Source organism: Geotrypetes seraphini, chromosome 15 (assembly GCF_902459505.1).
Source record: "Geotrypetes seraphini chromosome 15, aGeoSer1.1, whole genome shotgun sequence".
Taxonomy (NCBI): domain Eukaryota; kingdom Metazoa; phylum Chordata; class Amphibia; order Gymnophiona; family Dermophiidae; genus Geotrypetes; species Geotrypetes seraphini.
This window is the reverse complement of record NC_047098.1, coordinates 29,046,051-29,334,408: the sequence shown is the minus strand read 5'-3', so window position 1 is coordinate 29,334,408 and position 288,358 is coordinate 29,046,051. Positions and strand designations below refer to the sequence as shown.

At 42.5% G+C, this 288,358-nt stretch overlaps 3 protein-coding genes and 3 long non-coding RNA genes across 10 annotated transcripts; 3 read left to right on the top strand and 3 right to left on the bottom strand.

Moving 5' to 3' along the window:
* Window positions 1-47,626: 47,626 nt before the first annotated feature.
* Window positions 47,627-48,758, bottom strand: LOC117348900. 2 transcript variants are annotated; one of them, XR_004537064.1, is made up of 2 exons: window positions 48,701-48,758; window positions 47,627-48,357 (listed from the first exon to the last, which is right to left on the bottom strand). It is a non-coding gene; the product is annotated as an uncharacterized LOC117348900 (long non-coding RNA). The 2 variants fall into 2 exon arrangements; XR_004537063.1 differs by having other exon boundaries at window positions 48,558-48,726.
* A 23,494-nt stretch (window positions 48,759-72,252) lies between these two features.
* Window positions 72,253-189,913, top strand: PRPF8 (pre-mRNA processing factor 8). 3 transcript variants are annotated; one of them, XM_033921365.1, is made up of 43 exons: window positions 72,253-72,271; window positions 87,860-87,970; window positions 88,462-88,630; window positions 99,431-99,595; window positions 99,918-100,136; window positions 100,919-101,131; window positions 102,270-102,395; window positions 102,487-102,592; window positions 103,319-103,509; window positions 109,031-109,150; window positions 109,247-109,436; window positions 109,677-109,796; window positions 115,064-115,198; window positions 115,869-115,998; window positions 117,424-117,620; window positions 117,828-118,034; window positions 118,283-118,446; window positions 138,308-138,434; window positions 138,648-138,840; window positions 139,716-139,903; window positions 146,299-146,537; window positions 152,395-152,541; window positions 152,674-152,884; window positions 153,747-153,863; window positions 154,048-154,295; window positions 154,489-154,668; window positions 165,516-165,651; window positions 172,650-172,819; window positions 173,110-173,239; window positions 175,700-175,846; window positions 176,475-176,635; window positions 176,748-176,939; window positions 179,757-179,994; window positions 180,314-180,442; window positions 180,779-180,892; window positions 183,234-183,407; window positions 184,200-184,393; window positions 184,911-185,150; window positions 185,453-185,594; window positions 185,789-185,929; window positions 186,017-186,156; window positions 188,593-188,795; window positions 189,129-189,913. In XM_033921365.1, the coding sequence occupies exons 2-43, from the start codon at window positions 87,871-87,873 to the stop codon at window positions 189,281-189,283; spliced, it is 7,008 nt and encodes a 2,335-aa protein (XP_033777256.1). In that variant the 5' UTR covers window positions 72,253-72,271; window positions 87,860-87,870; the 3' UTR covers window positions 189,284-189,913. The 3 variants fall into 3 exon arrangements, with proteins under 3 accessions (XP_033777256.1, XP_033777254.1, XP_033777255.1); XM_033921363.1 differs by lacking the exon at window positions 72,253-72,271 and adding an exon at window positions 87,188-87,341; XM_033921364.1 differs by lacking the exon at window positions 72,253-72,271 and adding an exon at window positions 87,291-87,309.
* Window positions 78,328-87,241, bottom strand: LOC117348834. Its single transcript, XR_004537055.1, has 3 exons — window positions 87,084-87,241; window positions 81,554-81,644; window positions 78,328-79,177 (listed from the first exon to the last, which is right to left on the bottom strand). It is a non-coding gene; the product is annotated as an uncharacterized LOC117348834 (long non-coding RNA).
* A 14,586-nt stretch (window positions 189,914-204,499) lies between the features above and the next one.
* RILP (Rab interacting lysosomal protein) lies at window positions 204,500-223,945 on the top strand. 2 transcript variants are annotated; one of them, XM_033922316.1, is made up of 8 exons: window positions 204,500-204,852; window positions 206,356-206,479; window positions 207,300-207,421; window positions 208,914-209,102; window positions 219,051-219,220; window positions 220,342-220,464; window positions 221,427-221,510; window positions 223,515-223,945. In XM_033922316.1, exons 1-8 carry the CDS (start codon window positions 204,574-204,576, stop codon window positions 223,639-223,641), a joined length of 1,218 nt encoding a protein of 405 aa, XP_033778207.1. In that variant the 5' UTR covers window positions 204,500-204,573; the 3' UTR covers window positions 223,642-223,945. The 2 variants fall into 2 exon arrangements, with proteins under 2 accessions (XP_033778207.1, XP_033778206.1); XM_033922315.1 differs by having other exon boundaries at window positions 204,503-204,852; window positions 221,424-221,510.
* A 7,895-nt stretch (window positions 223,946-231,840) lies between these two features.
* SCARF1 (scavenger receptor class F member 1) lies at window positions 231,841-274,441 on the top strand. The gene is made up of 11 exons (XM_033922914.1): window positions 231,841-231,985; window positions 238,443-238,504; window positions 242,722-242,823; window positions 247,122-247,647; window positions 249,465-249,683; window positions 255,090-255,218; window positions 255,869-255,972; window positions 259,505-259,619; window positions 265,366-265,490; window positions 267,718-267,855; window positions 271,809-274,441. Exons 1-11 carry the CDS (start codon window positions 231,879-231,881, stop codon window positions 272,852-272,854), a joined length of 2,673 nt encoding a protein of 890 aa, XP_033778805.1. The 5' UTR covers window positions 231,841-231,878; the 3' UTR covers window positions 272,855-274,441.
* LOC117349439 lies at window positions 273,867-284,542 on the bottom strand. Its single transcript, XR_004537162.1, has 3 exons — window positions 284,441-284,542; window positions 280,249-280,284; window positions 273,867-273,938 (listed from the first exon to the last, which is right to left on the bottom strand). It is a non-coding gene; the product is annotated as an uncharacterized LOC117349439 (long non-coding RNA).
* Window positions 284,543-288,358: the final 3,816 nt, after the last annotated feature.

Here is a 288,358-nt window from a genome sequence, read left to right as displayed (position 1 = left end):
GTTTATAGAAGGGACATAGAAAGAGGGAAGATGCCATATTGAAGGGGGGGAGGGCGGACAGTGGATGGAAGAGAAAAAGAGCGGACAGTGGAAGGAAGGGGCAGAGTAAGAGGTCACAGGCTGGATAGAAAGGGCAGAGAGAGAGGACAGACACTAGATAGAAAGAAGACAGTGAAGAGAAGATAAAGCAGAAAAGACAAAAGGTAGAAAAAATATTTTTGTTGTTGCTTTAGAATAAAGTAGTATTGTAGTTATACCGATAAATATCTATAAACAGAAAATGGAAATAAGGTAATCTTTCATTGGACTAATTTTAAAACATTTTTTACTAACTTTCGGGTCCAAATCCCCTTCCTCAGGTCAGGTCAGGACAGGATACCGTAACAGCAGTATACTGTACTAACCTGAAGAAGGAGGTTTTGGCCTCTGAAAGCTAATTGAAAAATGGATTAGTTCAATAAAATGGTATTTTCTTATTTTCCATTTTTTAGTTTTATTTCTTTTTGTTAATTTGTAAAATGGTGATTGCTATTTATCAGTTTCCTTCAAATTTATATCTGCTATCTTTATATTTTGCAGAATATTAGGGGACTTGCATCACTGTTTCTGTGGTGTTTCACTGTATGTAGTCTGGCTTTTTGGCAGTTTGTTTAACTTTTGTGTACATATTTCTATTTTTAGTTTGTGATTACTTATTCCATAATGGGCGAAGGTGTATCTGTGTTCTGTATGTATGAAATTGACATTGTTTTCTGTTAGTATTGACTGTGCAGGGTCAATCTGTATTAATCTAGCTTGTTTAGTTTTACAGTGGGTGTATTGATGTTCTAGTGCTCACTGTAGTGTTTAAGATGCTGTCTTCCTAGGTGCACCCTTGTTGTGTGGCTCATGGATTATTACAGGGGAGGGGATACACATTGCTTTCTCTTTTTCTGATGTTAAGCTGTATGAAGAGTCTGGTTTCTTGAGTGTTCAGTTTAATTTTTCTTTCTTTCTTTTCTTTTTTTGTGGCTTAACAGTTTTTAAGTTTTATATTTAAAGCAATGAAGTGCTAGGGGCTCCTTTTTGCAGAAGATTTGCTAAACATATCATTTAGCCATAGGCAAGAACCTTAAAATGTAGGTTCATTTGGCCCTGGGATTTGTAGCAGTAAGTTTTCTGCATGGCTCTTTAATCTTTTTAATGTTGTGTACTGATACTGTTTGTTCCAAACTGCTTCAGAACTTACTGTAGATAAAGTTATTAAGTTTAATGAGGCAGTAACTTGTTCATGGAGTGATATAGATGTTTGGATAGTTTTGTTCCTTAAAGAAATGCATTCACGTGTTTACTCAGGTTCCCTTTGTCTAATATTACATTTTTTTATAAAGATCAAAAACTATTCCGAGCAGTGTGACACATTTATGGACAGTTGTTTATATTTTCTTTTTAGTTCAATAGAAATAATTGAACGTCTCAATTTTTTAATATAATTTTCAAAAATTGCCTGCCTCTGAACCGAGCTCCCCCTCCCCCGCTCACTACACACCAGCCCAGCCCAAACCAAACCAACTGCTGCTCAGAACACTTCATGACTTACACAGCTTCTTTCTGAAAACCTGGCTGGCTGGACGGACCCCAAGGACCGGGTTGAGAAGCACTACTCTAGTGAATGATATCCTATCCTTTACTTTGGTGCAATATAATGGAGTGAGACATTGATGTGTTGCTGGTATAGGCTCCTCACCCTATGTTGTAATATAAATATATAACTGACCTTTTCTCCTTCTCAGCCAACAGACATAAGAGAAGCTCACATTTGAACTTTGTTTCCCTTCCAGTTAGAGGATGCAAACTCAAAAGACATCATCAACTCCTTCTCTCACATCAGGCAGCATTATGGGGTAAAGATCTAGAACAATTGCTTATGCCTACTCTCTTCTCAAAAAGTAAATTTGACCATGTCTCACCACTCCTATCCAAGCTCCACTGGCTTCCTGTTATCTCCAGAGTTCACTTTAAATGTGCCTGTCTAACCTTCAAGATCCTACACGGCATCCTTCCTCCTTTTATTCCACTATCCTGGAATTCCTCAAATCCAATTTCCTCCAGATCCACCCAAAAACTAAAATTATCCTTCCCCTCCTTAAAAGGCATATCCCATGTTGGTAAACTAGGGTCTTCCCTCCCCTTCAGAATCACCCAGCTCTGGAATAATCTTACTTCCCCTCTTCGTAACTTGAGTTCCCTTCAACTATTCCGTAAGCATCTGAAAACTTGGCTATTCTCAAAAATATAACCTTAGAAACATAGAAACATAGAAATAGACGGCAGATAAGGGCCACGGCCCATCTAGTCTGCCCACCCCCAATGACCCTCCCCTACCTTTCTCTGTGAATAGATCCCAGGTGTCTATCCCATTTGGCCTTAAAATCAGGCACGCTGCTGGCCTCAATAACCTGAAGTGGAAGACTATTCCAGCGATCAACCACCCTTTCAGTGAAAAAGAATTTCCTGGTGTCCCCGTGCAGTTTCCCACCCCCTTCTTCCCCTCTCTGGTACTCTAAGCCCTAACCTCTCTTTATACTTATTTCTATAATTCCATTGGAGTTCCGTTCTTCCCCAACTCCTGTAAACCGTGCCGAGCTCCACATTGTGGAGAAGATGCGGTATATAAACCCAAGATTTAGTTTAGTTTAGTTTAGTTTAGTTTATGGGAAATTTAGGAAACGCCTAAAAACATATCTGTTCCTGAAGTATCTAGGCAGCTGACCTGTACAACTCTTTCTCCACAATAACTGATCCCTAGAGCTGTTAATCACTAGCTTTTAACTCTGTTAAAGTTCACTCATTCTGTACCAACTTTTAATCATTGTAAACCGCATAGAACTTCAAGGTCCTGTGGTATATAAACTGTTATTATTAATATTATAAAAAGAATTCTTATTCAGAAACTATTAGTTATTTTATCATTCTTTATGATGTTTACGAGGAAAAATTCATCGATAAATCTTAAACAAACCACAGTTGACCCCACCAAGCCTTCCTGCAGCTAAAGGAGACACAGTCTTCTGCTACAAGACCAGGTCCAAATTGCTAGAACCCACTCATATAGTATCATTATATTCAGCCCTAAATTGTCCTTAATCCCTTGTTTTCTGTCTTACTAGATGGCCAGTGTAAAACTAGAAGATGTCATGATATAGCTGTGCTACTGGTCCTTGCGCCTTGTTTGAGTAAAAGGATATCCGATGTCTTCTCGTCAATTCATTTTTTATAAGATCTCAGCATTGTAATCATTCTTCTTGGGGATGGAATAAGTGGTTACCAGCTCACAGTCCCTCACACAGTAGAAGGTCAAAAGCTTTTTTTTTTTCCTTTATCTCAAAGCACAAATTAGCAAAATGTTTCCGTGCAAGGCCATTTCTCAAATCCTCAGTTTAACTTAACTGCTCATTTTAGGCTGCCTGTCCTTTCTAGCATCCAAGTGATTTTTTTTTTTTTTTTTTGGTAACCTCCTGTTTTCCACACACCTTTGCAGTCAGATATTGCTGTGTAAATCAAAAGCAGTGGAATGCTTTTTTTGGTTGGAGGGGCCAAAGAAACCAATCTGTAGTCCTGCCCCTAAGATATCTAGTTGTTGATGCTGTATTGGACAAACTTTTGGTGAGACCGTGGACCCTGTGACCCACCCCATTCCACTGCCTATGGTGCAAACAGTTTACATAGTAACATAGTAACATAGTAGATGACGGCAGATAAAGACCCGAATGGTCCATCCAGTCTGCCCAACCTGATTCAATGTAAATTTTTTTTTTTTTTTTTTTTTTAATTTTTTCTTCTTAGCTATTTCTGGGCAAGAATCCAAAGCTTTACCCGGTACTGTGCTTGGGTTCCAACTGCCAAAATCTCTGTTAAGACTTACTCCAGCCCATCTACACCCTCCCAGCCATTGAAGCCCTCCCCTGCCCATCCTCCACCAAACGGCCATACACAGACACAGACCGTGCAAGTCTGCCCAGTAACTGGCCTAGTTCAATATTTAATATTATTTTCTGATTCTAAATCTTCTATGTTCATCCCACGCTTCTTTGAAGTTTCCTCTCTATGTTGATCCTTAGCCTTCTGCTGTTGGATAGGCCAGCCTATGGCCTGGTCATTCTGAGTAGGCCTGTTCTTACTATCAGAAGCTAAGCAGGGTCAGGCCTGGCCAGAACATGAATAGAAGACTGCCTGGGAAACCCAGGTGCTGAGGGGCCCTTTGTTGGGCAGCAGCAATATAGTAGAGCCACACACTGCATAGGAGAAGGCAATGGCAAACCACTCCTGTACTCTGCCATGAAACATCACAGGGTGGATTCCTCACTGTGTGTGTTGCCATGGGTCAGTGGCATGATCCATCCATTGTATAGATCAGTATTCAGCAGGACTTATCCAGCTAAGAGGATATCCTACCAGATCATGCCTGGATTGTGCTGCTGGATACTGGAAGACCATTTTGGCACTATCTAGTTAGTACTAGGGTGATCTGGGGATAGGGTTGCCAGATTTTCCCATAGGAAAATCCAGACCCCTAGACTAGAGAGTTGTGCAGGGACAGAAATCCTGCCCGTCCCCGCCAGGATCCTCTCTGTCACTATCCGTCCCCGCCAGGATCCTCTCTGTCCCCACCCGTCCCCTTCAGGATCCTCTCCGTCACCACCTGTCCCCGCCAGGATCCTCTCCATCCCCACCCGTCCCCGTCAGGATCCTCTCCGTCCCCACTCATCCCCGCAAGGAATTACCTCCATCCCCGTCCGTCCCCCAAAAAAGCAGCAATTACTTCTGACAGGATCATCAATTCCACAGTTTCTTTTGCTGTTTTCCTTGTGGAATCTCTATGGTGGAACCCTTTTTTTGTTTTCTGTTCAGGTAATTAACTTATAAACCCCCTCTTTTAGTAAAGCTGACGTGTCCATTATATTATATGGACGAACCCTGCTTCTAAAGCCTTCCATCCCCGTGGGAGTCCCGTTGAATAGAGGGGGGTCCTCGTGGGAGTCCCGTGGGCCAGAGGGGGGTCCCTGTGGGAGTCCTGTGGGTTAGGGGGGATTCCCACGGGACCCCCGCGGGACCCACGGGATTCCCGCGATCCCCGTTCCCGTGCAGACCTTAGACCCACCCTAATCCTGCCCAACGCGATTTGAGGAGGCTTTTCAAAACCCAGATTAAGTGCTGGGTTTTGAAAAGCCATCTGGACCCCCAGACATGTCCTCAAAAGGAGGACATGTCTGTGGAAATCTAGACCTCTGGTAACTCTATCTGGGGATGGAGTTGAGATAGAAAGGCACATCAGTATTCAGTGCCAGTCCCCAGATAACTAATCAGTCAACTAGGACCGCATAAACCAATGCATGCTTTTGTTCTTTGCCATATTTGATTATTATGACATCATTCACGGTGGTCTCTTACAGTGTGAACTTAAACGGTTACAAACTTTATAAAATACCTCTGCAATGCCAAAAGATATGACCTCTGAAATCCTTACACTGGTTACTGGTCTCCTCTCGCTCTCATTTAAAAACACTATGCTTAACCCATAAGGCTGTTCATCAGGGATCACCCTTCTACCTTGCGAATTTGATCCTCCCTTATACTCCAGCCAGAGCACTCTGATCTCTAGACGCGAACCGTCTAGTCCTCCCCTCACCAGTTCAAAGGCACACTAGGAGGCTATTCGCCAGGCTGCAGCGCCCAAATTATGGAATAATTTACCACCTAACAGAAGTATTCCTATTTTCGAGCAGGCCTTTAAGTAATTCCCTGTGAGATGTAAGCTAGTGATATCCTTTTCTTGAGAACCACTTTTTGGGGGCGGATTTGAATGTGTTCTTTCCTGTCATTAATGATGGAGTTCCCTTCCATTTCTTATATTTGTAGATTGTTAGCTGCATTGAGTGTCTGGACTTGCAGTATAGCAAGAACAAAATAAATATTCCTTAAATGGCACTCCTAATTTAGTGCCGTGTGTAGAATAGCGCTCTACACCCAATTTCTGGTAGAAGGATTTACACCAGCTGAAACCTCGTGTAAATCCTCATGTGTAAATTAGAAGCCAATTCCCCCCCCAAAAAAAATTTCTATAATACTACATGTATCTTTAGCAACACCTTTGATCTGCCCATGCTTCTTCTGTGGCCACACCCCCTTTTCAGTTGTGCACTCTGGGGATTTGTGCTTACATTGTTATAGATATGGAATAGCGCTTAGCAAGAGGCATGTATAAAGCCAAATGGTTGCCTGTTAACACCAATTATTGATTGTTAGTGCCCAATTACTGTTTTGGCACTAATTTAGTCATTAATTAAATTGTTTTCCTAAATTGGGATTACACCCAAATTTGAATGCACAAATTTTAGTGCCACATATAAAATCTTAGGGGAAAATGGAGTCTTAACTTATCTGAATGGTTATCTTTCTAGATACTGCTATTGTGTATCAACCATGTCTCGGTGCCAGTACCCACATAAAGGCAGGCATTGAATATCCAAGGCTCATTCAGCTCAAGCTAGGCAGTGTTAAAAAAAAAAAAAGAACTGCTTAGCACAGGCTGAATATTGATTGGCCAATGTTTCCATTGCAAAGTATGAGACTCCCACGCGCACACACACACACTGAAAATAAGGCTGATGTATAATGAATGATTGTATTACAAGATATAATATTTATGCAAGATCGGAGTTGTCTATACAGAATAGATAAATAGTCCAATGATGTAACAAAAGAAAAGCCAGAACATCAGAGATAGTAAAATGATCTGGGCAAAAACAGCATGCAGGATGAATAAAAATGATTAACCTCCTAGAAGCATTAGGCGATGATTATGTAAAACTATCATACCAGTGGAATATGTGGTCAGAGCATTGCATTATGTACTAAAGTGCTGTAAAATGCAAAGGTTTTCCCAGTTCAGCTTGGTTCCTATTTTGTTCTTTCATTTGATTTTTTTGAAATTTGAGAGGAATTCTTTTCCGGTGTATTCCCAGCCTGTTTTAGTCACAGGGGGATAGGATAGCTTGCACAGTATGCCATTGCGTTAGTTATATGAAATTACTAGTATATACAAATATATTTTACACCAGCACTGTTCTAAAGGAGGCTGTTCTAATAACACAAACATTGTCCATCCTGTTGGTAAGGGTGAACCATCCCAAAGAGTGAAATTTACCACATCAAGGAGTGAGACTGAAGGCCAAAGACTGAGATTGTTCAGACGATACATCCAGGGTATAAATCTAGAATGATCTAAGTGTAGTATTCCTTTGCAAATGAATCAAGGCAGCATTCAATGTTATTGGCTTTTCTTTGAAGCCTCTGAAAGAATACAGACAAAGTGGCGAGCAATTTGGGAGCTAAAAATCATCTTGTAATTAAAAGTATGTACATCAGATTCAGAGTGCATGTACTTGCAGGAAAGTGTGATTTCTTCTTACTGGCTGTTACCTCTCTTAGGCTTGCCTCTTATGAAAGCCGTGATCAAGATCAGAGCACTGATACTGAAGCTCTAATGCAGGGGTGTCAAAGTCCATCCTCGAGGGCCGCAATCCAGTCGGGTTTTCAGGATTTCCCCAATGAATATGCATGAGATCTATTAGCATACAATGAAAGCAGTGCATGCATATAGATCTCATGCATATTCATTGGGGAAATCCTGAAAACCCGACTGGATTGCGGCCCTCAAGGAGGGACTTTGACACCCCTGCTCTAATGAGTGAGAAATAGGGCTCACAGAATGTGAGAGAGAAAGCTTTCAAATGAGTAATACTTGGCATCTCTGTTGGCTGCTGAAGAATACCACCAACTTTGACTTCTGCGCTGTTGCAGCGTTCACTATCTTACTCCCTTCATCAGCTAAATGCTGAATCCAGATTTATTTCCATAGTAACCCTGTTTCAAAGTAAGATATTTTAAAGCTGGGAGAGTGGAGTATACTACCCTCTAGTGGGCACTGGAAATAATACAATTTCTTGATGAGGTCTCTAGCTTAACACAGTGTAATCTTTCCTAGGTTACCTCAGTACCGTGAAGCAGATGTAATAAACTGTGTTATCCTTTACCATTAGTGTGGCCAGTTGACTTTTATTTTTCTGCACTAACCTTAAGGTTTTATCATGCAAAACTCTGCAGTAAGCTATTGCACTAAAGCAGGGGTAGGGAACTCCGGTCCTCGAGAGCCGTATTCCAGTCGGGTTTTCAGGATTTCCTCAATGAATATGCATGAGATCTATTGGCATGCACTGCTTTCAATGCATATTCATTGAGGAAATCCTGAAACCCCGACTGGAATATGGAGTTCCCTACCCCTGCACTAAAGGGTAGTATGTACATTGCATGCAAACCTGCTGAATCAGGAATTTATCCCAAAGTGAAAAAATATGCTGAATTTTGGTGCATTTTTTTTCCTGTTTCCATTTAGTGCCAAATCTTTACTCCAGCTCAGAGATGAAGTAAAGATCCTACACAGGAGTGGCAAGGGTCATCTCATATGATGTGCAGCACTTCAGCTTAGATAACTTGTGGCACCAGTGTAGCCCTGTAGCTACTTTATCTTGAAAGCTGTCTGGTCCACGGCACTTGATCCAGGGAAGCCCTCAATAAGAGAGCCTCCATGCTGCAGCACCCTTCTGGACCAATAATATTTACCTGGTCTAGAACTTTCTGTTCCTCTGAGCACCATTATGAAAAATTGAAGGACCTGCCCCTAATAGTGCATTGGTATGCATTACTAGGGGTCAGGTGCTGCAATTGTTGCATTCCTGGACAAGGGGGCTGCTCTAGTCTAGAGCCCCCGATGCAAGGTGCCCTGACCTGGGATACTCTGTACCAGCAGCATGAAGGGCAGGGTCCAGGATACCAGGAAATTTTTTTTTTGTTTTATTGCCTCCTTTCTGTCATCATGTGAGCCAGTCTCTGCTTATGCACTAATGGGCGATTACAGCCAGACTATCAGCCTTATTAGTACGTGCAGAATGTTCAGAGGACTGTAGCACGGGAGATCATGTGTGCATGAAAGATTGGTGTAAATAGCATGCAAATGTAGTCAAACGGATGTTGATGAGGACGTTTCCTGTTCCCTTCCAATGCTTAGAGAACAGAAAACAAAGCTGCCCTTACTGCTGAAACCTAACACCAGTTTGGAGCAGATGTTAGGGTGTTTGAAGAGAGGATTTACCATGATTCTGTCTATAAAATCTGCTGGTTTTTATTTAAATTTAGAAGCAGAAGGAAACCCCTGCAAGCCCCTAAACACTGGTAGTAGCAGTGAGACCAACGAGTACAAGGCATAGCAAACCCGAAACTGAAAGCAAACATGGGCGCCTGTTTCCAGCTTAAATATAAAACTTTCAAGTAGTTACCAGATTTTATGATCGTAAATTCTGGATCTATGGCACCACCCCCCCCACCCCAGGCCCGCCCAGTTCTACCCAGCCCTGCCCTGTCCTGCCCCAGCTCCTCCAACCTCTTCTCATGCTCATAGCCACGTTGGGAGGACATCTGAGCGTGCGCAGATGTGACACAATGACATCACGAGTATGCACACATACGTGCGACGCCACGTTGCATCTACGCATGCGGTCCAGAGCTGGAAGCTTTTCATAACCTGGGCAAAGCCATCCGGATGTCTAGACTGTCCTCTACAAAGTGGACATGACCGGTTAAATCCGGACATCTGGTAACCCTACTTTCAAGTAAAAAATAAATTGCAAAGCTTATATTTAAAGAGGTGTCAGGTCAAAAGCGCGCCGGGATAAAGGAGAAAATGACTGTTTTAAAGGGCTCCGACGGGGTGTGTGGGGGGGACCCCCCCACACTTTATTTTTTACCAGTCGCGCCGCATTGTGGGGGCATTGTGGGGGGGTTTGGGGGGTTGTAACCCCCCCCCACATTTTACTGAAAACTTCACTTTTTCCCTAAAAAACAAGGAAACAGTTAAGTTTCCAGTATAATGAGGGCGGTTACAACCCCCCAAACCCCCCACAATGCCGCCATGATCTGTATTAAGTAAAGTGGGGGGGTTCCCCAACAAAAACCCCCATCGGAGCCCCTAAAAACACTCTTTTTCTTCGGCGCACGCTTCCATCTTGCGCTCAGTTGTCGGCGCGCGCCTTTGTCTTCGGCGGTTTTGTCTATGAACCATTTAAAGGTACTGAAAACAGGCACCCACATGCGCTTCACCTTTGAGACCGACTGACCCATACGGACAAGAGCTGGGCTTACTGCAGAATTTTTATGTGCATGCACCAGACACGTTTCTCCCCTTAACTCCCCAATGCTCAACCCTTAACAGCATGCATATAATTTGAATGTCATTACTGTTGAGCATTGGGAAAATTATTTTGCTACACTGTTCTGTACAGCACCAGAACAGAGCTTTGAGCAGCAGACTGTGTGAGGAAAGGAAACCAAATACCCAATACCACAAACTGCAACATATTACCACAGCACAGTGTATGCTGTTATTTTCTGTCTGCACATTTTTATTTTTATTTTTTTTACATCATGGTGATTTGCAAGTATACATTGTGAGTAAAAGATGTTTTCATTACTTAAATTCAGCATACCATTCTAACACATGGGTTATTACGTGCAAATCCGTGCTTGGTGATGTAGTCTTAGCTGCTACCTAGTCACTGTCCAAGATGGTGGAAGGGCACACAAAGAACTTATTTGTGTAGGACCAGAGCCAGGCCGAGGAATACCCTGGCAGGCTAGGCAACCACAGCATCAGACTTACAGCTCTACAAATAAATTAGTGTGCATTAGTTGCCAACTTGCAGCAAAAAAACAATGTTACTGTTATGATGACTTCCCTTGAAGGTATAGGCAGGCTGATTCCTAGCAGATCAGAATGCCGGAACAGGTACGACAGGAAAAAAATAGGAGTTCTTTCTATGAGATGAATGATCAGAAGTGGAAGATGTCCAAAGACAATTTTTGGCAGGCAAAACAAGAGTTTAAATTTCTTTGAGGGGAGTTCCCTTCTGCCACCAGGAACATTCTTCCAAATAAACCCATCTTATTTCCATCCCCTTCCAGTGAGTTCCCCAAATCTCTGGAAAGTTCTGGCGCTAGAAATTCTGAGTTTCTAAGGTTCAGCAAAAAGGCAACCTAGGGGTTCTAGGTTTGCTGCAGGTGTATTTTAATGTAAACCACCCAGGCTGTTTGTGAAAGGGTGTACTAGGTATGATGCTCATCCATGTTGACACTAATGGTACCCCTGTGAATGTATCAAAAGGGCCTATGTGGATCTGGGAGAGAAGGTGAAGCAGTCAGGTGCGCAGGTGGTATTCTCATCCATCCTCCCTGTCGAGGGTAAAGGCCAGGGCAGAGAAGCTCGCATCCTGGAGATGAATATGTGGCTACATGGATGGTATTGTCTAGAGTGTTTTGGCTTCCTGGACCATGGGATGATTTTCCAAGGGCTGTTGAGCAGGGATGGTGTGCATCTATCAAAGAAGGGAAGAAGTGTTTTCGGCAGCAAGCTTTCTTATCTACTGAAGAGGGCTTTAAACTAGAAGTGATGGGGCAGGGTGATTAAAGCCCCCAGGTAAATAAAAGCCCTCAGGCAATGTCTGGAAAACAGTATATACTAATGCTCAAAGCATGGAAACAAGATTCTGGATCTAGAAACTGTGATGGAAGAAGTTGAGTTGGATATAGTAGCGATCACGGACACATGATTTACGGAGAACCATGACTGGGATGTAGTTATACCAGGCTATAATCTGTTCAGGAAAGACAGGGTAGGAAGAAAAGGAGGGGGAGTAGCATTATATGTTAAAGATCAAAATAAAGCCACACAATCACAGGATCTGCAGGGTAATGAAAAGGCACTGTAAATCAATTTGGAAGCAGGGCATGGTAAATATATTTACATTGGTGTGAGATACAGGCCTTCTTCACAGACAGAATTGGGCAGAAATTTAATTGTAGACATTCAGAATATATCTAAAAAAGGGGAAGTTTTACTAATAGGTGATTTTAACATGCTGGATGTTGATTGGGGTATCCCTAAGGTGACCATGCGTCCCGTTTTGAACGGGACAGTCCCGTTTTCGGATCCCCTGTCCTGTTTTCAGAGATAGCATCCGGAAGCTGTGCGCAGGGACAACGGGACAGGCGATCGCTTCCTGTCCCTCCCCTGCAGCACCAAAACAAAATAAAACAAAAAAAAGCGCCTCCCTCCAGGCCCGATTTAGGTCCACCGCCGCTGCTTCTCTGCTGCCACTACTTGAACCCAGAAGCCTTCTTTCCGACGTCAATTCTGACGTCGGAGAGGACGTTCTGGGCCAGCCAATCGCTGCCTGGCTGGCCCGGAACGTCCTCTCCAACGTCAGAATTGACGTCGGAAAGAAGGCTTCTGGGTTCCAGCAGTTTGCAGCAGAGGAGCAGCGGCGGTGGACCTAAATCGGGCCTGGAGGGAGGCTTTTGTTTTCCGAGGTAGGCAGGCTGGCTGGCTCTGGGGGAGGGAGGGAGGTAGTGAAGTAGGCCGCTGCAAGAGCCTACATCGAGAGAGAGACCTCACACGCTATATGCTGATATCAATCAATATGTATATTTATTAGCAATGCAGTTACAGCTTACAAGAATAAATCATTCAGCATATAGAGTAACAGAATGTGATCTTCAGGCCTGAGGATCCACTGATGTCTGTTCTACTTACTTCCGCTTACAGGCCTGTTTTTATACATTTCTTAGTGGTCAACACCACGTTGGTCTAAGTTACATGATAAATCTTTATTGGTTCTTTTCTTACACGTCATTACATCTGTAAATTCATTTATTGGTCTATACATTTGTGTCACGCTATACGTTTGTTCAGTTTACTGTAAGGCCTATCCTTTTCCCGCATATGTCCCTTTCATTTACCATATAAGCAATTCCGAGCCTAACCCCCCCCCCCCCCTCTGCCCCACCATCATAAGACATGTCTTACTAAATGATATTCTCAAGAATTCTATTTTTGACCATGTGATGTGTTCATCTTTTCATAATATCCTGCCAGGTGTGAGGCTCTATTGCCATGCAACAGAGTTAAGTTTTGCTTGCTTGTTCCTTCTCATAAGTTTCGCTTAGCCCAGCAGTTAGCTAAGTAGGGTATTTCCCAATCAGTATATGCCAGCTGGCAAATGTAGTAAGAAATGTCTTTTAAATTGTTAATATACTGATTTATTAGTGCAGGAGGGAGAAAAGGGGATTTTTCTTCTTTGAGGTCCGGTTTCTTCACCTTTAGAGTATCCAAAGGACTTAATGTGCTTCACCTGTATCATATAAGGACTTTTATAAGTGTATTTTCCTTTATGCCAGAGTTTTCCATGATTTTCTCCTTCCTCTCAGTAGGCAGGCTTTGGGGGAGGCAGGCAGGCTGGCTAGCTCTGGGGAAGGGAGGTAGGTAGGCAGGCTTTGGGGGAAGTAGGCAGGCAGGCAGGCTCTGGGGTAGGCAGGTAGGCTGGCTGGCTCTGGTGAAGGTAGGCAGGCAGAATGACTGACTTTGGGGGAGACAGGCAAGCTGGCTCTGGGGGAGGTAGGCAGGCAGGCTGGCTCTGGGGTAAGTAGACAGGCAGACTGGCTTTGGGGAAGGCTGGCTTTGGGGAGGTAGGCCGGCAGGCTTTTTGGGAGGGGGTGGGACAAAGGCTGGAAGCAGTGAGGGGACATAGGAAGGAGGGATGAAGGAAGGAGAGAAAACGGCAGAGAAGGGGGGGTTGTAAGTAGAAGAAAGACTAGAGAGATAAAGGCCTGGACCAAAGGGGAAAGACAGGAGGCAGAAGCAGGACTTTGGGAGGTGCAGACAGAGGGGGAGAGCCCCTGAGGAAGAGCAGAGAGAGGCAAGATCATAACAGAGGGAGAGAGAGAAAGGGAGACCTGGAACAAAGGTACAAAGGCGGGCTAGGGCTAGGGCTAGGGCGGGATTGGGGTGGGGCTAGGGTGGGTTTGGGGGTGGAGCTAGAGCAGGATTGGGGGCGGGACTGAATATTAATAGATGTCCCGTTTTGATGAAAAAAATAAATGGTCACGTTAGGTATCCCTATTGTGGGGTCTTCTAGAAGTAGGGAGATCCTGGATTCTCTACACGGAGAACTGCTCTAGCAGTTGGTAATGGAACCCATGCAGGATGGGGGTCATACTGGATTTAATGCTTACAAATGGGGAAAGTGTTTCTGATGTTACAGTGGATAATCATCTGGCATCCAGTGATCATGGTACGGTTTAATATTAAGACGGGTATAGAGAGAGCTCATTCAAAGGTAAGGTCTAGACTTTTAAAAAATTAACTTTGTTCAGATGGGGGATTTCGTCAAGGAATTGTCTGGATGGGAACATCTGGAAGGAGTAGAAATGCAGTGGACAAAACTGAAAGGAGTTATTGTAAGGGCGATAAAGTAGGACACTTCGTATGTGAGAAAGAAATCTGCCTAGTAACAAGAACTTTATTGGTCAACTTTATTGGTGGGGGTCAGAAGACTAGAAGAAGATTAGCAAATGGAGTTGGAAAGTTGGTCATAAGAGGTGAAAAGAATAACTTCAAGTGTGTGCAGGAGAGGAGATTGGGGTGTTGGTGTGAAGAGACTAAGACAACCTGGACCAGAGCCTATGCACAGCTCAGGTGCATACTCAGGCTGTCCTGAATCAAGTTACTGGGACCAGTTTCCTTGTGTCTCCCTACACTGGAGAGAGACCCAGTCTGAGACTGTTCCCTGCCAGAGTTACTGCACCTCTGGTCATCATAGGACTCACAGCCATCAGTGCCTGCTTGTATCCTTCCCAGAACAGAGCTCTGAGTCCGGTCATAAACCATCTGACACCCTGCAGAGCAGAAGAGGCTGGCTCACTGTCCAAGAAAAATCCTCACGTTGGAGAGGTTGTTTTTTGTCATTGGTGAGCAGGCATATCTTCATATATATATATACTAGTTGTTTAGCCCGTTACATTAACGGGTGCTAGCAGCCCTTCTCCCTTACTTTTACCTCCTCCCTGTCCAGTAGCACCCCCACCCATTCCCTGCTCCCCCTATATAGCAGTAGCCCTTCTCCTTTTATCTCCCCCTGTTCAGCATCACCCCATTTCCAGCTCCCCATATCCAGCAGTAGCTCTTCTCCTTTGCAGGAGCCCTTCTCCCTTCCTTTTACCTCCCCCCCCCCCCCCCCGTCTAGCAGCACCTCTTCCCTGCTTCCCCTATCCAGCAGTAGGCCTCCCTTCCTGTTACCTCCTCCCCTGTCCAGAATCACCTCTTCCCTGCTCCTCCTGTACTGCAGCACCCCCTTACCTGCTCCCCCTGTCCAGTCCGGTGATCTTCAACCATCAGGCTGGCTCCTGCAAGGAGTCTAGTTCCTGTCCGGTCCCCGCCAGGCATGCGAGCCTGCTCCGCCCCCTCCCGACCTGCCGGGAGTATTTGAATTAGACCCAACGGTTCGTGTTGAGGGAAGCACTCCTCACTGGACTCAGCGGTGAACTCCAGCCATCGGGCCGACATCCGCCTTGTTTTTTTTTTGTTTTTTTTTTAGTTGAAAGACGCGGCGGTGGCTCCTCTCATGATCCCCACCTGCGTCGGAAGTCCGATGCAGGCGGGGATCGTGAGAGTAGCCACCGCCGCGTCTTTCAAAGAATCGTAAGCCGCGCATGCGCACTTCCTATGTGTCGCTACAGCTCACGGAAAACCGGCGCACACTTAGGAAGTGCGCATACGCGGCTTACCATTTTATTATATTAGATGAATAGTCGTGAATCTGTCTGGGGTAGACAGACAGATTCACAACTATTCTTCCATGTTTTGGGTAGATTTATGGGATTAGTATGTGGCAATCCTTGCTGTGTGTTTTTTGCTGTTAGTAATTTAGTTTCTTTGCATAATCTAAATTACCATTATTATTTGTGTGCATTTTTCTGTGTTATTGTATTCATTTATGAATATCTGCCTACGCATGCCTGTAACTAAGCTGTGCCTTTCCTGTATTGAGGCGTTTGTTTTCTGTAGTAAAGAACCACATAATAAAGAAAATTGCTTTTAGTATAGTGTGGTCTTTGTCAATAAGCGAATAGAAGAAGAAGAAGCCCTTTCTGGAAACGTCAATCGCTCCTCCTAAACTTACTTGCTCCACTTCATCACTGACGCTGAAACCGTGGATTGAAAACAAAGTTTTATTTTATTTTTCTTTCCAGCTTATGATTTATCTTTAATCTTATCTATTGTTTTTGCCTTTTGTCTTTGTTTTGTTCTATTTCTATCATTTAAATTTCTCCAGAATTCTACTGTTCAACGGCTCCCCCTTCTGCTTCTATTCCTTTCTCTCCTCTCTTCTACCTTCCAAAGTATTTAGATCAATGCTGTCTTGTTAAAATGTTTATTTTATTTTTATTTTTCCTCTAACTCTACTTTTCACTTCTCTATTACCCTCCAGGTACTTTAGTTAGATTGTGAGCCTTCGGGACAATAAGGGAATTTTTCAAGTACCTTTCTTATTTCTAATTTTAATGTATATTTTCTGTAAACCGCTTAGAACCTAACGGATGTAGCGGTATATAAGAAATAAATTACATTACATTACAATTACATTACAAGCTAGAATTTTGTTCTCTGGGACCACGGGTAGGTGTGCTGAGATAAAAATAAACCCCTAGACATATGAGATTTTTATTATCAGCAATTTCATAGCACTAATCATCCTACAGGGCCGGATGGTGTAGATCTGAGGGTGCTAAAGAAACTTAGGGAAGTTCTAGTGGCTCCGCTGACTGAACTTTTCAATGCTTCTCTAGAGTGGTATCGGAGGACTGGAGAAGGGTGGATGTGGAACCTCTCCACAGAATTGGAAGTAAAGAAAAAGTAAGGAATTACAGGCCAGTTTGACTTCTGTGGTAAGCAAATTAATGCAAACGCTTTTAAAACAGAGAATAGTGAAGTTTCTGGAATCCGGTGGATTATAGGACTGGAGGCAACAAGAATTCACTAGAGGTAGGCCTTGTCAGACAAATCTTTGATTGGGTGACCAGAAAATTGGATAGAGGCAGTGCGCTAGATGTGGTGTATTTAGATTTCAGCAAAGCCTTTCACAGTGTTCCACACAGATGTCTAATAAATAAACTGAGCGCCCTCGGGATAGGACCCAAAGTGATGGGCTGGGTCAGAAACTGGTTGAGTGGAAGGCGACAGATGGTAGTGGTCAACAGAGATCGCTCTGAGGAAAGGGATGTTACCTGTGAAGTGCCTCAAGGTTCAGCTCTTGGGCCTGTTCTTTTTAACATTTTTATAAACAATATTGCTGAAGGGCTATCGGGTAAGGGATGCCTCTTTGTGGATGATACCAAAATCTGTAATAGAGTAGACACCCCAGATAGTGTGTATGACATGAAGAAAGACCTAGCAAAGCTTAAAAAATGGTCTAAAATTTGGCAGCTAAAACTTAATGCTATGAAATGCAAGATCATGCATTTGGGCTGCAAAAACCTGAGGGAACAGTACAGTATAGAGGGTGAAAAACTTATGTGCATGACCGAAGAGCGGATCTTGGGTGTGATTGAATGTGATGATCTTAAGGTGGCCAAACAGGTTGAAAAGGTGATGACGAAAACTAGAAGGATGCTAGGGTACATATGGAGAGGTATGGCCAGTAGGAAAAAGGAGGTATTGATGCCCCTTGTGTAAGACTCTAGTGAGACCTCATCTAGAATATTCTGTGCAATTCTGGAGACCGCACCTTCAAATAGATATAAAAAGGATGGAGTCGGTCCAAAAGAAGGCTATTAAAATGGTGTATGGTCTTCATCATAAGGTGTAGGGCAGGGGTCTGCAACCTTTAAGACATAAAGAGCCACTTGGACCCGTTTTCGAAAAGAAAAAAAAACTTGGAGCCGCAAAACCATTATAAAACAAATCTAACACTGCATATATTGTTTCTTATCTTAATGCTATATACAGGATCACTAAATTGAAAATAAAATCATTTTTCCTACCTTTGCTATTTGGTGATTTCTATGAGTCTCTGGTTGCACTTTCTTCTTCTGACTGTGCATCCAATCTTTCTTCCTTTCTTTCAGCCTCCTGTATGTTTCCTCTCCTCCAGACCTCATTCTCTCCCCCAACTTTTTCTTTCTGTCTCCCTGTTCCCCCTTCTTTCTGTCTCCGTGCCGTCCCCCAAGCCACTCGGTTTGTTGCCACCGCAATCGGGGAACAGCCCCCAAACCACCGCCGTCCCAAGCTTTCCCTGCAGAAGTGTTGCGCTGACCAGCATTCCGCTCCCTGACGTCAATTCTGACGTAGGAGAGGAAGTTCCGGGCCAACAAGGCATTTCTCCTCATTCCATCCAGCCTGAGCCCCATCTCTCCTTGATCCAGCATTTCCCTTCTGTGTCTGTCAGAATTACCATTCCACCTATTTTCCAGCATCACTCTTCTTTGTGTCCATCTCACTATATCCCTATCTCACCACTTTTTCAGAATCTTCACAGTCTCTGTCCTTGTCTTTCCATGTCTCTCCTTGATCCAGCATTTCCCTTCTGTGTCTGTCAGAATTACCATTCCACCTATTTTCCAGCATCACCCTTCTTTGTGTCCATCTCACCTATATCCCTATCTCACCACTTTTTCAGAATCTTCATTTGTCTCTGTCCTTATCTTTACGCCATGTTCACCGTTTGCCCTTTCAATGTCTTTATCTCCCCCCACACACTTTTTCAGCATTACTTCTATGTCTCTATTTCACCTCCTCTTCATGTCCCCTCTGTATCTCTATCCTTATTCAGTAGGTCCTGCTTACCCTTTCTCTTCTTTGTGTCACTATCTCCATTTTCAGCTTTCCCCCCTTTTCCTTTGTTACTGCACCCAGTAGCCAGAATCTTTCCACCCTCCCTCCACTCCGGCCCAGCCCAGTATGAAATATTTCCTTTTGTTTCCCTCCCCTCTCTCTTTCTCTCTCTCTTCTCCTCCCTCACCCACGAGTCCTGCATCTGGCCCTCTCCCTTCTACCTGCACCTGGCAACACCCCCCTGCTCCGCGGCTCTCTTCAGCAACTCGTCAGCAGCGGTGATCAAGACAAGCTGCCGACATCGAGGCCTTCCCTCTACGAGTCCCGCCTTTGTGGAAAAAGGAAGTTGAAACAAGCGGGACTCGCAGAGGGTAGGCCCCGACGTCAGAAGCTGCTGCTGAGTTGCCGAAGAGAGCCGCGGAGCAGGGGATGTGGCCTGAAGCAGGTAGAAGGGAGAGGGAGATAGGAAGGCTGTAGATCTCCGGAGCATGACACCGACCCCGGCCAGGATGATTTCTTTTTCAGGCACCTTACAAGTCCAGCGTCGCGGGGGAAATAGCCATGCTGAGCAGTGAGCTCAGCACTACACAGATGAAAGCCTTGCTTGCTGATTGGTCCGGCGGCACGGCGGGGCGGGGCCGCCGGACCAATCAGCAAGCAAGGCTTTCATCTGTGTGTGCTGAGCTCACTGCTCAGCATGGCTATTTCCCGCCGCGACGCCGGACTTGTAAGTGCCTGCGTGACACACTACCGGAGCCGCAGCAAAGGTGGAAAAGAGCCGCATGCGGCTCTGGAGCCGCAGGTTGCCGACCCCCGGTGTAGGGGGACAGACTTAAAGATCTCAATATGCATACTTTGGAGAAAAGGCGGGACAGGGGAGATATGATAGAAACGTTTAAATACCTACATGGCGTAAATGCGCATGAGTCGAGTCTCTTTCATTTGAAAGGAAGCTCTGGAATGAGAGGGCATAGGAGGAAGTTAAGAGGTGATAGGTTCAAAAGTAGTCTAAGAAAATACTTTTTCATAGAAAGAGTGGTAGATGCATGAAACAGGTGGTAGAGACAGAGACTGTATCTGATTCAAGAAAGCCTGGGATAGGCACATGGGATCTTTTAGAGAGAGGAAGAGATAATGGTTACTGTGGATGGACAGACTGGATGGGCCATCATGTTTCTTTGTTTCTATTATAAGCAAGCACATAAGGGACCCATTTACTAAACCACATTAAGTGCTAAATGCAGTTAATGCAGGAAAAAGGGCTTACCGCAAAACACATTAAAAAGCAATATTCCCTTTTGTGCACACTAGCCATAAGATATTTATTTTAAAATGTATTTGGGGAGGAGAAATATCAGGGATGGAGAATGGGTGTGGAAGTATTACCCTTACATTAGTATAATAACTTAATAACCCAGGCTTAACATGGGAACCTATAGTGCCTCCTAAATATTTATTTATTCAATTTTCTATACCGTTCTCTCAGGAAAGCTCAGAACAGTTTACATTTACATGAGTTTATTCAGGTATTTGAGCATTTTTCCCTGCCTGTTCCTATGGGCTCACAATCTATCTAATGTACCTGGGGCAATGGGAGAATTAAGTGACTTGCCCAGGGTCACAAGGAGCAGGGTGGGTTTGAACCGCCAACCTCAGAGTGCAGAGGCTGTAGCTTTTAACCACTGCGCCACACTCTCCCCCGGGATTGGCAGATTACCTCTTAAAAAAAAAGGATACCTAGCCTTGCCCTGTTCCACTCCTAGCCCCTCCCCATTCTACCTCCAGTCCGACCTGCTCTGTCCTAGCCCCGCCCCCCTCCCACAAACCTCCAGTCTCCTTCCCCAAGCTCGGAGCTGTGTCTGGAGACCCTCTGTGCATGCGCAGATGTGGACATTGACGACGGTACATACCATGTGATGTCCTTTCGACATTTGCGTATGTGCAGCAAGCCTCCAGATGCAGCCCCGAGCTCAGGGACTTCCAACACCTGGACAAACTGCCGAGTTTTGGAAATCCCTTTGTGAACCCGGACAGCCCTCTAAAAAGAGGACATGTCCCGTAACCCTACTCCTAAATAGGAGGTGGTAAATGATCTCGTATTAATAATTTGCAATTGTTGTGTGCTAACAACAACATTAATGCATGACCTGCAAAATGCAAACAAAAAAAAAATTGAAAATGCTCTGTTATATGGATGCACTAGAAATGAGCCTAGCACACTGGAAAGTCCCATGTTAGGCTGTGCTAAACCCATTTCATAGTGCATCTTAATAAAAGGGTCCCTAAATTCTGTCTTGTTGATGCCAAACAACTGCACAGCAGCCCAGAATGTTATAATGCCTCTGTATCGCTCCATGGTGCAACCTCACCTGGGGCATTGCGTTCTGTTCTGGTCTCCTTATCTCAAGAAAGATATAGTGGCACTTAAAAAGGTTCAAAGAAGAGCGACCAAGATGATAAGGGAGAAGAAACTCCTCTCGTATGAGGAAATACTAAAATGGTTAGGGCTCTTCAGCTTGGAAAAGAGAAGGCTGAGGGGAGATATGATTAAAGCCTACATAATCCTGTGTGGAATAGAGCAGATACAAGTGGATCAATTTTTCATTCCATCAAAAATTACAAAGACTAGGGGATGCTCAATGAAGTTACAGGGAAATATTTTTAAAACCAATAGGAGGAAATATTTTTTCATTCAGAGAAATTAATCTTTGGAAAGCATTGCCAAAGGTTGTGGTAAGAGCGGATAGCATAACTGGTTTTACGAAAGGTTTGGACACGTTCCTGGAGGAAAAGTCTGTAATCTGTTATTGAGACAGACATGGGGAAAGCCACTACTTGCCCTGGATCGGTAGCACAGAATTTTGCTACTCTTTGGGTTTTGGCCAGGTACTAGTGACCTGGATTGGCCACTATGATGACAGGCTACTGGGCTTGATGGACCTTTGGTCTGACCCAGTAAGGTAGGGGTGCCCAAAAGGTCACTCGCGATCGACCGGTAGATTGCGAAGGCAATGCGAGTCAATCGCATTGCCTTCGTGTACTACTTGCTTCCTGACTCAGAATTGCCAAGCTGACCAACTTCCCCCACCCAACGTCAATTCTGATATCGGAGAAGAAGTTCCAGGCCAGCCAATCGTTGCCTGGTTGGCTCGGAACTTCCTCTCAGACTTCAGAAATTATGTTGGGGAGAGGAAATCTGGTCGGCCTGATGCTTCTGTGTGGGGAAGCAGGGAGAGCTTGGGGCGGTGGTGGTTTGGAGGCCTATTCCCCATGGCAGCGGCAGTGGCTTGGGAGCAGGCAGGGAGACAGAAAGAAAGAAGGGAAAAAGAAAGGGGGGACTAGGAAGACAGAAAAAAAGGGGGCAGAGAGAGAAAGAAAGAAAGGGGGACAGGAAGACAGAAAGAAAGGGGGCATGGAGAGAAAGACAGACAGAAAGAAAGAAAGGTAAGGGGGCAGGGAGAGAGGAAGAAAAAGTTGGCGGAGGGAATGAGATCTGGAAGCATACAGCTTGGAGTGGCAGCAAACCTAGTGGCTTGGGAGAGGGCAGGGAGAAAGAAAGAAAGGGGGCAGGCACGGAGACAAAGAAAGAAGTGAAACAGAAAGGGGGAACAGGGAGACAGAAAGAAATGGGATATGGAGAGAGAGAGAAAGGGAGGCAGGGAGACAGAAAGAAAGAAGGGGGCAGGGAGAAAGAAAAAGTTGGAGAAGAGAATGAGGTCTGGAGGAGTGGAAGCATACAGGAGGCTGAAAGAAGGGAAGAAATAAAGTCAGAAGAATAAAGTGCAACCAGAGACTCATGAAATCACCAGACAACAAAGTTAGGAAAAATGATTTTATTTTCAATTTAGTGATCAAAATGTGTCTAGTTTGAGAATTTATATCTGCTGTCTATATTTTGCACTACGGCCTCCTTTTATTAAAATCGCAATAGGTTTTTAGCGCAGGAAGTCTATGAGCATCAAGAACAGTGCAGGGCATTCAATGCAGATCCCTGTGCTAAAAACCGCTATCGCGGTTTAGTAAAAAGGGAGGGGGTTTATTTGTCTATTTTTGTATAGTTGTTCCTGAGGTAACATTGCATAAAGTCATCTGCCTTGACCTCTTTGAAAACCCGCAGAATATAAATGATAATTAACATTTTCTCTGCGTACAGTGTGCTTTGTGTTGTTTTTTTTTATTTTATTGTTGGTAGATCATTTTGACTTGGTCATTTTAAAGTAGCTCGCAAGCCCAAAAAGTGTGGGCACTACTGCAGTAAGGCTATTCTTATGGTCTTATAAGAAGGTGCCATACTTCATTTGGCCAGCAGATGGCACGATAAGATAAAATATCATAAAAACCTTCTGGTGGCAGTAGTTGTCCCAGAGCAGAGTTCTTCCAGCTTCCAGCTTCCAGTGAAATTATGCATGAAGCCCCTCAAGACAAAAGTAACACTTTACTACACACAGCAGTAACATTCAACTGGTGTCAGTGTTCACATTACTGCTAAACTGCTGTTTTAAAATGAGTCTCTGCAGTTGTTTAATACTCCTAGAAACAGGGGGTCATTATTCAAAAGGGTTTAATGGGGCAGAAGCCTTCCCTGATAAACCCTGCTGAGCCAGCCAGTCCCAGATATTCAGGAACACTTAACTGGTTAGTGCCACTGAAAACCCCCACTAACCTGCTATCCCCTAACCAGCTAGGTTAGGGGCAGGCAACCTAGATTATTAGTGGCAATATTCAGATGTTCAGTCCACTAACTGGCTAAGCAAACACATAAAGTTAGGGACAGCAAAACAGCTGTCCTAACTTTATGTGACAAGTTAACCAGGCACCTGTCTTGAGTTAACGTCTGGGTCAGGGGACATGCATGGATTTCAGGGACAGGAACCACACATGCCACAGCCCTGACTATCTGTGGTTAGCTTAGCCCAGGGGTAGGGAACTCCGGTCCTCGAGAGCCGTATTCCAGTCGGGTTTTCAGGATTTCCCCAATGAATGTGCATTGAAAGCAGTGCATACAAATAGATCTCATGCATATTCATTGGGGAAATCCTGAAAACCCGACTGGAATACGGCTCTCGAGGACCAGAGTTCCCTATCCCTGGAGCCTTAGCCCATGGATGGAAGTAGCTTGCAAGCCCTTACTGCCACAGGCTGAATATTGCCCCCAGGAATATTAGGAAAAGTCACAAACGAGCCACCACATACTCATCCTGATTGGTCTAAACCAGTGGTCTCAAACTCGCGGCCCCCCAGATACTATTTTGAGGCCCTCGGTATGTTTATCGTAATCACAAAAGTAAAATAAAAGTTTCTTGATCATATGTCTCTTTAGCTATAAATGACAATATTATTATTAAGACTTAGCCAAAAGGAAAGATTTATAAACTATAAAGAGTTTTACCTCATGCAAAATTGTTATTTCTTTAATAAGACATTAACTATTTTTTTTGCGGCCCTCCATGTACCTACAAATTCAAAATGTGGCCCTGCAAAGGGTTTGAGTTTGAAACCACTGGTCTAAACTAATTTTTACATGTGATATCACATGTTTTGTGGCAACCTATATTGTATATTGTGAGTTTTGACCTATCAATCATAGCTGTTAGTAGGAAAGTCGAGGACCCACACCATTTCCATATCCTTTCTGTGGACTCCTTTCAGGCTGCCTAAAGAAATGCCTTGTTTCATTCATTAGCTGTGTGTCATACCCAGTCAGAAGGCACTTTGAGCCTCTTTTCTCTTATTATAGTCACAGTGCCAGTGCACTGATCCTAATCACTGCTTTCATGAGACACAAGCCTAAGAAAAGAAATGCTGCAGCTTAACCAGCCCCCCCTCCCCCAATCCTTTCTTCCTGCACTTACAAGTACTCGTGCATATCATTTTAGCCACCGAGGCCTCAATGCACAATGCCATGGTAAAAAACGACCAAATTATATGCATGCTGTTCCTGAGCAGCATTGGTAAAAGGGGAAAGAACTGAGACTGGCGCTTGCTCAGAAGAGCGATTGCTAGGCACATGTCCTCTCCATCGCCATCCCTACCATGCTGCTGTCAGTTCATCTGATCACGGCAGGGGAATCCCCAATCAGCTGAACCGGTAGGACTCCCAAAGCCGTCAATTGGGACTTTGCTGCCAGTAGGATTATCAGGCGCTGCTCTTCTATCATGTAACCACTCGCTTTACTCCCCGTCTTCCTTGTCCTCCCTGAGCAGGTTCTGAGGTGGTAGGGGTAGTGGTTTCCTTGGATGTTAAATAAGTAAAAGAACTCTGTCCTTGCTAGGGACTGATTACTTAGTTCATCGATGACAACATACATTTTCACTGCCTTTCCTGGTTGCTTTTTAGGATACACCTTTGCCACACAAATCGTGGTGCAGGGCCTTCCGCTGAGGCCTTCTCCACACACCTTTGTGCAGTTCGTAGTGATGTTCAGTGATGGCTCGACTCTGAATTCAAAACCCAATCAGGGAACTCACTAATACCTTTCCGAATATATATTTTCCCTGTTAGAATAGTCAAGACAAGTTGGAAAAACTCATTTATATTGTTGTATTAGTGTAAATATAATGTGAAAAGTGTATCCTCAGTGTGACCGTGAAAGCTAAGGGAACTATGGCAAAAGCTTGACTCTGAAGCAGGGGTTCTCGGAGAGGTTGGCCTGTTCCTGTCAGGATGTAAGGCACTTACTGTATTTCCCCAAAGATAGGCTGCTCCATTCTATAGGCCATAGAAAATGCTGATTTATGTTTTTAAACTGTTAGATAAGCTGCCCCATTTTATTAGCCGCAACGTTACTGGAGTAGCTGTACCTTTTAAAATCATCCCCCCCCCCATACCTTTTAAATCCCCCTTAAATACCTCCCTCACTGGACGGCTGCCTCCTCCAATCTCACGGACAGCGGTGCAGGGCAGGATCGATCTTTTCGCTCTCTAGCCTAGCCCCATGCCACTTCTTGAATGGCTGCCGTCAGTTCTCACGGGAATGAAAAACATCTAAAATTCTATCAAATGGTGAACCTCCTGATGTCCCTAGGCCATTGCCTGGACCTAGCGAGGAAAGAACAGTACAGAATTTTATTGAAGGTCAAGGTTAAAGTTTTCTCAAAGAGGAAGGTTTTTTTTTTTTTTAACAAGGATTTGAACTTAGTGAGCCTGTGAATGACTATATGGAGGCAAATTATGCCAGGCTTTTGGTGAAAGGGAGTAGAAAACAGTTTTCCTAGATGACACATAGCAGGACTTGGCAGGAGGCTGGGAGCATCGATAGACCTCAGTTGGCACATGGGTGTGTAAGGAGTAACTGATCTTGAGAGGTACTGAGATTGACTGCTATGTAGTGATTTATGTGTTAAAGGATGTTGAATAAGAGGCAGTACTGTAAAGGTAGCCAATGGACCCTTAGAAAGAATGGTATCAGATTATCAAAACAGCATGCACGGCAAAGAAAGTGGGTCCCTGCTTTGATGAGCTTACAATCGTGAAAAAATTAGGATACCCCATGAAATATTCAGCTCTTTCTTAAGAAATGTTCACATATCGATGTCAAATCTTTTTTTTTTTTTTTTTTTTTTAATCTCTGGAAAAGAAAGTGATGTAATTGCAGGTAAACAACAAACGTTTTCCTTGATTTATTCATGAAACAAAAGATATTCACAAAAATGTGTATTCTAACTGAGGAATAAATTAGGACACCCTACACTCTAATAGCTAGTGTTACCTCTTTTAGACGAAATAACTGCAATGAGACACTTCTTGTAGCCATCTACCAGTCTCTGACATCAGTCTGAGGAAAGTTTGGCCCACTCCTCAATGCAGAATTCTTTCAGCTGTGAGATGTTTGAGGGGTTTCATGCATGTACAGCCCGTTTCAAATCACCCCACAGCATCTCAATGGGATTAAGATCAGGACTCTCCATTTCTCAGTTTTCAGCCAGTCCTTGGTGGATTTACTGGTATGTTTTGGGTCATTGTCATGTTGCAGGGTCCAGTTCCGCTTCAGCTTTAATGTTGCCTGTCTTTGGTTTCCTGGCCATGTGCACTTTTCTGAGAGCACCCTGCTTAAATACACCAGCACACTCCTGCTACTGGAGTAAAGGAGAGAGAAATTAATCAGCTTGGAATACATGAGAACAGCAGATCCTGGAAGGAAGGAGGGAATAGAATGGATATCCCCTGGATTTGGGCAAGGAGAGCCAGGCAGCCAGAGGCAACTACATCTCTGACCATATCTGAGTTCAGTCAAACTCTGAGAGGTACTCAAGAAAAAAGAGCAGAAGGAGGCTCTTGGGGATTGGAGAGTCCTAGGAGAGTTTAGTGACTGTATCTGTTGTTATTTTTGCTTTCTGCCTTTTACCAGCATTATTGTTATCATTGCTTGCAGTCTATCTTTTAGAAACCTTTTTGTTTAGAATCCCAGTTTGATTCAGGGCATGGTAAAGAATGGAGAATGTGGATAAAAAAATGTATCAGTTACATTGGTTCCATCTTGGACTCAAGAGTATTCAGCAAGAGTAACTCTGAAGGTGCCCTCACATGGCCCAAGGAAAAGAATTTTGACCAAGTCTCTGGTTCTGCCTGCTATGAACTTCCTGCTTGACTTCATTTGGGGATTATGCAGGGCTTTTTTTTGAGGGGATACTGAGTACCGGCACTTTTTCCAGTGCTTGATAAAAATGACCCATGCCCCCCAAGTATTAATAAAGGAGCACAGTTTCTGCACCCTCAGTGCTGCCTTTTCATGGAGTCTGGGCTGGTTGCACTCAGTGATCACTCCACTTCTGAAGAATGGCCTTCTATTTGAGTACTGGCACCTTTTTTGTTAGATAAAATGCACCGGGATGATGCCACAGAGCTTGGTTACTTAACATATAACCAGGATCCCCCAGTCTCCCACGGCCATGAAAGAAGCCACAAAATTAGGCCCTTTCCGTAGAATTGCCATGGCAGAATGTGGGCCAGACCATCAACAGTAGCACTGGCCACTGCGTCTCTTCTCACTCAGGCCCAGGTACACTAAAAAAATGGTCGCTCTAGCCGAGTGAGTCGTTGTGGGCCGATTCATTGTTTGATTTTAAAACGGCAATCGATGTATGACCGACTTTGCAAGCAAATTAGTTTTGCAGAGTTCAGTCATAATCCCACCCCACCAGTCTCTGGAAAAGCGACTTTCATATATGCTCAGAGCCGGCAGGGGAAGCCCGAACAACTGAGCGGCAGGAGAAGCCCTGAAGCAGCCTCCTGCTGCTCAGCTGTTCAGGGCAGAAAGACTTTTAAAAAAAAAAAAAAAAAATTGGAAAATGTGCACAACTGTCCCCATTTTTAAAAAAATTGTGACAGCCCCCAGATGTCACCCCCAAAACAAAAAAAAGAGGCAGAACGGATGCCCACTCCCTCTTGTCTCGGCCACCCGCACCCCTCTAATGAAGATCTTGCAACCCAGACACACCCCCCCTCCAAAGATTGCAGCCACCTGAGCACTTTCTACCCCTCCCCCCCAAAGATCCTCGGCAGGAGGGATGTCCACTCCCTCTTGTCTCGGCCACCCGCACCCCTCTAATGAAGATCTTGCAATCCAGACACACACCCCCTCCAAAGATTGCAGCCACCTGAGCACTCTCTACCCCTCCCCCCCAAAGATCCTTGGCAGGAGGGATGTCCACTCCCTCTTGTCTCGGCCACCCTCTAATGAAGATCTTGCAATCCAGACACACACACCTGTCAGCCTAGAGGCCTCTGGGAGATTATATCAATCTGACCCTGGCATGGGAAGGCAGATAGACCCTTAGTGCAGGGAAACTGTTTTAAGTAGCCCTGATTGATATATTTTAAGTTTCAAGTAGCCCTGATTGAATCATGGCTAGCTAAAAGGTGTTAATGCCCGATTAAGAGGGTGCTTAGGACAAGGGTGCACAGATCAAGCCAGAGACTTAATCCCATCAGGTTTCTCACCCTCCTTTGTTAATTAAATTAACCATTGTCTCAAACAGTTTACAAATTCTAAACAGAAAGATACTGGGAGATACAATATTTTCTCTATTCAGAATAAGATTCCAAGGTATAAAAGCCTGCTCTCTGCTCTATCAAGGGACCCTCTCTCTTTTCCTATCAAGCTATCAGGAGAGGGGTCTTCAACTCCTCTCTCTCTTTCTATCTAACTACCTCTTGGCTCTTTGCTTGGCACTCTGGTTCTGTCTTGGCTCTCCCTCTCTCTGTCTATCCTGCCCTTTATCTATGAAACACGAAGCTTCCTAGAACTGCAAGCTTCTATGTCCCTCTCTGCCTCTGACCTCTGTAAGGCAGTGAGACTGCTTGCTCTCTGCTTATAAATATTACTTTTCTGTAAGACTATTTCTATAATATATTCTTTATATAATCACCCCTGGCTGTGCTTCTTATTTGATTCTATCCCTAACGAAACTTCTGTGAAGGAACTGAACCTGGGACCTGGCGTTTGTCAGTACGCCTTTCACTTAACCCCTACCACCTAATATTGTGGGGGCCACTTTCAAACTGACAACACCCTCCAAAGATTGCAGCCACCTGAGCACTCTCTACCCCTCCCCCCCCCCCAAAGATCCTCGGCAGGAGGGATGTCCACTTGGCCACCCGGACCCTTCCCTGAAGATCATGCGAACCAGACATCCCCCTCCCCCAGTAAAGATCCTCAGCAGAAGGGATGCCCCCTCCTTCCTGCCTCTGCCACTCAGCTCCCCCACAGCCCCCACCCTGCTCTCATACCTTAAAAAGAAGATGACAGCAGGAGGGATGCCCAGTCTCTCCTGCCTAGTATTACCAGATGTCCAGGAAAACCCGGACTGGACTGACTTTCCAAAACCTGTCAGTTTGTTTGGGTTTTGGAAAGCCTCAACAAGCTCTGGCCGCATCTGGAGAGCCTCTGAGCATGCGCGGATGACATCACACACATCCGCACATGCTCCAGGTCCTCCAGACATGACTGGAGCTCATCGGGGGGAAAGAGAGGATGCTTTGTGGGGGCGGGGATGGGGGCAGAATGGAGAGGGGTTGGAGGCGGAACTGAGTGGGGATGGGGTGGACCAGAGGCAGAACAGGGTGGGGCCAGTGTTTTGCAGCCCCAAATCTGGTAACCCTACTCCTGCCTGCAGGCCCACCTCTTCGTAATAGCAGGCCTTCTCCTTCCCAGTGCATCCTGGGATGCACTGAGAGGGGCTTAAGGCCCTGTTTGGCTCAAGCACCTAAGCCCCCCGACCCCGGTGTATCCTGGGGAGGGGCCTAAGGCCTTGATTGGTTCAGTGGATCTGGGATAATCACGGGGGTGGGGGCACAGAGGTGTTAGTGTGTGTGAGGTCCAGGTGGCTGAGGCTGGAGGGAGTAGGCATTCCTACTATCTCTTTATTTTTGTTCCAGGGCATCATCAGGAGGGTCATCACGACTCTTTTTTTTTATTATTATGGGGCACATATTGTGCTTGTGTAACACACACACATCTGTGCCCATAAAAAAAAAAAAAAAAGAAAATTATGGCAGACCAGTTGGTAATCTCAGGCCCTAAGCAGCGGTCACTAGATTTAAGGCATGCCCTAATAATGTTATGGGCATCGATCAGAAGGCTCGTTTTAATATTAATGACCTCATTTTAATATTAATGAGGTTGTTTGCATGGCAGAGACAGAGAATGCACGAAGACACGGAAAAGCACGCAGTGAGCCATTGTGTACATCAGATCAGCGCTAAACCAGGCAAACTGGTTTTGAGACAATTGTTAGACGATCAGAGAGTTTAGCGCATCCAGGCCTCTGTGCAATGCTGGCTGCTTCCAAGCACAGCAAGGATTCTTGCTTCAAGGTCTCTCTTTCTTCACTGCTTTGGGCTGGTCTGCTTTCAGCCAAGTGTTTCAAACTAGAGAATGACACGGTGACAAAATTCATCACCGTCCCCGTCCCCGCGGATAACCGCGGGAAACCATCTTCATGTCATTCTTTAAAGAGAGAGGGAAGAATCAGAGTATGAATGGCCACAACCACTGACCCACAAGCTTTGCTTTGAAGAATGCTGGTGTAGAAGGACTGAGGTTGAAACAGACACTACAGAATGACAGTCTCTGGTATCCAGAGCAGATATTGTGATGTCATAATGCTTCATTCCACCAGTGCCTAAGAGCCAATCACATCAGTGATGTCACAATGGCTTCATTATCCTTGGCTCCCATAAGAATCAGAGTATGAATGGCCACAACCACTGACCCTCAAGCTTTGCTCTGAAGAATGCCGGTGTAGAAGGACTGAGGTTGAAATAGACACTAGAAAATGACATGGGATTATTTCCCGCGGTTATCCGCGGGGACGGTAACGGTGATGAATTTTGTCACCGTGTCATTCTCTATTTCAAACCAAACCAAACACACCAGGCTGGAAGCAGTGAGGGAGAATGTGATTTATAGCGCAGCGGATATTTATTTAAAAATGAATATCCTTGCATCCTCTAATCTATTTGAGGTAACATCACACCGATAGTTTCTCTAATAAAGATGGACTTGTAAATGTCTGCTTGGAACTGAAACCCCTGTTGTGTACAAATCCTCTTGGATTTGTGTTTATGTTGAAAACTGTTATCTGAAAGCCAGAAGGCTACCGTTACGTTGCTATTCCAAATTAAGCTAAACTCAAACACTACAATCTTGTGATTTGTGTTAGCAGAGGCTAACAAACAGATACTGAGCTGCTGTGAGGCTGCCAGAGCTACAGGAGCCTAGCAGCCTTTCACTTTTGCCTCGGGCCCTCTCATTAGCCAGAAGGACCATTTGTGTAGCCAGTGGGGCTCCTCAATCCCCTCCAGCTGAAAGAATTTGCAGCTTGCCCTGACTCAGCTGTCCCTTCAATGGCCCTGCATCAAGATTTTATACTGTCCTGTCATCTCTCATCATTCCCTTCCATCCCTATTTGTAACTTAGATTAATAAAGAACCTTTATTGTATGATTTACATGTGGAATCTTCATATATTCGATTCCGTGTACTTTTGAAGACTTCTCTTTTCGAACGTGCTTTCTCTTAAATTGTTAACTAGCAGAGAACACTTTTTGCAGTGATGGACCATGTATAGTTTTATTTCTTTGTACAAAAGTAGGGTACTTTCCTATTTTCAATAGCATTTTTTCATTTTTTTTTAAAAAATTGATATATTTTATTATAAAAAAATTTGATCATGTAACACCACTTCTCAAAGAGGCTCATTGGCTTCCTGTTAATTACAGAATCACTTATAAGTTATGTATAATTATCTTTAAAACTTTGATTAACAAGACCCCTGCTTTTTTATATAGATCGCTTATTCCATATTCTGCAAAGAGAATCTTACGTTCTAGCGAACAAAATCTGCTAACGATCCCATCATTAAAAATTATTAATACAAGGAGACAATTTATTTTTTCTTGTACGGCACCGCAAACATGGAACGCCCTCCCTATTACTTTACGGGAGGAGAAAGACCTTGGAAAATTTAAAACTGATTTAAAAACTTTCCTTTTTAAAGATGCCTTTTCTACATAATTTTATACTTCATGAATTATATTTATTTGGTTAAACCTGTTTTAACTAAATCCCTTTTGTATTTTCCCTCAATGCTTCTTCTTTACTTTAAAATTGTATTTCATCCCTCCTTTCCCATTGTTCCCATTGTTTAACAATGTTCAAATTTAGAGTATTTTAGCCATTATTTAAATTGTATGTATTGTAATGTATTGCATTGTTATTGTTCTTTGATTTTACATTGTAAATTTTAAATGTAAATCGCTTAGAATATCCGATTAAGCGATTTATCAAGTCCCATAATAAACTTGAAACTTGATAAGCCGCCTTGAATTGTGCTGCAACTAAGGTGATATATCAACTTTTGATAAACTTTTCATATTAGGGCCATGGAAAGGTATGTGCAGGCACTGCACTCGCACAAGGCGCAAGAGCGGCAGAGGTGCTAAACCAGGTTCAGGCTGCAGCACAGAGTGCCTTGCTGCCTCCTTTCTGACCCTAACCCCTAGAACACACTGCAGAGTCTCGGCCTATCCCTTTCCAGTCCCCCCCCCCCTTCCCTCCTGGGGTCCCCCTCTCTTCAAGACTTCCATTTGTGGGTGAGGGATCATGTTCTGCACACGCGGCGGTGGAGAACATGAAGACTGCCAATCAAGTGGAGCAAGCTTCATCCAAGGCAAGGCAAATCATAGGTTGCATACGCAGGAGTTTCGTCAGCCGTAAGCCTGAAGTCATTATGCCATTGTATAGATCCATGATGAGGCCCCACCTGGAATACTGTGTGCAATTCTGGAGGCCGCATTACTGTAAGGATGTGCTGAGACTGGAGTCGGTCCAGAGAATGGCCACCCGGATGGTCTCGGGACTCAAGGACCTCCCGTACGAGGAACGGCTGGATAAGTTGCAGCTGTACTCACTCGAGGAACGCAGAGAGAGGGGTGACATGATCGAGACATTCAAGTATCTCACGGGCCGCATCGAGGTGGAAGAAGATATCTTCTTTTTCAAGGGTCCCGCGACAACAAGGGGGCATCCGTGGAAAATCAGGGGCGGGAAACTGCACGGGGACACCAGGAAATTCTTTTTCACTGAAAGGGTGGTTGATCGCTGGAATAGTCTTCCACTTTAGGTTATTGAGGCCAGCAGCGTGCCTGATTTTAAGGCCAAATGGGATAGACACGTGGGATCTATTCACAGAGAAAGGTAGGGGAGGGTCATTGGGGTGGGCAGACTAGATGGGCCGTGGCCCTTATCTGCCGTCTATTTCTATGTTTCTATGTTTCCCGCTTGGGCACGTTCCAGGCACTGATGAGTCCCACCCCCTTTGATACGCACTTCCTCTTCCTGTGTAGTCAGGACCTGGCAATGCCTGGATGTGCTTGAGTGGGAGGCTCTGCGGAGTGTTGCTCTGCTTGCTGGACATAGTCTTTTGCTTGCAAGTTAGGGTTTTCGGGAGGGCGGGGATGGATGAAGATGCTGCATTGTGTGTTTGGATAAGGCTTGAGGGAAGTAGGGAGGCACTCTGAGTGCGGAAGGGGAGGGGGCGCTAAATTATGCAATTGCACAGGGCGCAGTTCTGGTTACCATTTGTAACATTACCTTACCCTTTTCTTTTACCAATTTAAATTTTACTATTTGTAAACCGCTTCAATAAACCTGAAATGTGGAAAGTAAAAAAGCACAGCAGTTAGCAGCTGAAAGTGCTGCCACTGAGTGTCACACCTTTTCAGTACACTGACAGTTGAGTCAGGGTGAGCTTCAGATTTCTTCTGCTGGCAGGACTTGAGGATCCTCATTTAGAATATTGTGTACAATTCTGGAGACCACACCTTCAAAAAGATATAAAGAGGATGGAGTCGGTCCAGAGGAAGGCTACTAAAATGGTGCGTGGTCTTCGTCATAAGGCATATGGGGACAGATTTAAATATCTCAATATGCATTCTTTGGAAGAAAGGCGGGAGAGGGGAGATATGATAGAGACGTTTAAATACCTACATGGCGTAAATGCGCATGAATCGAGTCTCGTTTGAAAGGAAGCTCTGGAATGAGAAGGCATAGGATGAAAAGAGGTGATGGGCTCAGGAGTAATCTGAGGAAATAAATTTTTACAAAAAGGGCGGTAAATGCGTGGAACAGTCTCCTGGAAGAGGTGGTGGAGAGAGAGACTATGTCTGACTTCAAGAAAGTGTGGGACAGGCACATGGGATCTCTTAGGGTAGGGTTATCAGATTTCTACATTAAAAAACAAAACAAAAAGAGGAATGTGGCCCCACCTGGTCCACACACAGCCCCACCCATTCTGCCCACAGCTCCATTCCTCTCCCCAACCCCAGACCCACACAAACCTTGTCTCTTTGGGGCCATGTCTGGAGGGCATCTGTACTTGCGTGGATGCCTTCCAGATGTGGCCCCAAGCTCCCATCATTTTTCCAAACCTGGACAAACTGCCCTGATTTGAAAACCCATCCAGGAGGACATGTCCAGAAAAATCTGAGTCTGGTAATCCTATCTTAGGGAGAGGAGGAAATAGTGGATGCTGCAGATGGGCAGACTGGATGGGCCGTTTGGCCTTTATCTACCATCAAGTTTCTGTTTCCATGTTTTAGTGAATATTCAGGGCTAACTGCAGTGGTGCTGGCCACTGGAGCTTCTGTGAGTCCCAGACAATATTTAACTGAAGACCACATACAACAGTTTTGCAGGCCTCAGTTGAATATTTGCAGGGACCTGCATAAAATAAAAAATAGGGCCCTGTTCTCCTCTCAAACCACCTTCCTCTGCAAGACTGGAACCCCATGATGCACCCACCCCCAATGAGTCAAGACTTCCTTCCCAACTCAAAGAAACATAGAAAAATGAAGGCCTATCTAGTCATATGGCCTATCTAGTCTGCCTAATCAAACCGTCTACTATCCCCTTCTCTCCCTTAGAGATCTACTGTATTTGCCCCAAGCTTTCTTGAATTCAGGTACACTTGGTGTCTCTACCACCTCCACCAGGAGGCTGTTCCACACTCACCACCCTCTCTGTGAAAAAGTATTTTCTGAGGTTACTTCTGAATCTATTGCCTTTCACCTTCTTCCTATGCCCTCTCATTTCAGAGTTTTCTTTCTACTGAGAACAAGCCAGCACGGATTCTGTAAGGGAAGGTCGTGCCTAACGAACCTTCTGTACTTCTTTGAGGGAATAAGCAGTCGGGTGGACAATGGGGAGCCCATAGACATCATTTACCTCGACTTTCAAAAGGCTTTCGACAAGGTGCCACATGAAAGGCTACTTAAGAAGCTGTGGAACCACGGGGTGGGAGGGGATGTGCACAGATGGATCAAGCACTGGTTGTCGGGAAGACTGCAGAGGGTTGGAGTAAAGGGTCAATATTCTGACTGGCGGGGAGTCACGAGCGGTGTGCCACAGGGATCGGTGCTGGGGCCTTTACTCTTCAACATATTCATCAATGACCTGGAAAAGGAAGCAAAGTGCGAGGTTATAAAATTCGCAGACGATACCAAACTGTGCGGCAGAGTTACGACCAGGGAGGAGTGTGACGACCTACAAAGGGACCTGGACAAGCTGGAAGACTGGGCAAACAAATGGCAAATGCGCTTCAACGTGGACAAATGCAAGGTCATGCATATAGGGAAAAAGAACCCGTTGTTCAGCTACAAATTAGGGGGGGTATTGTTGGGAGACAGCAGACTCGAGAGAGACTTGGGTGTGCTGGTGGATGCATCACTGAAGCCATCTGCACAGTGCGCAGCAGCCTCGAAAAAAGCCAACAGGATGCTGGGCATCATAAAGAAGGGCATAGCAACCAGAACACGGGAAGTCATCATGCCTTTGTATCGAGCGATGGTACGTCCACATCTGGAGTACTGCGTTCAGTATTGGTCGCCGCACCTCAGGAAGGACATGGCGGTACTTGAGAGAGTCCAAAGGAGAGCAACGAAATTGGTAAGAGGGCTGGAACACTGCTCATATGCCGAGAGGCTGGATAGGCTGGGGCTCTTCTCTCTGGAGAAAAGGAGGCTCAGGGGAGATATGATAGAGACTTTCAAGATCATGAGGGGCATAGAGAAGGTGGATAGGGACAGATTCTTTAGACTGAAGGGGACAGCAAATACGAGGGGACATTCTGAGAAACTGAAGGGAGATAGGTTCAAAACAAATGCAAGGAAGTTTTTTTTCACCCAAAGGGTCGTGGACACTTGGAATGCGCTACCGGAGGAAGTGATCAGACAGAATACGGTACAAGGATTCAAACAGGGATTGGATGGATTCCTGAGGGATAAAGGGATCGTGGGATACTGAGGGAGGAGCTGGGAGGTAACACAAGTATAGGAAGTAAATCAGGTAATGAGTATAAACTAACCTGGTCGTGCATGTGCAAGACCGGAGGGCTAGGACTTCGATAGGAAGGCAGGACTTAAATGGGAAACCAAGGTGGCAAGGGAGCCCCTTCTGATGATTCAGACAGGTCTTGACCTGTTTTGGGCCGCCGCGGGAGCGGACTGCTGGGCGGGATGGACCTGTGGTCTGACCCAGCGGAGGCACTGCTTATGTTCTTATGTTCTTATGTTCTTATGAAAGAGACTCGCCTCATGCACATTTAGGCTAGGTTGGTTTTTAAACCTCTATCGTATCCCCTCTCTCCCACCTTTCCTCCAAAGTATACATATTGAGATCTTTAAGTCTGTCCCCGTAAGCCTTATGACGAAGATCACCAACCATTTTAACAGCCTTCCTCTGTACCGACTCCATCTTTTTAAAGGTACAGTCTCTAGCATTGCACACAATATTCTAAATGAGGTCTCACCAGAGTCTTTTACAGGGGCATCAATGCCCCTTTTTCCTACTGACCATTCCCTTTGCACCTAAGCATCCTTCTAGCTTTTGATGTCGCATTTTCAACCTGTTTGGCCACCTTAAGATCATCACATACTGTCACATTCAAGTCCTGCTCCTTTCCCTGCGCAAAAGTTAGGTCTTGCCTTATCCCTAGTGGTCCAGTGGGGCAAAGAAGGCAAGAGTGAAGCCTGCTTACTCCTACCCCTAGTGGCTGTCTCTCCAAAATGGCTGCCACAGTAAGTGACAGCACATAACTGTAAAAGAGCATACACATGTCTTTTTGATGCACACATAAAATACCGTTAAGCTGCACATGTTGTTTTTGTTGCACTTTGGGGGCACCTATTTACACCATGCAGTTTTATGCCAGTATTTTATAAGGAATCTGAGCACCCAGTTACCATTACAGAATAAGCGCTCCCTGTGCAGCATCAAGGCACCTTTCAGCACCCCTGGGAACAGGGAAACATCAGGTGTACCTGAATGCAATTTGTCTTGAACTACTCCTAAAAGGTGTGAGCTAAGTCCGAAATCTGTTCCAGTACGGCAAGTGTGACTGAGAGGAGAACATACAAGAGGTGGGATAATAATAATAATTTATTTTCTTGTATACAGCCCTGTCAACAGTTCTAGGCAGTTCACAACATTTCAGCACAAGGTACAGTTTCAAAAAAGCGCTACTACTTACATTAGTCTAATACAGCATTAGTTAAAATACAATTTCAAATAGGCAGGGAAAGGCCTTAGTTATTTCAGGCAGCAGTGACTGAAGTCAGAATGACGCCAGCACTGGAATCCTCAGGCACCAAGCCTTAAAAGGGACAACAGCAGTACAAGTGAAGAGGGCGGAGTCACGAAGGATGCAGAATGACTAAACTCGAGAAGGGCTGCAGAGATGACCTGGCACTTCCCTGCCATCTGGAAGTGCCGGTGACAAATACTTTCTCATCTACCTCTTATTTTTCATTTGGATTCATAAGCACTCGGTTTTAACTTTTTGCTCCTTATCACTGACAACCTTTCCCCCTTGTTCCCTCCCTGAGACAGACTTCTCTCACCTGATCTCTGCCTAGCTCCAATTTCAACAGCTGAGGTAGCAAAGGGTCAGCTCCGGTGCCCAATTTTCCACAAGATATTTAAGTTCCCTGAGAGTCTAGGCAGGATCTAGCACTTGTAAATGTTCACCTTTGAAACAGAGAACAGCTTTCTCACAGTCCATTTAAGGCCAATAGATTCATTGATTTATTATCTGCCTGTCTAATGCCAATTGCCCAATGTGATATACACATATAACAAGATAGTAACCACATTAAAAAAAAACCACCCCAAAGCCACAGAGCAGAGGTATTCAACCCAGTCCTCGGGACACAGCAAGCTGGTCTAGTTTTTAAGATTTCCCACAAAATAGAGCATCTACTTTGTGGTCATCCAGTCCGGAACTTTCCAGATGTGGCTAGACCTACACAGAGAATTCTTGAAAATGAAAACCAGAGTAACTGAGTTAGGAGTTTTCTTCTTCTAGTTCCCCTGTAAATGTGTTGTAACTAAATTCCACAAGATATATTTATTTTGACCCTGCCTAGCTTGAGAGGTTATTGCTTGAAAAAGAGGGATGTATTGAGGGGTAAAGGAATGGCAGAAGAGGATTAGTTTAAGAATATAAATGGAAGTTGAGATAGGATAGGAGGACTTATTTCTTTGTTGATTATAGTTTTATGTGATTATTCATGTAGCTACCTCTCATTGATGGTAATGGAACCTACGCGGGATGGGGTCACACTGGGCCTAGTGCTTACAAACAGGGAAAGTGTTTCTGATGTTACAGTGGGTGATCATCTGGCATCCAGTGATCACTGCATGGTACAGTTTAATATTAAGATGGGTATAGAGAGGGCTCATTCAAAAACAAAGGCTCTAGACTTTTAAAAAAACTAACTTTGTTCGGATGGGGGTTTACATCAAGGAATTGTTGTGTGGGTGGGAACGTCTGGAAGGAGTGGAAATGCAGTGGGCAAAACTGGAAGGAGCGATTGTAAGGGCGACAAACCTTTTTGTGAGGCAAGTAAGTAAAAGGCCGCTTTGGTTCTCAAAAGTAGTAGCTGAGAAGGTAAGGAATAAGAGGTTAGCTTTCATAAACTACAAAAGATCACAGAAAGAGGAAGATAGGCAAAAATATCTGACTTTTTTTTAGATATATTAGTAATAGGTAGAAGTGCAAAAGTGGCATTGTGGGACTCAAAGGTGAAGGGGAGGAATATGTAGAAGCTGATAAAGAAAAGGCCAAACTGCTTAACAAATATTTCTGTTCTGTGTTCATGGCTGAAGCACCGGGAGCAGGACCGCAGAAGACAAACATGAATAGGGATGGAGGAGTGGTAGACCCTGATTAATGTTTAGAAGGTTGTGTTCCTGAGGAGCTAGCTAAAATAAAAGTAGACAAAGCGATGGGGCCAGATGGTGTATATCCAAAGGTGCTGAAGGAACTTAGGGAAGTTCTGGTGGTTCCGCTGACTGACCTTTTCAATGAGTCTCTAGAGTTTGGAATGGTACCGGAGGACTGGAGAAAGGCGGATGTGGTCGCTCTCCACAAAAGTGGAAGGAAAAAGTAGGGAATTACAGGCCAGTAAATCTGACTTCCGTGGTAAGCAAATTAATGGAAACACTTTTAAAATAGAGAATGGAGAATCCTGTGGATTACAGGACTGGAGGCAACATGGATTCACTAGAGGTAGGTCTTATCAGACAAATCTGATCAATTTCTTTGACTGTGTGACCAGAGAATTGGATAGAGGATGTGCGCTAGATGTGGTGTATTTAGATTTTAGCAAAGCCTTTGACAGTGCTCCACACAGATGTATAATAAATAAACTGAGTGCCCTTGGGATGGGTCCCAAAGTGATGGGCTGGGTCAGGAACTGGTTGAGTGGAAGGCAACAGAGGATAGTGATCAATGGAGATCACTCTGAGGAAAGGGATGTTACCAGTGGTGTGCCTCAAGGCTCCGATCTTGGGCCTGTTCTTTTTAACATTTTTATAAACGATATTACTGAAGGATTGTCGGGTAAGATTTGCCTCTTTGCGGATGATACCGTAATCTGCAATAGAGTGGACACGCCAGATGGTGTGAATAACATGAAGAAAGACCTGGCAAAGCTTAAAGAATGGTCTGAAATTTGGCAACTAAATGCAAGGTCATGCATTTGGGCTGCAAAAATCTGAGGGAATGGTGCAGTTTAGGGGGTGAAGAACTTATGTGCATGACAGAAGAGCGGGACTTGGGTGTGATTGAATGTGATGATCTTAAGGTAGCCAAACAGGTTGAAGAGGTGATGATGAAAGCTAGAAGGATGCTAGGTTGCTTAGGGAGAGTAGGCCAGTAGGAAAAGGGAGGTATTGATGCCTCTGTATAAGACTCTAGTGAGACCTCATTTGGAATATTGTGTACAATTGTGGAGGCTGCACCTTCAAAAAGATATAAAAAGGATGGAGTCGGTCCAGAGGAATGGTTCTAAAATGGTGTGTGGTCTTCGTGATAAGGCGTATGGGGCCAGACTTAAAGATCTCAATCTGTATACTTTGGAGGAAAGGCGGAGGAGGGGAGATATGATAGAGACATTTAAATATCTACGTAATGTAAATGCGCATGAGTTGAGTCTCTTTAATTTGAAAGGAAACTCTGAAATGAGAGGGCATAGGATGAAGTTAAGAGGTGATAGACTCCGGAGTAATCTGAGGAAATACTTTTTTACAGCAAGGGTGGTAGATGCGTGGAACAGTCTCCCGGAAAAGGTGGTGAAACCAGAGGCTGTGTCTGAATTCAAAAGGGCTTGGGATAGGCACATGGGATCTCTGAGAGAGAAAGAGATGGTTACTGCGGATGGGCAGACTGTTTGGCCTTTATCTGCCATCATGCTTCTATTATTTCTTGTGTTTCATTTTGTGTGACATATGTATAATATAAAATGCAAAAAAAAAAAAAGATATCCACAATAAATATACATGACATAAATTTGCATTGTATGCAAATCTATTTCATGAATATTCATTGTGGGCATCCTAAAAACTTGACTGGTTAGGTGTGTTCCAAGGGCCTGGTTCAAATAAGGGATAAGGAAAGAATAGGGATTTGTATACTGTTTTTCTGTAGTTACACAACCACATTCAAAGTGGTTTACATATAGGTACTCAAACATTTTCCCTCTTGTATCACGTACAACTCTAGCCACATTATTGTGCAGATTAGATGGAACGTACTGGTCTTTATCTATCATCATTTACTATATCCACATATATTCAAACCACACCGTAAATCAGAAATGAATCAGAAACATAAAGTTATCACACAGGTTGATTTTATTACTTGGATTGGAGGGGTGATGTGGGACATATAGCTGTTTAGCAGATGCATAACATAGGAAGTTTGCATGTTCCTTGTTTTCTTTTCTTGTTTGCTTTGTTTTCTTTGTATTTTGGGGTTTTCTTTCTTTCCATAATGAGGACTTTCTTTGGCCTAGGATAAATTGTTGATTTTTAAATTGTTATTGGTTGTATTTCTTGTAGCCTGCATCTGAGCTTTCCTGGAGTCTTTTTACTAAGTGTTGGTAAGCACTAATGTGTGTTTAGCTCTGCTTACAAACGGCGCTAATGGTACATGCTCCAGAGTCACGCGCTAATAGCAGGCTCAGTGTACACTTCCTATGTGTTATCACATACATTTTATATTGTAGCCCAGGGTGTGTGTTTGGAGCTGGAGAATAGGTGAACTCTGCATTAATTGGTTAGCGCCTGGTCACTGGCGCGCATTGACTGATTAGTGCAGGAGCCCTTAATGTCTACTAAAGAGGTGGCTTTGAGGGCTAATGGCCATGTGCTATTTTCACAATTTGCGCATGACCATTAATAGGAGAACAGCGATGTCAGCCATTTTAGAGCCAAGCTAAAAATAGTGCAGGCCGCTTTTTAGCACAGCTTAGTAAAAGTATCCCTACATTTTTAAAAAAATAAAATGGGCAGGAAAACTCTACAACTCATACAAATTTAAAACAAATAACAGACTAAAAGTATTACAAATAAGGTAGCTAAGTCTAAGATATCAATAAAACGTTCTCTGTTCGGAGATTTCCCAGGGTCACGACAGGCAGCCTAGATCTATGATAAGCTGAGCAGCGGAATTCACTTTCCATCTGCAGAATGAACATTAAACTAGACTCAACTTAAAATATTTGTAATTTTTGAAAAATGAGGTCATTAATTCTGATTAACTATATGTTAGCGCCTTTAAAGGAATGGGAGTTTTCTTGAGCTCTGCCAAGCATCTTACAATATCAGTAACACATATAAATGCAGAAAGCTAAATTCAGACTCTATCTTAACTTCTGAAAGATGACATTTTGCATAGTACTGTCTGTTGGAGCTTTTGTACTCCCCACTGGCCTTAGCCTCAGTCCTTGTGTCATCACATTTACCAATGGGTGTCTTGTGCCTTTGACCTGAGCTGTTGCCTATCTCAACTGCAAGGGAATGAGGACCATATGCCAGTGATGCCGGCATCTAAAAGAGAAACATGTGATGTCCTTGGAAGTTTCTAAGGAAGTGGATCTCTCAAGAGTTGCAACAGAAACTATGCAAGGACAAAAAAGAAATGCTGGAAGCTGAGACTAGTGTGTGCCTCTGAAGCTTCGCACTGTCTGCTGCACCATAACCTCCACTAGATTGCGTTACCACATGGCTCCAGGAAAAAGGAAGATGGATTGAGATATCCGGGTTTTACTTCCATTGAAAGCAATGGAAGGAGGACAGATTGAGACATCTGGGCAGTGGCGTACCAAGGGGGGGGGGGCGGGAGGGGCGGTCCGCCCCGGGTGCCAGCCCTGAGGGGGTGCTCCCGGCCTTGCCGTTCAGTCCCCCCCACCCCCGAAGGACCGCTCGCCCCACTGACCTTCCTGCACCACCTGTGAAGCAGCCCGCAGCGTCAGCGATCCCTGAACTGCTTGGGCGCTGCTTCCTGCGCCGCGGTCCCGCCCCTCCTCTGATGTCAGAGGAGGGGCGGGACCGTGGCGCAGGAAGCAGCGCCTAAGCAGAGCAGGGATCGCGTCGCGATCCTGCTGCGGCTGCTTCATAGGTGGTGCAGGAAGGTCAGTGGGACGAACGGTCCTTCGGGGGGTGGGGGGACCGAACGGCAAGGCCGGGAACATAGGTAGTGCTGCTTCATAGGTGGTGCGGGGAGGCCAGGGGGGCGAGTGGTCCTTCGGGGTGGGGCGGGCGGGCAGGCAGGCAGGCTTTCAAGGGGGAGGGGGGTGACAGGCAGGCAGGCAGGCCTTCAAGGGGGGACAGGCCTTCAAGGGGGGGGTACAGGCAGGCCTTCAAGGGGGGAGGCAGGCCTTCAAGGGGGGACACAGGCCTTCGGGGGGCCTTCAAGGGGGAGGGATAGGCCTTCAAGGGGGGGCAGGCAGGCCTTCAAGGGGGGGCAGGCAGCCTTCAAGGGGGGGACAGGTCTACAAGGGGGTGGGACAGGCCTACAAGGGGGTGGGACAGGCCTTCAAGGGGGGTGCAGGCCTTCAAGGGGGGTGCAGACCTTCAAGGGGGTGCAAGCCTTCAAGGGGGGAACAGGCCTTCGGGGGGGTGCAGGCCTTCGGGGGGGGTGCAGGCCTTTGGGGGGGGTGCAGACCTTCAAGGGGGTGCAGGCCTTCAAGGGGGGGGACAGGCCTTCAAGGGGGGGACAGGCAGGCCTACAAGGGGGGACAGGCCTACAAGGGGAGACAGGCAGGCAGGCCTTCAAGGGGTGGGACAGGCCTACAAGGGGGGTGCAGGCCTTTAAGGGGGGACAGGCCTTTGGGGGGGACCCTGGTTTAGAAGTACACGGAGGGAAGGGGGTGTTCAAAGAGATGTGCATATGCCAAACTTTGGGGGGGGGAGGAAGAAATAATGGGTCTGAAAATAGAGGAGAGGGAGAGAGATGATGGACCATGGGATTTAGGGAGGGAAGGAACAGAAAGGGAGGGAAATTGGACACAAGGGATGGTGTGGAGGAGTGATAGAGATACTGGATAGGAGGGTAATTGGGAAAAGAAAGGGAGAGATGGTGGACTCTGGGGTGGTGGGGAAGGAGGGAGAGATGCCGGATGAAAGGGTAGTTAAGAAAAGGTGGATCTGTGGAGGGAGATGAAAAAAAGGAAAGATACCAGACTTCCTGGGGAGGGAAGGGAAATGGAAAGGGAGGACAGAGTTGGCAGATGGATGGTTAGCATGCAGAAAGAAGAAAGAAGGAGACCCTGGCAAGCAAGTTATCAGAAGAAAACCAGAGCCTTGGACCAACAAGATTTGAAATATAACCAGACAACAAAAGGTAGAAAAATTAATTTTATTTTCTGTTTTGTGATTATAATATGTCAGATTTGAAATGTGTATCCTGCCAGAGCTGGTGTTGGACTGCAAATGTGAGCTAGGATTTAACAGAGAGAGGAAAAGTCCTTTTTGTTTCTTTATTTTATTTACACCACAGCACCAGTGTGGTTAGGAGAAGCCAAAGGGGGTGAAAAAGCTATAAAACCCACCAGGAGTTTTGAAAAAAATCACCCAACTGGGCAGGAAAATCGAATTGAAAAACCAATTCAATAGGCTGAATCGAATCAAAATTTTTTTTCCTGAATCTGGAAGCATTAGTTTGCGCTACTGTCTTAGACTTTAGGACCTGGGATTGGGTAGAGATTGCATCCTCAGTACTTTATAATGCAAGTGAAACGAGGATTTGGTCAGACTTTTGAAGGGTCTGCAGAAAAAAAATATTGTATAGGCCGGGGACATGAGACAGCAGGAAATGGGAACTTTTCTTCCTTCTATTTTTGTGAATGGAAAGGCTGAGGATGTCAGAGAGTTCAGTTAAAATATGTGCTTTATAAGAAAATATAATAACGTGTTTTATAAAGTTTATAGCATAGCTGGCCTACCCAGTGAGGTGTTCCTAGTGGTGGTGGTGGCAGCGTGTCAATGTGTTGAGAGGAAGAGGTGGTCTGGGAAATTCTGCTGAGCAAACTCCGGGCCCATTTCCACCCCCCAGTTAGTCCACTCCACTCAACTGGTTCACACACTGAGTGGGTCTTTGGGTGTTGTTTTGGGATCTCTTCCAGTGGTTTATCAGTATCTCCTTCTGGTCCAAGGAAGGAAACTTTGTTATCCTTAGCATTGACCTACAGAATATGTTTGTAACAGTGCTGCTTGTGTGGCATTAGGCTATGTAGTGATCGAAAGAAAAAAACAGACCTTTGCACATTTTTGCACTATATGGTGGGTGTATGAGGAGATTCACATTTCCTGCACAGCTAAGTCCATGTGAAGTTACCTTGTACTGTATTTGACATCTAGCAAGGTCTCTGTTTGAAAGGAAAGATCTAAACTTAAAAATGAAGTGGCCAGAAGTTATGGTAAAAGCAGAAAGTGTAGCTGGTTTTAAGAAAGATTTGGACAAATTCCTGGAGGAAAAGTCCATAATCTGTTATTAAGACATGGGGAAAGTGTCTGCTTGCCCTGGATCGGTAGCATGGAATGTTGCTACTCTTTGGGTTTTGACCAGGTATTAGTGTCCTGGATTGGCTACCATGAGAATGGGCTACTGGGCATGATGGACCATTGGTCTGACCCAGTTAGGCTATTCTTATGTTATGTTCTCATCTGTAGGGGCCTTTGTTTTCACTTCTTATTTTAATGTATTTTTTTTCTGGGAACTTATCAGTGTTTTTTATAATGGGAACAAAAATGGAAAAGAATTAATGTGTGTGGGATGAGGGGGTAACTAATTTCTTCAGCTAAATAATTCAATCCACTTCAAACAGACATAGGAGAACTCACGCACCATTCACACACCCTCCAACCAAAAACGTCAAAAGAAAAAAACTGTTCGACAACCTCCTAGTCATTCGAGCTGCAACACTCGACCCCCAACTCTACAACCAATTGACATCGACCACAGACTGCAAAACCTTCAAAAAGAAATAAAAACTCTTCTATTCAAAAAACACATAAAACCGAACTAACACAATCAGAACTGTCCCAAGCATCACCTGCAACTACTCCATATGTACTTCTGATGTCATGACAATTCAGACATAATTTATGCTATTTTATGTTTGGAATATAAGAAAATTTTCACTGCCTGTTTCTATTCTGACCATTTATTCCATTTCATGGTCATTACAATAAATATTTTTTTACATGGGGGGGTTGTCAAAAAATGATGGGCCCCGGGTGCCACATACCCTAGGTACGCCACTGCATCTGGGTTCTACTTTCTTTGCTTCATTGGAAGTAAAACCAGGATATCTCAATCCGTCCTCCTTTTTCTGGAGCCATATGGAAACCCCGACTAGTCACCATTTTGCCTATACTGCCCCCAGTGGAAAAAGTAGGAGTTGAAGAAGGCTTGGGGTACTTTAGCTACAGTTCATCTTCCCACTTCCTGTTTAAGGAGGCAGACCAGCAGGGGTGGGCAGTGTTACACCCCCACAGCCCAAGCTGCTGCCACCACTGTTCCTCACCAGCTTCATTAGAGACAAATAAGGCATTCAGAGCAGCCAAATAAGGACAACACCTGTGCTTTGTGAGAGATGGCTCTATCTGGGCCATGCTGTTGTCACTGTTCAAAAAAATATGAGAGAGGAACAGAAAAACAAGAACAGAAAGGAGGAGGGGACATCTGGGGAGCAAGAGACAAGGGGGACACTGGGGAGGAGACCAGGGAACAATGAAAGCGAAGGGGGATATTAGGGAGAATGAGACAAGGGGAAAGAAATGGACAAAGGAACACTGGAAGGCTCAGATCCAAGCAGAATGTTTTTCTGAAAGGAGTTAAAGAAGTTGAAATTAACTGTTTTCCATGGACATTAACAAGTTAGAAACATAGAAACATGATGGCAGATAAAGGCCAAATGACCCATCCAGTCTGCCCATTCACAATAACCATTATCTCTTCCTTTCTCTAAGAGATACCACGTGACTATCCCAGGCTTTTTTGAAATCAGACACAGTCTCTATCTCCACCACCTCTTCCTGGAGACTGTTCCACGTATCTACCAACCTTAGATTACTCCTAAGCCTATCACCTCTGAACTTCATCCTATGCCCTCTCATTGCAGAGTTTCCTTTCAAGTGAGAGACTCAACTCATGCTCATTTATGCCATGTAGGTATTTAAACGTCTCTATCACATCTCCCCTTTCCCATCTTTCCGCCAAAGTATACATATTGAGATTTTTAAGTCTGTCTTCATACACCTTATGATGAAGACTAAGCACCATTTTAGTGGCCTTCCTCTGGACCGACTCCTTCCTTTTTATATCTTTTTGAAGGTGTGGCCTCCAGAATTGCACACAATATTCTAAATGAAGTCACACCAGAGTCTTATACAGGGGCATCGATACCTCCTTTTTCCCACTGGCCATACCTCTTCCTAGGTACCCTAGCATCCTTCTAGCTTTCATCATCACCTCTTCAACCTGTTTGGCTACCTTAAGATCATCACATACAATCACACCCAAGTTTATAATTATCTATTTATCTATTTATTTATTTCGGGAATATAAAAGAGCACATAACATAAAGCACAAAGCACTTTAAAAACAGATACAAATTTATGAAAACAGTATGAATTGAGAGATTGAAAGTTTGTTTGAGCCAGTGGGGATAGGACCACGTAAAGCTCACCGTGATGAAATAAATTGAGGCGGTGGAGTGGTGGGGCTGAGGCTCATATAATTAATGAATTAATTAATAAAAATTTGATAGAAAGGTGGTTTTTGGACTTACTTTTCTCATGCAGAATAATTCTGATAAAAACAGCCTGAAATTAGAATTACTGTATGTAGTGAAGAGGCTTCAGTGCTTATTCTTATCTATTTCCCCCCCCCCCCCCGAAAGAAAAAGTGACTGTGATGTCACACATATATTGAACTGTGACATCATTAAAATAGTCTACTGGAAATAGTTCAGTAAACTGAAGCATAGACAAAGGAAAGTGGAATTTTAGTCCCTGTAGTGGCACACCACTGTGAAAAGAATTAACACTTCTGGAACCCATGTGTATAGTGGCACAACACTGCTATGAGGAAGCTCACACAGCTAGAGCCTCTGTGGTTAGTGGCATGACACTGCTGTGAGGAAGCTTTCACTGCTGGAACCCCCGTGGACCGCTGTTAGGAAGTCCACACTACTGCAGCTCCCATAGATAGTGGCATGACACTGCAGTGAGGAAGTTCATGTCGCTGGAGCCCCTGTGGATAATGATAAGACACTGATGTGAGAAAGCTTGAAACTTGATAGCGGCATGATAAGGAAGTTCACACTACTGGGGGCTCTGTGGAAGTGTTGTGGAGATCTAATGGATCCCTCTAGATGTGGTTAAAATTCATTTTATCTTTTCTCTCTTGCCCATTCTTTCCTCAGCTAAGGCAATGTCTACTTCTCTACTGACCTTCCCTGTCAGTGGTGCAACTCCAGTGAGCTGTATGCGGATGGTTGATTCTTTGATTTACTCTCAAGTTCTGTGTCTGGAGAAGGGGAAGCTACCAGTTTGAACTCCTCAAGCCAAAGTGGGAGGGTTTCCTGTATACTTACAGGAAATGCTTCTCATTCTCCCTCAGTGGAATCAGCCCTGTGTCTGGGTGGAGAGGCTGGAAAAGGGGATGGCACAGCTGGTGGATGTGAGGTCACCCTGTCATTGGACCAAGGGGCCAGCTCCCTGCACTTCTTCTGACAATTTGTGCTCACTATCACAACTAAACATTATTAGATGAGTAATTAATCCTTAAAAAAAAAAAACATACTTTTTTTTTTTTTTTTACAGGATGTTTAATCCTCCAGTCTGGTCTGAGTACAACCAGTGCATGGGGTCATGTGGTAAATGACTGCACATGTTTTCAGTCTCAGTGAAAAAAAAAAAAGAAAGAAAAGGCCAAGAGAGGCTATTTCTCAGCTCACATCAGTCTTTTTTCTTGGTTATATGAATGTAAGGATTGCTATACTGGGTCAGATCAAAGTTTTGTCTAATCCTGTAAATTGTTTCCAACAGTGGTTAGTCTAGTTCTCAAGTATCTGGTGGGATCCTAAAGAGTAAACAGATTCCATGTCTTTACCCCCAGTGATTAGCAATGACTTTCCCCAGTTCTGTCTGGTTAATAAATGGTTTATAAACTTTTTTCTACAGGAATGTGTCTAATTCTTTTTTAAATCCAGATATGCTAATTGCTTTTACCATATCCTCTAGCAATAAATTCCAGTTTAACCACAGGCTGAATGAAAAAAATATTGCTGCCAAATAGTTTTAAATGTATTATTACTCAGTAATTTCATGGACTGTCCCCCTAGTATTTGTACTTTCTGAAAGAGTAAACAATTGAGTCATACAGTATTTATCCATTCCTAGGGTTACCATATTTCCAAGATTTACCCGGACATGTCCTCTTTTTAGAGGTTTGTCTGGGTGGTTTTTGAAAACATGGCAGTTTATCTGGGTTTAGGAGCTCAAGGCCACATCTGGAAGGCGTCCACGCATTCGTGTGATGTCATTAATTCATGTCCACACATGCTCAGAGGCTCTCCAGATGCAGCCCTGAGCTTATGGAAGGAGAGGTTTGTGTTGGGGCAGGACTGGGATGAGGCTCTCTTTGCTTGAAAAAATACGGTAACCATATCCATGCCAATCAGGATTTTACAGACGTCTATCATATGAGGGTCATTTCATAAATAATGCACACTATTTATTTTTTTTTTAATTTACATGTTTGTTTGTTTTTTTCAAGTATTTCTTTACAATCCTTCAATATAGTCCCAACATCCGGGAAGCTTCATTATTCCATCCAAGACACCGTTTTTGTTCAGTTGCTGAATGGCTCGGGTACCGGCAGAAAAAAGCTCTTCCAGAGATAAAAAATTATGTCAAGCATTAGTTGTTTCAACTTTGGAAAAAGGTCGAAGTCTGGTGGACTCATGTCTGGACTGTAGGGAGCATGAGGTAACACTTCCCAGCCGTATTTGTGTAGTTTTTCATTGATGAGTGGAGAGCTCCATCTTCCCCACAGCCCAAAAAATTTTGACGAGCTCAATCAAAAGTCAAATGATGATTTTTGCTTATGATCATGAAGGCATCATCATTACACACAAAGTGCCATGTGGAAGAAGTGTCACAGCAGTGTATTATTGTGATTTTTTGCAAAAAATGCGCAGAAATATGCACAAAACCCGACCTCAGTTGCTCTTGGTTGGGCCACCCATTCTTCATGACAACACTCACCCGCACATAGGGAATGTCGTCATATATTTTGTATATTTATTTTGAAAATTAAAAATGATTCTTTGGAAAAAAAGAAAATTGTTGAGTTATCCAGGACAGGAGACGGAGGAATCCCTCCTGTCCCGACCTACCACTGGACCACCAGGTCATATGGCAGGTTTCAAGGAGGCCTGCAGGACATCGGGAGAGAGGGGGTACAGGGCAGGGAGATGGAACAGGGTGCAGAGTCTGGCAGGGGGGCTGGGTGTAGAGCCTGACAAGTCAACACATGAATATTAACCCCCTTCCCCCGTCTTGTATTTGAGTCAACCTTTTTTCCTCCTCTTTGTGGGGGAAAAGGTTACCTCAACTTAAATTTGAGTATATACAGTACTGCAGCCAGGACTTTTATATATGGGTCAGCAAAGCATGTTAGTACAGTATAATAATACAACTATTACTAGGGTAGCTTGGATTGATTTAAAGGGATATGGACTTGGCATATGTAAAATACAGCATAATCTCAGATTTTAGATTTGCATCCTGCTTTTTTCAAAGCAGCTTTACAACAAATTCAGCAGTTAGCACTACTACAGATATCCACACATACATAAGCAAATACATTATATTTTGTTGATATACAAACAATATTAGTATACAACTTTAGTCATTAAAAATATTATCTATACTGTCACAATTGTGTAACAAATAGATGTACCCCTTCACCACAAAAAAAATGGGTAGTCTGCTCCATCCCATCACAGAAAATGGCTAAAAAAACAAATTTAGCAGGAATCTCCCAAGATCAGTAATAGATACTTAACATCTAATAGGCCTCGGGGTTTAGTTTTCCTGCCTTGGCAATAATTGTTGCATCTTTATGCTCCCGGGTGGCTCCCCATAATATTCAGCTTCAGCTTTTGGGCCAAGAACGGGCTGCGCGCAAACCTGAGAATTTAATCTTGATCTTAGCCAAAAAAACGAAATGGTTGGATGCAGATGTGACGAAAAGTTAAGTAGGCAGCTGAAGTAGACACATGAATAAAATTTTCTGTTTTATACATGCAATCAATTCTTCATTACAGGTCAGCTTTATGTAAAATTGTAAAAAGAAAAAAAACCCCTATGTACACCTGACTCATAAAAACAGCTATATTGGCCCTTCAATAACTGCCAGCAATCTATATATATAAAATCGGAGGTATGTATGTGTGTATGTATGTGTGTGTGTATGTGCCGCGATCACGCAAAAACGGCTTGACCAATTTGAACGAAACTTGGTATGCAGATCCCTCACTACCTGGGATGATATGTTCTGGGGGTCTCGCGGCCCACCTGCACACGTGGGCGGAGCTACAAACAGAAAATCAGATTTCACCCATTCATGTCAATGGAAAAAATGTAAAAAGCTGCCATTCTCACAGTAATTCAAAAACGGCTTGACCGATTTGAACGAAACTTGGTATGCAGATCCCTCACTACCTGGGGTGATATGTTCTGGGGGTCTCGCGGCCCTCCTGCACATGTGGGCGGAGCTACAAACAGAAAATCAGATTTCACCCATTCATGTCAATGGAAAAAATGTAAAAAGCTGCCATTCTCACTGTAATTCAAAAACGGCTTGACCGATTTGGACGAAACTTGGTATGCAGATCCCTCACTACCTGGGGTGATATGTTCTGGGGGTCTCGCGGCCCACCTGCACACGTGGGCGGAGCTACAAACAGAAAATCAGATTTCACCCATTCATGTCAATGGAAAATATGTAAAAAGCTGCCATTCTCACATTAATTCAAAAACGGCTTCACCGATTTGAACGAGACTTGGTATGCTGATCCCTCACTACCTGGGTTGATATGTTCTGGGGGTCTCGCAGCCCACAACTCTATGTTGCTTGCTCAAGGGTGGGTTCACCCAAGAATTTATATGTTCTTGCTCCAGGAGGTGAAACTAAAATTGTTGTTTATAATCACGTTTTGCGTTAGTTGTATTGTATTCATTTTGTCAAATATTTCACATTATTATTTGAATATTGTACTTTTTATTAAGCTGTAAAAAAATACTTTCATTCACCACTATAAAGTATCTTTATTTGAATCCATTTACAGTGTTATTGCTATAATTAAATACCCGTGCAACACCGGGGCATCAGCTAGTAGCATCTAAAAGTGCCAACTCACAGAAGAGCAAAGAGACCTGGGAAACGCAGCCGGCATGAACAAAAAAAACTACATTTCCTTTCGCATTTTCTAAAAGAGGCGGATACATCAGGTTTTATTGATCAAGTCTTGTCGGGTGATTGGGTCATTTCTAATTACGTCACAAATTAGCGTACGCGTTGAAGTAGGCGGAGAACAAGAGAACGCTTATTCGATCATTGGTGAATCTGCTGTCAATCGGGACTTTGCAGGCGGGAGTTATAAAGCTGCTTTTATTTCACTGGTCGCTCTTCCCTGATAGTCAGCCGTGCGTGAGGCCGGGGGCGCAGGGAGCAGCCTGCCACTTCTGGAGGATTTATTAGTAGGGTGAGGCGCCGTTGTAAACCGCGAGAGCTGATTGGTTGGTTATGTTGCCAGTCGCTAGTTACGTCATGACGCTGCCAGCTGATCGGGGCTCTAGCCGGTGTGAACTGAGAGGGAGCCGGCGGTGGTGGTAGAGGGTGGACGGTGGGGTTGACAGAATTAGCAGCACTTGGATGGGGGGAAGGGGTTTGGCAGCGAAAAGCCATAAAGAGCGGACTGGGGACGATTAGGGTAGAAAATGCCCCTCTAGTCACGGGCGGCTACTCCAGAGCTGGACTTGAACTGCGCCTCTCCGGCCACACCCTGTGAGCCCACCGGGCACCGAGAAAGAATGAGACAGACGTCTCGGGGAGAGAGTTAGCGAGAAAGCTGGGGGTTGAGGGGAGGAAGAGAGATGGCCACGCGGAGAGGGTGGAGAGATTTTAGGGGGACCGAGAGAGACAAACAGGGGGGAAGGTGGGGCGTGAGAGATCCAACGGAGACGGGTGGCCGAAGGGGGATATACCACTGAGGGATGGGAGAGAGGAAGGCTGGCAAGATGGATGTCGGATTTAACGACCCCGTTCAGAACGGAGCTGAAGGTGAGTCGCAGTCCAGCTGCAGGAGATAATCTCCCTGTCCCAGAGGATGTAAGTTTGTGCCTGAGGAAACCAAGGATGAGGTGTGCCTCTGAACTCTTGCCTTCTCAACCTTCTGCCGTAGCCACTAGGTCGGTCCCCCACTAGAGAAGGGGCTGAGGAAGAAAGAAAGATGTAAGGAGGGTGGGAAGGACCTACCCCTACATCGGGACATGGGGGGGGGGGGGAGAGAGAGAGAGACCCACGCAGTGGAGGAGGGGCATTTGCCAGACAGTAGGGGGACACTCTGGGGGTATGGGGATTGCACTGCCATCTGGGGGTGGGAAAGGCAGTCTAGGCAAGATGGAACTCTCACCAGAGACTTTTTTTTTTATATGCAGAATATTAAGTCAGACGCAGTGGTGGCGGTGGTCGGAGTTCTGTAGTTGGATTTTGTCTACAAGGGTCTTCTGATTTGACTTCCTGATAACACTTTTAGCTAGTGCTGCCCTTTTCTGACCCTTTCTGTCCACAGCCCTTTTCTTTTCTGCTTACTTTCTGTATTTTGCTGTGGACTTCAGAAGGTTGCAATTCATTCTTATGCAACCTGCAGTTTAGATTTTCAACACTGGGGGAAGTTGGGAATCGCAACATCTCTGGCCCAGCTCCAGATCGAGTCATATGTGAAGGGGGGAGGGGGAAGGGTGGAGGGAGAGGCATTAAATTCCCCGGGCTCTGTCACCTTTTCAGCTTCTGATCACATCCAGAGAGAGGCCAAAATTAGTTTAGTTGCTTTTTTAAGACTAGCTGATGTGTATAGTAGTTTGACTGCTTGTTGTATATTTTTTTTAAATCAGATTTTGGGTGCTACCTAAAAACCGTTGATTCTGTAGTAGGAATTTATTCTTACTAGAAAGGGTTTTTTGGTTTGTTTTTTTTTAAAAAGAAATCATTGACTATAGTAGCTCTCTGATAGTTTTTTGTTGCAATAACGGTCTAGATAAATATGTAATAATGTTGTCACTGCTTTTTGTTAACTTAAGGCCTGATCTAATTTTTCTTCTTTTTTTCCAAACATGGAATGAGGAAATATGCCTTAGAAAGGTCCTACTTCTTCCTAGTACTCTTCCTTCTGTGGTACTAAGAAGGGTTTTTTCTCAAGGAATCAGCTAAAACCTTTGCAGGTCAGGAAGATTAAGACTTGCTGAATCTCAATGAGCCATCTTAACTATGGTTGCTAGACATTGGACAACTTGAACCACCTTCCTTTATGTTGCCAGGTTTTTTCTTTGTAATGGCAGTTTGCCTTACATTTCTCTGCATTTCTCCCGGTATTACTGTTGACTGAGGCAGCTTAGCTTTTCTGTTTTATGCTTAGGAGATAAGATCTGTGGTATTTTTTTTCTGAAAGCTCCTTTAATTGAAAAACTGAAAGTATTTCAGTATTTGACTTAACTGAATTTTCCTCCAGCTCTACCTGAGGCCTGTGTTGGCAATATCTAGAACTTGTTGCAGTGACTTTGGAACCTGTTTCAGTGCAAGAATAAGTTCAGGATTAATCTAGACACGCAAATTACAAATGTCAAGAATTGTGATTTTTGTATCTTATTTGCACAGGTTTCTGCTAACACAGCATCTCATGACAGTGAGTGAATGGATGACTTTATGAGCTTTGGACCTGCTTCTCAGACAAGTTATGTGGCACTTCTGCAAAGATCTGACTTTCTCTCACCTCCCTCCCTCCAGATGCCTTTCAATACAAGGGTTTTTCTTTAACTGTGGAGTCAAGGGAAGTGTGAAGGCCTTTTGCTCTCTGCTGATTCATCCAGTAAAGGTCTGCAGTGAGAGGAGGCAGAGTGCAGGACAGCCGGTAGATGAGTTGGAATTCATACCATAAGCACCAGGCATTTGTGGAATGTTTGGCATCCCAGCTGAAGGATTTGGCCTTATTTATCAAGGGGTGCTCCACTTTCCTGTGCGTTGAAGTCATCTGCTATGCTTGGAAGCATCCCTGTTTAATGTAGAACCCTGTTGATGCTTCATTCACTAGCGCTCTAAATGCAAAGGGGCAGTGCTGAAGAGGCAGGCATATGTAGCCTCCTAATCATAGCTGAATGGGATCTTGAAGCCCCCCTGTTTAACATCAACTGTAGTTTAGCTCCTTGCTGTAAGGATAAGTCCTTAATTCTCATTTTAGACTGAGGAGCCCTTGGACTTTTTGGCCTTAATGGCTTTCATGCTTAGCTTTAGAGGAGAATTACTATCCTACTGCTGAACTGTTTGTAGCTCAGAATGTCTTCCCTCTTGAATCCTGAGATTATGGATGTTGAGGGGCCCAAGGAGGAAAGCTGTTGGGTCATGATGGTAGTGTGCCAGTTTAGGGAATAATTGTACCAGTTCTAACTGGGTATTGAAGCACAAACTGTCATTTGATTTGGACTTGAGGGAGAGAGACAGGACTCTTTAAGAGTAATTATCTGTAATTGCCCTCCTGTTGTTATGTTGGCCTTCACTTTATCTAAGGCATAATGGAGCTCATCATAGTTTTCTTTTCTTAACGGTTGGGTTTGTGTGTGGCTCTTTTTGAATACAGTTTACTGTTTGTGTGTTTAACTTATCAATCTTTAAATTATCTGCTTTGTTATATAGCTAAGTATATGTGAAATTTAACACAGATTGAAGCCTTCAAAAGGCTTAATTTAGTCTGTATGCCCCTAGCGAGCCAAGCATGATGGTGAAAAATAGTGCTTTGTTCCCAATGTTTACTATACTGTATTTTACTTGTATAACACATAAAATTTGAAAGGTTTTTATAATTTGAAAAGACCCTGGGTAAATGAGACTCTTCAACCAGTGCTATGAATGTTTGAGGGAATTAGATGAAGGCTCCTGAACCTCCATGGTGAGGGAATAACTCTGGTCCTCTCTGAAGGTGGGGGGGTCCTTGCCCATTTTGTATCTCATAAGAACTAGTGTGTATCTAGGTCTAAGTAAAAGGATTCTCATGTCCTAAGCCATTAAAAAATGTTGGCTTTCTGTATAACCCACTTAATTTGGTTGATAGTGAATAGGTTGTCCATTTTAAATTATGAGAATATCTAAATGTGTGCATTTAGGTGGCCCTAAAAGACTTTTTGAAAATACATCAAATTTAGGATGAGAAAAATTCCATAATGAGGTAATCTTTCACTAAATGTCACTAGTTTTTTAACGTGCAAAAAAAAACTTGTGCTAAAGAGGCTAACATTTAATGAGGCAACCACCACATAGTATGCATTGAACTACTGAGAGGTATGATAAAGCAATGGAAGTAACTTGGTTGTCTTAAGGAGAGGAGATAATGGATGCTGCAGATGGGCAGACTGGATGGGCCATTTGACCTTTATCTACATCATGTTTCTACTTTCAACCACTGAGTATGTGTTTCTAAATGGAGGCGTGTAAATGCCATCAAATGAAGGTCTTAGACAAGTTTTAACATATAAAAAGGGAGAAGAGTGTGGTCCAGTGGTTAGAGCTGCTGCCTCGGCAACCTGAGGTTGTGAGTTCAATTCCAGCCTGCTTCTTGTGACTCTCGCCAAATCACTTAATTCCTCCATTGCTCCGGGTACCGCAGTTAGACTGTGATCTTTCCTGGAAAGATAGGGAAAAATATTTGAGTACTATTCAATATATTGTAAGCCGCTTTGGGTGAATCTCTTCATGAAAAGGCAGTTAATAAATCCCAATAATTAAATAAAAAGCAGCAAGTAAATAGCTATTTGTGCAGTCCTACTTAAGAGGATTACATTAGCCAGGTAGATATTGGTGCTGCCTACATTGCTTTTGACTCTCCTGTTCTTCATTCTAAATGCTCAGGTGCTCCAGCCTTGTTTCTTGTCCAAGATCACAAGATCAGTTCAGCACCTTGGAACTGGAGATGAACCTGTCGCTCCCTGGCCTGTTCTCATCACACCTATGCCATGTGGGAAGTCTAGGATCATTGGGTCTCCGCAATTGATGAGTAGGAACTTACTGTGCCCCGCTGACTCAGGTGTTTGGTGGGGTATTGTGCCACAGATTGGCAAATGTATTTTCATGGTACCCAGCTAGTTAATTTAATGTTGTGGTGCCAGACCTAGAAGAGCCTGTGGAAATCTTTTGCTGGTGAGAGAGCTCCCTTTGATATTCTACAGTTCTCTAATGCTGTTTCTTCTGTTTTCAAGTCATACCATTTCCCTCCCACAGATCCTGTTACTCTGGCTAACCAGCAGCAGTTCTTCAGTGGCAAGCTTTATGTTTATGGTACCAGCTAAAGCTGCCAGTTGAAGAACTGTTGAGGCTGGCCATTTTCTTCTCCTTGTGGAATGCAGTGAATCTTCATTGAAACAGAAAAGGTAATGCGCTTTTTTTTTTTTAACTATTTTGAGTGCACTGTCTCCAACCTATCTAATTCATTCAATCTCCCTGCAAGGGGTATTCAATAATTTATCTACCAGAGTATGAAAGAAAGTAGCAAGTATGTTGAAACAAGTCTGTGCATGTTGTGATATGTCTCAGTCTTACTCATGTACAGTTGCAGCTCAGTGCAAGTCTAATATTCCAAGAGACAGGATGTCAGGAGAGTCCTCATGCAAATCAAGTAAGAAACTGCTAGATTTGAAGCACTGTTATGTGATAACATTTCTTACAAAAGAAGGGAAAAAGCCAAAGGAAGCATGACTGCAGTTTATGGTGAGCCTGTCTCAACATCCTATAAAGAAAATTTTGGAGCAAGCACCTTAAGTGGGGTAGAATCCATTGAAGATGACCCTCACACTTCTACAGAAATGTGCAAAAAAGTTGAGGATTTAATTTTGTCAGACAGATGAATTAAGATTTCCCAAATAGCTAAAGAAATGGACATCTCAGCAGGCATAGTTTGGAAAATAATTCATGAAAGGTTGGGCATGTCCAAAGTTAGTGCAAGATGGATTCCAAGAATGCTGACGCCATGTCAGAAGGCCTTGAAGCTCCAGTGCTGTCAGAACCAAATGAATTTTTTTTTTCCATCATTTGGTGACTTGGGTCTATCTCAGAGATCCCGAGTCCAAAATGGAGTCAATGCAGTAGAAGTACAAGTCATTCCTCACCCCCCAAAAATTCAAGACAGATAAATCTGCAGACAAAATTGTGGCAACTGTCTCTTCTGGGATGATGAAGGACTTTTGATTCTGGAGTTCATGCCACACTAGACAACCATAACCGGGAAGCATTATGATTGCTTTTACGGGAGTCAATGAAGGGGAAATGAAGAGGAAAACTTACAGCAGGCATGCTGCTTCTTCAAAACAATGCATTGGTACACATGTCATGACAATTATTTATTTATTCAATTTTTTAGCCTGTCCTCCCAAAGGAGCCCAGAATGGGTTACAAAGTACATCCATAATCAGACAGAACAGAGATGACATAATTTACATAAACTACAATATAGACATGATAATAATTTACAATATAGACATGACAATAAAACATGCACTAAGTAGCATCTGGTGAGATTAGGTGGCGTAGGTGTGTTGACTGAGTGGCATTTCTGGGTGAATGACTTTAAGGCGCTGGGTTAGTAAAGAGCAAGGTTTTCACGGCCTTCCTGAAGTTCCAGAGTCCATCTAGTGATCTGACAGATGGGGGGGGGGATGGTCTGCCAAAATTTGGGTATGAAATGTGATAGGAGCGTTTGCGGGCTGTTTCAGTTTTGAGGGAGCAACCAGGAGGTATGGTCAGTCATTTTTCTCCTTGGGACCTCAGTGGTCGCTTTGGGAAGTAGATTTGTAGTTTAGTTTTCATGTAGTATGGAATCGTTTCATGGAAGGTTTTGAAAGCGAGGACCAGGGCCTTTAGGATGCCATCTGAGAATGTGGGTTTCAGCACTGAACCATCTACCCTACAGTCCTGACCTAGCTCCCTTTAATTATTTCCTGTTTCAAGTTTTGAAGAAATCTCTCTGTGGACAGTGGTTTTCAAGTGATGAAGATGTTGGAAGCTGTGCCATTCTGGTTTGAAGGTCAAACAGAAGAATTATTTTCAAAGGGATTAAATCATTGAAGGAAAAGTGGATTAAGTGTATTGAGCTATCGGGGAACTATACTGAAAAATGAAACAATTTTGTTTTGAAACTCTTTCCTATTGAGGTAAATTATTGAATGCTCATATGTGTAACAAAAAGAAATTTGCTGCCAGAGATTGACTTCCTCAAAGTCACTGCTTATGTGAAATGAGAAAAGTGTTTTGTCCTTTAATAGTCCTATACTGTATAAAGTTTTTAGGAAATTTGACTGAACCACCATCAGTAATCTGTTTAATGTTGGAATGAGAAGATATATTAGATCTAGCCAAGAAAGATTGTGGTGTTTTGTATAATTCTTATGACATTCATAGAATTATATTTTGTAGTACATTATGTCGTCTTACTGATTTGTAATCCACTTTTGAGCTTTAGGTTAAAGCAGAATATAAAAAATGTAAATTAAAGGTGAGTCTGGCATTTGGTGTTGCTTTCCCTCTTCTCTGGGTGTGGCATTTTGGTGTAGAATTCTTTTGAGTTCTGATATAACTGTCTGATTAGCTCAAATCTGGAAACTTGTGCCAAGTTCTAACCCTACTTCAATTTACTGATGACCTTGAATAAATCACCAGCGTCTCTGCTCAAACTCTTATATTTTTTAACTGGCGGTGGTCCAGCACGGTCTCCTGCTGGACGGCAGCCTTTCTCGCTGCAGAGCGGCGCAAAAGGCAGGAGCGCGACCAATCACGGAGCGGGACCAGGCAGGAAGCACAAAAGTCGCACTCCTGCCTTATGCGCTGCTCTGCAGCGAGAAAGGCTGCTGTCCAGCAGGAGACCGTGCTGGACCACCGCCAGTTAAAAAAAGGTACCGGGGGTGGAAAAAGTGCATCTTAATGGAGCGAAAAATACGGTAAGTTTTTAACCTAATGTGATAACATTGAGATCTAGTAGTACCAATATACATGTCCATTTGTCATGGACAGATAATGGCTGTTACTACTTTTCTGAGTACTGGAGCCTGCTAAGATTTCCTGTGGGGTGAACATGGCATATTGTCCTAAGCATATCAAAAAGAAAACCAGAGAGAAAATGAAGGTAGATAAAGACCTTATGGCTTATCTTGTCTGCCTATCCATGCCTTAGTCACATAGTATCTTGTACACCAGCTTCTGCTCTCTTATAATGGGCAAATCTTTTTAGGGCTTGTGTGTAATACTGGCCTTAAGTGTTGCTGCTACATTTGAAGCATCTGAAATTGATCGTCTCCCCCATAAAAAGGGTAAAACCAGCTAAGACATAATGTGCCTGAAGGTAAATGCAATGCGTATGTAATATTGATTGCCTCAGGAGTTGGCACAGCATCTCCCCAGTGCTTTACCTGTTGCTTTGTGCTCTTGCTGTAGGAATTTGTAGGTCACTAAGCTTATCGGAGCCTTAGTTTTTATGACGTAGAGTTGTTGATTTTTATTTTTCTTAACTTTTCCAGTCAGTTTCCGGGAATGTTGACTGAACAGGATATACCCTCTGTTCATATTCATAGTGGGATGAGCTGAAGGACAGTGCACCTGAGCACTGCATTACCCTCCACAGCAGGATCTAAGGGAGGAGACGCACCAAGTTAGTGACCTTTCAGGCATGAGCCAGTAAACAGCCTCCTGCTGCCAAGAAGCTAGTGCTGCTCAGTCAGATACGTGTCCTTTGCTCTTTCTTACACAGAGCAGGGCGAGTTGTGCAAGAGGTCTACTGCAGGCCTACTTGAGTGGGTGAGCTCTTGTGCAAAGAGATGATCTGGGCATGATTCCTGCTGGAGTTCAGAAAGTGCCTTCTCGAGCAGACCAGTGAATACAGGATAGGGAGAGTCATTTACATCAACTATTCAGCTCGGTCTGAATGAATTTAAAACCACCAGCCTGAGTCACAGAGAGAAGTAGAACAAAGAACATTTATATAGTCAGACACAGCCTGAATAGTAGAAGTATGAAACTTGTGCTCCAGTTGTCAAGGCTTCAATCCTGGCTACTGTCCATGTGTAAATGGACAGTGGCCAAGGTTGAAGCCTTGACAATTTGGTATTACATGTGCTAACTTAACCCCCTTTGAGCTATTACCTTGTATCCAGCATGTGCTCATATCGTTCTGTGTAGTCTATGAAAGATAAAGGCAGAGTGGTAAAGGAGGGTCTAGGTCTGAAAGCCAAAAGGTTCATAGGCAGTTTGTCATTCCAGGCTTTTACTCAAGCAAAAAGCCAAAAGAAGTTCTGCACCATGAGATAGATATAGATATATATATATATGGATCATGATTAAAATATAATGAACCACTGTAAGATACATATATAGATCATGATTAAAATGTAATGAACCACTGTAAGATATATATATATATATATATATATATATATATATCTTACAGTGGTTCATTACATATATATATGTAAGATATATATATATATATATATATATATATATATATATATATATATATATATATATATATATATATATATATATATCTTACATATATATATGTAATGAACCACTGTAAGATATATATATATATATATATATATATATATATATCTTACAGTGGTTCATTACATTTTAATCATGATCCATTGCAAAAGCAATCAACCTGGAGTTTCTTAGAGCGTCTATATCTAGACTCTAGTCACTTATTTCAAATCCTATACCTCCAAATTGCATAACTTAAATTCCTTCCACTGGCTTTTATTTTCAGGTCTTGCAGGTTCTGGGGCAAACTGCAGTCTTTACAGATTGCTCTTAAAGGAACAAAAAATGTTGACAGTTTGAGATCTTCAAAGTTTTCAGATTCGTATACCTTAATTCATCTGTGGGTCCTTTTTGAGCATCATAACCTACAATAATTGAACGGATAGTGGTGCCATCTTCTATAGATGACCAGATTTGAGTCTGTTGGGAACTGTTAGAGCAGGGATATACTTTGTAACTCGTCCATTCTCTGAGTTAGACCTCTAAAGTGAACTTTAGAACCATGGACCATAGAGGAATGAAGGAGAGTGGGACTTACTATGATCAGACTCTTGAAAAATGGTTTAAAGTGCCCTCGCTCTTCTGTTTCCTCCCACTCTTGCCATGTACCAGTAGTTCAAGGTGTGGCTGGGCCACTGTCTTTTTTTCCTCAAACATTCTCCTTGCCCCCTTACGACCTGTTCATCCTTAAACAGCCTCCACTCCCTTTTTTTCTTTTTTAGGCATCTCTCTAGGGTTGTGGCAGAAGCAGAAGACTGATGCAAGAATAGTGTGAACTTCAGATCTTGTTTGTGCTTCCATATAAAAGTGGCCAAAGCCAATTTCTGAATAGCTGCCTTCATCCTTATACTGTAAGAGGTAGCAGAATCGGGATTGTTGTATGGGGTATAAATAGGGCAGGTGGCCTGCGTCCAAGTTTACCAAGGAGATAGAGCCCATTTTGCTCAAAACTGGTGTCTTAAAACATACTGGGGCCCAAAGGTCATCAGCAGACTCACTGAACACAGCTTCCTTCTATTCTTAGCTGGCCTGAGGGGAGAAAAGTGACAGGACAACAAACCAACCCCAGTCTGAGCTCTTTATTTTGAATAAAATGGTGAAGCTCAAAGGTAAGGTTATTCGTACACACATTACTAATGCAGGCTGCCTTTAACTGGTGTCTGGCCTCCAGTATTTCTATAAGCATACGAATGTCAACTGAACCCCAAAATGTTCAACTGTTGTACATACCCTCATCATAGCACAACTAACACTTTGTTATAAGTAACTTCTAAAAATGTATACGGTGGTAGGAGTCACAATTTTTATTTTTTTTATTTAGGTTGTACTTCTTTACCCCTTGGTTTAACTATTGTTAATCTGATAAAGGGGAATCTTATTGAACTGTGTGACCACTGTAAAGATATACTGTACATTGTATAGTAAATTCTGTATATGCATCTGTTCATTAGCTGTGTTATACTATGCACTACTGCTGTTTTTAAACTTTTATAAATTAAAAAAAATAAATAAAAGGAGTATATTCTGGTACTAAAAAAGTTATTCTTTGATTTTATAAACCTCTTATTTTTAATCCTACGTGATGCCTGGTGACTGATTTGCTTCACATCTTAATTTTTTTAGTCCTTGTGTTTTTTTGTTTTTTTTTTAATGTAAAAAGTGTATGTTCCTTGCTTAGAACTGTAGAGGGGTGAGAGTTAAGTTACTTTTTAAAATTGACTTACACCCTTCCATTCCACAGTTTTCATCTCTTAAGTATCTAGTATATATCAAGGTGTTAATGTTAGTGTAAAGCTGAAATATTGCCTTTGCCCCTCCTTACTGCTCCTCACCCCATATTCATTTTAATGTTTCTAATGTTGCTGTATGAAAAGGTAATTGTTTCAGAAGTACAAAAACCTACAGATGGAAGTCTTTATCAGTAAAATATAACTTCTGCTTTGATTAATGCACATTTCTGAAATGCTTTGTGGGTTATGAGGTATTGGGATGGAAGAGTCCTGTCAGTGCTAGAGGCATGGACAGTAACTACTACAATATATACTATTACTGTGTTTCCCCGAAAATAAGACAGTGTCGTATATTAATTTTAGGCCCAAAAATTGCACGAGGTCTTATTTTCGGGGTATGTACAAGATCATCTCTCCATTCCTCTCCTTCACCTCAATTCTTTCTCTTTCCTTTCTGTCCCCCACATGTGCAGCATCTTTCCTCCCCTCCCTAGTGCAGCAAGACCCTTGCCCAGCTTCTATCCTTCCGCTCCCTCCCATCCCTTGTGCAGCAGGACTCTTGAGCAAGCACACTTGAGCAGCCAAACCCCCATCTGAACCCCGCCATGAGCCCTACATGCCTCCCTAAGCAGCTTCGGACCGGCAGCACTCTAAACAGGCTGTTTCAGCCTTGTCTGTCCATGAATTTACTCTGCCGTGTTACTGATATCCTGAAAATCTGACTGGTAAGAGGGTACTCCAAGGACCAACTTGGGAAATATTGGGTTAGGGCACATCCTTTGTATGGGCTGTAGCTAAAGGTCTGCCTAAATGTAAAACGCTGTGCAAGATTATGGTGTTCTGGTACTGCTTATCTAACAAAGTACCTCTTCCCCCACCCCTGCTACTCCACTAGATTTTATTTTTTTTTTAACAAGCACAGATCTAACCAATAGAAAGCCCAGCCCACAAACACAAGATACAGTAGCAAAGCCTGGGGCGTGCCTAGAGTAGAGCAAACGATGGGGCAGTTACCCCCCCTGGAGACCTAGCCAAGGCTGCAATAACAATTTTTAGTAGAAAGAACAGACCCCCCCTCGCATACTCACTTCCAACTCAACATGCCACAGCCAACCAAGCGTACCATACTAGCCACACCATATAATCCCCACAGATCCCACACATACTCCATCCAAACACACACCAATCACACCGGCTTGAGGAGTAGGTAGCCAGCAGGGGAATCCCAAGAGCCAGCCCCTGCAGCCTCCCCCAGGAACATCCTCCACAAAGACACATAAAGCCATGTATCAATAGAGAATGCAGTCCTGTAGGTATGGATTTCAAAAGTGGCCATCTCTGTCATCAATTGCAGCCAATGTGGTATCTTCTGTTAGTGGGCCGGGCTTTGCTGTCTTACTTTGTTTACGGTTGCCATTCCTGGATTGTTTGCACAGTTTTTGTATGACTTTGTCTTACCACCTTTGTTGCTTGCTGTGATTTTTGGTTGCATTATAAATAAAAATTATTAAGAAAAAAAAAAAAGCCCAGCTCATTTTTCTTAGGATTTAAGTATGACTGAAACAATCAAAGGGCTAGATTCACTAAGGATACCGATCGTGTCCTGACCACTTTGCGACCCGATTGTTTCCTGACCCGATTCACTAACCTTGGTGCCGATCAACCTCTGATTCGATCCACGCATGCAAAAGGGGGGAATGACATGCAAATGTAGGCAGGCAGTGATTCACAAAAAAAATGAGGAACACCGACTGGGCTGGCCGATCAAAAAATAAGCGACTGCTGAGGACCAGTCACTCAGGTCCATTGCAACTGCCCTGACTCTCCTGCCCTTCCCCGCAGTGTGAGCCTGTGGTTTTAATCAGTGGGTTTAAAGCGGGCTAAAACCATGGGCTTGCAAAGTAAAAAACAAAACCCAAAGCTCTGTAAGCATGCGCAGACGTTCTACAGGCAAAAAGATGGTCTGCGCATGCGTCGGGATCACTATTCAGCGATCTGTGTGGTCGGTTGGGGGGTGATTACGATCGCCCCCATTTGCATGAGGGTGCTTCGTGAATCGGCCCCACGGATTGGATCCGTGGCCTTAGTGTATCCAGCCCAAACTATCCAACAAAATGACTTAACATTTTCATTAACATTCACATAATAGGTGATGTTTGTCCTTTATTCAAATTGCCAGCCCCTCCTTGAAGTGATCTGCCCTGGAGAAATCTGATCCCAGCTGTGCTCCCCATTACATTTTAGAAGTCTCCTGTGCTGTGGAGGTTTCTTAAAGTCGACCACCATTGCTAGGTTCCTTGGGCCTGTGCCTAGTGTTGTAAATGATATGTCTATAACCTCAATTGGCCAGTGCCGTAATGAAAGAAAGCAGGTAGTGTGTGAACTTGCTCTCAAGTGTAATTTTTAGGCTGGGCAATGGTAGATTTGGACTGCTCTAAATTTAGAGCAGTATTAGATAACTTGTTATCTGAGCAATTAGACCAAGCAGGGGTTGGTTGGCATTTCTTTAATTTCCTGTTTAGCCATGCTTTCCTGTCATTTCCATCTCTTCTCTTTTAATAACTAGCTGCTTGCTTTGTGTGTGTTCTCATTGATTCTTTATATTGTTTATCTGCTTTGGCCTGTATCTGTCTCTACTTGATCTGCTTTTTTTTGTGGACTTTCAACTAGCCACAGTACTGCACCTATGATTACAAGTCAGTTAGAACTAGCCTTCAACAATCTATGGCACTATAAGTTGTCTTTTGCAATGCCATAGACTTTTACAGTATAACTAGATCAACCCTTACAAAACTTGATCCTTGACATGAAATCAAGGCTATAGCCTCTGCTAGAAAGTGGCATCTGTCATAATGGCTGGCCCATCTAGTGCTCCTTCTGTAGCCTTCTCCCTGTTCACATAGAGGGAAAAGTGAATGAATGGACAGCTAATGTGATTTTTGCATCAGAAGTGAAAAAAACTAGCTGTGGATGCACATCTCATGCAATCTTTCTACCACAGTATAAAATTAAAACTGCTCTTGCCCCTGCTTTAAAAAAAAAATCTGTGTTTAGATTTGTCATAGAGTTTTTCCTAAGCACAGTTGTCTGCTTTAACAAGATGTTTTTGTAGGTTTGTATTTATGTTATCAAGAATTGCACACTGAGGGACTAAATTGAATGGAATAATGAAAAGGCCCTTGCTAGAAATCTGTAGATTATGTATGAACTGAACTGAAGTATTAACCTAAATAATAAAAATATGAAATATTTGCTAGATGGCCATGTGCAAGTCCATTAATCTAATCTTCCATTTGTGCGTTGCACATACCTATACAGGCTCAAGGTGACAGATCAAGGAGGAAGGGGGAAAGTAGTAGGGAAGGGGGTATGGCGAAGATAAGATAGGGGAAGTTATACAGAAACTAAGACTGTTTATTGTCAAAGAGGTGGGTCTTCAGGTTTTTTCTGAATGTTGTGTAGTTTGTCTCTGTCTGATAACTTCTGGTAGGTCATTCCAGGTTTTTACACCCAGATAAGTTAGCATAGAGTGGAAAATTTGCTTGTAGGTTTTTTGTGGATGGTAGATTTAGTTGGATTCTGTTAAGGATTCTTTTTGATGCCGACCAAATATTAGAGAATAATTGGATGAGAGGGGCTGCTGAGCTTCCGTATAGGATCTGGTGTAGGATACAAGATGATTTGAAAATTATTCAGGATGATATTGGGAGCCAATGTAGTTGCCTAATGAAGGTTGTGATTGAGTCAAATTTCTTTAATTTGTAGATTAGTCTAACTGCTGTCTTCTGGATGAGTTGTAGTTTGTGGATGAGAGAGGGAGGTGTTGATGCCAAGGTAGACGGAGTTGCAATAGTCCAGTTGAGGTAGGACTATTATCTGAAAGATCAGAGCAAAGTGGTATGGGTGGAAGTATGATCTTGTGAGTTGCAGTTGACATATAGTGTAGATTAGCGGTCTCAAACACCCAGGGACTATTTTGCAGCCCGCAATCTGTCCTCTCCACTTCACAAGTTTTTCAATTGTGGAGAAGACAATCACAGCTTGCCTAAAGCAGGGATCCCCAATCTGCTTCCCTTCCCATCTCACTGCCCTCCCCCAAGCCACCGCAGTCGGGGAACAGGCCAGCGCCGAGGTCTTAGTTCTCCCTGCTTATTTTCCCCAGCTCAGAGCCAACCAATTCTCACCACCCGACGTCAATTCTAACGTCGGGGAGGAAGTTCTGGGCCAGCCAATCGCTGCCTGGATGGGCCAGAACTTCCTCTCCGAAGTTAGAATTGACGTCAGGTGGTGAGAATTGGTCAGCCCCGCACTGGGGAAGATAAGCAGGAAGAGCTAAGACTTCCATGCTGGCCTGTTCCATGATTGCGGCAGTGGCAGCCTGTTCCCCAAGGGTGGTGGCTTGGGGGGAGGGTGGACAGGGAGACAGAAAGAAAGGAGATGGGACACAGAAAGGGGCATGGAGAGAGAAAGAAAGAAGGGGGCAGGGTGAAAGAAATAAAAAGTTGGGGGATGGAAGAAGACAGATGCCAGACCAGGGGGGAAAGGAAGGAAGGAGGGAGAGAAAGGAAAAAAAGAGATGTCAGACCATGGAAATAGGGATGGAAGAAGAGAGAGATAGAAGGGAAAGTAAGACGTGGAAACATAGATTTTGAAAAGAAAGCAGAAAAATTGAATATTAAGTTAATGCCAAAGATGGATGCAAGGCAGAAAGTGAGGACGGAGGGAAAACCAGTCAAAGGACAAGAAGGCCCTGGAAACAGTAAAAAGCACAGAAAAATAAAGTCACTAGCCAACAAAGGTAGGGAAAATGATTTTATTTTCAATATAGTGATTGAAATGTCAGTTTTGAGAAAGGAAAGATATTAAACTTTAAATGTGAGGGTTTCAGAAAAAATAGGGTACTTGGAGGGCCGCAGAAAAAATAGTTAATGACAATTTTGCATAAGGTAAAACACTTTATAAATCTTTCCTTCAACTGTTAAAGGAAAGATTTATAATCTATAGAGTTACCTCATGCAAAGTTGTCATTTCTTTAATAAGACATTAACTATTTTTTCTGCAGCCCTCCAAGTACCTACAAATCCAAAATGTGGCCCCACTAAGGGTTTGAGTTTGAGACCACTGGTGTAGATGGTCTTTGCCCTATGCTGCAGCGATGTGTTCTGTCTGCAATATTTTGGAAATAATCATTGTCAAATTGTTCTTTCACTAGTCACCTAATCTGCTTCAAGCTGAATTCTTAAATCATAAGTAGACGCATTATTTAAAAATTTAAGCCTGAAGAGATTGAGTTGTATACCTGTGGGGGAGGAGCGAGGTGGGAGATTTATGTATTTTTAGTCTGCCTTTGAGGCTGAATGCAACTGAACCTGCATTTAAAAAAAATACATAAAAATACCTAAAATGTAAAACTATAGCTTTCTCTTGATCTATTGTAGCAGCTATTATCCATAACAGTTGAGGGTGATGGTTCCACTCTCTAGCCCCAGTTCTGAAGAAGCATGAAACTCCTGCTGTCAGTAAAATGGATTTGTTTCATTTATGGAAGAGAGAAATATTGAAGACCTTTGCCTAACAAGCTAATTGTCTCTTAAAATGTTAAGACAATAAGGCTTTGCAGTATGATTCATCATTTAACTTATGAATCACAAACATTTAAATTTTAATAAAAGAATAATACAGGAAGTTAAAGGTATGATGTGCTGAACATGAATGCCGGTCAGTGTTAGCAGCCTGGCCACAGTATTTATCTGTATAGGCTAAATGCTGAATGAAGAAGTCCAAAATAGAGGTACAATAATCTGATTTCAACAGAGCTCTAAATTGAACACATGTAAAATTTCCCTTGGGCAACATTGATTTTGCTCATTCAAGTATTTACAAAGTATTAATGCATTAAAAAAAGATCTGTCTCCAAAGGAAGGAAATTGTTATATTTAGCTTCTAGAGTAGAGGCCAGCGTGACGAAGCATGACCCTTTTCAGACAGGGTGGTGAAAGCATTGTGAGATTTTGAGGATAGAGACTTGTAGATTCTCAAATGCTTGCTGCTAAGAGTGTCTTCTGCATTTTAACAAGTTAAGCATTCATCCTGCTTTGATACGAGCAGGATGTTGCCTATTATAGACAGTTATGTGGGTTGATAGGTCTAGTAGAGTGATGTCTTGCAGACTGTATACTCTATAGACAAGAGATAGCCTAGTGGAAATATAGGCATTTGTATAGGTGATACTGGGGGCCAGGGAATCCTCTAGAAGAAGCTGTGCTGATCTAATTAAACTAGAGAGTTACAGTGACAGAATTTGTCACAGTCCCTGTGGGAAACCATTCCAATGTTATTCTTTAAGGAGAGAGGGAAGAATCAGACTATGAATGGACACAACCACTCACCCTCAAGCCTTGCATTGAAGAATGGTAGTGTAGGAGGACTGAGGTTGAGATAGACACTAAAGAATGACAGAAGATGGTTTCCTGTGGTTATCCAAGGGGCCAAATTCTGTCCCCCTGTCATTCTCTACATTCTGTGGCAGGCTGCTTGATGGATGGCTGTTTGGGAGGTGACTATGCTAATATCTATCTATTTAGATAAGACTATTGTAGAATTATGATATTGGGTATGGGAAGCCTGGCATAACGGAGGGAACTACAGAAGAATCTTTTATGATTGTCTAGCTGACATTGACAAAACAAATGATGGTTGTGGGGCTGAAGAAATCATGTAGGTTATCTCCTCATCCTGGCTCCGATGTAGAGAAAATAGTTGAAAAGAGCACTGCCCCTACCCAGTTATCTGTCACTGTGTGTGAGAGGTCTAAAAAAGCATTGAGCATTGTAACTGTGTACTTATGTGATGTTGGATGATTCACTGTTGCATGGACAGCATATTACCACTAGAGGGAGCAACTGCCTTACCAATTACAGTATTTATTTTTCTGTACCGTTCTCCCAGGGGAGCTCACAGTTTACATGACTTTATTCAGGTACTCAAGCGTAATTCCCTGTCTGTCCCTGTAGGCTCACAATCTACCTGATGTACCTGGGTCAATGGGGGAGCAGGTGACTTGCTCACGGTCACAAGGAACAGCATCCACAACCACAGGGTATGGAGACTGCAGCTCCAACCATGCTGCTGCATTCTCAGACATAGAATGGTAAAAACATATGGCGAGTATAGTTTTGGCAAAATATAGCATGGCCAACATAGTATAACAAATCATAGTATGACAAGACGTGACAAAATGGTAAGGTGTGCATGATGAAACATAGCACGGAAGACATGGAGTGGCAAACATGGCATGAGAGATCAATGACAGCAGAAATGAGACACTTGCAATCTATCCAGTCAGCCCACCAAGGGGACTAGAGCTTCTGCCAGTACTCTGTGTAGGCCCAAGTCACCCATGTTGAAATGCTGGTTGTGGTTCCATGCCAACCATCTAGGCAGCCAGACATGGTGTATTGCTGACAGTATTCAACTCATTACATAGACTGCAAACATTTGTGCACATAACTCTTTGAGTTGTTGTCTCGCCCTCTGTTTTTTCCTTTCACCTCAACTTTCCATCTACCTTTTTGCTGATAAGAGATTTGTTAAGAGTTTATTTTAATTTTCTCCACTACTGACACTTGCACAAGATAAACTAATTGCAGTGTAGTTGGTTTGTTGTGAATACTCGGTGGCATAGAAGGGGGGGTGGGGTGGACTGCCCTGCCCTGGGTGCTGGCACCTCTCCTTCCCCCCCCCCCTCCGTAGCTCTTGAAACGTTTGGTGGTGCGAGCAACATTTTCTGCTTGCGCCAGCCTCAGCTCCCTTCTGATGTCACTTCCTGGCCATCAGGACCATAATGGGACATCAGAAGGGAGCCGAGGCTGGCATGAGCAGCAGCTGGAAGATGCTCTCGCTGGCAAACATTTAAATAGGTATAGGAGGGGGCGCTTAAGCGGGGCAGCAAGGATGGGCACCACTGCCCCAAGTGCCAACCTCCTTCACTATGCCAGTGTGCATGCTAGTTTTTTGTTTTGTTTTTTAAACATGTACTAGAGAATCTGAAGTCAAGCTGCTTGTGGGGCAAAGATACTTTGCATAAAGTCACCACTGCAGGCTACTGCTGCCCTGCATTTCAGTTGTGTATTTATGCAAGTCTGGAATTATGAACGAGCTGCAGAGTAGAGTGGCTGGTTTCGTAGGGTTACCAGATATCCGAGGAAATATCCTTTTTTTTTTTAAGATTCTCTCTGGTATCTGGGCAACTTTTTAAATTTTTATCCTGATTTTGGCTGTCAAGAAGAAATACGCGCAGGGCCGCTTTGCAGAAGTGTGTGCCGTGACTGTCGGCTTTGCTGCTCCTTTGCTCCAGAACAGAAACTGACGTCTGAGGGGGTATAGGACCAGCACAGCCAACAGAGTATGCCTCAGCAGTGCAGTCCCGTGTTGAAAGGAGTCTAGTCGAGCCAATTAAGGAACAAGATAATGAAGTTTGAGCTTTGGTGTCGGGGCGGCGCTTCTGTTGCTACAGCAGCAGCTTCAGTGAAGAGAGAACGAGGTCATACACGCCGAGATGAAAGAATCAGAAGGTAAGTGGAGTCATGGAGACTGTGGAGGTGGGTGCTGATCTCCTGGCTGTGCATGGACTTTCTGTCACAGCATTTTTCTGTGTGTGCGGCCTTGTTTGGTTCTGAGCTCTAGATGACCCCTCTCTCATTTGGTTTCTGTATTTTCAGTTTCTGTGCTGTTAACATCAGTCTGGGGCATAGCCATATGTCATTTTATTTTATCTGTCAAATATGGTAACCCTATAGGACTAGATGCATTAAAGCCTCTGATCGTCTACCAATCGTTGCAGATGGTAGACCACATTTTCAGTCTCACTCCTTTCTCCTCAGGCCACATATTCAATAACGCATGGTGGTAAACCTATTGTACGTGGACAAGTATTTATGTGTAGCAACTGGGTGCAAACCAGCTTCACTCAGAGGAAAGCACAGTTACTTACCGTAACAGGTGTTATCCAGGGACAGCAGGCAGATATTCTTGACTGATGGGTGACGGCACCGACGGAGCCCCGGTACGGACAATTTTAGAGTGATTGCACTCTAAGAACTTGGAAAGTTCCAGTAGGCCGCACCGCGCACGCGCCTTCCCGCCCGACAGAGGCGCGCGGTCCCCAGTTAGGATAAGCCAGCTAAGAAGCCAACCCGGGGAGGTGGGTGGGACGCAAGAATATCTGCCTGCTGTCCCTGGATAACACCTGTTACGGTAAGTAACTGTGCTTTATCCCAGGACAAGCAGGCAGCATATTCTTGACTGATGGATGACCTCCAAGCTAACAAAAAGAGGGATGGAGGGAAGGTTGGCCATTAGGAAAACAAATTTTTCAAAACAGATTGGCCGAAGTGTCCATCCTGTCTGGAGAATGCATCCAGACAATAATGAGATGTAAAAGTATGAACTGAGGATCAAGTAGCAGCCTTGCAGATTTCCTCAATAGGAGTGGAACGGAGGAAAGCTACAGATACTGCCATAGCTCTCACTCTATGGGCCGTGACAGAACCTTCCAGTGGCAGTCTGGACTGAGCATAACAGAATGAAATGCACGCTGCGAGCCAATTTGACAGTGTACGTTTAGAAACAGGACGTCCCAATTTATTCGGATCAAAGGACAGAAAGAGTTGGGGTGATGATCTGTGGGGCTTAGTACGGTCTAAATAGTAAGCTAAAGCCTGCTTACAGTCCAAAGAATGAAGAGCCTGTTCTCCAGAATGAGAGTGAGGTTTCGGAAAGAAAACAGGCAGAACAATGGATTGGTTGAGATGGAATTCAGAGACAACCTTAGGAAGAAACTTTGGATGTGTACGCAGAACCACCTTGTCATGATGGAAGACTGTGAAAGGTGGATCAGCAACTAGTGCATGGAGCTCACTGACCCTCCTGGCAGAGGTGAGCGCAATAAGAAAAAGTACCTTCCAAGTAAGAAACTTGAAAGTGGCGGTAGCCAAGGGTTCAAATGGAGGCTTCATTAGAGCAGACAGAACCAAATTGAGATCCCAGATCACAGGAGGGGGCTTAAGAGGTGGTTTCACATGAAAAAGACCCCGCATGAATCTGGACACTAAAGGATGAGCTGAGAGAAGTTTCCCCTGAACTGGCTCATGAAAAGCAGCAATAGCACTGAGGTGGACTCTGATAGACATAGACTTGAGACCAGAGTCAGATAAGGAAAGAAGATAATCCAACAAGGTCTCCACTGCAAGGGAAGTGGGATCATGATGATGAAGAATACACCAAGAAGAAAACCATGCCCACTTCTGATGGTAACATTGCAGAGTGGCCGGTTTCCTGGAAGCATCCAGAATAGACCGAACGGGCTGAGACAGAAGAGAATCATGTGAAGTCAGCCCGAGAGATACCAAGCTGTCAGGTGCAGAGACTGGAGGTTGGGATGCAGAAGGGTTTCCTGATGCTGCGTAAGCAGAGAAGGAAACAGTGGAAGAAGAAAAGGTTCCCTGGAACTGAGTTGAAGTAGAAGGGAGAACCAATGCTGCCTGGGCCACCGTGGAGCAATCAGAATCATGGTGGCTCGTTCCCTCTTGAGCTTGAACAAGGTTCGTAACATGAGTGGCAGAGGAGGGAAAGCATACAGGAACAGATTGGACCAATCCAGGAGAAATGCATCCGCTGCCAGACGGTGAGGAGAGTAGAGTCTGGACAGAAGTGGGGCAGCTGATGATTGTGAGGAGCTGCAAAGAGGTCCACCTGAGGAGTGCCCCATTGAGCGAAAATGGACTAGAGAGTCAAAGGATCGAGAGTCCATTCGTGGGGCTGGAGAATTCTGCTGAGTTTGTCCGCCAAGGAATTCTGTTCCCCCTGAATGTAGATAGCTTTCAGGAATAAGTGGCGAGCTGTGGCCCAAGACCAAATCTTCTGGGCTTCCTGTCACAAGAGGCGAGAGCCTGTCCCACCCTGTTTGTTGATGTAGTACATCGCAACTTGATTGTCTGTGCACAGTAGAAGAACCTGAGGAAAGAGAAGATGTTGGAAGGCCTTGAGGGCATAAAACATCGCTCTGAGTTCCAGGAAATTGATGTGGTGCTTCATTTCCTGGACTGTCCAAAGTCCTTGAGTTTGAAATTCGTTCAAATGAGCTCCCCAGGCATAAGGGGAGGCGTCGGTGGTGATGACAAGTTGATGAGGAGGTAGATGGAACAGAAGACCTCTGGAGAGATTTGAGGATATCAACCACCATTGAAGAGATTGACGAAGAGATGATGTCACAGATATGTGTCGTGACGTCGCTTGGGACCACTGGGTAGCTAGGGTCCATTGAGGAGTGCGCAGGTGAAGACGTGCAAGGGGGGTGACATGCACTGTCGAGGCCATGTGACCCAAGAGTATCATCATTTGCTTGGCAGAGATGGAACGTTGTGGAAGCACCTGCTGACAAAGATATTGAAGAGTTTGAAGACGGTTGGACGGCAAGAACGCTCTCATCAGGACTGTGTCCAACACCGTTCCAATAAATTGAAGTCTTTGCGTGGGGATAAGATGAGATTTGGGTAGATTGATCTCGAATCCCAGGAGTTGTAGAAAAAGGATGGTCTGGTTTGTGGTCAGGAGTACTGACTGAGATTAAATGGCCTTGATTAACCAGTCGTCCAGGTAAGGAAAGACCTGAAGGTGGTGAGAGCGTAGAAAGGCAGCCACCACAATCAGGCATTTGGTGAACACTCTTGGAGAGGAGGCAAGACCGAAGGGTAGCACCTTGTATTGGTAATGACAATGATTGATCATGAAGCGGAGATATTGTCTGGAGGCCAGATTGACCGGTATGTGAGAGTATGCTTCTTTGAGATCGAGGGAGCATAGCCAGTCGCCGTGATCGAGAAGAGGGTAAAGAGGGTAAAGAGTGGCCAGAGAAAGCATTTTGAATTTTTCCTTGACCAAGCATTTGTTGAGATCACGAAGATCTAGAATTGGTCTGAGATCTCCTGTTTTTTTGGGGACTAGAAAGTAACGGGAGTAGAATCCCTGCCCCTTTTGATCCAGAGGAACTTCCTCTATAGCGTTCAGAAGGAGGAGGGATTGAACCTCCTGAAGAAGGAGGGAAGACTGAGGAGTGTTCAAAGCAGACTCTTTTGGTAGACTTTGGGCCGGAAGGGTCTGAAAGTTGAGAGAGTAGCCGTGGCGGATGATGTTGAGGACCCATTGGTCCGAAGTGATAACTTCCCACCGGCTGAGAAAGAAAGTGAGACGGCCACCTATAGGTTGAGGTAGGTGGGTAGATGTTTGGATGCTGGCTATGCCCTGGAGAATTAAGTCAAAAGGGCTGCGTAGGTTTTTGCTGTGGAGGCGGCTTCACAGGTTGTTGCTGTGGTTGTCTAGGAGTCTGACGTTGTTGTTGACGTTGACGCCTAGTTTGCTGGGGAGCTGATGGCAATGGACGAGCCACATAACGGCGTTGGTAGGCCGACTGCTGTCTGAAAGGCCGTGCCGGTGGAGTCTTCTTTTTTGTTTTGAGGAGAGTATCCCAGCGTGTCTCATGGGTGGAGAGCTTTTGGGTGGTCAAGTCCATGGATTCCCCAAAAAGCTCATCCCCCAGGCATGGAACATTAGCCAACCGATCTTGATGGTTGACATCAAGCTCGGATACTCTAAGCCAGGCAAGGCGGCGCATGGCCACAGACATGGCCGTTGCTCTGGAGGTAAGTTCGAAGGTATCGTAAATGGATCTTACCATAAATTTACGGAGTTGGAAAAGAGAAGACGAGCATTGGTGGAAAGCCTGTCGTTTCCGCTCAGGAAGGTACTTTTCAAAGGAAGCCATGGTGGTAAGGAGATGCTTAAGATAAAAAGAAAAGTGAAAAGCATAATTACCAGATCTATTAGCTAGCATTGCATTCTGGTATAACCGCTTACCGAATTTGTCCATGGCTTTACCTTCTCTGCCAGGAGGGACAGAAGCATATACACTAGCTCCCGCAGACTTCTTAAGCGTAGATTCCACAAGCAGTGATTCATGTGGAAGCTGTGGCTTATCGAATCCAGGAATATGAATTACTTTATATAATGAATCCAATTTACGGGGAGCTCCTGGGATAGTCAAAGGAGTCTCTAAATTTTTATAAAAAGTTTCCCTCAAGATGTCATGAAGAGGGAGTTTCAAAAATTCCTTTGGAGGCTGGTCAAAGTCAAGGGCATCAAGAAAGGCCTTGGATTTTTTAGACTCAGCCTCCAAAGGAATAGAGAGAGATTCGCACATGTCCTTCAGGAAAGAAGTGAAAGACGTGGAATCATGTTTGGAGGATGGATCAGGAATAACAGGATCATCCTCATCCGAGGAACACTCACCCTCAGAAAGAAAAGGCTCTTCGGAGTCACCCCACAGATCAGGGTCCCTAATATGGGAGCTATGGTCTCGAGACTCCGGAGTAGAGGGTTCTAGGTGTCGGGATTTGCGTGCCGACTTACCCGACCTCATAGATACGGTACCGGGAGATGTTACCAACTGCAGCGGTGCCGAAGTCTGCACCGACTGATGCTGGGCTCTCGGTTCCGGTGCAAGAACTGGCATTGATATCGATGAGGCCGAGTGAACCGGTACCGAGACAGTGGACGCAGACAATAAAGGTTGCTCCACTGCCGGTACCGGTGGCTCAGATCGGACCAGGACCGGAAGGTTCGGTGCCAATAGAGTAGGAAGAAGGAGTTGTAACTGCTCCTTGAGCTGCGTTTGTAGGACGGCTGCGATGCGCTCATCCAAAGAGGGCACCGGTACCGCCTATTTCTTTTGCGGTACCTGCGGTGCTGCTTGACGCCCCGAAGATGAGGAGCCCGAGGTCGAGGGACTCACCTCGATAGGGGCGGAGCACTTCCGCGGGCGCCTCACGGTCAGCAGGACTGGGCTCGCTGCAATCGAGACCGGAGGACGCTCCAGTGGGGAAGGCTTCTTAGCTGGCTTACCTGGATGTTGCGACGCCGGCGCAGTATCGACGAAGTGGGTGCCAACTGCGATGGAGCCGATGCCGCAGGATCGGACATATCGGCACCGAAGAGTAATCGCTGTTGTATCTGGCGATTTTTTAATGTACGTTTTTTTTAACGTGGCACAGCGGGTGCAGGTGGAAGCCTGATGCTCAGGACCCAGGCACTGTAAGCACCAGTTGTGCGGGTCCGTGAGGGATATAGGCCGTGCACACCGCTGGCACTTTTTAAACCCTGGCTGGGGGGGCATGAAAGTGAAAACGGCTTCTGCCAAATCGAAGGCCGAGGCCTCAATGGTGGCAGTAGGCCCCGCCGGGGCAAAACCGAAATGAAGAAAAAAAAAAAAAGAAAGAAATAAACTCTTGGTTTTTTTTTTTTTTTTTAGAAAAAGAAAAGAAAGAAGGGAAAAAACTCCCAAAAAGGTTTCGCGAGCGGGAAGGCGTATAAGAAAAAATTTCAACAGCCGTTGAAAAATGCGACTTCTTAGCTCCGCGGAAACTAAGAAACTGGGGACCGTGCGCCTCTGTCGGGCGGGAAGGCACTCGCGTGTGCGGCCTACTGGAACTTTCCAAGTTCTTAGAGTGCAATCACTCTAAAATTGTCCGTACCGGGGCTCCGTCGGTGCCGTCACCCATCAGTCAAGAATATGCTGCCTGCTTGTCCTGGGATAATTAACTTTATCTTGGAAAGTAATACAGAGCACATTGTGTTTAGAAACTGTAAAAATATAACTATATTTTAAAAATAATTTAAAATTTTAAAACACAATTTAAAACATGTAAAACTTTTAAAACTGGGGAGGAAAGGCATGGTGAAGGCTGGGAGCAGGATAAAGCAACCCCCTCTTGCAAAGAGGAGCCCCTGCCCTGAAAGGGGAAGTATGACTGGTTCCATAAGCTTATTGGTGGGAGGGAGCCTGCAAAATAGGACCACGCTCTAGAATAAACTCGTGTTCCAGGAACTGCTCTAGAGTGTTGTTCATCATATCCAGGGTCCCCTCCAACGAGACCAGGCGATCCTCCAGAGAAACCAACCGCCCCTCAACCTCAGAGTGGTATGCGTTGATGCTGGCCATGAGGGCAGAGTGGTGTTGCTCTTGGTGGGCCATGAGGGTCACTGTAAGCCCAGAAATCTGGGCCTGGAGCCGAGGGAACCAGGCCTCCATCCCACCTACCTCCTCCCGTGCAGCATCAGAGCCTTCCTCTGAGGTCTCCCAAGAGGGGGCTGCTCCTTGAGTGGCCTCTGGGGAGGCATGCTGGACAAAAGGAGAGGAAGGATGGTGTTCCCTCTCTACATGGGGATGCTGCTCCTGTAGAGTGGATCTGAGTGGAGCAAGGCAGCTGGGACTGCCTGCTGCATCTGCCACCACAGCAGCAGTCGTCATGGTGGTGATTGGGATGGTTGCTGCCTCCATTGTGACTGCTTCCTCCTGGTGGGTGACCTGGATGGCCCTGCTGCTGCTTCACTTTCTTCTCCTTGCTGAGGCTGTTGTCTTCTGGTGGCTGTAAGTACACAACAGAAAAGTTGAGGGTCTGTTATTAATGTATGTATGTGACACATCCTGCAAGATATCATCATTGGTGGTGGGAGTGCTTGTACAACACACCCTGCATACATCATTGGTGGTGGGAGTGCTTGTACAACACACCCTGCATACAAATGTGTTGCTGACACTGAGACACATTCCCCCTCTTTTATGAACAAACAGCGCGGCTTTTTGCGTCAGCAGTAGAGGTGGTAACTGCTCCGATGCTCATAGACTTCCTATGAACATTGGAGCAGTTACCGCCACTGCCGGCACTAAAACCTGCGCTATGTGTTCATAAAAGAGGGGGCTTGTTTGTGCAACTATTGATCCTGTTAATGCAGGGGTAGGGAACTCCGATCCTCGAGAGCCGTATTCCAGTCGGGGTTTCAGGATTTCCCCAATGAATATGCATGAGATCTATTTGCATGCACTGCTTTCAATGCATATTCATTGGGGAAATCCTGAAAACCCGACTGGAATACAGCTCTTGAGGACTGGAGTTCCCTACCCCTGCATTAATGTATTCTCTGTGTGCATGCTCAAGGGGAGGGGACCTATGTAAGACTTTTTTCCTTTTGTATCTCACTTGATATAACACCCTTCAATATAATATCAGAGATGTTTTGTTTGTGTGTGTCCAAATTACATAGTAAGCTCTTCTGAGCAGGGACCACCTTTTCAATGTTACATGTACAACAGGCAAATACTTCATAGCACTATAGAAATGATACACAGTAGTGTTGCAGTGTTGTACCACATATGACACATCTTGCCATATATGGGCCACAGCCTCATTTGCCTTCCCAAGACCACTCTCTAAGCGCACCTTGACGAGCAAAATACTGTTGCCTATATTATGCACCATATAGTCTGACATATATCACAAGCAACAGACAAGTGTACCTCCTGAAAAGTAGAATACACTACAATGTGCTTTTTTTCCCCCAAGCATATTCCTTATTGAGGTTATAGTGCAGTTATTCCTATGTTGTCAATGTCAGGAGTACAAAAACTCAAAGCAAGAGAGTAAAACCACCGTTTTGGGTGTGCTCAATGCTCAAACATGTAGTTATGAACAGCACAGTTACACCTATCCATTCATTCATACATCATAGTTTTCCTGAGCCTCAGAGGTGAGTAGTTTCATATTAGTTACTGGCTGTGATAGACCAGACCGTGTTAAAAGTGGCCTATATATATATGTAAATAATATATATATATATATTTCTTTGTGGTTGACAGACACAGCCTTCCCCTTGCTGGGGTGTGCCGCAAAGATCTTGTGGGAGGCCATTCAGCTGAAGAAAGGGTTTCGTGGGCAGAGAGAGGCCACTTTTAACATGGTGTAGGCTGGAAGTAAGCTGCTGCCACAGCACCTGCTGAGTGAGGGAAAGGTCATGAGGACATTTTCGGGACAGATGCTGCACCCTATGCTTGGAACAACTTGCCAGACTCAGTACTTCAGGCCCTCAAGTTGGTGTTATTAAAGTCCAGGCTACAAGGGACCTTTATGAAACTGCACTTAAGGCTAATCCTTGCAACCTATAAGTAATAATAATAAAAATAAAAATAATAACAGTCTATATACCGCAATACCGTGAAGTTCTATGCGGTTTACAAAAGATTAAGAGAAGGTACAAAATGATTGAACATAGGAGAGGTGAGCGAGAGAGGGTAAAAGGTCTAGAAAACCGATATTGAGAAGAGGGAGAAGTTTGTTGCCATTTCCTCTTTACTCCCCATCTTATTCACCTCAAGTTTCCATGCATAGATAGTAAGCTCTTTGGAGTAGGGACCATCTGCTGTGTGGGCATGCTAGTGCTATAGAAACTATTAATAGTACTAGTAGATGGTGGACCTGGAGGGAAAGCGTGAGGTGGCAAACAGGACAGGGGCTGAAAGGCTTTCTTTAGAAACGCAGAAGACTGATGATGGACAGGAAGAGTATAGACACACAAGAAACTTGGATGGAGGGACATGGAGAAGAAATGGGTAAAGGCCAGGAGACCCAAAGACCAACACAACAGTCACACAAGAAAGTTACACATGCAAACTCGGGGGCAAATTCTATAAAGGATGCCTAACTATATAGACGCGCTTACATTTGCTGAGCAGAATTCTGTATTGTGGGTCTATGCTTAATAGAATTACGCTCAGCGTTGTGTTACTGGATGTCTATACGACAGCTAACTTTTAGGCATCATTTATAGAATTTTGACGTCAGTGTCCACATTGGCAGAAATGATGTAGCCAATGTTGTGTGCCATCCTCCCCATGGCAAAAGAACCCAAATACATGGCATGGACCCTGGAAATGAGAGCATTAAAGGGGTGAATACTTGTATCCTTACCTCTCCCGGCCCGCAGCTCAGAAAGAGCCTCAGCCAGGAGCTGGGGCTGTTTATGGCGCAGTTCCTGGGCCTTCTTTTTCAGGTCTTCCAGCTGCCATACAGAGAATAGAGATTAGCTTTGCACACATAGTAAGTCTAAGTAAAAGATGTAGAATATGACCAGCATATGACTAGCATATATCATTCTTTTATTCCCAGGTCTTTGTTAAAGCACTTCACAGAGGTGGCTTATCTCACAATAACCTAAGCCAGGGGTAGGCAATGATGGTCTTCAAGAGCCACAACTCAGTCAGGTTTTCAAGATTTCCATAATGAATATGCGAGTGATTTGCATACAATGGAAGCAGTACGAGCAAATTAATCTCATGCATATTCATTGTGGAAATCTTGAAAAGGCAAATGGGTTGTGGCTTTTGAGGACCGTCATTGCCTACCCTTGACCCAGGCCAACAGGCTGTGCAAGGAAGGCAGTGAGATGGAATGCAAGGCTATTGTACCTTCACCTAAGAGACCTGGGTTTTCAACATCTAAGAACATAAGAACATAAGCAGTGCCTCCACTGGGTCAGACCAGAGGTCCATCGTGCCCAGCAGTCCGCACACGCGGTGGCCCAACAGGTCCAGGACCTGGACTGTAATCCTCTATCTATACCCCTCTATTCCCTTTTCCAGCAGGAAATTGTCCAATCCTTTCTTGAACCCCAGTACCGTACTCTGCCCTATTACGTCCTCTGGAAGCGCATTCCAGGTGTCCACCACACGCTGGGTAAAGAAGAACTTCCTAGCATTCGTTCTGAATCTGTCCTCTTTCAACTTTTCCGAGTGCCTTCTTGTTCTTTTATTATTCAAAAGTTTGAAGAATCTGTCCCTCTCTACTCTCTCTATGCCTTTCATGATCTTGTAAGTCTCTATCATATCCCCTCTAAGTCTTCTCTTCTCCAGGGAAAAGAGTCCCATTTTTTCTAATCTCTCAGCGTATGAAAGGTTTTCTATCCCTTTTATCAGACGTGTCGCTCTTCTCTGAACCCTCTCGAGTAACGCCATATCTTTCTTAAGGTACGGCGACCAATATTGGACGCAGTACTCCAGATGAGGACGCACCATCGCCCGATACAACGGCAGGATAACTTCTTTCGTTCTGGTTGTAATACCCTTCTTGATTATGCCTAGCATTCTATTTGCCTTCTTAGCGGCCGCTGCGCACTGTGCCGTCGGCTTCATTGTCATGTCCACCATTACCCCCAAGTCCCTTTCTTGGGTACTCTCCTTCAGTAATATCCCTCCCATCGTATAGCTGCACCTTGGGTTTCTGCTTCCCACATGTAGTACTTTACATTTCTCAACGTTGAACTTCATCTGCCATCTCGTCGCCCATTCCCCTAGTTTGTTCAAGTCTCTTTGCAATTCTTCGCAGTCCTCTTTAGTCCGAGCTCCACTAAATAGTTTGGTGTCGTCCGCAAATTTTATTATCTCACACTTCGTCCCTGTTTCTAGATCATTTATGAATATATTAAATAGCAACGGCCCAAGCACCGAGCCCTGCGGGACACCACTCATGACCCTCCTCCAGTCCGAGTAGTGGCCCTTCACTCCCACCCAGTTTCTGATCCATCTATGTACATCTCCCTCCACCCAATGGTTCTTCAGTTTCCGAAGTAGGCGTTCGTGGGGTACTTTGTCAAAGGCTTTTTGGAAGTCTAGATATATGATGTCTATGGGGTCACCTCTGTCCATCCGTTTGTTAATTCCTTCGAAGAAGTGCAATAAGTTAGTTAGGCACGATCTCCCCTTGCTGAAACCATGTTGACTGGTTGTCAGAAGTTTGTTTCTTTCAAAATGTTCGTCAATGTTGTCCTTTATAAGTGCTTCCACCATTTTCCCTGGAACCGAGGTCAGACTCACCGGTCTGTAGTTGCCCGGGTCACCTCTTGATCCCTTTTTAAAGATGGGTGTAACATTGGCTATCTTCCAGTCCTCTGGGATCACGCCTGTTTTCAGGGATAGATTGCAAATTTGCTGCAGTAGTTCCGCTATCTCCTCTTTTAGTTCTTGAAGCAGTAGGCCATACGTTTCATTAAGAGCTACGTTTCTATTCTCTCTGACACTATAGGGGGCAAGCTGGCATATGACAGGTCAGGAAACAAGATTAGCAATTTCTAGATACCTTGTTACTGCTCTGAGTGAATTTAGGTGTTTGCTGCTTATAAATAGGGTTATAAGTAGGGTTACCATATTTGTGAAAGCAAAAAAAGGTAGAGACGTGGCCCCACCTCCACCTCAATGTAACCCTGCCCTCACCCCAGCCAGGCCCTGCCTTAACCTACCATAAACCCCCCACTTTTCACCCCTTAGTCTCACTTTGCATCCTATGTGCCCTTTTGTGCTTCTCTGTCTCCCTCCCTACTGCAGATCTGGTGTAAGGTTAGCATATGTCTCCAGAAAAAGGAGGACAGATTGACACATGCCTGCTTTATCTGCATTGCTTTTAATGGAAGTAAAAACCCAGCTATCTCAATGCGTCCTCCTTTTTCTGGAAACATATGACACCCCTACTCTGGTGGTGTGGTGTCTCTATGTGTGAAAGTTGAGGCCACAACACCAGAATTGAGTGCTTCTCCCCTATGCACCACCTACCGCAGGCACTAAAATAAAATCTTCATGTGGCCTGTCTTGCCCCCTGAAGAAGATGAGGCAGAAACCCTCATTTTGCAGTGTTTGACCTACATCACACCAGCCTGTCACTGCAGAATGGAAGTGTGCTGGGCAGCTTGACACCATCATGCTTAGCTTATTCAGAGTGGCAGCCAGCTCATATGAAGAGGAGGTAGGTGGGGGGACATGAGATGAAAGCCTACACCAAGTGCTCTATTTTACAAATGTGTATAGGCATTTGGACAGTCCTCTAAAGAAAGAGCATGGCTGGATTTATAAATCTGGAAATCTTTTAAGTTTTATTTTAAAAAAGTTTTCAAGTTTTATTTAAAATTTGATATGCCGCTTAAAATAAATTGTCAAAGCAGTGTAATAAGGGTTAATGTGGATGTACAATCTTTGCCCCTTACTGTGCGAAGTGAAACAATGCATTGGCAGGAATTATAGAGAATCAAAGAGCATCATAATGCTTGGTCTGTGTGACCTAAGAACATTAGAATAGCCTTACTGGGTCAGACCAATGGTCCATTAAGCCCAGTAGCCCTTTCTCACGGTAGCCATCCAGGTCACTAGTACCTGGGCAAAACCCAAACAGTAGCAACATTCCATGCTACCGATCCAGGGCAAGCAGAGGCTTCTGCAATGTCTTAATAACAGACTATGGCCTTTTCCTCCAGGAATTTGTCCAAACTTTTCTTAAAACCAGCTACGCTATCCACTTTTTCCCTATCCGCTTAGGCTACGCTCTGACCTGTACCTAGGGTTAGCATATGGTTGTGTATGAAAAGAGCAGTGGCCTCGTGTCAAAACTACTGCCTCTGTACTCAAATTGTGTGGGATCAAATCCCATGGCAGCTCATTGTGATTGAAGGCAAGTAATTTTATCCTCCCTGCCAAATAAATAAATAGCAGCATGCCATATATATATTCAAATATAAATGGAAGCAAACTTTTTCCCCCCCACATAAAAGGAGGAAAAAAGGTTGACTCATTTATAAATGGGAGTAGGTGGGGGTAGGTTTAATTTTCAAATGCAGTGCTGTGTCCTGCCAGGCTCTCCACCCTGTTTGCCCTCCCTCCCTGCTAAGCTCTACATCCATCCCCCTCCCCCCTGAACTGGTTTAGCATCGACCTTATTTTACCAACCGATGCACACAATGGCTCACCGTGGGCTTTTCCATGCATTTGTTGCGGCCTAAAACACTGCCATGCTACTGACCTCATTAATATTAAAATGAGATCTATAATATTAAAACAAGCATTCTGATTGATGCCCTAACATTGCTAAGGCACATACTAAATCTAGTGATGGCTACTAATGATCCGAAATTACCAACCAGTCTAGACCTGTCAGTAACTGTATTACTTACCAAACACACGGATCATTACTCACAATATCCAACCCACTATATTAACAATCAAAACAGAAAAAAAGGGGGTATGAAGGATAACTAATACTCAAATAATTTTGATATGTTTTATTTTGTGTATCTATTTTATATCTCAAATCTTATTTATAAAACAGTCTATTGTTACTAGTGAACTGTATCTACCATCTTTATCTTAAGCATGCACTTTTACCCTAATATATAAAGGAATCAATTTAAATTAATGTAGTTTAGTTTAAGAGGTTGAAGTATCATAATAAATGCATTGTTTTCAGTAAAGAGACCTCCTATAACCTAGATGTTATTCCAAGTCTTCATCCTGAATGCATGTGGTATAATCACTTACTTTACACCTCCTCCCTACCTTTTAAATCAATTTTTTCTTTTTAGTTAATTGATCAAACTATCAGCTAATTAAGTAATTAATTAAGAGTGCATAATTTAAATACTTAACTTTATTAAGCATATAAAAAATCTTTTTTATATCAATTTAAAACTGCTCTAAAATACAATTAAATTCATCCATTTTATCAACAATTAATTAAATTGTATGGAAGAAAGAAAGACAGCAACACTTATTTTTGTGGCTTCCCAGCCAAAACCAACCTTGGTGGGTTGTGAACTGTATTACTGACAGGCTGCCATATTTCCTTGAAAAAAAGTGGCAGGAAGGATGCTCACATCTTCCTGCCTCAGAAACCCGGCCTCCCCCCTGCAAAGATCATGGCCTTCTGGACCTCCATGCTCCTGAATCCCCCTCCCCCCCCCGTGAACATCTATCTACCTGATCCCTCCTCCCCGTGAAGAACGTCAGCAGAGAAATACCCACTCAGTCCTGCCTCGGCCACCCAGACACCCCCCTCCCACCTTTAACTTACAGAGCGACAGGATTGATGCTCAGTCACTACCTCCTGCCGCTGGGTGGCTTCCCGCAGAGCCAACCCCCTGATGCCAGGACCCCTTCCCCTTCCTGATCCCCCTATTAAAAACAAACAAAAAAAAAATATCAGCAGGAGGGATGCCTACTTACTCCCTCTTGCCTCGCTCCCCCATGTTCCCGACCCTTATACAAAGAAGACAGCAAGAGGGTTGCCCAGTCCCCCCACCTCTCCAAAATGGCGGGTCTTCCACTCACCCCCCACTTGCGGGTGTAGCATTCGTGTCCCCTTACCCCCTCTCTCTCTTGCACCCTGAATCCCTTCCCTATTCCCCATGGTGTGGCATCTCTCTCCCTCTCTACAGTCAAGCATCTCTTCCTTCTCACCCCCCCCCTTTTCTGGCCTGGGTTTCCTTCTCACCCCCTTTCCCCTCTACTGGGTCCAGCATTCATGTCCCTTCCTCTCCACCCCCACTTGCAGTAGAGCATCCATGTCCGCTTCCCTCTCCTCCTCTCCTTGCAGGTCTAGCATCCGTTTCCTCTGTGACCCCTCCCCTCTCCTTTCCCTTCCCAGTGCCGATCTTATAACCCCGCGTGCATTATTTAACACTTACCGCTTTGCTGCTAAACCACGGTTAACTAGCACAGTGCAGCAAATCATCCCCGCTCTCCCTTCAACAATTCAGCGCACGTCCTCGCTCTCTGCCCGCCGGCCCAGAGCAAGGGCGGATTTCCTTCTCCGAGGCCCGCCCTCCTCTGACGGAACTTCCTGTTTCCGGTAAAACCGGATGTATCCGACGGAGAGACGTTGAATCGGAGGGGACAGTGTACTGGAGAAAGGAAAGTTGTGGGGTGCTGGTGGGCGACCTTAGGTATGAATTTAATGATCGGATGGGGCGGGGGTTAAGCAGAGGTATCGGATTGCGGACAGGGAGGAGAGGGGGCGACATGGGAGACGGGAGAAGAAAGACTGGGCCCCGAATGCGTGTGTCTACATATCTCTGAATACACTTTCTGTGGTGGACCTCCTTTTTGAGCACCCACCTAGTCACACGTGGCTATTAATACATACAGCATGAGCCTTGAAGTAGGGGAATAAATAAGCAGCTTTCTGAACGATGTAGTCATTCCTTGACACACACATTGCAGATGCCTATCTCTTCCGACCCTCTAGCAAAGCTGTTAGTGCTTCCCTAGTGCTTCCTTGGTGCTTCTGGCCATACAAGTGTTCTGCCATGCTGTTCTGTGAAGACTGGTGTACTGCACAATGCTTGTACTTAAAAAATAGTCTTGGTCTTAAAAAGGTTGGAAAATATTGTTCTAGTGAGGAGAAAAGGCAGCAAATATTTAGTGTGTGATGTAATTGCCTTATTATTTTACTTTTGTACAGATTAAACAGCTATGGCAGGGGTTTTCCCGTACAGACCAGCGGGTAATCCTGCCACCAGCTCACCTAGTCCACTTCCAGACTATATGTTGGAAGAGAAGTTGCAGGAAAAAGGTAAGTGTGTTGTGTGTGTGTATAAGAATGGACATAGTGATGATACATGTTCCATGCTTCCTTGGACAGCTAACCCCATGGATTTTTTTTAATCAATCATAATAAGCATTCCTGTGACAGCATAAAGGTAGCAGTAGGGAAGTTGATAGGTGATCAAAAGCTGGTGAAATTATATGGCTCATAATAGATTTTGTCTTAATAGTAATGTGTGTTTAGTCTTTTGGTATTAGTTCAGAAAAGTCTGGTTATTTATAAATGTGAGAGGACAGAAGTGTATCTGTTACAGTTAATGCCTAATTATTGTATAAAGCAGACCCAAAGTCTTATATTCAGGAATGGTTGCCTTTATTACTGGAGCTGGGACTATCACATTTGCCACTTGAGACCAGTTTTTATTTCTTCGTTTAGCTGTGGATGATCATGCTCTTGTAACTATTGCATTTATCTGCCCCATGAGAAAAGATCTGAAGGCTATAAATGTCTCTTCATAGCTCGAAAATGGCAGCAATTGCAGGCAAAGCGTTATGCAGAGAAGCGGAAGTTTGGGTTTGTGGATGCTCAGAAAGAAGACATGCCACCAGAACATGTGAGAAAAATCATCCGTGATCACGGGGACATGACTAACAGGAAATTCAGACATGATAAGAGAGTATACTTGGGGTAAGGCTGATTTTATTGCTGAATTTGACAACCGAGCACCCTGATAAATGGTGAAAACTGAGCAAATGTGTCCATTATTTCAGTTCATTGAAATATTTTTAATAATAAAACTCAACCAATAGTAAGTATATATCACTCAATGTGCCATATGGTAGAATACAACAAAACAGCACTGCAAAAGGCAGTATAAGATTGTCATTACAAACTGGCAGATAGAAAACAGCAAGCATACTTTAGAAAATGAATGAGTCTTCACAACTGGCGAGTTAAGGCTCCAGATGAAGCATGTAGCGAAATGGAGCATCTGTACAGCCAGATAAGTACCTTGCTGGTTTTGTACAAAAAGCCAAATTTATTTGCTGATATTGTCTGTTGATCCGATGAAAGGACTAAGAATTTCTTTTACAAAGCCACAGTAGAGGTTTCTACCGTAGGCCGGCGAGATAAATGCTCCAACGCTCATCAGAATTCTATGAGTGTCGGAGCATTTATCTCGCAGGCCCGTGGTAGAGACCTCTACTGTAGCTTTGAAAAACCGAGTGTAAGATGGGAAATGTTTCAGTTTTGCTGAGCCAGAAAATTTACTTCTGGTTTTGCACATAAGGTTGATTTTTCTTGTTAAGGACTTTCTGATTTGTTTTCTTTTTTTTGTGATGGATAGAACAGAAATTGAATTGTTCCAGGTCTGCTAGTAATTATTGAACACATAAAAGAGTACAGTAAAACCTTGGTTTGCAAGTACAATTTGTTTCGAAAACATGCTAGAAATCAAAAACACTCATATATCAAAGCAAATTTCCCCATAAGAAATAATGGAAACTCCACAACCCAAAAACTTTAATACAGAATAGTGTATGTACTCGTATTGCAAGACCTTGCTTGTTTAGAACAGTCAGTACACTCCTGCAGTGTCATAGAGAGAGAGAAGAACCATCGGCTCAGTTGTGATGATGTGATGTGTGTATACTTTATGTACTTATATTGCAAGACCTTGCTTGTATATCAAGTTAAAATTTAATAAAATGTTTTGCTTGTCTTGCAAAATACTTGTATACCAAGTTACTTGCAATCCAATTTTACTGTATTTTATTAAGAAAACACGTATAAAATAATAAAATTACAGGTTAGTCACATTTGGTGCATAAAGGATATTATAAAGAAGGTTTTTCTGATCAATGACCATATATATTGTGATAAATCTGCAAAAATTTTAATTTTTCCTCCTTTGTAATTGTTTCATTTGTGTGGCATTTGACATAATTAGCCTTGTTTTTGTAATAGAAAAAAAAAAAAACAGGCTATTAAGGTGATGGTCTGTTTGGAATCATTTGAAGAGTTGAATCTAGGGAATATTCTATGAGCATAATTGATTTTTATTTTCTTTCCTTAATTTTCTGGGACACATACTGTAAATATCTTGAAAAATTTGAAAAACATCTTCTGTAGAGCTCTTGCATTATTACTCCAAGAATATGAATGTCAGATCTTCTTTGCCTATTTGTCATGTTTTTCTCATGATTTCTCAATGTCATGTCATCTTGTTTTTCTCAAAGATTTCTCCATTTTTAAATTTTATTTTGTAATATATTTGCAGTGTCTGTTCTCATATTTTGACTTCAATAGATTTAAGTTCTGGTCTGAAGTCTGCCATTACTGTTGTCACTTCAGTTCTAAGTAGTTTTATTTAGTTCATCATTTCTAAGAAGTCAGCCTTAGTTATTGGGGAAGCAGAGTTGTGATCCTTAGCATCAGATTTAGATGGAATTCATAGTTTGATGTGTGGTATCCTTTGAGCTGGTATTGCGTTTTTAGCTGTTTTTTTTAATTGTTAAGTGCAAATAAGTATTTAGGATCCATCTTTGAAGATTATATGACCCTTTTTCTTCTCGTTTAAATTTGCAGTTAGCTTTGGTTATAAATGATGTGTCCTACAGGCTAGAAATCTCAAATCAAGTCTAGTTGAATTCCAAACAGCTACTGATAAAAGATTATTTCCCTAATTAGGTGAAAGAAGAAATGTAGTTAATAATTAGAGAGTATTAATTTTGTCAGGTACTCAGTCAGATATCAAGATAAGATGTTCTCTGAGTAGGAAGCAGCAAGATTAAACTTACTCCAATACAGTAAAGCAGGGATGTCCAACCCATGGGTTGCATGCAGCCCATCAAGGAGTTTCATGCGGCCCAGCTTCTCCCCTCCCCCTCCCTTCTGTGCCTCCCTCCAACAGGTAGTTTTCTGGCTGGCTCCCTTGCTGCATTCGTTCATGGTCGACTCTTTGTGCATGATCTGCAGCTGTGTCAGAAGCGTTCCCTTTGACATCAGAGAGAAGGCTTCCGAAGCGTCCGTGAAATTTTTTTGGCCAATGTGGCCCAGTGAAGCCAAAAGGTTGGACACCTCTGCAGTAAAGGGATATTTATGCTTAAACATCTGTTCAACTAGAATAATGTTTGTCATCTACTTAAATGCAACTTTCATGTCACACAGAAGGATTTTAACTTTAATTTTGTTCAATAGTTTGAGGAACTTTCAGACTGTAAGCATGAACTTGATTTGGATAACCTGAGTCCCCCAGCAGTGCTGCATTGCAAAGATGATATTTCTTTCACTTTGCTATGTTCAGAGCTTGTCTAATGTGGAAAAAAAACAACTTTCAAAAAGCACTGCTTTAATCCTTGATGGCTATTCAGTTGTTAAAGATTATCATTTAAAGAGAAAGCAGTAAGATTAAGATTAAGCTTGCTTTATTGCCTTTAGCAGCAGATATATGTTTATTTTAAATGCCATTGTTCCAATATTAGACATTCCTGTAAACTTTCAGGTGTTCTGATACAGCTCCCAAGTCACAGAGAAAAGTTTCATTATTAGTATTGATTTTTATTAGATTTTAATTTCAGTCATACCTTTTTTTTTAAAATTATTTATTCATTTTTTCATCTTACATCAAGTATACAATAATACAACATTTGAAATTAAACACATCACTTGAATTTCTTTCAATTATTATTATCTTAAATACCTAAATTTACTCCCTCTCCACCCACCCTTCCCACAATATTTTCAATCAGAAATATCATATAAATATTACGTTACGTTCTTATCTATTGACTAAGCCTTGAATAGAACGTTATACCTCCCCCCCACATTTGTAAATGTACTTTCAATGGAAAATGGTGTCTATTCATTACAATAAGTTGTCAATGGCTCCCAGATTTTTTAAAAATTATTATAATTCCCTTTTTGTATTGCAATTGTTCTTTCCATTCTATAAATATGGCACAACGAATTCCACCAGAAGATATAGCTAAGTCTACTATAATTCTTCCAATTATTTGTAATATGCTGTATGGCGACTCCTGTCATAATCAATAAAAGTTTGTTATTGCTTGATGAAATTTGGCTTTTTGTTCTCATTGACATACCAAATAGAATTGTATCATATGATAAAGCTACATGGTTCTCTAATAGACAATTAATTTGAGACCAAATTGATTTCCAAAGGGCCATGATACAAGGACAATAGAATATTAAATGATCCCGAGTCCCTGCTTCAAGATTACAATGCCAGCATCTATTAGACTTAGAGCTATCTAACTTTTGTAATCGAACAGGGGTCCAAAATGCTCTATGTAACAAAAAGAACCAAGTTTGTCTCATAGATGCAGACACTGTACATCTCATTCTCCAAGACCAAATTCGTGGCCATTGAGATGCAGAAATTTGATGCTTAATCTCAATGCTCCAGATGTCTCTAAGACCAGTCTTTGGTTTTTTTATTCATAAATCCAGATAACAATTTATACTACTGTGCGGCCTGGTGTCCCAAGAAGTCCGCCTGAAAGCATAAGAACTCCAGACTATACTGATTATTGAGATTTTTCCTTTCAGGGAACCCCTCCTGAATAGCCTACTTCAGTTGCAACCATCTAAAACTTTGAGATTTATTAAGACCATATTTATGTTGCAACTGTGAAAAATCAAGCAGTTTACCATTTGAAATAACATCCTCTAAAACCCATATACCTGCAATAATCCAATGCTTCCACCCGACTTTAAATCCACCAATTTGAATCTTGGAGTTTAGCCATATAGATTGATTTGTTGATTTGTGTATTGTTAAATTACTGACATAACGCAATGCTATATTGGAAAGATGGTATTTCTCTCACACACCTGGCTGCTGGTTGCAGTCAGTATATGGAAGCATGTAGTCAGGTCATCCAGACTAAACCAAAAAGCAGATCAGTCCAACTCCAAAAATGAAGAAATCCAATTTTATTAATACCAAGCACCCAACATGGACACATTTCGCCCACAGGCTACGTCAGCAATAGTAACAAGCACAACCTCTGCCAGCCAGCACTTCCAAACCACAAAGCAAATCGGGATATCTTCCTTCAAACTGGCAGCATTCCTTAGTAACTATCTGTGAGCAAGGAATGCTGCCAGTTTGAAGGAAGATATCCTGATTTGCTTTGTGGTTTGGAAGTGCTGACTGGCAGGTGCTGTGTTTTTATCTCCAAATTTTTGGCTAACTAAATCTCTGTGTATTACATTATCTTTGTATTTTCTCATAGCATAATCTTTTGTTAACCGCATTGAACTTAGGGTTATGCGGTCTAGAAATTTGTTATTATGTTATGTTACTACCCCTAATGCAGCCTGTGAACAAAACATGGCAATGTCAGGTGCTTGCTAGTAAATCAGATTTCTTCATTTTGGACTGATCTGCTTTTAGGTTTAGTGTGAGTTCTGTGGCAGATCGTTGCCTCTAGTTTGTGCTGTCAGGTCATCCAGTGCAGACTTTAATTCATTTAAACATTTCTGCTTCAGTGTGAGATTTGCCTTGTTTCCCTTCTTTATGCTGTGAGATAACTCCTGTTGAACAGCAAATGGAGCATTTTTCTCACTCAGGGGTGAGGACATAGTGGACCAAGCAGCCATTTTCCAAAAGGCTCACTAGTGGCCCTTTTGAATCTTTTTTGACTTAGTAGTATTTTGTTACATTTTGGGGGGCTTGCAATTCAGAACCAGGGCCTTCATTCACAACTATTTTTCCCTGGTTTTTATATTGCCTCCCAGTATAATCTACAGTAGTAATTGCAGTGATGGTCCAAACACCGGATGGTGTTCATTCTGGATTTCTGAAATGATGGACCCCAATTTTGAATACCAGGAGATATCATTATGACCTTGTCCATGATTTCTTCCACCTATCGCTGTGAATGCCAGCCCAGAGAACAGGAAGCCTGAATTGAGAACTGAAACCAGTTTCTTTAGCACTCTTCAGACCAGTAGAGGTTAATCTTTACAAATGGGTATATATCCAATCATGACCAGCAGGTGGAGACTGAAAACAAAACTTTGGGACAGTATATACTATTCTCCCTTCTCTATTTCCCTCAGTCTTCTTTCAGTCTCCAGCAGGTGTTGATGTGATCTGTACCCATCTCCCTTGGTAGGGCTGTTGGAACTTGTTTAGGGGGTTTATTGTCCCTGTTTTTGGCCGGACGGAGCTTGGGCGGACCCAAGATAATTCATAGCACTGCTACTGAGCTCTTCTCTTCATCTTTTGATGTTTGTTTTAAGTCTCCATTAGATTAGGGTGGTCCATAACACTATGGTAAAAATTCAACCTTATCAGAACATGCCTCCCACAAGTCTGAATACGGTCTACTTCGTGTAGATAACATATAGATAAACTACTCATGTAGATAAGATATATGATCCTACAATATCCTCATAATGCAGCTGACTATTTATAACAATGTGGTTACAAACTTATATACTTAACAATGGTTGGATACTTTGAATCTGTTGTTATTGATAACAGTTTTATTGTTATTTGAACTTAGTACTACAATAGTACTGTTGCAAAGCAGAAAGTTAGTTTAGTAATAAATAGGCAGTTAAAAACCTAGTTAATGTCACATTTTGGAAATCAACTCTGTCACATTTGGAGGAAAGGTAGCAGAGGGTAGATATGAAAAAGACATTTAAGTACCTGTGTGGCATAAATGTGCATAAGGTGAATCTCTTTCATTTGAAAGGAAGCTCTGGAATGAGAGGGCATAGAATGAAGTTAAGAGGTAATCTGAGGAGTAATCTAAGGAAATACTTTTTCACAGAAAGAGTGGTGGAAGCGTGGATAGGCTCCCAGTAGAGGTGGTGGAGACAAAGACTGTCTGAATTCAAGAAAGTGTGGGACAGGCACTTGGGATCTCTTAGGGAAAGTAGGAGATAGTGGATGGGCCATTTGGCCTTTATCTGCAATCATATTTCTATGTTTCTATTTTAGGATAAAAACTAAAAATTTAAAATGTCATAGACTAGAAGTGATGCTGAAGTATAACTGCTAGGGAAGGGCACTAATGAGCTGTCCAGTTCAGATCTTCCAAACAATAGGGATGTTCTTTGACTGATGGTGTGCTTATACATTGATAAAAAGGCTGCTTTAAAGAGGCAGCTCATCTGGCCACGTTTAAGATCTTAGAAATTTGGCAATGTACAAGAATACCACATCAATGAATAAACTCAGGATTCACATATTGAAGAAGCTTTCTTTATGATGAATATGAGAAGCTAAAAAAGAACCGGCACAGATGCAACAAACATGATCAGAGAACGTCTCATCCATCTTTTTGTTGTTGCTACTAGTGATACATTAGTCACAATGAAAATTGTAGAAGACAGACAATTTCTAATCATGCAGAGGTGAGATGTTTTGTCATAGAAACATGACGGCAAATGAAGGCCAAATGACCCATCTAGTCTGTCCATCCACAGTAACCATTATCTCTTTCTCTCTCCGAGAGATCCCACGTGCCTATCCCAGGCCCTCTTGAATTCAGACACAGTCTCTGTTTTCACCAGCATGGCCGGCATTGACACTGTACTTGCAAAAAAAGAGGATAGAAAAGAGAGTGCGAGAAGAAATCTCTAGTAAGTTTGCAGCCAAGTAGAGGTAGAAAATGTCTGTTTTCAGTAGTTCTACACTGCTATTTCTCTTCCTTTGACTAGTGGATTATCTGATTCTAAGAATATTGCTTAAGTTGACTCTGATATTTTGTTCATATTCAGATGCTGATTTTGAAGTCAGCTTAACCCCTTGTCCCAGTTCTCGGTCAAAATGGCCAAAGGTGAAAATCCTTGCACATCCTGAAGTCACCAGTGCTTTAGATTGTGTTAATTGTCAGATAAGGATGCCATATTTGTCATTGGTGCTGTTGCCAAGCACTTGGCCATGATGTAAATGAAATGACATTGTCAAGAAGCTTACTTTGATGTTCTCTTTACTAGAACTGTGAGTAGGCAGCCACTGTGAAAAATGAATTCCTTGACAAAACAACAGAAACTCCATTATTGTTGCATTGGGATGGAAAATTCCTCCTGGATATTACTGGAAGTAAAGAAATGGTCAACAGAATTGCAGTACTTGTTATTGGCAACGGAGAAGAGAGGTTCCAAAAATTGTCTGTGGAACTGGTAAACAGCATTCTGAAGCCTGTTTTACAGTACTGAATGAGTAGAGTCTTCGGAGATGAGTCCGGGGACTAGTGTTTGATACCAGTATTACAGTCCTGAAGAATGGTGCATGCATCTACATTGAATTATCAATAGGACAAGAGTTAACATAGCTCATCTGTTGACATCATATGATGTAACTGGTGCTTGGAAGCATCTTCACCCAACTATTTGGAATTAGTAAAGGATTAGACGTAGTGTTCAAAAGATTTCAGCAAAATTTGCCATACATAGGCCTGGATTTGTATCAGGGCTGTGGAGTCGGTAGATAAATGTTCCGACTCCTCCTCCTCAGTTTTTTGTACTTCAGACTCCGACTCTAGGTACCCGAAATTTCCTCCGACTCTACAGCACTGGTTAATTTTCAGATCGTTAAAATGGAATGTCAAGTTGAGAGAAATGAGCATTTTCGACACCACCTTCTTTTTGCTTTTAATCAAGGTTCTAAGGCCGCAGAAGCTGCTCGCAACATTTGTGCTGTGTTTATAGTGGGTGCTGTAGCTGAAAGAATCACTCGTGATTGGTATGCCAAGTTCAAAAATGGAGTCGGTAGATAAATGTTCCGACTCCTCAGTTTTTTGTACTTCTGACTCCGACTCCAGGTACCCGAAATTTCCTCCGACTCCTCGACTCCGACTCTTACTCCACAGCCCTGATTTGTATGAGGTTGCAGCAGATATGTTTGATGCAGACTTTTCAGTCCTTCGGAAAGAAATTGCAGCTTTCTGTAGAACAGCCTTGAAATCATCATTTCCAAGGAAAGACCACAAGGAGCTTATTGAGGTCTGTTTACTTTTTCTTGTGACTGCCTGGATACAGATAAAGCAAAGCTATCATTTCAAGTACTTAGCCATGATGTATATGATGCAAGAACCGTGAGGAGGCAGCTATTCTGAAGAATTAATTCCTTGATGAAACAACAGAAACTCTAGTACTGTTGCATTGGGATGGAAAACTCCTCCTGGACATTAATGGTTGACAGAATTGTAATACTTGTCACTGGCAATGGAGAAGAGAGGTTACTCAGTTCCAATAATTGGCAAACAGCAAGCAGAAGCCTGTCTCACAGTAATGGATGAGTGGAGTCTTTGGAGATGAGTTCAGGGACTGGTGTTTGATACTACTCTGATTAATACAAGCTTGAAATTATCTGTAGGACAAGAGTTAGCATGGCTCGCCTGTTGACCATTATATGATGAAACTGGTGCTTGGAAGTGTCTTCACCCAACTGTTTAGAGTTAGTGGAGGACAGATGTTGCAGTGTCTAATAGATTTTAGCAAAATTGGCCACACAGAGACCAGGATTCATAGAAACATGACAAAGGCCATATGGGCCATTCAGTCTGCCCATCCACTATCTCGTACTCTCTTTAAGAGATCCCACGTGCCTGTCCCACACTTTTTCTTGAATTCAGATTCATATGAAGTAGCTGTGAATAATTCTGCAGAGCAACCTTGAATGCATCACATCCAAGGAAAGACTACAAGGAGCTTTTTGAGCTCTGTTTAATTTTTCTTGCAGCTGTCTTGATACAGCCTCAAGTGAAACCATCATTTCAAGTACCCAGGGCCTTCCACCATGCACAGTGAATAGTGAAGGTCATCTACAGTATTAAGATATTTCTGTTCCAGCAGTAGTTATCTTTTTTAGCCTCATCTACATCCCCTACTGGCATGAAGTACCTCCTCTTGTAAAAGCACTACTCAACAACTTGCTTCTGCTTTCAGAACTCCAGAAATAGCTAAACAAGGCTGTGTCAACAACATTCACCAGACATCTGTGGTACTTGTCAGAAATTTTGGCTGGTCTGACCTTTTTTGATGACTGACTAAGCAATGAAGTAAAGTCCAAGATGTGGTAAACCTTCAGCTTCCATAATCCACAAGTTCAATGAAACATCTCAACTGCCCTCTTGAGTCACTCAGTCCCATTGGCCTGGCATCATGAATAGCAAAGAAAACTTATGTCATTAGTGTTCTTGACACAAATGGATGAAAAAGGCTCAACAATTTCTGGTTAAAGATTCTGCTAGAGAATGACACGGGGACAAATTTATCCCTGTCCCTGTGGGATCAATCTCTATCCCTGTCCCATTCCCACGAGTTCTGTCCATGTCCTTGCCCCATCCCTGCAAGCTCTGTCCTTGTCTGCACAAACCTCAAACACTTTAAAATTATAAGTATTCAAAGCTTGTGCAGATGAGGACAGAGCTTGCAGAGATGGGACAAGGACAGAACTCACGGGGATGGAGATAGATATCGCAGGGGTGGGGACAAATTTGTCCCCATATCATCCTGCAAACTGGAAAAATGCTCCAAACTATCAGTGTTTTGAAGCAGTCAGCATCATCAATGACAGTAGTCAACGACTCCGCTAAAATAGCAGTTGCCTTAATGCAGCAGTATAATTCAAGTCTTACAAAGAATGAGGAGCGGAAGCAGCTCCTCCTTCACCTCACTGCTCAGCAAAGAAAGACTTTTCCAACTTGTTCCAAAGCCATACTGATGACTACTGATCGAACGTAGGACTACAGTTCAATGTTCGCACATAACAAACGTTTTGTATTTAATGTGGAATAATGACATCAGTTACCAGTCATCACTGGACATTGAACAATGCATAATAAATCATTAGGCCAACAAGCCTATTTTCAGCTGTAAGTAACACTATGGGCTCCTTTTACGAAGGTGCGCTAAGCGTTTTAGCGCACGCACTGGATTAGCACGCGCTGTAGTGCATGCTAGCCGAAAATCTACCGCCTGTTCAAAAGAGGCGGTAGCAGTTAGCTTGCGCGGCAATTTAGCACGCGCTATTTTGCACGTTAAGGCCCTAACGAGCCTTCGTAAAAGGAGCCCTATGTGTTTGAATTTCTTTTGCTCACAAAATTCAGGTTTAGATGGAAAATTAATATAAATTCTGTACTTCTATTTTATGTATTAAATTTAAAAAAAGTTGAGCAACTTTTAAATGTTCTCTAAAATTATAACCTATAATTATTATAAAATTATAAATTAGCACAATTAACAGTAGCCAGTTATAGAACATAAATAGACTTGTGGAGGTCGTGTCCCATGAACTTTAATTTTTTTAGGCTACCCTAGTTTCCATCATAGAAACTTCCATCTACATACAGTATAGCCAAATGTTGGCTGAACTTGCATAATGCCTTTTAATTTTAGAACGGCAGTGGTTTAAAAGTTGTACAATGATCACTCCTTTTTGTGGCATGACTAAATTGATTTTTTATGACTAAATTGATTTTTTTGTTGTTGTTGTAGGGCTCTGAAGTATATGCCTCATGCTGTCCTCAAGCTTCTGGAGAATATGCCAATGCCTTGGGAACAGATCCGAGATGTTCCTGTCTTATACCACATCACAGGAGCCATCTCCTTTGTTAGTGAGATTCCATGGGTCATTGAGCCAGTTTACATTTCACAATGGGGGTAAGCATGTTTCTTCTGATAATAAAAAAAACATGGCATTTAATGCTGAGACGATCTGAAGGAGTAGGTCTGTGCCAGGTGTATTATAGACCCAGGGGTGTGCGGGCTGTGCAAATGGATTGGGCTAGGAAAGGGATACCTTTTAGGTAGTGAGAGATATGGTGAAAGTTTGTAGTTTATTATGATTGTTTTTCCAACTGGAGCATTACACATAAATGTATGTTTTCTGCCTCATACTATGTAGTAACATAAAGAGATAAGCATGCTTTGTGTAATTCTTATTCTGTTCTTACTCCATGTGGTACTTGTATCTGTCTTCCAGATCTATGTGGATCATGATGAGACGTGAGAAGAGAGATAGGCGACACTTTAAGAGAATGAGGTTCCCCCCCTTTGACGATGAGGAGCCGCCACTGGATTATGCAGACAATATTCTGGATGTAGAGCCCTTGGAGGCCATTCAACTAGAACTCGATCCTGAAGAAGATGCCCCTGTCCTGGATTGGTTCTATGATCATCAGCCACTCAGGGATAGCAAGAAGTGAGGGAGAATGATTTAGGCGATTGCCTTTAACTACTGATTTAGCTAAAGTCTAATAAAGTCATTAAGTCTCATGCAGGATAGAGGCTGACCAGGCTTTGGCACTAAAACTGGCCCAAAATTCACATTTGGCCTAGTTTTGGTTGATAACACTGATACATTTTTGCTTTGTTCCATGACTCTCTTCTCCCCCAACTCCCCTGCTCCTGGGCTGCTGGAAGTCATGGCAGCCGTTTTGACTGTTGAGGTAGCATGGGCAAGAATGAGTAGAGATCATTCCTGCCCTGATTAGCCATTAGCTCACTGGAGTGGGTCCAGGAGGAGGGTTGCTTCTGTTGGGGAGGGGGGAGGAGGGAGAAAGAAATTGTAAGCTTCTTTGGGTTGTGGGGGGGGGGGGGGCAGTGGGAAGGAGTAGAGACTGTTTCCATTTGGGTGCTAGGCTGGTTCACTTGCAAGTTCAGTTTTGGCTAAGACCCCCCCCCCCCCCAACAATTCCAGTTGCTTTCTAATGCAGGCCCCATTTAGCTCTTGCACTGTGAGTGGGAGGGCAGAGTAAGCTGTTACCCTCCTAAGTCCTTAGTAATTCTAGTATGTTTCTAGAGCTTGAATAGAGTACCACTGACCTGACAGAATCTGCTCGACCTGTCTGAAGCATGGCTAGAATTCTCTTCTTTTTATGTTTGCCCTTGTTGACTGGGCATGTGTGTGGAAATTTCACATCTGAATACACATTGCAGCAAAGACATATTTTTGTCCACTCATTTTGTTTCTTTTATTTTTAGATATGTAAACGGATCAACATACCAACGCTGGCAGTTCACCCTTCCTATGATGTCAACATTGTATCGTTTAGCCAATCAACTCCTTACAGACCTGGTGGATGATAACTATTTCTACCTGTTTGATCTTAAGGCGTTCTTCACTTCCAAAGCTCTGAACATGGCCATTCCTGGTGGTCCAAAGTTTGAGCCATTGGTCCGGGATATTAACCTTCAGTAAGTGATGAACCATGTATTATGATATTTCTTTGCCTCTCTTAGGACACATACAGTTGGTAGTGGTTTTGGGTTATGTTCAAATCTTTTTTATTGCGAATGCCAAACAGGCACTAATGAATAGAACAAAATCAAAAGAACCAGCATCCAACAATACAACATTTGTGGTTAGGTGATAAAACAAAAGCAGCAATCCCCACCCCCCATCTCCCCAACCAGCAAAGACCCCAAACAGAAGCTCCTCTCCCCCCCCCAGATAAACACACAGAAGTTGACCAAGAGGTCGCTAAGATCCCAAAGGCCCATACTCTTGTGGCTCTTGATAGCTAATGTAAGAAGACCCCAAAATGAAAGAGAGAAAAAAAAACAAAAGGTAAAAGGGTGCCTGCAGTGACCGATCCCAGTAGCTAATGCGGTGCACAGCATCAAAGCTAGGCAAGAGGGTTCAAAAGGAGACTACGTCCTCTAGGAGATAGGGAAGCCAAATAGACTCCTCAGACCAGCAAAAAAACTATGTCTGCGGTGAGGGCAACCAACTGCTTCTCGAGCCTCCTAGGTGTCCAAATTATGCACCAAAGATCTCCAGGTCCAGAAAGAGGGAAGCTCAGAAGCAGTCCAGCGAACAAGAAGACACACCTTAACGACACCAGAGGGGTCCCCCCCCTTAGGAAGGCCCCTAGCAGGTCTAGAACCAATTGAGCTACAGTACCTGCAATGGGACTCAGAAATAAGCCCAGTAAGTAGTGGACTAAGACTGCCAATAAACTTGGATAGTCCAACAATCCCAAAAGGAATGAGGTAGTAGTGGTTTTGGGTTAAAGCACAGTGTCATTTGTTAATTGTGCTCTGTATGCTGTTTGGAAGTGGAGGAGGCAATGTAGTGTAGAAGGAGAAGAGGAAGAATTTAATTAAAAACTATCCCTTTGTGTTTTCAAAGTATCCTGCAGTGTAGAATGGGTGAGAAGGAACATTTTTCAAGAATGGTTTGGATTGTATCTGCATTCTAATAGAAGTAGAGAATAGATTTAAACTTTAAAGGATGCGTGGAGAAGGATCATATAAGGAAGGAGTTGTTTGGTTATTTGCTACTTGTAGATGAGGCAATGAGAAGGAAACACCCAAGATTTTTTTTTTTTAGGGATGAAGACTGGAATGAATTTAATGACATAAACAAGATCATCATTCGACAGCCGATCAGGACAGAGTACAAGATTGCCTTTCCCTACTTGTACAATAATTTGCCACATCATGTACACCTGACGTGGTAAGTATTACAGATTGCATATTGACATGCCCATTGTGTGCTGTTATGTCGTGGTTCCTGTGATATTGATATACATTCTTTTTTGACCTAGGTATCACACACCTAATGTGGTTTTCATCAAAACAGAGGATCCTGACCTTCCCGCTTTCTACTTTGATCCACTTATTAACCCAATTTCTCATAGGCATTCTGTTAAGGTGAGTGCGGGGACTCAAGTGTGATACTTTCCATGATTAGGGTAGTATTCTTCCCTGCAATGGCATGTTTTGCTTGGTTTCTCTGCAGTGAACTTCCTTTTGCCTTTGAAATATTGAGGATCCTGAAGGGGTTATACAGAAGTTCAATGTACATTATGATGGGACATACTTCTAGACCAGTGGTTCCCAAACCTGTCCTGAGGGACCCCCAGCCAGTCAGGTTTTCAAGATATCCCTAATGAATATGCATGAGAGAGATTTGCATATATTGGAAATGACAGGTATGCAAATCTCTCTCATGCATATTCATTAGGGATATCTTGAAAACCTGACTGGCTGGGGGTCCCCCAGGACAGGTTTGGGAACCACTGTTCTAGACTATAGATAGGCACAACTTATGTTGAACATAAGTGGACTTCCTTCCTTCTTCCAATATGGGGCAGTGTTGTGGGAGGGAAGATCTTCCATCAGGGCTCAATCCAGGTGGTATTGGACTCTACTAGCCTTCTAGTATATGACCGTAGTTATGACATATTATAAAACTCTTCTGATGAAATAGTTTTTTATATTTTTCCTAAGGTACCAAGGAGGAGACACATTTTAATCAGCTCTTTGCTTTTCTGATAGGCTACTATAGACTTTTGTAACAAGTTGTTTAGGTGGCCCCAACCAAGGAACTGTTTCTTTTGTAACCTGAAATATGCAAATTGATTTCCTTTGTTTCAGAGTCAGGAACCACTGCCTGATGATGATGAAGAGTTTGAGTTACCAGAGTCTTTGGAGCCTTTTCTTAAAGACACTCCGCTGTACACAGATAATACTGCCAATGGGATTGCTTTGCTGTGGGCACCACGACCTTTTAACTTGAGATCAGGCAGGACACGGCGAGCCATTGACATTCCCCTTGTTAAGAATTGGTAAGTACTGCCATACCGAAAGCTTGCTGGAGAAAGGAAAGATTCTGTGCTAGTGATTTTGAGCCTTTACGCGCCATTGTTACTCCTGTGTTTGATTAATTTAATTGGGGTTTTATCCAACTTCCTAGAGTTCATAACCCGATAAACATGAAGCATAAAATACAGAACAACTTAAAACATGAAAGTAAGACTGATAACATGTGATCTACAGTTGCTCCATTAAGCAGCCCTTTATGACAAGAATCTTAACCTGCCTGATATGCCATAATACATTCTGACCCTGTGCTGCAATGGTGCATACAGCTAGGATCAGTCTTTTACATACTTGAGGCATCGATTCCTTTGACATACAAGGCAGTCATATGTGGGACGATGTTCCATCTGAAGCCCTCATTGGACATATATAGAGGGCGGCTTTTCCTTATCATAACCGGGGTAGCCATACAAATGATTACGCGTAACTAGAAGAACTGGGATCGCCTTAACTTTAATTTTTGGTGGGCAAGTTTATGCTTAACTTATAGATTTGAAAAAATGAATGCAGGTATAATGGGTCATATTAAGAGATTTAAGTTAATCTGGGGCCCTTTGATATCTTTTACGGATGCGTTATAATTGGGGTTTTTGTTTGTTTGTTTTTTCCCTTTGATCCTGTTGGTATATTGCACACACACCCAGGGGGAGGGAGGGTGGGAGAGAGATATTTATATCATGGTTTTATTCTCTTGCAAGGTATTGGTTGGGGGGGGGTTATCACGCTATGGGGATTTTGATTTATTATAAATGCATATATGAATAATGCTGTTTGTGTAGATACTGTATTGCATTTTTGTTAACTTTTAAAAAATAATAAAAGATTTAAACAAAAGTCTTTGACATACAGTCTGTACAACCATGCAAAGTACTATGCACAAAGGGAGCTAACTTGCTGGTAACCTTCCCACACTGTTCCATATTCTATGGGTATATTAAATAAAAGAAAAATAGGGTTGGGAAGATAATGGTTCTGGGCATAGGTTGGGGTGTAAAGAGTAAAAGGGATGCTGTGCTGGAATTGCTACTAGTACTGAAAGAAAATTGAGGGAGATTCTATCACTGAAAGAGCCTGAGGAACTAGTTATCCTTGAGTTAGTCCTGTATGCAACAGATAGTTTCATATCCCCTTGTTAAGTCTTCTATTGCAATAGGTATGTCATTCTGGATGAGCAAGTTATATCCCTTTGCACGGAAGCCTTACAGAAGGAATCCACTCTGGTTTTTGAATCCCTCTTACTTCACAGAGGGCTCTGCTGCGCCCTACGGTTTTTTTTTCCCCTTCTGAACGTGAGCCAGAAGGAGTGTTTCTGATATTTCTTTATTTTTGTTTGGGTTTTTCACCTGTTTTCTTCATCTTTTAGTGCTAAGAGCTCCCCTATTCACGAGTCCAGCTCTGCCTGTGTGGAAGAGAAGCAGACTAAGGTCTGCAATGACAGGCCAGTCCCTTGTGGTACCTGCTACCAGCCTGCAGAAGCCTTTTAGGAGCTCAGGGCCATCCCCTGGTAGCATTGCTCACCTACTACTTGCAGGGTTGTGCACAGATTGTTAGGCATCCATAGTGGGCTCAGCGGGGTCTCACAGGGTGTCTGCTGTGTTTCGCCTCCCCCCATTTTTGTGTGTCTGTTCTGCGGGAATTGGAGACTCAGTAATACTGGCAGCCTGAAGATTCCGGTCTGGAAGGATGTTCTGTTTGAGGCAGTGATTTTCCAGATCCAGCTACCTTTGGAGCTGAGGCAGGTTGCAGCACATTGCCAGCACAGGTCACAGTGAGTAAGGCTATTGCAGCCTATGAGGAAAATTGGGGGGTTTGCAAATGTTATTTCATTAGCATCTCTCCAGACTGGTACAGTTCTTGATGGGTAATAGCTTACCATGATCAGTAGGTGGAGACTAAGACAAAACTTTAGCTGTAATACTAATAGCTGTGCTTCCCTAGTCTAACCAGTCTGTTCTCTCAGTCTCAGCAGGTGTGGTAAGTTGTGCCAATCTTCCCTCAGTTAGTGTAGGCCTGTTGGAAGTTGTTTAGTGGTCTTCTTGTCCCCATTTGGTGCCGGACTGAGCTTGGGGGGTGGGGGGGAACCCTTTTGAGGGTCCGTCCAACCTCCAGAATGTCACAACTCCCCCAAATTTTTCTAGAGGTGCCTCAGCTGTAAGCCTTGCCACTGATACTGGCAAGTCATATGGCTTAGAGAACCAGTGAAGTCTGTTGGGGAGCTAAATGTGTTGGTCACTCAGCTCAGGGCAGCTAGTCTCCAGAGGAGGCGTCTTTGTCAGTCAATGTTCTGGATACCATAGCCATCCAGTTGGCATTGCTAGCATTCCAGACGTTGTTGATGGGCAAGTTTGTTTGGGTTCTCTCGAACAGTGCCATGGAGATGGCTTATGTCAATCGTCAGGGGGCCCAGGTGTCATCTGGTGGCGCAGGAGTCTGCTCTGCTCATGCTGTGGGCATAGACTCTTCTTTGGGACATCTCGGCTTCCCACATAGCAGGAGAATGTCCAGGCAGACTTCCTCAGTCATCACGTGTTCGATCCTGGAGAGTGGTGTCTCGGTCCCGCAGGCTTCGAGTTGATTGTGCAGTCTTTCGGGCCACCTGTTATGATACTGATGGCCACGAATGTCAACACCAAAGCTCCATGGTTCTTCAGTCAGCGCAAGGATATTTAGGCTGAGGGGCTGGATGCTGTGGTACAGCCTTGGCCAACGGTGGGTCTCCTGTATGTGTTTCCATGGCCAATGGTGGGCAGAGTCCTTCTTCGCATTGCTCGGCACCCCGGCCGTGTAATCCTGGTGGCTCTAGACTGGCCCATATGCCTGTGGTACGCAGATCTGGTTCATCTTCTCATGGCAGATTCTCTTCCGCTGCCCCTCTCACCCGAGCTTCTGACTCAGGGCCCCATTCCAATGTTTGATCTGGGTCCCTTTTGTCTTACTGCTTGGCTCTTGAGAGGAAATGCCTAGGTAAGAAATGTTATTCAGATAAAGTGATCTTCATGCTCTTGGAGTCCTGGAGGCTTTCCACTTCTCGGGCTTATGTGCAGGTTTGGAGTATTTTTAAAGAGTGGTATGCTGTGCATGGAGTGGTCTCCTTTTGTGCCTCTTTTCCTTGGAGTTCTTGCAGGATGGCCTGGCCTGGTCTTCTCTCCGGGTTCAGCTTGCAGCTTTGTCTGCGTTTCACAGTTTGCTGCAGGGAAAGTGTTTAACTTTTCCAGACGTGGTTTGCTTTTTGAGGACGGCTAAATTGCTTCGGCCTCCAGTGCGGCCTTCGGTTCCAGCCTGGGATCTCAATCTGATCCTGTCCGTGCTAGTGTGCCCTCTCTTTGAGCCTCTTGGTTCCTGCTCGTTGAAGGACCTTACTCTCAAGGCAGTCTTCCTGGTGGCCATTACTTCTGCGAGATGTGTTTCTGAGCTGTAGGCTTTTTCTTGTAGGCCTCCCTTCCTGGAGTTTTCTAGGGAGCAGCCTGTTCGGCAGAAAGGAAAGAAGGTGGTCTCGCCTTTTCATGTCAACCAGTCCGTGGTCCTCCCGGGCTTGGGTAGTCGGGAGAGCTCTTCGGAACAGAGGCAGTTGCGCAAGTTGGATGTCTTTCGGGTCCTTTGCTCTTATGTTCAGTGGATCCAAGAGTTCCGGAAGTCATATCATCTTTTTGTCCTCTTAGCGGGTCCTCGTAAGGGAGATGGCATTTCCAAGGCTACCATTGCACGCTAGATCAAAGAGACTATCGCTTTCGCCTATCTTCTTCTTCAGAAGCCTGTTTCGGTTTTTCTCAAGAGCTCATTCCACTCGGGGTCAGGCAGCTTCTTGGGCTGTTTTCTCTGGTGCCTCCAGTGGATATCGGTAAGGCTGCAGTTTGGTCTTCTCTGAATTAATTTGTGCGACACTACCATGTGGATGACCAGGCGTGTCAGGACACAGTGTTCGGTTAGTGTGTTCTGGTGGTGGCCCTCCGGGGTCCCACCCATGATGTGTACTGTATTGGTACATCCCATCAGTGAACTTTACCCGTCTGGAGAGATGCTAAAGAAGGAGAAATTAGGTTCTTATCTGCTAATTTTCTTTCTTTTAGACTCTCCAGACCGGTACAGTCCTCATCCTGTCTGTCTGTTGTTGTTATGTGTTTTTTCTGCAGGTTCTAGTATTTTTATAGGGTCGGGGATATCAAAAGAACAGTGGCTTTGGCTCAGCTGGCGAGCTGTGGGGATGTTTTGCTGAAGGGGCTTCTTCTATGCAATTTCCAACAGTATTGCTCTATGTTAGTTACTCCTGTTAGGAGTGTTGTTACTGTTATAATTAGCACTTCTTAGTTCTACTTGGCTATTCAGCAGACTGGTTAGACTAGAGGGAAGCACAGCTATTAGTATTATAGCCAAAGTTTTGTCTCAGTCTCCACCTGTTGGTCATGGTGAGCTATTACCCGTCAGTGAACTGTACCAGTCTGGAGAGTCTAAAAGAAAGAAAATTAGCAAGTGAGGACCTAATTTCTCCTTAACTCATCTGACTGCAGCTAATAAAAACAAACTAAAAACCATGGTGTTTTTACAGTGGCTGACTTTGTACCACACTTGGAGTGACAGCTAATGTTATAACTCCACAGAGAGGCTAATTCCTAAGGAACTTATCATCCCAAATTTACAGACTTAAATTCCTATTTATTTTTATCAAAAGCATTTATTTGGAGCACTCTACAATATAATCTGTTATGCAAGATCATAACTGCAGTACAAAATAAAAAAGAAACATAACGAGTAATCCACTCTAGGACTACCTTATAGTTCCTGATGGTTAGTGGTATAGTCAGAATAGGAGTGATACCCCAGTCACAGCAGCCATTTTGAGAGCAGAGCCAGAATGGACAGGAGTAACGGGGCACAGTTCTTGCCCCAGCTACACCCCTGGTGTTGTAAGATAAGCCCACAGGGCCTACAAGAGGAAGGGGAGTAGGCCAGGAGGAGGGAAAACTCCTGCTTGTGGGGAGAGGGGGAAACAAAATGCAAATTTCCGGCTTCCACTGAAAATGCATGGTCATTTTTGGTCAAAAATTAACCTTTCAGTCAAAACAGGGCAGAAAATGGAGTTTGGATTGGTTTCAGCATCATAGCCGAAATCGAAATTTGGTCAGCCTCTATTAGTTTGGTTCAGGCCTCAAATGCATGCAAAAGGCTGTGATCCTATAGCTGGACTTGGCATTGTCACCTATGTATGGCTGGCTTATTCCCTCCATTACAGGTAAGCAACACTGCTTTTCCTGGTGAGTAATGTAATGTAACAAATTTTATTGCTTACAGTGGCATGAATCTTATTTGTGCAATAGAATATGGCAAGAAGAGAACCATCTAAAGAGGAAGGTTTAACTTGGAAAGGTTTAAAACTGTAATTAAATGTATGCTTAACCCATGTTTGCCACCTTTTTGATTATCAAATCCCATCTCTACTAATTTATCTAGATCTTTGATAGAGAGATTTTATGGTTCATCTCTTGTTCTCAGGTACAGAGAGCATTGTCCAGCGGGTCAGCCAGTTAAAGTAAGAGTCTCTTATCAGAAGCTGCTGAAATATTATGTGCTGAATGCACTGAAGCACCGACCTCCTAAAGCACAGAAAAAGAGGTGGGCAGATTTTTTGCTTCTATGTTGCTAGACAGTTTGCTTAAGCTACTGCATGGCTAAATAAGTTCTTTCTTCTCTCTTTCTCTCTCTCCACAGATATCTATTCCGCTCATTCAAGGCCACAAAGTTCTTCCAGTCTACAAAGCTGGACTGGGTGGAAGTTGGGCTGCAGGTGTGCCGTCAGGGCTATAATATGCTGAACTTGCTTATCCACAGAAAGAATCTCAACTATCTCCATTTGGATTACAACTTTAACCTGAAACCAGTGAAAACCCTGACCACCAAGGTACTGGCTCATTTGTGCCCCTTTCACACTATACACACATTCATACTCACTTTATTAATGACTATCAAGAAACCAACTTTCTAGCTGTCCCTTTAGATTTTGTTTATTAGAGGTGTTCATCCTTAACTGTGAACTTTGTGGGGCTCTCCTTTCTTTGTTAGAGAGATCATGGAATGTAGCAGCTGCTTGATCCAGAAAGAGTAGGCAACTGTCTTAATGTTCTCTATTCTTTCTTTCCAGGAACGGAAGAAGTCTCGTTTTGGAAACGCCTTCCATCTGTGCCGAGAGGTTTTGCGTCTGACCAAGCTGGTGGTGGACAGTCATGTACAGTACCGACTGGGGAATGTTGATGCTTTTCAGGTAATGTGGGACCAACTTGGCAGAAACAGCAGAGCATAGGGGCTACCAATTTTAAAAGGTGTAGTAAATGTGTGTTTACTGTAAATGATAGGCCTGATATTTTTTATTTTTTTAAAATCATGCAGTCAGTTCCAATGCTGATGGCATAAATTTGATTTGGGTTTTTGGGAGGGTGGGTGGGGGTTTTGTGCATAGAAAGCATCATTGCTGATTATCTGAATAAAAATTATTCCTTTCTATCCACCAGACCACTCCAGAACACGTGGGTTATGTCCATCAACCAGCAGTTAGAGACGAGACCCAAAAGCTATGAGCCCTGCTCTATTAGGCACCATGCAGTACCAGTTCTCCAATATTTTCTCTCCAGCAGGTGCAGGCTGTTGTGGTGGATGAGCTCTTGTGCCCAGTTGGAGAACTGGTTATCACTCAGTTGAGCAACCTTTTTAGAGGGAGACCCAGATTTCTACAATGGGTTTCCATGCTTTGGGGGATACCTAGAGGAGTCTAGGTCCCTTTCCTACCCAGATGGACAGCACAGAATCTGGTACCTCCTCCTCTCTTCACTACCTTTTTTCCCTCATTTGTATTGTTAAGCCAAGCTAAAAAAGATAAAGTAGCTATAAGAATAGTCATACTGGGTCACATGGAAGCAGGATACTGGGTTAAATGGAGCATTCAGCAGTGGCCAATCCAGGTTACAAGTAGCAGATAGTAGCAAAATTTCACAAATTACCTGGCAGAATCCCAAATAATAGCAAAATTGACTAGAGCATGTTGGCTGAAGGAGGTAGTGATTTAGACTTAATTTTTCAATGGTCGGAGGTCTCCAAGAACCTTCAGGCACATTCCACCAGAGAATGGTAACTTCCATGTGTCTCTCCAGATTGGCACAGACTGGTGGGTTATGCACTCTCTTACCAGCAAATGAAGATTGAGAAACACTGGCTTTCAAGTAAACTTATAAGTGGTTCTCAAGGGGACTGCACAAACCAGTCCTCCTCAGTCTCCAGCAGATGGTGGACATGGTAAGTCTGTGCAGTCTCAATTTGTTGGTTAAGCTTGAGAGGGTGTGGTGTTTTTTTAATATCCTGGATCTCCCCAAACCTCTTGAAATTTACTAAAATATCCTCTCTATATTGCTAATGTTCTTTCCATTTTATATATATGACATACAGAACTCCACCAAAAACTGTAATTTAACCTGCTCTGATTTTTCCAATTGAATGTAATCTGTTGAATGGCATCTGCTGTCAAAATAAGTAAAAGCTTATTGTTTTTTGAAGAAATCTGATTTTTCGCTCTCATTAACATGCCAAAAAAATAGTATCATATGTCAAGGACACCGGATTTTCTAACAACCTATTTATTTGGGTCCATATCAATTTCCAAAATATCAATATAAATGGACAATAGAATAACAGATGATCTAATGTCCCAGCCTCAAGATGACAGTGCCAACATCTATTAGACTTAGAGCTATCTAATTTTTGTAAGCGAACAGGGGTCCAGAAAGCTCTATGTAAAAGAAAAAAACAAGTTTGTCTCATAGATGCAGACACTACATCTCATCCTCTAAGACCAAATTTGTGTCCATTGAGACGCAGTAATTTGATGCTTGATCTCAATGCTCCAAATGTCCCAAAGACCAGTTTTTGGTTTTTTATTCACAAATCCTGATATTAATTTATACCACTGTGCCATGAAATCTACCTGAAAGCATAAGAATTCCAAGCTATATTGATTATTGAGATTTTTCCATTCAGGGAACCCTGCCTGAATGGCTTGCTTCAATTGCAACCATCTAAAACTTTGTGATTTACAAAGACCAAATTTATGTTGCAACTGTGAAAACTCAAGCAACTTACCATTAGATAATATATCTTCCAGCGTATGTATACCTGCCATCATCCAATGCTTCCAGATGATTTTAAAACCGCCAATTTGAATCTTGGAGTTTAACCAAATAGTTTGATTTGTTGATTTTTGTATTGGAATAGGTGTTAGATTATTTGCATATCTTAAAGTTTTCCATGTACAGTGGTACCTTGGATTATGAGCATAATCCGTTCCAGGAGCATGCTCGTAATCCAAAATGCTCGTTTATCAAAGCGAGTTTCCCCATAGGAAATAATGGAAACTCGCTTTGATGTGTTCCCCCCCCCTCCCCCGAGAACCGGCATTGCTCCCTTCGAAGGCCCCCCTGCGATCTGGCACCCCCCCACCAAGATCCAGCACCCCCCCGACACGATTGGGCAACCCCCCCCCCCCCCCCCCCGCAGCTTCTTACCCTCATCTGGGCACCCCGAAGATCGGCCTCCTCATCTGCTGGGCCTTGAGCATGCGCAGATGCTCAAAACCCAGCAGACGAGGAGGCTGATCTTCGGGGTGCCCAGATGATGGTAAGAAGTGGCAGGGGGGTGCCGGATCGTGGCAGGGGATGCCCAATCGCGTTGGGGGGGGCGGATCGTGGCGGAGGGGTGCCAGATCGCAGGGGGGAGGGTGCCGGATTGCGGGGGGGGGGTGCTCATAAATCGAGCCATGCTCGGTTTCCGAGGCACCGATTTTGCAAATGTTTTGCGCATCTTGCAAAACACTCGTAAACCGAGGTACCACTGTATCAACTAATATTCTGTTTTCTTTATTTAACCTAGACATTTTGATACTAAGAACAAGGCAAAGTCGCAGAGGAAACATGAGTCACCATTCCAACCATATCCAATCCGGGATATTTTCAATGGGCTCTGGGCTCCCTTGCGTACATCAACACTTAGCAGATTTTGGAGGGTTGGTGTGACAGCTGAGAAATCTCTCCCTTGAAGTCTTTTCATATACTTGACTGTTTGAACAAGAAACTGGCTATGGCCTCTCTAAAGATGGTTGATCAAGGGCTAGAGTTTGGCTTCTCTTCGGAATGTAGTCTGTTACTTTCAGGGTGTGTTGCTGATACATTCCCCCCCCCCCCCCTTTTTGCTCTTCAATTCCTCCATGGGCTCTTAACCTTGTTTTTTTCCATATTGGTCTCTGCCCCCTTCAAGTCTCTAGCGAATTGTTCTTTGAAAGACCTTAAAGACGGTATTATTAGTTATCACCTCAGCATGTTGGGGTTGAGTTGCAGGCTCTCTCCTGTAGGGATCCATTCTTTTTTCAGTTTTTGAAGGAAAGAGTGGTGGTGTTCAGACTGATTCCTTCCTTTATCCCGAAAACATTGTCTCATTTCCATTTTAATCGGTGTCCTTGCTGGTTCTGGGAGAGATTTATGGCTTGGCGGAACAAGGTTATATCGGCTGGATGTTTGTCTTGCCTTAAGTACGTTTAAGGAGAAGACTCAAGAATTTTATTGTTCCAACTTCCTTTGCTTGCTTTTCAGTGGTCAAAGGATAGGCGAGGCAACTTCCAAAGCCTGTATTGCTCAGTGGATTAAGGAGGCAGTGATGGCAGCTTACCTCCTCAAGGTTTTCTTTTGTTCCTCCTCTTAACTTATGTAAGGCTGCAATGTGGTCCTTGCTGCATACCTTCGCTCAGCACTATCAAATGATGTGCAAACTCAGTGAGGCAGCTTTCAGGGTGTGAGAGCTAGAGGTAGGTCTTCAAGGTTCCCACCTGTGAAGGAAACTGCTTTTGTACTTCCCATCAGCCTGTGCCGTTCTGAAGAGAAGCTGCACTTGTATGGAAGGAGAAATTGGATATTAGGATATTACCTTCTAATTTGCTTTCCTTTAGTCCCTCCAGACCAGCATAGAGCCCACCCATTTTCTTATGAGTTAATAAAGAGTTTTTCTTTACTGCTTGTGATTGTATCTGGCTGTATGGACACAAACCCAAACCCCACTTGCACTGTTACACCCATCCTATTACTGTTGCTTGTCTAGTCTGTTCAAGGTGTAACTTTCAGCTTAGAGAGGTGGTAAAGCACTGGGTAGTTATTGGAGTTCTTGTGAGTGCATATGTCTTATGATCAAGAACTCTGGATTTCCTCCTCCCATATAAATTGTTTAGGAGGTGTTGTGGTCAACATCTGCATTGTTATAGGACCATTGTGGTCCTTTGTACCTCTTTTAGGGAAGAACTCGTAGCTCTTAAGTCTCTGTATTCATCTGCTGTTTGAGCATAACCCATGTATTGTGGACTGGATGGATTGAACTCAAGAAAGAAAAATAGCAGGTAAGATCAAATGTTTCCATGTTGGGAAATCCAGGGGTCAGAACAAAAGTTATAATGAATCTTGTGCTTACCGCAGTTAAGTTTTTGCATGTGCACATGTTACCCACACACTAAAAAATAGGGTTTTTTTACATTTTAGCACTGGGGCAGAGAAAGCATATTCTGCACAAACCAATTAAGGCAGCTACATTGCTGCATGCTAACTAGCATGTAGTTAATGCATGAGCCCTTACCACCTACAAAATAGGTGTCAATGAGTGCTCGCGTGCTAATGGAAAAATTAGTGTACGGCCATTATTGCCTAAATAGAAAAATTGGCCATTTTCCAGCAGTGCTAAAAGTGGCTTTAGTGTGTGGGAAAAGCCCATGCCGTAGATGGTGTAGGCTACTTTTTTGAGAAAACCAAAAAAACTCTGTGGAGTGACGATGTTCCCAAATGGACTTTATTAGAAAGTATCAAAGTTCCAAAGGTACCTTTGGAACTTTGATACTTTCTAATAAAGTCCATTTGGGAACATCGTCACTCCGCAGAGTTTTTTTGGTTTTCTCTGGATTTTTTTCTTTGTGGATATTTTGGGGTCAATTCCTTTTGTTTTTTGTAGGCTACTTTTTTAGCACTGCTTAATAAAGGCCCCATAGACAGGCAAAATTTAGATGCAAAGGTAAGCCAGCATAAAAGCAGACTTGATTTATGTATAAAAGTGGCAAACCGTTTTCTCCTTGCTTGTATATTTAGCCTGCATCATTTAAACTGTTGGCACAATTGAATATACAAATAAAGTAAAGCACTGATGCTTTATCTTTTGGCTGCTGAACATCCAGCCCAATGTTTGCATCAAATCTTTCAATGATTTTATCTATTTTTTATAGGATAAACAAGCATGGTTGCATCTCCTGTCTGTTCCCCTTAGCTTTTAGTACCATGCTTGTTGACATGTTTTTTATTGTAAATTGCCTAGAAGTATGATAGGCGGTATATCAAATTTTTAATAGAAACTTGTTTAGATTGATTTTTAACTCAAGGATGATAGTTCACTAGGTGTGGCAACCATAGAGGGCTTTTTTCTTTGCAGTAATGTGCTCTGACCAGTGTGCCTCTTTTGCAGTTGGCAGATGGCTTGCAGTATATCTTTGCCCATGTGGGTCAGTTGACTGGAATGTACCGATACAAATACAAACTGATGAGACAGATCCGCATGTGTAAGGACTTGAAACACTTGATCTACTATAGATTCAACACGGTAAGAGATGGTCTGTCTATCATTTTTCAACTTCTGCACTTTTTTCTTCTCATAGATATTCCTTCCTGATCTTCTTGTCTTGTTTACCCTCAAAACTTTTTGTTCTCTGGAAAATGTTTGCTTCTGCCTTATGTGCTGCTTTCTCAGGTTGATGAGAGATTAAAGTAAAAAGATGTTTCTAGGCTGAATTTTTCATTTCTGTGAGACATTGTATGTCATCAATCAGATTGTGTCCAAGTCTTCATGTGTAGACAAGTTTGAGTTTTGAGAAATAAAATATACAGCCCCTGTTCTGTCTCCAAGCCCATGGAGTGGAGGGTGTATCTCTGAAGAAGACAGTACAACTAGGATTGGGGGGGGGGATTGGGGAAAGGGGAGTAAGCTTCATGGGCATGGTTTGCCTACAAGACTGAGAAAAGGAGGTAACATGGCAAGGGATGGTGATCCCTAGGGAGGGATAGTGGAGTCTGGGAGGGGGGAGGTTTTAGTGAATGAAACGGAAGGAAGAAGGTGGTACCAAAAATGACTGACTGATTTAAAAGGCAGTTGATGGGGAATAAGAAAGTAGAGGGTTGCAGAAAAATGCATTTCAAGCTCAGAAAAAGGAAGCATACTTCTCTAAAAATTTGATTTGCCTCCCCACTTAACACTTTTCTTCATTTCTTTGAAGGGTCCTGTAGGCAAGGGGCCTGGCTGTGGCTTTTGGGCTGCAGGCTGGAGAGTTTGGCTGTTTTTCATGCGTGGTATCACTCCTTTGCTAGAGCGATGGCTTGGGAATCTGTTGGCCAGACAGTTTGAAGGTAAGTTCAGTATTAATGTACATCTGTATTCCTGGATTTCTGTTCTGTATATTGGAACATATTTAATTTTTGTAATTCTTTATTCATTTTTCACCTTACAACAAATAAATATATATTAAACATTTGTCAATTAAAACATCATTTGAAATTCTATCATTTATGATATTAGTATATAATAATTTTATCCCATTCCACCCTCCCTTTCATTCTTACATTCAATCAAATGTTTCACATCAATAATCTTTCCTAATGATCTAATCATTTAATAAATTCAAATTCCCCCCTCCCATCCCTTCTACCTTAGATTGTATTTATTTATTTTTTTTGTTTTAAATTCTTTATTCATTTTTGCATGTTACAAGTGTAGCAGTTAAACTCATATGCACTTAAAGATACACACTTGATTAACTCTCATATATGCTTTAAGTATAACATTTCATAACAAATTAATATTCTGTAATATTTTAATAATTATGTAAGAAATCTAATATTTAAATTATTCTTATTGAATAGAATAACCTCCCCTCCCTCCCTACTCAATAATACATAAAAGTATCATTACTGTAGATTGTATTTATAATGTAAAATGGTATCTACTCATTGCAATATTTTGTTAATGGTCCCATATCTCATTAAATTTATTAAAATTCCCTTTTTGTACAGCTAGTCTCTCCATTTTGTAAATATGACATATTGAATTCCACCATAAATTATAATTGTCTATTCCAATTTTTCCAATTACTTGTGATCTGTTGTATGGCGACTCCTGTCACAATCATTAAAAGTTTATTATTCTTTGATGAAATTTGGCTCTTTGTTCTTATTGCCATACCAAATAAAATTGTATTATAGGATAATGCCACATGATTCTCCAATAAACAATTAATTTGGGGCCAAATTGGTTTCCAAAAAGTCATAATAAAGGGACAGTAGAGTAATAAATGATCTAAAGTCCCTGCTTCAAGATTACAGTGCCAGCATCTATTAGATTTAAAGGAGTCTAACTTTTGTAATCGAACTGGGGTCCAAAATGCTCTATGTAACAAAAAGAACCAAGTTTGTTTCATAGATACGGACACTGTACATCTCATCCGCCAAGACCAAATTCGTGGCCACTGAGACGCATTAATTTGATGCTTAATCTCAAATGGTTGCAACTGAAGCAAGCTATTCAGGAGGGGTTCCCTGAATGGAAAAATCTTAATAATCAGTATAGTTTGGAATTTTTGTGCTTTCAGGCAAACTTCCTGGGACACCAAGCCGCACAGTGGTATAAATTGATATCTGGATATATAAATAATAAACCTAAGACAGGTCTTAGAGACATTTGGATCATTGAGATTAAGCATATTTAATTTTTGGATCATACATCTAGTAGAAATATTGGCTCCAGTCTGTGGTCATGTATTTTATATATTCTCTCAGGCCGTCACTCCAAAGGAGTTGCTAAGACTGTAACAAAACAGCGTGTGGAGTCTCACTTTGACTTGGAGTTACGAGCAGCTGTTATGCATGATATTCTGGATATGATGCCTGAGGGAATCAAGCAAAACAAAGCCAGGACCATCCTGCAGCATTTGAGTGAGGCCTGGAGGTGCTGGAAAGCCAACATCCCCTGGAAGGTGGGTGTAGCCTATTATTTGCTCCTCTGCTTACCAAATGTAATCTTTTCTGAGCTCTTTGGGGAGGACGGGATAGAAATCAAATAAATAAATGGGAGCTTTTCATGCACATACAGCAGCATACTCTCCTATGCTATCCTTGCTTGTCATTTAAGTGATTTTTGAAGCACATCTTTCATTCTTTGTTCTTGAATGTCATTTTTACAGGTACCTGGGCTTCCAACTCCAATAGAGAACATGATTCTGCGCTATGTTAAGGCAAAAGCAGACTGGTGGACTAACACAGCACATTACAATAGAGAACGTATCCGTCGTGGGGCCACTGTGGACAAAACTGTCTGCAAGAAGAACTTAGGTCGATTGACTAGGTTGTACTTGAAAGCTGAGCAGGAGAGGCAGCACAACTACCTGAAGGTAAAACTCTTAGGCTATGGAACACCACTTTAGGATATTAATGCAGAATAGTTGAACCCTACCACTGGTTCCCAAACTCATCCTGGGGGATAGGCAGGCTGTCAGGTTTCCAGAGTTTAGAGCAATAGTGCTTGCTAATGTTGCATATATCTTATGTTGGCTGACTGTGGATATTATTAAAAGGTCACTTGATTGAGAATCCATGAGGAAAGGAGTACGCTAACAACACTTCTGTGTTCTGTGTGTAGGATGGCCCATACATCACAGCTGAAGAGGCGGTTGCTGTGTACACCACCACTGTACATTGGCTGGAGAGCAGGAGATTCTCTCCCATCCCTTTTCCTCCCCTCTCTTACAAGCATGATACCAAGCTGCTGATTCTGGCTCTAGAGAGGCTGAAGGAAGCTTACAGGTAAGAAAGACACTGCATTGGGATGGAGCATCCGCTTTGTGGCATTTTATTAAACATGTAGCCTTAAGCAGTGGCACTGGCATGCATGGTATGGGCACTGCCTGTAGATTTTAAGTGATATTGCACTTGGCAGTGTCCATACCAGGTTTCGTGGATGACGCCCTCAGGCTGTTAACAGCAGCAATGGACACTGTAGCCACAAAAGTTGTGCCTGGCTGTGCCTTCTATGTTTTACACACTCATTTTATGTTATATGACTGCACAATCACCATAAGATAACAACTCTGATGCAAGCTTTAAAGTGCCAAAACACGGGCCTAGGTTGAGTTGGATCTTTTGGTGAACGTTGAGAGCTCTTTATATTTGTGATTCAATAAAATTGGCATATGCATCTCCTCAGGCCTCCTCTTTTTTTGGGAAGCTATTGATCTGGCTCTACTCCTTTTTATTTTATTTTATTTTTTTTAAGACTCTTTCTTATAATGTTACCAAATAATATATAAAGCAATTTGTAAGGTAACTTTTTCAATTAGTAATGATTAACTTAACACATTACAGAGAATCAATCAGGTGAATAACAGAGAAAAAATTTTAAAAAATTAATTTACAATTCCCTGTTCAGCAGACATTTCTTTACCCCAAAACAACCCATAAGGAATTTACCCAGCTTTATTGTGAAGGAAACGTTCTTTTTTTTTAATCTTTATTCAAGTGTACAAACATCAAAACATTAAAATTAAATATATCACTTGACAATCTTTCTAATTTATCTTATAATAGATAAAATTACCTCCCTTCCCTCCCATCATTCCCGCTATTATTTTTCCCAGTATGAATAATAATATATAAACCTCCCCCCTCCCAACATTAAACGGTGTATATTTCTTTTTTTTTTTTTAATAATTCTTTATTCATTTTCAAATTTTACATGAAGTGTACAAAATATTGAATTACAACTAATGAATACACAATATCACTTTTATATCTAATACATAATATTCTAAACATATTTTTATCCCCTCTCCCTCCCCCCACCCTTCAAGTACTTTCCAATCACCCCATACATATTGTATATCATATTATAACATGTTGTGTAAAAATTATTTTCACTACCCCCCCTCCATGTGTGTCACAAAGAAGATATTGAAAAGAAGAAGAGAAATCCTACTTTATCCCAGGACAAGCAGGCATGATATTCTCACATGTGGGTGACGTCATCTACGGAGCCCCGATGCGGAAGCATTTTCAAGCAAACTTGATTGAAGGTTTAAGTTTGCTCTGCTGCTCCACGCATGCGTGCCTTCCTGCTCCACTAGGGGGTGCATCCCCTCGTGGTCTCCAGTTCAAAATTTTCCGCGAGCCTAGAAGACGTGTTTTTCAGGCTCTGCCCCAACTGCCTTCTAGCACCGCGATTTTTTCTTGTTTTTTTACGATTAAGTCGCTGTGCGCGAATTCCTTACCTTTTTACTTGATTCCTGCTTCGTTTTCAACGACCCGGAGGCTTCCGGGTCCCCGTGGCCGCGTGGCTAATCGAGCCGCGGCTACTTTCGATTTAATGTCCCGGCCTTTGACCGGCTTTAAAAAGTGCACCCGGTGCGAGCGGCTTCTTTCTCTCACAGATCCGCATCGCCGGTGCATCCTTTGTCTGGGGGCGGCTCATCCAACCGACTCCTGCCCCCAGTGCGCTATTTTCCAAAACCGGGCCCTCCGCCGAAGAAAAGCCCGCATGGCAGATCTCTTCACCCCGGACCAACCCTCCACCTCGGCCTCGAGGTCGGCCCTGGCCTCGGCCCCGGCCTTGACCTCGGCCCCGGAAACCTCGGCATCGCCTCGAGACTCGACCCCGAAGCCCTCGGGACAACAGAAAGCCTCGGCTCCGGGTAAGTCCCCTCTTCCCTCTTCAGGTTCTGTAACAGCGAAGAAGCCAGCCTCGGGGACAACGGCGACGCATGGCGGAAGCCCCATGCTTACAGCCCCGTCTAAACCCTCCAAGCCTTCGGGCCGTGCCTCCACCACACGGGAATACTCTGATACGAGGTCGCCCCCGGTGGAGCGCACCGAGGCAGTGGACATGCCTTCGATGCTGTCCGTGCCCGTCTTCCAGGACCTACTCCGAGCGATGATCACGTCGGAGCTGTCCGCCGCAATGGCCCAGTTTCAATCGGCCTCGACCTCGAGTGTGCCAGACCAGCCTGAGCCTCATACCGAACAACCTCGAGGAAAGGTGCGCAACCCTCGCCGCATCCCATCCTCCTCGGACTCCTTGCCGAGACGCCCGAGACGTTCCCCCTCTGCGGACCGCCGAGGGGCAAAACGTCGGGCTAGAACGACAGAAACCTCGAACCGCCGTACCTCCAAGAAGGCCCGAGGTTCACCAACCCTACGAGGCCGTTCTCCCACACCTCGTACAGGACCACTAAGGGTGGCTGAGTTATCACTCTCCAACCCGCGCATCCTCCGAACTCCCCCTCGGACGCATTCTCCGAGGGAGTCCGGATCGAGGTCACCAATCCGACATCGATCGGTACCCCTAACCCCGGCATCGTCTCCGAGGGGCTCCTCGAGACGCCGAAGATCGACAACCCCGGAACACTCTCACAGTGCTTCCCCAGCCTCGGAACATGGATCAGAGCATGAACCTCGATACTCGAGGGAAGCCTCCTTATCCTTCTCCACCCGACGAAGGTCTCGTTCCCCGACCCCGCACGGGGCCCCGGGGACATCTCGCCCATCCTTCACTCGCTTTGTCCAAGACATGGGCCACGCATTGGACTTAGACCTCCAGTCCGACTCCAGATACTCTAAGGAGTACCTGGCGGAGCTGGATATGCCATCACTGCCCAGAGAGTCCCTTCGCTTACCACCTAACCCGGTACTCCAACAGACCTTCTTCAGGAACCTGGAGACCCCCTACATGGTCACGGCCGTACCCTCCAAAATGGAGGCCAAGTACCGCACAGTACCTTACCCGGGATTCGAGCAACCACAGCTCTCCCACCAATCGCTGCTAGTGGAATCCTCCTTGAAAAAGGCTCACCCGTCCCGGGTCTCAGCAGCGGTCCCCCCAGGCCGAGAAGGCCGAACCCTGGACAAGTTCGGCAGGAGACTATACCAAAACGCAATGATGGCCTCTAGGGTGCAAAGCTACACTTTCACCTTCACATCATACCTCAAACACCTCATTGGACTATTGAGAGCCTTTGAGACTGACCTACCGGCCTCCCGACAGGGAACGTTCGGCCTACTCTTAGAGTCCCTCTCCAACCTGCGCCTTCATCTATTCCACGCGGCCTACGATGGCTTCGAACTCTCCTCCAGAGAAGCAGCCTTCGCTATCGCCATGCGCCGACTAGCTTGGCTGCGCCTGGTCGACATGGACCCCAACTTACAGGACCGGTTGGCTAACCTCCCCTGCGTGGGAAAGGAATTGTTCAATGACACTATTGAAGCGGCGACAAAACGCCTCTCCGAACATGAACGCTCGTTTGCCGCCCTTGTCCGGCAAAAGCCCAAACCGCCAGCGCCCAGGCCATACAGGGCCCCTCCGCGGCGCTACCCACAAAAGTCCACCCCTGCTTTCTCGCGGCCCCCACCCAGACGTCCGCAAGCCCATCACAGGGCCATGCCCAAGTCTCAACCGCCCGCGACCACCAAACCATCCCCGTCCTTTTGACGGGACACGCGGAAGGGGGCGGGCCCCCTCCGCCATAGTCCCAGGCCGCCTTCCCATCGGAGGTCGACTCAAAGCCTTTTACCCTCGCTGGGAACAACTCACGTCGGACACATGGGTCCTTGGCGTGATCTCATCAGGGTACTCTCTCAACTTTCGGGCCATTCCCCCGGACAATCCCCCAAGGAATTGCCCTCCCAACCGGACTCAGCTACCTCTACTCCTCTCCGAAGCTCGAGACCTGCTTCGCCTGAGAGCAGTGGAGAAGGTCCCCCCCGACCAACGGGGGAAGGGCTTCTACTCCCGTTACTTCCTGGTACCGAAAAAAACGGGAGACCTACGCCCAATACTAGACTTGAGACGCCTCAACAAATTCCTGGTACGGGAAAAGTTTCGGATGCTCTCACTACCAACACTCTACCCCCTGATCGACGAGGGCGACTGGCTCTGCTCCCTCGATCTCAAGGAGGCGTACACACATGTCCCAGTGCACCCCGCTCACCGCAAGTTTTTGCGTTTCCAAGTAGGGGACTGGCACCTACAATACCGAGTCCTCCCCTTCGGACTAGCATCATCACCTCGGGTCTTCACCAAGTGCCTCGTGGTGGTAGCAGCAACCTTACGCTCCCAGGGCCTCCAGGTATTCCCCTACCTGGACGACTGGCTAATCAAAGCCCCGTCCAAAGAAGGGGTTATCTCAGCGACCCAACAGACTATTACCTACCTACAAAGTCTGGGGTTCGAAATAAACTTCCCAAAATCTCAACTACTCCCCTCGCAGTCCCTACAGTTCATCGGGGCCACGCTGGACACGGTTCGCCTCCGTTCCTTCCTCCCCCCTCCGCGCCTGGAGGCGTTAGTAAGTCTGAGCCGAAGGATCTCTCGGCTGACCTCAGTATCAGCCCGACAGATGATGACCCTCCTGGGCCACATGGCCTCCACCGTCCATGTCACACCCTTCGCCCGCCTCCATCTGAGAATCCCTCAATGGACCCTGGCGTCTCAATGGCGTCAAGACCGGGACCCGATCGACCACTCCGTGACAGTGACTCCTTCATTGCAACGATCGCTCCGCTGGTGGGCCGATTCTTCAAATCTCTCCAAAGGTTTGCTCTTCCCCACCCCACCCCACAGCAAGGTACTCACCACGGACTCGTCGGAGTACGCTTGGGGAGCCCATCTGGACGGCCTACGCACCCAAGGAATGTGGTCAGCACAAGACCGCCGCTGCCACATCAACGTGCTAGAACTTCGGGCCATCTACCTCGCAGCTGTAGCCTTCCAACATCTGCTTCGCGACCGAGTGGTTCTCATCCGAACCGACAATCAAGTAGCGATGTACTACGTAAACAAACAAGGGGGCACAGGGTCTTGGCCCCTTTGTCGGGAAGCCCTGCGCCTCTGGAAATGGGCAATCTCCAACAACACCTTCCTTCGGGCGGTGTACATACAGGGAGAACAAAACTGCCTGGCGGACAGACTCAGCCGCCTCCTCCAGCCACACGAGTGGTCACTACACTCTCAGGCCCTACGAGGAGTGTTCGAACGGTGGGGGACGCCTCAAATAGACCTGTTCGCGTCTCCTCACAATCACAAGCTGCCTCTCTTCTGCTCCCGGATATACTCCCCGGACCGGCTCGAGGCCGACGCCTTCCTCCTCGATTGGGAGGGAAGGTTCCTGTACGCGTTCCCGCCGTTTCCTCTGATACTGCGGACGCTTGTCCACCTGAAAACAGTACAAGCCACCCTGATCCTGATTGCCCCTCGCTGGCCACGCCAGCCGTGGTTTTCCCTTCTACTTCAACTCAGTGTCAGAGATCCACTGCCTCTGCCTCTGTTTCCCTCTCTACTGTCACAGGGTCAGGGTTCACTGTTACATCCCAATCTTCAATCTCTTCATCTGAATGCTTGGTTTCTCTCCCCCTAACTGCTCTCCCCGTGTCTCAATCAGTCAAGGAGATATTGGAGGCCTCTAGAAAAACCTCGACGAGAACCTGCTACTCCCAAAAGTGGACCAGATTCTCAACCTGGTGCTCCTCCCACAGCCAGGACCCGGTGTCGGTCCCCGTCCCCCTGGTCCTTGACTATCTACTTCAACTATCTCATTCCGGACTAAAGACCAACTCCATTCGAGTACACCTCAGTGCGATTGCGGCCTTTCATCAGCCCCTGGAAGGGAAAGCCCTCTCGCTCCATCCCTTAGTCACTCGCTTCATGAAGGGCCTGCTGAACGTCCACCCCCCTCTCAAACCCCCCCCGGTGGTTTGGGACCTTAACGTGGTTCTGGCTCAACTAATGAAACCTCCATTTGAGCCCCTAGACAAATGCCATCCAAAATTCCTCACTTGGAAGGTAATTTTCCTACTCGCGCTCACGTCCGCACGGCGGGTTAGTGAGCTACAAGCTCTGGTAGCGGACCCACCCTTCACGGTATTCCATCACGACAAGGTGGTACTCCGCACCCATCCAAAGTTCCTACCTAAAGTAGTGTCTGATTTCCATCTCAATCAGTCCATTGTCTTACCTGTGTTTTTTCCCAAGCCCCACTCTCACCCCGGAGAAGTGGCGCTCCACACTCTTGACTGCAAAAGAGCGTTGGCCTTTTACCTCCAACGCACTCAGCCACACCGGAAAGTCCCACAATTGTTTTTGTCCTTCGACCCAAACCGGTTAGGTCACCCAGTTTCCAAACGCACCTTGTCCAACTGGTTGGCCGATTGCATCTCCTTTTGCTACGCTCAGGCTGGTCTCGCGCTGCATGGTCGAGTAACGGGACACAAAGTCCGAGCGATGGCAGCCTCCGTAGCCTTCCTCAGGTCAACACCTATTGAGGAAATCTGCAAGGCTGCCACATGGTCTTCGGTTCATACCTTCACCTCCCACTACTGTCTGGACTCCCTGTCCAGAAGCGATGGCCGGTTCGGCCAATCGGTGTTGCGAAATCTATTTGCTTAAATTGCCAACTTCCCTCCATCCCTCTTCAGTAAGCTTGGAGGTCACCCACATGTGAGAATATCATGCCTGCTTGTCCTGGGATAAAGCACAGTTACTTACCGTAACAGGTGTTATCCAGGGACAGCAGGCATATATTCTCACAACCCACCCACCTCCCCGAGGTTGGCTTCTTGGCTAGTTAAGTGAACTGGAGACCACGAGGGGATGCACCCCCTAGTGGAGCAGGAAGGCACGCATGCGTGGAGCAGCAGAGCAAACTTAAACCTTCAATCAAGTTTGCTTGAAAATGCTTCCGCATCGGGGCTCCGTAGATGACGTCACCCACATGTGAGAATATATGCCTGCTGTCCCTGGATAACACATGTTACGGTAAGTAACTGTGCTATTCATTCACTACAATATTTTGTCAATGGCCCCCATATTTTTATAAATTTAGGATATGTCCCTCTTTGTATTGTTATTGCTCTTTCCATTTTGAATATATGACAAATTGTATTCCACCAAAATGTATAATTAAGGTTACTATGATTCTTCCAGTTATTAGTTATATGCTGAATGGCAACCCCTGTCATGACTAGTAAAAGCTTATTATTTTCTGGTGAAATTTGACTTTCTTTTCTCATCATCATTCCAAATAACACTGTATCATATGATATTGCTACATGATTTTCCATCAATTTATTAATTTGTGGCCAAATTGCATTCCAAAAACTTTTAATGTAGGGACAATGATACAGTAAATGATCCAACGTCCCAGGTTCCAGATTACAGTGCCAGCATTTATTGGACTTAGAACTATCTAATTTTTGCAAACGTGTAGGGAACCCAACCTGAATGGCCTGCTTCAATTGCAACCATTTAAAACTTTGTGTTTTACTAAGACCAAATCTATGTTGCAATTGTGAAAGTTCCAGCAGTTTACCTTCTAAAATAACATCATTTAGAGATCGAATGCCTGCAATAATCCAGTTCTTCCAAAGGATTTGAGCTCCGCCAATTTTGATCTTGGAGTTTATCCATAGAGACTGATTAGTTGACTTGTTTATTGGGATAGGTGTTAATTTACTAATAAACCTCAACGTTTTCCAATTAATATCTTATTTTCTCTGTATCTTCTAGGCATGTTAATACTTGGAAGATGAACTAAATTTAGGGGAAACATAAGGAGCCATTCCAATTACAACCAATCTGGTGCATTATCTATAAGTTCTGGGAGGATCCAATACATACCCTGACGTAGAATATAGGCTTGATGGTACCTATAAAAATTTGGAAAATTTACCCCTCCCTCCTTAATTGATTTTTGCAAAGTCACTAAAGCTATTCTAGGTATTTTACCAAGCCAAAGAAATTTCGTTAAAATGCTATTAAGCTTTTTATAAAAGGACCCCTGAAAATAAATAGGTATCATACTCATTTGGTAACAAACTACAGGCAACATCATCATTTTAATAGTTTGAACTCTCCCCCACCAAGAAATATGTAAAGGGTTCCATTGCTCACACAACTCCGTAACTTTTTTTATACAAATTTTTCATTCTCTTTTACAGTATCTTCAATTGTATTTTTAACTTGAATGCCAAGATATTTAAATCCTTCTTCCTTCCATATGAACGGAAAATCTTCAAATAGTCCTTTTACACAATGAACATTTAAAGGTATAATTTCCGACTTACTCCAGTTAATTTTATACCCTGAAAATTTACCAAACATATCAATTAATTCTAATAGACATGATAAGGTAGACTGTGGATTTCTCAAATAAAGTAAAATATCATCCGCATAAGCCAAAATTTTATATTCCATATCAGAATATGGAATACCCTGTATCCCCCTTGCTTGCTGTATTGCTAATAATAAGGGTTCTAATACAACATCAAATAACAAAGGAGATAAAGGACATCCTTGTCTAACTCCCCTTTGCAATTTAAAACCTTCAGATATCATATTATTAATACTTAATCTTGCATTCGGGAAGCTATACAATGTTTTTACCATTTGTATAAATCCAGAACCTATACCAAACCATTCTAAAGCTTGATACATAAAATTCCATTCTACTCTATCAAACGCTTTTTCTGCATCCAATGAAACTGTAAAAGCCAGTTCATCCATTTTTTTTGATAAATTTAACATATGAAACAATAATCTAGAGTTATTAGAGGAGTGCCTTTTAGCAATAAAACCAGTCTGATGCGTGTCTATAATATGTGGGAGAGCTTTGGCTAATCTCAAAGCCAATATTTTCGCCAAAAGTTTGTTATCAACATTTATTAAAGATATAGGCCTGTAGTTCGAAACCAAAGTAGGATCTTTATTTGGCTTAGGCAAAACTATTACTACTGATTCAGCCATAGTACCTTTAATATTTCCTTTTATAAGTTGTGTTTGATATAAATTTAGTAAAAATGGGGAAAGGACATTTTGAAATGTTTTATAAAATTCTACTGTATAACCATCACCACCTGGAGCGGATCCAACTCTAAGAGATCTCAATGCTGTTTCTAATTCTTTTAATGATATAGGTTCATCTAAACTCCGTTTTATATGATCAGGAACCTTAGGTCCATTAATTAAATCTAAAAAATTTTTACCATCTTTTTGCCTCTCCAAATAAGGCTCGGAAGAATACAGGTCCTTATAAAATTTTAGAAATTGTTTTAAAATTATATCTGTTTGATTTGTTATTATACCATTATCATCTTTTATCCCATTAATATTAGTTTTTCTTTTTTTTTCTTTAAGATAATTCGCTAATAATCTTCCCGCCTTATTAGAATTTCCATAATACATTGTTTGCTTGGAAAACAAATCTCTTCTTATCATTTTTGAAGTTAATTCATTATATTTACCTTTTGCTTTCAAAAGAGCTTGCAAAACCTCATGTTCCCATTTACTTACCAATTTAGTTTCTAATATTTTAATTTCTTTTTCTAACTCTATATACTGCATTTTAATCTGTTTCCTAACAAAAGCTGAATATGATATAATATTACCTCTCATAGTTGCTTTAAATGCATCCCATACATTTTCAATAGATGTATCCTCCACTAAATTCATTTGAAAGAAATCATTAATTTTTTGTTTTAAAATTTTCCAAAAATTTGTCATCCACCAGCAATGCATTATCAAATCTCCAAAGAGGTCTTCTATTCTCTAACTGATCTAATTGTAATTCTATCCATACTCCCGCATGATCCGAAATAATAATAGGATCTATGGAAGCTTTAATCACTTGTTGCATCTTATGTGATGAAATAAAAATATAATCTATTCTTGAAAATGATTTATGAACCTGTGAACAAAATGAAAATTCCTGATCATTAAAATGAAGAATACGCCATATATCCTTCAAATCACATGATTGAGCCAAATTATCTAAACCTAAAGATTTTATGCTTTTACCTGGTTTTTTATCCAATAATGGATCCATTACAGCATTAAAATCTCCAGCCACCATTAAATTAGAAGCAGCAAGTGGTAACAACATACTCTGCAACTTTTTAAAAAATTCTGATTGATTCGAATTAGGGGCATATATATTAATCAACGTCAGGGTATTATTTCCCATACTTATATCAATATGTATCCATCTTCCATGTGGATCTGAATTTACTACCTTAAAATTGGCCATACATTTTTTATTTATAAGAACTGCTACCCCTGCTTTTTTACCTGCTGCTGGAGCAAAAAAACATTCCTTCACCCACCCACCCTTTAGTTTCTGTGTGATTCCTTTATATTCAGATGAGTCTCCTGCAAACAATAAACATCCGCGTTTTGCTTTTTTAAAAATGCTAATACCTTTTTTCTTTTGATTACATGATTCAGGCCATTGACATTAATAGAAAATATCTTAAAAGACATTATATATTTTAAACTTCTCATCATAATCTTCTTCCTTCCTTCCTTCATATTTAAGATCTAAAAAATTTTTCTCAATGACACACATTTTTACCCCTGAAGTATCCAACCCCTTATTGATATTTTCCTTAATCATTCTAATGATTAATACCTTTAAAACCCATACCCATAATACCTTTAAAACCCATCTTTTTCCCACCCTTCCCCCCCCAATATAATGACTGCTTAAGGACACACATTGGAACAGCAACCCCAACATCCCCCTCTCCCCCAGGCAACCAATATTAATTAATATCCCCTTTATCATTTCTTAAGATAAACTCATTAATCTTCCACAGTGTGTCTTAGTATATCTCTCTTCTAAACATAAAATCTTTTTTTTTTTTTTACCATTTTAAAATAATTATATTCTCTATCGGTTATTTAACCTTTGATAACTTTTGAAAGGGGTCGCCTTGATAAGAAGGGGTATTCGGATAGGGTGATTTCTACACTCTTGGGGTCCTGGAGGCTTTCTACCTCTCAGGCTTCTGTGTGGATTTGGCACTTCTTTGAGGGGTGGTGCCAGGTGCGGGGAGTGGTCTCTCTTCGCGTTTCTGTGCCTAACATCCTAGAGTTCTTGCAAGATGGCCTGGATAGAGGCCTGGCTTCGGCTTCTCTCCGAGTTCAGCTTGTGGCCTTGTCAGCCTTTCGGGGGTTTGTGACGGGTCAGCGTTTGACAGCCATTCCTGATGTGATTCGCTTTTTGCGGGCGGCCAAGGTGCTCAGGCCTCCCGTGCGGTCCTTTGTTCCCTCTTGGAATCTCAGTCTGGTTCTCTCTATTCTGATGCACCCGCCCTTCGAACCGTTGGGCGGCTGCTCTTTGAAAGACCTTACTCTGAAGACGGTCTTTTTGGTGGACATTTCTTCCGCTAGGCGTGTTTCTGAGCTACTGGTTTTCTCTTGTAGGGCTCCCTTCTTGGAGTTTTCTAGGGAGCAGGTTGTCTTGAGGCCTGTTCCTTCTTTTTCTGCCGAAAGTAGTTTTTCCTTTTCATGTCAATCAATCTGTGGTCCTCCCGGTCTTGGGTAGTTGGGAGGGCTCTTCTGAGCAAAGACAGCTGCGCGAGTTGGATGTTGGTCGGGTCCTTCACTCTTATGTGCAGCGGACCCAGGAGATCAGGAAATAAAATCATCTCTTTGTCCTTCTGACTGGTCCTCTTAGGGGGGCTGGCGCTTCTAAGGCTGCATGCTAGATCAAGGAGACTATTGCTTCCGCTTCTCTTCTGGGGCAGCAGCCCGTTCCGGAGTTTCTCAAAGCTCATTCTACTCGGGGTCAGGCAGCTTCTTGGGCTGAGTCGTCGCTCGTGCCTCCAGTGCACATTTGTAAGGCTGCAGTTTGGTCTTCCTTGTATTCCTTTGTCAGACTCTTTCGGGTAGAGGTTCTGGCGCGTCAGGACGCGGTGTTCGGTGTGTGTGTTCTGGTGTCAGCCCTTCGGGGGTCCCGCCTGTGTGAGTCCCATTCGTAAAGATTAACCTCTACTGGTCTGGAGAGTGCTAAAGAAGGAGAAATTAGGTTCTTACCTGCTAATTTACTTTCTTTTAGCTTCTCCAGACCAGTAGAGGTCCCCACCCTGTCTGTTGTTATTGTTGTTGGGCAATTTTTGTTTTTTGCTGCGGGTTTCGCGGGCAGTTTTTGTTTTTTGCTGCGGGTTCTAGTATTTTTCTAGGGCCGGGGAGAATTAAAGAACAGCGGCTGTGGCTCGGCTGGCTTAGCTGGCGAGCTGTGGGGACATTTTCCTTCTGGTATTTCTCCTCTGCATTTTTCAACAGCATTTGGGTATGTTATTTGTTACTCCTGTTCGGAGTATTGTTTTCTTTCTGTTTTCCAGTTCTTAGTTCTGCTTGGCTATTCGGCAGACTGATGTAAATAGAGAAGGGAGTATATTATATACTGTCCCACAGTTTTGTTTTCAGTCTCCACCTGCTGGTAATGATTGGATATATACCCATTCGTAAAGATTAACCTCTACTGGTCTGGAGAAGCTAAAAGAAAGTAAATTAGCAGGTAAAAACCTAATTTCTCCTTTCCATCTTATACATATGGCATACTGAATTCCACCAGAAACTACAATTCAGTCTAGAACAGTCTTTCCAATTAGTCGTTATTTGCTGAATTCCCACACCAGTAAGAATCATCAGTAATTTATTGTTTGCTGCAGATATTTGGCATTTAGCCCTCATGCACATTCCAAAAACCACTGTGTCATAGGACAATGCCACATGACTCTCCATCATTAGGTTAACTTGATCTCAGATTGATATCCAAAATGCCTGAATACATGGACAATAAAATAAAAGATGGTCTAAAGTTCCAACTTCAATTTTACAATGCCAGCATCTATTAGACTGAATAAAAAACAAAGTTATAAGTGGTTGCAGTTGAAGCAAGCTATTCAGGTGGGGTTCCCTGAATGGAAATCTTTAAATGATCATTACAGCTTAGAATTCTTATGTTTCCAGGCAGATTTTCTGGGACACCAGGCCGCAAAGTGGTATAAAATTATATCTAATTATTTGAATAAGAAACCTAAAAATGGATTAAGAGATATTTGGAGCATTGAGATTAAGCATCAGATTAATGCATCTCAATGGCCACATATTTGGTCTTGGAGAATTAAAGGTACGATGTCGGCATCTATTAGGCAAACATGGTTCTTTTTGTTGCATAGAGCATTCTGGACCCCTACTAGATTACAAAAATTAGATTGCTCTAAGTCTAATATTCATTCAATCTTGTAAAGGTGCCAAATCATTTGAATATTCCATTAATGGCCCCCATATCTTTTTAAAATTATTATAATTCCCATTCTGTAATGCAAGAGCTTTCTCCATTCTATATATATAACACACTGTATTCCACCAGAACGTAAAATTCAGACTTGTATAATCCTTCCAATTCCTAGTTATGTGCTGAATGGCAACTCCTGTTAATATTAATAATAGCTTATTATTAGCTCCTGAAATTTGACTTTTATATCTCATTGAAGTGCCAAATAAGATTGTATTGTAGGACAGGGCAACATGATTTTCTAATAACAAATTAATTTGGGGCCAGATTGACTTCCAGAATGCATTTATACAAGGACAGAAAAAAATTAAATGATCTAAAGTCCCTGCTTCTTTCTTACAATGCCAACATCTATTAGACATAGAATTATCTACTTTCTGTAAACGAACTGGGGTCCAAAACACTCTATGCAACAAAAACAACCATGTTTGTCTCATAGATGCCGACATTGTTAAGAACATAAGAAATGCCTCCGCTGGGTCAGACCCGAGGTCCATCGCGCCCAGCAGTCCGCTCACGCGGCGGCCCAACAGGTCCAGGACCTGTGCAGTAAATTTCTATCTATACCCCTCTATCCCCTTTCCCAGCAGGAATTTGTCCAAACCTTTCTTAAACCCCAGTACTGTACTCTGCCCTATAACTTCCTCTGGAATTGTATTCCAGGTGTCCACCACACGTTGTGTAAAGAAGAACTTCCTAGCATTAGTTTTGAATTTGCCTCCTTTCAACTTTTCCGAATGCCCTCTTGTTTTTTTATTTTCTGAAAGTTTGAAGAATCTGTCCCTCTCTACTCTCTCTATGCCCTTCATGATCTTGTAAGTCTCTATCATATCCCCTCTTAATCTTCTCTTTTCTAGGGAAAAGAGTCCCAGTTTTTCCAATCTCTCAGCATATGAAAGGTTTTCCATCCCCTTAATCAGTCGTGTTGCTCTCCTCTGAACTCTCTCGAGCAATGCCATATCCTTTTTAAGGTACGGTGACCAATACTGGACGCAGTACTCAAGATGTGGACGCACCATTGCCCGATACAGCGGCAGGATAACTTCTTTCATTCTGGTTGTAATACCTTTCTTGATTATACCTAGCATTCTATTCGCTCTCTTAGCGGCAGCTGCGCACTGTGCTGTCGGCTTCATTGTCATGTCCACCATCACCCCTAAGTCCCTTTCTTGTGCACTCTCATTCAAAAACTTCCCTCCCATCACATAATTATACCTCGAGTTTTTGCTTCCCACATGCAATACTTTACACTTCCCAACATTGAATTTCATCTGCCATCTCTCTGCCCATTCCCCTAGTTTGTCCAAGTCTCTTTGCAATTCTTCGCAGTCCTCCTTTGTCCGAGCTCTACTAAATAGTTTGGTGTCGTCCGCAAATTTTATTATCTCACACTTCGTCCCTGTTTCTAGATCATTTATGAATATGTTAAAAAGCAGCGGCCCGAGCACCGAGCCCTGCGGAACACCACTCGTGACCTTTCTCCAGTCTGAGTAGTGGCCCTTCACCCCTACCCTCTGTTTCCTACCTTCTAACCAGTTTCTGATCCATCTATGCACGTCTCCGTCCACCCCATGGTTCTTCAGTTTCCGGAGTACACGTTCATGAGGCACCTTGTCAAAGGCTTTCTGGAAATCTAGGTATATGATGTCTATGGGGTCTCCTCTGTCCATTTGTTTGTTAATTCCTTCGAAGAAGTGCAGTAAGTTAGTCAGGCACGATCTTCCCCTGCAGAAACCATGTTGGCTGGTTTTCAGAAGTTCGTTTCTTTCAAAATGTTTATCGATGTTTTCTTTTATCAGTGCTTCCGCCATTTTCCCCGGAACCGAGGTCAGACTCACCGGTCTGTAGTTTCCCGGGTCCCCTCTTGATCCCTTTTTAAAGATGGGCGTTACGTTGGCTATCTTCCAATCCTCCGGAATCACACCTGTTTTCAGAGATAGGTTGCAAATTTGCTGCAGTAGTTCTGCTATTTCCTCCTTTAGTTCCTTTAGTTGATTTTATTCTCCAAGACCAAATTCGTGGCCATTGAGATGCCGAAATTTGGTGCTTAATCTCAATGCTCCAAATATCCCTCAACCCAGTTTTCTTTTTTTTATTCAAATATTCACTTAATAATTTATACCTGTGCGGCTTGGTGACCCAAGAAATCCGCCTGAAAGCAAAGGAATTCTAAACTATATTGATTATTAAGAGTCTTCCATTCAGGGAACCCCTCCTGAATAGCCTGCTTCAACTGCAACCATTTAAAACTTTGATTTTTATTCAGACCAAATTTGTCTTGCAATTGTGAAAAACTAAGCAGTGAACCATTTAAAATAACATCATTCAAGGTACGAATACCCCCAATAATCCATTGCTTCCAAACGATTTGCGCTCTGCCAATTTTGATCTTGGAGTTTACCTAAATGGATTGGTGTAAAGATTTAGCAATTGGAATAGGTGACAGGTTACTAACATACCTTAATGTTTTCCACGTGTCTACAAATATTTTATCTTCTCTATATCTTCTAGGTATTTTTATACTAAGCAAATGAACCAAATGAAAAGGAAACAGGAGTCGCCATTCCAAATATAACCAATCTGGGACATTCTCCATGAGCTCTAGGAGGATCCAATACATACCCTGACGTAGAATATAGGCTTGATGATACCTATAAAAATTTGGAAAATTTACCCCTCCCTCCATAATTGATCTTTGTAAAGATACTAAAGCAATTCTTGGTCTTTTACCTAACCAAACAAATTTCTTAAGAATACCATTTAACTTTTTATAAAATGACCCCTGAAAAAAAACTGGTATCATACTCATTTGATAACAAACCACAGGCAATATCATCATTTTAATAGTTTGAACTCTCCCCCACCATGATAAATGCAATGGATTCCATTTTTCACACATCTCTGTAACTTTTTTAAGTAAAATTTTTTCATTTTCTTTTACTGTATCGTCCACATTATTTTTTATTAATATACCTAAATATTTTAGGCCCTCATCCTTCCATACAAAATCAAATGAATCAAATAGTCCTTTGACACAGTGAACATTAAGGGGTAAAACTTCAGACTTACTCCAATGAATCTTATATCCTGAAAATTTTCCAAATCTCTCTATCAACTCAAGTAGGCATGGTATGGTGGTCACTGGATTCCTCAAATAAAGTAAAATATCATCTGCATAAGCAGAAAGTTTATTTTCCCAATTTGAATAGGGAATACCCTGTATCCCCTTTGCTTGATTAATAGCAATTAACAAGGGCTCCAGAACAACATCAAAAAGCAATGGAGACAAGGGACAACCCTGCCTAACCCCCCTCCGCAAGTCAAATCTATCTGAAAGACTATTATTAATATATAATCTCAGGGTGGTATTTTAAAAAATCGTGTGTCCCAACTGACTAGTTAGACAGAGGTAGGATACCTACCACCGCCTACAATTGGGACACCGTTTATAGAGTTTGTTCCTGTCTGTCCACAAAAAGATATGTCTCTTTAAAAAAAAAAAGTCTTAAAAATTGACTAGTAATATCGCTCTTTTCACAATGTTATCCTGTGAAGATTCCAGGAAATTGGATAAATCCAAACTATCTGGAGAACTTAATACATAGGGCCTGTTTTACAAAGCCGTGTGGTAACGGCCCCGAAGCCCATAGGGGCTTCGGGGCTGTTGCTGCGCGGCTTTGTAAAACAGGCCCATAGAGTCTCTTTCACTTTGAAAGGAAGCTCTAGAATGAGAGGACTTAGGATGAAGTAATCTAAGGAAATACATTTTTTACAGAAAGAGTGGTAGATGCGTGGAACAGTCTTCCAGAAGAGGTGTTAGAGACAGAGACTGTTTAAATTCAAGAAAGCCTAGGATAGGCACGTGGGATTTCTTAAAGAGAGGAAAAGATAATGGTTACTGAAGATGGGCAGACTAATGGGCCATTTGGCCTGTATCTGCCATTATGTTTCTAAATTCACCTTAACTTTTCTGAGATCTCATTTTTCTGAAAATATAATAAGCACTCTTAACCCCCATCTCTTCAAAATTCAAAAACAATACCTCTTTAAAATATTGTTTTAGCATTTCAAGAGGGGAGAGACAGTAAGTAATGGGAAAATTCAAGAATATTAAATTAGAGGCTCTGGCATTATTCTTCTGAGCCTCCAATTGTAAATGAATCATCAGACAGTCTTTTGTAATCGCTGCAATGCAGACTGACAATGGACTGTCTGATTACTAATCTTTTCCATTTCTTTACCCAACTGAGCTAACCTTACGTCCTGATCCTTGAGTTTTATCACTGTGTCTTCAGTAAACTTACTAAATATAACAAGATTTTCTTGTACGTTTTTGTCCATCTTGGACTCTAAATCAAAAACATCTTTAAGAGATATATCTTGTTGCAGTCCTGATGTAAATAAGTTATATTTAAACAATACAGCTGTGGATACCTGAACTTGAAGTACACCTTCTCCTTTTAAGTCCTTTTAGGTTTCTAAGGAAATCACAGGAACTTCGGAAATCACCTTTTTGGTAGCCTTCAGTTCCTATTAAAATAACAGGTTGAGGAGGCAGGGAGAGAAGGTTTCGAGCCAGCCAGGCAGCAATTGGCCGGCCTGGAACCTACTCTCTGATGTCAGAATCGATGTTGGGGGGAAGGCTTGTGGGCTGGTCACGTGCAGCATGTGCGTCACATGCACCCTGGCACATCCCTGTGCGATGTTGCTGCTGATGGAGCACTTCGGCAAGGTGGCAGGGTTGGCTTCAGGGGTGGGCAGGGAGACAGGGTGGGAACCCGCTGGCGGCTTCAGTGGGGGCAAGCAGGGATCCCTGGTGGGAGGCAGGGAGGGATCCCCGGCAGCGGCTAGGCCACGTACCACTTGTTGAGAAACATTGTTCTATACCACCTGGAGAGCTTTGCACAGATGATCTGATGGACTTAAGAAGTGAGTGTTATGTGTTTGTTTCATATACACTTCATTTCACATGAGCAATGAAGAAATTTTGAAGCATGAACATTTTGAGAGGGAGGGTTTGAGTTGATTAATATAATTATTACATGACGTTATTGCTGCATTGTGGAACAGAAATATGGCATATGTTTGAAGAAATATTTAGGGGAGTTTGGGATATTTGTTTAATGATAGTTAAACTAAACCTTAGTTTTATACACCGGGTCATCAACCAATTTGGAGTTCGACTGTTAACATTAAGAATAGAGTAATACAAAAGAACAGAACAAAATAAATCTAATTTGGAAAAAGTAGAATAATTAATTTCCAAAATGTTTGGCGAACAAGACTGTTTTCAGAGCCTTCCTTAACATAAGAAATGCCGCTGCTGGGTCAGACCAGTGGTCCAGCAGTCCGCTCCCACGGCGGCCCTTAGCTAAAGGACCAGAGCCCTAACTGAGTCTAGCCTTACCTGCTTACGTTCTAGTCTAGCAGGAACTTGTCTAACTTTGTCTTGAATCCCTGGAGGGTGCTTTCCCCTATGACAGCCTCTGGAAGAGCGTTCCCGTTTTCTACCACTCTCTGGGTGAAAAAGAACTTCCTTACGTTTGTACGGAATCTATCCCCTTTTAACTTTAGCGAGTGCCCTCTCGTTCTCCCTACCTTGGAGAGGGTGAACAACCTGTCTTTATCTACTAAGTCTATTCCCTTCATTATCTTGAACGTTTCAATCATGTCCCCTCTCAGTTTCCTCTTTTCAAGAGAGAAGAGGCCCAATTTCTCTAATCTCTCGCTGTACGGCAACTCCTCCAGCCCCGTAACCATTTTAGTTGCTTGTCTCTGGGCCCTTTCGAGTAGTACCATGTCCTTCAAGATAAGGAGCCTAAGCTTCTTAGCAAGAGTGGCAAGTTATAGTGGTGGGTAACTGACAGTTATCTAGAGAAAATATTGAGTAAGCCTCCTTTATCATTTTAGTTGTTAGTCAAAACAAGTGTCTAAAAAAGGAGGAAGGAAGACCAAATGGCAGTCAGCATGGTTAACAAGTGAGGTGAAAGAAGCTATTAGAGCTAAAAGAGAATCCTTCAGAAATTGAAAGAAGGATCCAACTGAAAATAATTGTAAACAGCACAAGGAATGGCAAGTCAAATACAAGCTGCTAATAAGGAAAGCAAAGAGAGATCTTGTAAAGAAGATTGCGCTGGAAGCAAAAATGTTTTTACTGTGTTTTTTTTAGGTATATTAAAAGCAAGAAGCTAGGAAGAGAATCGGTTGGACCACTAGATGACCAAGGGGTAAAAGGGGCTCTCGTTCTGTCCCAGTATGGCAATTCTTATGTACCGGCTTTCAGTCCAGTCTTTCTATTGTATGCACTATACTGAAGACTAAAACATTAAAGAGCTTGACTGAAACTTCTCATTAATGTTAGGGAGGTGAAATATTTGATTTCCTCCCCCCCAACCCCTAAAAAACGCTGTGCTAGGCAATTTTGGAATATTGTAGTCATTTTCAAAATATTTAGACAGGCACTGATTATAGAATAAACTCATTTGCATACTGTGATACTGATTGCATTGAAGACAGGTTTAAGCATGCTCTGTTTTTTCTTTTAGTGTGAAGTCCCGTTTGAATCAGTCACAGAGAGAGGAGTTGGGTTTGATTGAACAGGCCTATGATAACCCCCATGAAGCTCTGTCCAGAATCAAGCGACATCTGCTCACTCAGAGGGCCTTCAAAGAGGTAAGCAAGCATAAAAGAGCTCTTAACAATTTAGTAACATAGAGATGGTCTGATAACTCAACAGATAGTATGATAGCACTAGATTTAGTTTCATGTTCCCTTCTACCTACTTTAGATTTGTAGGGAGTTTCGCAATATATTTGTCACTTTGATCACCATGTTTTTTTTGTCTCATGCAAACACTCTGTTATCTCCCCAATTCTTCTTGATCAGGTGGGCATTGAGTTCATGGACCTGTATAGCCACCTAGTTCCTGTTTATGATGTTGAGCCATTGGAGAAAATTACTGATGCCTATTTGGATCAGTATCTGTGGTATGAAGCAGACAAGCGAAGACTTTTCCCTCCTTGGATTAAACCAGCTGATACTGAACCACCTCCACTGTTGGTGTACAAATGGTGTCAAGGTTAGATCAGGCACTTATTTCCTTGTTTTCTGGGATTCTGAATGATCTTTGCACGTGTAACAATATTTTATAAATCTATAGATCTTCATGTACCCGTAAACACTCTTCAATGTGCTTAAATTAAAATTGCTTCTCATCAGCAGTTGCACATGTCTTGACTTGGAGAACAAGCAGACCAAGCTTTATTTTGGAGCTAGTGCTGCATTTTTAATCCCGTCTGTTCTGTCTAATGCACAGGAAAACATGTGGATTCCAAATACTGTAAAGTACTTCAGAATGATAAACAAATCAAAATAGCTTAAGGGGCAGCCTAGGGATTTCTGAAAAGTTGCTCATTTGGGAAAATGAGTCAAAACATAGCAGGGAATCACAATCCCATTTCATCATAATCAATGCATAAGTTCTAACTTTCCATTTGGGTAAGGGACACAGGAGCTAAGAGTTGAATTGGTTCAGATTAGAGAATGACATAAGGACAAATTCTTCCCCATCCCCGTGGGAACTCATTTTTCCGTCCCATCAAGTTCTTTTCCTGTCCCTGCCCCGTTCCTGCAAGCTCTATCCTCATCTGCATAAGCCTCAAACACTTTAAAATCATAAGTGTTCAAGGCTTGTGCAATTAAGGAGAGCTTACAGGAATGGGACAGAGACAGTGACAAAAGTCACAGGGATGGGACAGGGAAATTGAGTTCCTGTGGGGACAGGGGAAAAATTTGTTCCCGTGCCATTCTCATGTTCAGATCCCTCTGAAAAGTACATGGGGTGCTACATTAGTGCCAGGAGATTCCTATCAGGTAGTTCAGAAAGATACCTGTTAAGGCTGAGCACAGACATAATGGAAGACTGACTGGTCTCTTGTATGTTTCCTTTTCCAGGCATTAATAATCTGCAAGATGTCTGGGAAACTAGTGAAGGAGAGTGCAATGTGATGTTGGAGTCACGATTTGAAAAGATGTATGAGAAGATTGACTTAACACTGCTGAACAGACTTCTGCGTCTTATTGTTGATCACAATATTGCCGATTACATGACAGCAAAGAACAATGTAGTAATAAACTACAAGGTAAACCCCCTCCCCAAACAAAAGTTGTCTTTCCTTCCCCTACTAAAGGCAAAATAGAGGTCCCGATAGACAAAATGCTTGTGTATTAGCTGATGAATAGACAAAATGAAAGAGAGGATCCCTTTTCTTACAGAGATCTAGCAGTCATACATGGTTAATCTGAAATTGGTTTGTCTAGAGGTTTGTCTGCCTTCTCTGTGGAGTTACCTAGAAATAGCATGTCCTTTCAGTCCAGAAGCTGCAGATTATGCCCATTTGACAGCAGATGGAAATAGAGAAATAGTCTTATGGGCTTCACCCTGTAAGAATTCTAAGCAGCATTAAAACATTAGTATTTTTCTGTCTCTCCAGATGTTAGTGTCAGGCAGATTGGGCAGCTCCTAAAGTTTTTCAGTGGAAATAGCTCTTCTTTAGCATCCAGTAGTTCCCAACCCTGTTCTGGAGGACCACCAGGCCAGTCGGGTTTTCAGGATAGCCCTAATGAATATGCATGAGAGAGATCAGCATATAATGGAGGTGTCAGGCATGCAAATCTGCCCCATGCATATTCATTAGGGCTATCCTGAAAACCCGACTGGCCTGGTGGTCCTCCAGGACAGGGTTGAAACTTGAAACTGCTCTAGACCAGCACAGAAAGGATGGGTTTACGTTCCTCTGCCAGCAGGTGGAGACAGACATTTTTGGCAGTAGTACAAGTGGACTGCTGTGGAAGGAAAAGAAAACCCAGAGACAAAGCAACCACCACCACCACCACAACCACCTGTAAATAAGCCTTGTACATGACTAAGACAAAATCAGGGCATAAAATTCCCAGCAGCACCACAGAACTCCCTGCTGATGCAGAAGAAACAGGTAAGACCTGTTCCTGTCTTTCCAAAACAGGAGGAAGGTTACCTGAGGTCACAGGCAGCATGGCGGTGCTTCCCGCCAAAACTGAAGGAAGGCCCGCCAAAAATCTGTCTCCCAAATACAGAGGCGGCAACGAGGCCAAACTAGACCCCGCTATGAAATCAGATCCTCCAGCAGCTGCCGCGACAAGGGAATCCCTAGCACCCTTGGTGGTCAAAACCCCAGCTCCCAGACTGCCATACCTCAGTCAGGCCTTTGGCCCTCTCTTTTTCACTCTTGGTGGGTTTTTTCTTCTCTATCACCATTGAGTTTAACCTTGCCACCAAGATTTTTCCATCCATGTCAAAACCATTGAGTGGTTTTAGGAAGTGCTGTCGGTGTCAGCGCCCTATCTCAATCACTGACCCACCTAGTTGGTGTTTGTAGTGTTTGAGCCCTGAATATCGAGTAGACACCTGTACTCATTCCACACTACAAAAACGCTCATTAAAGGCTCGCCACATTCAACAGGGGAAGTTGTTCGGCTTGACAATGGACTCTTTGAGTAGATTCGAGCCTTTGGTACCTGCAGCACCATCCTTGACAAATATATTGGAAGTCATTCCTACATTGGGGGAAGCCTGCTAAGAAGCTATCCTCTTCCCAACAAGTACTGATTCCAGATTTATGCTGACGCTCCAGTCTGCGTCCTATTGGTGCTCTCCCAGTAGATATCGACACTCGCCATTGAAGCATCACCACTCTTCATCAAAGCATAATCACTCTCAATCATGTCAATTCTGTGCTTCCAGTTACAAAAGATCTTTGTATTGTTCCTCTTCCTCACCCTCATTGGACGGTACTGATGACATCAAGGACTGATGACATCAAGGGAGTTCTTCTTGCCAACCCAGCCAGTCTTCTGGGGCTTATGACTTTGATCTTTCTCGTGGCCACACTGACTCTGAACATGAACTTATTTTATCTGTTCCTGAATCATATAGTATTCCTTCGGATCCATCTCCTCCTAGAAAAAGGTCTCTGCCTGAAGGACTTTCATTTACTAGATGTATTAGACAGTTGGGAAAGGCTCTCCCTGTCAAACTAGAGGCTGACACTGAGCTCACAGCAGAGCTCCTTGATGCCTTGGATTTCAATGAGTCTCCTAAGGAGCTTTTTAAGTTACCTTTGCATTGTCTCCTCAAACAGGCACTCTTTTAAAAATTGGGAGACTCCTTTTTCTGTCACTATAGCTCCATGAAAGTTTGATTTCCTCTACAGCAGTGTCTCTCAAACTTTCTTGAGCCAGGGCACACTAAAGGTAGTGGCCACGGCTTGAGGCACCCAGAAGTGTGCGGACATCGCCGTGATGACATCACGCATATGCATGACATCATCATGTCGACATCCACGCATGTGCAGAGGCCCTCCAGATGGGCCCTGAGACACCAGTAGGAGGTGCCAGCAGGGAAGAGGGCCGGAGAGAAGGAGAGGCGCTGGCACTAGCTGATTGTCTACAGCAGTGTTTCTCAATTACTTCAAGCTAAGTACCCCCTAAGTCTAGCAAAGGTCCCTCCTCTCAGAAACTGCCCGCAAACGATCCTACAGCCACTTCATCCCACATCTCTGGAATAAACTCCCCCCCCAACTCAGGCAACAGAACTCTTTATTGACATTCCGTAAAATGGTAAAGACCCTCCTCTTCAACTAAAGATCTCCCTCAGTCTACACCCCCCCTTAAACCCCACCTCTCTCTTCTCTCCCCTTTAACTTCTCCTAAATTTCAGTATAGTCCTCTCTTAGTCTGTACTCTGATAAATTGTCTGTACTCTGAAAAATTGTTTGTACCCTGATAAATATTGCACAATTTTGTATGTCCAAGCACCTAAACCTATTGTACATCTTATTTGCCTAATTACTTCTACTGTGTATGTTTACTTGTAGACCGTTCTGAGCTACTGGGAGAACGGGATATAAATCTAAATAAATAAATAAAATAAATAAATAAAAAATATCAACTGAGAACCCGACCACAGACCTCCCTATGCCCACCCAAGGTCTGCCTCAGATCCCATCCCATTTACTAATTGTAATGCAATTTTTTCCATTTGTTTTTCATATACACACAATATACACAGCAGATTATCAAAACTGATACATTTCAATCACTATATTGAAAATAAAATCATTTCACCTACTGGCGATCCTCTGCAGGCTGCTGTAATTACCTTTAAAGGTGAGACTGGGAGGCCAGTGAGGAATCCGGGGAACGCTAGAGAGAAGGGAGAAACATTCAGATCTTCGGTGAATCGGGCAGCGCTGGTGCTGTACCGCGTAGGGATGTCAGCTGGTAGGTGCCTCTCTTCTCCTCAGTGGCACACTTGGAATCTCAGGAGGCACACAGTTTGAGATGTACTGCTCTACAGAAGAGTATCCTATCTGGCTTTGACCGGCCGCAACTTCAACATCAATTGTTGCTTGTGGAATCAACCCTTAAAAAAATCCAACAGCTCCAGGGTTTATACCTCTGCACCACCAGGACATGAAGGTCAGACTATGGATGAATTTGTTTGCCACCTTACCAAAATTCTATGTTAGCTAACAGAGTTCTCAGTTACAACTTCTGCAGGTCTTTTTACCTTAAACATCTGGCAAAGAAGTTGGCTGATTTTGAATAATATATTCCCTCAGACCATCTTGAAGATTTTCAGCATACTACTCACAGTATCATTTAAACAAGAAAATATATGACAAGAATGGCATTTCATGCATTTGAACTAACATCAAGAGCATCTGCCATGTCTGTTGTTATGAGGTGTCTTGCTTGGCTGTGAGTTTCTGACATGGATATTAACCTTCAAGATCACTTAGATGTCATTCCATGTCTTGGTGAAGAACTCTTTGGCGACCGGATAGAGGCGGCTACTCAGCTTACTCAGCATGAGCAGAATTGGAGCTCTTTAAATAGATCTAAGTCTGAGACTCAACAATCTAAACCTGCTGCAAAACCTACTTCTTATTCCTACAAGAGAAAGTATCCAGCATCCTCTTTTACAAAGTCTCTGCCTCAGAAGAGACAAAAACTGCAGAGGCCTCAGAAGTTCCAGTCTTTGGCCCCTCAAAACCCAGTTCAGTCTTTTTGATGTGCTTTTAGAGAGCATGGCCAAAATTCTTCCTCCTCATCCTCTTCCCCAACCTATTGGCAGTCGACCGCAATTATTTCATTAGCTTTGGATTCTCATCACAACAGACTCTTGGGTCCTCAAAGTCATCAAGGAGGGTTACTCTCCATTTCATAACCACTCCCCCAAACAATCCTCCAAGTCCTCTTTAACATCTCAGCAGGCGTCCCTTCTTCTTCAGGAAATCGAAGCTCTGCATGAACTAAATGCCATAGAAGTGGTTCCACCTTTTCAGAAAAATCAAGGGTTCTACTCCAGGTATTTTCTAATTCCAAAGAAGACGGGAAGTCTTTATCCAATTCCCGCCCTCCGAGACTTAAACAAATATCTAGTCAAAGAGAAGTTTTGCATGCTATCTTTAGGGATATTATACCCTCTCCTAGAACGAAATAATTGGCTGTGCTCTCTAGACCTCAAGGAGGCCTTCACACACACATCCATACATCCCCATCACAGAAAATATCTGCGTTTTTGGATAGCTCATCAACACTTTCAGTACAAAGTTCTGCCATTGGCCTGGCTTCCTCTCCAAGAGTATTCACCAAGTGCTTAGTGGTTGTGGCAGCAACCCTTCGTACTCACGGGTTGCAAGTGTTTCCATATCTAGATGACTGGCTGATAAAGGGGAGGGATGAAGGTGCGACTTTGGGAAATTGACTTCAAACCCTAGAAGCTGAAGAAAAGTTATCGTCAACTGTGTTGCCGAATGTACAGCTTCTAGGGTTTGAAGTCAATTTCCCAAAGTCGCACCTTCATCCCTCTCAACTGCTTCTGTTCAAAGGAGCCCTACTAGACACTGTTCATCTCAGAACGTTTCTACCTCAACAAAGACAGGACTCTGCAATCAAGCCTCTGCTATACAAACCATTTTAGCAAAACAGATGATGCGACTCATAGGTCACATGGCCTCCACAGTTTGTTACCTCTTTTGCAAGATCAGCTCAGTGGACTCTAGCATCTCAATGGTCTCAAGCTCTCGATCTGTTATCTCAAAAGATCACAGTTGCCTCACCTCCTTCGTCAATCCCTTCAGTGATAGATGGATTCGTCAAATCTTTCCAGAGGTCTGCTGTTTCACGTCCATCTACATCAGAAAGTACTCACCATGGACACATCAGTGTATGCTTGAGAGGCTCACCTTAGATGGTCTCAGGACACAAAGTCGGTGGTCTGCTCAAGAGAAGACATTCCATATCAACCTGTTAGAGCTCCAAGCAATTCAAAATGCTCTAAAAAAAACTTTTAAGAAAATCTTTCCAACCAAGTACTCCTTGTTCGAACAGACAATCAAGTAGCGATGTACTTCATTAACAAACAAGGAGGAACAGACTCTCTCCCTCTTTGTCAAGAGGCAGAATACATGTGGAAATGGGCGATTGCTTGAAACATTTCTCAAAGCCATATATGTGCAAGGAAAACTGAATACTTTAGCTGACAAGCTCAGCAGATTTCTTCAACCACACGAATGGACTCTCAACTCCAAAGTATTACGCCACATCTTCTTACTAAGGGGGGACTCCTCAAATAGACCTGATTGCATCTCCCCACAATCGCAAATTGCCTCAATTCTGCTCCAGACGGTACTCTCCTCATCGTCTCGAAGCAAATGCTTTTCTTCCAGATTGGACAAACAAATTCCTCTATTCTTTTCTGCAGTGATTTCTTCTCCTAGATCCAAATACTTTAAGAACTGAGGCAGGCCACATAGCACGTGTAGGGGGAGCAGGGGCTTAGCCTCTCCTTTGCTCTCTAGGGCTAAGGAACAGTTGGGAGGTCTTTTGGTTGGGAGTAAATCCCTTTCAGAGGCCTGGAATGGTGGTCTACCTAAACACAGGAGTGTGGAAGCAGCGCAGCCTAAGAGACACAAGCTGGAGTCATCTAAAGGAGACTCTGCGATGCCTAATAACATTTTCTCCAGAATTTGCTAATCTGATGTGCGAGCTTATCTGGATGAACAAGATCCCCAGAGGAAATCTGCCAGTGCACCAGAAGGCACGCGAGGGGGGGGGGGGGCCTTTGGGATCCCAGAGCACGTCTAGCTCATTATCAGAGGCTGACCAAGTCTCCATCAGAAAGAAAGTTTTTCAGGTAAGATCTAATTTCTCCATACCCTTCTGTTTCAAGGTTGTTTAGCTTCAACTACTGTGGCTATCAACCAAATCTTCCTGCTGCTCAAATACAATATCTCAAGGGTCAGCAGTATTTTTTGGGGTGGAGTTCCAGAAATCCCTGCAACATGTACTTATTTGTTAGCTTTCCAGACTAATGAAGTGAGGAAGTGATTGCATGATCCTAGATGAAACAGTCACTACTGGCAGGCAGTTGAGAATTTTAAGACTTTTGTTGGAAATGTCTTGAGAATAATTCTAATTTTTGTCATTACAGGATATGAATCATACAAACTCCTATGGGATTATCCGTGGACTTCAGTTTGCCTCCTTTATTGTGCAATATTATGGGTTGGTAATGGACCTGCTAGTGCTTGGCCTACACAGATCCAGTGAGATGGCAGGACCACCACAGATGCCAAATGACTTTCTCAGTTTCCAAGATATTGCTACAGAGGTAGCCCATCCCATTCGTCTTTACTGCAGATATATTGACAGAATCCACATCTTCTTCAGGTACATGCTTCCTTCCTCTGCTTGGCCTGCTCATCTATAAAACATTATTTGATATCTCCTGCTCTCTTCAGTAATAATTTTGTTGCCCTGATATCAAGGTTCCAGAGAGACGGTAATTGGGAAATCTAAAATCCAATTCTGCATTGTTTGAACTGGATTAGTCCTTCCTTTTATCTTAGGACAAGCAGGCAGCATATTCTCACATATGGGTGAGTCATCCACAGAGCCCAGCATGGACAGTATGAAAGTGAACTGTCACTTTAAGTTTTAAGAAACTTCGTGACAGTGCACGTGACAGTGCACCGTGCATGTGCGAATGCCTTCTAGCCCAATTGCCTTCTTGCCCAACGTAGGCTCGCAATACCTCAGTTCTTAGTTTTCTGCAGAATGAAGAAGTGTGTTTGTTCTGGACTTCATCCGAATTAGCGTTTCCTTTGGCCCATTGTATTTTTCTCCACGGTTTTTTCAAACTTCGGTTCTTTATTTTTCTATACTGTTTGTTTGTTTTTGTTTTTTTTAAGTTTATTAAAGTTTTTCTTCGCTCCTCATCTGGGCTTAGCTTGGAGTGAGGTGCTCTAGTTCGCATTGGGATTTTTTCTTTTCTTACTTTTTCTCCCGCGATTTTTCACTATTGAGTTTAATTTGTCTGACAGCATTTTCCTGTCCATGTCAAAACCTTTGACAGGTTTTAAAAGTGATGTCGGTGCCAGCGGCCTATTTCTATTACTGACTTAGCTGGTGTTTACAGTGCTTAGGCCCTAAGCATTGGGTAGATTCTTGTCTGCACTGTTCTACCCTGCAGAAACGTTCCCTTAAAGCACACCGTCTTCAGCAGGAACAGCTTTTCGGGGCATCAGTACCGGCATCGACGTTGACATCGGAGGACATCCCATCTTCAAGTAAGCCAGCTAAGAAGCCATCCTCCTCTCAATCAAAGTTGCAAACCTCGACATCATCGAGTCCATTGATGCAGACTAAGAAATGACGTCAACGTTCTCCATCTCCGCAGGTGTTGTCTCCAGGGTGTGATACCTCACTGAGGTCACCCACTCCTAGACAACCTGCCACACCGATGATACCGGCTCTTAAGCTACGGATACCGGTGCAATTGTTTAAAGGTTAATTAGAAAAATGAGAGAGGATTAACCACAAATAAATAGATCCACCAAAAGGTTAATCAAAAAAGATTACTCCAAATCTTCTCACTATGGGGAACTCCTCAGATAGATCTGTTTGCCTCTCCCCACAATCACAAATTGCCTTAATACGATTCCAGGCAATATTCACCTCGCTGTCTAGAAGTGGATGCTTTTCTTCTGGATTGGACGAACAAGTTCCTGTATGCATTTCCTCCAATCCCTCTCATCGTCATAGTTAGTCAAACAAGACAGTCAGCCACCGTGATCCTCATAGCTCCTTAGTGGCCCAGGCAGCCTTGGTACTCCCTTCTACTTCAACTCAGTGCCAGGATCCACTTCTCTTGCAAATCTCTCCAACTCTGCTCACTCAGATCCAAGGGTTTCCATTACATCCCAACCTCAAATCGTTGCACCTCACAGCTTAGTACTTCTCAGCCTAGCTTCAGAAGACATTCATCTCTCTGAGGCTGTACAAGCCATTATTACTGCTTCTAGAAAACCTACTCAGCAGTGTTTACATCAAAAGTGGACACATTTAAATACGTGGTATACTCTTCAGCAACAAGATGCTGCATCATCATCTTTAATGAACTGCTGTGATACATGAAATAAAACTCTTCCTCTGAGAACTTTTAATTCTTAATGCCAAACTTATATAAGTATGTCCAAATTTCTTTGAACTTTGGAAAGCTTGCCAGCTGTCCATTTTGCTCTCTCTATTGTGATTTAGCTAGTGGAATCCCATCCCTGAAGAAAGTTTTGAAACACATTCGGAAAGGGTGACAGCAATTACAAATAACAGCAAGATAAGTGAAATCTATCAAAATTATATGAATGCCTCTCTTAAAACTATAAAGTAATGGCAAAATTGCAAGCATAGATAAAATAATAGAATCCCACAGTGGACTAAGTTGACCCAATGGTCTCAGGCCACAGAATCTATGTCTGCTCCAATCCAAATCACCTCAGACTTCTGTCACTCCCTTCAGTAGTGGATGGTTCCTTCCATCCTCACTCAGTCTTCCTTTTCAGCACCCTCACCATCAAAATCTCCTCACCACAGATGCTTCGTTGTTAGGTTAGGGTGCTCATCTCGATGACCTCCACACTCAAGGAATCTGTTCTCCTCACGATAAAACTCTGCAAATAAATCTCAAACTCCGAACAATATGCATTGCTTTTGGAGCATTCCAGGACCTCTTTCAGCAAGTAGTCCTCATCCGAACTGATAATCGAGTTGCAATGTTCTATCTTAGGAGTAGGTAATTTCATTCCTCGAGTGCCGGAGCCAGGTCAGGTTTTCAGGATATCCACAATAAATATACATGAGATAGATTTGCATCTCAAGAAGGCAGTGCATGCAAATCCATCTCGTACATATTCATTGTGGATATCCTGAAAACCTGACCTGGCTCTGGCTCTCGAGGACCGGAATTGCCTACCCCTGTTCTATCTGAACAAACAAGGGGGCACCAGTTCTCACCTTTTTTGCATGGAAGCAATTCAAAATTGGACTTGGGCGACAGCTCATGGAAAATTCAGAGTTTATCTGACAGGGAAGCAAACTATGTTAGCAGACAGCAGATTCCTTCAGCCTCACAAGTGGTCTCTCAGCACAGCTGTCTTGCATCATATTTTCTCCAAATGGGGGATTCCAGACATAGATCTCTTTGCTTCCCCCCACAACCACAATCTTCCGCTCAAGTCTGTATACCCCCGATCTTCTGGAGTCCGATGCCTTTCTCATTGACTGGGGAAACAAAATTCCTCTATGCATTCCCTCCAATCCCTCTTATAGGGAGGATTTTACTCAAATGTCACCAGGATAGTGGTGCTAGGATCTTCATAGCATCTCACTGGCCATGTCAACTTTGGTTCTCCTTCCTTCTAGAACATGCGACATAAAAACCCAGCCACTTGCAACCATTCTCAATGCTTCTTACACAGAAAGATGGCTCTCTCCTTCATCCGAATCCTCACTCATTAGCACTCACAGGATGATTTCTTTCACCAAACTGGTAAGTGCTTTCACACACTCTGCTGCAGTCTCTGCTGTTGTACAAGCATCCAGAAAACCTTCCATGGAGTTCTTTTGAACCTGTTACGTGTCCATTCCCATCCATTCTGGACTATCTTCTCCATCTCTATAATTCTGGCTTAAAAAGCAACTCTGCCATCGGTGCATTTCATACTCCCTTGGACAAGAAACCTCTATGTGTTCATCCCTTGATATCCAGATTCGTGAAAGGACTTTACTACACTAAACCACCTATCAAGCCTTCGCCTGTTGTTTAGGATCTTAACATGGTACTATTTGCTCTTATGAAGTCTCCTTTTGAGCCACACAAAATTTGCTCTCTCAAACATAATCACTTGGAAAGTGTTTTTTCTAATAGCCCTCACGTCTGCACGCTGAGTCAGTGAATTTCAAGCACTTGTGTCTGATCCTCCTTGCACAAGATTCTACCATGACAGTAGAATTCTCTGAACTCATCCAAAATTCTTGCCTAAAGTTGTGTCAGAATTCCACATCAACCAGTCCATAGTTATGCCTGTTTTCTTCCCAAAACCACATTCCCATCCTGGTGAAGCAAGTCTTCACACCGTAGACTGCAAAGATACTTTGGCATACTACCTGGACCAGAATAATCCTCATAGTACCTCCTCCCAGCTTTTTGTGGCTTTCGACCCTAACAGACTTGGAATTCCTGTTACCAAGAGAACCATCTCTAATTGGGTGGCAGACTGTATCTCCTTCATGTATACTCAGGCTGGGCTGATGCTGCAAGGCCAAGTAACAGCCCTCAATGTAAGAGCTATGGCTGCATCAGTTGCTCACTTCTGATCTACATCTGTCAAATACATTTGCAAAGCAGCTACTTGGTCCTCCATACATATCTTCACTTCTTACTACTGTTTATAGCAAAACTCCAGAACTACAAACTTGCAATATCTATTCCAGGTAGTCAACTCTTAGGGCTCCCTGCCGTCCTTTGCAGTAATGCAAACTGAATATCATTGGCATCCTTCTGATTGGTTGGCGTATTCTCAGATGGCATCTTATGTGCGGTCCATTCCGCGGGCCTGTCTTACCAACCTCAGCCAGGAGGCCCTTTCGGAAGCGTTGTGCCTCTCTGCTCAAACTCAGATTCCATTAAAATTTTACCATAGATTTCTCTGAGAGCACTTGAGGCCCATTTCATATGACTCTTATGCAACTAAATGGTCTAAAGATTTATCCTGTGTTGTTACTGGAGTGACTATTCAGAGAGGACTTAAACGCACAGCTGGTATTACCCCTCAGGTTACCTTAATTGAAATGAACTATAAGTTTCTACTTCGACTTCATCGATCACCTGTTTATCTTCACCGTGCTAAACTTAGCCAGACTGATGCTTGCCTTAAATGCACTCAACCACAGACTACTCTAGGCCATCAATTCTGGGCTTGTCCATTAGTATAGGATTTTTGGACTAAGTTGCTACACCACATTACTCACTATGGATATACAAGTAGTCCTGAGTTGCTCTTCACCTTGGAGCGTATCCCTCGTGTGTCACCAAAGGGGTTCTGGGGTTTTTTGGAACATGCTGTCTTATTGGGGAAAAAGACAATATTGCATTGCTGGATTGTATCTGATCCCCGAACATTATCTCATTGGCGTTCTCTTATGATACAACAAGTTTCTATGGAGCGTCTTTCATTGACTTCCTTGGATACCTCACAGGGACGTTTGTTTTGTCACATTTGGGAGCCTTTTTGGCTCACTTTAACTCCTACAGCTCATAGCCACCTCTTGAACCCTTGATCAGCCATGAACTCCGAATGTTGAACTGTTTGGATTGGGAGGGATGAGTGGGTGGGGTTAGGTAGCATTTGCACTGTGTATTTTTGCTGTTTTGCCTTGTTTGATTGTATTTACGATTTTCAATAAAAACACTTAAACATAGCAGAACTCCAGAAGAGACAGTCTGTTTAGACAAGCAGTTCTGCAGAATCTTTTAATTTCCTGAGTGCCACCAACCAACCCAGATTTCCCACCAGCGCTCTTGGGTTTCACCAGAAATATATAGATATATCCATTATCTTTGTCCAGAGTCAGGATCCTGGCAGATTAGGAGTCCCATATATGAGAATATAATTCCTGCTTGTCTTCAGAGAAAGCAAAGGTGTTCTTCAAGGATAGCAGGTTCATATTCTCACAACCCATCCACCTCCCCTAGTTGACTTCTTATTTTTATTACTAAACTGCAGATCCCATAAGCCGATGTCATGTGAGAAGGCACCAGAACACATGAGGTATGGGCACTGCCTTAAAAATTTTTTAAAGTGACAGTACACATAGTAGTGTCCTTGCCAGGTTCCATGGATGATGTCACCACATGTCAGAATATTTGCCTGCTGTCCTCGGAGAACACCTGCTACAGGTAAGTAACTTTGCTATTTCTTCATTTCTGCAGTGATGAGACATTTTCTGATATTATTTAAAAAAAAAAACCCCAACCCAACAACAACAAACCTCACTGTTGAAGAATCCCTGGAATGATGTGCCTTTGCCTTTCATTTCTCAAGATTTTATATGTGGTACTGTCTTTTTACTAATCCTGACCGCTTTCTGTTTAGACTCCTTGGCTAGTGAAATTGGAGTAGCAGATTTTTTTTTCCCTTAACGTATACAGAAAGCAGCTCTAACAGTTGTTTCAACTGTGATATTTCAGGTTTACGGCAGATGAGGCTCGAGACCTGATCCAGCGTTATTTGACAGAGCATCCAGACCCCAACAATGAAAATATTGTGGGCTACAACAACAAGAAGTGCTGGCCAAGAGATGCCAGAATGAGACTCATGAAACATGACGTCAACCTGTACGTATGGCGTGTGGCAGAAGAAGGGGCTTATTCATTGTATTTCTTTGGGCCTACAGGTCAGAAGGCTTGTATGAAGCATAGGTTATAACATCTGTCTCACTAGCAATGTATATATATATTTTTTTTAAGTGGCCGTGCTGTGTTCTGGGACATAAAGAACCGTCTGCCTCGCTCTGTTACAACTGTGCAATGGGAAAACAGCTTCGTGTCTGTCTACAGTAAGGATAACCCCAACTTGCTGTTCAATATGTGTGGTTTTGAGTGTCGTATCCTGCCCAAATGTCGCACAAGCTATGAGGAATTTACACACAAAGATGGAGTTTGGAACTTGCAGAATGAGGTAGGTCTGCTGCTGGGCAGGAGAAGTTTCAGTAATGTTAAGTATTTATATGGCTTCTCAGTCTTAGGGGGCAGTACTAGGTAGTGATATGATGGTACATATCTCATCCAGTGTGTCTGACGTGTTCTCTTTGGAAACACAGTATATTTTGTTCAGATTTCTTTGCATGAAGGATTTTTTTATCTAAAATTTAAGAGGCTTATATTAGAAAACATTTAAACAGGTTGAAGTTCCTGCCCAGTTAAATGATGCTCGGCTGCTTATCTAAGGATATTCTGCAGTACTTTCCTGGATAGTCCTGCTAAATATACCCTCTTAATTGCCTAAGCTGAAATGGCTATTCAGCAAATAGTTGGGGAGAGGAGGGGTTTGATGCTTATCCAGGTTAGTGCAGATATTCATTTGTTGCCTGGATAGGTTAACTGGACAAATAGGACCATGTAAACTGGACAAGGGGCCCTTAAATGGATAAGTACTGGTCAGTTGCTCCTACCTGGATATTCAGTGCTGATACTGGACATGGCTCAACATTGAATATTCAGCCATAAAGCTAGCCTCGGCAATAGAATCGCTGCCTGTCACTGGCTGAATATTTGCCCCAATTTTATTGAAATATGTTAACATTGATAATTCAGTTACAATCTTACAAGAGGTAATGATATTTATTTTAAGATATCATTTAGAATCTTAGGATACATGGGATGCTTACAGCATTAATATTACATAGTTACTAAGATTAGTATGCCGTATTGTAGGGGGGCAAAAGGGCGGGTGAATGTGATGAATGTGATCTGCGATGTAGATGAGAGCCCTAGCCTTTCATGTCTGCAGTGCAAGGTAATTAATTACCTTTGTGTTCCAGGTAACCAAAGAACGCACAGCTCAGTGCTTTCTGAGAGTAGATGATGAATCTATGCAGAGATTCCACAACAGAGTCCGACAGATCTTGATGGCTTCTGGGTCTACTACTTTCACCAAGGTAATATCCTTTATAAGTTTTGTATTCTCTGATGTGGGGAGTGACTACTTACAGCATCTGGGAATGTGCATTTGATCAAGGTGGACATGAGGCTATTTAGGGTGGTATAGAGATATTTGCACTTCTGATTGCTTTGTGTGTTGCAAAAGCCTGGATTAGAAGTGCCGGTTTTTTTTTCTTGCAGATTGTGAACAAATGGAACACAGCACTCATAGGGCTGATGACCTACTTTCGTGAGGCTGTGGTAAACACTCAAGAGTTGCTGGATCTGTTGGTAAAGTGTGAGAACAAGATTCAGACTAGAATCAAAATTGGCCTGAACTCTAAGATGCCAAGTCGTTTTCCTCCTGTAGTTTTCTACACACCCAAGGAATTAGGAGGTCTTGGAATGCTGTCCATGGGGCATGTTCTGATCCCACAGTCTGACTTGAGGTGAGTTGTCGGTCCTAATCGTTATCCTCTGATTTCTGACTTGGGTCCTAGGAAGTAGTGGTTACATTCATGGGAGCTGGGAAGAAATTGATTACTGTAATAATTTATATGTGGACATTTGTTTTATTCTTAGCTGTTGCTGGTTTTGTAATAAAAATAATTTGGAAACTTTATGTTCTCTCTCCCTCTTCAGGTGGTCCAAGCAGACAGATGTTGGTATCACACACTTTCGTTCTGGGATGAGCCATGAGGAGGACCAGCTGATTCCCAACCTGTACCGCTATATCCAGCCATGGGAAAGTGAATTCATAGACTCACAACGTGTGTGGGCGGAATATGCTCTCAAGCGGCAAGAGGCCATTGCCCAAAACAGGTGAGCCACAAATCCAGGCCTTGTCCAACCACCTGTTAAGACTAGACTGTCACCTACAACTCACAATAACAACTTTTTCAGGTACATCAGAGGCAGAAGCCCTCTGAGGGAATCCATGGGATTTTTGGATCATTAAGAAGCAAAAGGGGGGTACTCAGGGAGGATAAGGCCATAATAGAGAGACTGAATGAATTCTTTGCTTCTATCTGAAGAAGATCTACCTGAACCAGAAATAGTTTTCAAGGGTGATGATGTGGAGGAACTGAAAGAAGTCTCTGAACTTGAAAGATGTACTGAGCCAAATCAGCAAATTAGAGTGATAGATCACATGAACCAAGAGTACTGAAAGAACTCAAACATGAAATTGTTGGAGAGGAGGAATCAAGATGGCGTCAGAGTGAGTTGTGTCGTTAGTGGCTCCTGCACTCTTCGGCAAAGTTCTTTAAAAAAGCCTTCTATTGGGATTTTTTCTTACTCATCGAGATGCCGAAGCGCAGGGGTAAGCAGAGGAGTGATCTTCCTGCCTCCTCTTCCACTTCATTGACACGACAGACAGCGATAACGTCTTTTGCTGTCCCTGTTGGAATGGCTGTCTCTGCGGACGAGTTGGGCAGACCTCAGTTTTAGAAGGCGATGTTTCACTAAGCCTTGCTGGGCCTGGAGCTCCCCCGTGTCCCGGGACGATGTCGTGGATGCCTACAGCAGTTCAGGAAGCCCCGGAGCTGTTGTCTCCGTCGACGCTGCAGGTTTCACCCCTGACCCCGGATGGTGACTTCAATTTGCTGACTCCTCAGCATTCGGCATTTGCGGCTGGAGAGCTGATTGCTCGAAGTGCGACAGGGAAGGAAGGCTCTTTCTCTCAATTTTCGGACCCAATTTCTACGGCAATTTCAGTGATTTCTCTCCTTGCTCCACTGATAAAACCATCAGTGGTGGACATGGATGCTATCTGGAGTGCCATTGAAAATTTACATAAAATATGTACCCACTTTGTATCTACAGTACAGAATACCTCAATTCAGTTTAAAGATTTTGAACAGAAATTTCAACAACAGGCTTCTAGAATGAATAAAGTTAAAAATTCAGTTACAGAGCTAAAAGTTTCTTCTAATTTGCAATTAAAGGACAAAAATTTACTATCTAGAAAAATTGAGAACCTGGAAAATTTAAACAGAAACTTAAATTTAAGATTATTGAATTTTCCTGTATCTAGATTACATTCTTCCAGGGACTTATTTCAATTATTTCTTACCTCAGTGTTAAAATATCCAGACAATAATATACTACCGTTTCTTGGAATCATCTCAGATTGAGATTATGGCTAGAGCTACTTTACTAGTAACTTTTGTTTTTCTACAAGATGAAGCTATTCTTCGTCTGTTCTATAGGACTGATAATGTTGAATTTCATGGAGGTAAAATCACAATTTTTCCTGATGTTTCTAAGTGGACACAAGTCAGGAATAAAAAATTCCTGACTTATCGTCAATCAATATTAAACCTGGGAGCAACCTTTCAATTACGTTTCCCCTGTAAATGCTGCATTATATACCAAGCTAATAGATACATCTTCTATGAACCTGAAGTTGCAATTCTTTTTGGAAGGTAGAAGGAAGGTCCTCTGTATTTCTTTCAATTGTTTTTCATTAAAATCCAACTTCCCTTGGAAGTGATTGACTTCTCTCTTCTGATTTGTGGACTGTAATCATGGTATTGGTTATGTATAATTATTGTTTATTATTCTTATGAGATTATTTAATTTCCTGTCAAGTTGTGTATTTTCAACTTGTTAAAAATAAATAAATAATGAAATTGTTGATCATCTGTTAGTGATCTGTAATCTGTTGCTAAAATCGTCCATAATTCCTGAAGATTGGAGAGTAGCAAATGTTATGCTGATTTTTAAAAAATGGTTCTATGGGTGATCTGAGAAATTATAAATCGGTAAGCCATAAAATTACAGAATATGTAGACAAACATAGTTTAATGGGACAGAGTACTCATGGGTTAGCCAAGGGAGTTCTTGCCTCACTAAATTGTTGCATTTTGCTAGTTCTGTTCTGGTTATCGCATAATTTAACAATTGCCTTTAAGTTTTGTTTTGTCCTCATAAATCAAAATGGAATGCCAAATTTAAAGCAGACTTGTTATCATTACAATCCTTTCCCCCAAACTTAAAGGTAATGAACTACCTAATAAACAATATACTTTTTCATGCAAATGTGTATTTTATTTCCACATTTTATGATAACTCTAAAATGTAGATAGGTGCATCCAAAATACAAGCAAAATTTTCTCCTCTTGCAGTTAGCTGGGAGAACATAAGAACATAAGAATTGCCATCTCCGGATCAGATCCTGGGTCCATCAAGTCCGGTGATCTGCACACACAGAGGCCTCACCAGTGGAACCCTGGTGAGGCCTCACCAGTTTTAGTCCCCATATCACTGTATGCTTCTCAAGGGAGATGTGCATCTAATTTACCCTTACCCATATCACTCTATGCCACTCTTAAGGAGATGTGCATCTAGTTTACCCTTAAATCATAGAACGGTGGATTCTGCAATTACTTCCTCTGGGAGAGCATTCCAGGTGTCCACCACTCGCTGCGTGAAACAGAACTTCCTGATATTCGTCCTGGACCTGCCCCCCCTCAGCTTCAATTTATGTCCTCTTGACCGTGTCACATCGGACATTGTAAATAACTGCTTCCCCTGCTCTATTTTGTCGAATCCTTTCAATATTTTGAAAGTCTCGATCAGATCTCCTCGCAGTCTCCTCTTCTCAAGGGAGAACAACCCCAGTCTCCTAAGTTGTTCCTCATAGTCCAGGTTCTCCATACCTTTCACTAGCTTTGTTGCTCGTCTCTGCACCCTCTCTAGCAGTTTTATATCCTTCTTTAGGTATGGAGACCAATACTGGACGCAGTATTCCAGGTGCGGTCTGACCATGGCTCTGTAGAGCGGTATCAAAGCTTTCTCTGATCTACTCATAGTTCTCTTCTTTATCATACCTAGCATTCTATTTGCTTCCTTCGCTGCCGCCGCACATTGCGCCAATGGTTTCAGGGTCCTATCTATCAGTATACCCAGGTCCTTTTACTGTTCGGTCTTTCCCAGAGTTACACCTGACATACTATACTTGTGTTCTTTGTTTTTTCTGCCTAAATGCATCACTTTGCATTTTTCCACATTAAATTTCATCTGCCATTTATCTGCCCACTTCTCCAATTGATTCAAGTCGCTGTGGAGTTCCTCGCTGTCCTTCTGCGATCTGATTGCCCGGCATAGCTTTGTGTCGTCTACAAACTTGATGATTTCACTGGATGTTCCTTCTTCTAGGTCATTTATGAAAATATTAAATAAGATGGGTCCAAGTACCGAGCCCTGGGGTATACCACTAATCACTTTTTCCAATTCTGAGAACTTCCCATTTATGCCCACTCTCTGTTTTCTGTTCTCTGGCCATTTGCCTATCCATCTTAGTATATCTCCCTCTATTCCATGGCCTTGTAGTTTCCTGAGAAGTCTTACATTACATTACATTACTGGCTTATATTCCGCCTGTACCTTTCAGTTCTAAGCGGATTACATCAGAACGATAATTGGACATTTCCAGGAAGAGAAATACAAATTACAATTAAGGCGTAAGGTCTAAAGCAATTTTGATGAGTAGATTCTAAGAGGGGGAGAGAGGGGAAAAGGAAGGGATTAGGACGTTTGGGTGAATTTCTTGAATAGTAGGGTCTTGATTTCTTTGCGGAAAGCCTTTAGGTCAGTTGATGTTGTCAGTAGGTTGGTGATGGAGGGGTCCAATTTAGCTGCATGTGTTGCAAGTAAGTTGTCATACATCTTTTTGCGTTTAGTTCCTTTAAAAGGGGGGAAGGAGAAAGGGGATTGGGTTCTCCTCTGTCTGGTTGAGAGGTTCCTGTTTAGACGGTTGTTTAGGTGGGTGGGTGCCGTTCCGTTTAAGGTTTTGAATAAAATACAGTATAGTTTGAATTGGATGCGGGCTTGTATTGGAAGCCAGTGTGAGTCTAGGAAGGCGTTGGTGATGTGGTCAAATTTTCCAAGGGAATAGATCATTCTGAGGGCAGTGTTCTGCACGGTCTGTAGTTGTTTTATTAGGTAGGTAGGACAAGAAAGGTAGAGGATATTGCAGTAATCCAATAGACTTAGGACTAGGTATTGAACTATGAGTCTGAATTGTTCTTTTTCAAAGAATTTTCTGATTTTGCGAAGGTTGCGCATGGTGAAGAAAGCTTTTTGTGTGATTTTGTTGATTTGCACCTGAAGAGTGCAACCTCTGTCTACTGTTACTCCAAGGAGTTTGAGAGTGGGTTGTAGGGGATATTTGGTGGTTTTTATTTCTAGCTCAGTTATAGAAGAGGTTTTGTCCTTTTCAAGCAGTAGAAATTTAGTTTTATCTGGGTTGAGCTTCAGTTTATGTTCTGTCATCCATTTTTCCACTGCTTCTAGAGTTTTTTCCAGGGTGCCTGATTTGGTGGGGTCTTGTGTGTCAAAGGGGAGGAGTATGGTGATATCGTCTGCATAGCTGAATGAAGTTACTTTGAGTTTGTCTAACAGGGTACCGAGGGAGGAAATGTAAAGATTGAAGAGCATGGGTGACAGTGGGGAGCCTTGGGGTACTTCGCAGGGGTTGGTCCAAGGCTCCGATATAAGATCCTTTGTTTTTATTCTGTATGTTCTTGTTTTAAGGAATCCTTGAAACCAGTTGTATACTTCGCCTGTGATCCCTATTGCTTCTAATATCTGAAGAAGTATGGTGTGGTCGACCAGGTCGAATGCGGCAGAGAGGTCGAGTTCCTTCTTCCTTTGCTAAGGTGCTATCTGGCTATATCTAGAAGGGAAGCTAGCAGTGTCTCGGTGCTGTGGTTAGATCTGAACCCTGATTGAGTTGGGTGGAGTAGGTTGTGGTCTTCAAGGTAGTTGGTGAGGTATTTGGCAACCAGACCTTCTATTAGTTTAACATATAATGGAATTGAGGCGATGGGTCTGTAGTTGGAGGGGGTGTCTATTGGTCCTTTGGGATCTTTCAGTATTGGGGTGATTATGATTTCCCCTAGGTCTTGTGGGAATTGGCCTTCCGTGAGAGTTGTTTGGATCCATTGCAAGAGGCAAGCTCTAAATTTGGGGGATGCGTTTGTCAGTAGATATGACGGGCAGTTGTTCAGGTCGCATGACGCTCGACTGTATTTTCTGTAGAGTCTGTTCATGTCCAGCCATTGCACCTTTGTAAAGTTGGACCAGTGCCTGTCAGCTGCAGTGGCTTCATCTGTTGTAGGGTTTATTATGATCTCGTCTAGGAGGGACGGTGAGTTGTTGAAGGAGGCTCTAATATTGGTGATCCTTTGTAAAGACAGACGCAAAGAAGGAATTCAGTTTGTCTGCAATTTGTTTGTCATCCTTGATGCACCATTTTCCTCTGTCACAATCCGTCCCCAGTGGCTCCGCTCATTCCAGAGCTGCCAGTGGCTAAACCTTATCCAGCCACTCAGCGAGCTAACCACGGGGATAGGATTGTGACTAGTCCCAGGAAAAAAGGTACATTTCCCTTTAACTGGAAGCAGGCTGAACTGCAGGGAGTAGAGGAAGGAGAGCAGAACAGCTCAGAAGAGCCTGAGAGGGACCTCCCTCCTCCTGTTCACTCCCAGCTGAGGCCCATGGTGAGAAAGGTAAAACAAGCTAAGCAATCAAGGCAGGTAACTCCTCCCCCTCAGAGAGCAGGGTGTGTTCGTTTGAACAATATAGAGGCTGCTCTGAGGAGAGGAAAGTTAGTTGGCCCTGAGCCAGCTCAGGGAAGGGTCTCTCCTGACTATATTCCTGACTGTGAGGATGTGACCATGATGGAAACTGACACTGACCTTGTTGCCAACCAGCCAGCCCCACCGGAACCCATGGAATGGGTAGAGAGCCTTGGACTGCCTGAAGATACGCTCATGCAATAAAGATAAGTGGCAGGTCTGAAGGTTTGGAGCCTTTCTCTGTTTATTAGAACACTGTTGTGCAGTTGTGCTGTGTGTGAGAAAGTGCAGGGACTTGTGCTGAAAAAAAAAAACGTTTTTTTTATTGTTGTTTTGTAACCCAAGTGGCCTGAATTGGGGATGCATTTCTGTGACTGTGAGGGAAGTAAATGTCATAACTTTTGGGGAGAATTCACTTAAGATCCAGGTCGGGATAGTGGGGCCATTATTGGCATTCTGATACTTCAGAAAAGTAATAAGTGAATTCCTTTACTCCCCTCCCCCACCAACAGTTTCTCTGTTGGATTCAGCCCAGCTTTAAACTTGCTGAGCTTAGAGGCCCAGAACTTGAGTGAGAGTGTGTAAGGTTGCTTTATCTTCCCTAAGGTAAAGACAAGCCCACTACAGTTCTGTTTGCTATTTTTGGATGTAAATGATACTTACCTTAATTGCCTGATTGAAGGTAGCAGTGGCAACCCATTCCAGTGGGTCCACTCCAGACTTTATTTTTGGTTATCTGTGTGCAGCATTCTAGTTGGACTTTGGGGGTTTTTTTTTTATGAATGCTTAAGGGAGACGTTGCTCCCAACTTCGTTTCAAGGAATAAAGGGACTTTGAACAAGTGAACTGATTTGTTTATTTTTGCTATTTTGCTTCCTGACAAGAAAAGATATTCCAGCAGGACTTCCTTCCTTCATCGGAAGCACGTCGGAGTTGCGCTCGGGTGAGCAGAGGCCGGGTTACGGCAAATACAGGTACCGGCCCTGTCACATATGGTGGCAGTGGTGGGATGAGCGCCTCCTGCTGGACATTGTGAGAATTGGGGAAAAAAAAAATATATTTTTTTTTTTTTTTTTTTGGAAAAAAAAAAGTTTTGGACTTGTGAATAATTTGTTGTTTTAGCTTGTTATTTTAGTTTGTTGTATTGGTTCCAGTCTGAGCGGAGCGGAGTTCCAGAAGTCTTCCGACCGGGGTGCAGAGGAAGCAAGTGGCTTGGCTGTCCCAGCTGCACCAGGGAGGAGCCAGAGTCGGAGGAGGCTGAGGATCGATATAAGAGGACAGAAACGCAGCTATACGACTGGGGGCCAAGGAGGCCTACAAACAAAAGGCAAAGACTCACCTTGTGCTCTGGTAAGAGGCTTGACCAGGGGGGAAGCCTACAATTCGGTGGGCCCCGCTGTCAGATAGGGCCATAGCACCCACGCGGGTTTACGCTAAGGCTGCAGGCTATGACCTATATGCCGCCTGTGAACAAACTATCCCTGCTAAGGGAAGGTCCCTGATAAACACAGATATACAAGTATCTCCCCCGCCAGGTGCCTATCTACGGATAGCTCCAAGGTCAGGATTGGCGTTAAAGCAGTCAATCGATGTGGCCGCTGGGGTCATCGACCCAGATTTTAGGGGCAATGTCGCGGTACTCCTGGTCAATCAGGGTGATAGCGAGTACAAAGTGCAAATCGGGGATCGTATAGCCCAGCTTATTTGCGAGAGAATTTGGCACCCCAACCTGGTACAGTGGACCCGTCTCCCGGACACCAGCAGAGGAGAGCAAGGGTTCGGGTCCACCGGGGTAGGAACTATAGAAAGTAGGTCTCGCCCTGAATTAGGATCGGAGCTGAGAGGGAATATAGAAGCCGCTAAAGTAGCCGCACTAGACGCAGAGATACTGAAACTGAGAGAAGAATTGACACTAGCACGAAAGGATTGGGAAGCTAACCTAAGAACCCAAACCGAAGCCAAGTTCCAAGCTTGGAAGGATCCCCTAGACCGGGATAATCAACGGTCCAGGGAGGAAATAACTGCCCAGTGTCAGCGGGAGTCAGGGAAGCTGACCGACCTTATGGCGCAAATTACTGACCAACTGAAGGTAGTACAGGGGCAAATAAGGGAAAATGAAGTCCAACAGCAAGCGATCCAACGTAGCGTTGTAGAAATAAAGAACACTTGCGGAGAACTAACAAACCAAACTGGGAAAGCAGAAAGTTGGGTAACTAAACAACGAGCACAGGAAGAGCAACTGGAACAACACGCCCAGCATTTTGAAAAGGTGCTGGATACCTTTAGGGGAATAGAACAGGACCTGGAGGAAGTGAGGGTTCAGATTGCCCAAGTAAAAAAGGAAGACTTAGGGGATATCACACAGGTGGTAGCTGCCCTTGCCCAGAGAGTAGAAGGGTTGGAAAGTCCTCAGGATCAAGATACAGGGGCCTTAGCAGGGCCTTATGAGACACCCCTGTTGAGATGGCCGGAAGATTTTGAGGACTCTGATCCACCACCCCTAAATCAAGGGAGAAGGGCAAATAGGCCCCGGAAACGATATTGAGCATCGCCCTGGCAAGTTAAGTGTGAATGTGGACACTCTGTCTCGTATGCAAGAGGATAGTGAGTTGCCCCGGGAAAATAGGGACAATCAATCCTTAAGGGTGAGGGTATGTCACAATCCGTCCCCAGTGGCTCCGCTCATTCCAGAGCTGCCAGTGGCTAAACCTTATCCAGCCACTCAGCGAGCTAACCACGGGGATAGGATTGTGACTAGTCCCAGGAAAAAAGGTACATTTCCCTTTAACTGGAAGCAGGCTGAACTGCAGGGAGTAGAGGAAGGAGAGCAGAACAGCTCAGAAGAGCCTGAGAGGGACCTCCCTCCTCCTGTTCACTCCCAGCTGAGGCCCATGGTGAGAAAGGTAAAACAAGCTAAGCAATCAAGGCAGGTAACTCCTCCCCCTCAGAGAGCAGGGTGTGTTCGTTTGAACAATATAGAGGCTGCTCTGAGGAGAGGAAAGTTAGTTGGCCCTGAGCCAGCTCAGGGAAGGGTCTCTCCTGACTATATTCCTGACTGTGAGGATGTGACCATGATGGAAACTGACACTGACCTTGTTGCCAACCAGCCAGCCCCACCGGAACCCATGGAATGGGTAGAGAGCCTTGGACTGCCTGAAGATACGCTCATGCAATAAAGATAAGTGGCAGGTCTGAAGGTTTGGAGCCTTTCTCTGTTTATTAGAACACTGTTGTGCAGTTGTGCTGTGTGTGAGAAAGTGCAGGGACTTGTGCTGAAAAAAAAAAACGTTTTTTTATTGTTGTTTTGTAACCCAAGTGGCCTGAATTGGGGATGCATTTCTGTGACTGTGAGGGAAGTAAATGTCATAACTTTTGGGGAGAATTCACTTAAGATCCAGGTCGGGATAGTGGGGCCATTATTGGCATTCTGATACTTCAGAAAAGTAATAAGTGAATTCCTTTACTCCCCTCCCCCACCAACAGTTTCTCTGTTGGATTCAGCCCAGCTTTAAACTTGCTGAGCTTAGAGGCCCAGAACTTGAGTGAGAGTGTGTAAGGTTGCTTTATCTTCCCTAAGGTAAAGACAAGCCCACTACAGTTCTGTTTGCTATTTTTGGATGTAAATGATACTTACCTTAATTGCCTGATTGAAGGTAGCAGTGGCAACCCATTCCAGTGGGTCCACTCCAGACTTTATTTTTGGTTATCTGTGTGCAGCATTCTAGTTGGACTTTGGGGGTTTTTTTTTTATGAATGCTTAAGGGAGACGTTGCTCCCAACTTCGTTTCAAGGAATAAAGGGACTTTGAACAAGTGAACTGATTTGTTTATTTTTGCTATTTTGCTTCCTGACAAGAAAAGATATTCCAGCAGGACTTCCTTCCTTCATCGGAAGCACGTCGGAGTTGCGCTCGGGTGAGCAGAGGCCGGGTTACGGCAAATACAGGTACCGGCCCTGTCACACCTCCCAGGTCGTGCAGTGGTCCCACCGCCTCCCTTGCAGGTTTTTTCCCCTTAACGTATCTAAAGAAGGGCTTGATATTTTTGGCCTCCTGTGCTATTTTCTCCTCGTAGACCTTTTTGGCAGTCCTCAACTCCTTGTGACATTTTTCTGAGCTCTCTATGTTTGCTCTAAGCTCGGATGTTTTCGTGCATTTCCACATCTTAAAGGAGTCCTTCTTTTCATTTATGGCTTCCTTCACCTCTTTGGTAAGCCATGCCAGCTCTCTTTTGCCTTTGGTTTTCTTTTCTTTGGACATCCACGGAATGTAGAGGCTTTGTGCTTCCGTGATAATATTTTTCAGTAGGGACCATGCCTGTTCCACCGTTATGTCTTTGCCCATCTTTTTCTTGATCTGTTTTTTCATCATGGCTCTCATGCTGTCGTATCTTCCCTTTTTTAAAGTTTAAAGTCGTGGTTGAGGTTTTGGTACCTTTCCCTTTCTCGACATCAAGTTTGAAGTTGATCATGTGATATTTCAACTCCAGTAGCAGTTGCACTGTACTTGAAAATCATTTAGCCTAGCCTGAAATTTGGCAGTTGCCCATTCAATTTCTTTAATGTGCCATACTTTTGTCCACCAATCTTTCAGGGTAGGCACATCTTGCTGTTTCCACTGGAACTATAACTAAATGGGCAGCTAATAAATGAAATATTAAATCTTTATAGACAACAGACCAAAAATCCGAAGCCGCTGAAAAATCTAACAGTATTAGTGACCTCTCTAATGTGAGAACAATTGTAACTTTGTGTATTTCATCCCTAACTTTTTCCCAAAAAGAGTGGATCTTGGGGCATAGCCACCACATATGGTCAAAGTCTCCTTTATCCTCACAACCTCTCCAATGTGTATCTGGAATGGCGGCTTGTATTTTGTGCATCTTGAAGGATATAATGTAATTTCTAAATAGTATATTGTGTTTTTCACAGCACGTTCTAATGCTTCTGCTATGTTATTGGAACAGAATTAAAAAGTTCAGCTCCTTCTTTTTTTGTGAGGAATCTTACTTAAATGTTCAGATAAACTTTGTGTTTATTTTTTAGCCTGCTACCTGTTCACCCCATCTGATACACATTTCTTTCTAGGCGACTGACTCTAGAGGATCTAGAAGATTCCTGGGATCGTGGGATTCCCCGCATCAACACACTGTTTCAGAAGGACAGGCACACTCTGGCTTATGATAAGGGTTGGCGAGTCCGAACAGACTTTAAACAGTACCAGGTACTCTAGGAGCACTGCATGCTCCATACTTTCTTGCTAAAATTGACACAGGGTGCTATATAGAGTATTCTGAAGCATCCCTCCAGACAGGAATAGATAAGTGGGTTATGTCGAAGTTTCAAGTTTATTAAAAGTTTGTTGTACACGCAATATCAAATACTTCAATGCGTATGACAATTAAAAATTGGGAGACAAAATAAAACAATTTGTACACACAAACATACAATTTATGTACACAAGTAATTAGCGATACAAAAGGGAAGAGGGGTGAACTACAATCCTTAAGGAAAGCAAAAGTACATTTAAGGAAAAACAACATCAGGAGGGTAATGAAGAATGTTTTTAAAAAAATATTGCTAAGCCTAAAAAGAGGATACCCTCTACCAGGAGACTGAGAACAAATGACTTGAAGAATACCTTTAACTAGGCTGTGCAGTTCCCCTCAAGCCAGTCTGTTCTCAGTTTCCAGCAGGTGTTGAGGTGGTGAGTCTGTGCAGTCCTGCTTCTTTCTGGTCTTTGGGGGAGGGAATTATTTCCCCTTTTTTGATTCTCTTTGTAGTTTCTCCTTGGTTTGATATTAAAAAAAACAAAAAACAATGCACCAAAAGAGGCTTTTTCCCTCTCAGTGCTGATAGATCATTATTTTACTGGATTGAGGCAGGGACCTGTGGGGGTTCTCTTTTGTCTCAAAGGTGTTACACCCAGATGGTGGGTTCCTTATTCCACCTTCCTGCTGTTAATGGCAACTTTGAGAGCCTGTGGGGGTCTGTTCTTTTGTCAATTGACTAAAAAAAACAACCCCAAAATGAAAGAAAAACCAAATGACAACAAGTACAGCCATCCATGCTGGTCAGTTACCTCACATCTGCAGCCTCTGACTTTTAAGCTGTGCTGAGTGCGTTCTCTTTAAAAACAGAAAAAAATAGACCTGCAGGGGTTTTTCAGTGCTTGTGCTTGATATGTAATTTTCATAATTGAATCCTCTACCACACCATGTAATGTACATGAATCACTGTTATGTAATTTATCTAGATAATCTTTATTACGCAATTCTTTTGGTAATGTCCAAATCTCCTATAATTTGTATTCCGCCTTGAACAATATATAATGTATAATGTATTCAAAATTAATTTTCCTATGAACTGTTTTCCTACCTTCTTCTACTCTATGTTTATAACCTAACTAATTTATTTTTCTCAAGTACTTTAGCAAGAATGTGAGCCTTTGGGACAGTCAGGGAACTCTAAGTACTCTCTCTTCATCTTAATTAATCTTACTTATTGCATTTCTTCTGTTTCTACTGTAAACCGCTTAGAACTTCACGGTACAGCGGTATATAAGAAATAAAATTATTATTATTATTATATGGCCTCTCTGATTTTCCTTTGGTCTTCTGCAGCAGTTTCATTTTTAGTTTCAGTGCTGATGTCACCAGAGAGGTTTAAGCCCTGCCCACTGTGTTCTTGGTAGGGTATGAATACAGTGGGAATGTGCAAGTTTTGTTTGGATCGGGCAGTTGGTGTCCTGGAGCTGATTTCTGAGCTGGGGGCCTTCGGGGGGAGCCTTTTTGTCATTAGGGCTGGTGAGTGTGGTTTAGCAGTGGCTCCCTCTTTGGTGTCTTTAGCATCAGACCCTGAGCTGCCTCTGCTTTGAGCTTGTGGAGGCTTTGTCAGTAGATCGTCCTGCAGGAGTTGGTTTTTCAACAGACTTTATCTTGGCTTTGTACAAAGCATTTTGCCTTAGAAATGATTGAGCTTATGGAGGCTTTGTCGGTAGATCATCCTGCAGGAGTTGGTTTTTTATCAGACTTTATCTTGGCTTTATATAAAGCATTTTGCCTTAGAAATGTTGGGCCCCTCCTGTTCCTCCTAACTGCAATAAGGTCTCCTTTAGGGAAGATTTGGCTGATAATCACAGTGGGGGTTTTTGATGAGGCTGTCTAGTCTGATTCCCTGGAGGAGGTTGGGACTGAGAAGGATTGGTTGGTGGACCTGCCTCCTGAGGAAAATTCTTCTGTACTCTGCATTTTTCATCATGACGAGCTCCAAGAATTGATTGTATAGGTTTCTTCTAGTCTGCATTTTGAGGAGGTCCCTCGAGAGGCTCCATGTGTCATGAATCCCTTGATGAAAGCCTTGGTCCTTTCCAATGCATCAGGACATCAGGGATGTGATTCAGACACAGTGGAAGTCTCTGGTCACCCCTTTTCAGCTAGCCCAGTCTATGGTGCATCTATATCCTATCCATGAACAGGATAAAGAATCTTTGCATCCGCCGATGGTGGATGTAGTTGTCTCAGCAGTTACCAGAGAAAATATGGTACTGGTTGATTTTGCGCCCTTGACTGTGCAGGCAGCGGTTTGAGGGGATCTGGTGGCTAGAGCGTTTTCAGTGGGCCTGAGCGAATGTTGGATAGGGACTGATGATTGGACTCTAGTAGACCAGGAGTTAGGTAAACTAGAGATGGGTGCTTCTTTTCTTTCTGATGCTATGTATGATTTGTTGCAGTCTTCCGCTAAGTCCAAGACTCTTGAGTGTGATTGCACAGCATTCTCTATGACTTTGAGGTTGATTAACTGATGTTGCTTGTAAAGCTAAGCTTAGTCGTTTTCCTTTTAAGGGCTCCTTGTTACTTGGAGAAGAGTTGGATAAGTTGGTTAAGAGTCTGGGAGAAACCAAGGTTCTCAGACTCCCAGAGGACAAACCTACATCCTCAGCTAAAGGCTTGTTGGAAGGTGTTTCTGGGGAGCTGGCAGATATAGGTTGGGGTCTGTTTCCTGGGGATGTTGTTTCTAGCAGATCCAGTCCTTTTGTGGAGGCTGGGGAAGAGATCATGACTTCAGTCTTGCCACTATGGGAGTTTCCAGAGGTTCCCAATAAAGTTTTTGGGATCCACTCATTGATACCGATTGGATCCAGACTATGGGACTTTTATCAGCAGTGGATTCTGATCGCTTCAGATCAGAGGTCATGTGAGAGGACTACGCCTTGGAGTTCGGCTGACCTCTGGCATTTCTGGTGTCTCCCTGTTAGGCTCCATAGAAGATCTGTGTCATTCAGCAGAGGTTGGTTGACTTTTGGGCTGCGATTCCAGTTTCCCTCCCAACAGGCTGGTGTTATTCCATCTATTTTATGGTCCTCAAGAAAGAGGGCTCTTATCATCCCATCCTAGATCTAAAGGGGTGACTCAGGCTCTCCCAGTTCCTTCTTTTCACATGGAGACTCTCCAGTCGGTGATAGTCATGGTGCAATCGAGCAAATTTCTCACATCTCTGGATTTAATGGAGGCTTATCTGCACATTCTGTTCTGTCTGTGGCATCAGAGATTTCTTCATTTTGCAGTTTTGGGGCAGCATTATCAGTTCTGTACACTCCCTTTTGGTCTCACCACAGCTCCCTGTACCTTTTCCAAGGAAGTGGTGATGGTTGCCCTATACCAGAAGGCAGTCATGGTGTGTCAGTACCTGGACAGTTGATTGATTTGGGCGAAATCCCTCCAAGAGAGTTTGATGGCCATGAGTTGAGTAGTGCACATGTTGCAGGCTTTGGGCTGGGTGGTCAACCTAGCTAAGAGTCACCTGGTCCTGTTGTAATGGTTGGAGTACCTAGGGGTCCTTTTCAACATGCATCTATGCCATGTTTTCTGACAGAGGCCAGAATTCACAAGCTTCAAAGTTAGGCGAGAATGTTGCTTCAGTTGCCTTCTCCTTGAGCGCCGAATTATCTTCAGGTTCTGGGGTCCATGGCAGCAACCTTGGAGGTGGTTCAATGGGCCAGGGCTCACATGTGTCCATTGCAGTATGCTCTGTTGCAACAGTGGACCTCCCCCCTGGAATGACTTGTTTTGTCCTTCCCCTTTGAGGTCCAGCCTGAAGAAGTCTGCGCTGGTGATTTTATTCTCACAATTTTTTTCAAGGAATGAGTTTGAATCCACCACTGTAGACGATAGTGAAGACAGATGCCACTCTTTCTGGTTGGGGATTGCATTGCTTGGCACAAGGTCAGTAGTCCTAGGAGGAAACCCAGTGGTCAATAGTCTCAGTTAGAGCACTGGTCTTTGACCAGAGGGCCGCCGCGTGAGCGGACTGCTGGGCATGATGGACTACTGGTCTGACCCAGCAGTGGCAATTCTTATGTTCTTATGTTATCTGAAGACTCATTCATCTGGCATTGATGGCCTTTCTCAATGTGTTGTGGGGCAAAGCAGTTCAATTGCTCTTGGAAAACATGACTGTGGTGTCATATGTCAGTCAGCAAGGAGACACCAAGAGTCATCTCCTGGCCCAGGAAGTGTCGGTAGCAGCGTTAATGCAGTGGGCAGAGCTTCAGGATCTTTCCGCAGTTCATGTTGCAGGGTTGGACAATCTTCAAATCGATTTTCTCAATAGGCACTTGAATCCCAGAGAGTGATGTTTTGGAGACCAGTGCCTTTCTTCTTGTGTTCACAAGTGTGGGATTGCAGTTAAAGACCCAATAGCCACAGCAAGCAATACTAAAGCACAGTGGTTCTTCAGTCATTGTTGAGACTCCTGAGCAGAGGGACTGGATGCTCTAGCTCAAGTTTGGGGTCCCACAGTTTTCTGTATATCTTTCTTCCAAGGACGTTGATCGGGCAAATTTATCTCAGGATTTATTGCCATGAGGGTCCGGTAATTCTGATTGCATCGGATTGGCCCTACAGGCTGTGGTACGGGGATCAGATTCATTTGAGGTGGCAGGTCCTCTCAGATTTCCTGCCTTGCCAGATTTGCTGGTGCAGGGTCCGGTGCGAATGTTCTACATGATTCTGTTTTATCTTACAGCCTGGCTCTTGAGGGGGCCTGGCTGTGGAAAAGAGGATACTCTGGCTGAGTGATTTTGACTCTGATAGGGTCCCAGAAATGTTCTATTTCTTTTGCATATGTGTGAGTTTGACATATTATTGTGCGAGTTTGACTTATTATTGAAGATTAGTGTGACTCTCATGTTCTTGATCCTCATCAGGTGTCCTTGCTGCACATTTTGGATTTTTTGCAAGATGATTTGGCGTTATCATCCTTATGCATTCAGGAAGTAGCTCTATATTGTTTTCAGTTTTTAATCCATGTGTTTTTATATCAGGACTTTTAGGGACCCCTGAGGAAGACAACATTGTCGAAACACGTATCGTGTTGGGTCCATATTTCCCAATGATTTGGATCCTAGATATATTTTATGTGGATTATGAATTTGTATATTTTTAAATAAAGCCTACATTTTGAACATCACCATCTCCACAGAGTTTTCGTTTTCGCCATATGTTCTGCCTAACATGGTTCAGCATTTCTCCCGCTCTCTTCCCTCCCTCCCATTGTACATTATGCTCACTCCCTTCGGTCCTGGATCAGTCTACCTCTTTTTTTCCTCTGCCCACCACTACACAGCATTTCTTCCTCTCTCTTTCCACCACCCCATGTGTAACATGTCTCCAACTCTCTCTGTCTCGGCAAAGGGAGTGGAGAAAGAGAGAGAGGGATCCAGGATGCACGTCTCTCACCTCCTCTACTGCCACATCCAACATTTCTCCCTCTCTCATCCCCTGGACCCTGTGCAGCATCTTTCTTCCCTGCCCACTGGCTCCATGACCAACATTTCTCCTACTACCCCTCTCCAGCACCATGCCACATCTCTCCCTCCATTCCCTCCACCACGATGTTCAACATTCCTTCCTCTTACATCCCTTTCCATCTATCCTACCCTTCTCTCTCCACAATATCCAATATATATTCCTCCCTCCTCTCCACCATGATGCTCACTCTTCTAGCCCATGCAGCATCTGTTTCCCTCCCATCCCCAGCCTACGCAGCATCTGTTTCCCTCCCATCCCCCAGCCCTAGCCCCAATCTGTGCAGCATCTCTGTTTGCCACCGACAGCAGTTCCTCTTACACGCTGCCGGTTTCTGACATGGAAGGCTTCCCTCTGATGTAAAATGCATCAGAGGGAAGCTCTCCCTCTTACGTGTTTTATGTCAGAGGAAAGCCTTCTGGGTACACCATTGACACTGTGTAAGAGGAACCACTGCCATCAGCCTATTGAAGCATTGGAGAGGAAACAGGAGAGCTCAGGAGGACTCAGGCTGGTAAGCTCCTGTTGGGAGCCCAGGGGGAACTCCTTCCATCCCCATGGGTTTTCCGACAGCCTCAAACCCATGCAGCTGTTTAGTTGGATTCTGGGCAACAGTATCTGGTTCTTGGGGTTAGGTGGGGAGCCATCTGTGCTTTTCTGGAGGTACTAAAAGAGAGAAAATTATCAGGTAAGAACTAATTTCTCCTTTTCATGGCCTGTGAAGGGGTGGGTGTTTTGGGGATTTTTATGACCCAGCAGTTTCCTGCTTCTTGTTTGGAATTTGTCTATGTTGCCTTTTATACCCTGAGTTTTATTTAACAAATGTATATTCTGCTTATACATATTTCTAACTGGATTACAGGAAATCTATCAAGGCATTTTCTCCTAATCTAGCACAGCATTTGCACAGACTGTCCTTGGCCATGGTCACAGACCTAGTCATTGTAAAACCTGGTGTGCATTCTTAAGGAGTTTATTTACCAGGTGTCGCCATTATTGTAGGTCTGGTACTCCCAGCAGAATTATACATCTCTAGCCCCAATTAGCTGAGAAGCAGAATCTGGGCTCAGAAATAAAACACAGATCTTCTTTGTGCAGCAGTGCAACTGTGTCAACAGAGCAGTCCATAAATTAACTGTTTTGATATGTCAATGGGATGGAGAAAGTGTTGGGCAGGATTGGTAGAAGTCCCTTGTTCCTCTCGCATTCTCTTGAAATTTAGATGGCAGGATTAATTCCTTAGTGTGGTGCTTAGAAGTTTTCATTGCTTGTAGGTGGTTCATGGAATGTGAATCTATATAAGAGGATGTTATGGTGGGGATAGTCCTTTTATGTGACTGATTGCCCAGTAATCAGATCATATAATCTGTCTTAAATTCATCTGATTCCTGTTATCTTCCTACTGTGTCTGTAGGTCTTAAAACAGAACCCATTCTGGTGGACCCATCAACGCCATGATGGGAAACTTTGGAACCTGAATAATTATCGCACAGACATGATTCAAGCACTCGGAGGCGTGGAAGGCATCTTGGAGCACACACTCTTCAAGGGCACTTACTTTCCCACTTGGGAAGGTCTCTTCTGGTAAGGAAAGCCAGGCCAAAGCTGACCAGGAGCGGCTTTTCTGTTCCCAAAGGTCTTTTTCTTGGAAAATGGGAATAGAGCAGAGTAAAGAGATGGCACTAGAAAGGAAAGATTATAGTTAACTTATGGAAAAATGTGTATTGTAGAAATGTCTGCAGATGATTGTAGGATTGAAGTTATAAGCACAAATGTGTGTAAGTAAGTCTCATAGCTTGTAGAGAAGTTTTAGGGTTGGGAGTTAACTGCTATAAGCACAGAAGTAATTGCAGCTGTGTGTTCTGTCCCTGCAGGGAAAAAGCTAGTGGCTTTGAGGAGTCCATGAAATGGAAGAAGTTGACGAATGCTCAGAGGTCTGGTCTTAACCAGATCCCTAACAGAAGATTCACACTTTGGTGGTCCCCTACCATCAACAGAGCCAATGTAAGTTGCTGTAGGAAAAGTGGATAGATGTGTGCTTGACATCCAGAGTAGGAATGTGAGAGCGATTGGGAAATGTGCTTTTCTTTGAGAATAGGGCAGTACTTATATATAGCAAGATGACAAGTAAAAAAGGGATCTTGAGTTGACTGGTAGTTATTCTTTCATGATTCATCCATATCCTTATTAGTACATACATAGTTTTGAGGTACAGTAACGCTGAAGTCTGAGAAAATGTAGTCTCTACTCAATTTCTCGTGATTTTGTGACTGCAGCAGTGGGTGTAGAACTTACCTCTTGTTGCATATTTTGGGATGTGCCACAAAATTGTGAAAATCTGCCCAGATTTCTGTCTGCCTTCTGCTTTTTGCTCTGCTGCTGCTTCTGCCACCATCCACCCAGCTCATCAAGCACCAAATTGAATGGCATGTGAGGCATCCTACTACTACTATTTACTATTTCTGCAGCACTACCAGATGCATGCAGTGCTGTACATTAAATACATAAGAGACAGTCTCTGCTTGAAAGAGCTTACAATCTAATTGTGACAGACACACAGGACACAGGGTGGATCATGAAGGGGGATACAAAGGAATGAAGAGGTAGAGAGGGTAGGGACTGCAGAGGGAATGAGAAACAAGTGTATTACAAGTTGGAAGTGTTAGGACCTAAACGCAGCTTCGAAAAAGTGGGCTTTGAGCCTGGATTTGAATACTGCCAGAGATGGAGTCTGGCGTAGAGGTCTGCACGGGAACGGGGATTGCGGGAATCCCATGGGTCCCGCGAGAATCCCCACTAACCCACGGGACTCCCACGGGACCCCCCTCTAGCCAACGGGACTCCCACGGGGATGGAAGGCTTTGGAAGCAGGGTTCGTCCATATAATATAAAGGACACGTCAGCCTTAGTAAAAGATGGGGTTTATAAGTTAATTACCTGAACAGAAAACAAAAAAAGGGTTCCACCAAAGAGATTCCACAAGGAAAAAGCAGCGCAAACACAAAAGAAACTGTGGAATTGATGATCCTGTCAGAAGTAAATGCTGCTTTTTATGGGGACGGGCGGTGATGGAGGTAATTCTTTGCGGGGATGGGTGGGGACGGAAAGGATCCTGAAGGGGACGAGTGGGGACGGAGAGGATTCTGGCGGGGATGGCTGGGATTTCTGTCCCCGCGCAACTCTCTAGTCTGGCGTACTGATTCAGGCAGGTTGTTCAGGCATACGGCACTACAAGGCGGAAGGAGCCGAATCAGGAGTTGGCAGTAGAGAAGAAGGGTACAGACAAGAAAGACTTACTCAAAGAACAAAGTTCCTGGGGCGGGGTGTAGAATCTAACCCAGTGCTTCCCAAGCTTTTCTCTAGTGCAACATTTCCCCTACCTTCGGTTGTTTTAAAAAACTGTGCACAATCTGAGTTCTGGCACCAGGCTTCCTTCCTGACATGACTCTGCTATACCCTAGTCACTACTGCCTCACAGTGAGTCTACACAGGCTAAATTATAGCGCCCTCTCAGCCATCGCTGTCCTGCTTTTTCATTTTACTGCAAACTTGGTTGTGACTCCCATTTGGGATCGTGTCCCATAGTTTGGGAACAACTGCTGAAATCCATTTCAGGTAAACAACACAAATGTTTAACTGCCAATACTAAGCTGTTTATGTAACAACTACGCTTGAACATCCAAGCTGAAGTGACAGACAAAAGGCTAAATTAGTCCCGTTTTTTAAATTAAAATGTTTGATTTGATTTAACAATTGGCAAAAAAATAGCTAAACGTGACTATTTCTAGGGTAGTGCCTGCAAACAGGTTAGTTTTGCACATACTATGACATTGGAGAGCCTCACTCCCAGTCCAAGTTTATTGTTGCTGTTTGCCTTTATTCTTCCATTGTGCCAAAGAGAGCTTCATTCTGGAGTTCAGAGGATATAATATAAAATACAAAGGTGTGCTTGGACATTTTTTTATTTTAAAATTTGTATCGGGTGCCTTTTGTAGCTTTACCTTTGCTCTTCCAGTTTTATTGTTGTTGTATCTTCTAGGTTTAAATACAAGGTTTGTGGCCTAAAACTAGCCATGCATTTTCTCCATTTTATCTTCAGGAGTCCACTTGACTGTAGTACGTTCTCTTAAATTACAAAAATTAGAAAGTTACTGCCTATGGCAGTGGATCCACAAATAGGGTCTCTAGCTGCAGCGTTGCTATTACCATGCCCAGAAGTTCTGTACTCTTGCTACAGCCATCAGTAGCCATAGTGTTTAAAGCTAACAGTGGACACGGTTTTAATCTAGGCAGTATGTAACCAGGATGAATTTTTTTCTTTCCTACCATACTTCAGTTGTAATGGGTGCCTTGTTGAGATTTGATATAGTTATGCAGCAAGATCATCATATGATTGTATTAGGCTTGAGAAGAAAATTGTTTTTTTTGTCTTTGCTTACAGTGGAGTTTGCTTTCTCTTTGCAGGTCTATGTTGGTTTCCAAGTACAGTTAGATTTGACTGGTATTTTCATGCATGGCAAAATTCCTACACTGAAGATCTCACTTATCCAAATCTTCCGAGCTCACTTGTGGCAGAAAATCCATGAGAGTATCGTTATGGACTTGTGCCAGGTACATGAAACAGGAAAGGAGACTAAAAAAGCTGATGCAGTCTGACACTCACATAGTATCTTTTCGTACTAGATCTACAGGGTGTTAATGGTAGCTGTGCTAAGAGGAACTAGGTCAGGGGAGAGCTGTGTTCTCAAATAGAAATATCTGTAAGCTAAGCCCATTGGAGCTTGCACTAGTGATGTTAGGTTAGAGTATTTTTTTTTTTTTAATAATTCTTTATTCATTTTAAAACTGACAAACAAGTGATAAACATTATAACAATACAATACAAATAAGATATACAACACTTGATAGTCTTATACATATAATCCCTTAATGTAAAAATTATATCCCCTCCCACCCACCCACCAGTCTTTTAAAGAATATAATCATAATAAACCCAAATCAAATCATTATTTTAAAATCTTAAGCATCCAATTTTCCCCCCTCCCCCCAACTAAATAGATGTAACAATCAAAAAGGAAAACAGTGTTCATTCATTACATTTTAAAAATATGACAAAGTGAATTCCACCAAAATAAATAATTAAGATTGGTATAATTTTTCCAATTACTAGTAATTTGCTGAAAACAGTGGACTTGTTTGCATTTCACTGCAGTGCTCTTATCCTATGATTGTTCTCCAGGTATTTGATCAGGAGCTCGATGCACTGGAAATTGAGACAGTGCAGAAGGAGACCATTCATCCAAGGAAGTCCTATAAGATGAACTCCTCCTGTGCAGATATCCTGCTATTTGCCTCTTACAAATGGAATGTTTCCCGGCCTTCTCTACTTGCTGATTCAAAGTAATTATTGCTCCCTATCCTCCTCTCTTTGTGCTAGAAGTGATACTGGGGGTTGGGCAGTGATGTGGAACTCTGTATATAATGAATTATTTTTTTATTTTTTGTATTTCAGGGATGTCATGGACAGCACTACTACACAAAAGTACTGGATTGACATTCAGCTGCGCTGGGGCGATTATGACTCTCATGATATTGAGCGCTATGCAAGAGCCAAGTTCCTGGATTACACCACTGATAACATGAGTATCTATCCTTCCCCCACGGGTGTGCTCATTGCTATTGACTTGGCCTACAACTTACATAGGTAGGAGCTGCTGAGCAGGAGATTGTGCATTCTTTATTGAGTTCAAGTTCTTCCAGAATTGTTGAACACTTGCATGACAGTCTCTATCCCTCATTACTGTAGCATCTTTTATTCTACTGATAGTTTCACAGAAGCTTCAGACTTGCAGCAGGGCATATACCGTATTTTCACGCAGATAACGCGCACCCGTGTAAAACGCGCACACGGGTATAGCGCGCAGAAACCATGATTTTATGTACAAAAACTTTTGTATACCGCGCTCACGGGTATACCGCGCATGCAGCCCGACTGTCCTTTCGCCCGCCCCGACTCTCCTCTGGCCACCCCGACTCTCCTTTCGCCCTCCCCGACTCTCCGTGGTAGGGTTGGACCCATGTGCCTCAGGACGCGCCCCCAGGTGGGACCTAAGGCTCCAGGGCCTATTCTGATTGGCCCACGCGCCTTAGGCCCCACCAGTAGGTGGAGCTTTGGGACGGATGGGCCAATCCGGCCTCATTCCGTCGTTGGCTGCCAGCCGGACAGGCGGGTTTGGCTCCCGTCTGTCCGGCCAACTACCAAAGGTACGGGGAAGGGGGGTGGGGGTGTCGTGGGGGTCGGCCAGGGGGGTCGCGGGTCGGCTGGGGGGGCGGTCGGAGGTTCTTGGAGGGGGGTTTGCGTCGAGGGCAGGAGGGCCTGGGATGCCTCCTGCCCGTAATGTAGTGCGGGGTGGGGGTAGGGGGTCGCCGTGGCCAGGAGGGTTTGGGCTCCCTCCTGGCCCGATATTGTCGGGGAGTTGGGGAGTCGGCCAGGCAAGAGGGCTTGGGCTCCCTCTTGCTCCGATCGTGGATGCGGGTGCGGGTGGGAGCGCGTGCGAGCGGTCGTTCGGGGTGGGGGTGCGAGCGGTCCTGCTGGGGGGGGTGAGTCGGGCGGGGTAGGAACTATGTAAAAAAAAATTTGTATACCGCGCTCACGCGTATAACGCGCGAGGGGTATGCGCGGTAGGTAAAAACGCGTATAACGCGCGCGTTATATGCGTGAAAATACGGTAGTCTTTTTCACTTAAACATATTCTTGTCATAGCTGGAAAGTGTATGAGAGAAAAACAGCTTGTGGCCACTATAAGGGCAGTTCTGTAAGCTAGGCAATCACATTTACATACCCCTTGTGCACATAAGTGTATACTTACCCATGAAAGTGTTAGCAGAGCACTTAATTGCACATAGATGCAAGGGGACATTATACATGGGGGGGGGCAGGGCTCCCACTTGCAAAGACTCTAATCTGTTCATGTCCTTCTTCCTTCCTTCCTTTCATTTTTTTCCAGTATGTTTGGAAAAGGGAATGTAATATGCTGGTAGTTAGCTAGGGTAACTGGCTGGGTCTGGGAGCAGGCAGGCAAGTACATATTAGATAGGAAAGTGCAATCTGCCTTTCCTCCATTTATGTTCAGTGTGGCTGGAATAACTTAGCTGATATGTTGCAGGGAAGGCCTACCAGTTTAGGGTGTCTATTTGTGCATTTCACTTGGGGAATGGACAGACAGACTTTTCACTATGTCTATAAATAAAGACTGTGACATGCTGCAGCTAAGTCATGGCAATTCAGCAGCTTACATGGTGTGATTTTGTCTGGCCTTTAGAATAGGTAGATGAACTAATATCAGGAAGGTGAGAGTGTTCTTGCCCATCTAGCACCAAGCCTTAAACCGAAGCTGTACAGGTCTACAGTTTCTCGTGTTTTATATGGAAGAATACCTCTTTGTTGGTTGTCTTTGGTAAAACCATAACCTTTTCGATGCCACTTTGCTAAGATTCTTCAGGGAGCAGGCTAATGCATTTTATAGTGTAGGTCTTTAGTTGTAGAATCGGTGTCAGGTCAAAAGCGCGCCGACAACTGAGCGCAACGTGGAGGTGCGCGCCGAAGAAAATGGCTGTTTTAAAGGGCTCCGACGGGGGTGTGGGGGAGAACCCCCCCACTTTACTTTATACAGATCACACCGCGTTGTGGGGGCATTGTGGGGGGTTGTAACCCCCCACATTTTACTGAAAACTTCACTTTTTCCCTAAAAAACAGGGAAACAGTTAAGTTTCCAGTATAATGAGGGCGGTTACAACCCCCCACAACGCCGCCGCGATCTATATTAAGTAAAGTGGGGGGGTTCCCCAACAAAACCCCCCCGTCGGAGCCCCTAAAAACACTCATTTTCTTCGGCGCACGCTTCGTCTTGCGCTCAGTTGTCGGCGCGCGCCTTTGTCTTCCATGGTTTTATCTATGAACCGTAGAATCGGGTATCTACCTTTCTGCTCTTTGAGGACATTATACTTTTTTTTAATAAAACCTGAAAACTTATTTATTCCATAGTGGATCATAAGTCCAGAGAGTGTTTTTAGTCACTACTGTTATTTTATCTCATTTTAATTTTTGTCTTTTATCATTTATTAATGTTTTATGTATGTATTTTATGATTGATTATACTGTACTCTGCCTTGCGTTTATGTAAAGACAGCTAAATACGGAAATAAGTAAATGGAAATAACCTGGGAAATGTGTATATTAAATAGGTGTAAATATGTATATGTATTTTTCTATGGATTAATCTTCAAAGGGAAAGCGTGTGCATACTTTCCCTTGAGATTTGGTGTAACTTAAGCACATACTTGTCATACAAGTTAGTGGTCTATTTTATAAAATTACCATCTCGGCCTTCTATAGGAACTGCCCACAGGATCAATGTGTAGAATAATGTCTCTTGTTTCAGAAGTTGTAAGATAATGAGGCTTTGTAGAGTAGTGACTGAGAGAGTAATGAATTCTTCATGCTCTGCACTCTTCCCAATAGTGCCTATGGAAACTGGTTTCCTGGAGGTAAACCACTGATCCAGCAAGCCATGGCCAAAATAATGAAGGCAAACCCTGCTCTGTATGTGCTACGTGAGAGGATCCGTAAAGGTCTTCAGCTGTATTCCTCAGAACCTACAGAGCCATACTTGTCCTCCCAGAATTATGGCGAACTGTTCTCCAATCAGATCATCTGGTTTGTGGATGATACCAATGTGTACAGAGTGACCATCCACAAGGTGAGTGAGTGGGGGGCAAGGAAAGAGGGGAGCAGTATTTGAAATGAAGAATACACTGTATTGGGGGGGGGGAAACCAGGGGAGGAAGGAATAACCATACTAAAATTGAATAAAAAACCCTAGTGCAGTACTGATGGGATTAGGGTACAATACATAGTGTATTCTGTAGAAATTTGAGTTCCTAGCAGGGCAGGATTGAGATGAAACTTATTTACAGAGTATGTGCAGAGGCTGTTGAGCACATAAACTTATAGCTTTATTGGGAACTGATGAGATTGTATAGTCAGATTTGATATTTGTTTATTTGCTTGTTTTTAAGACTTTTGAAGGCAACTTAACTACAAAGCCTATCAATGGAGCCATCTTCATCTTTAACCCCAGGACAGGGCAGCTGTTCTTAAAGATTATCCACACATCTGTATGGGCTGGCCAGAAGCGTTTGGGTCAGGTGAGTGGTTGTTAGTCTGCAGAGTATCCATGTTTGTCTGTCTTGGGTGATTTTTATATCAATATGGTATCTTTGACAAACAAAAGTAAATGAGGTAAATGATGAAGGTGGTTCTTGATTAATGTTGGAATTGGTGGAAAACATAGGACTCTTGATAACTGATCTCTAGTACAGAGAAGGTAATTTGCTTAAAAACAGGTTGCTGCCATTGTCAGGCAGTCATAGTTAAAACTTTTATATAAAAGATTTTATACCTGGTTTTCACCTGGTTTGATACCTGGTTTGATGTTAGCTGTGTGCATTGATAAGAGAATTATCACCTTTTATTTCTTCTAGCTGGCAAAATGGAAAACAGCTGAGGAAGTGGCAGCTCTTATTCGCTCCCTGCCAGTGGAGGAACAACCCAAGCAAATCATTGTTACACGGAAGGGTATGTTGGACCCACTTGAGGTAAGAAGAGAAGCTACAGTGCCGTGTGTGTCAAAACAGCCTCTTGAATTAAGCTAGATAGGCTTAACCTAGTATTTATGTTAGAGGGCAAGTTTCAGACCAGTTTCCACAGGTAAAAAAGGGCTTTCCATAGCATCTCTCTAGAATGTTACATCCCCACCCCCTCCCTTTTTTTTTTTTTTTTTATAACTCATATTTTTTTTTTTTTAAAGATGTAATTATCAAACCCCCCTATCCCTTTTACCCCCACATTCATGTTTGTCTATGTAAAATGTCTTTTAATGTTCACTCTCCCCCCTTCTATAAGTATTATTTTAATCTTTTATTCTATATTAGCACTGTAAACCAGCTAGATACTTGTTGATGGTCGGTATATATATATTTTTTTTTCCCCAATTCTTTATTCATTTTTCCAACTTACATTAAGTACACAATATTACATCAGGTAAAATTTGTATACAACACTTGAATTTCTTTCTTATATCATCTTAAATACATAAATTTATACCCTTTCCACCCATCCTACCCACAAATAATTTAATCAAAAATAGCATATAAATATTATATTCTTATCTATTAATTAAATCTTTATTAGAGCTTTATACCATCCCCATCCCCATAAATATAAATGTACTTTCAGTAGAAAATGTCTAATCATTGCAATAATTTGTCAATGATCCCCAAATCTTTTTAAAATTATTATAATACCCTTTTTGTAAGGCAATTGTTCTTTCCATTTTGTAAATGTGGCATGAATTCCACCAGAATGTATAATTAAGATTACTGTAATTTTTCCAATTTTTGGTGATATGTTATATGGCGACTCCTGTCATAATCAATAAAAGATTATTATTGTTTGATGAAATTTGACTTTTTGTTCTCATTGTCATACCGAACATAATTGTATCATATGATAATGCTACATGGTTTTCTAGTAAACAATTAATTTGAGACCAAATTGATTGCCAAAAGGCCATGATATAGGGACAATAGAATATTAAATGATCTAAAGTCCCTGCTTCCAGATTACAATGCCAGCATCTATTAGACTTAGAGCTATCTAACTTTTGTAAACTAACTGGGGTCCATAATAACCAAGTTTGTCTCATAGATGCGGACATCGTACATCTCATCCTCCAAGACCAAATTCGTGGCCATTGAGACGCAGTAATTTTATGCTTGATCTCAATGCTCCAAATGTCCCTAAGTCCAGTTTTAGGCTTTTTATTTACAAATCCATTTATCAATTTATACCACTGTGCGACCTGGTGCCCCAGAAAGTCCATCTGAAAGCATAAAAATTCTAAACTATATTACGTATTAAGATTTTTCCATTCAGGTTTGGTCGGTATATTAAAAATAATAAAACTTGAAATAATAAAACATGGGTATTACACACTCCTACCAGCTGATGAAGACTGAGAACCACTCAGCTTCAACTTAACCTATAAGTGGGCTGTGCTTTCCCCTGGAAGCCGGTCTGTTCTCAGTTTCAGCAGATGGTAGATGTGGTCAGCCTGAGCAGTCTCCCTGAGGTCTTGGTTCCTTCCTGAGGGTAAGAATTCTGTATTGATTTTTGTTTCATGGAAAAGTTAAGAACTCCTTCTCTCCTTTGTTTTATTGGCTGCTGGACTGGAACTGAGGCCCACAGGGGTCTCTCAAGTCCCAGGAGCGTCATACCACAAAAAGGCAGAATATGAAATCATGACCCTTTTTCCCTTTATTTGGGGCTGGGGTTTGAAAATGTACCCTTAACATTTTTCAAGTAAAACAAAGTATTCATACAAAAGGAGAGGCAGATGTGCGCAAATACTTTTTTTTCATAATTGTAATTTGTATTGTGAGGGAAGGGAGGGTTTTAAATTTTAGTAACAATTGTTATACATATTATGTAATACATACATTTTCAGATATTATTGTACATGAATTTAGAACGATATATTGTATTTACAGTGATACATGAAGGAAAATCAAGTGTATATTTTATGAGATCGTATAATTTTCTATGATACACTTGTTGTAGTATGAAAAATGAATTAAAAAAATTTAAAACATAAGCAAGCGTGAAAGTGAAAATACATATGTACTGTCACTTTGTACATTTTCAAACCCACAGACTTTGCAGATATTTTTAAATTGTGTCTTTTACAAATCAAATATAATGCATAAATATGTGGACTATTTAAAAATTGTTCTCTTGAGGAATGTAGTTGATTCAAAAAGTTAAAAGTTGACAGTTTTGTTTCCAGTTCCTTTAAGAGCCTTTTGATGGAGCCTGAAAAAAATGGTGAACTGAGCAAGAGAAGGTCCTAAATTATTGCCTTTTTTAAATATATTCTAGGTGCATTTACTGGATTTTCCTAACATTGTGATCAAAGGGTCAGAGCTCCAGCTACCCTTTCAGGCCTGCCTGAAAGTGGAGAAGTTTGGAGACTTGATCCTGAAGGCCACAGAGCCACAGATGGTGCTTTTCAACCTTTATGATGACTGGCTAAAAACCATCTCCTCCTACACGGTAATACCTGAAACTTTTAGTTATTCTTCTTTACCTCCTCAGTTGTCTTGTTTATAGCCACTGATTCAGTGCATACTGTGATCTGTGACAAATTAGAACGAGAGGTTGTATGTGCTTGAGAAGATTGTAGGAAACTCAGGGTGTGATGGTGAGGATTAATATATAGTATCTACAGATAAATCCCTGTGTGGTATTCATTTTAAAAGCAGAGCATTCTCTATTTTAAGCAGAGGAATGCACAAAGATTATTTTAGACTTTGATTGATGTCTTGGGGTTTTTGGTCATATTGAGAATTAACATATACACATTTATTAGATATTTTCAATACTTAGATTTTCTTGGCTTTTTCTGTCCAGTCTTCAAATTCCTCCTCACCCAGTTCATTGATCCCCCCACCCAGTTCATTGATCTCTTGCTGTCTTAGAGCTTAGTTTCTCTTAGGAATCGTGTCTCTAAATGGGTTTATTTTATGCATACCATAACAGAAATGAACCCCACTCCAAAGCCATGGTATGTTGAATATGATCTCAATTTCTTCCAGATTTACTGCTAATGCTCTTTTTAAAACTTGCATTATAGCAAAGAAACTTCTAGAATTCATAGGGTGTTGTCTCACAAGACATTAGGACCTTCCATTGAATCACACTACAAAGTTTCCAAGGTCACTTCTTTATCCAGGACTATCATACAATAGGATTTACTGTTATCACCCAGTGATCTTTTACTGACTTGTCTTTTGCACACTCTGCTGATCCCATGTTGAGCTGACTTCTACTGTTTCCCACAATCAGGCATTCTCACGTCTTATACTGATTTTGCGAGCCTTGCACGTGAACAATGACCGTGCCAAAGTTATACTAAAGCCAGATAAAACCACCATCACAGAGCCTCATCACATCTGGCCCACGCTGACAGATGAAGAGTGGATTAAAGTAGAAGTGCAACTAAAAGATTTAATCCTGGCAGATTATGGCAAGAAAAACAAGTAAGAGATTCCCAAATCTTATTTAGTGTCATGTAGGGGAAGAGAGTACTTCTGGGGCTCCAGAATGGAAGCAGGTACATATGTCTGATTTTATGCAGGCACTTCATGCAAGTGAAAATTATACATGCATTCTGTCTTTCCACAAGCTATTAGGCCCCATCAATTGTATCTATGATTATATGTATATATAGAAATTCAACAGGTTTCAGCTAGCAAATGTATGTAATTTCACTGACTTAACATGTTTCAGTTTGTCTTTCCTGCCATTTTTAGCTTTTAATAATTATTTCTTAAAGCAATGTTTGTTTGTTTTTTATCAGGCTTGATGCCATCATGTCTTGTTTGGAGTTGGTAGATTTTCTAATACAGAGAGAGAGATGCTGATTGACTTGGTGTTCAATCTCTTCCTAATTTGTAATCCTGAGTGTTTTGACTCTAGGAAGTGTTGGGTAGACAGCTGTATACCTGCTTTTTCTTTTAACCTTGGTTTATCACTACTTCTGGTTTTGTCTTTTAGTGTGAATGTGGCTTCTCTTACACAGTCTGAGATCAGGGACATTATCCTGGGGATGGAGATCTCTGCCCCTTCACAGCAGAGACAGCAGATAGCGGAGATTGAGAAGCAAACAAAAGAGCAGTCACAGCTCACTGCCACACAGACTCGAACGGTCAACAAACATGGGGATGAGATCATCACCTCGACTACCAGCAACTATGAGACCCAAACCTTCTCCTCTAAGACAGAGTGGCGAGTCAGGTACTGAAGTAACAGCTGTAGTAGAAGGGTTCTGTGCTAGAGGAAAAGAAAGTCTATCCTATGTTAGTTAATTGCCAGGTTCCACAGTCTCTTTAACTGCAGCGTGAAGATTAATTGTGCACTGTCTATGTAGACTTGCTACCCAGCATTTAGCATATATGCTACTCCTTAGTTACTTGTGTCAGACAAGTGTTTTGTTGAATAGTTAGTGCCTTTATTATAGATGTTTGCAGTTGCCCTGTTAGCGCCATAACTGTGCATTTTGTTTTTGCTTTGGTTTGATTGTGTCTGTCTATTTACAGAGCGATTTCAGCTGCCAATCTTCATCTACGTACAAATCACATCTATGTCTCTTCTGATGACATCAAAGAAACAGGCTACACTTACATCCTACCTAAAAATGTGCTGAAAAAGTTCATCTGCATCTCAGATTTGCGAGCACAGGTCATTATTTGCATGGCTTATTTTCAATGGCTGCAGACTGGGGAGGTTTTTTTTTCTTGCTCAATTTTGTATGAAATGGCTTTTCTTTTGGTTGTCTCAGCTGGCCCTGTTTTTGTGGAAGGCTGTTGTAATGGCCATGGGATATAGGGGAGTTTGTTGTGAGTGTTGCTTAATGGTTTTTTTTTGTGCTGTAGATTGCAGGATACTTGTATGGTATAAGCCCCCCAGACAACCCCCAGGTGAAGGAAATTCGATGCATTGTCATGGTGCCACAGTGGGGAACACATCAGACTGTGCACCTTCCAGGTCAGCTACCACAGCACGAATACCTCAAGGTGAGTGATACATTCTGTTACTGCTAGTAGCTTTTCCCCAGCAGTTTGAAGACCCTCACATTGTATTAAGCTACCTTTCTCCTTTAGGAAATGGAACCTCTTGGATGGATTCACACCCAGCCAAATGAGTCACCACAGCTTTCACCTCAGGATGTTACCACACATGCCAAAGTAATGGCAGACAACCCATCATGGGATGGAGAAAAGACCATAATCATCACGTGCAGGTAAGTTTAGGAAGAGGGGTTGCACATCTGCTTCATTTGCAGATGTGAGAGATTTTGAACTGAGGGTGTCACGTAATTGGACTTAAGTATTTGTCTTAGCTGACTCTCCATAATACTCTGGCATATTCACTTCTAAACACCTAAGGATTAAAAGGGACAATCTGCAGTTTGATTAAATTTAAACTTAACTGAACTAGTATAGCTGCAAAGTTCCCTTACAGGGCAGAGCTCTTAATTCTGTATTTCCATTTTTGGTCCGAGTCGTTTTGACTCTGTTACTGGCCTGGTGGAAGCACTCTATTGGTTTCCATTTGCTTATAGGGCGCTTTGTAAATTGTTAATGTCGGTTTTTAAACTACAGTGGTACCTTGGATTACGAGCATAATCCGTTCCAGGAGCATGCTCGTAATCCAAAATGCTCGTTTATCAAAGCGAGTTTCCCCATAGGAAATAATGGAAACTCGCTTTGATGCGTTCCCCCCCCCCCCCTGAGAACCGGCATTGCTCCCCTCAAAGGCCCCCCCCCCCCCCGCGATCAGGAACACCCCCCCTGCGATCCGGCAACCCCCCCTGCCTCAAACCGGCACCTCCCCGCCACGATCCGAACCCCTCTCCCCCCCCCCCGACACGATTGGGCACCCCCCGCCACGATCCGACCCCCCTGCCACGATTGGGCACCTCCCCGACAAGATCCGACATCCCCCCCGACACTTCTTACCCTCATCTGGGCACTCTTGAAAATCGGCCTCCTCCTCTGCTGGGCCTTGAGCATCTGAGCATGCTCAAGGCCTGCGAGTTCACGGTCACGTTCAGAACGTGAACTCGCGCCCAGCAGAGGAGAAGGCCGATTTTCAAGAGTGCCCAGATGAGGGTAAGAAGCGGCAGGGGGTGCCCAATTGTGTCGGGGGGGGGGGTCGGATCATGCGGGGGGGTGCCCAGTCGTGTCGGGGGGGTGTGCTCGGATCGTGGCGGGGGGGGGGGTGCCGGATTGCGGGGGGGGGGGGGGGGTGTGCTCGTAAATCGAGCCATGCTTGGTTTCCGAGGCACCGATTTTGCAAATGTTTTGCTCATCTTGCAAAACACTCGCAAACCGGTGCACTCGTAAACCAAGGTACCACTGTATAGTGTAATTCCATTCCTGCATATTTTTTGAAGGTATTGTGGTGTATGTGCCTAACCGTGTGTTGAGGTCAAATATATCGCAACATGCCTTTGTTAAGTTGGTTGCATTAGTCTGTCACTGCTAAGGCGTCACTCATATTAGGTCCTGTTAAATGGAATAAATTGCCCTTGAGATTATACTTGCTCCAGGATCTTGGTAGTTTTAAGAAACGGATTAAGGCATTTTTGTTTGCTCAGGCATATTTTGGGATCTAGTTAGTGCCATGATATGGAGAGGGCTGATGAAGGATTTATTTAGGTGTAATTATTTTCTCTCTTTATTTTATTGATTGTCTTAATAAGTACAAGGGGGCACTCGGAGAAATTAAAAGGGGGCAGGTTTAGAACAAACGCTAGGAAGTTCTTATTTACCCAGAGGGTGGTGGACACATGGAACGCGCTTCCGGAGGCCGTGATAGGCCAGAGCACGTTACAGGGCTTCAAAGAGGGTTTGGATAGGTTCCTAGAGGATAAGGGGATTGAGGGATACAGATAGGAGTTGAGGTAGGTTATAGGAATAGTCAGGGACCACTGCACAGGTGATAGACCTGAAGGGCCACCGTGGGAGCGGACCGCTGGGTGGGATGGACCTCTGGTCTGACCCAGCGGAGGCAACTTCTTATGTTCTTATGTTTTTAATGTTACCTGCCTAATTAATGACCGGGATATAAATGTTAGAATAAATAAATAACCTTCCCCCACCATATTCACACAAACCCCAACTGTCCCCCTTTTGCATAAGTCAGACACACTGAGACAATCCATAAACATGCTGTGCATGTTTCCCTCTTTTTTTTTTTTTTTTTTTCATTATTTTGGGTGTACAGCATCCTAAGCTTTCCTATATAGCTGCATAAGTTTCTGATGTGCAGTTTTGAAATTATGTAAGTTTGCATTAGTGTGTGTCTAGCCTCTAGTAATTCTAACAGTTTTCACCCTTGCGTCTTTTCCCAGACAGAAAGCTTTTTGAGAGGCTCAGTGAGCTGTTGCCATTACTGCTGTGTGGGGATATAGAGGGGAAAATGAGCTAGTATGTGCTGATGAATATAATTTATGCATTGTTTTTTTCATGATTTGAATATTACAAACATACTGTAAAAAATCATGTGCTCTGAGGAAGCATGTGGGACCTCTAGGCTCAAAATAATGGAAGTTCACTAGATAAGGAATATTCTATCTGCTATTGTGATATGCATAGCAAGTGAGAAAGTCCATAATGCAGTCCATAATTTTGAACACTTAACTGCTGTCTGTACTGATTGATCTCCTCTTCAGTTTTACCCCAGGCTCTTGTACACTGACAGCTTACAAACTGACACCCAGTGGATATGAATGGGGTCGACAGAATACAGATAAAGGCAACAATCCTAAAGGATATCTACCATCTCACTATGAGCGAGTCCAAATGCTGTTGTCTGACAGATTCCTGGGATTCTTCATGGTACCAGGCCAGGGGTCTTGGAACTACAACTTCATGGGTAAATCTTTTGTTGCAGTCATTCAGCTTCCTGTGCTGCTGCCAATCAAGCTGGGGAGTACTCCATAAGAGCAGACACCAGTCACACACTTGTAGATGAAAGCCTGGGATGCAAGTTCATAGTCTGTGTAAACTACTTTGTCTCTGTGTATCTAACTGTAACAGGATAATACCCTTGTTCCTCAATTTATGCAGACCAGAAATTTACTGCAAGGTAGTGCATAAAGCATAGTGCATTTCTCTTCCAGACAGGATTGCAATGTAAATTCAAAGTATGCTGCTGGGCTGACAGTGTTAGGATAATATCACTCAGGAGTGTCCTCTTTTATTTCAGGGGTTCGGCATGACCCTAACATGAAGTATGAGCTGCATCTGGCAAATCCCAAGGAGTTTTATCATGAAGTTCATCGGCCTTCACATTTCTTGAATTTTGCCTTGCTGCAGGAAGGCGAGGTCTATTCTGCTGATCGTGAGGATTTGTATGCATAGAATTGTCCTATGGACACTGAGCAGAATTTATTAACAGAGTCCTGTCTTCTCACAATCCTTATTCTGGTCCTGTATATACACTAGCATTTTATATTGTTTTGACCAGCCAGCTTCTTATTGTTCCTTTTCGGCTTCCACTCATCAGAACTGGGGTGGCATCAAGCTATACTGGCCACAAATTCTTCCCCTGTTTTGTATCCTTTCCCCAACTTAGCCAGCCCAGTCATTACAGCAGTAGTCCTTGCCGGGGGGGGGGCTATGCACCAAAGCTCTTTCAGAACACTGCAAACATGGACCCTCTGTCTGTCTATTAGGTGTTAAGGCAGTTCTCATAACCACAAGGGAGAAAGACTGCACATCATCTGCAGCCCTGACCAGCCTAATGAGCACAATCCTGGCAAAGGAACTGCAAACCCATATCTGTACAGCATTGCAAAGCACTATAACTGAGACATTTGACTGGCCATTTTATTTTGGTTATTGTTTGTGTTTAAAATGTTTGCTATGAACTTAGAGAAGTTGCTAATGTATTTGTGAATTTTTTGTATTGAAAATTTAATCTTAATGATTAAAAAATGTGCTGTTTAGTTCAAGATATTGTTTCAATAAATTTTTTTAAATGGGAAAGTTCATGTTGTGTTTGCCACCTTGTTTGATCAGTAGCTTTTTCCTCCTGATCTGAGCTTCCAGCTCCAACAGAATTGTTCTGTCCTGGGATGGAATGGTGCTGTTATCTAAAACAAAGGAAAATTAAAGCTTACCTGTAATTTTCTTTCTTTGAGTTGATCTGGTTCAGTTGCATGGTTTTATGTTTCCAAGTTTATTTAGGTTTTGATATACTGCTCATTACATGACTGAGCAATGTACAATTAAAAAAGGGAGGGTAAAAATAAATTACATAAAAGGACTAAATTGTACAATATATATATAGGGCTCCTTTTATCAAACCGCGCTAGCGGGGTTAGCGCGCGTGACTTTTAATCATGCGCTAACCCTCGCGCTGGCCAAAAAACTACCGCCTGCTTAAGGCAGGCGTTAGCGGCCGGCGGTTTAACTCGCGCTATTATGTGCGTTATGCTAGCACGGCTTGATAAAAGGAGCCCATATTGATACATAAAGGAAGATAGTATAGGAGCTGGGTAAGAACTGCAATGTCATGATAGGAAAGAAGATGAAGGGAAATTACATGAGGATAAGGATAAGAAAAGGTTCATAGTTAGATCTGTGATCTACAATCAAGCTACAGAACTGGTTAGATCTTAAGATGGCTTAATGTATCTAATCATAGGTATCATTAAATAAGGAAGTTTTAAGATTGGACTCAAATTTTGTTAATTTAATTTATTAACATTTTTCTATACCGCTTAAGAACTAAACGGTTCTAAATGTTTCCTGTCGTAAGTATGACGGAAGAGCTTTCCAGAGTGTGGGATTGTTATTGAGAATATAGTCTTGCGCATAGTATCGTATATTATTTGTCTTGGAGGGGGAACAACTTTCCCCTCATACATTTGTAATTCGCTGAATGTCCAGCCTTCTTTCAATGTGAACCACCTAGAAGTCGTCTGCTATGGCGGTATAGAAAAAAAAGAATAAATAAAGTTATTATTAAAAGGTTTTGTTGACTAGACCTGGAGAGTTATTTTGCTTAATTTTGAAGGTGAGAAGTAAAACTTTTGGTAACAAATGAGCCTTATACAGTAGAGGGGTAACATGATCGCATGCTCTCCTGCCAGCAGATGAAAAAGCGATGACATCACTCTATATAGGGTCCTGTGCTGTTCAGAGCGAGCCAGAATTTTTGTAAAACTAAAAAAAAAAACACTTTAAAAAATATGTTTTTATTGAATTATAATAAAGAGAATACAAAGCATAATAATACAAGCTAAAGGAATAGACCTCAAAATATCTCAATAGTATAATCAGATTAAGCAACCCCCACCCCACCCCAAAACAGACATATCCAAGCAAACCAATAATAATAGCAGGAAACCTTGCAATAAAGTTAGTTTTGTTAACTTGGGAAGAAGAGTTGAGCTGTATATTTGCTATGGGGAAATGGCAGCTAATGTGTTCCAAAGTTGTTTGAGCTTCATGTGTTCTAGTACTAAGAAAATTTGAATAAAGTGCTAACAAGATGATACTGTACACCTGTAAGATTGAAAGCTAAGGTGGGAGTCACGTGATGATGCGACGCTAAGTGGAGGCTCCCTGCCTAAGCTCCGACCTTCCCACGCCTACTTTTGTGCTTTATTGCCGATTAAAATTACTCGAAAGCTCCATAAAACTATTAGGGCAGTTTTTGCGTGCTAGTGGGGTGATCTGAGACTCTCTTCTCTAAAGCGTGGTTGCAATATGCCAGTTAAAATGCCTCGACTGACCAAGGCACTGAAACCACACGGAGCAGGCAATATGGCGTCTGCGCCTTCTACCCCCACCAAAAGTGCTTCTGCAGGATGACGCAGTGAAAGAACTCACCAAAAATATATCTGCGGCGATGTCGTTTGTCCAAATTACAAGCTACAGTCGAGTGGCACAGGCAGCGACTACATACGGCTGAGGTTAGGATCGCCAACCACGAGGACTATGGAGGTGCAGATGCCAGCCCTGGAGACTCAATGCTCTACAATGCATGCACGCCTTGAGGATCAAGAAAACCAGGACAGAAGAAACAATATCCTTATCGTGGGGCTGACAGAATCAATTAAAGAAGAAGAACTGTGGGCCCTTGTGGAAAAGTGGATCCCGGAAGCTGTTGGCTTTTTGCCTGCAGACATGCAAGTCCTGGCAGAGCACATTCACCGCTTGGGCCCTTGTAGAGAGGGCAGTGGGCGACCACGTCCTGTTATAGCCAGGATCCTAAATTTTGCCAACAAAACCCAATTGATGTCGCTATACCGCAAGAAGGGTTCACTGGATTACCATGGCGCCAGGGTACTTTTGTTTAACGACTACTCTGCTGAAGTGGCGGCACAATTTAGCGCCCTACTGCTCAGAGCTTCGGAACCGGGGATTGAAGTTTGTGATTCAGTTCCCTGCCCAGGTGTGTATCCTGGATGTTGGGGATCCAAAGTTGTGTGACAACCTGAAGGACCTTAAAGAATATATCTAGTTGATCAGTGTGGATGTACTGTTGTCCTACCAGCTGTGATTTCATTCCATCTGCCTGGTGATGACTCTCTGCATTTGGTGAAGCCTGGGGATCTGGTCCTCTGCTGATCCCTATAGGTTTGGACTTTGCTGCACGACAGGTACTTTCCTGCCCTCCATAGATGCTTGGCTCATGGGCCTTTGGCATGCAGTTGGCTGCCCTGAACTGGAGAGTTCCTTTCTCTATTCATATCTGTTTCTGCTTTTGCACGGGAGGAAGGATTCTTCCCTTGCTCCTTATTTCCTTATGGTCAGTCTAGCACTGTTGTTCCTTACTGTGGTGTGACCTTCCCTGTGCCTGGACTACTGTTTTGCCATATTTTGTGTTTTATTTTTAATGCTGTTGCATTTGCCATTATGTTCTGTGTTTGCTTCTTTGAGGACTTTTGAGCCGGGCCTTCTTTGGTAGGGGGAGTGGGTAATTCTTTCAGTTTACCTTTTGGGTGGGGGAGGTTCAGGAGTGGACTCTGTTCTATTTTATGAGAAGGTTGGGTGATGGGGTGGGGGGAGAATGCTTGGGGATTGGAGGAGTGTGTGGGAGGTTGTATGGTGTTTGTGGTGTGGAGTTGTGGCACGTTGGGCTATGAGTGGGGGGTTTGCAGGGGGAGACCAAGCTTGTGGGGGGAGGGGGTGCTTGAGGGCTTGGGGAATGAGTGACTGGGTTCAGGTTGCTGGTCCTAGGGGGTCTAGCTTGGAAGCCTTCGGGGGCTGTTTAGTGTATTGGTATCTTTGGTCAGTTCCTTACATGGCAATGGCTGATTTCACCTATATTACCTTAGATGTGGCTGATATTAATTCCCCTGTAAAGAGGAAAAAGGTCTTGTCTTTCCTGAAGAAGGAGAAAGTCTCAGTGGCCTTCCTGCAGGAAACCCACCTCACTATGTCTGAACATCAAAAACTGGTCCGAGTTTGGGTGGGGGATATTGCCTACTCTTCCTATTCCTCTAAACAGAGAGGGGTTGCCATTCTCATTCATAAAGATGTTGTAGCGGTCTATCACAAGGTCATTAGGGACCCACAGGGTCGTTATGTGATTTGGGCAGGCACTTTCCATGATTGCCCAGTGGTTTTCTGCAATTTGTATGCCCCTAATATCTACTTACATTCCTTCTTTTCCAGGGTACTGGCTCACTTGGTGGCTCTGTCTAATTACAAACTAATTGTGGGAGGAGATTTTAATGTTACCAGTGATCCCTCCATTGACTGTAAACCGGCCAGGGTGGTAAAGCGGGACAATGAACGGATAGGGGTGAATATTTTGATGGGAGAGTTGGACCTCTTGGATGTGTGGCGCGTCTGTCATCCGGGGGAGGTGGGATTTTACATTTTTTTCTGGGGTGCACCATAGCTACTCCCGTTTGGATTATTTGCTTTTGCCCTCCCAGTCAATAGGTCGGGTGGTGCTCGCTCATATCCTGGATGTTCCTTTTAGTCACCACGCAGCAGTTGCTTTCACGCTGCAGGGGCAGGAGGCTGTCCGCTGAAATATTGTGGCGACTTAACCTTACTTTGTATTTGGATACAGCTTTTTACACGTACTTAAATGAGGGCTCTGGTGGCGTTGAGAGAGGGCAGGTGCAGAGCGGGTGATGATCTGCTGGCCAGCTTAGACACAGAAAAAGCATTTGATAAGATTACCTGGCCTTATTATTTAGGATTGTGCAACAGTTTGGTATTGTCGGTTCGTTTCACCAGTAGATTGTTAATTTATATACGGCTCCCACAGCACAGCTACTTATTAAAAGGAGGTGTGCTGTCTCTTTCCCGCTGCAACGGGGCACGCACCAGGTTTGCCCCCTGTCGCCACTCTTGTTCATTTTATCGTTGGAACCTCTGGCCATTAAGATCAGGGCTTCTTCGGATATTACTGGAATCCGTGTGGGTCAGGAGGAATGTAAGATTATTATGTTCACTGACGATATGCTGCTCTTTGTGAGTAATGCTCGGGTGTCAATCCTGTTCTGATTAACATGATTGACGTTTATGGGACTTTTTCCGGTCTTAGTATTAGTTACGGCAAATTGGAAGCCATGCCGGTAACCTCCTCGTGTGCTTCACGTCAGCAGTCCGGCTTTCCTTTTTGATGGGCGACAGGGGAACTTAAATATCTGGGGATTTTTCTTAGTGCAGACTAGCGGTGTGTGTATCGACGTAACATCTCAACTGGCACAGCTTCGGGACTATTGTCTTCAGTGGGGTGACTTGCCTTTGTCGCTCTTGGGCAGGGTGGCCCTTATGAAAATGGTTTTGCTACCCAAAATTCTTTATCCACTGCAGATGCTTCCCCTCTGGCTCAAGGGCACAGATTAACAGGCTTATAAATCTTTCACTGGCTCCTTTATTTGGCACAACCGTCGCACCCGTATCGGCTTTTGGAAGCTTACCCAAAGCGGGGGGGGTTGGCTCTCCCAGACAATGTGGCAGCCTTGTTGAGGTGGGTTCATGCACTCATTCGCTCTTTGCCCCTGCAGGCTTGCTGGATTCCTGGGTGACCCCGCATAGGGCTTTGGCTTGCTTGGTTCTTCCACAGTGGAGCAGACCTAGGGCAGGGATAAATTTGGTTTGGTTGGCCCCTTTATGGCAGGCTTTACTTCGGTGGTGGCATAGGGTTAGTGGAGGCCAGGAGAACTGGGCTTTTCAGCAGATCTGCGGTAAACCCTCCTGGTGTGGGGAGGTTTGGTATGGCTCAGTGCTTGGGCCATGTTGGCTTTTCTGACAACGCCTCTACTATTTTCCCTTTTTATGCTCTCAAGCATACCTGGTCACTCCCAAGTATATCGTTTTTCGGTTACTTACAGTTGAGACATTATTATATGGGAAAACATAGGCAGAGCCCTCAGGAATCCCAGTTTCTGAAGGTGGACCAACTTTTTCTTTCCCTCCCCTTGCTCTCAACTCGTTCTCTATCTTGTTTGGGTTGTCCAGAGAAGAGCGCCCGGACCCTCAGTTGCTTACCTTGGCCTCTAAATGGTCCCAAGAGTTGGGGGAGCTTTGAACCAAAATTGTGAGAAAAACACACAGGCCTTGTTTTTGGTTTTTCTTTTCTCCTCTTTGAATCTTGGTTCTAACTCTTAACTATTTCTCTTTATAATTAGTTGCTGATAATAAATAAGACTACCTTAGGTTTTCTGACTTTACATCCCTTTCAGTTCTCACTTGTTCTTTTGAGATAAGATACTATAAATCTGTGTTATAGCGGCAGGATACTGGGTCCCAAATCGGGCCTCATTCTGCAAGTTTCTCAACATTTGGTTTCACACCAAGTGGGTTCGTGGGCAGGGTAAAACTAGACATCTGGAACATAATAAGCTAGAAATCTTTAGTGCCCAAACTTCTCTGCTTACTTGTCACTATAGATAAGGCACTATAATAAGCCATTACTGTATTAGCTTGTGAGAGGCCCAGTTTAACTCCCTAAAAAAGTCACAGTATCTTATTTGTTTTGTTTGTGTGCCTTCCTGATAAGATGTATCACATGATGGGGTCATGGAAAAAGTGAGGGGTCACCTGGACAATAAGGTGATATGAATAGCTAAAAGTCAATCATTGCTTTCCAATTAGGACCAAGATTCAAAGAGAAGAAAAACCGAAAACAAGGAGACCAAATTTACATTTGTTGGCAATGACATAATCCAGATGAGCAAATGGGACATGAAAGACATGAGGGAAACATGAAAAAGATTAGGCAAAACAAAGAGGAGGTTTATCTGACCCTGAGGTCATTCAGCATAATCTAATAAACATGCAACAGAATGCTATAAAGACTGGATTCTGGATCCAGCAAATTGGACCCTGTTCCCATTCTGGTTTCAGAGGGTGTTTTACCCAACCAGGAAGACAGACTCCAAATATTCTCCCTGTCTGTTTCTGTATTAGTGTCTTTATAAAAGTGTATGTTATTTTGTGCTAGCTTTTCTTAGTGCTTTGTGTGGTAATTTGGGCTATAAGAATATTGTTTTAGTGTACAACTTTCTTTCTGTGAGTGTGTTTATAATCTGTCCTGAATAAACAAGATAAAGAGAAAAAAATGGATTCCTGTACAGAGGTTAATGAGTGGATCTGTGCTTTGGGTACTGTTGTGATTGTCTAGGAATAAGTGTTGGACACAAGACAGGTTTGGGGGGCTCCATTGTAGCCCCTAGATCTTGCTTGAGAACCAACAAGGTCTCATTGATGGAAGAGTAGGTTGCTGCACCTGAGTCTTGCAGCAGCCAAATGCTTTATAGCTGTTAATTGGAAAAGAACTATACTTCTTCAGAGGGAGATTGGAAAGACCACATACACATGTTAACCCAGATGGAATGCATTGTGGATAAAAGGAAGTGGCTTTATGAAAGACTGGACTAAAATCCAAGATCGATTGTCACAGTAAATGTGTTATATAGTATTAATAGTAGGGGAAGGGAAGGATTGGGTAGGTTTGCTGCTTGAGGAGTACCCTAAAGAAACTACAGGGTTGCTCCCTTTGAGTCTGAAATGAGAAGGGAGTGGGGGGAGGGGACTTGGGGAGAATGGCATTGGGGAGTTAATGTGGAAGGGGAAATAGTAACATAGTAAATGATGGTCCATCCAATCTGCCCTGTAATAACATGCATTACAGTTTCATGATTAAATTAAAATGTCTTTTTTCTTCTTTGTTATTTCTGGGCCATAGACCTTAGAAGTCAACCCAATACTGTCCTTAAATTCCAACTACTGGAGTTGCCGTTGAAGCTCCCAACAGTCTATCCAAACCATCTCCTTTGCTGGATTCGGACTATGAAAGTTTGTTCATTTATATTCTAATTAGCGATCCTCAGTGTTCATCCCATGTTTTTTTGAATTCCATCACAGTTTTCCTCTCCACTACCTCCCTCAGGAAGGCATTCCAAGCATCCACCACCCTCTCTGTGAAAAATAATTTCCTAACATTATTCTTAAGTCCTACCACCCCTCAACCTCAGTGTATGTCCTCTACTTTTACCAAGTTCCCTTCTCTGGCAAAGATTTGGTCCTATATTAATACCTTCCAAATATTTTTTTTATTTGATAATAATGCATAAGTATCCACTCATTAAAGAAATATGGATAAGTGATAATACAAAAAGAAACACAATTTATTATAATTCTATATCCTTCTTAGACCACTATTTCTCCAAAAGGGGGAGTGATGCCATAGAAAGAAAGTTCAACAAGGAAAAAAAGTGATCACCAAAAGCAATAACATTAATACAGCACTATAATCTAACTCTTGTCTACTTAAAAAAAAAATCAAGTCCTTAATGATCTTCTTTAAATCAATAAAGGCTTTCAATTGTTCTGGATTTAAAAAAAAATGTATTTCAAACCTCCCAGTGTTTACAAAAACACAAGGATAATTTTAAACTATGGGTTCCTTTTATAAAGGTGCGTTAGGACCTTAGCACGCGGAATAGCGCGCGCTAGCTGCTACTGCTTCCTCTTGAGCAGGCAGAAAAATCCAGTGTGTGTGCTAAAAACGCTAGCGCACCTTTGTAAAAGGAGCCCTAAATGATGCTCCAAGATTCAATATCTATTGTTTATAGGCAAGACATACCCTCCTATGTTCTTGTGTTATTTTAGTCATGTCAGGATAGATCCACACTCTGTCCATAGAAAAAGAGTCTTCAAATTGTGAAACTAAAGCCTCATTACATTATTAAAGTCCTGCTCAAAAACAAAAGAAACAATCAAAGTGGATCTTTATGCGGTCTCCGATTCAGAATGCTCTAATATTGCAGAAAGATTATTCATATCCAACCTAAACTAAACTAAACCTTAAGTTTATATACCACATCCTCTCCATAAAGATAGAGCTTGGCACGGTTTACAGGAACTTTAATATAAGGAAGGAAAAACATAAGAATTAGTGATTATAAAGAGGGTAGCGAGATTTATATTTTCTGTTGCTCTCCACAGGTTGTACCAATAACATATCTCTGTGATAAAACACCTTATTCAAAAGGGGAATCATTTCAGAAGAAAAACGCAAAACTTCAACCAGGTATTTTTTTAAACACATCAATAGGCAACATTCCTGGATCCATGGAAAAATTCAAAACCCTGAGATTTAATCTTCTATTATAATTCTCCATTTGCTCAATTTTTCTTCGTAGTTGTACTTGACCTTTTATTACTGGCGTTCTGAATTTTTGGAGATTTTGAACCAAATAAACCATCAAAAAGTATTTGGATCTTACTGGAAGATTCTTGCCTTCATACTGCCTGTAAACCTGAAGCTATCAACGTAGTGTACATTCAGGTACAATAGTTTTCTGTTCCTGGAGGGTTCACACTCTGTTTTGTACCTGTGGCAAGGGAGGGCTAAGTGGCTTGTCCAAGATTACAAGAAACTGCAGTGGGATTTGAGCTAGGGTCACCTGCTTCTTAGCCTGCTGCTCTAACCATTAGGCTACTCTTTGATCTCATTCCAGGGCCCATTCTATCCCGCGAGGAACACCCCTTCAGTTGGTCAACATGAGCAGGTAGTGCTGGAGAAATTGCAGATTGAACTGGGCCAGATCATAGGTCCATTTGCAGATTGCTCTTACTCAGACATGATTGTGTCATCCCTAGCTGTAGTTCCCAAGAAGCAGAAGTTCCCTTCTAGCTGATTCACAATTTCTCTTATCCAACGAGAGACAACCTCCTGTCAGAATTGTGCAGTCAGCTATGCCTCTTTCGACAGTGCTGTTAACTTGGCAAACCTAGTTGGCCTTTCGGTCATTGTCAGTGCATCTGGACAATTATCAAATGCCTGCTGATCAAATGCTCTATCTCCGGTTTAGAATTTGAAACATTCAGCTCTTTTGTGTACGGCGTGACAGCTTAAAGGTCAGGTAATGGCAACGTTGTCCATTATCAATTCTAGATGATTTTAAATTGGAAGATCTGGCAGGCATAAGGACATTAAATAAAAAATAAATGAAGAAGACACAAAATTTGTCCAAAAGCAAAAACTAATACAAAACAGAGGACAAAATGAAATCAAGTAATATTTAAATTACTAGACCTCAAATTACCCAAGGCATTACTAATTTTCGTGCCCTTACTGGGGTGGTAATTTCATCATCGGTCTTTTGGTAAAGTGACTTGTGCTGTGCAAAATTGTCTAAATATCAATTTTCAATAAACATAAATGTAATGCCTTGGGTAATTTGAGGTCTGGTAATTTAAATATGACTTGATTTAATTTTGTCCTCTGTTTTGTATTAGGCATAAGGACATTGCCATTTTTATTGAAGGAATTTTAATGTGTTGCTAGTGACTTTGGCATTCCCCTGGTAATGACACTGATATGAAAAATCCAGAAAGACTGATCTAAACAGTATTCACAAATTGCAATATTTACTCCTTACAAAAGTTAATGCTCAGAGACAAGGAGACCATGTAGGACAAACCCACATATAAGGTCTCACCATCCAATCACTGCAATAAACTTTTAAATTGTCCTGTATATTGCATATCTGATTTCATTTTCAATCAAAACTTTTAGTATCAAAAAATATATTAGTCACTGTTTTTTGTATATACACTTATCTAAAAAAATAGAGTAGGGCCCCCGACACTTCCTCGCCTCTCCTCTCCATGCATATTCCCCACTGGCAGCTCAGAGCCCGTCTGGAGGGCCTTCGTGCACGTGCGTGATATCATCGCATAGACATTCACACACTTCCGTCTGCCTTGAGCCATGGCCACTATGTTTAGTGTGCTGTGGCTCAACAAAGTTTGTGAGACACTGTGCTAGAGTTTTAAGTGAGAGACTTAGTAGAAAGCATGAGATCAGTTAGTAATGTGACACTACAGCAAATGCCATAGGCAGCGGAACGCTTTTTTGTTTGGGGGGGCCTGCAAGCTCCGCCCCAGACCCCACCTAATGTCCACCCCAGATCCCGCCCCATAACAGTACTAATTATACCATTTTTTCCATTCATTTTTCATATATTCACACAGTATAATCTTATTAACAATACATAATGGTTACCAGAACACCTAGCCTTGGTCACACATGCAGAACACAGATACCCCAATACAAGTACAGGACCACAAACTAAAAGTACTAATATATATAAATAAAACCCTAAGATATAAGACTCTGCATACAGTACAACCCCCCAGAGAAATAGAAACAAATGAATTTCTTCCTGAACAGTGCTAAATATAGACCGGGAGCTAATCAAGAAGCCGTGCGGCACCGAACAGGCACGCCAAAGCGCGCTCCTACTCCTTGCAGCTCAGTGACAGAAGAAAAGCTTTTCCGCGAGTGAAGACAGAGTCTGATGGGTTGGGAGGTATCCAGGAGCTTCAATGTACCTGGATACAGGTTCAGGAGAAGTTCCACAGGATGAAAATTCCTCTCCTAGGCAGTAAGAGAAGAGCTTCCTGTCCTGATATGTAAAAATTGGACACAAAACACTGAAGACTTTAAAGGTAAAATCTTCGAGATTTATTTTAATAAATACAAAGTAAATATGAAATTATAAAGTAGTTATGTGTTCAATTGGAAGGAATAAGAAATTCGCATTACATTCTCTTGTTCAAATTCCTTCAACGAAATATAGACAAAGCTATACATTTTATCCTTTCTCTGACATTAAAATACAATAGTCTGATGTGTAAACTTCCTAAACACGTATATCCTGTGGAGCCTAGTTCATTTACAAAAACGTATTTTTCCCCAAATAATTATCCAAGTTAACTTGATAATCTGAACTAAAGATAAATTTCCAATGTAAAAGATAGACCAGTATTTGCTCATCAAATCCAATAGATGTCAGTGTTACTCCTTTTCTCCATATAACAACTGACATTTGTAACCTGTCAAAATAATATATCATGTCAGTAAAAAAGCACTACTTCCTGATTTATAAAGACAGACTTCCCTGGCACTTCGTAATATATGTGTAACCTCTTAATTAACTTTTGTGTTTGTTAATCTATAAGAAACAGTGGTATTCATGAGGCATTCACATGAGTATGTATAAGTCTATATACAAAGACAGTTTTCCTGTTTCCTCTAGAACAGGGGTAGGGAACTCCGGTCCTTGAGAGCCGTATTCCAGTTGGATTTTCAGGATTTCCCCAATGAATATGCATGAGATCTATTTGCATGCACTGCTTTCAATGCATATTCATTGGGGAAATCCTGAAAACCCAACTGGAATACGGCTCTCAAGGACCGGAGTTCCCTTCCCCTGCTCTAGAATCTTTATCTTTAAATTCCATGACTATTTAAACAATGGTATATAAATTTACTTATGTCTTAAAAGTCACAAGTCAAACTAAACTTTTGAACTTCCTTAGCATTAGCTCAAATATAGAATCGGCAATTTAGACTTTTCAATCTTTTAATTACAATGCCTCAAAACTGTCTCTATAGATCTCTCATCTGAGTCCCCAAATTTTTAATAGACACCCTATTTTAATTCATTCACAAACTCAATTTTCTGTGACACCTTATCGACCTGTAAATTTCAGAAATTCCTTAACATTGGGAAGGGGGCTGGGGCAGTGCTCATTGATAAACCTGATTCCGTGGGTGAAAAGCCTGACAGGGGTGGGAGGGAAGGGAGCTGGGGCAGTGCCAATTTTTGGGGAAGCCATGGCGCCGTGGCCTCCCCCTTTCCGACGCATATGCCAAATGCAATCCCTAATAGGACTCAGTCCAATACAATTATGACCTTCTACATCAGAATGATTTGTGTCTGTTTATTCTAGTTGATTGAGGAGAGAATGAAGCATAGGGTTATCAGATGTCCAGATTTACACAGACATATCCTCTATGTAAAGGATTGTGTGGGTGTCTGGATATCTTTCTACACAGTCTGGGCTATTTTCCCCTGTCCACCTATAGTACCTCCTCCAGCTCTGCTGAAATTTAATATTCAGGCAGGCTGACAGCAGCAGTGAGCTGAGCCTGCTGCCATTGGCCTGCTCCAGAAGCCTTCTCTCTGGAACAACTTCCTGTTCCCACATAGACAGGCAGGCACTAGAGTCCTCTGTGGCCGCTGTACCTCCCCCTTCCATCATCATCGTTGACATATCCTATCATCTCATAACCTCTCATTAGCACAAGCTTGAGAAAGTCGGGAGAAAAACCACCATCCATAATGTTGTCTGATGTAGCGCAACACATATGCAGCTCACAAACACATATAATTCACAGGCTTTTAAATTTTACAATCCTGACATGCTTTGTGGATCTTTCTTGCCATAAAGCAAGTAACTGCCAATAAACCTCACACAAGTCATACACATATGTCTGTCCATGCTGTAAGCAGAGAGGAGGGACAGAGAAGTACCAGTAAATCATTCAAATGAGAATTTTTTTTTCTATTCTGCTTCTCCAGCACATATATGCTGCCCTCAATTTTTAAAACTTCCACATCTCATACAATCAGCAGCTTTTAACAAGCGCGCATGAGACGCGTTTATAATACAAGTGTATATGGCCCTCCATGTGAAATATGTGTTATGTTCAATTTCTAAAATTTGCAGCCCAGACTCGCTGCTGTACACTTTGACACATGCACACATGAGATGTGCCTTTAAAACACTACCGGTAACTCCTGACCTGTCAGTAATTTTGGCTCCTAGATTGATTACAGGTATTCCTAGGAGCTCACATATATCTCCTATATTGAAACAGTTACACTGGCTGCCTATTCAGCAAAGAGTACATTTTAAGATCATTGCAGTCATCCATCAGATATTGTACCATAGTGCTTCAAGGGTACTACAAGAATTGTTTGAAATTTACCGACTTAGAAGAAATCTAAGGTCTGAAAACACTATGAAATTGAGTTTATAGGGGGAGGATGCCTATTATTCATGTTAGAATTGGAGCATCAATGATGTCAGTGGCGGATGTCAAACTTTGGAACGCTCTGCCAGGCAGACTGTGATTTTTTGTTGGAAAGATTAATTATAAGGAAATGTTGAAAAAGCAGCTCTTTGTTGATGCTTTCCTATGAAAATATTGCTACTTCTGTTCTTCCTGTAAGATGAATATCGATGAATGCCGATGAATATCTGAGTTTTAACTTTTAGTTTTATTGCCGAGCATTTAATTGATAAGAGGTCTGCCCTTTGTTCATATCCGTGCAACTAAAGGGTAATTAGTGTATTATGTGTGTAACCAGGGACAGGGGAGAAATGATTCAGATGTTCAAATACTTGAAAAGTATTAATATAGAACATCTTTTCCAGAGAAAGGAAAATGGTAAAACTAGAGGGCATAATTTGAGGTTGAGAGGTGGTAGACTCAAGAGCAATGTAAGGAAATTCTTCTGTACGGAGAGGGTAGTTGATGCCTGGAATGCGCTCCCAAGAGAGGTGGTGGAGATGAAAATGGTGACGGAGTTCAAAAAAGCGTGGTATGAACACACAGGATCTAGAATCAGGAAATAATAGTAAATATTGAAGAACTAAAGCCAGTACCGGTGGCAGACTTGCACGGTCTGTGTCTGGATATGGCCATTTGGTGGAGGATGGGCTGGGGAGGGCTTCAAAGATGGACTGGAGTGAGCTTTGAGGAGACTTCAGTAGCTGAAACCTAAGAATAGTACCCCGCAGAGCTTTGGATTCTTGCCAAGAAATAGCTAAGAAGAAGAAGAAACCCAACAAATTTATAGATTGAGTCAGTTGGGCAGACTAGATGGACCATTCGGGTCTTTATCTGCCGTCATCTACTATGATACTATGTAATATGTCAAAGTTTTATGGGGTATATAAAATTTTAATTAAATAAAACAGTAAAGGTCGGCGCTTCGTTTAGTGCTTCACCAGGCAATGTTAAGGCATCCCTAGGAGTGCTCATTTTAATATTTATGACCTCGTTAATACATTTGCATAGCAGAGACGGAAACTGCAACAAAGCACGGAAAGGATAGTAATGAGCCATTTATTATGAGCATCGATAAGTAAAATGCACGGTAGGTTTAGAACCTCGGGGCCCCAGTTTTTCACACTGACTCATTCTGGGGCACGTGCGTAGCCTGTCAAGCTTTTAATAGCGGCGTTGGCTGTCAGTTCACGTCGAGGGGGCGTGGCAAGGAGCAGCCCCTCCTCCCTAGCCTCGCTGTGACCAACGTTGCCGGAAGTGCTCAGTCGGTCCCTTTCGCTTTCTCCTACGGCCGAACGGGATGGAGACCCTGGAGTCGGGGACGGAGGCCCAGCTTTTCTGGCGGCAGCGAGCGGCCACCCTCAGTCGGGCCCACGTGTACTGTATGGCCCGCAGCCTGGGCTCGGAGCTGCAGGCGATGCAGGAGCGCTGCGGGCCGGAAGCCGTGTCCGCCTTGGTACCGCAAGTGGTGAGGCTGCTCGAGCTGCTGGAGGAGTTTTGTGGTACCCAGGAGGACCTGCTGCTTCGCGCCGCGCACAGCCTCCCGCGTCAGGGCGAAGAGCGGAGCCAGAGTTCGCAGGTGAGTCTGGCCTGTGCCCGACGAACGAGGACCTTCGCTGCCTTCATACCCGGACACCCCCAATGGTGCCCCGAACCCAGCATGACATGTCCAGGGTCCCCTCCCACCCGTGAACGTGAGCATGGGAGCCAGCGGCTGCTAAACCCAACGGGAACATAGAGAGGTTGTTCAACTTTAAGGGTGCTCAGCCCCCCCCCCCCTTACAGCCCCCACAAAGCTGGCTTCTATGGTCACGAGCAGGGTCTTGGATCTCTGCAGGACAGAGGCAGGACCTTGTTTCCTGGAGCAGGATTTTCTTGTCGCCACCTCCTCTGTACATAACCTTTAGTCCCAGTCAACAGTCCCTAATCCGGTGCGTGCGTTAAAAACGTTAGCGCACCTTTGTAAAAGGAGCCCTAAGACAGCAACAAAGACATAAAAATAGGGTAAATACTGGAACTCGCTCTCTCAAGTTAGGTGGTAGAGGTGACAACAATAATAGATCTTAAGAGAGCGTGGAATAAGCACACAGTTTATTGGTTGTAGAACAGTGAAAATAGAATGCTATAATTAGCAGCGCAGTCTGGCAATCTGCTCGGACAGGAATAACTAGAAGTTTCAAGTTTATTTAAAATTTCTTATATCGCCTAATCAGACTTCTAGGCGGTGTGCAATTTCAGTAAAAAAAACATATATTGACAATAATACAAATTTAAAATAGACATCTTTAGGGGTAGTTAATACATCCAAGGATGCTTTAACCAAGGACAAACAGGGACACAAGGAAAAAAGGTTGGAACTACAGTATTATAAAAAAAGAAGAGGACATTTAGGGAAAGTACACTGGAAAGGGTTGCTGTGATAGAGAACATCATGTTTTGCCCTTACAAGAACACTTAGGTTTCAAAGGCATCGAGAAATAGAAATGTTTTTAACTTTGTTTTAAATTGATTCAAAGAAGATTCCACACGTAAATAATTAGGAATAGAATTCCAAAGGGAGGGAGCAGAAATTTAAAAATCTTGTGGAAAGACAAGTGCTTATATAGACAAGTTTGTCTAGCAGACTACATAGGTGTCCCAGGAAGTCAGATATTTGGTAAACAACTATACTAGATTATTACAGAGCTTTATGCTTAGGCATAGGAAAAGTGGGTGTCGGGGGGGGGGAGATCTTGTATACTCACCTGCCTAGGTTGATGGAGTACAAATGAGGAAGACAAAAATACTCCTAGATAAGGATAGAAATCTTGTAGGTGGTTACATTCTATGGCTGATAAATGGGATGTATTCTTAGGAATGTGGACAGAATAGCTGGGGAGACTGGATGAGGTGAATAGTCTTTTTCTCCCATTGTCTACTGCATTACCTATCATGTAAGATTGTAAGCACTATAGAATTCGGTTTCAACATTGTCACTATCGACAGGAAAGTTGCTGAGAAATGTTCAAGAAAGCAAAACTAGAACACCGATGTATGTGGATCTTGTAAATGTGGGGTGAAACTTGTTTCATGCATTTGGCAGGAATTGATGCAAAACTTGTTGGAAGCCCAAGGCCAGAATCGTGCTTTGCAGAGCCAGTTATCCGATCTGCAGGAGGAGAACCAAAAGCTGCTGTTCCAGTTAGCAGAGAGCCAGTCTCAGAAAGGTAAGTGTACACAGAAATCTGACAAAGAATGAGTGCCATTTGTGGATCATGGCAAGCTTGGGAGAAAAAAAGAAGGAAATAATTTGATGCCTTTCTTTCATGAGAATAAGCATGTTTCTGTAGTGACTCTCCAAGTAAGAAGACACCTATACAGAGAATTTAAAATACAAGATGACTATTCCATGGCCTCTGTTTATAGGAATTTGGAGGTCAAGATCCCTAATTGCTTCCTGAATTTGTAATCTTTAGTTCTCTATTCCATTAATACCTGATATAAATATAGAAAATGAGGATAAAGGCCATATGGCCTATATAGTTTGGCCATCCATACTACCTTCTATCTCTTCCTCACCATTAGAGATCCTATTATCCTAAGCTTTCTTGAATTCAGGTACAATCTTTGTCTCCATCATGTCCACCAAGAGACCATTCCATGAATTTGCCACTTCTCTGTGAAGAAGTATTTCCTTAAGTTACTCTTGAGTCTGTCCCTTTTCACCTTTATACTATGCCCCTTCATTCTAGAACTTCCTTTCAATTGAAACTCACCCCTGTGCACTTATGCCACATAGGTATTTAAACGTCTCTGTCATAGATCCCCTTACCTACCTTTCTCGGTAAAGTATATATACTGAGATATTTAAGTCTGTCTCCATACGCTTTATGAAGAGGACCACTGTCCATTTTAATAGCCACCTTCTGGACCAACTCCATTCTGTGGGAATTGTAATATATTATGTAGTGCTGCCTCTCTCTGTGAATAAAGAGAAATATTTTGTTCTCCATAGTGTATGTGCTTTTTTTTTTTTTTGTGGCTCAGATAGTGTGATAAGAAAGGAGACGGAGGTGATGCTGAAGCTGAAGGAGGTGGTTGACAGACAGAGAGATGAGATCCGAGCTAAGACTCATGAGATTTACTGTAAGAACAAGGACACAGAAGCGGTATGAGACCAGCGTTAAAGCAGGTGGCTGCCTTTACTGGCTTTTATTGCATTCTATGGAATCCATACACTATAAACTGTTACAGGAGGGGGACAAGTAGTTCAAAGCACACTAACAGGTTGGCTTGCGCATGAGGAACAGGTGTGTCATAGGGAAAAGAACAGGTCATCTTGGTGTGAATCAAAGGGATAAGACCACTGCACTGAGTGACAGGTGGGGCACAGCCCACAAGGACAGGCTGACAATGGCATAGTCACAGGGCTAAAGAACAGAACAAACAAATGGGGCTATTACACACAGTGTTATTGGACCACTGTATAGGATATAATAAAGTTGAAATGCCCAGTGAAAGGGGAAGAATCTAGTCATGGAACAGATTAGCACGGCAGTCCTAACATCACTCTTCTGCACTGCTTTATTGCTCTCTGTCCCTGCCTTGTACTTATACTCACCTGTTCCTCTCCCATGTTTTTACATGTACCTGATTGTCTGATCTTACTACGTTGCACATACCGTGTTTCCCCCGAAAATAAGCCCTAGCATGATTTTTAAAGATGCTCCTAATATAAGCCCTATCCCAAAAATAAGCCCGAAAGCCTCCCTGACTCCATCCCTGACACTAGTGCTGCCCGATTTGCAAGTCATCTCTCCCTTCCTCTCCTCCACCCCAATTCTTCCTCTTTCATTCCTCCCTGCATCTTTCCTCACCTCTCACCAATCTCTTTGTGCAGCAGCTCCCGAGGCCTCCAAAAACAGCGGCAGTGCTCTAAACGGGCTGCTTCGCAGCCTTCCCTGCCAGGATTGGGCCTTCCCTCTGCAGCGTCTTTCTATCCCATCCCTCTGTGTGGCAGAGCCACACCGACCCTCCCACTGTGAGCCTGACATGCCTCCAGAACAGCAGCGGCAGTGCTCTAAATGGGCTGCTTCATTGCCTTCTCTGCCAGGACTTTCCATCTGCTGCGTCACTAATGACATCATCAGTGATGTGGCATAGGGAAAGCCCGGTGGGGAAGGTAGCGAAGCAGCCCATTCAGAGCGCTGCTGCCGCTGCTGTTTTGGAGTGGAGGTTTGTCAGGCTCACGGTGGGAGGGTTGGTGGGGTTCTGCTGCACAGGGATCGGAGGGAAGGAGAGATAAAAAGACACTGCCCATTCAGAGTGCTGCCGCTATTTTTGGAGGCCTCGGTTGCTGCTGCACAAGGGGATGGGTGAAAGGCGAGGAAAGATGCTGCACATGGGGGGGCAGAGAAAGGAAAGAGGAAGAATCGGGATGGAGGAGAGGAAGGGAGAGATGATTGTTGTACATGAAAAAAAAAATAAGACATTCCCTGAAAATAAGTCCTAAGACCCTGTCTTATTTTAGGGAAACACTTACCTGTTCTTCCTCTGTACTTCTGCCTGCCCCCCACTTTGTTGCTTGCATCTGTTCCTCCTCTTTGTTCACTCCTATCTCCTTGCATATTTCTCAAATTTAGTTGCCTGTTGCTGTCTCAGTTGCAGGAACAGCTGGATCGGTTCTTGAGGATGAATGAGGACTTGCGACGGAAGCTTGCTGTGGTACAAGCACAGCTAAAAAGCAATTTGGAGAAGAAAGCTGACCTGGAAACTCTGTTGCAGGCAAAGCAGAGTGAAATGGAGAGACTGGCCAAAAGCAGAGCAGCAGAGATTCCAAGCTCCATTACTGTGAGTGATCTCACCAAGTTCACCTACCCACTGTGTACACATAGCACAGTGCATGCGAGTCTCCTCAGTGTATGTGGGATTCTGTGTTTTACTTGGTAGCACAGTAGATGTGTTGCAGTCCCTCACATTTGTTTCTTTTACCTACTTCTATTTATTTGCAAGCCCTAAACATTCTGCCTGGTGAGTAAATGACAAAGGCTGGATCTCATTGATAGAGGAGTACCATTGTACACATGTGGAGGATACTATATTTTCATGCATTTAATGTGCGTGTTAGATGTGTTTTTATATCCTGGGCAACCCCCCTCTCCTCCTTGCATGAATGTGCTATATCTTTTTTTTAACATTTTGCTTTGTCTCCCTTCTCCATGTGAGTTCTACTCGGGTTTCTGTCTCTTTATTCCCTTCTCCCCAGAGCAAAGGCCCCAAAGTTGGTGGAAGACTGCATGTGTGGATTGCTGCTAGTGCAGTAGGAGGGTAGAAAAAGGAAGGGAGATGGGAAGATGCAGGACTTGCACAGAAAGAGGAGAGATGCATGGTCAAGCCCTGATGCCTCAAAAAAAACTACCTAATTTCATACATATGCATATGGATATATTAAACACATTTACTTTTATATGTTCATGCAATTTATGCACATTTTTTACATGAAAATATGGTAATTCACCTGCTTTCCTTGCATTGTTTCCAGTGGTGAGACTGCTGAGTAACTTGATCCCCTAGGCTAACACTAGTGATGACACATTGTTTCAGCATGAGGTTTATCCTCCCCTGCCCCATTCCTAAAAGGTAAGGCTTAAACCCTGAATGCCTACTGATAATTCTGCTTCCATTTCGTCTCACAGATCAATCCAGAGACTTGTGAGTTGTGCCCATCTACCAGCAGGTGGAGAAAGAGAACACCAGAGCTCTGCCATATATATAGTCCCCTGTCTAGTAGGTGGATGGTACAATCTGTGCAGCTCTGTTTGACTGTGGCTCCTCGCCTATCCATCAGGACTAGTTGAGCTCTTGGAGAATTTTGAGGCCACAGAGGCCTAGAGTCTCTTATCGGTCCCCTCAATCCCATGGGCGGGGAACAATTTGCCTTAGTTCTTCTGCTTTTTAAAAGATGTGCTCCTCTAGATGTGTTTCCTCCTTGGCTGATGGTGGGCAGAGTTCTTGGCTGCATTGACCACCATGTGAGTCTAGTGGTTTTGGTAGTGCTGGACTGGCCCAGGTGTCTATAGTGTGCAGATTTAGTCAGGTTACAGGTTGCTGAGCCGATGCCTCTACTCGGGCAGTAGGGGCTTCTGTCTCAGGGTTCAGTCCTCATAGAGGATTCCTCCCCCCTTTAATCTTTACTACCTGGCTTTTGAGAGGGCGAGATTGAGAAAGTGGGGATATTCTGAAGCAGTCGTCACTACTCTTCTGCAGGCCAAGAAGTGGTCAACTTCAATGGCTTATGCTAGAGTGTGAAGAACCTTTGACTCCTGGTGTGCTAGTAGGGCAGTTTTGCTGACTTCGGCTTCAGTTGCGCATCTCCTGTCATTTTTGTTTTGTTTTTTAAATCTTTATTCATTTTTTTGTGTTACAACAAGTGTTACAAATAAACTCAATAGAAACTTAAATACACACTTGACTAACTCATATATTAATATCAAGTTTAACATTAATATAATAATCCCCTGTCCCACCCTCCTTCCCAACCAATAATACATAAATCAATTTTATTGTACATTCTTTAAATATTAATTTAGTATGTAATATTCAAAATTGAAAAGCCCACCCCATTCCCTTCTTTACAATTATCTTATCATGGGAAAAGTTCATTAGAGAAATTATGTTAACGGTCTTCAGAAATTTCCAAGTTTTATTTATAGGAAAAATTATCCTTCTTTACAAAAATCGGTTAATGGTCCCCATATTTTTTTAAATTTATTCATGTATCCTTTGTGTGTTGCAATAGCGAGTTCCATTTTATATATGTGGCATACCGAATTCCACCAGAACATATAATTCAATCTATCATGTTGTTTCCAGTTGAATGTAATTTGTTGTATTGCAATTCCAGTTAAAATAAATAAAAGTTTGTTATTACTGGATGAAATTTGGCTTTTTGCTCTCATAGTTGTTCCAAATAATATAGTATCATATGTCAAGGCTACTGGATTTTCTAACATTCTGTTAATTTGGGGCCAAATTGATTTCCAGAATGATAGGATAAATGGACAAAAGAATAAAAGATGATCTAATGTCCCAATTTCAATATGACAGTGCCAGCATCTATTAGATCTTGAACTATCTATTTTTTGTAAACGAGTAGGGGTCCAAAAAGCTCTATGAAGAAGAAAAAACCAAGTTTGTCTCATAGATGCTGACACCGTACATTTTAGCCTCCAAGACCAAAGTCGTGGCCATTGAGATGCACTAATTTGGTGTTTTATCTCAATGCTCCAAATGTCTCTAAGACCATTTTTTGGTTTTTTATTTATATATCCGGATATTAATTTATACCACTGTGCGGCTTTGTGACCTATTGAGTCCATCTGGAGACATAAGAATTCCAAACTGTGATATTTAGCAAGATCTTTCCATTCAGGGAACCCTTTCTGAATAGATTGCTTCAATTGCAACCATTTAAAATATTGTGTTTTATTGAGACCAAATTTTTGTTGCAATTGTGAAAACTCCAGCAATTTATCATTTTTAATTACATCATCCAAAGTGCGAATGCCTGCTATCATCCAATGTTTCCAGATGACTTTAAAACCGCCAATTTTGATCTTGGGGTTTAGCCATATAGTTTGGTTGGTTGATTTACTAATTGGAATTTGAGTAAGATTACTTATGTATTTTAGAGTTTTCCAGGTATCCATAAAGATTTTATGATCTTTGTATAACCTTGGCATTTTGATACTAATTACATGATTAAGACGTAATGGAAACATAAGCCTCCATTCTAGCCAAAACCAGTCTGGAATATTATCTGTGGGTTCTGGGAGGATCCAATACATACCATGACGTAAGATATAGGCTTGATGATACCTATAAAAGTTGGGAAAATTTACCCCTCCCTCCTTAATTGGTCTTTGTAATGACGCTAGAGCAATTCTTGGTTTTTTATTAAGCCATATAAATTTTGTCAAAGTCCTATTTATTTTTGTATAAAACGAATCTTGAAAAAAAACTGGTATCATCCCCATTTGGTAACATACTACCGGTAAAATCATCATTTTTACAGTTTGTACTCTTCCCCACCAAGATAAATGCAAAGGATTCCATTGCTCACACATTTCTATTATTTTTTGTAATAAGCATTTTTCATTAATTTTCATTGTTTCATCTACTGTTTTTGTTATCAAAATTCCAAGATATTTAATATATTCTTCCTTCCAAACAAAAGGGAATGTTTTAAATAAACCTTTTGTACAATGTATATTTAGTGGAAGAATCTCTGATTTATTCCAATTAATTTTATATCCTGAAAAATTTCCAAATTTCTCAATCAATTCAAGTAGATGTGGAATGGTGGATTCTGGATTCTTCAGATATAGTAATAAATCATCTGCATAAGCAGATATCTTATATTCCTTATCTGAATGAGGTATACCCTGTATCTCCTTAGCTTGTTGGATGGCTAATATTAAGGGTTCTAAAACAATATCAAACAGCAAAGGGGATAAGGGACATCCTTGTCTAACTCCTCTCTGTAGATTAAATTTTTCTGAAAAAGTATTATTAATATATAGTCTAGCAGAGGGGGAGCTATACATTGTTTGTATCATTTGTATAAATCCAGAACCTATACCAAACCATTCCATTGCTTGATACATAAAAGGCCATTCTACTCTATCAAAGGCCTTTTCTGCATCTAATGAAATTGCAAAAGTAGGTTCATTCATTTTCTTTGTTAAATATAACATATGGAATGTTAATCTGGTATTGTGAGATGAATGTCTTTGAGCAACGAATCCTGTTTGATGCATACCTATTATATGGGGGAGAGCTTTAGCTAATCTTAGCGCAAGTATTTTTGCTAATAATTTTCCATCTACATTTATTAAAGATATTGGTCTATAGTTTGAGACCAAAGTGGGATCTTTATTGGACTTTGGCAAAACAATAGTCAAAGATTCTGCTATAGTGCCTTTAATACAACCTTTATTGAGCTGATATTGATAAAGATTTAATAAATAGGGTAATAAAAAATTTTGAAATGTTTTATAAAATTCCACTGTATATCCATCACCACCTGGAGCGGATCCAACTCTAAGGGACTTCAAAGCTGTTCCTAATTCTTTTAGTGATATTGGTTCTTCCAAACTTCGTTTTATATGTTCAGGAATTTTTGGACCCTCTAACATTTTTAAAAATTCAAAACCATCTTTTTCTTTATTTAGATAATTTTCGGAAGAATAAAGAGATTTATAAAATTTTAAGAATTGTTTTAAAATAGGTTCAATTTGTGTATATGTATTTCCATTTTCATCTTTTATTGCTATTAATTTTGTTTTTCTTTTTTTCGCTTTAAGATAATTTGCCAATATTCTTCCTGATTTGTTTGAATTACCATAATACAATGTTTGTTGAGAAAATAAATCTTTCCTAATCATCTTAGATGAGATCTCATTATATTTACCTTTTAATTTTAATAATTCTTGTTGAATAGAATATTCCCATTTTTCTATAAGTTTTGATTCTAAATTTTTAATCTCTTTTTCTAAGATTAAAAATTGTTTTTTAATTTGTTTTTTTAGAAAAGCCGAATAAGAAATTATTTGTCCTCTAATTGATGCCTTAAAAGCATCCCATAAAATTTCTCTGTTAATATCATCATTATCATTTATTTGAAAAAATTCTTTCATTTTTGTTAGGAGATTTTCACAAAAGTTTTGGTCAACCAACAGTGTATTATCCATTTTCCAAATTGGTCTGTTATTATTTTGATCTGTAGTTTTAATTTTGATCCACACTCCACCATGGTCAGATAGAATAATTGGATCAATGGCTGCTTGTGTCACTTGATGTGCAAGATGATTTGAAGTAAAGATATAATCTATTCTTGAAAAGGAATTGTGAACATGAGAACAGAAAGAAAATTCCCGACCATCAAAATGAAGTATTCTCCATATATCTATTAAATCACAAGATTGAATCAAATTATCTAGTCCCATAGATTTCATAACTCTACTTGGGTTTTTATCTAATAAAGGATCCATTACAGCATTGAAGTCCCCTGCTACTATAAGATTTGAAGTAGCCAGTGGTATGATCAGTTGTTGAAGAGTTTTAAAGAATTCATTTTGGTTCGAATTAGGGGCGTATATATTGATTAACATCATGGTAGTATTTCCCATATTCATTTCCACCATTATCCATCTTCCATGAATATCTGAAGCTTTTAGTTTAAATGAGGCAGAGCATTTTTTATTAATTAAAATAGCAACACCTGCTTTTTTCCCTATAGCTGGTGAGAAAAAACACTGTTTGACCCAGCCTCCTTCTAGCTTACTAGATTCTATATGTGAGAGGTGGGTCTCTTGTATAAGGCATATATCTGCATCTTGCCTTTTTAAAAATGATAGTGCTTTTTTCCTTTTTATCATATGATTTAGACCGTTAACATTTAAAGACATAATTTTAATATCCATTTCTTTTTAAATTTTCAGGTATTAAAATATGTATATTTTCCCAATGTTTTAAGTATTTCATTTCTCTTTTTTCCTTTACACCCATGATTACCTTATATATTTCCCTTTTATTCCCTCCCATCCCTCTTATCCCTCCCTTCCCCCCCTCATTAATTACGAAAACTTGGATACGCAGGTTGAGGTTAGATTTAGATAACTCCCACAAGCTATTAATAATTATCTAAAGTACTACCATTTTTTCTCTATTTCTGTATATTTCTCTTATTTTATTATTAATTATAAGAATAAGTAAAAAGTTTTCATTCTTATATATTGAAAGATTATTTTCTATATTTGTATATCTTTAAATCCATAAGAATGATATATTACATTACTTATATCTAAGAACATTTCAATTACAATTCATTTCTTTTCAGGTGGTATATTATTTTTACTTTAAAAAGCTTTCATACCTACTTTTCAGGCAATTTTTGCGTTTCAGATATATTCTTTTCATATATATCGTATTTGAAACGCATTTTAATATATCTGGAACGCAAAATTAAACCTGAATTACCGCCTTCAACAGGAATTATAACAAACCAATCAATTCGTATTTTTTTTTTTTTTTTTTTTTTTTTTTTATAATCTTCTTTGTGATTACTCCACCTTCAAAATTTCTCAACCAATCAGTACATCTTTAAGTTTGTTGAAAAAACTTTCTTCGTCATCATTTGAGTTCGGAGATGTGTTTCAATTCATTTTCATTCCTGCCAGTAAGTTTATTCTATTTATTCTGAGTAGAATTCTAGAATTTTTGTATTTTTTCAGTTTTCTTGTTTTCCATGGAGAATGTTGCAAGTTGTTTAAGTCTTTAATTCGATCCTTGTGTGTTCTTTTTCCATTGCTTTCCGTTCCGATCTATCTTTAACCAATGTTCTTTTATTGAAGTTCATTATCATATAAGTCAAAGTTTTCTAAAATTGGTCAATAGTCTTTAGTATGAACCCATTAAATGTTCTTTAAATTGTCATAGGTTGCTCCAGTTGATTCATAAATTCTTGTAGTTTTTTTGGATCCGTAAAGTTTTGCGTTTTGTTAGCAATGGTTACCTTCATAATCGCCGGGTAGAGGAGCCCAAATCTAGCTCCTAGAGATCTTAGTTGTGGTCTCATGTCTAAGAATTGTTTTCTTCTTGTTGCTGTTTCTTTTGCAAAGTCCGGGACTATGTATATTTTTGAATCTTGGCATTTAAGATTTTTGATTTCCTTAGCTATTTGGCATATTTCAATTGCTTGTTGATGTCTTAAAAGTTTGAAAATTAAAGTTCTTGGACCTGTTTGAGTGTTATTTCTTTGTGTTGGAATCCTATGAGCTCTTTCAATTTCCAGTTCCGTTTTAAATTTCAATGGTAGTATTTTAGGTAGAAATTTTTCAAGAAATGCAATCGGATCATTCTTTTCCACTCCTTCAGGTAATCCGATTATTCTTAAATTATTCCGTCTTTCACGATTCCGGCTGTCTTCAAGATTTTTTTTTATCTCTGTTATTTCTTTCCATATGATTTTGCTGTGATTCATATCTGTATTTAATTGTTCTGTAATATCTTCTAATGTTGAAATTCTATTTTCTGTGATGTCCACTCTTTTAGTTAGGATTGCAGCGTCCTCCATTGCTTTTTGTAGTTTTTTGTTACTATCTAAGACAATTTCTTTTATTTGTCTTAGTTCTTCCATAACATCCAGATTTTTTTCTGTTGGTAATGGGATTTTAGAGGGTGTACCTGGCTCTGGTTTCGACCTCTTATTGCTTCCCGATGTTCCAGCTCCCAAGTCAGCTTTATTTTGTTTAGTTGAAGTCATATTTCAATATATATTTTAGTTTCTTTAAGAATATTTGGTAGTAATTCTTTTAATATATTTGCATATAAGGAGCTGTTTGTTTATCCAACCCTCCGTCTAGGCCAACCTCCTTTTTTTTACAGTATTCTTAAAGCAACTGTAAGTTTTTTGTCTTAGGTTCTATTGCTGTGAAAAAAAAAAAATATCGGTAGTCTTTCTTCTCTTTCAAGCCCAATCTCAGTCTCTATGAAGGCAATAACATTCAAATTAGTAGCCTTTCTTTTCCTTAGATCTTTTTTAGATATGGCTGTTTATTCTTTTATAGATTTAATTTATCAAACTCGTTGTTGACATCTAGCTTCAGCGCTGAAAAAAAAAAAAAAATTGTAGTCTTCTTTTCTGGCTCTCCTCTTATAAGCCCAATCGCAGCCTCTACAGAGGAGAGTAATATTCCATCCAGTATATTTACTTTAGTCTTTCAATATATATATTTTCAGCGTCTCACAATTGCCTCAATGTCACTTTTCTTCAGGTTAAAGAAATCATTAATCCTTTTATTTGTCCTTTTCTCACAGCCCAAATGCTGAAAAAACCTACAATCTCCTATATCTACTCTTTTCAATTATAGCAGCAGAGATTGATATTTATATTGATATTTATCCTTCACAATTTTTTTTTTTTTTTCGAAGTTAGCAGCCAGGAAATGGTTAAAAAAAAAACCGTTGCCAAGTAGATTTTATTGCAGACCTTGCTTCATCTCCAGCAGAGGACAGATATTTCAAAACAACTTATTTCCCTAATATGACAGGCATCAGGTATTTCAAAAAACTTTTATCCCTGTCGTTAGGCAGCTCAGACTTTGTCAATTTTTTTTTTTTTTTAATCTAAGATGGCCGCGGTCGTGGTGCACTGAGCAACCGCCTTCAAAACCCCACCTTCGGGAAACTTTTTCTCTGTCGCTTTACGCTGCTGAAATTTGACCCTGCCAAAGAGGGGGAAGGGAGCCTCTTCGGGGCTACGGCATCCCGGATTAGCCTCTTTGGCAATAATAAAGAGCCGCTGAGACGGATTCAGCCCTCCACACCTCGCCTCCCAGGAAACAAAAACGGCACCTTTATCTCCCGATTCTCGCCTTTTAAAACATCTCTCCGACTCAGTTAAGGAGGTAGACTTTAATTTATTATGCCTAGAAACATAGCATCAAGAACGAAAAAAATTTTTTGTAGTTTTATCTGAAATATCTGCTTGTTTATACGGAGCTTTTTCTTCACCCAACCGTCATCATTCGCGTCCAAGCCACGCCCCCCCTCCTGTCATTTTTGAAAGACAGTTTGGATAAAGGTTTGGCTTGCTGTTCATTGAAGATCCAAGTGGAGGTCTTGGCATGCTTTCAGGGTCGTATTCATAAGACTTCTTTGGCGCATCCAGACGTGGTCCACTTTTTGAATTGGCCAATTTCCCTGTCGTATTTTCGCACAGAGGATTACCTGAATGACTTCAGGACCTTGCATACCAATGAGTTTTGGCGCTCAGAACATTTCTTCATGTTGTTTGCGGGGCACAAGAAAGGAGAACACGCATCTAAGGCTACCATTGTGAGGTGGCTCAAGGAAGTGATCTCTTCCATGTATGAGATAGTTGGGCAGTTTCCACCTTTGACAATAAAGGTGCATTCCACTAGGGCGCAGTCTACTTCCTTTGTGGAATCACAGTTGGTTTCAACTGATGGGATTTGTTGGTCAGCAACTTGGTCTTCGGTGCATACCTTTTCGAGGCATTACCGGTTGGACGTTTTTGTTCTCAGGGGAACTCTGCTTTTGGCGCCTTGGTTTTAGCAGTTGGGGTTGCAGTCATTCTTACCTGATAATTTTCTTTCTATTAGTCCTGACAGATTAATCCAGAGGCCCTCCCTAGAGTAGATGATACAGGTGTTCTGGGAAATTTGATGAGTTGTAGGCAGAGTTTGGTCACTCCCAAAAAAAAAGGTTCTTTTTCTGCTATGATCGATTCCAGTCTAGTTAAGATTAGTTGTTTCTCGTTTAATTGCTTGGTAATCACAGGTGTCATTGTTCTCTTTCAGAGGCAGAAGATTTCATTTTTGTTATGGCAGTATGTTCTGCTCAGTTATCTAGAATACTGGATATAAGGCTGTTGCTGCACAGGGGCGTTCTCTGGTAGATGAGCACAACCCACAAGTCTCTGGATTGATATGTTGGGACTAATGGAAAGAAAATGATCAGGTAAGAGCTAATTTCTTCTTAGAATGGTAACAGTTACACTGCTGATTGTCAAAAATACAGCAATGCCTATGATCTGTGGCATCGTGGGGCTTCTCTTTGGTTAAACAGACTTCTTCCATGTCTTTAAATATTCATGACAGACATTTCAGTTGCCTTGCAGTACCCCTTAATATCAAATGAGATCATTTTCCAGTATACTTAATAGAATGCAAATTGAATTCTACAAGAATTTTTATATTTATTTTCTTATTTAAGATCCAGGAGAGTGCTGTGTTGAGCCAAGATGAGCAGAAAGGGGTAGAAAGTGGGACAGATACAAAGCAGCCACTCTTCACTAAGGAAGATGTGAAACAGATCCTGCAGGAGCGCAATGAGCTCAAGACAAACTTATTCCTGGTGCAGGAGGAGCTGGCATATTATCACCGGTAATGTGCTTCAGCAGTGCAGTCTAGGAACATGAAAGAAAGGAAAGGCAATGCCGCACCAAGTTCACCAGTAACAAATGAAATGAAGATCTTAGGCAGCAATAGAGCTGACTGTGTTACAGGGTGCTGGTAACTCTCTGTAATTTAAAGCTCAATCCAAGTCAATTATAACCAAGCACTAGAATAGTCAGTCAAGCTTGGGGTCGGTCCCTGGGTATCCGGATGACCAGAGTCTTAGATCAAATAGAGAAGATCAAGTGAGGAAAATCTCAAACATAGGAACGTGTAAGGTGCAAAGTAAATAAGAGCTTGAAAAACAAAGGCAGAGGAACCAGTTACTCTTGAGCTGTTGAATAGGAAGTAAATGGTTTGTCCAAAGCAGTGCTATCCCAGTCAAAGTTGTTATATTTGGCTGGTTTCAGATGGCTCACTAGAATTGGTGATGATGCACCCAGGTCCCTTGATCCTGACTAAGCAATATGTGCTTAGATGATGCTGGGAGGAAAAGATTTAGATAATACAATTGAAGATAATACAATTGAAACATGATTTTAATTTTAAATCGTGGCTTGGCCACAGCTGGAAGTAGGATCCTAGATGGACCTTTTGGTCTGACCCAGTCTGGCTATTCTTTTATTTTTATGTTATTTTCTTTGTGTTTTTACAAAAATAACATATTAACAAACTTAGCAACATAGTAGATGATTATCATTAAAGGTCAAAATGATCCATTTAGTCTGCTCAGTAGGCTAGCAAACAGTACAGGTAGTATGACACAAGTATACAGTATATGTATTTGTAATAATGAAGAAAGCAATTTTTTAACCAAAGTGTTTCACTTTGTGAGTGTGTGAATGTTTTCCAATTGCATTTCAGACAAGTCTAGTCCTGCTCCTGCTAAATATTTGTCAGGTCTTCAAACCCACTATCACGGGTAACTAGAATCAATAGAAGTAGACACTGATTTGCCCTCTTATTTTCTTCCAAATAAAACTGAAGCCCTTTGTATGCTTAAGTGCTAAATAGTTTTTCCCCCTTCTCCTTTCATTCCCTTTTCTAGAGGGGAGCATTGTCCAGTCACCTGAGTTTGGGGGGGGTGTAAAGTTTCCCTTTTGTTGCAGGGAGCTGTTAAATGAACAGAGGACTCCAGCTCTTTTATTGGATGCAATGAAATCTGCTATCAAGAAACAACGAAAGAAGATCAAAGCCAAAATGTTGGGAATATCGGAAGATGTGGACAGTTGGTGAGGCTTCTGTGCAGAAAGAATGCAATTAGCGCAAAGTCTAGGGTGCAGCAGAGGCAGAAATCGAGTACTGGTCATGCGCTGGCTGTTAAGATGACATACACATAAAATCAGTCTCAAGCCTCGGAGAGAAATCTGCCATTGTATTTTAGTTACTGCTCTTCTAATTCTAAGCTCAAGGCAAATTTACCAATTCAGTGGTTGGGCACCTTCCCAGGAGGGCTTTCAATTTAAGTTCAGGGCCTTCTGCAGAGCAGAATTCATTGTTTGCCCCAAAGAGCAAGCAGTCGCTGTGAAGGCAATCGGGTCTTCATCTGCAGCCTCTGAAGAGAAAGCAAACATTTGTGGTGACTGGGGCTCACTCTCACCCGGGAACCAGATGTTCCCACCATAGGACAGTAGCTGCTCTTCTGGGGCATAGAGTGTGCTCGCAAGCCCATAGGAAGGTGACAGCTGCTGTTCTAGCACTTGGAGTCTCGCATTGGCCCCTAGGAAGAAAGCACTGGTCAGAAAAATATTAAGAGGTCACATTGCTTCTAATTATGAAAACTAAATTTTGCTGAGACTTGTGACAATAATAGATGATCTGACCTTTGCCATTTCGGGAGCTTTGTCACACCCCACAGTAGATGTATCTGCTTTATTTTCCTTGCCTCAGATTGAGAACACTGGAGCTGCCAGTAGCACTACTTGCACTGGTTGTTCTCCCTTCGTTTTGTACATGAGGAAGGGGGCCCACAGCCTTTACCGTCAGCTCTGTTCTTTTTTGGATCTTCTTCTCGCACTTAGCAAGCATCGTGAAATCAAACATTGCATTACCTAGCAGAGAGGAATAAAGCCATATAAAATCAGGGGCATTATCTGACTTCAGCTCTGGGTCTTTGGGCACTAGCTCTGACCAGTCTTTCCCAGGAAGCTTGTCAGTTGTTTTCTAACCGTTGTTTTCTTTTCCTCTGTAGCAGTGATGAAGATGATGGCTCCTGGTTGCAGACCTCTGGCTCCGACTGTGTTGACTCCAGGCCACAGGAATCCAAAATCAAGAGCTTGTATGTTTGGAGACTTTTCATATGTTCTGTGAAATTAGTAATGTACTAAAAAACAAGTGAGACAGGGATTCTACCTTAGAACATTGGGGTAATTACCAGAGAGAGGGGATTCCATCTCTAAACATACAAACTGTTAATGCTGGGTCTTTGGATGCACTCAGTTCTGAGAGAGATTTCTAAATCAATACAGGGCCTACAGCACAAACCCTATAAGGAAAGTTGTGTATGAGAGAGAGTCTGGTAGAATCATTCAAATATTTGCTAGGCATCAGTGTATCACAGAAAGGAAAATTTCCTGTTGAAATTTTTTTTTTTAATTCTTTATTCATTTTTAACACTTGCAAAAAGTGAAACAGTATATAACATCAATTTGTTCTTAAATACATCACTTAATACTCTATAAAACCCTATTTCAAATCCTATAACTCTCCCCTTCCCTATTCCATAACTTTCATCAAATCCAAGAAAACTTATAACCACCACCTCCCTCCCCACATTGTTTACTTCCAAAAGAAAACTAGAATACCCCCTCCCCCCATCCTGGATGTGCATATTTAAGGGGAAAAATTGATATTCATTCATTACAGTATTTTGTTAATGGCTCCCAAGCAACCTGAAATTTTTTAAAATTCCCCCGCTGCATAGCAATTACCCTTTCCATTTTAAATATGTGACATAAAGAGTTCCACCAAAAACTATAATTCAAACTATCCCAATTTTTCATTATCTGTTATATGGCAACCCCTGTCATAATAAGTAGTAGTTTGTTGTTATTAGAGGATATTCAGCTCTTAGCCCTCATTGACATACCAAACAATACAGTGTCATAGGATAACGCCACCGGATTTTCTAACAAACTATTTATTTGACCCCATATCGATTTCCAAAAAGCATGTATCAATGGACAATAAAAAATAATCCAAGATTAGGCAAATGTGAGCTGAAGTTGAGAGGAAAGATTTGAAGAGATGTGAGAAAACACTTCATTGATGTGGCTTACCAGCAGAGGGGGTAAAAACTGATATTAATAGAATCGACACTCTGTAGAGGATAGTAGTAGGAATAGGATTGAGAAGCGGCAGTATTGCAAAGAGAAGTAATAGAGAAAACAAGGTGCAGATAAAAGAAGCACAAGATAATGAGACAACAGGTCAAGGATTAGAAGGGTTGGTACCAAAAGGCTAGAAGTCTCCAAAAATCAATGTGTTTCGTGACCTGGTGCTGTCCGCAAGGTCACAAGACCTAAGCAGCTAGATATTTGGACAACAACATCACTAGTTTGGTAACAGTTTAGATTATGACATGGCTGGGCCGGGAGCTGGGGGTTGGGATTAAGTTTAGGGACTTGTACGCCTGTCTGTTTAAGATGGTGGAAAACCAAAAAATAGGACAACAAAACCAAACTTAGATAAGCAGTAATATCCTACAAGCAGTTGATACTTTTGACAGCTGAGATACAGCATTGCAGTATGGACAGGAATATGTGAGCAGACTGGATGAACCTGTTTGCTTTTATCTACTCTGTTCATCTAGCCCAGTATCCTGTTAACAGTAGCAAAGTTTAGGGATTCCTTGATTCCAGGTAATTCATATGATTAGCCCCCTGTATGTCGGGGCTAGGACACTGGCTGTTAAGTTGGAGAGCAGTGTTTGATGGGTTCCTGGCTTCTCTGAATTATAGTTATAATTTTATTATTTATAATCCGCCTTTGCCCAAGGTGAAGGACAAAAAACCTCCACACATACTTGTAATAAAATGAACAAACAAAAACAAAATACAGTTTCTTAACAAACGCTCCAGGATAAACTTAAGAAGCAAGATACTATAGCTCCCTTAGGACCCCAGAACACATGCACTCTGTCTGGCCAAGAAGCAATGTCTAAAATTCTCTTCCCCCAGTATCCTTGTCCCTAGCTAGCCGGGTTTAGCAATTGAAATCTGATCTTACACTGCCTTGCATTTTGGCTAGCCTTGACTGATCTGTTGTATTCTATCTCCAACAGATTTGGGTTGTGGTATCGCAACAGCAGGGAAGTTACTGTCCCAGATAGTGCAGGAATCTGGGAAATCATTGACCCACAGGAAGTGAAGCAGGCAGAAGAAGATGAACACACAAGCACAAAAGATTAAAACGTTTTCATGTTTTTAATCTTCTTGGAAAAGGCTGGTTGCTGGCAATACCCTTATCTGTATTTACCCTGGAATTTTAAATGAACAGAACTTTGAATCTTGCAGAGTGAAACCACTGATAATTTTGTAAATTATAAATAGAAAATTCACCCTGCTCCTTTTTAACTGTTCAATATAAATTAATCATTAAAATTATATTATTTATAATACTGAAGTAATTTTGCTTGATAAAAGGTATTTTTGATAACCATATATGTGACTCCAATCAAGGCCCAGGAATAAATATTTTTACAAAGTGTTAAGATTTTGATATCTGCTTTCTACGTGCCATTCTTTTTTATTTGTTTAATGAAAGGGATGAGTTCTTCATGGTGCTCATAGCATCCTTCCCACTTGGGGCTCCTTTTACTAAGCCGCATTAGGGCTTTAACGCGCAGAATAGCACGCGCTAAATTGCCGCCCGCGCTAGACCTTAACACCAGCATTGAGCTGGTGTTAGTTGTAGCCGTGTAGCGTGGGTTTAGCACGTGCTAAAAACGCTAACGCAGCTTAGTAAAAGGAGCCCTTAGTCTACCAGTGCTGCTCACATTTTCTCCACCTGAGCCCTGCTGCCTTATTGGGTACAGGAGAGAGCAGCAGTGCCAGCAATAACCCTGTATTTTCATCTTATCTCGGGGAAGGGATTTTAGGTGGAAAATGCCAAATGGTTAAGATTTGTGGCCATGTTGTTCTATACAGCATGTATTGGCCCTAGGTAACGTGTCCAGGGTTCATGTAGCTGCTATTTCTAATAATGGAGTTTATGATGAGGAATGTAGCTGTTTTCATGTTCATATGTGATGAGATTTGAGTCATAAAATTCTGTCAAAGGTGACAAAAGCTGTTGCCTTGGACTCTGCACACTGACTGTTTTACTGTGTATGGCTTGAGACCACACCTTCAAATTGATATAAACTGAAAGGAACAGACTTAAAGATCTAAATATATATGGCCTGGAGGAGAGGCAGGATAAAGGGAAATTTAAATACCTCCAAGTTATAAATGCTCAGGTGGTGGGCATCTTTCATTGGAAAGACGGTTCTGTAAATAGGGGTTATAAGGGGAGGGTAAAAGGAAATATTTAGTTAAAGGCACAGGAGTCTGAGGGGTCATTAACATGAATAGTAAAATCACCAAGAATGAGGGAAAGAGATGAAGGTTTGAGAAAGATAGAGAGCCAAGAGTCAAGATCAGTGAGAAAGGAAAATATGGATTTGTCAAGGGGGGTCAATAAATGACCGCTATTTGGAGAGGTAGAGGAGCAAATAGATGGATGGAGTGGACTTCAAAGAAGAGAAGCAGTGAGACTGAGGTGGGAGGAGAGGTTGAAATCTACAGGAAGGTGAGAGTAACAGCTCAATCCCTCCTCCATGACCAACTGGGTGAGGTGAAATTTTGAAGAGTCTAATGTAAGGAAGGTAGCGTTCCCCCAAAATGTAAGGTTGGAGGGGTTATGTGAGGCGCCCTTATAAACGCCAGGTCCCGAGTTCAATACCCTCACAGAAGATTCACCCAGGAGTAGAATCAAATGAGAAGCATAGCCAGAGGTGATGGCAAAAAGAATATATTATAGAAATAGGCTTACAGAAAAGCAATCTTCATAAACATTACAATTAAGGAGAGAGCAAAGCAGTTTCCCTCCCTTACAGAGTCCAGAGAGAAGTGTGAAGTTCCAGAGAGAGAAAAGGGGGATGGGGGTGATGGTCTAAGCTTCGGGTTCCCGAGATAGAGCAAGAGAAAGGAGTGATATTGCGAGGGGGCTTTTATAGTTTGGAATCTTATTCTAAATATAGAATCTATTGAAGTTAAGCATCCCCATCCTTAGTAAACTGTCTGAAACAATAGTTAGTTTCACTGACCAGGAAGGGAAGTGAGGTGTGCTAGACTGGAGAAGATTAGACTGGAGTTGCATATAATTTCCAGTATTCTTTGACAATATCGGTGCACCTCCTGGATCCATTGTACATCCTAAGCTGTCCATTTTAAGCACCAGACATTAACACATCTTCTTAATACCTCTTTGCACCTCATAGCTGCAAGTTCGTTTGTTACCTTTTAAGCATGATTTCATTAGGGTTGTTTGAAACAGTCTGCCTGGATGCTTTCTGTATGAGAATTCTGCAGGAGCACTTAGGGTCTATCTGCATCAACATCTCAGAGTCAGATTGATATAATTTCCCATAGGCCTTTGCTGACATTGGTTAGGGCAACCAAAAATGCTGATTGCTAGCAATAGCTATGCTGACATCTAATACCAACCAAGTCTTTTTTTTTCATCCTTGTTCTTCAGCAGTACTTAAGAATATAAGGAGAAAAACCTGTGCCTGTGCTAACACTTATTGTGAATAAATAATTGGAAATGGATGTTTCCAAATTTGGCTAAATGTGCAATAGTAGAACCATTGTTGAAAGCTGGATAACTTCAAAATTTCCCCACTTCTCCCACCAGCAAAGGATTGAATTCACATTCTTCTAGCTCATTTTCACATTCTGATTGTAGTTCATTTTTCACCAAACCTGATTTCTGTTCAATATTATTCAGCTTAGAACTCAAATATACAGAAAATGAAGAAGCCTTTGGACCATTAATAACATAGTTCTTTACATTCCATATACTAGAAATTTAACTGAATGTCTTTAGGGTTTAAAATTCAACTTTAAGCCACCTAGGTCAGCTTCAGGCTGCCTTCCAAAAACTATCCTAGGACAGTTCCAGGCTGACTTCCCAAAAAATATCGGTGTTTGCCTGTTGTGGGACCACTTTTGTTCCTTTCCCCTTTTTTCTGTTGTAGGTCACTTGTAGCTAGGAAATCCAGTAAGTGAGGATTCACAGTCCTGCTTGCTCTTGGGAAAATAAACCATACTTGCCTGTAGCAGGTGTTTTCTGAGGAATGAAGCCCTACAGTCCTTTATAACCTTCCACTCTCTAAGAGTTCCGTTCCTTTAACAAGTAATAGACTGAAAAGGTCCCGTGCGACAGTGGTATTTGGGAACATGCATTGAGAGAGCCCAGATGCTTCTAGAAAAGTTTCTGGAGTATTGCTTCATACACTGGTCTCTGTCAGTAAAGATTAGTAACGATTTGAGTTCTGCTTTTCTTGGAGAACATCTGCTATAGGTAAATAACCTCATTTTTTTTCCAAATATTACCAAATCAACAGTACAATACAACTCAAAGATATCCAGCATAACAATAGATAGATAGATGAGAAACATTCTGGTTAGTATATTATAAAGCTTGTTTTGCCATACAAGGTGTGGCTGGAAGTGCCACTGTCCTCCTACTGGTAGATGAGCAAGCAAGTAGGGGAAGGTTGCTGTCTGACAACAGCACTTCCAGAACGGAAATGGTCGTGTCCATGCCTTGAGGAAAAAGCTTCAGCCCCAGGCGAGTTCATAGAAAAGGAGGAAGGATCTGCCCAGTGGAGATTGGAACAGGAAAAAGGTGTTTCCTTTCAATCTGTAGCCACAGACTAGGGGGTTGGTCTACCGCAGTACATTAAATTCTGCTGAGAATTCCTATATTTATTTCTTTCTTTATATTTGATTACATACCTTACTAACAAACTCAAGGTGTGTGAAAAAAAACAAACTAACAAAGGTGCAATCACTAAGAAATCCCCCTCCCCAACCTTATAAAATAAAAAGTCCTAATGATAACAATAACAAATCACTATTTGTTACCATTTTATTTATTCAATTTTCAATACTGTTCTCCCAGGAAGCTCAGAATGGTTTACATTAATTTATTCAGGTACTCAAGCATTTTTCCCTATCCCAGTGGGCTCACAATCTATCTAAGGTATCTGGGACAATTAGGAGACTTGCCCAGGGTCACAAGGAGCAATGCAGATTTGAGCCCTCAACCTCAGGGTGCTGAAGCTGTAGCGTCAACCACTGCACCACACTCTCCCCCTATTTTACTAATGCAAACTAGCTAAATTATAGTGCATCACAAATAAGACAGCAAGATCCATACTTTCTTGTGGAAACTCAAATACTGTAATTGGTTTCAAAAAGGGAAGTTAAAAATTGCATCATACTCCAAAGATGTGGTCCTACATAAACAAGAGCCTTAAACTGAGTTCACTCTAAATCAGTGGTCTCAAACCTGTGGCCCAGGGGCCACATGCAACCCACCAGGTACTATTTTGAGGCCCTCGGTATGTTTTATCATAATCACAAAAGTAAAATAAAACAGTTTCTTGATCATATGTCTCTTTAGCTATAAATTACAATATTATTATTAAGACTTAGCTAAAAGGAAAGATTTATAAACTATGAAGCGTTTTATCTCATACAAAATTGTCATTTAATAAGACAACTTTTTTTCTGAAGCCCTCCAAGTACCTACAGATCCAAAATGTGGCCCTGCAAAGGGTTTGAGTTTGAGACCACTGATATCATCAATATCAATTGCTAAGAGGAATGGAACTGTCCATTGGAAGTGAAAATGAGGTTCCAAATAATGGTGCTGCGAATGGTACATTGCCAGGAAAAAAGAATCTTCAACTTAACTTGGATGGGTAACCAATGGAATGAAAGTGAAGGTATTATGATCACTAGGGTGGTCCAAAAAAAAAAATTAAAAAATTAATACATTTCATGTGTCCACAAGGCTAATTTTATTCCTTTATATAAAAATGAAAAATACACAAAATTTCACTAAAAACAATGTTTAGGGGTCGCCCCACCTTGCTGTTTTTTTGTAAACTACTGTTAATAGTATATTGTAATTCTTGTGCATTGACATAATCAACGGTCTATGAAGCAGTCTCAAACACGCGGCCCATGGGCCGCATATGGCTCTCCAAGTTTTATTTGTGGCCCGCGGTCTGGACTGGATCATTCTCTTCCTTTTGGAGCAGCAGCGTGTCTGGCCGGTTCGTTCCGTTCAAAGCCGCGGGTTGGCGGCTCCTCGCACTATTCACTCCTGCATCGGAAGTCTCTCTGACATCACAACATCAGAGAGGCTTCAGATGCAGGCGCGGATCTCGCAAGGAGCCACCACCCGCGGCTTTGAACGGAACGAGCCAGCCAGACACGCTGCTGCTCCATTGGCGTACCAAGGAGGGGCGGTACGCACAGCTGGCCACCCTCCACTGTTCTCTCTAGAGTGCGGCTCGTCTAGAGCAGTGGTGCCCAACCTGCTTCCCTTCCCTTCTCACCACTGCCATTGGGGAACAGGCCGGCACCATGCTGTTTGATCTCCCTGCTTCTCTCGCTGCCCGACCTCAATTCTGACATCGAGAGGACGTTCTGGCTAGCCAATCGCTGCCTGGCTGCCCAGAACGTCCTTTCCGACGTTAGAATTGACGTCGTGCGGCGAGAGTAGGTCAGCCCCGTGGAGAAGAGAAGCGTGGAGATCTCGGCCTGTTCCCGATGGCGGCAACAGTAGCAGCCTATTCCCGGCGGCGGTGGCATGGGGGAAGGCAGGAAGGAAGGAAGAAAGAAAGAAAGAAGGGGGGGGACAGGGAGCCAGAAACAAAGCAAAAAATGGAACACAGAATCAGAGAAAGAAAGAAAAAGTTGGGGGAGGGAATGAGGTCTGGAGGAGAGGAAGCATACAGGAGGCTGAAAGAAGGGAAGAAATATTGGATGCACAGTCAGAAGAATAAAGTGCAACTAGAGACTGATGAAATTACCAAACAAAGGTAGGAAAATGATTTTATTTTCAATTTAGTGATTGAAATGTGCCAGTTTTGAGAAAGAAAAGATATTAAACTTTAAATGTGAGGGCTGAAGAAAAAATAAAGTACTTGGAGGGCCGCAGAAAAAATAGTTAATCTCTTATTAAAGAAATGACAATTTTGCATAAGGTAAAACTGTTAAAGGAAAGTTTTATAAACTAAAGAATTTAACCTCATGAAAAATTGTCATTTCTTTAATAAGACATTAACTATTTTTTTCTGAGGCCCTCCAAGTACCTACAAATCCAAAATGTGGCCCCGCAAAGGGTTTGAGTTTGAGACCACTGGTCTATGACATAAGAGGAAACATTTTGGTGGCTGGCCACAAGCCAAAAAACAAATTGCTTCTGTTCTTCATCTTTTGTCAAAGTATCGTATTTTTCAAGGAGGCTTCTCCCTTGTTCTGCTGCATCATTAACAGTCAGTTTGGATGCCTGATTCCAAAGTTCCTTCAAAACTGGATTGTCTGTCCACTCTCTGGGATGTTTCTTCAGGTATATTTTCGCTTTTGTTGATCCTCCTTCAATCACGAGATCAAACAATGACTGTGTTCTCTGTGTTAGAAGACTTTCAAAGGTCACAGGTTCCATTTCATCTGTATGCATGAGATGTCGTGGAATGTCTGACCACAGTGGACACGGTAAGTTTTGCACCATTCGTAGCTTTGTTTCTGGTGCGATTCTGTCATCAAAAAAGGCAAGTGCTGCTAGGTGCTCGGACAGAAATCATAGATGTCTGGAAATGGCGGTGAGCTCCTTGTTTGCAACAGTTTTGTTCTTGTAGTTTCTTCATCCTCCTAACGCAAGAGTCTATATGTGGTGTCGGTATCCTGGCTCGATCCTATATCGCCATTGCTGATTCACCACCTATTTTTAGGCAGCAAGTAAGGGCTTACCGAATATGATGAGATCCCATCATTATATTGAGTTCAACTTGAAGTAGACAATTTTCAAAAGAAAAAAAATTTTGGATGTATTTTTCGAGAATGAACTCTGGATGCTGCCAACTTTAGGCGACTAGCGCCCTAGGCCCAAAACAGATTTAAATGTTTGTTTTGATTATGCCCCTCCACAGAATCAAGACAGAAAGGAGATTGACTCATTTCAGCTTTGGGGCTGGAGAAGGATTTTGTGTGTGCCGTGGACCGCAAGAAGAACTAACAAGTTGATTCTGGAAGAGACACAAGAAGAACTAAACAAATTGATTCTAGAAGAGATCAAATCGGTTATGTCACTCGAAGCCCAAATGATGAAGTTACGACTGTCTTATTTTGGTCATACTATCAGAAGAAAAAGATCATTGGAGAAGGACATCATGTTTAGGAAGACTGAAGGAACCAGACGAAGAAGGCAACCTGTAATCCAGGGGTCTCAAAGTCCCTCCTTGAGGGCCGCAATCCAGTCGGGTTTTCAGGATTTCCCCAATGAATATGCATGAGATCCATGTGCATGCACTGCTTTCAATGCATATTCATTGGGGAAATCCTGAAAACCCGACTGGATTGTGGCCCTCAAGGAGGGACTTTGAGATCCCTGCTGTAATCAGATAAGTGGACACATTGACAACTATGGGGATGACATTGGAGGACCTTACTGGAGTAGCACAAAACCGATTTCTTTTTAGATCGGTAATTCATCAAGTCGCTAAGACTTGAAAACGAGTCGATGTCACCAAACTAACTAACTAACATGCATCGATATTCAGGCAGCCACACCAGACACCATAAGTTTGGCTGCATCACACTGTATAAAGAAATTATTTGGTTGATGTCACTTGATGCCATTGTATAAACTATACATCATGCTATGATGGTATTTATTTATTTACACTATTTGAATTCCACAGCACAGCAAAATAGCTGGAGACATGTTACAACATTAAATACAATAACAAATCCCTGCCCTACTCTTCCTCCCCCCTCAAAAAAAACCCCCAAACTCCACAAAAAAAACAAATAATCCCTGTTGGTTGAATGCCAACAAAGTCCCATAGACCTTTGTGTGCCAGATTCTGGAAATATCCCATGATCTTATTGTGCAGTACCCAACTTCTGCAGTTTTTGAAGGAGGAACTTCAAGTGGAGAGTCCTGCTCTGGGGATATTGTGGGTGCTTGAGCATCTGTAGTAATGAGCAAACTCAGAGATAATCTAGCACCCACAATCATTCTGAAAAGTGGCTCCTATGAATACAGTATTTTTTTTTTATTTTTTTTTTTGCATAGGTTGTTAAGAGGTGCTGCCCAATAGCCATAGATATTTAATCTGAATGCATTTCCTCTTCTTTCTTATACCGGCTAGGATTCAATGGGAGGAATTATTTTGCCTCCTCCTTTGTTTCCTCAGGAAAATGCGAGGAGGAAGTTGAGGCCAGTCGGAGGGCATCTAGCTGACAGGCGAAAGAGATGCGAAATAGAAGGTGGGTGAGCACTATGTAGAAAGGAGGCATCGTTCTGCCTTTAATAGCTGACTTTTGTCCTGTTGACGGGACCAGGCACAGTCCCTGACAGAATGATGAAGTTATGGGAGCTTCTGTGCGCCTGCTTTTGGTTGTGTGTGGTCTGTTCTTCTGACAAGGAGCTGGATGCCAGTGGGAGGAACGTGTGCCATTCTGACAGGTATGTAAGGTAACTAGTCACTCACAGCCAATGACTTCAATCTCTAAGGGCATGTCTGAGTTCTGTACAGTATTATGTACACCAACAAAGATACATTTAAATCTTTTGTATTTATTTTTTTATGTGGCAGCTTTTGGGCCCCTCCTTTCCGGGGAGCAACTGGTGCCCTGCTAGGGGTCCCTGTTTCTTTTTGTACTCATAGTTTGTTCAGGTGTGTATAGTTTTGAGTATTTGTTACTATACTTCCCTATTATTTTACTGGAATTCCTCTCTGTTTTCTGTAGTGTACAGTTTTATATTTGATGTAAAGCGAAGCGGTATAGCAAATTTAATAAACCATGCAACTTTTTATAAGCGTCATTATGAGCTAGGCAAAGTGCACAGAACAAGCACAGAAATCCTTACGGGGTATGTTTTCAAAAGCTTAGCCAGGATTGATGCGGGTTACATAAGGAGTTGTATTCCAAGATTGGCAGAATGTGCCTAAGTGGACTTTTAGTCCCCTAAACCAGGGTGTCCTGGGGGATCTCTAGTCAGTCAGATTTTTAGGATATCCCTAATGAATATGCATGAGACAGATTTGCATGTCATGGAGGTGACAGGCATGCAAAGCTGTCTCATGTTTATTCATTACAATACAAAAAGAAGAAGCTTTACATAATACGAATAAATATTGCATTATATCAAAAACTCTATCGTCATTCCTTAACCAATACAATCTAACAATAAAACATTTTTTTGCCGCCGAAGCATCCATCTCAACGACATGGAAAACCTGGAACACCTATTTAGAGTCCAATGCCAAAACTGTTCACTGTATATTTCAATTGCACTCCTTGGACATAAATCCCAGTGATGAGAAAATGTCACTGATTTGCCATCGGTGATAGTATCCAGCCAGCTGATGGCAAATCAGTGACATTTTCTCATCACTGGATTTGTGTCCAAGGAGTGCAATTGAAATATACAGTGAACAGTTTTGGCATTGGACTCTAAATAGGTGTAACACAACAACGAAAAATGGGGAGACCCAATGATCCACAGTGAAAACAATCCACCAATGAAAACAAAAACTGTGGATACAGATGTTCTGGAGATAATTTATTAAACACTGACATATAAAACCATGAAAAATTTGATTAAAAAAATACAGTGATAAAAATCCAATCTCAGATCTTACTCAATATGTGATCTTCTCCATCCTTCTGTTTCTAAAGTCTCTCTGGGGGTCATTTTATAAACTTTTTGGGGCATAAAACCCTATTTTACATGCATAGAAAGGCTTTTGTAAAATTCCACTAGGGGTTATGCACATAGAAGTATGAGCAGTGACAAGCATGTATGTACTTACAGGAAATGCGTGTGTAGGAATGTTCTGAATGGAGCCTGGGTAGAGTCACAAAGTGGGCCAGAATGTGCAGAATTATAAAGTATGTATAGTTGTATAGACTGTACCCAAGCTGGAGTAAATGTTGGGGATTTCAATCTGCCCACAATGCTACTTTGCCACTAGTATTTCATGAAGACAAAGAGGCACCTATGATTCTTTACACAGAGCTGGATTCAATAAATGGTGTGCAAAGTTAGACAAGAGAAGCCAAAACTAGTCTGCATCAAACCCAAAAGGAAAAACTAAAGGAGCAGAGAAGACCAGCCCTTCAAACAAAGAAAACTTTAATGACAAAAATGGGAAGTGGAACAGGAAAACGGACCCGACAAAATAAATGAGCTTATGAAGCAATCTAACTCAGCAAAGACTGACATCCCTTAGACGCTTTTGGCTGACAGTTTTTGCTGAATTAGATTGCTTCACAAGCTCATTTATTTTTTCTTTTTATTGCGTAGACAACTTGAGAACTCCTGACGCAGACTCTGTAGCCGAAATATGGTCCGTGTTGGGTCCTTTTTCTTGTTCCACTTCCCATTTTTGTTATTAAAGTTTTTTGTTTGAAGTAGAGAATGACACGGTGACAAAATTCATCACCGTCCCCGTCCCCGCGGATAACCGCGGGAAATAAACCCATGTCATTTTCTAGTGTTTTATTTCAACCTCAGTCCTTCTACACCAGCATTCTTCAAAGCAAAGCTTGCGGGTCAGTGGTTGTGGCCATTCATACTCTGATTCTTCTGGGAGCCAAGGATAATGAAGCCATTGTGACATCACTGATGTGATTGGCTCTTAGGCACCGGTGGAATGAGGCATTATGACATCACAATATCTGCTCTGGATACCAGAGACTGTCATTCTGTAGTGTCTGTCTCAACATAAGTCCTTCTACACCAGCATTCTTCAAAGCAAAGCTTGCGGGTCAGTGGTTGTGGCCATTCATACTCTGATTCTTCCCTCTCTCCTTAAAGAATGACATGAAGATGGTTTCCCGCGGTTATCCGCGGGGACGGGAACGGTGATGAATTTTGTCACCGTGTCATTCTCTAGTTTGAAGGTCTGGTCTTCTCTGCTCCTTTGGCTTTTCCTTTTGTGCAAGTTAGACATCAGGTTGGTCCATGTTAAGCTGCTATTCTGTAAAAAGCACGCCGCAGCGAGCACCCTTTGCAGTATACAAGCTTAGTACACATTTCAGGCCTGATTCTATAAATGGCACCTAACTTCTAGGTGCTGAGGAATCGAGTCTCTTTCGTTTGAAAGGAAGCTCTGGAATGAGAGGGCATAGGATGAAGATAAGAGGTGATAGGCTCAGGAGTAATCTAAGGAAATACTTTTTTACAGAAAGGGTGGTAGATGCGTGGAACAATCTCCCGGAAGAGGTGTTGGAGATGGAGACTGTATCTGAATTCAAGAAAGCCTGGGATAGGCACGTGAGATCTCTTAGAGAGAGGAAGAGATGATGGTTACTGCAGATGGGCAGACTGGATGGGCCATTTGGCCTTTATCTGCCATCATGTTTCTTTTTTTTTCTTTTTTTTTAATCTTTATTGATATTCATACTAGAGAATGACATGGTGACAAAATTCATCACCGTTCCCGTTCCCGTGGATAACCACGGGAAACGATCTTCATGTCATTCTTTAAGGAGAGAGGGAAGAATCAGAGTATAAACGGCCACAACCACTGACCCGCAAGCTTTGCTTTGAAAAATGCTGGTGTAGAAGGACTGAGGTTGAAACAGACACTACAGAATGACAGTCTCTGGTATCCAGAGCAGATATTGTGATGTCATAATGCCTCATTCCACCAGTGCCTAAGAGCCAATCACATCAGTGATGTCACAATGGATTCATTATCTTTGGCTCACATAAGAATCAGAGTATGAATGGCCACAACCACTGACCCGCAAGCTTTGCTTTGAAGAATGCTGGTGTAGAAGGACTGAGGTTGAGATAGACACTACAGAATGACAGTCTCTGGTATCCAGAACAGATATTGTGATGTCATAATGCCTCATTCCACCAGTGCCTAAGAGCCAATCACATCAGTGATGTCACAATGGATTCATTATCTTTGGCTCACATAAGAATCAGAGTATGAATGGCCACAATCACTGACCCGCAAGCTTTGCTTTGAAGAATGCTGGTGTAGAAGGACAGAGGATGAAATAGACACTAGAAAATGACATGGGATTATTTCCCGCGGTTATCCGCGAGGACGGGAACGGTGATGAATTTTGTCACTGTGTCATTCTCTAATTCAAACTTTGATAGTGCAAATACAAGTGGTTAATCATAAATACTGCATAAAACGCACTATTAACTATACAATTAATACCTTAAACAAACATTTTCTCCCATCCTCATCTTAATTATTAATACAATAATACCAGTTAATTATTTTTTAATTGTTTATAAATCATTTTTAATGGCGCTTTTCAATTAATGGTGCCAATTAAACTAAATCGAATAATTATGTTAGGCGCATCGATCTAGGCACCTAACTTCAGGCGCCGTTTATAGAATCTGGACCTGCATGCCTGACTTTGGGCCTAAGCACTTGCACCTGCCAAAGGGCGGTTGCTTAAGGTGGTATGCAAGGGGGTTGGGGGTAGTGGCCTGGAAGGACCCTCACAAACAGGGCAGGATTAATTTGTCGAGGGCCCCTAGGCACACAAGTACACTGGGCCCCCTGCCCCGCCCCACCCCACCATGTGACCAGGCGGAAACAGGAAGCTGCGTCAGAGGGAAGCTTTGGGCAAGCAGCACCACTTGCAAAATTACAGTTCCCGTTGCCTTTCTTACCCGCGTTGCTTTTCTTACTTTCCGTCGATGGGGGGGGGGGGGGGTTTCCGATCGGGGTGGGGCCCGCATTGCCGATCAGGGGGGCCCGCATTGCCGATCGATGCTAGAGGGGCCCATTGCCGTTTGGTGCCTTCCTTCATCGGGTCCCCCCTGACCATTTTGGGCCCTAGGCACGTGCCTACTTGGCCTATTGGTTAATCCTGCCCTGCTCACAAACACCTACTTTGAGAAAAACAAAATAAAAGCCTGTGCATTGTTTGATTCCCATGCTTACTTTTCCCTCCCCATACTACCTCTTCAGCACATAGTCATATGTTTGCTCCACAGTCCCTTCTGTCCTTTCCTTTTGTCCTTCTAGCATGACTATCAAGCAGAAGTATTTATTTGGGGTATCAGCTTCCCTCCTCACATGCCCAGTAGACCACCTCATCCTTCCCTTTAATTCTATGTCCTTTATGTTCTTCCTCTTTTCATTTATCTATCCAAATGCCATTAATGATTTAGCCAATACACTGCACTATTTGACCCTTTGCTTGTCTGACTGCCCTTCCTGCTTTCTGTGTTGTTTGTTTTTTCACCTGGTCAGCTTACCTGTCCACCCCCTACAGCAGGGGTGCCCAACGCGTCGATCGCGATCGACCAGTAGCTCAGGAAGGCAACTCGAGTCGATCGCACTCATGTTGCCGTCCTGATCTACGGGCCGATCAGCCTTCCTCTCCAGTGATCTCCCTAGGGCCTTTTAGCTGGGCGGTCCGCCCAGCTGTCATCTGCCGCTGCTGAACATTAAAAAAAACCCCAAAAAAACCGGCTTGAAGATTTCAGCCCCTAGCGAACTTATGCTCCGGGCTCTAACGTGTGCGTGCAGGCTTCTCTTCTCTTCCCTCCGAAACCGGAAGTTATGCCCGGGGAGGGGGAGGGGGGGAGAAGGGAAGCCTGCACGCACATGTTGAGAGCCCTGAAGCAAGCGTTCGCTACGGGCTAAGGCGGGAGACATGTTAGTGAAGCATTTCCTCTTCTTGCTGCCGGGTCCTGCCTACTTTCTGTTTCCGCGAAGGCAGGACCCGGCAGCATTTCCCCCAACAGTTCCTCGCGATGCTGGTCGGCCGAAGCAGGGAGAGGTTGGGGCGGCGTCGGCTTTCGGGCCTGTTATTGGTGGCGGTTTGGGTCCTGGTCCCCGATGGCAGTTTGGGTCCCCGATGGCAGTGGCAGTGTCTTGGGGGAGGGCAGGGAGAAAGAAAGAAAGAAAAAGGGCAGGCAGGGAGACAGAAGGAAAGAAGAGAAACAGAAAAAAAGGAAAGGGAGGCAGAGAGAAAGAAAGGGCAGGGAGAGAGGAAGGAAAAGTTGGGGGAGGGAATGAAGTGTGGAGGAGAGGAAGCATACAGGCTGAAAGAAGGAAAGAAAGACTGGATGCACAGTCAGAAGAAGAAAGTGCAACCAGAGACTCATGAAATCACCAGACAAGGTAGGAAAAATGATTTTATTTTAAATTTAGTGATCGAAATGTGTCTCAGTTTATATCTGCTGTCTATATTTTACACTAAGGTCCCCTTTTACTAAACCGCAATAGAGTTTTTTTAGCGCAGGGAGCCTATGAGCGTCGAGAGCAGCGCTGGGCATTCAGCGCAGCTCCCTGTGCTCTAAAAACTGCTATCGTGGTTTAGTAAAAAGGGAGGGGGGTATATTTGTCTATTTTTGTATGGTTGTTACTGAGGTGATAGTGCATAGAGTCATCTGCTTTGACCTCTTTGAAAAACCCTGGAATAGGAATGATAATTAACATTTTCTATGCGTACAGTGTGCGTTGTGTTTTTTTAAAATTTTATTGTTGGTAGATCATTTTGACTTGGTCATTTTAAAAGTAGCTCGCAAGCCCAAAAAGTGTGGGCACCCCTGCCCTACAGTATGTCTCATTGTGCTATTCTTTATCGCTGATTTTATCATCAAGCTCTGGTCTCCCCGCTCTTTTCTCCTTGCTCACAGATCAGACACACAATTTATTGCTATGTCGATGCACTTTTTTTATTGCTGCCCATAGCTCCCTTCCACCTGCTCACATGGCATTAAGGTCACCATGGCGAATGTTCACCTGCTTAATGTTTCTTTGCTCATATTCTGTGTGTGCAGGAGCATCACTGAGTGTGTGTGCGTGAGGGAGTGAGTGCAACATCCTGCACACTTATCAGATGTGCTGGAAGACTTAAAGCCAAAGAAATGTGATGTGATCTGACAGTGTTGTTAATATCCATCCCATATGTCTACCCTGCAGAGTCCCTGGGGCTTACCTGTGTTGCCAAGGATGGAAGCAGGAAGGGAGGGAGTGCCCCACCCGTAAGTATCTTTAGCGACATTCATTTATTTCGCAAGTTTCTAATTCATCAGTCCAAATGAGCTTCTGTCAAGTAAACCATTAAAACATGAAATACAATTATAAAATTAAATTAGTGAAACAATTTAGGATATAAAACATCAGGGATTGTGAAAAATTGCAAGAGGTCCTTGTAAGACTGGGAAACTGGGCAACAAAATGGCAGATGACGTTTATTGTGAGCAAGTGCAAAGTGATGCATGTGGGAAAGAGGAACCTGAACTATGTCTATGTGATGCTGGGTTCTGTGTTATGAGTCACTGCCCAGGAAAAGGATCTAGGTGTCATCATTGAGGATACGTTGAAACCTTCAGTTCAATGTGCAGCAGCGGCTAAGAAAGCAAATAGAATGCTAGGAATTATCAGGAAAGGAATGGATAACAAAGATGAAAATGTTAGAATGCCCTTGTATCGCTCTATGGTACGGCTGCACCTTAAATACTGTGTGCAGTTCTGGTTGCCACATCTCAAAAAAGATATAGTGGAATTAGAAAAGGTACAGAGAAGGGTGACGAAAATGATAAAAGGAATGGGATGACTTCCCTATGAGGAAAAGCTAAAGCCCCAAAAGTGCCAGATAAGTGCTTATTCTCTAAAGAAAAGTAGATTTTATTTTTGTTAAAGAGTTTTCATATACTTTGCAATTGTTTAAACACGTGGGGTCCCTTTTATCAAACCACGGTAGAGCTTTATACCACAGGCCGGCGAGGTAAATGCTCTGATGCTCATTCAATTTCTATGAGCGTTGGAGCATTTACCTTGCTAATCCGCGGTAAAAATCTCTACCACAGTTTGATAAAAGGAGCCCTTAGGGAAGAATTCATCAAAGGGTTTTACCACCTTAGCACGCACTAATTGAATTAGAGTGTGCTAATGATTAGCGTATGGAATGTAATGGGTGTTTTTACATTCAGCATCTGCTAATCGTTAGTGCATGCTAAAGCAGTAACACCCTTTGATGAATTCATAGTAACATAGTAGATGACGGCAGATAAAGACCTGTCTGTTGGGCAGACTAGATAAAGGTCCATCTAGTCTGCCCAACCTGATTCAATCTAAAAATTTGTTGGGTTTTTCTTTTTTCTTCTTCTTCTTAGCTATTTCTGGGCAATAATCCAACGCTTTGTCTGATACTGTTCTTAGGTTTCAACTACTGAAGTCTCCGTCAAAGCTCGCTCCAGTCCATCTACATCCTCCCAGCCATTGAAGCCCTCCCCAGGCCCATCATCCACCAAACGGCCATATACAGACACAGACCGTGCAAGTCTGCCCAGTATTGGCCTTAGTTCTTCAATATTTACTATTCTTTTCCAATTCTAGATCCTCTGTGTTCATCCCACGCTTTTTTGAACTCCGTCACCGTTTTCATCTCCACCACCTCTCTCGGGAGCGCATTCCAGGCATCCACCACCCTCACTGTAAAGAAGAATTTCCTTACATTGCTCTTGAGTCTCCCACCCCTCGACCTCAAATTATGTCCTCTGGTTTTACCATTTTCCTTTCTCTGGAAAAGATTTTGTTCTACGTTAATACCTTTCAAGTATTTGAACGTCTGAATCATATCTCCCCTGTCTCTCTTTTCCTCTAAGGTGTACATATATTCAGGGCTTCCAGTCTCTCCTCATATGTCTTTTGCCGCCAACCTCCTATCATTTTTGTTGCCTAACCCTAAGACGGTTTTTGGTTATTTGGACACCATGTATGCACTTAGGCTCAAGCAGTTACACCTGCCATAGAGCTGGCATAAGTGTGTACACCTAAGTACCAGTGATACACATGTAGCTTTTAGTATTCTATGAGTTATGTGTATAAGGGGGGAATTCATCAAGTGATATTAGGACTGTAAGATGCATTAATTGACCCTTAAGGGAAAGGGGTTTTTATATACCGCTTGGACAAGGTATATTAAGTGGCTTACAGTCAAGTACCCAAGCATTTTTTCCTATCTGTCCTGGCAGGCTCACACTCTATCTAATGTACCTGGGGCAATGGGGCGATTAAGTGACTTGCCCAGGGTCACAAGGAGCAGCATGGGATTTGAATCCACAAACTCAGGGTGCTGAGGCTGTAGCTCTACAAAGAAACCAGAATGGAATTGTCCAGATCAGAATGATGTGCACTACTAAAGTGTCCTCCAACTCATCTGGTGATATGAAGATCTAACCACTATGCCACACTCCCTTATCACAACTTAAACAGCTCTAACACCGCTGTTTTAAAAATAGTGCGGCAATTTCTAAGTCATTGTGCATTAGGGAGTGATGAGATGTAAAATATGCAAATGAGTTGTCAGGTAGTCAAATATTTCCTTATATGTTCTTTCGTGACTTGTGAAACTCCCACAAAATGATGAGAAGAGGACACCAGAAGATCAATCAAAAATCTATACATCAATTTTTTAAACAAATAGAAACAGATCAAACTGGGCCAACCCCCCCCCCCCAAAAAAAAAAAAAAAAATTCACCATGAGGCATACAAACATGCTTTACAGGTGGACTTAACATGAAGCTGTGTTTCAGCAAAAAAGCCTGCTTCAGGAGTCACAAAGCTAAAAGGACTCAACTAATATCTTGCAAAGTAGCCTCTAACAAGATTCAAAGTTCAAATGGGTAAAAGCCTTTGCACCTGCCAGCCAGAGTCATATTAAAGGATAGACCCGGTAGGCACGTGCCTAGGGCCTGAAAATGTCAGGAGGGCCTGCAGGCATGTGCTATAGGGCCGTGTTGGTCCTTGTGGTCCAGGCATTTCTCCCCCTAGCTGGCCCAACTCCCTCCCTTCCCCTCACCTTCGCGGTCACCTTTCCTATGTTTTATTTTTCAAACAGGCCCCAGCATCGAAGGCAACCGTTATCTTGCAAGCGGTGCTCAACCTAAAGCTTCCCCCTCTGACACAGCTTCCTGTTTCTGCCTTGGCGGCTCGCATCAGAGAGGAAGCCCAGTGTACTTGTGCGCCTAGGGGTCCCTCCAAGAATTAATCCTGCCCTGCTGCCAGCGATGAGCGTAGATTGCCTTTGTGAATTGTGCTCATGATCCAGATGCTAGTGCTCCAGCGGGTTGTTCTTCTGTATTGGAAGCTAGGAGACAAGTCTGAATGTGATCTTGTGCAATCTTTCAGAACACTGGCTTCTTTGAGATTCATGGTTTGCAGTGTGTAATCTTCAACCCTGTTTGCCAAAGCTGAGTGTGGATTAAAATCTATTGCTGGACTGACCTTTTTTTTTAAAAATCACAAAATGCTATCTGATAACTACTTCCTAAGCCCATGACTTCCTAAAGCTATGCTAAGTATTTTTAGATAGGTGGAAAACATCTTGTGAATGTTTTACTGGTACATGTTTGTCTGTAGCAGTTACTATTGTTATGCTGTTAACAAAATTATAAATTTTATGTTAAATTGTACCTGTTATACACCATCTTGGATGAATTGCCTCACAAAGGCAGTTAATAAAGCCCCCAAAAATAAATAAAGAAAATAAAATATTATTATTATACATAGTGCTGCAGTGCATAACACAAGCAGATTTCTCTGGTACCACTGAAGAATTTGTGTTTCACTCCAAAACTTAGGAGTTATCCAGATATCATTGCAAAATGTTACTTGAACTGAGCAAAATTGTTTTTGTAGGTCCACTGAAATTTCAGAGTTATGTAGAAATTTGTCCAGCTTTGTCTTAATATCACCTAAGATTCCTACAACAATAGGGATAAGTCAACATGGCTTATTCGAGTCTTGCCACTTCTATTGTCAGGTCTATTCTATATCTTGTCAATTTTTCCAGGGAAATGCTTTTAAAACCAATAGGAGGAAATATTTTTTCACTCAGAGAATAGTTAAGCTCTAGAACGCATTGCCAGAGGTTGTGATAAGAGCGGATAGCGTATCTGGTTTTAAGAAAGGTTTGGACAAGTTCCCGGAGGAAAAGTCCATAGTCTGTTATTGAGAAAGACATGGGGGAAGCCACTGCTTGCCCTGGATTGGTAGCATGGAATGTTGCTATTTCTTTGGGTTTTGGCCAGGTACTAGGGACCTGGATTGGCCACTGTGAGAATGGGCTACTGGACTTGATGGACCATTGGTCTGACCCAGTAAGGCTATTATTATGTTCTTATGTCTTTAATTCTTGCATCTCCTTCTGTTCTTGTTTTCTCCTGGAACTCTTCGCTTTGTCCACATCTTCAGCAATCTGTGATGGCCTGGATACCTGCAAGGAAGATGAGGTGTGTGTTAGACCTGCAATATGCCGATGTAAACCAGGGTTTTTTGGAGCTAACTGCAAGTCACGTAAGTATGAATATGGTCAACAAATCCAGTCATCAAACAGAAAATGAAACAGTAAGAAAGATCACTGTGACTTTAATTTATCCCTCATCTCTAAATGCTAGCTTCACATTTTCAGATAAAGTTTTACATATACACATTGGGGCAATGAGATATAAAAATTCACACATTATTTATTTCTATTCATTAGATACCTTCATTCCCCAAAGGTTTAAGTATCAGTCATTAGAAACATAAAATACAAAATCAGAAAAACATTAAAAATATCCACTACAAAAGCAACACTTCCAGCACACTACAAGACTAACGAACATAAAGTATCACATTTTAAAAAATCTGTAGCATATGATAAATCCAAAGCTAAAGCTCAGAAACTATTCTAAACTCGTTCTTTTTCTTGCTCTTTCAGAATTGGTCAAAGAAGCAATACTAATACTATAGTAGCTCTCTAGAAATTTTGATGTATGGGTCAGTGATTCCACAAAGCAGGACTTTTGGGTGCTGCCATTTGGGCACCACTGTTAGGGCACTGGACATTTGGCCACCCAGATGATAATATCTAATAATCCTCTCTCTATTCCCACCCACCCCCTGTACTGACCTCTAATACTCATCTTTGGAGGCTGACCACTATTGTGGCCAGGGGTCCTTGGAGCAGGAGGGAGATATGGGCTGCCCTAGGTAATGCCTATGAGGGAGGATAATTCTTCAGGAAGCCTGTTCTGTCCTTCACAGGCACCTGGGGCAGTACACATCTTCCTTCTGCTCCAAGGAACCCTGGCTAAAGCAGCGAGTAGCCATGGATCCTGTTCCCCACTGACTAGTATCAGTGAGGAGAAGTACAGAGAGGACTTTTAGACTAGAGGTCTGCATGGGAACGGGGATTGTGCGGGTCCCGCGGGAATCCCCCCTAATTCATGGGACTCCCACGGGGACCTCCCTCTGGCCCACGGGACTCCCACGGGGATGGAAGCAGGGTTCGTCCATATAATATAATGGACACGTCAGCCTTAGTAAAAGAGGGGGTTTATAAGTTAATTATCTGAATAGAAAACAAAAAAAGGATTCCACCAAAGAGATTCCACAAGGAAAACAGCAGCGCAAACACAAAAGAAACTGTGGAATTGATGATCCTGTCAGAAGTAATTGCTGCTTTTTTGGGGACGGTAATTCCTTGCGGGGACGGGTGGGGACGGAGAGGATCCTGGCGGGGATGGGTGGGGACGGAGATGATCCTGGCGGGGATGGAGGTAATTCCTTGCGGGGACGGGTGGGGATGGAGAGGATCCTGGTGGGGACGGTTGGGGACGAAGAGGATCCTGACGGGGACGGGTGGGGGCGGAGAAGATCCTGACGGGGACGGGTGGGGATGGAGAGGATCATGGTGGGGACGGGCGGGGATGGGTGGGATTTCTGTCCCCGTGCAACTCTCTATTTTAGACACCACCATTTGGGCACCAAAATTCACAGATGCCCAAATGGTTGTACTACAATGATGGCGAACAAAGCTTACATACCCAGTATAACTGTACTGCTATAATTTTAGTGACATAATGGCAGTTAGCACTGTTAGCATATGTAGCGGTCAGTAGTCACTAGTGGACAAGTGGTTTACAAAGGGGGTATGAGAGTTTCATTGATCAGTTAAAAGGGTGTGCGTAGGGTTACCAGATGTCTGGATTTACCTGGACATGTTCTCTTGTTAGAGGCTGGCTCAGGTATCCAGACTATTGATGTATGACCAAATGTTACCTTAGACAAGACAGCGTCCCGTTTTAAATAAATTTCTAAGGTGCTCTTCAAATGCCTTATTCCATCTTAATAAATGCTTTGAATGATGTTCTAGCCTTTTTGAGTAGACTTTTTAATAGACCTCAGAACCACCACTCCTCCGTCCCACATGAGTGTTATAACGGGGAGATGCCAGTAGTGAACTCCTCACCGGTCTATACAATTTACATAATGTGCAATTCTTATCGTTTTTTTAAACCTACGTTTTACTTATCTTAGTAATGGTGAACTTTCAGTTCTCATTGTACACTAGCAGTGAGACCCAACATGTTTCACGGAAGTTTCGTCAGAGGTCTAACCAACACATTGAATGATTAGAGGTGGATAGCGGCGGTGTTGGTTAGACCCCTGATGAAACTTCCGTGAAACATGTTGGGTTTCACCGCTAGTCTACAATGAGAACTGAAAGTTCACCATTACTAAGATAAGTAAAACGTAGGTTTAAAAAACGATAAGAATTGCACATTATGTAAATTGTATAGACCGGTGAGGAGTTCACCACGGTCAGGTGTCCAGACGGCTTTCTACAAACACTGTCCGGGGTATTCTCCCTTGTCCACCACTTATCTCCTCCGGCTCCACTGAAATTTAATCTTCAGGCCAGCCGACAGCAGCAGTGAGGTGAGCCTATACAAAAACCCATTGGATTATTTTGAAGACCTTAAAACTCAATGCTCCTCACGTCATGATATCAGCTCTCTAGACACTTATTTTTCACAGACTCAAGGTCTGTTCTTAGTTCCATTATGCTGGGCTAAAAGTAGCAAACTATGGCTGTGTGATTTACTGGTAGCACTCTATAACAGATACAACCCCTATATGCAACCCCTATATCATGTTTGGATCTTTGGAAACTTATGCAGTAATCTCTCATCTCTTTTTCATATAGAAAGACTGCTGCCGAATTGTCACAGATCCATTTTATTCACTTTCAGTGACTCTAATGAAAAGATAAGTACTTATGTTTAAACTACAAATAAAAATTATGAGTGAGATTTTGAGATAATTTATAAGTGGAAAGCATAATTAAATCCCCCCCAAACACCTTTTTTAACTAAACCGCGATAGCAGTTATTAGCGCAGGGAGCCATGCTGAATGCTCTGCACAGCTCCTGACACTCATAGAGTTCCTATGAGCATCGGAAGCAGCGCGGAACATTTAGCGCGGCTCCCTACGCTAATAACCGCTATTGCAGTTTAGTAAAAAGGGGGGGGGGGAGGGTTTTAATTATGCTTTCCACTTATAAATTATCTCAAAACTTCACTGTTAATTTTTATTTTTAGTTTAAGCATAAGTACTTATCTTTTCATTAGAGTTACTGTCGGCTGGGGACTCCTGCCTAAAAGTAGCAGCACACAAAAATCAGTATATGTCTGTGGAACTGATTGCCTTTGTCGCTGTGATTATTATTGCTGTTTGAGAGATGAGGAATAAAGTAAAAGCTTTTTTTTTTTGGTAGCAGACCTTTATTTGCTGCATTTTATTATGGCTCTCTCCAGATAATATGCATTCACTCTATTGTATGTGGTTTTATTAATATTGACCTATTGACAACAACCCCAGACTACAAGATGTTCAGAAAGGAAATAAAAACTATACTCTTCAAGAAATCCCTTAATAAAGCTTAATACCATGATAAAGCTTAACCCCCCCTCTTACCATCCCCTCCCTAACCCCAGATCCTACTTTTCCCTCTCTTGGAAACCTACTCTGATCTAACGTTGTAACCCTTCTTCCATAACTCTTTTTGTAATCCGCTTTGAACCGAAAGGTAATGGCGGAATAGAAATCTGTAATGTAATATATAGATAGATCTAGATCTAAAACATACTGTATATCAAGTTTCAAGTTTTATTAAACTTTGATATAATTGCCTATCAGAAATTTCTAGGCGAAATACAGAAATAAAAATTGTACAGTTTATAAAACTGTTTTTAAATTCCAATTTGAATTAACCAAACATACTGGAACATGGAGGGAAGATGGAGAGGAGCTACATTCATTATAGGATAGAGCAGTGGTCTCAAACCCGCGGCCCGGGGGCCACATGTGGCCCACCAGGTACTATTTTGAGGCCCTCAGTATGTTTATCATAATCAAAATGTAAAATAAAACAGTTTCTAGATCATATGTTTCTTTAGCTATAAATGACAATATTATTATTAAGACTTAGCCAAAAGGAAAGATTTATAAACTATAAAGAGTTTTACCTCATGCAAAATTGTCATTTCTTTAATAAGACATTAACTGTTTTTTTTCTGAGGCCCTCCAAGTACCTACAAATCCAAAATGTGGCCCTGCATAGGGTTTGAGTTTGAGACCACTGGGATAGAGAGACAGACAGGGTAAAAACATCTAGGTAAGGATAAGGAGTTATATATGTTTGTTGAAACTCGCCAAGGACTGTAGATCAGTCTGGAATAAATAATTATACATTTATAAATAACTAATGGCGCTGCACTTTGTCCTACCAGCTGCTACTGGCAAATGGTGTGCTGTTGTGTTGCAGGTTGTCCTGACCAGTACTGGGGTTCAGACTGCAAGGAGAGCTGCTTGTGTCATCCAAATGGCAGATGTGACCCTTTGACTGGAGAATGCCAGTGCCATAGCAAGCACTGGGGACCTCTCTGCAAGTTTCAGTGCTCATGTGGGTCACACGGGCACTGCAACCCCCTGACAGGATCCTGTCAGTGTGAGCCCGGCTGGTGGTCAGCCAACTGTAAGAAGCAGTGTCAGTGCAACCCATCCAGCTCTCGCTGTGACCCTGCCACAGGGCTCTGCATCTGCAAGCAGGGTTGGTGGGGTCACCGATGTAGTGTCAAATGCAACTGCAATAACTCATCTTGTGCCCAGTACTCAGGGCGATGCGAGTGCCAAGATGGCTGGTGGGGGCCAAAGTGTGAGCACTCGTGTGACTGCCTGCACGGGAAGTGCAACCCTGTGAGTGGACACTGCGACTGTGACCCAGGGTATGAGGGGCAGAACTGCCGAGAGCTGTGTGCTGCTGGTTTCTATGGACCAAAGTGCAAATTCAAGTAAGTTGAAAATATTACTCTCTAATCTAGTCTAATTCATAGTCTTATATACTGAATCATCTCCTAAAAATAGGAGCTCTATTCGGTTTACATAATTAGATCACAAAGAAAGATCCATTAACATTCATTGGAGCTAGAGCCTAAAAAGCGATGAAGCACAGTGGTTTTTAAGGTTTTGCGAAAGATCTGAAGAGATAAACACGATCCAATTTGAGGAGGTAGTCCATTCCATATTGCAGTCAGTAAGGATGGAAAGGAGTGTGAAATTTGACTAATGGACTTGATTCCTCTCAATGATGGAAAAGAGAGCTTATATATGAGTTGTTCTCGTGCCTGAAGATCTCATGATATTTAGAGCTAAAGACATCAAAGCAACAAATAGTCCATGTACAATTTTAAAGACTATACAGGCACATTTAAATGGAACTCTCAATTGAAATGAAAGCCAATGTAATTTCCTCAACAGAGGTGACAATTTTTTCTTTCCAAAAATCAGTCTGGCTGCAGCATTTCGAATCAATTGCAGCCGTTTCTCATTTCCTTTGCTTAATCCCACATACGTTAAAAGGGAAAATTCTAAATGTTAATGATTCTACCTGCCACAGAAGGACTTTTCCTCTGTGGACCTCCGTGGAGCTCATTTGCATGCAAAGTCTTTGCAGCATCACTCATCTTTTTGAAATCGGAAAATATACCAGCAATACGGGATTTTAATAGTTAGTTTAGAACATCGGGGCCTGACCCAGAGGGTGGTGGAAAACTGAAATGCACTTCCGGAGGCTGTTATAGGGGGAAACACCCTCCAGGGAGTCTAGACAAATTCCTGCTGAACCAGAACGTATGCAGATAGGGCTGGTCTCAGATAGGGCGCTGGTCTTTGACCTAGGGGCCGCGGCGGGAGCGTACTGCTGGGTGTGATGGACCACTGGTCTGATCCAGCAGCGGCAATTCTTATATTCTTAATGTGGGAATATTTAGCACGTCCTTAATAGGCAATGGTTAAGTATTCCCACATTAACTCTAGGCAAGTTCTGCATGTGAATGACAAATTCAGTGCGTGGCCTGCAAAATAAAAATGAAATAAAAATGTTAAAAAGTACTGGAAAAACATATATATATATATATATATATATATATATATATATATATATATATATATATATATATATATTTTTTTTTTGCAATTGAATTTACTTCTGTTTATTTGTAATAATGATTATGATCAAAATTATGTAAAATGGAAATGCTAATAAATAATTATAATATTAAATACTTCTTACATAGATACAATTAGATTGTGAGCCCACTGAAACAGAGGGAAAAATATAACCCTCATTTCTAATGTACAGTGGTACCTCGGAATCCGAACGCCCCAGAACTTGAACGACCTGGAATCCGAACTTTTTTTTTAGTAAATTTTGTCTTGGAATCTGAACTCTGCTTTAGAATCTGAACATCCTGCACATTGTATGTGTGTTTTTCTACCCCAGAATCCGAATGCTGATTTGGAATATTTGTTAATATTTTACCTTAAAATTCAGTGTATTTACTGTTAAAATTTGGGTTTGTGGGACCCAGGAACGGATTAATCCAGTTTCTATTATTTTCAATAGGAAACACATATTAACATCCCCCCCTTTTACAAAACCGTGCAAGCGGTTTTTAGCACAGGCTGGTGCTAAACACTGGGGTTTTTTTTGAGGGGGTATGCTCTTTGTTACATTTGCATTTATCATGGGCATAGTAATCTTTGGGGGGGGGACAAATTATGACATATGATCCAATCTTCTTGTTGCTCTTTGTTTCTGACTATACAGCTGTGGACACTGCCAGGGAGGGCAGCCTTGCTCGCCAGTGGATGGTTCCTGTATGAGATGTGCCCTGGGCTGGAATGGCACACGCTGTGATCAGCACTGCTTACCTGGGTTCTATGGGAAAGATTGTCAAGAGCCTTGCCCACGCTGCCGCCATGGGGAGACATGCCTTCCAGAGAGTGGGCACTGTTTATCCTGTGATCCTGGAAGGCTAGGACCCAGGTTGGACATTTTTCTTCTAGGGAGATAAGAGAATATGGCATAGATTCTTGTCATAGATTGATTGCTACACATTAAAACTTTAAATCAGGTTATTTCTACTCTTAACCCCTAAATAGGCCACCTGGATGAGCAGTATAAACCAGAAAATGACATGGGGACAAATTTTCCCCCATTCCTGAGGGAACTCGTTTTCCCGTCCCGTCAAGTCCTGTCCCTGCCCTATTCCTGCAAGCTCCGTCCTTATTTGCACAAGCCTCAAAAACTTTAAAATCATAAGTGTTGTGTGGTTAAGGCAGAGCTTACAGGAATGGGACAGGGACAGTGACAAAACTCACAGGGACGGGACAGGAAAATTGAGTTCCTGCAGGGTGGGGAAAAATTTGCCCCTGTGTCATTCTCTAGTATAAACTGCCCCCATCTATTAGCCACAAATTTTCTTAATGCCAAATTTAAGCTTTAAATGCGGGTATCCTCGATGCTGTCATAAGGAGACTATTGGATGCTTTTTATAGCTGCACCGTATACATTCACCTTTGACCCCCTGAAGCAGGCAGTTTTTCTGGTGTAAAGTTAATTTAAAAAAAAAAAGTTGGTGCTTGATTATCATTGTAAAGAGAAGGGTTGTTTTTTTTCATCTTTGCATCCCTACTGTCCTTTTTTTTTTTTCCAATATCAGAAAGCACAAAACACCTTAGATGTCTCCAGTTCTATCCCACTTGAAGACCTCAGCGGTGCAACCTGCGTGTTGATTTCATTCACAGTTTCGTTAGCGCCAGAGTCTTCATCGGTCTATTTTTTATATATAGTTTTGATTAAGAATGAAGAACCCCTGCTAAGCTTAATGAAAGAGATGAGTATTAGATACAAACAAATATAGAGTTATAGATGAAATAATATATATAGTTTTGATTTTAATATAAATACTTTATTATTTCATCTATAACTCTATATTTGTTTGTATCTAATACTCATCTCTTTCATGAAGCTTAGCAGGGGTTCTTCATTCTTAATCAAAACTATATATAAAAAATAGACCGATGAAGACTCTGGTGCTAACGAAACTGTGAATGAAATCTACATGCAGGTTGCACCGCTGAGGGACGGATTCCTGAGGGATAAAGGGATCGTGGGATACTGAGAGAGGTGCTGGGATGTAACACAGGTATAGAAAGCTAACCAGGAAATAAGTATAGAAACCCAACCAGGTCGTGCATGTGCAAGACCGGAGGGTTAGGACTTCGATGGGAAGATAGGACTCAATGGGAAACCAAGGTGACAAGGGGGCCCCTTCTAGTGATTCAGACAGGTCGTGACCTGTTTGGGCCGCCGCGGGAGCGGACTGCTGGGCAGGATGGACCTATGGTCTGACCCGGCGGAGGCACTGCTTATGTTCTTATGTTCTTATGGTGCTAACGAAACTGTGAATGAAATCAACACGCAGGTTGCACCGCTGAGGTCTTCAAGTGGGATAGAACTGGAGACATCTAAGGTGTTTTGTGCTTTCTGATATTGCATAATAACCTTAGAAAAGTACAGCATTACTGCCTAATATATTTGTGCTTTTTTTTTTCCAACATAGGACTCATCTTTCCTCTTTTTGGCTTCATTCTATATACGGAGCCCAGATTTGCGCACCCAAATTTATGCATGCGCCCAAGATGCACGTGCAAATTCATGGCTTAACAAGCTCAATGACATCAGTAATTGGGCGCTAACAACCAATTACTGATGCTATTTGGCACTCAAGGGCAAATTCTATAAGAAGCGCCCAAACGTTAGGCGCCGAATTAGACACTGTTCAGCGCGATTCAAGTAAAACTGGGTGCTGTTTCATGAGTCACGCTGAGCGGCGCCTATTTTGGAGGCGCCCAATTAATAGGCCAGCTCTAGGCACAACTAAAAAGTTAGGCGCCTAGCTGAGCGCTCAAGAGCAGCGATTCTGCAACAAGGCGCCCAACAGGTGGCCACGCCCACGCCTAACGTGCATAGCGCTTATTTTTTTGAAGGCCGCCTAAATTTTTAAAGGCGCCTTATTGCAGCATCGCTCTTTCTTGATAGGCGCCTATGTTTCAATTATTGCTGATTTTAAAAAGCTTAATTGATCTTGTTAATCGATTTCGATAGGTGCCTATCTAGTTGGGCGGCTCCGAAACAGGTGCTTAACATTAGGCGCCGGTTACAGAATTTGGCCCTCAATAATATTTGTCCGTGCACTTTCTATAAGGCACCTAACTCCCATAGCGTGTATCTCAAAAGTTTGCACACGTAGTAATAGGGTCAGTGTGCCTAAGTTTTAAAATCTTACACATCAACTTTGAGTGAAATAAGATTAAATATATGCAGCACCGAGAAAGTTTTGTCACAATACTGATGGATCAATGAAGAATATACTAACAACTACACAATAAGAACATAAGAACATAAGAAGTTGCCTCCGCTGAGGCAGACCAGAGGTCCATCTCGCCCAGCGGTCCGCTCCCGCGGTGGCCCATCAGGCCCATTGCCTGAGCAGTGGTCCCAGACTATCCCTATAACCTTCCTCTACTCCTATCTGTACCCCTCAATTCCTTTATCCTCTAGGAACCTATCCAAACCTTCTTTGAAGCCTTGTAATGTGCTCCGGCCTATCACAGCCTCCGGAAGCGCGTTCCATAACCTCAAGTTATTTACATTGATGATTGAAATTATGCCATGTTATCACCAATAATCACATTAAGGAGGAAAAAAAAGGCCTCAGAAGCTGCGGGGAAGCCTCGCCATGGCTATGCAGGGAAGAGCTGTCAATGGACGAGCTCTCTTGCAAACTTCTATCATAGGCCAAAAAAAATCCTACTTTTTATCTTTAACTGCATACGTGCTATTAAACAGGTAAATTAACAAATAAATGCTTATCTGGATTGAAGTTCTTGTTTCTTATACACATCAGAGCAAAGGTGATTTCATAGTAACATAGTAACATATAACATACATAGTAACATAGTAGATGACGGCAGATAAAGACCCGAATGGTCCATCCAGTCTGCCCAACCTGATTCAATTAAAAAATTTTTTTATTTTTTTTCTTCTTAGCTATTTCTGGGCGAGAATCCAAAGCTTTACCCGGTACTGTGCTTGGGTTCCAACTGCCGAAATCTCTGTTAAGACTTACTCCAGCCCATCTACACCCTCCCAGCCATTGAAGCCCTCCCCTGCCCATCCTCCTCCAAACGGCCATGCACAGACACAGACCGTACAAGTCTGCCCAGTAACTGGCCTAGTTCAATCTTTAATATTATTTTCTGATTCTAAATCTTCTGTGTTCATCCCACGCTTCTTTGAACTCAGTCACAGTTTTACTCTCCACCACCTCTCTCGGGAGCGCATTCCAGGCATCCACCACCCTCTCCGTAAAGTAGAATTTCCTAACATTGCCCCTGAATCTACCACCCCTCAACCTCAAATTATGTCCTCTGGTTTTACCATTTTCCTTTCTCTGGAAAAGATTTTGTTCTACGTTAATACCCTTTAAGTATTTGAACGTCTGAATCATATCTCCCCTGTCTCTCCTTTCCTCTAGGGTATACATATTCAGGGCTTCCAGTCTCTCCTCATACGTCTTCTGGCGCAAGCCTCCTATCATTTTCGTCGCCCTCCTCTGGACCTCCTCAGATCCAAAAGCCTATTGCATATAGTTTGCCGTCTTCAGAGTCACAATGCTTGTAATCATTAGCATTGCTGACAGGCTAAATGATTGTCTGATGTGTTTAAGAAACAAGAACTACAATCCAGATAATCATTTCTTTGTTAATTTATCTGTTTAATAGCACATGTGCAGATAAAGATAAAAAGTAGGAGGTTTTTCTGGCCTATGATAGAAGTGTGCAGGAGAGCTAGTAAATTGACAGCTGTTCACTGCATAGCCGCAGCAAGGTTTCCCCGCAACTTCTGAGGCCTTTTTTCCTCCTTAATGTGGTTATTGGGGGTAACATGGCACAATTTCAATCTTCAATGTAAATATCTAGAGGTTATTGTGTAGTTTATAGTGTATTTATTGCTTCAGTTCTGCCATTGTTTGTGAGTTGTGAGTCAATGAAGAATATAGCCATTTTGAGTTATATACGCTAAAGGTCATTTGAAGATCCCTATTATAGTGTATTTGTAACAGCAGATATATGTACAGATCAAAATTTGAATAATTCTTCAGAGCCTCACTGACGGATTGTTAATTTTATTAACCTGAGTGCCAGCATTTACATCAGGTTTCAGCAGGCAAAAGTCTGGTGCCCAAAAGTAGGCCTTTTTTTTTTTTTTTTTTACAAGTGTCTGTTGATGTTTGATGATACATTTCATTACAGGCCCCTTTTACAAAGCCGCAGTAGCAATTCTACCATGGTAAATGTACCAAAGTCCAAGCCCAGTGCATTTACCAGCCCTTTGGCTAAGATCAAGTGGAGCATATCTCTATATATTAGGGATTCGATTCAGTCCCAAAGACATCATTTGTATTCGGCCTAATAGTTAATTTAAATTTGAATATGAATAATCCTGGGCTCTGCTTTCAAGTTTCAAGTTTATTATTTCTCTTGATTAATCGCTTAATCAAAATTCTAAGCGATGAACATTTTAAAATACGTTCAAAGAGAGACAAACAATACAAACTTAAATAATAACATCGGGTAATTAATTAATACATGTTCTTATTACATAAGGTAAGATAGGGTTTTGAAATACAATTGATTAAAGAAAAGCAAAACAAAGGAAAAACACAATAGGGAAATAAAATAATAATAAAATAGAATAATAAAATCACATAGAATAATAAAATCACTGGCCTTAAAATTATTGAATTAAATATTAAAAGCATCGTTAAAAAGAAATGTTTTTAGATTACTTTTAAATTTTCCTAAATCCTGCTCCATTCTTAAATAAATTGGAAGAGCGTTCCAAGTCTGTGGAGTGATTACCGAAAAGATAAACTGCCGTCTGGTATTAATAATCTTCAAGGAAGGAATGGTCAATAAATTTTGCTCAATAGATCTTAAGGTTCTGCTTGGATGATATGGTATTAATAGCTACTGAAATAAACACCTGATCTCCGATTTCACGTTGCTACTTTTATTGTTAAGTTAAAGTTCAAAGCCCATTATTTGTATTCAACCAAATAATATTTTTCATTATTCATATTTGGAGGAATAGTAAAAGGTGCTATTCGGTACAGCTGCACACTAGAAATGTATAAATCAGGTGGGTTCTTCTGCATTGTCCAATAGCATCAACCAGATCCCACTGAACTTGAAACTCAAGGCAGGAGGAAACATCTGGACTAGCCCCTTCATATGTCAAAATAACAGCAATGATAATGGCTGTCAGACAGAGGCTCCTGTGGCTCCTCGCACTGCTTAGCTGCCCCTTTTCCCTCCTCTGCAGATGTGATTCTCCCTGTCCCCCTGGAAAGTTTGGAGATTGGTGCCTGTCCCCTTGCCCAGATTGTGTGCATGGCAGCTGTGATCAAGTGACTGGAGCATGTGTGTGTGAGCCAGGCTACTGGAGAGCCAGGTAAGATCATTCTGGTAGTTGCAAATATGAAACCTTCTTGTCCTAAAAGGAAAAAAAAATACTCCTACCGGTACCTATATTTCATTTCTGTGCTAACTTTTAAAGTCAGAAAAATGTTTACTGTAGGTGCAACCTGCTTGTATTATCAATGTCTTCTGTTTGTATGAAAAAAACAGTTTTAAAAAAAGTTTACTCTTTGGGCACGCGTAAGTGCCAATAATCGTTTATTTGAGCGAGTGTCTCTTTTGGTACGCAAATGTATTTTAAGAAACTGGAGGCTGCCTGAGGCCCCCTCGGTGACGGAGTGGATAAATGCAGTGTATGCTTTGCTCCACATGGAGCGGCTAGATGTTAAGAGAGCATGGCGGCGATTTATTCAAACCTGGTCTCCTGTATGGGATAATTTGCCTCATAGAGACCGTGGTTATTTGTTGAGTATGTAGACCTTGTGTGGGGGTGGATGGGTTGGGAGGGGTTGGGGGGGAACTGTGTGCCTATACTGTGTACCTATACTGTGAAGGACAAACATGGGTGGCTCACTTTACATTGTACTGTTTTGTTAATTCAATAAAGAAATTTAAATACAAAAAAAAAAAAGTCTAATGATCTTTGGTGGATTTAAATGCCAGGATCCTTTGTTATTCCCTCAGCTGTAATGACACCTGCCCAGAGGGAGTCTTTGGGCTGAACTGCACTTCTCCCTGTGCTTGTCCAGAGGGCTCGTGCCACCCTGTCTCTGGAGCCTGTAAAGGGGGTAAGGAATGAAATATATTTAAATAACCCACTCGTAGGGGGCTGTTTTCTTTACTTAGTGTGCTGTTATTGGTTTGTTTTTTTGCTTAGTGTGTTTTCTTGATTTAAACATGGAATGCAATACTGCAATTAGTGGGGCTGTATAAGCGTGCTCCCCCCCCCCTGGATCCAGAACTCCCCACACTTACCTACCCACAGGATCCTCCACTTTTATAATGCTAAAGGCTACCTCTCTGGCTGGTAGGACCTGTCCTCTGCCACACAGGAAGTTGCATCCGTGCGGTGGGATGCAGCAGAGGAAAAGTCCGGCCAGTCAGAGAGGGAGCCTTTAGCACTGTTTCTGATGCTCTGATGCTGTAGCTGTGAAGGACCTGGTGGGTAGATAAGTGGGCGGAGGTGCTAGATCTCGATGCACAGAAGGTGGGGGTCAGCTTCATGCAGCCCTGGATATTTGACTGGGTTCACTCAATGGTAGCTAAGCCCCTGAGCGAGATGCTGTTTTCTAAAATTATGCTCCACAAGTACACTTTCCAAAATTACCTATGATTGAAGTCTACAAAATCCTGAGTGGAGTAGAATGGGTACAAGCGGATCGATTTTTCACTCCGTCAAAAATTACAAAGACTAGGGGACACTTAATGAAGTTACAAGGAAATACTTTTAAAACCAATAAGAGGAAATTTTTTTTCACTCAGAGAAGAGTTAAGTTCTGGAATGCATTGCCAGAGGTTGCGGTAAGAGCGGATAGCGTAGCTGATTTTAAGAAAGGTTTGGACAAGTTCCTGGAGGAAAAGTCTATAGCCACTGCTTGCCCTGGATCAGTAGCATGGAATAGTGCTACTCCTTGTGTTTTGGCCAGGTACTAGGGACCTGGATTGGCCACCGTGAGAATGGGTTACTGGGCTTGATGGACCATTGGTCTGACCCAGTAAGGCTATTCATAGTTCTTATGTACCTTAACTGGTGGGGAACCCCAAGCTCCACCAGCTGTAGAAAGACAGAGGCAGCCCCAATTCCCTTAACTATGGCTGACTGCAGTTCAAACTGCTAATGCTGGCACTACACGCATGTTATGTTCTGCACATGAACTGAGCATGTGCGGGACAGAGCATGGGAGTGGCACCAGCATCAGTGGCAGCCCTTTGTGCTGCTGACAGTTGCAGTTTAGAGCAATGGTTCCCAACCCTGTCCTGGAGGACCACCAGGCCAATCGGGTTTTCAGGCTAGCCCTAATGAATATGCATGAAAGAGATTTGCATATAATGGAAGTGAGAGGCATGCAAATCTGCTCCATGCATATTCATTAGGGCTAGCCTGAAAACCCGATTGGCCTGGTGGTCCTCCAGGACAGGGTTGAGAACCACTGGTTTAGAGGATCAGAGCTGGCTCCAGAATTCTACAGCTGGTGAGGCTCTGGGAACCCCACCAGCTACAAAAAGGTATGTCCAGTTGCTGGGTGGGCCTGAGGCAAGTGGATGGGTCCAGGCCAGCTCAGACCCATCCATGACTACCGCCCTGAAATTGCCCACCCTCCCTGATTGAAAACGTATGGGCTGATGGGTATAGATAGAGATCATTATACAGGTCCTGGACCTGATGGGCCGCCGCATGAGCGGACTGCTGGGCAGGATGAACCCCTGGTCTGACCCAGCAGAGGCACTGCTTATGTTCTTATGATGATTCTCAACTTGGTGTTGTTGCTACCTATTGTTTTGCTTTGCTGTTTCCCCCTACACCAGGGGTGTCAAAGTCCCTCCTCGAGGGCCGCAATCCGGTCGGGTTTTCAGGATTTCCCCCATGAATATGCATGAGATCTATTAACATAAAATGAAAGCAGTGCTTGCAAATAGAACTCTTGCATATTCATTGGGGAAATCCTGAAAACCTGACTGGATTGCGGCCCTCGAGGAGGGACTTTGACACCCCACACTCTCATCAAGAATCTTCTGCCCAGTGTGACTGCCCAGTGGTTAAACTAACCCTGTTTGCTGCATATGTAAAAAATGAGCATTGGAGCACTTAACCTCGCTGGCTGGCACTAAAAACCTCTAGCTCAGCTTGATGAAAAAGAGGGGGAGGGGTACAGAGGAAACTTGTTCAGAGAAAGATAATTTATAGTCAATAATAATCCCCTAGATAACGAAAACTAGAAACAATCAGGATAGGTTGTCCTCAAAGGATGGCACCAGCGTTGGTTGATCTTCCTGACCTGTAATCCAACAGGCTATCATTTTATCTACATTTAGCACCAAACCATAGACGTATGTTTTATGGTTGCTGAATAATGTGCTATGTCATTCTGGATTTATTTATTTCTATAAAGATTGTACACTGCCTAGAGTCAACTTATATAGAAAAGTGGCATGAACAAAATTAAATAAATAAATGGTTAGGAAAAAACAGTACCCAGTTGCACTACCTATACCAGCACATGGCATCATTTGCATACATATTTGCCGACATGTGAGTGGTTCATGGTATGTGGGATATCATGATAAATGGAGCTTATTTTTTTGCTCTATCTAGAACAGTGGTGAGTTTCCATCTGGTTTTACTAAGTTGTTGACTCAAAACTGCTTCCATCTCCCATTGCAATTGGAGTGAAAGGTACCAGAAAATTACCACTGATCTAAATGCCCAATTACATGGGGGCTGATCTGGTGATTCTGATGGTATGTGCTGTATAGTACCATCTACTCCTCCACTCCATAGGAGGCAGGGGCTAGACCCTACCAAGTGCTGGGCAAGCAGTTCAGCTATAGAAGAGGCAAAACTGTCTCCTATGCTTGGCCATGGTGCAGTGGGTGGAGTAGGGGTACCAGGGGGCATGTCATGCAGAGCACAGTTTCAGCTCAGTATAGTCCTGGGCTGGAGATGCTACCTGGATGGGAGTGACATTCAGATGGCCAAAGCCAGGGCCCATAATTGTAAATTGCCTAAGAAACCCATTGAGCACGCTCAACTTGGCTCCAACTGAGCAGGACAGAAAAGAAGCAGGTTAAAATTAATCTCAAAATACAATCTAATTACATAATACAGTAGAACAGTGCTAATGAACAGTGATTCATTAGATTGGGAAATCATACTCAGGATCTGGAGTTAAATACAAACGCACATTCGACTTGTTCTTCACTTACCTAGATTCCAAGACCTGGAACAACCTCCCGACTGACATTAGGATGGAAACATTCTACAACAAATTCTGCAAAAACCCCTAAAAACTCTTCTTTCAAAGCATATACACCATAGACAACTAACTTGAAATACCTAATGTCACTAAATGCCAATCAATCCAAATGTTGTGCAAGTGCAGTCATAGAACCTCCCCATTACTCCATTCTCCCTCCCCAAACTGCTATAATTCCTTACATTGTAAGTCGCCTTGAACCTGTTTAAGCATAGCGCGACTCAGATATACTAGATTAGATCTGCTAACACGTTTTAATATACTATCTAATAAAGAGTTATGTTGTGCATCTGAGTATCAGCTCAAGCTTATCATCGTGCTTTTTTTTCTGATGTTTCTTCATTAGGATGGGAGCAGCAAGGAGCTCTGATCGCAGGAATCCTCATTCCTCTCCTTGGACTGCTGCTTTGTATCACATGTTGCTGCTGCTGTGGAACACATCAAGTAGATATAAAAGACAGGTACCGGTAACCTCTACACAGGCACAAAAAGCATTCCTGCAGGGAGGGGAGCACAGATGTTCCAGGAAGAATGCATGTGCAGAAATATGAATCCTGACTGGATTTCACAGCACTGCAAAAGACTTGTTTTATTTATTGCATAATGGTGTTCTAAAGATAGACAAGGATCAGTGGACCTCAAACACCCAACCCTCACCCTCCAATGAATGGCTCATATCGATGTGGGACAACAAAGCCCATCAAGGATCTATTTGGGCTTTTTTGTCCCACATCAATACGAGCTAAGTCCTTTCTTTGGACTTTTATAGATATGTGGATACAGTTTTAAATTTTGGGTGATAAATTCACTTGGTGATGAACACATGATTTTTTGCTATTAATTAATGAAATTGATAACAATAATAAAATAAATGAATTAAAAATTTTAACAAGGTTTCTTGGACCAATGATGAAAATCATACCCCAGTAAGCCTCTCATTGGAGGGTGAGGGTTGGGTGTTTGAGATCCACTGATCCTTGTCTATCTTTAGAACACCATTATACATTCATTTTCTCTCTTTTCTGGGTGACATTTTGCATTTTTGAAGAGAGTATTTTTCCTTTTTTAGTGTTGTCTTTATTTTATTTATCACATAACTCTCTTTCCAAATGCTCAGAGACAAGGTACAACATATAAAAAAAACCAAAAAAACAACCCCACATCTAATCTTCAAAAAGATAACAAACAAGATTTAGCACTGCCAGAGAGAAATCTCATATGTTCCCAGAAGTCTAATGATCAGGGTTGGAAAAATATTTTGAAAACTTAAGTCAGCCAAGGAGCCAGGGAAAATTGTTTTTGTTTCACTTTTTTTTTTGTTCTTTTTGTTGGATCTGTTTTACTTTATGTTTTGCATCTTTTCTTTATTATGCCTTTGCTCTCCCCTTCTCTTTTCTCCAGGAATTTAGAAAACTTTATCCCTTTGCTCACTGCTTTCAGGCATCTTCCTCAAAATTTCACCTTCTTCCAGCTCCTTCCTTTCCCTGTGTTCTCCCCATTCTCCAATCCAGTCTTTGGTCCTATATACCGTGTCATTCCCAAAAGGGACTTGATCCAGTTAACAACATTAGCCCAAAGAGCATAGGAAAACAGTAATTGGATAGAAGATTCATCTATTACAAACCCTTATTTGTCAGTTAAAAATTTCTTGAACAGATACGTCTTCAAAGTTTTTCTAAAACATGTCAGAGAGGAGAGGAGTCGAGTCTAATTTCTGAGGGGAGGTCATTCCAAATTTTTACCAAGGCAAATGCCATAGATTGGGAAAGCCTACCTTCTCCATGGTATCTCCTAGTGTTGCTGCTACCAGTAAATGTTTCTATAACACTACATGGGATCTATGTGCACTCTAAGCTGAGCACATGAGCAATTGCTCATACATTCTACGAGCGTAGCTCATAGATTTAACATGGTCACTCACAAAAATACTTGAAAATCTGAAAACATTGTTGGTTTGTAGAACCTGTTGCTCACATGAAAAAAATTTTTTAGAACTCAGAACTTGTCGCTCAAGGGCATTCACTTAAGACGCACACAGTACTACAGAATCAGGGGGGATCTTAGGCACAAAGATCTACACCCGGTTTCAGTTGGTGTAATCCTTGCTCCCGCAGTTGGGCATGGATCCTGGCACTAAGCGCTATGCTACAAATGGTGCTATAAACTTGGAGTGCCGTTTATAGAATAGCGATCTGTGCTCTTTTTTCAGCACCCAAATCTGGGTGTCGTTTACTAGTTCTTAATACTGGGGTCTCCAGTCATGGTACATGGGCTTGTCATGCCATTGGGGCTTGCGCGCATCTGTGAAGCTGAACGCTATGTCATCGGTAGTTTCATTACCAGCAGGGCCTCCCATGTTGGACAGATTTCAGTGGAGATGTCATACTAATGATGTACCACCCATCTGGGCAGCAGCAGCAGATGGGCAGTGTTGGAGGCGGAGGATCGCGTTTGATGCAACAACGGCAACAACATCAAATTTATACTGTGCAGAAGGCCCAGCAATCTACTTCTGTATTCTGCTACGAAAACTTGATGATTTTCATCAAGTCGCTAGGATTTGAATACGAGTTGATAGCACCTAACAACAATACTGGGGTGGTCCAGGGGCAGAGAGGGGGGGAGAAGCTAAGTGTTATGTGAGCACCGACAGTATTCAGTGCGAGTGCATTCATAGCTAATTGGGCATGTACAACTGCACAGAAGGCAATGTTAACTCTTCCTGGTTAGCTATGTGAGTACAGCACTGACTAACAACTGTGCCCACCTAGGTTCCCTCTAAGGCAGGGGTAGGGAACTCCAGTCCTCGAGAGCCGTATTCCAGTCGGGTTTTCAGGATTTCCCCAATGAATATGCATTGAAAGCAGTGCATGCAAATAGATCTCATGCATATTCATTGGGGAAATCCTGAAAACCCAACTGGAATACGGCTCTCAAGGACCGGAGTTCCCTACCCCTGCTCTAAGGGAAGTGCATGAGCAATCGCTCATACATTCTAGGAGCATCACTCACAGATTTTACATGGTCGCTCACAAAAATACTTGCAAATCTGTAAAAATTTGGGGGTTTTAGAACTTGCTGCTCACATGAGAAAAAATCTGCACGTACCCAGTCAATCCTTAAAGGGAGCATTGGTGCCTACAATAACATCCAGGCATTGCCAGAGACCCAGGTATTCAGTGCCAGAGCCTGGCTAGGGCAGCACTAAATAGCCCAGTGGTCTTCAATGCAAGGCCTAAGGGACAATTGTGGCCTGTGGGGACCTCTTTGGCTGCTTCTGCTGTCATTCTGGAGGGGTTTTCTTTTAAATCTCTGCTCCCACTATCCGTGGATCCAGGGATTTCTCCTACCTTCACCCCCCACCCTAGTCCTGAAAATTTGCAACTCTTCCTCAAAGATTAAGGCAGACTGACATTAGATAGTCTGTGGGCCTTCTCTCACCTCCTCAGACAGCAACATCTTTGTGGCAGAGTCTAGTCTAAGTTTTCCTGGACCCTGTGCCCACTCACATAAACAGCCTGGATGCTCTTGCAAGTATAATAGTTTTTTTTATTAAGTACAGACCTGAGTCTGTTATTTCACAGGCTCTGGTAAGGCAAAAACACTTTCTCAGTTCAAGGATAAACAATTTTTCTTAAGCAAAGTTCAAGGGCTGGCCCGGCCAGACCCACACATAGTTCACAATCCTCAGTATAACCTTAGCTAACCATGTACCAAAGGTCTCACACTGTCAGCTCTTCTAACAGTCCTTGCCAGATTTCTTGACTTCCTAGGGCTTTTCCTCAGCCCACAGCTAGGGAAGGGTTCTTGCTCTTTCACAGTCTCACAAGAATCCCCCTACTTCCCAGGGCTCTCTTCAACCCACAACTAGGGAAGGATTCGCTAATGGAAGTCTCCTCCTCAGGACCTCCCTGAATGATTCCAGTCTGGGGCAGAAATACTCCTCCTTGCCTGAGTCCAGCTCCTTTGACTCAGCAGGTCTATATCTCCTTCCTAATGGATCTCAGCTGAACTCAACTTGGTTAAGTTTCGGTATGCGCCTTTCTCAGGAGTCTTCTAGTTCTTCAATAAATACAAACGTCCCATCTAACTACAGACCAATCGCTAGCATCCCTCTATTTACCAAAATAGCAGAAGGGGTGGTAAAAGATGAACTTACAGCATATCTGGACAAATTCAACATACTTAGTGACAATCAATCGGGCTTTCGCGCAAACCACAGCACCGAAACCATTATAGTAGCCTTACTTGACCACTTGCACACACTCTTCAGCCAGGGCTCCAGCGCCTTAATCCTTCAATTCGACCTAAGCAGTGCGTTTGACCTAGTCGACCACAACATCCTCCTAGAATGCCTGACACACATTGGCATCTCAGACCAGGTCCTCAACTGGTTTCACGGGTTCCTTCGAAACAGATCCTACAGGGTATTCAAAAATGACTCATCCTAATATAGCTGGGATAACTCCTGCGGTGTCCCGCAGGGCTCCCCCCTGTCCCCCATCCTATTTAACATCTACCTCGCCTCCCTAGGCAACCTCCTTCATAATCTCAAGCTCAAATTCTTCATCTATGCAGATGACATCACAATAGCCATCCCACTTACCAGTTTCTCTCCAGACCTACTCACTTACATTACAAGCATTCTTAACCAGATAGAGCTCTGGATGCGCTCCTACAGACTAAAACTAAACCCAGACAAAACAAAATTCTTCCTAGCTACACCCAATGACAAAATCAAAGACACCTCAATCCAAGTGAAAGGACTAGTTTTCCCCCTCGAACAAACAGTAAAAATCCTGGGAGTCACTCTAGACAAACATCTTTCTCTTGAAAATCACACAGATCTTACTGTCAAGAAATGTTTCTCGATACTCTGGAAACTGCGCACCATAAAAAAATACTTTGACGACAACTCATTCCGACTACTGGTACAGTCCTCCGTTCTCAGTGTACTGGACTATTGCAATATCGTTTACTTGAACGCCACGAAGAAAACCACCAGGAGGCTAAAATTGATCCAAAACACTGCCGTCCGCCTCATATTCGGCCTAAACAAATGGGACCACATCACTCCTTTCTACCATCAACTACATTGGCTGCCTTTCGAATCCAGAGCCTTATTCAAATTCGCCTGCTTCTGCTACAAAACAGATCTCGGCCTTTTACCTAACTACCTCAATCAGCATTTCACTTTGAATCCCACCAACAAGAAATCCCGCAGAACTCAGCTGTTCGTTTTCCCCTCCCTAAAATTATGTCATCTCAAAAGATTCCTTGACAAAACCTTTGCTTACCAGGCGGCTAAACTGAACCCCTGGCTAGCACAAATGGTACTCGAGGCCCCCACCTACCTCAGCTTCAGAAAATTACTCAAAACGCACCTTTTCCGAGAATAGGCCCTTTAACCCCTTTCCACCTGCACCTACCCCCTTTCCCACTCTCCCCCGGTCCCCCTTTGCTCCCCCCTCCCCTTTTATGTTCTCTCTCCTATCTTTCCTCTACCTTCCTTCCCTCTCTTTATTGCTGCTTTTTATTTTTGATAAAACTCTGTTTATCGCTCCCACGCTCCCTTTCTTTACTGCTGTAACTCTGCTCAAAATATTGTAAATCCGTGTGTCAGCACGGATCTTAATTAATGGATGTGAACCGCCTAGAACTTTTTGGGGTGTGGTGGTATACAAGAATAAAATTATTATTATTATTATTATTATTATAGGCATACATTTTACATGCAAATGATCTGCCAACAGTGATGGTGTCAGCTTCTTGCATCCAGTGGTTAACAGATAGAAGCCAAAGTTCTCATTTAGTTCTTTGTTGAAACATCTTGGTTTTAGAACAATAAGATATTAATCTTCCAGTTTTGAACTGATGGATGAAAAATATTCTTGGGACTTCGCAGAGCAAAGGCCTATGGCTTATACTTTGTATTTCATTACATGAGCATGAATAAGGCATAAACTGTATCTTCCTCCGATTTATTTTACTGGATTTTATTTTGTGGAAAATAATGAAAACACACTATCAGTAGGATTAGTTACAGATGCACATTTCATGACAGGTGAAATTAATGGGATAATTGTATTTTGGCATCAGGCAGAGATGCAAGAGGTCTATTGGAGGGTGTCCATACATGGAATAAGGCTGATTTCCATTTATTTTCAGGTTTATACAGTATACATATTTCTGTTTGTTGTCTTGTAGAGATACTAATGGGAAGAGTGGTACTCTATCCAGAGCGAAGCATCATGTTCAAGGAGTCCTAGCAAACCTGAGTTCTGCATTACCATGTATCCCACTAGACAGCTCCAAGCTTTCCTGGGTTACAGGTAAAAGTAGTTTCTTGAAAAACTGTTGTTGAAAAGTGCATGCATTGATAGAGCATAGAAGTCTTTGACGGAGACTTCAGTAGTTGGAACCTAAGAACAGGACCAGCCAGAGCTTTGGATTCTTGCCCAGAAATAGCTAAGGAGAAGAAGAAACCCCCCCCCCCAAAAAAAACAAAAAACAAATTTTTAGATTGAAGAAGGTTGGGCAGACTAGATAGACCATTCGGGTCTTTATCTGCCATCATCTACTATGTTACTATGTATATAGACTTTACACCAATTTTCAAAGTGAGGTTAAAAATTGCCCAAGGGAAAAAAGTCTGTGTGAGCATGTGCATTTCTCTTTTGTGTGGCTACTTTTTATTTTCCAGAAGTTCAAATTAATCCTTATCAGAACAAAATAACAATACTCGTATATGACACAATCAAACCTGGTCTAGCACTTAATCAGAAGTTAAACTGGAAGCGTTGATGCGTATGAGTCTAATCTATTCCATAGAGACTGAGTACTTAGCCCTGAGTAACTTTTTTCTTTGCTGCCACTGCTTCATATTTATAAAACAAGTACAATGTGTTCCACCACTGGTTGCAATCAACTTGAGTTGGCTTTCCAGATATTCAAGATCAACTTCACTGCAGGGTCATAGCAAGCTATAACTGTGCAATCACACACTAGTTCCTCCCCGCTTCCTTCATGCCTCACCGAAACACACAATGCAGCATCTCTATCAGTCCCTTTCCTTCCCTCCCCCCCCACCCCAAATCAACCTCTCTTCAAACCTTCCATCTGCAGGTAACAGATCATGTTTGGCAAGCATAGCAATACTCTGTGGAGTCTCCCACACATGGGCACTGCCGGGTCCTGACTACACACAACAGAAAGAGGAAGTGACTTTTTGTTGTGCAGGAGTTAAGTTCTGGAACGCCCTGGTGGGTCAAATACGAATTTGCCGTGAAAAGGGCATGTTCAGAAAATTACTTAAGACGCAGTTATTTGTAGATGCCTTTCTCTAGTCAATAATTTTCCTGCTTTCACTGCAGTTGATTTCCAAATCACTGTTTAATTTTATACTGGTTCCATTGTGTATAATACAGTCCAGGTCTTCCCCCTCCACCCCCATGTTGCTGACCAACATCTTTTTATATGCATACAATAATAAATTTAGTGCAATAATTGTTGGGCAGATCAGCGGTGTAGCGAGGATGAGAGGCACCCGGGGCGGTGGTGCCCCTTCCCCACCCTCATCTCCAACACCCGCTCCTGCATGCTGCATGCGCACTCCCCGCTCCTTCCCCAATCCCACCTGCTATGCGCTCCTACCCCCACCCTCACCTTTCCCCGTACCTCTAGATGAAGTTGTTCCTCACGTCAGTCAACAACATGCTCCTCACGATCCCGTCAGCTCTCCCTCTAACATCACTTCCTGTGTGCGGCACCCAGAAGTGATGTCAGTGGGACAGCCGACATAGTAACATAGTAGATGATGGTAGATAAAGACCCAAATGGTCCATCCAGTCTGCCCAACCTGATTCAATTTAAATTTTTTCTTCTTAGCTATTTCTGGGCAAGAATCCAAAGCTCTACCCGGTACTGTGCTTGGGTTCCAACTGCCAAAATTTCTGTTAAAACCTACTCCAGTCCATCTACACTCTCCCAGCCATTGAAGCCCTCTCCAGCCCATCCTCCCCCAAACGGCCATATACAGACAAAGGCCGTGCAAGTCTGCCCAGTACTGGCCTTAGTTCAATATTTAATAATATTTTCTGATTCTAGATCCTCTGTGTTCATCCCACGCTTCTTTGAACTCAGTCACCGTTTTCCTCTCCACCACCTCTCTCGGGAGCGCATTCCAGGCATCCACCACCCTCTCCGTAAAGTAGAACTTCCTAACATTGCCTTTGAATCTACCAGCCCTCAACCTCAAATTAGGTCACAACCATGCTTAAGTAAAGGGTGTGCAGCCATGGGCTTTGAGAGCCATAACCCAGTTGGGTTTTCAAGATATCCACAACGAATATGCATGAGATTTATTTGTATACAATAAAATCAATCACATGCATATTCATTGTAGAAATCTTGAAAACCCGACTGGGCTATAGCCCTTGAGAACCATGGTTGCCCACCCCTGATTATGATTGAATGTCATAAGCTTTTCAAAGAAAGAAAGAAATACAATAGCCAACTGTTTAAACTGAGCCCAGATTTTCTTGGTTTTCTCTCTTCCAGTCTCCCATCATGACACAGAGATTCCTTTTAACCACAGCTTTATTGAGTCGCCTTCCACAGGCTGTGCTTCGGAGAATTCCTTCTCTTCTTTTGACACTGATGAAGAAGGTCCCGTTTACTGTGTTCCCCCCAGAGAAGGTATCATCCAAGAGACCACTCAGAGCCAAAGAATTTCAAAGTTCTTTAGATTATGTGTATGGTGTGCCAATTTCAGTTCAACATTCGTTTGCAACATTGGGGAACTGTGCAGTGTCATCAGTCCACATCAATTTTGTGAGACAGTTGTGCCTACATAACCTTTGAAACACTCTTGTTTTGATAATAGCACTTATTGTCAAGGTTCAGAGTCTTCCCTTATGGTCTGTCTGGTGGGCATGTCAAAGAGAGGAGACAAGCCTTGTAAGCTTCATCTGAGAACATAGTAGTGAAGAATGAAGGACACAAGCTCTGTAATAAATTACTCCACAAATAGGGAGGATGATTTCAAAGACATTTAGGGGCTCATTTTCAAAGCGCTTAGATACACAAAGTACCATAGCCAGATAACTAACACCCCCCTCCCCCCCACACACACACTTTTCCAAAGCAGCGTTAGGCTTTTTTATCACCAGCCACGGAATTCTATGAGCGTTAGAGCTCATACCGCCACGGCCGGCAACAAAAAAGCATAATGAAAAGGGACTTAATTTTAGAGGCATATTGGGGAAAAAAAATTAGCATGCATGCTAAAATGCCATTTAAAAGGTAATTGTAAAAGCATTCAGGTATGTTAAGCACTGTTTTATGTATAGAATATGTAGAACTGACTTGTTATAATATTGGCATGTACTGTAAAAATATGTGCACATATCCTATAAGGGGGGGAATTCTATAAATGGTTGCTCAAAAAACGGCATCAGAAAAAAATCGACACTAAGCGCTATTCAATAAAAGGTGTGTAGCTTTATAGAATAGCGCTTAGTGCCGATTCCTACACCCAGCTCTGGATGGCAGACTTTTCGGAAAAGTCCTGATGCACTCTTGTCCCTATGGGATTTAGGTTCCCACCATTATATAATAGCATGTTGCTAGACACACACACAAATCCTAACTGGTGCCAATTAATGTCAACAATTAGTTATTCAATATAATCAAATGTAAGAAATTATCTCACATTCATGCCGTGCTTCATTGTCCAAGGTTATGACTAGTCTCACTGGTCCTCAGTGGGCCACCAGGCACTCAAACTTCTCTCATTGTGCTGGGCTTTATGCTCCCACTCGTCATCAGATCCAGTTCAATAAATACTTTAAAAGTTTTTGATAATTATCATTTAATAAATTTAAATATTGTAGCTTAAATCAATATGTACTAAAAGTACTTAGCTGTGCAAAAGACGCTTTTCAACAGGGGTAGAATCACCAACATGTTTTGCCCGTATAATTCAAAGGTCTTTCTCAAGGTTACCACTCCCTCTATTTTCCTACCTCTTTACACCATTCAAACCGACCATTACGTCTAAGAAGGATGGTGTAAAGAGGTAGGAAAATGGAGGGAGTGGTACCCTTGAGAAAGCCCTTTGAATTATACGGGCGAAACATGTTTGTGATTCTACCCCTGTTGAAAAGCGTCTTTTGCACAGCTAAGTACTTTTAGTACATATTGATTTAAGCTACAATATTTAAGTTTATTAAATAATAATTATAAAAAACAATTAAAGTATTTATTGAACTGGATCCGATGACGAGTGGGAGCATAAAGCCCAGCACAATGAGAGTAGTTTGAGTGCCTGATGGCCCCCTGAGGACCAGTGAGACTAGTCATAACCTTGGATAATGAAGCACGGCATGAATTTGAGATAATTTCTTACATTTGATTATATTGGATATTGGAGTGTTCTTCATTCAAATTTATTTAAGTAGTGCCTATGGTTACATACAACAATTAGTTATTACATACAACAATCCAATTATTGATGGTCAGCAGCTCATGAGCCAATTAAATTGTGCACATATCTCAGGAGCACACCCAAATCTGGGCACCATATTAAATCCGGGGATACGTGTCTAATTCTACCTGATCTATTTGGAAGCATTCCCAAGGAAAGACTTTGGGTTGAGTTTGGAAACTACATACATATTCCCTTCGAAATCTAGTGAACTTGGATGCTCACCTTCCTTACAGATTAGAAGGCCTGTTAATCACTTAATAGGTGATGCACAAATAAGACACTTTTGCAATGCCTTAATTGGCACTTGATTTAGCAAGTGAACTATGCTATTCTACAGTTTAAAGTAACACTTGTGTGCTATAGCGCATACACGTGGATGTAGCATGGGCATGTCGTGAGCATGCTGCCAGTGATGCGCACAACTTATAAAATACTTTTTTTTTTATTTTTTATTTATGCATTTATATACCACTTATAGTCTAAGTGGTTTACATTCAGGTACTCAAGCACTTTTCCCTGTCTGTCCCGGCAGACTCACACTCTATCTAATGAACCTGGGGCAATGGGGAATTAAGTGACTTGCCCAGGGTCACAAGGAGCAGTAATGTGCATCAAACAACACAAAGTACACCAACTTACACCAACCATTGACCCAGCATAAGTGTCTATGTCCAAAGTCTAGTGCACCAAAGTGGCTTTACATTATTCTAGAATGGCTTAGGCGGGTCCAGATGCCATTATAGATGTAGCACTCAGCACCACCACTGTGGCACCTACATAAATGTGCCAAGTTATAGAAATGCTCCCTACATGTTAATATATATGCATGAAAATAGCCTTTGTAGCACATGAACAGTATTAATTTGGATGCTAACCCATAAAAATGCAGCTTTTATGCACTAACAGCACTTGTGTGATACATGGCATAGTCCCATTTTCTTTAGGTCTTAGCCTTCTTGCTCTAAACCAGTTGGATTTTCATGATTTCCACAATCAATAGGCATGAGGTTGATTTGCATGTACTGCTTCCATTGTATGCCTATTGATTGTGGAAATCATGAAAACCCAACTGGGTTGTGGCTTTCAAGGACCACAGCTGCCCACCCCTGCTCTAAAGCCATATAAATGCAAGCTTGGGATTGGTTATCAGTGTTATAGGCAGAAGAGAGAGAGAGTGTGTATGAACCACAGCAGAGGGGGGAGGGAAAAAAGAGATTTCCAAAAGAAAAACAGATCAAAAGTATGGGCTTCAGAAGTCTTCCAAGGGGGTAGAAGATGTAGAAAAGTGAGAGAAGGTGGAAAGCAGGGAAACATCACCCTAGAAGTTATAGGGGTATGCACAACATATATATTTTTTTAATTCACTGCATTTTTCATTTCATTTCAAAACAAATGTGCATTGCTAAGAGAATGTGCTACACAAACAGATATCACAAAAGATGTGCAAGATGGGTATCCACTGGGATGTTTATTAAAATATGATATACCACCAAATCTTAACAGAGTTCTCAGTGGTTTATATAAACATCAAATGTGTAAATTAAAATATAAAAAGAACGCCATTTAAAATTGAAAAGCACACAGAGGACAAATTACATAATAACTCAAAATTAAATTACATTGTGAATTTTAAGGAAAATCTGTTGAAATCTTCAATAATATGATCTAATGTTAGAGAAACTGCCCCAAAAGCTTGTAGAAAAAAATGTGTTTTGAGAAGCATTTTGAAAGCTTTAATATTCTTATCCGCCCTAATATTTTTTTGGAAGGCCATACCAAAGTTTGGGTGTTAAATAGAAGAAAGCCTTAGTGTGGGTTGATTCACATTTTGTTCTATTTAATGTCGGAAGAACAAGCCTAGCTTCAGTCCAGCGATGAAGGAGCAGAGGCAAACTCTTAAGCCATTTGCTGCCTCCCCACTTGTCACCAGCTGGTAGCCTAGCATTACTCTTATTAGCTGCTTGACCTCCCATACATTTCTAGAATGGGGCTTGGAAAGACCCACTCTAGCTGCCAAGAGCACAAATGTTTGGTGACTGTCTTGGCCACACACAATAGGATAACTGATCCTTACCCTCCGATGACATCCAGCCAGTGCTTTACTGAAAATTTACCCTTTGACTTTATTCTATCTTTATCCTCATGGTCTTTCTATTTTCAGATAATTCTTCAGCTGCAGTGGATGAGGTTGAAGAGATAAAGTCACAGAACATTGTGCCTGATGTATCAGTATTTAACTCTGAAGATGTTTCTCATCCTTTTCCTATTCCACGAACTTCTAGCATTGCCAGAGTCAAGAGGCCTTCTGTTTCTTTTGCAGAAGGGACTAAGTTTGGTCCTGAGTGTAAAACAGACTCTACAACCGAGACACCAATTCTTGCCCGAAAGTCCAAGATCCCATGGAGTCTTACCAAAATCTCCTCTTTCTCATCATATTCTCCATCCGGAGGGGAAGAACCACCACAATGTGGTGAGATTCATGAAGACAATGAACAGGTAGAGCCCAAGAAAGAAGACAAAGATTATAAAGTATCCTCTAGAACAGCTATATGGAGTCACAGATGGACAATGATCAACATACCAAAAGCTATCCAAAAAAATGAAACAGATGACTTTTCAAAAACAAATTCTGAAATGAAGAAAAGAAAAAGGAAAAGTATAACAACAGTTTATGAAAGTGTTGGACCCGCTGGGACATTGTCTTCAACTGGTAAAATCTCAGAACACAGAGACAGATTGGTTCCACCAGTTATAACATGCTTTGGTGGCTTTCAGAGAGTCAAACAGAAGAACAAAGAGGAGAACAGACTAAGGATTAATGTTCAAGGCATTCCCATGTTACCCAAAGAAAAGAGATCCAGAGTCATCCTGAATTCACTGTCAAAGATTCCCTGTCAGGAGGACTTAGAAAGGACTCTAAAATCATCTCAAAAGCCATGTAACTCTTCTGTTGCCAGATATCAAGGTCATGAAGTAAAGAAGCCTCATACTCCATCATCCTTCATTTTAAATAAAATGGTCTCAAAAGCAGATGGTGAAGCAGAAATGAGTGCAACTTCATACTGTGATAATCAAGAAAAAATGAAAATCTGTTCCCAACCAAGGGACCTGGAAACGTGTGAGCAAAACTTCACAGAGGAAAAGGAAACAGAACCCAAGTATGAGAATGTGTCTAACCATAACACATCTTTCCTTCATTCACAGTGACATGGGACTGTGAGATTGATATAACCTATCTGAACCCTTAGATCTAGGATAATTGGGGGGAAAAAATTCTGACTGAACCTAACAAACTGAAACTCCGTTTAGGAAGCAATTTTTAAAACTACACAGGTACTTGCAATCTATGGACTTTGCATCTGTCTTCGTGTGTGTATTTTCCCTTTGAGAATTGCCTAAAGAAAAAGTCCCTGTGGAGATTGTCACCTGCTTTTTCAGGGATGTTTTTTCTTTCAAAAATAAGGGCTCCTTTTATGAAGACATGTTAGAGCCTTAACACGCTGAGTAGTGCGTGCTAAAATACCGCACGCACTAGCCGCTACCGCCTCCTCTTGAGCAGGCGGTGGTTTTTCGGCTAGCACATGCTATAACGCACGCTAATCCGGTGCGTGCATTAAAAATGCTAGCGCACCTTCGTAAAAGGAGCCCAAAATGTATTGTTACATTTTCCACCCTAACCATCACTTTGGATGCTTCTCCATTCAATACGGGTGCTATAGAAAAATGCTGGTACTTTTGCCCATGGGAAGGTTGGGAGTTAAAAAAAAAAAACCCAAAACAAGCCCTTTTACTGAAGTAAATAACCATTTATTTGCATAAAGGGCTTTTTAAAATTGCTATCTTAAAATTGTGAAAATTACAGTAAATATGTCAAGAAAATATAAAAGTGAATGTTTATCAGAATTCAGATTGTTTATATAACCACAGGACATATGTTATGTAAATAAAAGTTACTACTTGTAAATGAATTATTTGCTTTCACTTTCACTGAGAAAGATGTAAAAGAGATGCTCACAAGAGCAAAACCAAAGTGGAATTGTCCAATCAGAATGGTACATAAAAAAAAGTGTCTTTCAACTCATCTGATAGATCCAAATGCCTTTATTCATCCAAAGTTGTGCAAATTCATACAGTGACTCAATGACTCGAAATGAACATGTTTCGGCCTACCCGGCCTGCATCAGGAATCTTAGGAGTCTTTGGGTGTACAATGGAGTGACCAAGATCTTATACCAACCAACCAAAACGTTGCTTCTGCACGAATCTTTGAAGCACTGCAAAACGTCGCGGCCTAGTTGCAAGTGAAAAAGAGATGCTCACACCAGAAATGGTACTTAATGATGATGATACAAACTGAAGAAGAGCTCAGTGAACTTGGCAGATGTACTAAAGCAAACTGAAAAACTAGAGTATCAAATCCCCTGGACCAGATGGTATATATATCAGAGTATTGAAACAAGACAAAAATGAAATTGAAGAATGACTATTAGTAATTTGTAACCTCTCGTTAAAATCAGATTGGAGGATGGTCAATGTAATACCAATATTTTTAATAAGTTCCAAGAGTAAGCTGGGAAACGACAGATCAGTAAGCCTGATGTCAGCGCTGGGCAAAATGGTGCAATCTATTATAAAGAACAAAATTGCTAAACATCTGAATAGTCATGGTTTAATGGGACAAAATCAGAATGGGTTTAGTCGAGGGAAGTTGTACTTTACCAATCTGCTATTTGTTTTAAGGTGTGAATAAACGTGGATAATGTGAGCCAGTTGCTATAGCAGGTAAATTTACAACTGCATCTATATATAGGCACCCAGAGGGCAACCGATAGGTACACATTATCAGCATTGCCAGGTACAGTATATATACATGTATGCACTTAGGTGTGAGCTCTTATGCCAGACATAAAGCTAGTATAAACGTGTGTGACTACATTCCAGAGATATGCATGTAATATATAGTATTCTATAAGTTACATGCATAAATGTACACCCCACCAATACTTTGCCCAGGCTCTATTTCTTTGTACACTCACCTGCAAACTACACCCTATCAGAATAGTGCCTAGTTACACTTAGAAACATAGAAACATAGAAATAGACGGCAGATAAGGGCCCACGGCCCATCTAGTCTGCCCACCTTAATGTCCCTCCCCTACCTTTGCCCTGTGAATAGATCCCATGTGCCGATCCCATTTGGCCTTAAAATCAGGCACGCTGCTGGCCTCAATCACCTGTAGTGGAAGACTATTCCAGCGATCAACCACTCTTTCAGTGAAAAAGAATTTCCTGGTGTCACCTCGTAGTTTCCCGCCCCTGATTTTCAACGGATGCCCTCTTGTTGTCGTGGGACCCTTGAAAAAGAAGATATCTTCCTCCGCCTCGATGCGGCCCGTAAGATACTTGAACGTCTCGATCATGTCCCCCCTCTCTCTGCGCTCCTCGAGCGAGTATAGCTGTAATTTGTCAAGCCGTTTTTCGTATGGTAGATCCTTGAGTCCCGAGACCATCCGGGTGGCCATTCTTTGCACCGACTCCAGTCTCAGCACATCCTTGCGATAATGGCATATACCTAGAGATCTAGTCTAATGGTTAGTGTAGTGACCTGAGAACCAGGGGAACTGGGTTAAATTCCCACTGCAGCTTCTTGTGACCCTGGGCAAGTCACTTAACCCTCCATTGCCTTGGGTGCAAAATAACCTGTATATAACATGTAAACCACTTTGATTGTAACCACATAAAAGTGGTATATCAAATCCCATCCACTTTTCCTTATATGCTAGTATTCTAAACATTTACATGTGTAATCGGCACATAAATATGTTAAACAATTACCCCATAGTATATCTGGATTTTCAGAAAGCATTTGACACAATCTCTCAGGAGAGAAACTCCCGAGAGCATTAAAAAGTCATAGGATAGGAGGTAATGTCCTATTGTGGACTGGAACTGGTTAAAAGATTGAAAAAGAGAAAAGGTCTAAACACTGGCATAGCAAGGGAGTAGAGATGGAGTACCCTGGATGCTGACTTGGTGGAAGCACTGGCATCTTTCTGTCCCCTTTCCAGTGCAGGGGATCTCTTAATGCATTCCCCCCCCCCCCATACCTCTTCTAATTATCACCAGCATTGAGCAGGGTCTCTCCGCTGCTGCTTGCGCCAGCTTCAGCCCTACCTCTGACATCACTTTCTGTAGGCGAGACCAGGATGTGACATCAGAGGGCAGGCTCTGTTGGCACGGGCAACTGGGGAGTGAGATTCTGCTCACTGTGTCTGACAACTACAAGAGGTACGGGGGAGATGCCGGGCACCAGCTTCCCTCGCTATCCCACTGACTCTAAACAGTTTTCTCAGTGGAGAAAGGTGAGTAGTGAAGCGTCTTGAGGATCTTTACAAGAGCTGGTACTTTTTAACATATTTTTATAAATAACCTGGAAATGAAAACAAGTGAGATAATTAAATCTGCAGATTACACAAAATTATTCCATGATTTATGGATGTTTCCTCCAGGAACTTGTTTTAACTACGATACTTATACCGCATACTCTGGCGACAAATTCCAGAGCTTAATTTTGTGATGAGTGAAAAATATTTTCTTTGATTTATTTTAAAAATGTATTATTTATTAACATCACTGCATATCCCCTAGTCTTGGTAATTTTTGAAATAGTAAACAACTGATTCACGTTTGCTTATTCTACCTCACTCATAATTTTACTGACCTTTGCCATATCTTCCCTCACCCATCACTTCTCCACACTGAAAAGCCCTAACTACACCGACTACAAAAACTAAACTTAAAACACTACATATATGCAGACAACATATCCATCCTAATCCCCTTAAATGACATCTGAACAGAAATTATAGACTTCCTTTCACACGCAATGAGAGAAATCGAAAAATGGACCACCAACTTCAAACTCATAATTTTACTGTTGATGTTGGTGTTGATGCCCCTGTACAGGTCATTGGTGAGGCCCCACTTGGAGTATTGTGTTCAGTTTTGGAGACCGTATCTGGCGAAAGACGTAAGAAGACTTGAGGCGGTCCAGAGGAGGGCGACGAAAATGATAGGAGGCTTGCACCAGAAGACATATGAGGAGAGACTGGAAGCCCTGAATATGTATACCCTAGAGGAAAGGAGAGACAGGGGAGATATGATTCAGACGTTCAAATACTTAAAGGGTATTAACGTAGAACAAAATCTTTTCCAGAGAAAGGAAAATGGTAAAACCAGAGGACATAATTTGAGGTTGAGGGGTGGTAGATTCAGGGGCAATGTTAGGAAATTCTACTTTACGGAGAGGGTGGTGGATGCCTGGAATGCGCTCCCGAGAGAGGTGGTGGAGAGTAAAACTGTGACTGAGTTCAAAGAAGCGTGGGATGAACACAGAAGATTTAGAATCAGAAAATAATATTAAAGATTGAACTAGGCCAGTTACTGGGCAGACTTGTACGGTCTGTGTCTGTGTATGGCCGTTTGGAGGAGGATGGGCAGGGGAGGGCTTCAATGGCTGGGAGGGTGTAGATGGGCTGGAGTAAGTCTTAACAGAGATTTCGGCAGTTGGAACCCAAGCACAGTACCGGGTAAAGCTTTGGATTCTCGCCCAGAAATAGCTAAGAAGAAAAAAAAAAAAAAAAAAAAAATTTAAATTGAATCAGGTTGGGCAGACTGGATGGACCATTCGGGTCTTTATCTGCCGTCATCTACTATGTTACTATGTTACTATGTTAAACTGAAACTAAATACAGAGAAAACAAAAGTCTTCTTAGCAAGCCCCAATGACAAAATAATGAGAACATCATTAAAAATAAACAGCCATGAATATCCGATTTCCAAAACCATAAAAATTCTGGGTGTCACACTCGACACACACTTGACCATGGCTGAACACACAAACTTAACAGTGAAGAAATGCTTTTATACTCTATGGAAGCTAAGGACTATTAAAAAATACTTTGACACAACATCCTTCAGGTTACTGGTGCAATCGCTGATCCTATCCATCCTGGACTACTGTAACCTGGAAATCCCACAAAAAACAATAAAAAAACTGAGATTAATGCAAAACACTGCAGTTCGCTTAATCTTCGGACTGCGAAAACAAGACCACATTAGCCCATATTACAAAAAGCTGTACTGGCTACCAATGGAAGCGCGAATACAGTTCAAATTTGCATGCATCTGCTTCAAGCAAATCTGGGGCCTAGCACCTTCCTACCTGCAACACACTTTACTCTACACAACCCCACACGAACAACCAGAAACAAAAACATCTTCGCCTATCCTAATATTACTGGCTGCAAATACAAATCCTACCTTGACAGAACCTTCATGTTCCAAGCTAACAGACAACAATCCTGGCTGGGAAACTACATAAATAAAACCAGACAAACCTACCATGCATTCCGAAAATCTATCAAAACCGCTCTGTTTGACAAATTCATCACCTAAACAGACCATTCCGCGCGCTCTTTGCTTTTTCCCCCTTCAAACCCCTAAGCAATTCTTCAGGCAATTCCTACCCCCCTTACTTTCCCTCCCCTACAACCCTTTTCTCCTGTAACTTTCCCCTCATGCATTTGTAATTTGCTGAATGTCCAACCTTCTCTTGATGTGAACCGCCTAGAAGTTGACTGACTATGGCGATATCTATATAATAAAATGCTAGCCCGCACATGCGCACTCGCGACAAGAGTGTTCCCTGATCCCTTTTCTGTTGGGATGTGGCCGCACGAGTGAGCATGCGCGCGTATTACCTCACAACAGCCTCCCTACTCTCCACCTAGCGAAAGGGGGCTAGGGGCAGAGACAGACAGAAAGAAAGACAGCGGGAGTCATGTCAGGAGGGGTGCAGGATGCGGCAGAAGGAACTTTTCCAATGGGTGCAACTGGGCGACTGTCAGGAACCTCTGATCAGGGGCAGAGCAAGGTAAGTGTATCATAGGGATAAGAAGGAGGAGGGTGGGAGAAAAAGGAAGGGACGCCTACTGCTGGACAGGAGGAGAAGGAAAGAGGTGCTGATGGACAGGGGGGAGGTAAAACAAAGGGAGCAGCCCAAAGGGCTGCTGCTGCATAAGGAGAACAGTGAAGGGGTGGTGGTGGACACAGGGGAGATAAAAGGAAGGGAGAATGGACAGGGGGAGCAGGCAAGGGGTGGTGATGGACAGCCAAGGAAAAAGAAAGACAGAGAGAAAGAAAGCGGCTAAGGAGAGAGAGAGAAAGAAATAAAGAGAGACACACACACATATATTCTAGAACCCGTTAATGTAACGGGCTATAAGACTAGTAGAAAAATAAAGTTGTTATTATTATTATTATTATAACCTCTGTAGCTTTTCATCAAAGGGGAATAGTTACCTGCCCTTCTCTGTGTCTTGTCTAATTCCACTACATCTTTCTTGAAATGCAGCAACCAGAATTGCACACAGCACTCAAACAGGTCCTTTTCCAAAGCTGCAATGCTGAGCCGCCCTTTCTATTCCTATAGGTCAGGAGTGGGCAATTCCGGTCCTCGAGGGCTGGAATCCAGTTGGGTTGCCTAACCGCCCTCATCTCCAACTCTCCGCCCTACCAATTGTTCAGGAAGTCACTAAAAACCTACCTCTTTGACAAATTCCGCTAACTCTCCCCTCCCTCCTTCCTTGCCCCCCTCCCTGACCTCGATATGCCTCCAATCTCTCTGACTTCGCCTACCTTGCCAAGCCACTATATGGCCTCTCATAATCAATCTCTGTTTTATCTAAATGTCCTGTCTTTGTTACGCCTTTATATTATATGCCTTATCATTGCCATGTATGTAACATCGCTGTAAATGTACAGTCTCTTCTTTTGTTAACCGCATTGAACTTCCATGGTATTGGGGTATACAAGAATAAAGTTATTATTATTATTATTATTATTATTTTTCAGGATTTCCCCAATGAATATGCATTGAAAGCAGTCAATGCAAATAGATCTCATGCATATTCATTGGGGAAATACTGAAAACCTGACTGAATTCCGTCCCTCGAGGACCGGAGTTGCCCACCCCTGCTATAGGTGATTCAGCTTTTAGCTTTGCATAAGTGCAATCACACCATGGAGTGATACAAAGATATAATCATATTCTCTATTTTATTTTCCATTCTTTTCCTAATAATTCCTGACATTTTATTTTCTATAATTTCTCTTGAATACTTTGAATTTGTCAAGTGTCCCTGATACTAAAGATTTTGCCACTTTGTTTTCTCAGATATTCAATAGCTGAAAGGCACAATTGTATCGAATTTTATCTCCCCCCCACATGCTCATTTCTTGAAAACCTTGTGGTGGTGACTGTTTCTTTTGAAATCTAGCTCTGTAGAATTTGGCTGCAGCCAATAGATGAGCAAGACATTTATCTTGAGGAATATATTTTCTTAGAGAGAAAGTTCAAACCATTGTCAGAGGGGCCAAAGTCAAGAGTGTTTGTTAGCAAAGAAAGTGAAAATGCTCTTTTCTAATTCTAGCTGTTAAATTTCTGGTTCATTATTTTTTGTTTCATTCTACATTAGCTCTTAAATTAATGATGTACATTACTATACTTTATCACTCAGCTAATAAATCATCATACTTACCAAGGTCAACTGTGCTACACAGACAGCCGGTTCTGACTAGAAAAAAAAAAGTCATTACTGCTGGAGTTTTTTAGACACTACTTCCTCAATCTTGTTCAAAAAAGAAAAAAAAAAAAAAGGAGTGGGTAATAGATATGACATGTAGCATGTGGAATCTGCACAGCTAAGCTAAAGTTTCATCTGCACCTTGGTTAATCCCTGAACATGCAGCCAGTAAGCCATGCATCCTAGTCATAAGATTAACTCAGGCAGCAACGGGCTCCCTCTTTTCACACCCACTTCAATAACTCATGGTATACATACAAAATAGCAACTTGATTATTTGTCAGAATACTACATCAAATTGTACTGGTTGATACTGTACCAAATTGCTCCAACGGTACTACAAGAGTTGTTTGAAATTTACCGACCTAGAAGAAATCTAAGGTCTGAAAACACTACGAAATTAAGTTTAGAGGGGAAGATGTCTATTCCTCATATTAGAATTAGAACATCAATGATGTCAGTGGCGGGTGTCAAACTCTGGAACGCTCTGCCAGGCATGCTGCGATTTTGTGTCGGAAAGATTAATTATAAGAAAATGTTGAAAAAGCAGCTCTTTGTTAATGCTCTCCTATGAAAATGTTGCTATTTCTGTTCTCCCTGTAAGCTACAATGCTAATGAATGTTTGGGTTTTAACTTTTTACTGTTTTATTGTTGAATGTTTAATTGATCAGATGTTTGTCCATTGTCCACATCTATGCGACTAAAGGGCGATCAGTACATTATGTATGTAACCAACATGTTAACCGCATAATTCTATGTGGTATATAAATTTTTAAATAAATAAATATAGATTACTGGATAAATTACAAACTGCTGGTTATGGTATATTTGTGTGTACATGGACTAGCACCAAGGTATCTGGTCGATAGTATTCTGCCATATGTTCTGCTCCCGCAGCTCTGCGGCACGTACTGAGTTGTTTGTTCCACCTGTTAAACAATTGCGCTCGAAAGTGTCTAGGGCAAGCATGTTCTCCTGCATAAGCCCACAGACATGGAATGAGATCCCTAAATATATACGTGAGCATGGAAATTTTTAGAATTTTAAGAAATTATTGAAGAAGTCCTCTTTTGTAAGATGAACTATGAGAATTAAGCTTTTATGATAACTGTAAACGCTGGTCACTGATGGATTCTGATTGTCTGATTTGTTTGTATTGTATGTGAATTTGTTTTAATTATGTATGTACTAGTTGTAACCCGCTTTGTATAAAGTGGGATATGTCATTAAACCATAAAGCACATAAGAACATAAGAATTGCCGCTGCTGGGCCAGACCATTGGTCCATCGTGCCCAGCGGTTCGCTCACACGGCGGCCCTCTGATCAAAGACCAGCGCCCCAACTGAGACTAGCCCTACCTAAGTTCAGCAGGAACTTGTCTAACTTTGTCTTGAATCCCAGGAGGGTGTTTTCCCCTATGACAGACTCAGGAAGAGCGTTCCAGTTTTCTACCACTCTCTGGGTGAAGAAGAACATCCTTACGTTTGTACGGAATCAATTCCCTTTCAATTTTAGAGAGTGCCCTCTCGTTCTCCCTACTTTGGAGAGGGTGAACAACCTGTCTTTATCTACTAAGTCTATTCCCTTCAGTACCTTGAATGTTTCAATCATGTCCCCTCTCAATCTCCTCTGTAAATAGGAGGATAATATCGACATAAAACCCAAAAGATCATCAGATCAACAACTATAATTTGATTTATGATGCATAAGAGTGATGCTTAAATGTAGCCCCAGCAGTGGGGAAGTGAAGCTGATGTTAGATGGACTTCTATGGTCTTTGTCCCATATATGGCATGAGATCGGGACAGGCTGGAGCAGCTTTGACAGCGACTCTGGCACTGGGACAATGTGGCCAATGCCAAACAAAGTCCTGTATATGGCAAGATGGATCAGGAGCAAGTACATGTATTTTATACTAGAGAATGACAAGGGGACAAATTTGTCCCTGTCCCCGCAGGAACTCAATTTCCCCCATCTCGTCCCCGCACGTTTTGTCTCTATCCCTGTCCCATTCCTTTAAACTCTGTCTTAACTGTACAAACCTCAAACACTTATGATTTTAACGTGTTTTAGGCTTGTGCAGATGAGGTCAGAGCTTGCAGTAATGGGGCAGGGAGAGGAATAGATCTTGCGGGGATGGGATGGGAAAATGAGTTCCCGCAGGGACGGGGAAAAATTTGTCCCCATGTCATTCTCTATTTTATATCACATTCATATTATCCAGATGTTGCTTATTGTGGGGAGGGGAGGACGTCTTATAGAGGAACTTAGCAAGTAAAACGAATAATAACAAGATGATGAATGTGAGACTGCTGGGCAGACTGGATGGACCAGGCAGGCCTTTATCTTCCATCATTTACGATGTTATTTTACTACATTACTATGTATCCTCCATTTGTTTGAGAGATTTGAGTAAATTTGTTCAGAATAAGTGGTAGAGTTACTTACTACTCAATTAATGGATATAGCAGAGATGCCAAGTTATCCAGTTCCAGACTACAGATTTGGAACTGTCCTGGGATTTCTGACTACCCCCCTTGCTGGTGCATCATGGGGCTTATGGCACTGATTTCAATGGTCGGGATCAGGCACTACAAATCCCACACTGGGATGTAACTGGCTAAAAGGTTTCCAGCTTAGAACTGGTAACTTAGCATAACTGAATAAAGAGACAAAGAAAAAATAAAAGGACACCTCTTTCACCCCATCCGAGAGGAAATGCAGACATTCCACCAAATTCAACACCTAGCATTCAAAATTGCACGCACACATTTGGGCATCCACCAATTTGTCCATGATGAACAAATTGGCGCTAGTAATTGGGCACTAATCAGTTAGTGGCATTAATTGGAAACAATTTGTATTTATGCACACATCTGGATAGGTGGTATTCAATGAAGATGTGCGTGTAAAATTTTTAGCATGCAACTGATAAGGGGGTGTGGCCATGGGAGGGGCATGGGTGGGTCATAGGTTTTCATTCCCGCTCTGTTCTCGGCCTACCTGGATTGATGACTGTCCAGTGCGCCTATTCTCGCTGAATGTTTGCAGCCTTTTCCAGCCCTCTTATCCCTGTATCCGCTTCATGTACTTTAAAAACTTACTTTGTACCTATCTAGCTGATGGTCCAGTTCCTCTTATTGTAAACCGCCTCAAACTACTATGGCTTTGGCGGTATATAAGAATAAAATTATTATTATTATTATAGGATTTGGGGATCCACAATTAATTTAGGCACAAGTATTTACACCAGGCTTCAGTGGTGTAAATCCGTGCGCCCAATCCCAGTGCTAAGCACTATTCTATAGATGGCACTCAGCTCAAAGTGCCACTTATAGAACAGCACTCAACACTTTTTGGGGGGCACCATTTACCCCCCTCTTTTACGAATGTGTGGCGTGAGTTTTAGCTCATAGAATTCCTATTCCGCTGCCCGCACTAAAACCCACGCTATGCATTCGTAAAAGAGGGGTTTAGTTCCTTATCTCCTTTTCACATATGTGCATAGACACAGACAGGCACATATGATTCCCTATACACCAACAAGATCACTCAGGTCTACTGACCAACATCTTTTAATAGTTCCCTCGCTTAAAACCATAAATACATGGTGGCAATTTATTTTCTCCGTCACAGCACCCCAAACATGGAATTTACTCCCAATTCATGTACGGGAAGAATATAATTTAGATAGATTTAAGTGCAAGTTAAAATGCTTTCTTTTTAAAGATGCATTTGACAACTAGTAAATTAAGTTAGGTATATCAACTAGAAAATCAGATTAGGTGCATCAACTGAACCTTAGTTCTTAATTTCTTTGAAGCTCACCGTTTTCCCCCTTCCTATTGTTTTTTCCCCTTACTCGTCTTACTTACTATCATTAACTTGTATTTCTTTCCCTATTTTTTCCTTTTGTACCATATGTTTTGACAAGTCAGTCATATTTATCTGGTTGGTTTCCCCTTGATAATTGTAATTCATTGTTTTACTCCTTTGTACATCGCTTAGAATTTTGAATAAGCGATTAATCAAATCCATAATAAACTTGAAGACAGTGACTGCTTGCTTCTTTCTTGGTTGTTAGCCCTGTAGTATTTGTAATCCTAGTCAGGAAAGAACACAAGGCCACACAAACCCCTTCTTACCTTGCCTAGGAAGGATACGGGATTCTCGACCCTGTAATCAGGGATGGGGGGCACCTGCAGAGGTGATACAAAGCTCCCTGGGACAACACCAAGGGAAGTAAAAGGAAGTCTGCTACACATGAACTGCTCCTGGAATTTGCCGTCATTCTCTGCTGCGTCTGCACAGGATTGTGAAATATCTACAGTCAGCAGCTTTGTTTTAGGCTTAATCAGAACTTGCACAAACTTTGATCTTCTAGCTTTTGACAGTACCGCTGTTTTTTTTCTTAGGGCAGCCACCACCTTTCTGCTTTCAAGGAGCTCAGTTCAAATCCTGATTTGCTAGTCCCAGGGTCTACCCATACCTGCAACCTGGTATTAAAATACAAAGGTATTGGGGGGAGGGGAGCTATAGAAGGCACAGGCTATTGGGGAAGGCAAGACATTTCTGTACACCACAGCCCTCCCTTCCCCCAACCTTCAAATTAGGTAACAAAAAAGAAGAAAGATATTAAAAGTCACAAAGGCCTTAGAAACTCATTTGGACAGCGTTAACTACTCAGTAAATCATGTATTATTTGAGAGCATCATTCAATGAATTCTTCCATATGTAAGAAGTCTGGAGACTACAGAGGATGGGGCAGAATCTCAATATAAATCTTGTTGTTGTTTTTTTGTTACATAGAGCATTATGGGCCCCTGTTCGATTACAAAAGTTGGATAGCTCTAAGTCTAATAGATGCTGGCATTGTAATCTGGAAGCAGGGACCTTAGATCATTTATTATTTTATTGTCCCTATATCTTGGCTTTTTGGAAATCAATTTGGTCCCATATAAATTGTTTATTAGAAAACCATGTAGCTCTATCATATGATACTATTCTGTTTGGTATGTCTATGAGAACAAAGAGTCAAATATCAAGTAATAACAAACTTTTATTGATAATGACAGGAGTTGCCATGCAACATATCACTAGTAACTGGAAAAATTATAACAATCTTAATTATACATTCTGGTGGAATTCGTTGTGCCACATTTATAAAATGGAAAGAGTAATTGCTTTGCAGAATGGGAATTATAACAATTTTGAAAAGATCTGGGGTCCATTGGCAAATTATTGTAATGATTAGACATCATTTTTCACTGATAGTATATTTATACATAGGGGGTGGGGGTATGGTATAAATTTCTTTTTAAAGGTTAATTATTAAATAAGTTTATAATATTTATATGATATTGTTGATTGAAATATTTAAGGGAAGGATGGGTGTGGAGGGATTAATTTTTATATTTAGGATGATATTAGTAAGAAATTCAAGTGATATGTTTGTTTTTTTATGATGTAATATTGTGTACTTGTTGTAAGATGATAAAATGAATAAAAAATTTGAAAAAAAAAAAAATAAACCTGTTACTCCCAGTTCTGTAACCCATGCCACATTCCCCGACAATGAAGCTAAGAAATTTGTCTTAATATTTAACATACAAAAAAAAATAAATATTAAAACTATAGTATCATCTTGGGAGCACACTCAGTTTCCACTGGAAACACTTTGTGAAGTAATAAAACTGCAAAAAAAAAAAAAGAACCTATATAGCAAACATCATATCAAAATAGTGATAACTCCCATGATTCAAACTGCAACAATCCTACTTATGAAAAGGCAGCACTGAACATATTTGCATCAAGCCCTAGAAAATTAATACACTGCCTGGAGGGGGGGGGGACACAACAAATAAAACTTCTAGACATCCCAGAACTTACAGTATAGACTAGCTGAATCAATACATGCAGAACAGGATAGTGTGGGGCAGTGGTTAAAGCTACAGCCTCAGCACCCTGAGCTTGTGGGATCAAACCCACACTGCTCCTTGTGACCCAGGCAAGTCACTTAATCCCACCAATGCCCCCAGGTACATACATAAGAACATAAGAATAACCTTACTGGGTCAGACCAATGGTCCATCAAGCACAGTAGCCTGTTTTCACGGTGGCCAATCCAGGTCACTAGTACCTGGCCAAAACCCAAGGAGTAGCAATATTCTATGCTACCAATCCAGGGCAAGCAGTGGCTTCCCCTGTGTCTTTCTCAATAACAGACTATGGACTTTTCCTCCAGAAACTTGTCCAAACCTTTCTTAAAACCAGCTACGCTATCCACTCTTACCACATACTCTGGCAATGTGTTCCAGAGCTTAACTATTCTCTGAGTGAAAAAAAATTTCCTCCAATTGGTTTTAAAAGTATTTCCCTGTAACTTCATCAAGTGTCCCCCTAGTTTTTGAAGGAGTGAAAAATCGATCCACTTGTACCCGTTCTACTCCACTCAGGGTTTTGTAGACTTCAATCCTATCTCCCCTCAGCCGTCTCTTTTCCAAGCTGAAGAGCCCTAACCATTTTAGTCTTTCCTCATACGAGAGGAGTTCCATCCCCTTTATCATCTTGGTCGCTCTTCTTTGAACCTTTTCCAGTGCCACTATATCTTTCTTGAGATAAGGAGACCATTAAATTGATTGTGAGCCCACCAGGACAGACAGGGAAAAAATGCTTGAGTATCTGAATAAATTCATGTAAACCATTCTATGCTCCTCTGAGAGAACAGTATAGAAAATTGAATAAATAAACACAGAAATACCCTCTTATTTATTTAATCATTTCTATACCACTTAAATCCTATAATCATATAATGTTATGTACAATCTTATATTCCTAGAGCTCTAGGTGGGTTACAAGCTGTATATTGCTACAAAGAGTTTTGTACAGAGTTAAACATATTATCATTTACTATGTTATTATATGTTACAAAGAATTATACAAGCTATATAAATAATTATATATGCTACATAAAGGGGTCCTTTTATCAAGCTGCGGTAGGGGTTTAATGCACAGAATACCGTGCGTTAAACTGCCTGCTGCACTAGCCGCTAACGCCTGTATTGAGCAGGCGTTAGTTTTTTAGCGCGTGATGAAATGTCTGACGCACTAACCCCACTAGCGCGGCTTGATAAAAGGACCCCAAAGTTATCAAATTGTGCATACAGTCTGAGGTAATATATCAAAGATACCAGCTGACCATTAACATTGTCTTTATTTCAGGTAACTTGTATTATTAGTTTGAGTCTCTTTGGACCCCTGGTAGGGATTTCTAAAAACAAACAAACCAAAAAACATGTTTTTAGATTTTTGTGAAACTGTATAATGTAACTTGTGTGAACTACAATGAGAAGCGAGTGCCACACTTTTACTATTTGGTAGTTGAATGATTTGCTGTGAGATGTCTTGTATTTTATATCTTTCAGAGTTCAGTAAATCTGGTGAAGCTATTAGGGACATCACCATAAAGCGTTTTAAATGCTAAGCACCATAGTTTGAATTCTTTTTTTTTTTTTATTGGTAACCAGTGTAGTTCTATAAGCAGTGATGTATCATGGTCAAATCTTGATTTGTAGTATATAAGTTTTGATGTAGTGTTTTGTATCAGTTGGAGCTTTTTTTTTCATTAGTTTAACAGAGATACCTGAGAAATAGGCATTGCAGTAGTCTAGTAATGACAATATTGTTGACTGCACTAGTATCCTGTAGTGCAGCTGGAAGATGTATGATCTTACCCTTCTTAGTTTTTGTAGTGTGAGGATTTTTTGGACTAAGGGTTCCTTTTACGAAGGCGCATTAGGGCCTTAACGCGCAGAATAGCACGTGCTAAAATGCCACACGCGCTAGCCGCTACTGCCTCCTCTTGAGCAGGCGGTAGTTTTTCAGCTAGTGCACGCTATAGTGTGCGCTAATCTGGTGCATGCGCTAAAAACGCTAGCGCACCTTCGTAAAAGGAGCCCTAAGTTGTAAACATGATCTTCAAAATTTATCCCACTTTTACAAAACCGTATCATGGATTTTAGCGTCAGCCATGACGGTAACAGCTCCGATACTCATAGGAATTC

Coding starts and splice junctions, on each gene's coding strand:
- PRPF8 (XM_033921365.1), top strand. CDS start 87,871: ATGGCAGGGGTTTTCCCGTACAGACCAGCGGGTAATCCTGCCACCAGC. Junction 101,132..102,269: donor GTCCGGGATATTAACCTTCA/GTAAGTGATGAA, acceptor TTTTTTTTTTAG/GGATGAAGACTGGAATGAAT. Junction 184,394..184,910: donor GATTATGGCAAGAAAAACAA/GTAAGAGATTCC, acceptor TTTGTCTTTTAG/TGTGAATGTGGCTTCTCTTA.
- RILP (XM_033922315.1), top strand. CDS start 204,574: ATGGAGACCCTGGAGTCGGGGACGGAGGCCCAGCTTTTCTGGCGGCAG. Junction 219,221..220,341: donor GAGCTGGCATATTATCACCG/GTAATGTGCTTC, acceptor CTTTTGTTGCAG/GGAGCTGTTAAATGAACAGA. Junction 220,465..221,423: donor TCGGAAGATGTGGACAGTTG/GTGAGGCTTCTG, acceptor TTTCCTCTGTAG/CAGTGATGAAGATGATGGCT.
- SCARF1 (XM_033922914.1), top strand. CDS start 231,879: ATGATGAAGTTATGGGAGCTTCTGTGCGCCTGCTTTTGGTTGTGTGTG. Junction 265,491..267,717: donor CAAGCTTTCCTGGGTTACAG/GTAAAAGTAGTT, acceptor TCTCTCTTCCAG/TCTCCCATCATGACACAGAG. Junction 267,856..271,808: donor CTGTGTTCCCCCCAGAGAAG/GTATCATCCAAG, acceptor TTCTATTTTCAG/ATAATTCTTCAGCTGCAGTG.